Raw genomic sequence first — 288,358 nt, 5'->3', positions numbered from 1 at the left:
AACTTGGCCTGTGACCCACTGACCATCCTGTCCCTAAAGTCCTGAGTCTAAACTGGGCACCCTTGGTAGAGGCTTAGGTCTCAGCATCTTGTGTGATTGGGGCAGAGGCCGGGTGGCAGGGATGCAAACCAGGTCTTCACTTGTGCCATCCTAGTCCCCAGTCTCCAAGGCACCCAGCTTAATGTTCTAGGCCCAGCCACGCCCCACGTCCTGGTCGGACCCAGCCTTATGAACCCGTGATTATGAGGAGTCAGGTGACGGAGCCTGTGTGAGCCCTCAATCGGTGCTATTCATGAAGAAACAGCAACAGCATTGTTTTCGTCATCTTCATCATCACCTCTACCTTTCCAAATCTTTCCAGAAAATATAGTGCCTACTTCGTTGAACTCCCATCCACCTCTCTCCCCATGTGAACCCCGTCTCATCTGGACGATTTTTTGCCTCATCAGTTCTGTCTCATTCCCTCCCTGCCCTCACTACTGGGAACCAGTGAAGACAAGGGCTGGCATGGCCTGGGGGCTGACGTGACCTGGAGGCTGGTATGGCCTGGGGACTGGCATGGCCTGGGGGCTGGTATTACCTGGGAGAGGGGTGTGGGGCTGTCCTAGTGGGATCACAATCGTGGCCTGACCTGTGTTACCTTTGGGTTATTTTTGGCAAATGTCCAGAGCCTTCAGGGATGAGGACTGAGCTGTCTAAACCTTCAGAAAAGAGTTGAACCTCAGGAGGGCAAAGGCTAGAGTCTTGGAATGTTGGGAAACAGCAAGAAAATATGTTGCTTTCTCTAGTGTCTCTGCCCAGATGAGCTAGGTCAAGGGCTGTCTATAGTATGTGGGTGCCTGGTGACCAGAATTCCAAATTTGGTTGGGCTCTATTACTGAGGAAGTGAAGTCACATCCTGGGTCCCTTTAACTGGATCCCGTTTTTCGATAAGGCTCCCCTAAAGACTCCTGTGGGCTGCAGAATGCTCCTCTCTCCTATTCCATCTCCATAACAGTACACAGTTACACCTACATAGCCCTCCACACAGTCACCTGGGAAGTCCTGGATGTATCCAGGGCCCCAGGTTTGAGAAGAAAGAGCTGGGTTCACACCTGGATCATCCCTCCCAACCAGTTTGTGACCTTGGACAAGTTTTTATTCCACTCAGGGCCTCCCCAGTCTTCCTACCCACACAATGAGGATCATTCTAGCATCTACTTCTGGGGACTTCATTAGCAGTATGTGAGACAATACCTATAAAAGTTGTCAGATGTTGATATGTGTAGCTAATGTACAAACATAGAGGTGAAGAATTCCACGAGGGAGTGGAAAGCAGCATGTACTTCAACTCAGAACTGTGGCTAGGTTCTGGCAATATGATTTTGGGAAAGTCACGTTCCCTCTTGGATTGTTTTTTAGTATGCACCATGAAAGGGTTGCAATTAAATGAAGTTTAGATATCTTCATCCTCTGGCATAAAACTATTCAATAACTCCCCATTATATTTAGAATCTGACCCCATCTCAATTAAGTGATGGGCAGATTGCACAATGGCTTCCAACAATCCCGCCTCCTGGTCTACACAGCCTGTGCAATCCTCTCCCTGAATATAGACTGGATTTAGTGACTCGCTTCTATAGGATAAGATAGCGCAAAATCATTTAGACTCTCTCTTACATTCTCTCTCTCTCCCTCTGTGGAAACAGCTGTGGTGTATAATCTGTCCTGTGGAGAGGCCCACATGACAGAGAACCGAGGAGGACCCTGATCAGCAGTCAGAGGGGAACAGGGATCCTTAGTCCAACACATCACAAGAAACTGAATCTGGCCAATAACATGGAAGTGAGCTTGGAAATGGACCCTCTCCCAGTAGAGCCTCCGTAGAGCCCACAGTCAGTCTCCTGAGAAGATTTGAGGCATAGGCACCAGCTAAACCCTGCTCAGTATCCAGGTCCACAGAAACTGTCAGATAATCACTGCTTGTCGTGAGCCATTAAGTTTTGGGGTGATGTAGTCACAGAGCAGGACTTGGCCCTGCCCTCTCCGTCTCTTCTCCCAAGCTCACTCCAGCCATACTGACCACTATCTAAGCCCCTCTCTGGAAAAACTCACTTCTGCCTTCTCCCCGGCACACTGTTTCCAGGCTTGTGAAAGGCTGGCTCTCTCATTTCACCGGTCGCAGCATCAGTGTCACCTCAGTGAGGTATCTCAGACCCCCCCCCCCGCCCCCCGCTTAGTATTCCCCCAGCCCTTCTTCACAGCACCCGGCTTTATTTTTGCTACAGCACTTGTTTTGTTCTTTCACACATATTTGTTTTCATGCTTTTGTCCAACTCACCTCCAGACTGTGAGCTCCTGGGGACAGGGAATATGTGAGTTGTTTTCAGCACCCACCCAGGGTTAACACAACACCTGGCCCAGGGGAAGTGCTCAGGGCACAATTGCTGAAGGGAGGAAAAAGCGAATCTTGGATTCCCTTCCCACCTCTGATTAGCTCGGGTTTTGAAGATGTATCCTAATAACAGGAGGTGTAAGTCCGAGGCTGGGGGATGGCCAGAATGACCTCTGAGCAACTCTCTCCCAGCCCCAGTGGCTCCAGCAAAGCCCAGAGGGCACCACAGGCAGAAGAAGCTGCCTCCTTCTGATGGCCAGCACTAGCACTGGCAGGAAAATCTCAACAAAACCTATACCTTTGTTGAGGTGTCTTCAAGGTGGCAGTACTTCCAGCTCCTGTGGGGGAAAGAAGCGGGACCTTCAGGCTCTGTAAGTGGTGTGGGGTACCTCTGCATCCTCTCTTTCCCCATCTTTGTACCCACTGGCCCTGGGGTGTCCAGTCATTCACAAGGCATCCTTCCTACCGTCAGGACAAAGGCTTCAGCACCACTTCCACCAGAGGACCCTGAGGCTGCAAGAAGGACTGGTCTTGGCCCTGGAGCCCAGACTCTTAGTCTAGTTCTCTGGCCTTCTCTGTTCATTCTCAAGTCCCTAGTTCCCCAGATCCTCAGTTATCTTGTGGGTCTGAAGTTCCTCCAGGGAATAGAATGCATTTTCTAAGACTTCAGAGCACAGTGGGTCATCAACAGAAAACCAAGGCCTGCACACACATCTCTGAGTTTGTAGGGCCCTTGGGGTCACCCAATCCAAGCACCCTAATTTATAAAGAAGAAAATGAGGCCTTCTCTGTCATAGCCCGCCTCCACTCTGGGAGGCATTCCTCCAAGTTCCAGGGGTCCAGAATTGTGACTGCAGGCCCCAGGTCCTCTTATCTGTAGTGTTCCCTGAAGATGGCTGGGCCCAAGCAGACCTCTTTGTCTGTTCATGGGGCAGGTCCCAGGAGATCTCAGCCCATCATCCTGGCATGTCTCCCTCCCTTTGTATGCTATGGGCCTGAGGACATGTTGCTAGGAGACTGGATGCCGTTGCTAAAGCTGCCTCCAACCTTTTTTCCTCTTGTCATCTCCCCATGTCCTCTCCTCCTGTGACCTCACCCCCATTGTCTCCACTGCGGAGTCAGTGTGTGTGTGTGTGTGTGTGTGTCTGTGTGTGTGTGTGCATGTGCATGTGCAATGCGAGAGGCAAACGGCCCCACATGGGGATGGGGTGGGCATATGTTTTGTTGTGTGCCATTGAGTCTATTCTGACTTATAGTGAACCTATAGGACAGAGTGGAACTGCCCCATAGAGTTTCCTAGGTTGTAATTGTTACGGGAAGAGCCCTGGTGGCACAGTGGCTAAAGCACCTGGCTGCTAACTAAAAGGTTTGCAATTTGAACCCATCAGCAGCTCTGTAGGAGAAAGATGCGGCAATCTGCTTCTATAAAGATTATAGCCTTAGAAGCCCTTTGGGGCAGTTCTACTAGGTCCTACAGGGTGGTTGTGAGTTGGAATTGACTCACTGGCAACTGGTTTTGGTTAATCTTTAGTGGAACAGGTAGCCAGGTCTTTTCTCCTGGGGAGCCACTGGGTGGCTTCGAATGGCTGACCTTTCAGTTAGCAGTTGAGAGCTCAACCATTGTGTCACTAGGGCACCTTGTGCACGTCTTAGGAGCTCTCATTTCCCAAAGAAATCCCATGGGAGGGGAATTGGCCTGACCCAGGAGGCTGGAACCTTTCTTATCCTCTGGACTCTGCCCACCTTGTGTGTCCAGGAACAGTTCCTGCCGCTCCCCTGGCCAGTTTCCTATTTATGTAATGAGAGGTTGCCCGTTGAATGGCATAAAAGCACACTCAGAGAGAATGTGGAGCCAGGTTCCCCACACTGGATGGAGGTGGGCATGGGGCATGACTCAAGGGTATGGATGGGTACCTGGTTTCCCTGATGTGGAAGGAGACAGATCCTTTGCGGGGCAACCAGGCTTTGTACCCATAGCTGCGCATGTACTTGGGGCTGGTGTGTGCCTGAGTTCAGAGCCTGCCCCTTTGTGTGTGTGCAGGTCATACATCAACTAATCTGCTCATGGGGCAGGTCCCAGGAGATCTCAGCTCTATGTCCCCATGGCTCTTTGGGCCCTTGGGCCACCAACACCCCTAAGAGGGGCCCCAAGGTGCTGGAGTGGGTGGTCTTAGAGAGCCTAAAGACCAAGAAGACAGGGAATATTTCCCACTGCCACTACAGAGCACCAACCAGGGACAGCCTGCTCATGCTGTCCCCCACTTCCTGCCCTACTTTACCTCTCAATCTTACTGAGCAGCTCCATAGCCCAGAACCAGGCCCCAAAGTGTTCGTGGGGTGCAATGTTGTAATTGTCACAGGCCGACTGGAGCAGCTGGATGTCAGTGATCACTTCCAATTCCTGGGTCCAGAGGGAAGGGCAGGATGTTGAACGGGAGTGGGTGGGGAGACTGGCAGGACAGGGGCCAGGCTCTAGCTCCAGTGGTATCTCCTCCCCTTCAAGACCAACCAGACCCTGCCTGTTCTCAGAGCTGGGATCAAACAACCCCTCCTCCAGGAAGTTGTCCTTGATTCCAACCCCTATACCACCCACTAGTGGGATGGGTCTCCCCCTTCTCTGTGCATCAAACTCTCCTTTAAATCTCAAAGGAAGAAGGTGGAATTGGAGTGTTCTGCCTGGGGAGAGGGGGGAGGTAGGTGGGTGTCTTAGTCATTTAGTGCTGCTATAACAGAAATACCATAAATGGATGGTTTTAACAAAGAGAAATTTATTTTCTCACAGTCTAGTAGGTTACAAGTCCAAATTCAAGGTGTCAGCTCCAGGGGAAGGCTTTCTCTCTCTGTCAGCTCTGGAGGAAGGTCCTTGTCATCAGTCATCCCCTGGCTGAGGAGCTTCTCAGGCATAGGGACCCCAGGGCCAAAGGATGAGCTCTGCTCCCAGTGCTGCTTTCTTGGTGGTATGAGGTCCCCTGTCTCTCTGCTTGCTTTTTTTCTATCTAAAGAGATTGCCTCAAGACACAATCCAATCTTGTAGAGATTGAGTCCTGCCTCACTAACCCAACTGCTGCCCAGCCTCCCTCATTAACATTATACAGACAGGATTTACAACATACAGGAAAATCACACAATACCTGGAATCATGGCCCAGCCAAATTGATACACATGTTTTTGGGGGGACGTAATTCAATCCATGACAGGGGGTGTCTCTGATTCCACCCCTGCCCCCTCAGAGAGCACCAAAGTGCTCCCTTCTCTTCTGGAAGTTGATCATTCTTCCCTGATAGGCGGACCATCACTGTCCCTCAGGGAAGGTCCCTTTGGCCTTTACCAAGCACCTGCGCCCCTTTCATGCTGCACATCTGTGGGGGCATAAGAAAGGACAGCGCCCACGCACACACCAGAACTTGGACTTAGGCCAGGGTCTGGGCACCAGGGCATGAGGGCCTGGAGCAGAGGGTTGGGAATCTTCTAGCACACCTCTCCTTGATGACAGAGAGAGAGACGGAGGCCTGGGCAGGAAGGCACTGCTCAACCAATCACATGCTATATGTTCTTGGAGGGACTAACTTCACTCTCTCTTTCATGGCTCCTACATGAGGGAGATGCTATGTCCAGCTCAGCCAAGCCCTCCTGTAGCTTTGCAGTCAGGCCACTTTGCTGCTCCACTGCCCGGAGAACCAGGACTGGTGTCTTGGATGAGCCTTTGTTTACTGGCCAGTGGATACATGCCATGGATACAACAGGCAAGAAATCAAAAGACGATGCATTGCGTTGAGCAAATCTGCTGCAAAAGACCTCTTAAAGTTGTCATGGATTGAATTGTATCCCCCAGAAATATGTGTATCAGTTTAGCTGGGCCATGTTTCCCAGTATTGTGTGATTGTCCACCATTTTGTCACCTGATGTGCTCTTCCTATGTGTTGTAAATCCTGCCTCTATGAAGTCAATGAGGGGGATAGGTGGCAGTTATGTTAATGAGGCAGGACTCAATCTACAAGATTGGATTGTGCCTTGAGCCAACTTCTTTTGAGATATAAAAAAGAGACATGAGCAGAGAAACAGGGGGACCTCATACCACCAAGAGAAGAGCAGAAAGACAGGGAGACCTCGTACCACCAAGAAAGCAGCACTGGGAGCAGAGCACATCCTTTGGACTCGGGGTTCTTGCACAGAGAAGCTCCTAGTCCAGGAGAAGATTGATGAGAAGGAACTTCCTCCGGAGCCGACAGAGAGAGGAAGACTTTCCCTGGAACTGATGCCCTGAATTTGGACTTCTAGCCTATTTTACTGTGAGGGAATAAATTTCCCTTTGTTAAAGCCATCCACTTGTGGTATTCCTGTTATAGCAGCACTAGATAGCTAAGACAAAGTGTTAAAAAGCAAAGATGTCACTTTGAAGACTAAGGTATGCCTGACCCAAGCCATAGTATTTTCACTTGCCTCATATACATGCGAAAGCCGGACAATGAAAAAGGAAGATGAAGAAATTGATGCACTCGAATTGTGGTATTTGTAAAGAATACTGAATATACTGTAGACTTCCAGAAGAATGAACAAATCTGTCTTGGAGGATGTGCAGATACAATGCTCCTTAGCAGAGAGGATGGTAACTCTTTGTCTCATTTACTTTGGACTTATCATCAGGGGAGACCAATCACTGGAGAAATACATTGTGGTTGGTAAAGTAGAGGGTCAGTGAAAAAGACGGAGACCCTCGATGAGATGAATTGACGTAGTGGCTGCAACAATGGGCTCAAACATAGCAATGACTGTGAGGATGGTATGGTGTGGAACTGAGCAAAGTTTTGTTCTGTTATACATAAGGTTGCTATGTGTCAGAGCTGACTCAACAGCACCTAACAACAACAACAAGATGGGTGTGGTGCTCCCAGTTCATAGGGGTGGCTGTGCTAAGTGCTGAGAGCTCAGAGCTCATTAAGAGAGCACTCTTCTCTTAAACCTCAGGATCCCAGCTCCTGCCCTGCCCTGGCCCCCGGCTCACTCACATCCAGGTGATCCTTCATCACAGTGTCCAGCATCACCAGGTTAATAAGGAAACTGCTGAGGTTGGGAACAGTGCCCTGTATACACCTGTGACCCAGCTCCACCTCTCCCTTGGTGTGAACTTGGAGTTATATAACCGAGCCATTAATGGCATCTGTGTATTGGCCTCTAGGTTGCTTACATCTTCAAAGGTGGCTGGGACCGGTTAGCTCAAGAGCCTACCAGTGCTCAACTCAAAGTTTTACACATCCAGTTCTTGTTTGGTTTGGTTTTTTGTGAAGATATACACAGCAAAACAAATACCAGTCCCACAATTTCTACATGTACAATTCAGTTACTTTGGTTACACTCCTCAAGCTGCGTCGCCCTTCTTGATATCCTATCCCAAATTGTCTCACCTTCACCAATACAAACTCTCTGCCCCCTAAGCTTCCCATCCAACTTTTCATTGTTTTTAATTTGATCTCACATAGGGAATTCTTTAAAAGAACACTATGCTCAAGGCAGACATTCTTTTCTAATTAAGCTAAACTATTGTTTGGTTTAAAGATGACTTCAGGGTACAGTTTTGGTCCAAGGTTTAAGGGTTGTCTTAGTTATCTAGTGCTGCTATAACAGAAATACCACAAGTGGATACCTTTAACAAAGAGAAGTTCATTCTCTCACAGTACAGTAGGTTAGAAGTCCGAATTCAGGGCACCAGCTCCAGGAGAAGGCTTCCTCTCTCTGTCATCTCTGGAGGAAGGTCCTTGTCTTCAATCTTTCCTTGGTCTGGAAGCATCTCAGCACAGAACCCTCCAAGGGACATGCTCTGCTCCTGGTGCTGTTTTCCTGGTGGTATGAAGTCCCCAAGTCTCTCTGCTCACTTCTGTCTTTCATATCTCAAAAGAGATTGGCTTAAATTGTAGATTAACTTTGTAGATTGATCTATGTAACTGTCACCAACTCATTAACATCATAGAGATAGGATTTACAACACACGGGAAAATCACATCAGATGACAAAACGGTGGACAATCACACAATACTGGGAATCATGACCTAGCCAAGTTGACAGATATTTTTTGGGGACACAGTTCAATCCATAACAAGGGTTGAATATTTCACCAGGGCAACAGCCTGGGGACAGGGTCATCCAAATCTTGCATGAGCGGCAGCATTTCATTCCACTGTGCAGAGGGTCATCATGAGTCAGGAGCTTACTCTACAGCAGCTAACCGCTACAACCCAAGGAGAATTTTAGCCATTTAGAGCCTTCCTGCTTTATATACCCCAGAAACCTACACCCCAAATCTGCTGGCCTTAGATAAGATGAACTCCAGGAGTGTAAAAGGCCATAAGCTGCTGCTACCCTCCAGAATCCTTTCACCCAGAGACGTCTGTTGTGCTGTTGAGGGGTAGCACCGAGATACATAAGCTGTTTCTCTGATTCCCCTCTCCCTTGGGAGTTCCGGCTCCTTCCACCTCTTCTGAGCAACCCCAGTGCCTTTACCTCGGGAAGGTTTCATGACCTGAGGAATTTCTCCCACATGCAAACCTGTCAAAATGCGCATCCTCCATAAACAGCTTGGTTTACAACAGTGCTTGTCTGGTGGTCATGTCTATTTCCTTGATCAGCACTGATTTCCTCAAACTTATTACTCGTAGGCAAGCAGCCTGATCTCACTGAGGCTGTTTACTCATCTGAAAAGTGTAGAAGAGATCGACATCTGACTTATAGGGTTTCCTAAGGACTCGATGTTATAGTATGACTACTGTTGCTCGTCTCACATGACCCCATTGGTGGTGGAGGCATAAACCAAAAACCCGTTGCCGTCAAGTCAATTCTCACTCATAATGACCCTATAGGACAGAGTAAAACTCCCCCATAGAGTTTCCAAGGAAAGCCTGGGGGATTCAAACTATCAACCTTTTGGTTAGTAGCTGTAGCACTTAACCACTAGGCCACCAGAGTTTCCGGTGGAGGTGTGCACAGTCCTTTTCTTCCTTGAACCTCACTGCCTCCCCCATGAGATTGGCACCATAGGGTGTTCATTCCGTTTTTATGGGAACCAGGAAGGTGGGAGGGCCGTGAACAATATAAGACAAGTCCTGGAAGAGAACCAGAGTACCTTACCAGGCAGCAGTGACCTGGGCCAAGAAAAAACACACCCAACAGCTGAATTCACAGTAATGTCAATTGGAACCCATTCACTAGTACAAAACCAACCCTATCCATCATAGATATGTTCTTTCACTGGCTCCCCTGCACGTGTCCTTGCACATAGGCATGTCTTTCTCCCTACACATCAGCATTAGATGATACAGTATATAAACACACCCCATGTTAGTCCGTATGGGCCTCTACCCGGTGACTCTCGGTATGTAGCTGTTCATCGCAGAAATCTATAACGTCCCCGATAAAGCTATATCTGATAAATTGGGCCTTCTCTGCCTCTTTTTGGAATCTAGCCTGTGCTCCCAAGAGTCACGTCTGCTGCTGGCCCAATGGGGTGGGACAAATGGCGCTGTGAGCGGGATTCTGGAAAAATGGGCTGGGGAAAAGAGGATTCTAAGAGAGAAATCCCTGGTTGGCCCCAGACATCAATGTGGGGACTGGTGGTAAGTTGGCATGTTCCCTTGAATCACCAAAGGGGTTCAGAGAGAGCTCCAAAACTCTTGCAGGGCTGGCAGAAGTTACAGAAGAAGTAAAATTAACCAGCATGGTCAGAATAAGGATGGCCGCCACGCTGTAGTCAGTATGGGGTGGCAGTTACTAGAGGGTTCTCGGGGAGAAATTTCCAGTTGGGCCCAGACTTCAATGTGGGGACCAAGAGGCAAGCCTGCTTGATGCCTGTGGACCACCAAGATAGTACAGGGAGAGCCCCCAAAACCTTCACAGGGCTGGCAGAAGTAATACAAGGATTAAAGCTGACCAGCCTGAATAAGGATGGCTGCCACGCTGTAGCCAATGTGGGATAGCTGTTACTCTGGGCAGTGGACTTAATGATGGAGGCCCAGTTAGAAGCGGAAACAAAGACGAGAAAACTTGAAGAAGACATAAGGCTAGAAAGGGGTATGAGAACTGCTTCCAGGTTGTTTACTGCCTTAGCTGGAAAAATAGAGCTAAAGAAAGATTCCTGGGAACCAGAAAAGCCTTCAGCTCTTCCCCTAGAAGAGGAGAAGGAGGGGCTGCAGAAGCAGCCAGGATAGAAGCTCCCATGTCCTTTCCTGCGACAGCCTGGCTAAGGTTCCCCTCACTGTAGGGCCATTCAGGGGGACAAACAGCCAAACAAAAGATCCTGGCTTTGGTTTACACTGGAGCTAAATGTACTTTAATTTATGGTAATACACATGAATCTTCAGGTCTTATGTTCTGTATGGAGCCCTGGTGGTGCAGTGGTTAAGAGCTATGGCTGCTAACCAAAAGGTCAGCTGTTCGAATCCACCAGGCGCTCTTTGGAAACCCTGTGGGGCAGTTCTACTCTGTCCTATAGTTGCTGTAAGTTTCATCGATACTGGTAAACAGACAAAAATCATAATGCAAATTGGGAAGACTCCACCTTCCACCTTTTGGGTTAATAATTCTCCTGTCCCAGAAAATGTACTGGACGCTGACAACTTACTTGGAGTCTTCCTAGAAGCAACAGTGAGGAGTTTTGCTTGGTTTGTGGGCTAGGAGTGTAAAACTGGCTCTATACGGTTGCGCTTAATGGCAGCTGCTTTTGCTGTCTCAGCCCTGGAGAATAGTAAACATTAGGAAATCTCTCAAACTAGAATGGAACTGGAAAAGGTGTAAATTATTAGACAGGCCCAGTGGCCTTATAATAGCCCAGTGTGGCCTGTCCTAAAGCCTGATGGAACATGGAGAATGACAATGGGTTATCGAGAATTAAATAAGGTAACTCTTGCCATACTTGCAGCTGTACCAGACACAGCCGTCATTCTGGAACGGCTGACAACATGCTTGGGAGAATACCACAGTCTTTTTAGATTCGGTGAATGCTTTTTCAGTATTCCCCTCCGCTAGAGTTCTCAGAATACGTTTGTCTTCACGTGGAAAGGAAGGCAATGGACTTTCCAAGGGTTACTCCAAAGATGTTTGCGTAGCCCACAATTTGCCATGGGATGGTGGCCCAAGATCTAGCTGCCATCTGCCCACCAGAGGGGGTTCATATACAACATTATGCAGATAATATTGTGCTAACCTCTAATAATTTGAGTTTTTTTGCAGATGGCAAGCAGTCTGGTAGTAGAAGACCTTTAACAGTGAGGATGGACTGTAAACCCACAAAAAATACACAAACCAGGGCCCATGGTCAAATTTCTAGGAGTCATCTGGTAGGGTAAGATCCAAGTCCTGCCCACAGTAGTTGTAGATAAAATCATTGCCTTTTCTCATCTTCAGACTGTTAAGGAAGTACAAGATTTATGAGATTACTAGGATATTGGAAAGCCTTTACCCCATACTTGGTACAATGCCTTGAACCACTCTACAGACTGATAAAAAAGGGAAGTGGGGAACCTCATGGCAAAATACTTTTACTCAAACCAAGGCACCAAAGGCCACAGAAGAAGGGGTGCCTTTTGAATTAGACGTTCCAGCTATTCAAGATGGCATGAGTTGGGCCTTGTGCCAAAGGAAAAATAAACAGAGGTGGCTTATAGGATCCTGGTCACAGATATTCAAGGGTTTGGAGACATGTTACACCTTGATAGAAGAATAATTCTTGCACGTGTACAATGCATTGTTGCTTATGGAAGCCCTCACTAGAGAAGCACAAGTAGAAGAATAGCATACCATACCAAGGGCTGGGTAGGGGGCCTCTTTGCCAAGTTGTGTTTGGCTGTGGCACATAGTAGTACCTCGGTGAGGTGGCATGCCTCTCTGCAACAATGCGATAAATTGTCCCCTATCCTGCTCTCCAAGGAATTACAGGAATATTTGGGACCTACCAAGTTGAGTTACCAAGTTTATACAGGAAATGCCTGCTGGCCACCAAGAGATACCTCTGGAACGCCCTAGGCATGTCAAAGTGTGCAGGCACACCTCTGGAGGACACCTTGATAGTTCTGGTGTAGGCCAACCCCCTAACAGTCAGCTGTTGCTATCCAGCACATTACTGACACCATCTGGATAGAAAGGGTACTGTATGTAGTAGCCAATGGGCAGAACTAAGGGGCAGCTTGGCTAGTAATCACCCAGGAACCCTACCCACTGACAATTTGCACTGACTCCTGGGCAGTGATGAAACGCCTTACTTTATAGATACCTTAATGGGAAAAATATGGATGGGAAATTATGGGAGACCTTTGTGGGGGCAGGAATTATGGCAAGATGAAAAAATATTGCTACCTAGTCGATTTCACCTCAGAGTGGCCCTATAGGACAAAGTAGGACTGCCCCGTAGTGTTCCCAAGGAGCAGCTGGTGGATTTGAACTGCCGGTCTTTTGGTTAGCAGCCAAGATGTTAAACCACTGCGCCCCCAGGGTTCTTATGACAAGATAACTGGGATAAGTTGCAACCACCTGGGTACAAACTGACTGTGTACCAGGTCCCAGAGCACACAGTCAATTCCCCAACGGGCAATATGGAAGCAGGTGCTCTAGCCTCAGTGAGAGCTGTTGTCCCCAGTGATAATCTAGATACAGCTATGTGGATACTTGAGGAGAGGGGGCATCGAGGTGCTCAAACCACGTGGAAAGTAGCCTAAGGAGTGGGACTTGGCATTATCAGAAGGGAAGTCGAATGAGGAGTGTCCGATACACTGCCCCAAATGCTCTGCTGCACTCAAGGACAAGACAGGGCATATGAAAAGGGGTGAGGGTCGCTTCCAGATTTGGCAAATTGATTATATCTGAAAAACCGGAAACCAAACCCATTGCCACTGAGTCGATTCTGACTCATAGCAACTACAGAGGACAGAGCAGAACTGTCCCATAGTATATCCAGGGAGTGCCTGGTGGATTCGAACTGCTGACCTTTTGGTTAGCAGCTGTGGCTGGACCACCAGGACTCCTGATTATATCTACCCCCTCCCTAAAAGCAAGGGATATCAATTTGCTCTTACCTGTGTGGATACCTGCAGTGGATTACAGTAAGGCCTGGGTTACATCTGACTTATGTAGAGCTTGTACTTGCCCTTTAATGCTATGTAAATTTGCCCTCACTTTGAAAGGACTGAACCAACCCCTACTTGCAATAAAATTCTTCATCACAATTGCCTTCATTTGCTGAAAAGTGAAAAGGCCTCAAGCCTTTACCTGCTTGAACCAAACCAAACCTGTTGTAGTCAAGTTGATTCCAACTCATAGGGACCCCATAGGACAGGCTGAAACTGCCTCCATAGAGTTTCCAAGAAGTGGCTGGTGGATTTGAACTGTCTACCTTCTGGTTAGCAGCCCAGCTCTTAACCTCTCTGTCACCAGGTTTCCTCTTACACAAAAGTAAGGCTAAATAAGAACCGTATGCACTTGTTCTGACTTACCTACAAGTTTGACTTAAAAGCACACTTAGGAATAGATCTCGTTCATTACCCGGGGATTGTATGTACTCCAAGTTTTTCTGACTATGACAGCCATTTCGGGTTTAGAAAAGCTAATACCCATGTATGACACTTTTAAAGAAATTAAGTGATCAGGGGCCTCACTTTACAGGGGCCTTTGTGCAGCAATGGGCCAAGAAACAAGGGATACCTTGGGGCTTTCACCTATTTTTTAGCCCTCAGGGTTCAGGGAGTGGGGAAGGCAGGTGCACCCCCAACCCTCCCAGGCAGCCCTGGAGGCTGCATCTCCCCACCACCCATCAGCAGTTGCTGGACCACTTGGTGTGCGCCCTCCCTGGGCACGAGCCAGGCGGTGGGCAGCAGGTTCAGAGAACGTCATCAAGAGGTCAACATGGCAAGAGGGCCTGGGGCTCAGGCTCAGCTCTGGGGGCCCTCAGGACAAGATGGAAATGGTGTGTCTCTTTAAGACAGAGACCTTCGGGGCCGAGCCGTCACACACGTTCAGACCCATGTGTCCAGGATACAGAACCAGAACAACCTCTCTTAATTCTCATGGAGGCCCTGGGAGCCAACCCTGTATTCTGGAAACTGGGAAAGAGGACGACTCAAGGCCAAAAAGCGCAGACTTGCAGCCACATTCCTCAAAACCTCCTGGTCTGTTTTCTCACCACCACCACCACCCCCTCTACTTCAGGGGATAGAAAATATCAGTGGGTTAATACACACACATGCACACACACACACACACACGCAAACACTTGTAGGCATGCATGGTGTGTGTGTGCCATGAAGGTGAACTATAAAAATCATTGTCACCGTCATTTCTCTTTGGTGAGCGGACCGCCCTCTCCCAGCCACTATCCCAGACAATTAGGAATGAGCCCAGGTCCCTAGAAGTTATTCCTTAACCTTTTCCCATCTCCCTGCACCATTTGGTGAGTTGGGCAAGGCAGGAGGGACGCATCTTACAGAACAGGGGGACTGGGGCGAGGAGAGTTTCAGGAACTAGAAAGAGAACCACAGGATGAGGCAGGGGTAAGATTTACTTATAGCAGGCTGTAGCCCAGAGGGGGTGCGGGGAAATAGGAGCAAAGAGTGAGTACTGCTAGGTGCTGGGACCCAAAGGGTGTCAGGGCCTCCCAGACACAGTGCAGGGCCTGGAGCAAAGTGGCCCTTGGCTGGGCTTCCGGGTCCTTGTCCTGAGAGGTGCAGGACGGGTAGATGGTCTGGTTCCAGGCAGTCTTATGGCTCCACTATCTGCCCATTCAGGCAGGAAGCAGGGCGGGCAGATGGGGTGACCTTTTGACAGCTCAGCCTGAGATCAGGAGCCTTGGAGTCAGGGGCACTTTGTAAACAAGAGCTGTGAGTTTTAATCAGGGCCCCTGCAGAGTCATTCCTGAGAGCAGGTGTCATGTGGAGGGTCCTTGGTGGTTCTGGAGGTGGACTGGAGGTCTCAGGTCTGGCTCAGGCCCACCCTCATGGGGGCTCAAGTGTCCTGTGGTACCCCTGAGAGCACAGATGACCACCTCCTACCCCACCCTGCCCCCCACAATGCAGCCTGGAGAGGGCAAAGGCCCATCTCTCTTTCTTGTTCTTGGGGAATCCACAGGACACAGAAAACGGTATCAATAAGCACATGTTGAATGCAAGAATAGATTTTATTCAGAAACATATTTTACTTTTAGGGGTGTGTAAGTCTCAGGAAAATAATGAGTTTATACTGAGTTTTAGTATGCACACATTTGAATAATATAATAAGTTAAGCCTTTCATACCAAAACTTGCGCTTGAATGTACACAGTAGCATTCTTCATGAGAGCCAAACAGTGTAGACATTCCAAATGTTCATCAGCTGATGCATGGTGCAGTGCAATGAGTTTCTCTTACAAATGGCCTTTCTAGGCCTGGGTTTGTAATTCTGCTGAAAAATGATTGGCTGGGCTGCAACTAATCTGCCCTGTGATTGGTCTATTTAACTCACCTTGCAAGGATTGGTCAGTTTACTAGTCAGAAAGATGGAGTGTAAAACCACCCAATAAGACCAAAACCAAACCGACTGCAGTCGAGTTGACTCCACCTCACAGCAACTCTATAGGACACGCTTAGAACTGCCCTATAGGGTTTCCAAGGCTATAAATCTTTATGAAAGCAGATTGCCACATCTTTCTCCTGAAACCTCCCAGTAGGACTGAGCAACTTGAGTTCTACTGAAGAGATTGGTTGGGTTGTGGCCCTCCTGGCCCTCCTGGGAGGGCCACGCCTTAAAATTGACAAGGAGTTTTCTTCTGTAAGCAGCCAACCTCACAGAGGTTTAGAATGGGGGGGTGGGAACATCAAGACCAAGAAGAGCCTGGAGCAGAGTGGTTTGGACCTGGGGTTCCTGTGAGGGGAAACTCCTAAAAGAGCTGTAATACAGGTCAAGGACTGCAACACTGAAGATGGCAGGAGGCCCAGAAGGGGCCCAGTGGCAGAGCCAGCAGCTGAGAGAGCCTGTAGGGCCGAGAGAGGATCTTCATGGCTGAGAGAAGGTCACTACGCTGACTATGAGCTGGGCCAGTTAGCAGCAAAGAGGCCTGACAGCGGAGAGGGCTGACAGCAGAAAGCAGCTAAGGGATCTGAGTAGGCTGCTACGCTGGCCATGAGCTGGGTCAGTTAGCAGTGGAGGCCGATGGGAGGGAGGCCTGACAGCAGAGAGCAGCTGAGAGCTGTGCTGGTTGGAAGCTGTCACGCACTGAGGAAGGGAGGGAAATGTTCTCCACTACAGGAGAGCCTTCCAGGCCTTGCTTATGTGCTTCCTGACCCTGATCCCGAGTTGTTCCTGTTACTTCCAAGTTCATCCTGACCCCGAAATGTAGTCTGTTACCATATTTTTACACAAATAATGCACGTTATACATTTTTTTTTGCCAACGATGCTCTCCCCTCTGAGAGGTATTTTCATAAGCACACTATGCTATTTTTTTTTTTTTTTTACAGAAACATGTAAAAAAATTGGCATAGTGTGCTTACAAAAATGTCTCATACAGGGAGGGTGCAGCTGGCGAAAAAACTTAACGTGTGTGTTATTTGTATAAAATATGATACCTCCCTAATAAACCATATAGCTGCGAGTTTGGTCTGTGAGTTCTGTGTGGCCATTGCAATGAAGTGTCAGACCCTACAGAGAAGTAGAGAATGCCATTGGGAAGCAGCTGGTGTTAGAAATAATGGAGAAGTGGGAAGGTAAAGATATACCTTACCTCTGCCTCATAGGAACCTGCTTTGTGCTAATCCTGATTCTTATCTTCATGAAGTTAGACACTGCATTACAAATGGATAAACAAAATGGATATCCATACAACTTAAAATTATCAACCATAGAATGCAATGAAGTTCTAACAAATGCTACAGCATGTATAGACTTTGGAAACATTATTCTGAGTGAAAGAAGCTGGACACAAGTGACCACATACTGTATGATTCCATTTATATAAATGCCTAAACCAAAGAGCCAAACCCCTTGCTGTACAGTTGATTCTGACTCATAGTGACTCTACAGGACAGAGTAGAACTGCCCCCTAGGACTTCCTAGAAGTGACTGGTGGATTCGAACTGCCGACCTTTTGGTTAGCAACAAAGCTCTTAACCCCTGTGCCACCAGGCAGATCTATAGAGGCAGAAAGTAGATTTGGGACTGCTACGGGTTAGGGGCAAGACATCAAGGGAAAAAAGGGAGTGACTGCTAATGGGTACTGGGCTTTTTTTTTTTTTTTTTTAATAATTTTTATTGTGCTTTAAGTGAAAGTTTACAAATCAAGTCAGTCTCTCACACAAAAACCCATATATACCTTGCTACACACTCCCAATTACTCTTCCCCTAATGAGACAGTCCGCTCTCCCCCTCCACTCTCTCTTTTCATCAGCTTCTAACCCCCTCCACCTTCTCATCTCCCCTCCAGGTAGGAGATGCCAATATAGTCTCAAGTGTCTACCTGATCCAAGAAGCTCACTCCTCACCAGCATCCCTCTCCAACCCATTGTCCAGTCCAATCCATGTCTGAAGAGTTGGCTTTGGGAATGGTTCCTCTCCTGGGGCAGCAGAAGGTCTGGGGGCCATGACCACTGGGGTCCTTCCAGTCTCAGTCTGACCATTAAGTATGGTCTTATGAGAATTTGGGGTCTGCATCCCATTGCTCTCCTGCTCCCTCAGGATTTCTCTGTTGTGTTCCCTGTCAGCGCAGTCATGGGTTGTAGCCAGGCACCATCTAGTTCTTCTGGTCTCAGGATGATGTAGTCGCTGGTTCATGTGGACCTTTCTGTCTCTTGGGCTCGTAATCACCTTGTGCCCTTGGTGTTCTTCATTCTCCTCTGATCCAGGTGGGTTGAGACCCATTGATGCATCTTAGATGGCTGCTTGCTAGCGTTTAAGACCCCAGACGCCACTCTTCAAAGAGGAGTGCAGAATGTTTCCTTAATAGATTTTATTATGCCAATTGACTTAGATATCCCCTGAAATCATGGTCCCCAGACCCCTGCCTCTGCTATGCTGGCCTTCGAAGCATTCAGTTTATTCAGGAAACTTCTTTGCTTTTGGTTTAGTCCAGTTGTGCTGACCTCCCCTGTACTGTGTGCTGTCTTTCCCTTCACCTAAAGTAGTGCTTATCTACTAATTAGTGAATATCCCTCTCCCACTCTCCCTCCCTCCCTCCTCTCTTAACCACAAAAGAATGTTTTCTTCTCAGTTTAAACTATTTCTCCAGTTCTTATAATAGTGGTGTTATACAATATTTGTCCTTTTGCAACTGACTAATTTCACTCAGCATAATGCCTTCCAGGTTCCTCCATGTTATGAAATGTTTCACAGGTTCCTCACTGTTCTTTATTGATGCGTAGTATTCCATTGTATGAATGTACCATAATTTATTTAACCATTCATCTGTTGATGGGCACCTTGGTTGCTTCCATGTTTTTGCTGTTGTAAACAGTGCTGCAATAAACATGGAGGTGCATATATCTGTTTGTGTAAAGGCTCTTATTTCTCTAGGATATAGTCAAAGGAGTGGGATTGCTGGATCGTATGGTAGTTCTATTTTTAACTTTTTAAGGAAGCGCCAAATCGATTTCCAAAGTGGTTGTACCATTTTACATTCCCACCAGCAGTGCAGAAGTGTTCCAATCTCTCCACAGCCTCTCCAACATTTATTATTTTGTGTTTTTTGGATTAATGCCAGCCTTGTTGGAGTGAGCTGAAATCTCATTGTAGTTTTGATCTGCATTTCTCTAATGGCTGATGATTGTGAACATTTCCTCATGTATCTGTTAGCTACCCAAATGCCTTCTTTAGTGAAGTGTCTGTTCGTATCTTTTGCCCACTTTTTAATTGGGTTATTTGTCTTTTTGCAGTTGAGTTTTTGCAGTACTATGTAGATTTTAGAGATCAGGCGCTGATCAGAAATGTCATAGCTAAAAACTTTTTCCCAGTCTGTAGGTAGTCTTTTTACTCTTCTGGTGAAGTCTTTGGATGAGCATAGGTGATTGATTTTTAGGAGCTCCCAGTTATCTAGTTTTTCTTCACGTTCTTTATAATGTTTTCTGTACTGTTTGTGGCATATATTAGGGCTCCTAACATTGTCCCTATTTTTTCTTCCGTGATCTTTATCATTTTAGATTTTATATTTAGGTCTTTGATCCATTTTGAGCTCGTTTTTGTGCATGGAGTGAGGTATGGGTCTTGTTTCATTTTTTTGCAGATGGATATCCAATTATGTAGCACCATTTGTTAAATGGACTATCTTTTCCCCATTTAACTGTTTTGGGGCCTTTGTCAAAAATCAGCTGCTCATATGTGGAGGGATTTATGTCTGGATTCTCAGTTCTGTTCCATTGGTCCATGTATCTGTTGTTGTACCAGTACCAGGCTGTTTTGACTGCTGTGGCAGTATAACAGGTTCTAAAATCAGGTAAAGTAAGACCTCCTACTTTGTTCTTTTTTTCCGGTAATGCCTTATTTATCCGGGGCCTCTTTCCCTTCCATATGAAATTCGTGATTTGTTTCTCCATCTCATTAAAGAATGTCCTTGGGATTTGGATTGGAATTACATTAAATGTATGGATCGCTTTTGGTAGAATAGACATTTTTATAATGTTGTCTTCCTATCCATGAGTAAGCTATGTTCTTCCAGTTATGTAAGTTTCTTTTGGTTTCTTGCAGAAGCATAGTGTAGTTTTCTTTGTATAAGTCTTTTACATCTCTGGTAAGATTTATTCCTAAGTATTTTATCTTCTTGATGGCTACTGTAAATGACATTGATTTGGTGATTTCCTCTTCGATGTTCTTTTTGTTGGTGTAGAGGAATCCACCTGATTTTTGTATGTTTATCTTGTATCCCGATACTCTGCTGAACTCTTCTATTAGTTTCAGTAGTTTTCTGGGGGATTCCTTAGGGCTTTCTGTGTATAAGATCATGTCATCTGCAAATAGAGATACTTAGACTTCTTTCTTGCCAATCTGGATGCCCTTTATTTCTTTATCTAGCCTAATTGCTCTGGCTAGGACTTCCAGCACAATGTTGAATAAGGGTGGTGATAAAGGGCATCCTTGTCTGGTTCCCGATCTCAATGGGAATGTTTTCAGGCTCTCTCCATTTTTCTCCATTTAGGGTGATGTTGGCTGTTGGCTTTGTATAAATGCAGGGCTTCTTTTTAAGGTGACAAAAATGTTCTGGAATTTGATAGTTGTGATGGTAGAACAACCTTGTGAATATACTAGAAACAGTGGAGTTGTGGACTTTAAAAGGTTGAATATTCATGGTATATGAATTACATCTGGAGAAGAAAAATAAACCAGTCCTGGAAGTCCATAACAACAGTTTGCCTTTCAGTGGGGTCTGGGCAGCTTGTGGAGCCCTGGAGGCCCAGTGGTTAAGAGCTCAGCTGCTAACCAAAAGGTCGGCAGTTCGAATCCTCCAGCCGCTGCTTGGAAACCCTATGGGGCAGTTCTGCATATGCTCTAAACCAGGATCCAATATATGGTGCTCTTTCTCCCATAGCCAGGATTCAAGGATCCAGGAATCAAGGGGTAGAAATGGGAGAGTCACCACTCACTATTACCCCTAGTGACCCACTCACAAGATTTTTGCTTTCCATCCCCATGACCTAAGGTCTTAGTTCCAAAGGGAAGGATGCTCCCACCTGGGGAAACATCTCTTAGTCCATTGAACTGGAAGCTAAGAATGCCCCCTGGCCACTTTGGGCTCCTTCTCCCTCTGAATCAACAGGTGAAGAAGGGAGTTACCATACTGGCTGGTGTGATTGATCCTGATTACCAAAAGGATATCGGATTGATATTACATAATGGAGGTAAAGAAGGATATGTCTGGAATGCAGGAGATCCCTTAGGGTGTCTCTTAGTACTACCATGCTCTGTGATTAAAGTCAATTGAAGACTACAGCAACCCAATTCAGACATGACTACTAAAGGCCCAGACCCTTCAGAAATGCAGGTTTGTGTCACTTCGCCATACAAAGAACCACAACCAGCTGAGGTGCTTGCTGAAGGCAAAGGGGATAGGGAATGGGTGGTGGAAGAAGGTAGTTTAAATACCAGTAGTAGCCATGTGACCAGTTGCAGAAACAAGGACTGTAATTGTTATGAGTGTTCCTTCCTTGTATGTGTACATTGACTATTTTGGTTTTCTTATAAAATGTAAGATGTAAACAGGGCTATTGCATTTTCGGTTGTATGTGTGTTTGTTGTATCATATTAAGTGCAAGCATGTCTTTATAATTGTCTTTATTCAGAGATTATGTATGGTTTAAGGAGATGTGTACAGGTGCCAAGTTGACAAGGGGTGGACTGTGATGGTTAAGATTCTGCATCAACACCTTGTACAAGGCAAGGTCATGGAAGCTCCATAGACACATTCAAACCCTCTGAGGGACCAAATTGTTGGGCTGAGGGCTGTGGGGACCATGGTCTTGGGGGAACATCTGGCTCGATTGGCATAACATAGTTTATAAAGAAAATGTTCTGCTTTCTACTTTGGTGAGTAGTACTTGGGTTCTTAAAAGCCTGTGAGTGGCCATCTAAGATACTCCATTGCCCTCACCCCTTCGGGAGCAAGGGAGAATGAAGAAAACTAAAGATACAAGGGAAAAATTAGTCAAAAGGACTAATGGACCACAAGTACCACAGCCTCCACCAGACTGAGTCCAGCACAACTAGGTGGTGCCTGGTTACCATCACTGACTGCTCTGACAGGGATCACAATAGAGAGGCTCATTCAGAGCTGGAGAAAAATGTAGAACAAAATTCTAACTCAGAAAGAAAGACCAGACTTGCTGGCCTAAAAGAGACTGGAGAAACCCTGAGCTTATGTCCTCCAGACACATTTTTAGCTCAGTAATGAAATCACTCCCGAGGCTTGCCCTTCAGCCAAAGATTAGATAGGCCCATAAAAAACAAAACAAAATAAAAAAAACACTAGACTAAAGGGGCACAACAGCCTAGGGGCAAGGACTGGAAGGCAGGAGGGGACAGGAAAGCTGGAAATAGGGAATCCAAGGTCGAGAAGGGAGAGTGTTGACATGTAGTGGGAGTGTTAACCAATGTCACAGAATGATATATGTACTGTTTAATGAGAAACTAGTTTGTTCTGTAAACCTTCCTGTAAGTACAATAACAAAAGAAATAAACTTCTTGCATATTTGAAAGGAAAAAAAAAAAGGTTGTGCCTTAACTTGGCTGGGCCATGATTCAAGGTGTTTTGGCAGTCATATAATGAGTGTTGTGATCACTTCCTTGTTGAGATTTGATATGTGATCACCCCTATGATGGGATCTGCTGTGAGTAGCCAATCAGTTGAAAGGGAGTTTCCTTGGGAGTGTGGCTTGCATCTGCATATGAGATGTTCTGGCAAGGCTCCGGGGCTTTTGCTTATTCTGTTTCCTGCAGCTGACTCCTGTCCATCTGACTTCTGGCTTTTGGAGCTTGAGCTAGCAACTCACCTGCTGTCTTGCCGGCTGACCTTGGAATTCATCAGTCTTTACAGACTATAAGCAAGAGCCCTGCTCTCTGACCTGCTGATCTTGGGTTCGCCAGCCCCTGTGGCTATGTAATTAGGAGAAGCCTCTATCCTGATCCATGGACTTGGGAGGTTCCAGCCTCTGCCACTGGGTGAGCCATCTCCTTGACATAAATCTCCCTCTATATATGTATATTTATACACTTTACTTCTCTAGAGAACCCAGCCTAAGACAGCCTTCAAACTACCCCAGCTCCAGTGAACATGAAGAAAGTGGCAGGGCTGAGGCTGCTCCTGTTTTTTACATAAGTATTTGAAAGTAGAAAATCAGATCCTCTGAGAAGTCCTGGTGAAAATGGGCAAGAAGCCCACTAAACAGAAGAATTTCAAACTATGGATTTGTATCCATCAACCACCTTGTAGCAAAAATCTATTTTGCCTTGGGGTGTGAACTCAAGAGATGAAACCATCACCATTAGCATCCAGAACATGTTCACAAACCTCTTTTTAAAGGTATATTTAAAGTCATGCTCTTTTCAACAAGGATTTTAATAAATTTTCTAATTTTAAATATATTTTTAGCTGCCTTTTTTAAGGAGCCAAGGATTTTTTGCTTGTGTGTGCACAAGCCGTGTGCACACACATGGTTACAAGAAACTGTATCACCACCGATTGAGGGACTCCTTGGGCTAAAGTCAGAAAAAGAAAACAGATTCCAGGGTGAGGCTGCAGAGGGAACCCTGAATATGGAATATATTCACCGTGTTCTTCATTGGCAAGACACCACAACACAAGTCATGAAGTCTTGGATTGAGCTTCAAGGTACCTATCAGAAAAAAGCAAGTGAAATGAGTGAAAGGTCCTTGGCCCTCTCCATCACCATCCTCACACAATAGTTCCTGCAGCCCAGTTCATTTTACAGATCCTGAAAGAGACCCAGAAAAAGGAAAGGCTTTCCTCAGGAGTGTACTGGACACGAGTGGGAGCTTAGAGAAGAAGTCTCTCTCTGGTGATTATATTGAGTGTGCAATGGGAAGCTGCTGGAAAGTTTTAGGTGGGAGCGTAACTTGACCGGATTTTTGTTTTTAAAGGCTCGTTCCGGCTGCTGTGTAGAGAATAGATTACAGAGGGTTAAGGATGGGATAGCCTGGAGACCAGCAAGAGAGAGTCATTCATAGAGAACTGTTAAGAGAGAAAAGCCCAGAGACTGCTGTGCTCCATGGGACCCTGGCAAGAGATGGTTACCAGGATGAGACTGCAGAGTGGAGATGGAGAGAAGGGATGTATCTGGGATCCACTGTAGAGGCAAAGCCAAGAAGACCATTAGAGAACTAAGCGTTAGGGATGAAGGAAAAGGAGAAATTAAGGATGAAGCCAAGATTTGGGCCTGAACAGTGCATGATGGATGGAGAAGTATGTGTGTTTGTCAGAGGAATAGGGAGAGAGAGAACTAGGGATAGAAGGAGAGAGAGAGAAAAAGAAAAGAGGAAGAGAGACAGAAAGAGAACACCATGGGTCCTGGTTGGAAATATCCATCTACTAATGAGTAAACTAAGGCTCGGCATAAGACACCTGTTCTGGCGCTGGGGGTGAATCAGCAGAGGGTCTGACTGAAGAGTTGCCTGAGCTTCCTGCTGAAATGGACACAGTCCCGACCTTAGGTGGCAGGGCCATGGGGAGGACAGCGAAGTTAGCTCCTCCAAGGTCAGGCTCCACATGAGTGCCCTCAGTCTCTTCCTGCCTGAGGCTTCAGTCTATCCATCTGTCTTTGCAGAAGGTTGGGCTAGAAGGTTCCTGAGCCTTTGTCCTGAGTCTCCTCTACCCTGGTGCCCAGAATATGGCCTATGTCCAAGTCTCAATACTGTGTGTGTGCTGCCCTGGTGGACCCTGCAGTGGTGCAGCACGAGAGTGGTGGGTTGCTGGTTATGACCTATGGGATCTTCTCTGAAGAACAGTGGTGGTCTGCGTCCCAGGGAAGAATGATCAGCTTCCAGAAGAGAAGGACAATGTGTAGTTTGGTGTTCCCTAAGGGTAGGGTGGAATCAGGAGCCACCCCTGGGCAGGACATCCCTGACTCTACCTCCTTCCTCTTAGATTCACAGGGAGAGTTTGAGGAACAGAAATGAGGGAGACTTGTCCTATGGGGGGTAGGGATACTGACTCCAGGGCTGAACTGGCCTGCCAGGAGAATCTGCCTACTTTTGCTGGGTCACCCCAGGACCCTCCAGGCTGGTAGATGTGGGGATGAGTATGAGGATGCCCATGGGGACTCTGGTCCTGGGGGAGACCCCTTCTCTGTGGGGCTGTAACCTTGCTTGATGCACTTGGCTGTATCAGGGCCCCACAATCTGGGATCTACAATTTTTCAACAGTTACACAATCTTGGATGGACTTAGGTCTTTCAGCTTCCATGTACCTATCTGTAAAATAGCTGAATAACATTTTCACACACTAGGTCATGGCTGGCAGGGTAGGGAAGTAGGTACTAAGGGAGATGCCAGTCTGCTGCAAAATTAGTCTGCTGCCAGACAGTCTTTGCAGAGCTTAGTGCAGGAGATTGGCAAGGAGAAAGACAATGAGATCATCTTCTCCTTCTCCCCTGAGAAAGGGGCCAAAAAAGGCCAGTGCAGGCTCAGGGTGAGTACAGTATTGTGGAATCTCCATATCCAGGGTTCCAAGATGGCCAGAGAGGTCCCCAAGGCCCGGACACCAACCTGAACACTCCCAGAAGCTCCCTACCAGGGCTTTCCATCTTGAGTAACCCAAAGTTCTCTCCCCAAAGAAAAGGGCCACCACCCTTCCCTTCTCCCCACTCCCACAGTCCAGCCTCAGCTTTGGCCAAGTGCAAAGTCACTTTTTCCAGATTTCTAGGGATATCAGAAGCAAGTATTTTGCACTGTTTCCCATTCACATTAGGCTATGAATATTTCTGCTTTTTGCCTATGTGTTCATTAACTGCCTGGCCTCACATACGCCATGTTGTGTTCCCCTTGACTGCCCTTATACACCTTCTCCAAGACTTAGAAATCATCGTGGTTAGTAAGCTTCTTTATAAAAAATTGGCAGGAGAAAGGAGTGCTTGAAGATGCTGGTGTCAACAGACCACCGTTCTGACCCTCCACCACAAATACAACGAGGAAATGGCACTTGGCTTTTGAGGGACTCTGAATCTGAGATATTGTAACTGAAAGATATACAAACGCCTACAGAAGATTCCCTACAGTGGAGTCAGGAGGTGGGTTAGCTAAGTGGAGACACAGGACCACTGGGGCTCTGAAACCAGCAAGACAGATCTTTTGGAGGCCAGACCCTCCCCTTACTGAAATGGGGGAAAGTCTGCCTGTGCTTCCCCTGAATGCCCCGTTAGATACAAGCAGCCCCAGTAGAGCAGAGAGGGAAATCTCAGGCAAAACCAGGGAGCAAGAACCAGCCCCAAAGGAGGCTTGGTGGGAGTGGGTTTTTAGACTAAAAACATGATTGCATAAAAAGAGAGAGACGACTGTGCCCCCTGGTGGACGTACTGATTAGTACATGATACCTCTCCTGAGTGGTTGTACCCGCTGATGGACAGACTGACCACAGGTTGTTCTCTGGTGTGAACTTGAAAAATGAGATGTGGAACTTTCAAGTTCCAATTAAACCAGGGAGGGAAAAGGAGCTATCACAGAGAGGGAGAGGAAACAGTAAGCAAAGGCCAAAGGCTCTGCTCACCTAAGAGTTTCTTGGGGAAAACAGTGTGGGCAAAAACACCAAGTACTGGGGAAAACTGAGAAAGTTATCATCCTCAAGAATTCCAATGTCTCAACAAAAAAATCACAAGACATATGAAGAACAGAGAAACAATGGCCCATTCAAATGAACATGACAAAGGGAGTAAAAATGCCTCTGGGGATGACCAAATAAAGAGAAAAATGGAAGAATATAATACAGCAACATTAAACATAATTAAAGAACTAAGGGAAAGCACAAAGGTCTAAAAGAATTAAGGAAAATAACGCAAAAGCAAAATGAGGGTCTAAAAAAAGAGATATCGTAACTGAAAGTGAAAATAACTGAAGTGAGAAACACGACAGAAGGTCTTACAAACAGATTTAAGTTAGGCAGAAGAAAGAATCAGCGAATTAGAGGATAAGACAGTTAAAATTATATATGATGAAGAGTAACATGAACAGAGCCTCAAAAAGGCTGAGTGCAGTTTAATGGAATTATGGGAGAATAACAAGAGACCTAATATATACATCATGGGAATTCCAGAAGGAGATGAGAGAAAGAAAGGGACATAAAGAATATTTGGAGAAATAATGACAGAAAATTTTCCCAACCTAATGAAGGGTATGAATCTACAAATCCAAGAAGCTCAAAGAACTACGAGCAAGAATAACCCAAGGAGATATACACTAAGACACATTAAAGTTAGGCTCTCAAAAATTAAAGATGAAGAGAGAATCCTGAAAGCGGTGAGAGAGAAACCGTCACATAAAAACGATCCCCGATAAGCTTAAATACAGATTTTTTTCTCAGAATCATTGGAGGCTAGAAGGCAATGGAATAATATATTTAACGTGCTGAAAGAAAAAAAAAACTGTCAATCAAGAATACTATACCCAGTGAAACTATCCTTCACGAATGAGGGTGAAATTAAAACATTCCCAGATAAACAGAAGCTCAGGCAGTTCACATCCACCAAACCCAGCCCTGCAAAAAATACTAATGGGAGTTCTGTAGATGGAAGGGAATTACTACAAAGTAATTCAAAGCTATGCATAAAAAGAAAGGTCCCTAATAAAGGGAAATGCATGGGCAAATATAAGGACTAATAAAGTATTCATGCTTGATAATTCTAAATGTTTTGTCCTTCATGGTTTTTAATAACAAATGCATAAAAAGCAAGGATAAAATGTTGTTACAGGGCACATGAAATATAAAGATTAATTAGTGATAACAACAAAAGTGGTGAGAGGAATGGTAAAAAAATAAATAAATAAATAACAACAAAAGTGGCGAGAGGAGTGGTATAGATGTAGAATTTCTTGTATGTTACCAAAGTTAAGTTGGTACCAATTTACCCTAGAATGTTTTAAATACAAGCTCTTAAATGTAATATCCATGGTAACCACTAAGAAAATACAAAAAAGACATACACAAAAGGAAAGGAGAAGGGAACAGAAAAGGTTCACTACAATAAACCAACAAAACACAAAAGCAAACAGTACAGAAGGACAAGGACAAAGAAGGCTTAAGAAACAAAAAAACAAATAACAAAATGGCAGAAGTCAGCTCTTATTAGTGATTAGAGTGACTGTAAATAGACTAAATGCTCCAATGAAAAAGCAGAGAGTGGCAGAATAGATTTAGAAAAGTACGACTCAGCTATATGTCATTTATGAGAGACACAACTTAAACCCAAGGACACAAATAGCTTGAAAGTGAAAGGATGGGAAAAAAATATTCCATGCAAATAATAAAAAGAACTGAGGTGGAAATCTTAGTATTAGATGAAGTAGACTGTAAGACAAAATCTGTCAGAAGAGATAAAGGTGGACTTTTTTTTTTTTTTTTTGCTGTTGAATTTCATTTTTTTTATTAACTTTTATTGAGCTTCAAGTGAACGTTTACAAATCAAGTCAGTCTGTCACAGATAAGTTAATATACATCTTACTCCTTACTCCCACTTGCTCTCCCTCTAATGAGTCAGCCCTTCCAGTCTCTCCTTTCGTGACAATTTTGCCAGCTTCCCACTCTCTCTATCCTCCCATCCCCCCTCCAGACAGGAGATGCCAACACAGTCGCAAGTGTCCACCTGATATAATTAGCTCACTCTTCTTCAGCATCTGTCTCCCACCCACTGTCCAGTCCCTTTCATGTCTGATGAGTTGTCTTCGGGAATGGTTCCTGTCCTGGGCCAACAGAAGGTTTGGGGACCATGACCGCCGGGATTCCTCTAGTCACATCCAGACCATTAAGTATGGTCTTTTTATGAGAATTTGGGGTCTGCATCCCACTGATCTCCTGCTCCCTCAGGGGTTCTCTATTGTGCTCCCTGTCAGGGCAGTCATCGATTGTGGCCGGGCACCAACTAGTTCTTCTGGTCTCAGGATAATGTAGGTCTCTGGTTCATGTGGCCCTTTCTGTCTCTTGGGCTCTTAGTTGTCGTGTGACCTTGGTGTTCTTCATTCTGCTTTGATCCAGGTGGGTTGAGACCAATTGATGCATCTTAGACGGCCGCTTGTTAGCTTTTAAGACCCCAGACGCCACATTTCAAAGTGGGATGCAGAATGTTTTAGTAATAGAATTATTTTGACAATTAACTTAGAAGTCCCCTTAAACCATGGTTCCCAAACCCCCGCCCTTGCTCCGCTGACCTTTGAAGTATTCATTTTATCCCGGAAACTTCTTTGCTTTTGGTCCAGTCCAGTCCATTTGAGCTGACCTTCCATGTATTGAGTATTGTCCTTCCCTTCACCTAAAGCAGTTCTTATCAGCTCATTAATCAGTAAAAAACCCTCTCCCTCCCTCTCTCCCTCCCCGCCTCGTAACCACAAAAGTATGTGTTCTTCTCAGTTTGTACTATTTCTCAAGATCTTATAATAGTGGTCTTATACAATATTTGTCCTTTTGCCTCTGACTAATTTCGCTCAGCATAATGCCTTCCAGGTTCCTCCATGTTATGAAATGTTTCACAGATCCGTCACTGTTCTTTATCGATGCATAGTATTCCATTGTGTGAATATACCACAATTTATTTACCCATTCTTCCGTAGATGGACATCTTGGTTGCTTCCAGCTTTTTGCTATTGTAAACAGAGCTGCAATAAACATGGGTGTGCATATATCTGTTTGTGTGAAGGCTCTTGTTTCTCTAGGGTATATTCCGAGGAGTGGGATTTCTGGGTTGTATGGTAGTTCTATTTCTGTTTAAGATAACGCCAGATAGATTTCCAAAGTGGTTGTACCATTTTACATTCCCACCAGCAGTGTATAAGAGTGCCAATCTCTCTGCAGCCTCTCTAACATTTATTATTTTGTGTTTTTTGGATTAATGCCAGCCTTGTTGGAGTGAGATGGAATCTCATCGTAGTTTTAATCTGCATTTCTCTAGTGGCTAATGATCGAGAGCATTTTCTCATGTATCTGTTAGCTGCCTGAATATCTTCTTTAGTGAAGTGCGTGTTCATATCCTTTGCCCACTTCTTGATTGGGTTGTTTATCTTTTTGTGGTTGAGTTTTGACAGAATCATGTAGATTTTAGAGATCAGGCGCTGGTCGGAGATGTCATAGCTGAAAATTCTTTCCCAGTCTGTAGGTGGTCTTTTTACTCTTTTGGTGAAGTCTTTAGATGAGCATAGGTGTTTGATTTTTAGGAGCTCCCAGTTATCTGGTTTCTCTTCATCATTTTTGGTAATGTTTTGTATTCTGTTTATGCCTTGTATTAGGGCTCCTAGGGTTGTCCCAATTTTTTCTTCCATGATCTTTATCGTTTTAGTCTTTATGTTTAGGTCTTTGATCCACTTGGAGTTAGCTTTTGTGCATGGTGTGAGGTATGGGTCCTGTTTCATATTTTTGCAAATGGATATCCAGTTATGCCAGCACCATTTGTTAAAGACTATCTTTTCCCCAATTAACTGACACTGGTCCTTTGTCAAATATCAGCTGCTCAGACGTGGATGGATTTATATCTGGGTTCTCAATTCTGTTCCATTGGTCTATGTGCCTGTTGTTGTACCAATACCAGGCTGTTTTGACTACTGTGGCTGTATAATAGCTTCTGAAATCAGGTAGAGTGAGGCCTCCCACTTTCGTCTTCTTTGTCAGTAATGCTTTGCTTATCCGGGGGTTCTTTCCCTTACATATGAAATTAGTGATTTGTTTCTCTATCCCCTTAAAATATGACATTGGTATTTGGATTGGAAGTGCGTTATATGTATAGATGGCTTTTGGTAGAATAGACATTTTTACTATGTTAAGTCTTCCTATCCATGAGCAAGGTATGTTTTTCCACTTAAGTATGTCCTTTTTAATTTCCTGTAATAGAGCTTTGTAGTTTTCTTTGTATAGGTCTTTTACATCCTTGGTAAGATTTATTCCTAAGTATTTTATCTTCTTGGGGGCTACTGTGAATGGTATTGATTTGGTTATTTTCTCTTCGGTGTTCTTTTTGTTGATGTAGAGGAATCCAAGTGATTTTTGTGTGTTTATTTTATAACCTGAGACTCTGCCAAACTCTTCTATTAGTTTCAGTAGTTTTCTGGAGGATTCCTTAGGGTTTTCTGTGTATAAGATCATGTCATCTGCAAATGGAGATAATTTTACTTCCTCCTTGCCAATCCAGATACCTTTTATTTCTTTGTCTAGCCTAATTGCCCTGGTTAGGACTTCTAGCACGATGTTGAATAAGACCAGTGATAAAGGGCATCCTTGTCTGGTTCCCGTTCTCAAGGGAAATGCTTTCAGGCTCTCTCCATTTAGAGTGATGTTGGCTGTTGGCTTTGATGCCCTTTATTATGTTGAGGAATTTTCCTTCAATTCCTATTTTGGTGAGAGTTTTTATCATAAATGGGTGTTGGACTTTGTCAAATGCCTTTTCTGCATCAATTGATAAGATCATGTGGTTTTTGTCTTTTGTTTTATTTATGTGATGGATTACATTAATGGTTTTTCTGATATTAAACCAGCCTTGCATACCTGGTATAAATCCCACTTGATCGTGGTGAATTATTTTTTTGATATGTTGTTGAATTCTATTGGCTAGAATTTTGTTGAGGATTTTTGCATCTATGTTCATGAGGGATATAGGTCTCTAATTTTCTTTTTTTGTGATGTTTTTACCTGGTTTTGGTATCAGGGAGATGGTGGCTTCATAGAATGAGTTGGGTAGTATTCCGTCATTTTCTATGCTTTGAAATACCTTTAGTAGTAGTGGTGTTAACTCTCCTCTGAAAGTTTGGTAGAACTCTGCAGTGAAGCCGTCCGGGCCAGGGCTTTGTTTTGTTGGGAGTTTTTTGATTACTGTTTCAATCTCTTTTTTTGTTATGGGTCTATTTAGTTGTTCTACTTCTGAATGTGTTAGTTTAGGTAGGTAGTGTTTTTCTAGGAATTCATCCATTTCTTCTAGGTTTGCAAATTTGTTAGAGTACAATTTTTTGTAATAATCTGATATGATTCTTTTAATTTCATTTGGTTCTGTTGTGATGTGGTCCTTCTCGTTTCTTATTCGGGTTATTTGTTTCCTTTCCTTTATTTCTTTAGTCAGTCTAGCCAATGGTTTATCGATTTTGTTAATTTTTTCAAAGAACCAGCTTTTGGCTTTGTTAATTCTTTCAATTGTTTTTCTGTTCTCTAATTCATTTAGTTCAGCTCTAATCTTTATTCTTTGTTTTCTTCTGGTGCCTGATGGATTCTTTTGTTGCTCAGTTTCTATTTGTTCAAGTTGTAGGGACAGTTCTCTGATTTTGGCTCTTCCTTCTTTTTGTATGTGTGCATTTATCGATATAAATTGGCCTCTGACCACTGCTTTTGCTGTGTCCCAGAGGTTTGGATAGGAAGTATTTTCATTCTCGTTGCATTCTATGAATTTCCTTATTCCCTCCTTGATGTCTTCTATAACCCAGTTTTTTTCAGGAGGGTATTGTTCAGTTTCCAAGTATTTGATTTCTTTTCCCTAGTTTTTCTGTTATTGATTTCTAGTTTTATTGCCTTGTGGTCTGAGAAGATGCTTTGTAATATTTCGATGTTTTGGATTCTGCAAAGGTTTGTTTTATGACCTGATATGTGGTCTATTCTAGAGAATGTTCCATGTGCGCTAGAAAAAAAAGTATATTTTGCAGCAGTTGGGTGGAGAGTTCTGTATAAGTCAATGAGGTCAAGTTGGTTGATTGTTGTAATTAGGTCTTCCGTGTCTCTATCGAGCTTCTTACTGGATGTCCTGTCCTTCTCCGAAAGTGGTGTGTTGAAATCTCCTACTATAATTGTGGAGGTGTCTATCTCACTTTTCAATTCTGTTAAAATTTGATTTATGTATCTTGCAGCCCTGTCATTGGGTGCATAAATATTTAATATGGTTATGTCTTCCTGATCAATTGTCCCTTTTATCATTATGTAGTGTCCTTCTTTATCCTTTGTGGTAGATTTAAGTCTAGAGTCTATTTTGTCAGAAATTAATATTGCTACTCCTCTTCTTTTTTGCTTATTGTTTGCTTGATATATTTTTTTCCATCCTTTGAGTTTTAGTTTGTTTGCGTCTCTAAGTTTAAGGTGTGTCTCTTGTAGGCAGCATATAGACAGATCGTGTTTCTTTATCCAATCCGAGACTCTCTGTCTCTTTATTGGTGCATTTAGTCCATTTACATTCAGGGTAATTATAGATAAATAAGTGTTTAGTGTTGTCATTGTGATGCCTTTTTATGTGTGTTGTTGACAATTTCATTTTTCCACATACTTTTTTGTGCTGAGACGTTTTTCTTAGTAAATTGTGAGATCCTCATTTTCTTAGTGTTTGACTTTATGTTTGTTGAGTCGTTAGGTTTTTCTTGGCTTTTATCTTGAGTTATGGAGTTGTTATACCTCTTTGTGGTTACCTTAGTATTTACCCCTATTTTTCTAAGTAAAAGCCTAACTTGTATTGTTCTGTATTGCCTTGTATCACTCTCCATATGGCAGTTCTATGCCACCTGTATTTAGTCCCTCTTTTTGATTATTGTGATCTTTTACATATTGACTTCAGTGATTCCCTGTTATGAGCATTTTTTTTTAAATTAATCTTAGTTTGTTTTTGTGATTTCCCTATTTGAGTTGATATCAGGATGTTCTGTTCTGTGACCTTGTGCTGTGCTGGTATCTGATATTATTGGTTTTCTGACCAAACAATATCCTTTAGTATTTCTTGTAGCTTTGGTTTGGTTTTTGCAAATTCTCTAAGCTTGTGTTTGTCTGTAAATATCTTAATTTCGCCTTCATATTTCAGAGAGAGTTTTGCTGGATATATGATCCTTGGTTGGCAGTTTTTCTCCTTCAGTGCTCTGTATATGTCATCCCATTGCCTTCTTGCCTGCATGGTTTCTGCTGAGTAGTCTGAACTTATTCTTATTGAGTCTCCCTTGAAGGTGACCTTTCTTTTCTCCCTGGCTGCTTTAAAATTTTTCTCTTTATCTTTGGTTTTGGCAAGTTTGATGATAATAAGCCTTGGTGTTTTTCTTTTTGGATCAGTCTTAAATGGGGTTCGATGAGCATCTTGGATAGATATCCTTTCGTCTTTCATGATGTCAGGGAAGTTTTCTGTCAGGAGATCTTCAACTATTTTCTCTGTGTTTTCTGTCCTCCCTCCCTGTTCTGGGACTTCAATCACACGCAAGTTATCCTTCTTGATAGAGTCCCACATGATTCTTAGGGTTTCTTCATTTTTAAAAATTTTTTTTATCTGATTTTTTTCAGCTGTGTTGGTGTTAATTCCCTGGTCCTCCAGATGTCCCAGTCTGCATTCTAATTGCTCGAGTCTGCTCCTCTTACTTCCTCTTGTGTTGTCTAATTCTGTAATTTTATTGTTAATCTTTTGGATTTCTACATGCTGTCTCTCTATGGATTCTTGCAACTTATTAATTTTTCCACTATGTTCTTGAATAATCTTTTTGAGTTCTTCAACTGTTTTATCAGTGTGTTCCTTGGCTTTTTCTGCAGTTTGCCTTATTTCGTTTGTGATGTCTTGAAGCATTCTGTAAATTAGTTTTTTATATTCTGTATCTGATAATTCCAGGATTGTATCTTCATTTGGGAAAGATTTTGATTCTTTTGTTTGGGGGGTTGGAGAAGCTGTCATGGTCTGCGTCTTGATGTGGTTTGATATGGACTGCTGTCTTCGAGCCATCACTGGGAAACTAGTTTTTCCAGAAAATCCGCTAAAAAAAAAAATGCAGTCAGATCCCTATCAGAACTGCCTTTGGATTATAACCACCACCATGTTCACTGTAAGGATGAAAGTCTGAGATTTGGATCATATATGCTTGGCTGTAGCTGGTTCTGTGTTTTCAGTCCAATTAGGGGTGGATTTTTGGTCCCTGGGTTTTTTGTGGTTCCTTTTCTCAGGCCGGAAGAGTGGGTTAGGAAAAGACCAAAAGAAAAAAAATAAAAGGGGGGGGAAGCAAAGCCGCCGTGGAGCCGGAGCCGTTCTCCCTCTGGCTCAGGAAATTCCAATGTAAATGAAGCTGCCTGGGGAGGGTAGGGGAGGGATCAGAGAGATAGGAGAGTAGCACCTCAGAATATAGCCAGAGTTGCTTGTCTTGCTTGGAATGACTATTTTATCTGAGACTCCTGAGGGGCGTGTCGCCTATGTGCGCTGGCTGTGTGGAGCTTGCCCCCGGGGATCTGGCCCACTGAAGCCATGGTCAGATCCTCCGCTGCCAGTCCCACGCCCAGCGTCAAGGCTCCCCTGCTGAGGCGGTGCACTCCCGACTCCAAAATCAGTCGCTGCCTCCCGGGGACTTCTTGTCCCGCTAGCCACGGCGCCGCGCCGCCCTCGTGGACCAGCTGGGCCCCTCCCGGGGTTAGTTCAGGGGAGTGGAGCTGCTCCCCGTGCTTGTGCCATGACAGCACCCAGTCAAAAGCCCGGTGGCAAGATTACCTGGCTGGGATGCTGCACTCCCAGCTCCAAGACCAGTCACTGCCTCCCGGGGACTTCTCACACCGGCTGCGTCGCCACGCCGCCCGCGCAGACAGCTTGGCCCCCTCCCGGGGTGAGTTCAGGGGGGTAGGGCTGGGCCCCTTGTTTGCGCTGTCAGCTCCCCTGGGCCCTGCCCTAAATTGGGCGCCAAGGTTACCTGACTGGGACGCTGGCTCCAGGCTCTGAAAACAATTGCTGCTTCCCCGTATTTGTTCGTTTTCCGTCTCTAAATCTGTGTTTGTTGTTCAGGGTTCATAGATTCTTATGTATGTGATCGATTCACTTGTTTTTCCGAGTCCTTGTTGCAAGAGGGATCCGAGGTAGCATCTACCTAGTCCGCCATCTTGGCCCCGCCCCCAAAGGTGGACATTTTATAATGATAAAACATCAATTAATCAAGAAGATTTAACAATCATAAATATATACACTCCCAACATTGGGGCACCTAAATATACAAAGCAAACACTGGTAAAATTAAAGAGAGAAATAGATAGCACTACAATAATAATTGGAGACTTTGATACACTACTTTCAATATTGGAAAGAACATGTAGAAAAAAGATCAATGAGGAAACAGAGGACCCGAATGACACTATAAACCAACTAGACTTAACGGATATATAGAACATTCCACCCCAAAATAGCACAATATACATTCTATTCGAGTGCACATGGATCATTCTCCAGGATAGACCACATGTTAGGTCACAAAGCAAGTCCTGATAAATTTAAAAAGATTGAAATTGTACAAAATATTTTCTTTGACCACATCTGAGTGAAGCTAGAAATCAATAACAGAAAAAAAAATCTTGAAAATACACAAATATATGTAAATTACACAACACACTATTAAACTACCAATGGGTCAAGGAAGAAATCAAAAGAGAAATCACAAATTTCTTAGAGTCAAATGAAAATGAAAGCACAATATACCAAAACTAATAGGATGCAGCCAAAGCAGTATTCAGAGGGAAGCTTATAGCAATAAATGCCTATATGAAAAAGGAAGAAAGATCTCAAGTTGACAGCCTAACTCAACAACTCCAGAAACTACAAAGAGAAGAACAAACTAAGCCTACCAGAAGAAAGGAAATAACAAAGACCAGAACATAAATAAAATTGAAAACAGAATAACAACAGAGGGAATCAATACAACCAGAAGTTGGTTCTTTGAAAAGATGAATAAAAGTGACAAACCTTTAGCTAGGCTGACAAAGAAAAGGAGAGAAAAGATGCAAATAATCAAAGTAAACAACAGAAGAGAGGACATTACAACTGACTCAATAGAAATAAAGAGAACTACGACAGGCTATTATGAAGAACTGTATGGCAACAAACTGGATAATCTAGGTGAAATGGACAAATTCTTAGAAGCACACAACCTACCCAAACTGACTCAACAGGAAATAGGAAGTCTCAGCAGACCCATAACAACTGAAAAGATTGAAATCAGTGATCTCCCAACAAAAAAAAGTCCTGGACCAGATGGCTTCTGTGAGAAATTCTACCAAATACTAGGAGAAAAATTGACACCAATACTGTTAAAACTCTTCCAAAAGTTAGAGAAGGAAGGAATATTCCTTAATTCATTCTATGAAACAAACATAACCCTGATACCAAAACCAGACAAAGACACTAAGAGAAAAGAAAACTATAGGCCAATATCCCTTGTGAATATAGATGCAAAAATCTTCAACAAAATACTAGTGAACAGAATCCAACAGCATATTAAAAGAGTTATACACCATGACTGTCTTAGTTATCTAGTACAGAGAAGCCCAGGTGGTGCAGTGGTTAAGAGCTACGGCTGCTAACCAAAAGGTCGGCAGTTTGAACACACCAGCTGCTCATTGGAAACCCTGTGGGGCAGTTCTACTCTGTCCTATAGAGTTGCTATGAATTAGGATCGACTCAGTGGCAATGGCTTGGGTTTCTTTCTTTTTTTTTTTTGCTATAATAGAAATACCACACATGGTTGGCTTCAACAAACAAGTTCATTTTCTCACAGCCTAGTAGGTTTTTTTTTTCAGTAGGTTAGAAGTCTGAATTCAGGGCATCACCTCCAGGAGAAAGCTTTCTGTTTCTGTCAGCCCTGGGGGAAGGTTCCAGTCATCAATCTTTCCCTGGCCTAGGAGCTCTGAACAGGGACCGCCAGTCCAAAGGACATGCTACGCTCCCGGTGCTGCTTTCTTGGTGGTATGAGGTCCCTCTGTCTCTCTGCTGTCTTCTCTCTTTTATACCTCAGAAGAGATTGGCTTAAATTGTAGATTAATTTTGTAGATTGAGCCTATGTAACTGTCACTAATCCCATCTCATTAACATCATAGAGATAGGATTTACAACAGATAGGAAAATCACATCAGATGACAAAATGGTGGACAATCACGTAATACTGGGAATTATGACCTAGCCAAGTTGACAGATATTTTTGGGAGACACAATTCAACCCATGACAAATGACCAAATGGGATTTACTCCAGGAGTACAGAGATGGTTCAACCTTAGAAAATCAATCAACATAATACACCACATCAATAGAATAAAAGAAAAGAACCATATGATCATCTCTATGGATGCAGAAAAACCATTTGATAAAATCCAACACCCTTTTTTGATGAAAACCCTAAAGAAGATTAGAATAGAAGGGAAATTCCTCAGTATAATTCAGGGAATATATGAAGAGCCAACAGCCAACATTATACTTAACAGAGAAAGACTGAGAGCTTTCCCCTTGAAATTGAGAAGAAGACAAAGGTGCTTTCACTCACCACTTCTGTCCAATATAGTATTAGAAGTCCTAGCTACAGCACTAAGACAAAAACAAATATAAGGCATCCAGATTGCAAAATAAGAAGTAAAATTATTTCTATTTGTGGATGATATGATCCTATATATGGAAAATCCCAGAGTCTACAAGAAAACTTCTAGAGCTAATAGAGGAATTTAGCAAAGCTCTAGGGTACTTTTTTTTTTTTTTTGTAGGGTACTTTTAGTAGGGTACAAGGACAATAAACAAAAATCAGTTGGGTTTTTCTATACCGGCAATGAGAAATATGAAAGGGAAACAATTCCATTCAAAATAGCGTCTAAGAGAGTTAAATACCTAGGAATCAATCCAACCAGGGATGTGAAGGATTTATAAAATGAGAACCATAAAACACTGCTGAAAGAAATCTAAAACCAAAATCAAACAAAGCCCACTGCTGTCGAGTTGATTTTGACTTCATAGTGACCCTGTAGAGACTAAAGAAGACTTAAACAAATGGAAAGATGATCCCATGGATTGGAAGACTTAATATTGTTAAGATATCAATATTACCAAAGCGATCTACAGATTCATCACAATCCTGATCAAAACTCCAACAGCCTTCTTAATAGAAAAACAAATCCTCAACTTTATACAGAATGGCAAGTGGCCCCAAATAGTTAAAACAATGTTGAAAGAGAAGAACTAAGTAGGAAGACTCACGCTTAGTGATTCTAAAATATACTACACAGCTACAGTAATCAAAACAGCCTGGCACTGGTAAAATAACAGGCACGTACATCAAAGGAATAGAATTGAGTCCAGAAATGAACACACACATCTATGGTCAACTGATTTTTGACAAGGGTACTAAGTCCATTCGAGGGAAAAGAAGTGACTCTTTAATAAATAGTGCTGGGAAAACTGGATTTCCGCACACAGAAAAATGAAACAGGATCCAGGCCTCACACCATACACAAAAGCAAATTCAAAATGGATTAAGGACCTAAATGTGAAAACTAAAACCATACAATTCTTAGAAGAACAAGCAAGGGCAATACTGTCAGGCTTAGCTTTCAACGATGGATTATCTAATATAATAACAAAAGCACAAACAGCAAAAGACAAAATAAATGGAATCTCATAAAAATTAAAAACTTTTGTTCATCAAAAGACTTTGCCAAAAAAGTGAAAAGACAAGCTGCTGACTGGGAGAGTATCTTCAGAAACCACATATCCAACAAGAATCTAATAACCAATATGTACGTACAACTTTGACAACTTAACAGCAAAAAGACAAATAACCCGGTCATAAAATGGGCAAAGGACTTGAATAGACATTTCAACAGAAGGACGTTCAAATGACCACTGTCAAAGACATGAAAAGATGTTCTGTGTAATTAGCTGTCAGAGAGATGTGAACCAAAACCACAGTAAGATACCATTTCACTCCCATCGAGATGATTAAGATTGAAAAAAAAAAAAACAACAGAAAATAACAAATGTTGGCAACTATGTGGGGAAGCCGGAACTCTTATCCATTGCTGGTGGGAATGCAAAATGGTACAGCTGTTGTGGAAAACAGTGTGGCGATTCCGCCGAAAACTAAAAATAGACCCAGCAATGCTATCCCTAGGAATATACACAAAAGACTTGAAAGCGGAGTCTCAAAAAGAGACTTGCACACCAGTGTTCGTCGCAGCACTATTCACAATAGCCAAAAGGTGGAAAAAACCTAAATACCCATCAACAGATGAATGGATAAACAAACTGTGGTCCATACATACAATGGAATACTACTCATCCAGTAGGAGAAATGAAGTCTTGATACGTGCTACAGTATGGATGGAGCTTGAAGACATTATGCTGAACAAAATAAGCCAACAACAAAAGGACAAATATTGTATGTCCTCGCTTATATAAAGACAAGAAAAGGCAAATGTATGGAGACAAAAGATTATTAGTGGTTATCAGGGGCAGGAGGGAGGGGGAAAAGGGGAGTTAATGGTGATGGAAAAATCGTATTGATTAAGGGTAGGGTTGCACAGTCAATTATTGTAATTGCTGTCGATAAGCTGTACATCTGCAAAAAGTTGAATTGGCAAAAGTTGTGTGATAGGTACACTTACAGCTATGACAAAAAAAAGAGTTCCTGCTGAGGCTGATTATGTACAACCAAATACTTCATGAGATTTTGTTCTTTGGTTTAGAGGCTTAGGGTCATGATTTCATGGGACATCCCAGTTTAATTGGCCTAGTAACTTGTTTTGTGCCTCTCTTCTGCCTCCTACTCTGCTGCGTAGTGCCTGAGGTCTTAAAATCTTGCAAGTGGCCATCCAAGGACTCTATTCATCTGGAGCAACAGAGGAAGAAGGATTGTCAGGAATAGGAGGAGGATATGGAATGTGTGACTAATTGCCTCCATGAACAACTGCCTCCTTTGTCATGAGACCAAAACCGAGTGGTGCCCAGCTATCGTTACTGAGTATTTAGATCAAAGGTTCCATAGAAGAATCCTGGCCAAAAGGGAGAACATGCAGAGCAGAACTTCAATTCTCATGGATTCCAGACTTCCTGGAGCCATAGTGGGTGGATGAACCCCTAAAACTATTACCCTGAGATAATTTTTAAACCTTAAACCACAAATACCCTCTGAAGTCTTCTTAAAATCAAACATCTGAGTCTTCCTGATGTGGCATGACTCAAAATGAGAAGAAACAGCTGCAAACATCCATTAATAATAGGAAAGTGGAATTGTACAAAATATGAATCTAGGAAAATTGGAAGTCATCAAAAATGAAATGGAATGCCTAAATATCAATATCCTAGGCGTTAATGAGCTGAAATGAACCGGTATTGGCCATTTTGAACTGACCAACTATATGGCCTACTATATGGTCATACATAGCATGACGAATTGAAGAGAAATGACTTCCCATTCACTAGCAAAAAGAATATTTCAAGATTTATCTTGAAGTACAATGCTGTCAGTGATAGGATAATATCAATACACCTACAAGGAAGACCAGTTAATATGACTACAGTTCAAATTTAAGAGGAAATTGAAGATTTTTACCAACTCCTGCAGTCAGATATTGATGAACCATACAATCAAGATGCATTGATAATTATTGGTGATTGGAATGGGAAAGTTGGAAAGAAGAAGGACCGATAGTTGGAAAATATGGCCTTGGTAACAGAAACAACTCTGGTGATCACATGATAGATTTTTGCAAGACCAACGACCTATTCATTGCAAATATCTTTTTTCAAAAACATAAATGGTTACTATACACATGGACCTCACCGGATGGAATACACAGGCATCAAATCAACTACATCTGTGGAAAGAGGCGATGGAGAAGCTCAATATCATCAGTCAGAATAAGGCCTGGGGCCGACTATGGAACAGATCATCAACTGCTCAAATGCAAGTTCAAGTTGAAGCTGAAGAAAATTAAAACAAGTCCACGAGAGCCAAAGTATGACCTTGAGTATATCCCACCTGAATTTAGAGACCATCTCAAGAGTAGATCTGATGCATTGAACACTAATGACTGAAGACCAGACAAGTTATGTGATGACATCAAAGACATCATACATGAAGAAAACAAGAGGTCATTAAAGACAGGAAGGAAAGAAAAGACCAAAATGGATGTCAAAAGAGACTCTGAAATTTGCCCTTGAACATAGAGTAGCTAAAGCAAACAGAAGAAGTGATGACGTGAAGGAGCAGAACAGAAGATTTCAAAGGGCAGCTCGAGAAGACAAAGTAAAATATTATAATGAAATATGCCATCACTTGGAGTTTGAAAACTAAAAGGGAAGAAAACACTCGGCATTTCTCAAGCTGAAAGAACTGAAGAAAAATTTCAAGCCTCAAGTTGCAATTTTGAAGGATTCTATTTTTTTTTTATGGGCAAGATATTGAACGACATAGGACGCATCAAATGAAGATAGAAAGAATACACAGAGTCACTGTACCGAAAACAATTGGTCAATATTCAGCCATTTCAGGAGGTAGCATATGATCAAGGTGTTGAAGGAAGTCCGAGTTGCACTGACGGCTCTGGTGAAAAACAAGGCTCCAGGAATTGATGGAACACCAGCTGAGATGTTTCAACAGACAGATGCAATACTGGAAGCACTCACTGATCTATGCTAAGAAATTTGGAAGACAGCTACCTGGCCAGCCACTGGAAGAGATCTATATTTGTGCCCATTCCAAAGAAAGGTGATCCAACAGAATGCAGAAATTATCAAACAATATTAATATCATATGCAAGTAAAACATTGCTGAAAATAATTCAAAAACGGTTGCAGCAGTGCATTGACAGGGTACTGCCAGAAGTTCAAGCCGGAGAAGAATTGATGCCTTTGAATTACAGTGTTGGCAAAGAATATTGACTATACCATGGACAGCCAGAATACTTAACAAATCTGTCTTGGACGAAGTACACCAAGAATGCTCCTTAGAATCAAGGATGGTGAGACTTCATCTTACGTACTTTGGACATGTTATCAGGAGGGACCAGACCCTGGAGAAGGACATCATGTTTGAGAAAGTAGAAAGTCTGTGAAAAAGAGGAAGACCTTCAACGAGATGGATTGACACGGTTGCTGCACCAGTAAGCTCAAATATAGCAACGATTGTGAGGATGGCGTGGGGCTGGGTAGTGTCTTTTTCTGTTGTACATAGAGTCGCTATGAGTCAGAGCTGCCTTGATGGCACATAACAACAATTACAACAGTAAAAAAGGTCTGCCTTGAGCATTATGCTCTTTTAAGAAGTATCTTACCGGATCAAATTGACAATAGCAACTTGAAAGATTAGATAGGAACCTTAGGGGGCAGTGAATTTATCCTAACGGGGGAAAGACAACTCAGAAAAGGAGGGTGAGAATGGTTACACAACTTGAAGAATGTAATCAATATTACTGAATTGTATATGTAGAAACTGTTGAATTGGTGTGTGTTTTGCTGTGTATATTCTCAACAGCAACAACAAAATAAATTTAAAAAAAAGAAATAAACATTGAGTGCCTACAATATGTACGACTACACTGTTCTAGGTACTGGGATAGAGCAATGCACAAAACAGAAAAAAAAAGTATATATGCCTTATGGATAATACATTTGCTAAGAAGAGACAAACAACAACAACAACAAAAAATGTATAATAGCAAAATATAGAGTGTATCAAATGGTGATGTGGGCTATTGAGAATAATAAAGCAAGGAGATGCAGGGGTGGGAGTGAGGGTAACCAGGGAAAGCCCTTTTGTGAGGTGACATCTGAATAAAGGCCTGAAGGAAATAGGAACCCTGGTGGTGTAGTGGTTAAGTGCTACAGCTGCGAACCAAAGCGTTGGCAGTTCGAATCCGCCAGGCGCTTCTTGGAAACTCTACGGGGAGGTTCTACTCTGTCCTAGAGGGTCGACTATGTGTCAGAATCGACTTGACGGCACTGGATTTGGTTTTTTTGGTTTTGCCTTGAAGCTGTGAGGGAGAAAGGCATTCTAGGCTAAGAGAAGAGCAAGTCCAAGCCCTAAAGCGGGAACATACTCGCAGTGTTTGAGGAACAGCAAAGAAGCCAACATGCCTGGAGCTGCGAGGACACAGAGAAAAGGGAGTCCCACCCAGCTGATTCTGACCCGTGGCGACCCCACGTGTCGCAGAGCAGAATTGCTCCCTAAGGTTTTCTCGGCGGTAATGTTTGTGGAAGCAAACCACCAGGCCTTTCCACCGTGGCACCACTGGGTGGGTTTGGACTGCTGACTGTTAGGTTAATAAACCTCCACTCAGGGACACCTAAACGAATGGCAGATAAAGTCAAAAGGACTAGATTACACAAGGCCTTGGAGACTACCATAAAACCTTTAGATTTTACCCCAAGATGGCAAGCTGGAGCCCTGGTGGCACACTGGTCAGGACCTTGGTTTTTAACCAAAACATTGACAGTCTGAATCCACCAGCTGCCCCCTGGAAACTCTATGGGGCAGTTCTACTTTGACCTATAGGGTTCCTATGAGTCAGAATCAACTCAACGGCAATGGGTTTGATTTTTTGGGAGTTTTTTTTTTTTAATTGTTATTGTGCTTTAAGAGAAAGTTTACAAATCAAGTCAATCTCTCACATAAAAACTTATATACACCTTGATACCTACACCCAATTACTCTCCCCCTAATGAGACAGCCCACTCTTTCCCTGCAACCTCTCTTTTCATGTCCATTTCACCAGCTTCTAACCCTCTCTACCCTTTCATCTCCCCTCCAGGCAGGAGATGCCAACATAGTCTCAAGTGTCCACCTGATCCAAGAAGCTCACTCCTCACCAGCATCCCTCTCCAACCCATTGTCCAGTCCAATCCATGTTTGAAGAGTTGGCTTCGGGAATGGTTCTTGTCCTGGGCTAAAAGAAGGTCTGGGGGCCATGACCACCGGGGTCCTTCCAGTCTCAGTCAGACCATTGAGTCTGGTCTTTTTATGAGAATTTGGGGTCTGCATCCCACGGCTCTCCTGCTCCCTCAGGGGTTCTCTGTTGTGTTCCCTGTCAGGGCAGTCATTGGTTGTAGCCGGGCACCATCCAGTTCTTCTGGTCTCAGGATGATGTAGTCTCTGGTTTATGTGGCCCTGTCTCTTGGGCTCGTAATCACCTTGTGTCCTTGGTGTTCTTCATTCTCCTTTGATCCAGGTGGATTGAGACCCATTGATGCATCTTAGATGGCTGCTTGCTAGCGTTTAAGACCCCAGATGCCACTCTTCAAAGTGGGATGCAGAATGTTTTCTTAATAGATTTTATTATGCCAATTGACTTAGATGTCTCCTGAAATCATGGTCCCCAAACTCCTGCCCCTGCTACACTGGCCTTCGAAGCATTCAGTTTATTCAGGAAACTTCTTTGCTTTTGGTTTTGTCCAGTTGTACTGATCTTCCCTGTATTGTGTGTTACCTTTCCCTTCACCTAAAGTAGTTCTTATCTACTATCTAATTAGTGAATACCCCTCTCCCACTCTCCCTCCCTCCCTCCTCTCGTAACCACAAATGAATATTTTCTTCTCAGTTTAAACTATTTCTCAAGTTCTTATAATAGTGGTGTTATACAATATTTGTCCTTTTGCAACTGACTAATTTCACTCAGCATAATGCCTTCCACGTTCCTCCATGTTATGAAATGTTTCACAGATTCCTCACTGTTCTTTACTGATGCGTGGTATTCCATTGTGTGAACGTACCATAATTTATTCACCCATTCATCCGTTGATGGGCACATTGGTTGCTTCCATCTTTTTGCTATTGTAACAGTGCTGCAATAAACATGGGTGTGCATATATCTGTTTGTGTAAGAGCACTTATTTCTCTAGGATATATTCCAAGGATTGCAATTGCTGGATCATATGGTAGTTCTATTTCTAGCTTTTTAAGGAAGCGCCAAATTGATTTCCATAGTGGTTGTACCATTTGACATTCCCACCAGCAGTGCAGAAGTGTTCCAATCTCTCCACAGTCTCTCCAACATTTATTATTTTGTGTTTTTTGGATTAATGCCAGGTTTGTTGGAGTGAGACGAAATCTTGTTGTAGTTTTCATCTGTATTTCTCTAACGGCTGATGATCGTGAACATTTCCTCATGTATCTGTTCGCTACCTGAATGTCTTTTTTTAGTGAAGTGTCTATTCATATCTTTTGCCCATTTTTTAATAGGATTATTTGTCTTTTCATGGTTGAGTTTTTGTAGTATCATGTAGATTTTAGAGATCAGGCACTGATCGGAAATATCATAGCTAAAAACGTTTTCTCAGTCTATAGGTAGTCTTTTTACTCTTTCGGTGAAGTCTTTGGATGAGCATAGGTGTTTGGTTTTTAGGAGCTCCCAGTTATCTAGTTGTTCTTCTGCATTCTTAATGTTTTGTACACTGTTTATGCCATGTATTAGGGCTCCTAAAATTGTCCCTATTTTTTCTTCCATGATCTTTATCATTTTAGATTTTATATTTAGGTCTTTGATCCATTTTGAGCTCGTTTTTGTGCATGGAGTGAGGTATGGGTCTTGTTTCATTTTTTTGCAGATGGATATCCAGTTATGCCAGCACCATTTGTTAAAAAGACTGTCTTTTCCCCATTTAACTGTTTTGGGGCCTTTGTCAAATATCAACTGCTCGTATGTGCATGGGTTTATGCCTGGATTCTCAATGCTGTTCCATTGGTCCACGTACATGTTGTTGTACCAGTACCAGGCTGTTTTGACTACTGTGGCGGTATAATAGGTTCTAAAATCAGGTGAAGTAAGGCCTCCCACTTTGTTCTTCTTTTTCAGCAATCCCTTATTTATCTGGGACCTCTTTCCCTTCCATATGAAGTTGGTGATTTTTTTCTCCATCTCATCAAAGAATGTCCTTGGGATTTGGATTGGAATTGCATTAAATGTATAGATCGCTTGTGGTAGAATAGACACTTTCCCAATATTAGGTCTTCCTATCCATGAGCAAGGTATGTTTGGTTTCTTGCAGAAGTGTACTGTAGTTCTCTTTGTATAAGTCTTTTACATCTCTGGTAAGATTTATTCCTAAGTATTTTATCTTCCTGGGGGCTACTGTAAAGAGCATTGATTTGGTGATTTCTTCTTTGATGTTCTTTTTGTTGGTGTAGAGGAATCCACCTGATTTTTGTATGTTTATCTTGTATCCTGATACTCTGCTGAACTCTCCTATTAGTTTCGGTAGTTTTCTGGAGGATTCCTAAGGGTTTTCTGTGTATAAGATCATGTCATCTGCAAATAGAGATACTTTTACTTCTTCCTTGCCAATCTGGATGGGCTTTATTTCTTTATCTAGCATAATTGCTCTGGCTAGGACTTCTAGCACAACGTTGAATATGAGCGGTGATAAAGGGCATCCTTGTCTGGTTCCCGATCTCAATGGGAATGCTTTCAGGCTCTCTCCATTAGGGTGATGTTGGCTGTTGGCTTTGTATAAACGCCCTTTATTATGCTGAGGAATTTTCCTTCTCTTCCTATTTTGCTGAAAGGTTTTATCATGAATGAGTGTTGAACTTTGTCAAACGCCTTTTGTGCATCAATTAATAAAATCACGTGATTCTTGTCTTTTGTTTTATTTATGTAATGGATTACATTAATTGTTTTTCTAGTGTTGAACCATCCCTGCATACCTGGTATGAATCCCACTTGGTCATGGTGAATTATTTTTTTGTTATGTTGTTGAATTGTATTGGCTAGAATTTTGTTGAGGATTTTTGCATCTACGTTCATGAGGGATATAGGTCTGTAATTTTCTTTTCTCGTGATGTCTTTACCTGAGTGGAGCTACCAGTCCCTAGGTCCCTGATGTGCGTAGGAGAGAACCTTGTTTAACAGGCAAAGCAATGCCAAACATCACTCACCTCTCCACTGCACAGCTGAAACAGTTGGAGTTTGCCAACAAGGGCCTATTCTCCCGAAATAGTCCCACACAAGTCCATGCAGAAGGGAAAGGTGCTCAAAGTCCATGGATGGTTTATGCCTGGACAGGAGCTGCTTCTGTCCTGAGTTCCCCCAGTTAGTGGAGGTAGCAAATTATCTTTTCCCCCAGACGCAAATTTTTTTCTTCCCCAAGGCTGGGAGGATGGCTCTAGGTGCTCAACAGTGCCTATCTCATTCCCATGGAATTCAGCTGCTGAAGCCAGTTTGCGGGTGGGGGGGTGTGCGTTAAAATATACGCAAGTACTTAGCTTTTGCGGAGAGCACCGTTCTCCTCAGGTTCTGGAGACGTGAGTAGGCTGCGTGGCTGGCTGCTTCTCACTCAGGAAACTGCAGCCGAACGCTAGTACCAGCCCACGTCACTGCCACTCCGGGAATGGGACCTGAGGGCTCCCTGCGATTCAGGTCCAGTGACCCCTCTCCACTTCTGAACGGTCTCTTCCTCCCCTGCCCCTCAGTTCGTTTTCTAAGCTTGCCTTTGAAGCTCAGGGCTCCCAGCTTGTCACAAATATACTCCTTTCGCTTGCTTTTTCAGGTCTTTGTTGTAAAGAGGGCTCGCCGGAAGCGTCTGTCTAGTCCGCCGTCTTGGCTCCGCCTCCGGAGTTTTAGGATGGCAAGCTATTGCAGGGTTTCCTGTGGAGTGCTAAGAAAAAGAAAAAATGAGCGCGGGGGTAGGGGTTAAGCTCATACCTTTTCTGACAACTTGACATCTCATAGAACACATGGCCAACACCCCTCCAGGTCCTGAGCCGTGGCCTTACTGGACTGTAGAATATTTCAGAAAGGAAGCAAGTTGTTGCAGTGATTATCCTTTTACTGCAGCCGGACCCAAACATGATGTCTTGGTCCTGCCACGTTGGCGCTGCTGCAGTAAACCTCTGGTGTTACCTGCATTCAGGATAGATCCCCAGGAATGGGATTCATGGATCAAAGGATGTGCATATTCAAAGTTAAAATAGGGAAAACAAGACTACTTCCCAGGACAGCTGTAGCAGGTATGTTGCCACCAGCAGTCTAAGATGGTGGCTGCTTTCCTGCATCCTGCTTGGCCTGGGTGTTATGATTCTTCTCAGTGTTTTCCAATCCAGTGTCAGTGTGGCCAATGGAATCACAGTGTTGCTTTGACTTGCTATTGCCCCACTAAGTTGTGTCACCTTTCAGTTGTTAACTGGTATTTTGGACTTCTTCTTCCTAAGTAGTAAGTTCAGATCCTTAACCCTGCAAGGGAATTTCTCCCACCCTGCATTCTCCAGGCGTTTGATGTTCTCAAACCTCCTTTTATTTTCTTTTCAAAACTCCATTTATGTAAATAATAATAATAATAGTGTTTCGCTTTGCAGTTAGAAGAGATCTCAGAGGGTATGCCTGCTCTGTGCAGTGTCTCTAACTGAGGGAGGGAATGAAGGGGCACCAGACCTTTCTTCTCCGCAACAGGAGCAGACCATGCCTCACATAGCACAGAAGGAATATCACACAACCCAAGCCCTGGACAATTCTGGTCTTTGACCTCGTGACTTTGAGCAGCCACTTTGCATCAGTAAGCCACTGTTTTCTTATCTCTAGAATGGGGGTGTTTTCCGAGGCCTCACTAGGATAATCTTTTTTTTTTTTTTTTAAACATACTCTCAATGCAGGGAGGTACTATTATTTGTATGCTGGCAAAATAACTTGAAGGTACTAATATTATTCATCACTAAACCTCCTTCCTCCCCCAATTCCAATTTGAAAGCTAAGAGCTTTCTGCTGGAGGCACTCATATTCTATCTCTTACCAGAAGTCACTGATGGTCTGAGTGCTTCCAGTCTGAGCTCCAGCCCACAACGTTCCTGGTGGATCATGGTGCTGCCTCCAACTGTGTGTCCCTCCTTTGTCTCACCCACAGTGTGAAACCAGTCAGCTCAGGAGCTAGATGAGACTTGCCAGGTGCAAACTGTCAAGATAGGCACACTGGAGAGGCTGGTAGAGCATCTGTGCCTGCCCTCCTGAGTGGTGGCCTCTCCAATGTCACCACATTCCTGGGTACCTACAGAACCTTCAGGTCCTAGACCTGCTGTTCCTGATGTGAGTGCCCAGCCCCTCCATAGCACAGTGACTCCTTGGCCACCCACCGGCTATATTCCTTGGGAATGTCACCTTACCTTTCTGAGCCTCAGTTTGCACCTCTGAAAAGTGGGTTGGTAAGAGAACCAACTTGCTAGAGTTATTGTAAGGATTATATGGGATAAGCCACAGTAAGTGCTAACCCAGAGCCTGGCTCTGTGGAAAAGGCTGCTGGAGGGGCTGGGGTTGTTCATATGTATTATTTTCCTCTCCCCCATTAAGAAGTTGTCTTTCTCACTCACTGACCCTGTGGCCTGGAGTAGGCCTATTTTCTCATATGTAAGGGGAGTTCAAGATTCCATGTTGTGGGTCACATCCTGGTGTAGCTGGAACAGGGATCCATGGGCACCTGCAGAGGGACCCCAGGCCTACTCAGATATTGGTGAAGGGACTGACTGGGGTTCATTTATACACACACGCACACACACATGTGCACACACACACACAGACAGACACACACACATATCTACTCTGTGCAGACACTTTTCTAGGCATTTAGCATCATTCGGTGAATAAAATAGACAATAATCTCTGCCCTCCTGGGTTTCCAATCTAGTCAGGAGTCAAACAGTATCACCAAACATTACCGACAGGTAGTGTACGGAGCCCATCAGATGTGATGCCCTCATGACCTCCTCTACAATCAACTGAAAGAGTGAACTTTGGGTCAAGAAGGGGCTTTTGATCGCACATAAGAATGGGAGCTTGTGAGGAGGCTGTGGCTGGCGAGGGGCTGGGCAGAACCCAGAGTCCCATGCATCTTATGGTGTCCGCTAGAGGAAGGAGTTCTGGGAACCTCCCCTGCGGGAGGAAGGCAGTAAGAGAGCTGTGGACAGAGCCCTGGATGTTGTAGAGAGCAGAGGGGTGGCTGGGGGCTCGGTGGACTCTGAGAGAATCCATCCCCACCATAGTCCCCTTGCAGCTCTGCTGGTACCCTCCCCCAGTCTGGGATCCCAGGAGATGTAGGGAGAAACTTGCTCCCAAGTCTACTGAACCTCAGAGGTGTGTGCTCAGCTGCATGTAGGGCTGGGGTGGATGTGGCCCTGCCCTCTGGGATAATAGTGTCATGGGAAGACCCACACATGCATGTAGGAAATAAGGCAGTACACTGGTGCACAAGGTATAGGCTAGGGAGTCACAAAGGCCCTGGGAAGCCTGGGCCAGGACAGACTCTGTTTATATCCCCGTCCATCAGATATATATGCAGAACCAACTGCGTGCCAGCACCAGGCAGTGAACACACAGACACAATCCCTCCCTGCCCTTGTGGAGTTTAGTTTCCAGTGGGGCAGGAACAGAGGTGACAGATAGAGGAGTATGCCAGGATTCTCTGAGGAAGGGGAGTTGGTCAGACGATTGATCAAGAGCTTCTTGGGATCAAGGTTCTCTGCTAGCCCCCTGCTTGACCAGGACAGTCATTGCCAGGACAGACAGTGTGGGCTTGGGGAATGGTGTGGGGCTGGCTTCTGGAAGGGCACGGTCAGGTGCAGGGGCCTAGCCCCCTGCAGGAGTGCTGTGGGTCGGCAGTGTGGCAAAAAAAGGCAGGCTTCTGACTCTGCTGTTCACCCACCTACCCCCAGGGCCATCTCCTTCATCCTGGGCACCGCCTGGGTGGGTACCCACAGGATTTCTGTCAGCTTCTGAACTTTCTCTGCATCAAGGCGCTGGTGGCCTGTGCACATCTCAACATGCCTGACTTGGACTTGGAGTACTGTGTCCACCTTCTCTTTGCCCAGCTGGAGCACCCTGAGCCAACTGAAGCTGAGCTAGAGGGTGAGCAGGACTGGGCGTGGGAGCGTGCTTGCATGTGAGGAGGGGTCGGGGCTGGGTCACACAAGGAGGAGCTCCAGAGCCTGGTGTTGGTCCAGAACTCAGAGTAACCTCAGACTACCCACCTGGTGGGCTGCAACCTGGCAAAACTTTTAGTGTTCACACTCTTGAACTTTTTTTTTTACACTTTATTTTTTGTGGCAAAAATGTACACAGCAAAACACAAGATGCAATACTTTCTACATTTACAACTCAGCGATGCCGATTACATTCTTCGAGATATTCAACCATTCTTGCTATCTTTTTCCAAATTATTCCACCATAACATAAACTCACTGCCCACTACGCTTCTCATCTAACCATTCGAGTTGCTGCTATTTGATCACATACAGATAATTCTTTAAAAGAGTACAATGTTCGAGGCAAACATTCTTTACTAATTAAGCCAAATTATTGTTTGGCTCAAACATGACTTACAGGGATAGTTTTCGTTTAAGGTTTACAGATTACTTCAGGGCAATAGTTTCAGGGAGTTCACCCAGCCTCAATGGCTCCAAAACATCCGGATTCCCTGAGTTTGAAATTCTGTTCTACATTCTTCGCCCTCCCCCCCCCCGCCCCGCCTTTTTGATCAGGATTCTTCTACAGAATCTTTGATGACAATGTTCAGATATGGTAGCCGGGTACCATCCCACTCTGGTGTCATGGCAAAGGAAGTTGATCATGGAGGTAATCAGACATTCCTTTCACTTCTTCCTCCAATCCCTGACTCTCCTACTTCCTCTGCTGTTCCAGGAGAAGAGAGACCAATTGTTGTGCATTGGATGGCCTCTTGCAGGCTTTCAAGACCCCAGACACTACACGATGAACTAGCAGGTAGAAGAGAAACACTAAAAATATTAGGCCAATTGACTGGAATGTCCCATGAAACCATGACCCTAAACCTCAGAAAAGGCAGTCATGCTAGTGAACTTTTCTCCTCTTGAATGTCTAGCACCAGGGCCAAAGCCAGCTCTAAAGCTGGCTCAATAGCTAGCTAGTGACCAGTCTACTACCAGGAGTGGCACAAGCTCCAGAGCTAGAGCTTGAGCTAGCTCCAGAGATGAAGCCAACTCCAGCACTAGCTCTAGCAACCCATGTGGAGCTAGAGCTAGCTCCTGTACCAACATCAGTACTCATGATAATGCAAGCGAGAGAGAGAGCCAACTCCAGCAACAGACCTGTACTAGCTCCAGAGCTAGAGCGAGGACCGGCTACTGAGCTAGAGCTAGGGCCAGCTATTAAGCTAGTGCTAACTCGAACCCAAGTTCTTGCATCAGCTCCAGAACGAGAGTTTCAGCTCCAGTTTGTCAGTTCCATGACTACAGCTGGCATCAGCTACTGAATTAAAGCTAATCCCAGGGCCAAGCTTAGCACCAACTCTAGAGGTAGTCAAGTCTAGCACTGACTCTAGAGTTGGAGCCAGTCCTGGCACCAGCTCCAGAGCTAACGTTCATGTTATGCTCCAAGCAGGAGCCAGCTTCAGCCCCACCTTTAGCACAAGCTGTAAAGTTAGAACCATCTGGTCCAGCACAATTTTTCAGAGGTAGAGCCTGCTCTGGCACCATCTCCAGACTTGCAAGCCAGTTTCAGATTCAGCTCCAGAAGCAGCTCTCACGTCACTTCCAGAGTAAAAGCCAGCAACATTAGCCACTCTGGTATCGCCTCAAGTACTAGCACCTGAGTTAGAGCCAGCCAAAGAGCTAGAAACATCTCCAGAAATTGTTCCAACACCCCTCCTGAAACAGAGCCAGCTTCTTAAGGAACACCAGTGCTATATATAGCAACAGCTAGAGAGCTAGAGGTTAGCTACGGCTGCTAACCAAAAGGTCTGCAGTTCGAATCTACCAGGTGCTCCTTGGAAACTCTATGGGGCAGTTCTACAAGGTTGCTATGAGTCGGAATCAACTTGACAGCACTGGGTTTTTTTTTTTAATACAGAGCTAGAGCCAACTCCATCACCGGTTCCAGTACCAGTAGCAGAGGCAGAGCCACCTCCGCTGTCAGGTCTGGCACTGGGACCAGAGCCAGTACCAGCGCCACTGCCAGACCCAAACCTAGTGCCTCCTCTAGGACCAGATCCAGAGGCAGAGCCAGCTTCAGCATCTTCTCCAGTATCAGTTCCTAAGCACAGCCAGCATTAGCTCCAGCACCAGAGTTTTTCTGCCCCTCACCTGTCTCTTTGCTGTTTTCTTTTTGGTCGTATTTTCTTGTTTTTCATGTATTTATGTATTTTATGGTTTAAGCTTTACGACTCACATAAAATTCTCCAATTTTAAAGTGTGTAACTCAGTGGCTTTACCTGCTCTCACAACACTGTTCGACCATCACTATTGTCTCATTTCAGAATATTTTCTTCATCCTGAACAAGCGCTCCATAACCAGTAAGCAGTTACTCCCCATTACCCATTATGGACTGAACTGCATCCTCCCAAAACGTTGTCAACTTAGTTAGGCCACAATTCCCAGTATTGTGTGGTTGTCCTCCATTGTGTGATCTGACAGAATTGTCCTGTGTTATAAATCTTAACCTCTGATGTTAATGAGGCAAGACACAATCTACAAGATTAGATTTTATTTTGAGTCAATCTGTTTTAAGAGGGGTGAGCAGGGAGGAGAGAGACCTCATTACCATCAAAAGCCAGGAGCAGAACTAGTCCTTTGGACTCGGGGGTCCCTGTGCTGAGAAGCTCCCAGACTGGGGAAGACTGATGACAACAACCTTCCCCCAGAGCTGAGAGGGAGAAAGCCTGCCCCTGGAGCTGGTGCCCTGAATTTGGACTTCTAACCTTCTTGACTGCGACAGAATAAATTTGTTAAAGCCACCCATTTGTGGTATTTCTGTTATAGCAGCATTAGATGACTAAAACAACCCCCTACAAACTAGCGCCTGACAACCAATAGTGGGCTTTTTGTCTCTAGGGGTTTACCTACTCTGGATTTTTCATCTAAATGGGACTATATATTATGTGGCCCGTCGTAGTCATCTAGTGCTGCTGTAACAGAAATACCACAAGTGGATGGCTTTAACAAAGATAAATTTACTTCTTCACAATAGGCCACACATCCAAATTTAGGGCATCAGCTCCATGGGAGGGCCTTCTGTCTCTGTCAACTCTGGAGTAAGGTTCTTGTCATCAATCCTCCCTTGGTCTAGGAGCTTCTTCCTGCAGGAACCTTGAGTCCAAAGGATGCACTGTGCTCCCTGCGCTGCTTTCTTGGCAGTATGAGGTCCCCGTCTCTCTGCTTGCTTCTCTCTTTTATATCTCAAAAGAGATTGGTTTAAGGCATAATCTAATCTTGTAGATTTTATCAATGTAACTACCACTAACCCATCTCATTAACATCATAATGACAGGATTTACAACATGTAGGAGAAACAGTGGACAATCACACAATTCTGGGAATCATGGTCTGGCCACATTGATACACATATTTTTGGAGGCGCAATTCAATCCATGACATGGCCTTTGTGCCCAGTTTCTTTCACACAGCTTAACGTTTCTGAGGTAAAATCCAGTGTGTAGCCTATGCCAGCATTTAATTCCTTTTTTCACTGGCTGAATATCATCCTATTGTATCGATACACTACGTTTTGTTTACTCATTCACCTATCGATGGATGTTTGGGCTGTTTCGCACTGTCTCAGTCACCTAGTGCTGCTATAATGTAAATACCATAAGTGGACGGCTTTAACAAGGAGAAATTTATTTCTTCACAGTAAAATGGGCTAAAAGTCCAAATTCAGGGTGTCAGCTCCAGGGGAAGGCTTTCTCTCTCTGTTGGCTCTGGAGGAAGGTCCTTGTCCTCAATCTTCCCCTGGTTGAGGAGCTTCTCAGGTGCAGGGACCCCGGGTCCAAAGGACATGCTCTGCTCCTGGTGCTTTCTTGGTGGTATGAGGTCCCCAACTCTCTGCTTGCTTCCCTTTCCTTTTTATCTCTTGAGAGATAAAAGGTGGTACAGGCCACAACCCAGGGAAACTCCCTTTACATTGGATCAGGGATTTGACCTGGTAAGGATTTTACAATCCCACCCTAATCCTCTTTAACATGAAATTACGATCACAAAATGGAGGACAACCACACAATACTGGGAATCATGGCCTAAACAAGTTGATACACACATTTTTTGAGTAACATAATTCAATCCATGACACTCATCTTTTGGCTAATATTAAGTGTGGCATTGAGCCAAGACTGGTGGCTCACCGGGACTCTGCTGGTGAATCAGCCCTAATGCCCATATTAACCCTCTCTAGCTGTTATCAGCTAGTAGTTTTTCTTGGTAAGTGGGGACATGTGGGGTGGGGGCTGTATAGCTGGGAAAGAAATCCTCAGGCCTGTCCTCCTGTCCCACAGGCAGCCCTGAACATGTGCAATGCCATAGCCCCACTCCCAAGTTCCTGACCTACTATCTGGTCTCCTTCAAGAACCACGACCTCTCACTGCAGTCAGAGCTACCAATACCCTTCCTGCCCACCCTCTCAGTGTAGCAGGAGTTCTCAGTGCTGGCTGGGACTCACCCAAAAAGAACTCAGACAGGACCTCTGGGGCTGCCGTTCTTTGAAACAGCCCAGGGTGATGCCGATGGACAGCCAGGACAGTCTCAAACCCTTAAAGAGTAGGAGTTGCTCTGTTAGGCACTGAGGCAATCAAGGCTTGGGATGAGGGGGTGTGCCCCAGCTTACACAGTTGAAGGCAGTGCTTTATTTACAGAGGGGACACCTGGAACCAGGTGACCATCCTTCACGCCAGTGCCTTGAGGTGGACAGCGGAGCTGAGTCCCTACACATCAGCATGTGTCTGCATGGTGAGTGCTCCCTGATGAGTGTTACAGGGCTGCAGTGGCAGTGACGACCTCCTCCAGCTGCTGCAGGAGCTCCTCTGGCTGCAGCGAGAAGGTGCTGGTGTCCACTCTCTGGAAGTCTCGGTTGGCGACCAAGGATGCCAGCACCTCGGTGATCCGACTGACGTCAAAAGCAGCCTGCTGGGTGCCCAGCCTGCTGTCGCCGACGCTCCCCACTGTCCCAGCGCCCATCTCCTTTGCCAGGGTGAGGATCCTCCTTTCAGCGATGACCTTGAGGAAGTGGTAAAACTCTTTGTAATTGATTCCTGTACAGGACTTCATGATCACCTGGGTTGGAGAGGAGAGAGGCCGAATGAGGCACTGCTTGTTAACAGCTTGTTACAACTGACGACCATGGAAAAGAATCCCAAGTTGCAAGGGACCCCAAAACATGGGCCCGGCCCACAAGGACAAAGATTTGGGTACAAAAAAGAGAGACACCCAGGTGGCTCAGTGGCCTCACAGTCATCAGATGTGACTAACTCCTGTAGCCTGGAAACCACAAGGACAGAGTGGCCTTGGCCCTGGGACCTGCTGCACGCCTCCACCATCCCTCCCACATGTAGCCCTGGCCCTGACGAGCCCCTCCTTCATGCCTACAACCCCCGTCATGATTATCCCAGAGCCCACTGCCGGTCTGGTCTCACTGCCTTAGGCTGCACAAGTGCTTATACACAACAGGAGGGAGGCAAGGGCAGCGACACAAGTCGACAGAGAAAAGTCACACTGTGAAGCGCCCTGAATCCCAGGCTATAACTTCTGGAGGAGGGAAGAGAAGATGCCTGTCCCCCCACCTCTGGGCCTGGCCACACCTGGCAGTGGTGGTGCCAGTCAGGCATGGCATCCCTCCATTCACTGATCTCCCGCTGCACAGCGTGGAGCTCTTGCTGCAGGAAGTGCCACATGGGGGCCAGGTTACAGCCGTTGACCCAGTTGTGGTTGATGGAGATGGTGTCCTCCTAGAAGGGGCAGGGAACAGGTGGGGCCATGAGCCCACAGCAGGCACTGCCTTTACAAGCCCCCTTTCCCCACAGTCCATGAGCACCAACCAGGCCTCATGGGGCCAGGCCCTGTGGTTTAAGGTCTGGAACAGGACCACAGAGGCCCAGCCCTCTTCAGCCAGGTGGCTCCCTCTCCTACAAAGACACCAGCAGACTATCTGTGCTTGCTTAAGGAGAGCAGAGGGAGCTGGGACTGGGGTAATCTATCCACAGCTGATCCAGCACCGGCCCGGGGCAATGCTCACCACTGGCCTGTGGAAGGAATGTGGGAGGGGAACACGGAATGGCCAGGAGGCCCTCAGCAACGCTGTACGAAGGAAGCTAATGCCCCCACACGAGGGCCAGTCAGCTATGGGCTCTCTCAGGGAGATGGCCTGCGCACCGTGGGGCTGCAGGTTGGCACTGGCCTGCGCAGGTACCAGGAGTGCTTCCTGCAGGTGGGCATGCAGGACAGGTGCTGAGGGATGAGGTGGCCTGCAGGCAAGATATGGGGCAGAGGGAGACACGCATATGAGAGGTAGATGGAAAACTCCCAGGGCCCTGTGGGGAGAGGTAGGCGCCTGCATTCAGAGCCCAGCCCAGCCTAGCCTCTGTGGCTCGTTGGCCTCAGGTGTGTCTTCCAGATTTGTCTGGGCCACATCCCAGGGCGCATGGGCAGGGAGGGCCTGCCTTACCAGGTTGTGGACCTGGTGGTGCCAGCCGCTGGGCACAAACAACATCTCGCCTGCTTCCTGCGTGACCTCCAGAGGTGGGCTGCAGCGTGCACATGCTGGGTGCAGACGGACGTCAAGGAGTGTGGGCGAGGTCACATCGTAGGGCAGGCTACCGTGGCAATCCCGCAGGGCTTCTTCCTGCCCTGGCGGAAACAATAACCACTTTTTCCTGCCGCAGATGTTGACAGACCAGCTGAAGGAGCGGAAGATGTCAGCGTGGAACGGAGACCTGTGGCGAGAGCTCCTGGTTCATGCCTGTTGGCTTGGATCTGGTGTTTGTTTCTTCTGGACGAGACTGTCTCTGGTTTACTGAATGCACCATCCTAAAGGCCTCAGAGTAAAGTGGGGTGGCCCCCCTTATTCATGTCGGACAAGCCCCCCTCCCCCACCACCGCCAGCTCTCATATCTGTGCTAAGGAGCTCCTCTTCTCCTGAGAGCCCTGTCCTGCAAGCCAGGTGGGTGGCCTATACCTCCCACACTTGACCCCCAGAATGACTGTAGATGTGCTTGGGGTGGAAGCAGGGAAAACGGGCTGGGTCAGACAGGAAGGGCTTGGGATGCCACCCTCACAGCCCAACTTTATGCCCTAGCTAACCGAAATCTCCAAGAGGTTCTGAGCAAGGGCTGACACACTGGTGGGGAAGGTTCACGCAGAGGGACCTGAGGCAGTCAGTAGGGAAGGAGAAGGCAGACCCTGCAGCCCTGGGGCAGCTAGCGGGTGCTCAATATTACCAGGTGCCCGTGGGCCCCATGTAGATGAAGCGGTAGTCATCCACATTGATGGCGTCCCAGTATTCGTTCAGCCAGTCTGATGAGAAGTACACTGGCAGGGAGTACACATCCTCCACCGAGGTGTCCCTGTGGAGAGAACCACACATGGGCTGTGGCGGGAGAGAACCACGTGTGGGCTGTGGCAGGAACGGCCCCGAACCCCACCTCTCTCACCCATATCCCTGTGCAGGTCCCCACACAACAGCGGGCCTGGCCTCTGTCTGGTTTGGGTCCACGGGGCATTGGCAAATGAGATACAAACAGTGTTCTGAAAAGACACGCACACTGCCCGCTCCACTGACAGGTGAGTGACTCCGGGCTACCGGCTGGAGGCATGTGGCTGCCAACAGCTGGTGCCAACTGCCAGGTATGAGTGGGCCCATCTTAGACCATCCAGCCCTAGTCGGGCCACCAGCTGACTACAGCCCCCGAGACACCCAGAGGAGACCTGCGGAGGAATGGCTTAGCAGAGCCCTGTTCAAATTGCTGAGGCACAGCAATGTGAGCAAATCAAATGGTTTTGGGGTCGTTTGTTACACAGCAATGGATAACTGGTAGAGGCAAAGAAGCAGACATTTTAGACCCCTTCTTGCACCAGTTCTGGGATTTTAGCTTCCAGCTGACCTGGGGCTTCTTAACGCATCGTGTGCGTTATACTAGCTTTCTTGGCTCTGTGGGCCTCCTTTTCTTTTTCACTAACCCCAGAGAACTCCACTCTCCCTTACTGATGCGAGGCCACAGGGCCAGGTATGAGGACAACCCGTTACTCAGAAGCACTTTTTGCCCTAGCCCTTCCTCCTGGTCCATCCCAGAACTCAACAAATGGGCATCCAAACACAGTAACACGTAAACTAGCCTGAGGGAGTCTCTGGGGAATAACAGGACAACTCTACAAATGCCACACTGAAAAGTTTCTGGATTAGCTCACATGCAAATCTTGGCCAGACGCAACAATAAGGAAGAGCCCCAGTAGCACCAGACCGCTTGTAGTTCCCCAAAACACCATGCCAGTCCCTCTGCCTGGCACGCCTTTGTGCCCCTGGTGAGCTCCTATTTACCTTAAACCCCTTAAACCTTAAAAACCCAGCTCAGACATTACCTCCCTCGTGGCTTCTCCTGACTGCCTGACCCCAGGCCTTCTTCTACCCCTTTTATTTTTTTAGAGTTGCCAGATCAAATAGAGGACACCCTGTGTCATGGACTGAATTGTGTCCCCCTAAATTAAAATATGTCAACTTAGCTGAGCCATGAGTCCCAGTACTGTGTGACTGTCCACTATTTTATGTGATTTTCCTATATGTTGTAAATCCTATCGCTGTGATGTAATAAGACGAATTAGTGAAAATCACATTTATGACGTCTATAAGATTAGGTAGTGTCTTAAGTCAACCTCTTTTGAGATATAAAAGAGAGAAATGAGCAGAGAGACATGGGGACCTCATATCACCAAGAAAGCAACACCAGGAGCACAGCGCAACCTTTAGACCCAAGATTCCTGCGCTGAGATGCTCCCAGACCAAGGGAAGGCTGATGACAAGGACCTTCCTCCAGAGCTGACGGAGAGAGAGAGCCTTCCCCTGGAGCCTGTGCCCTGAATTCGGACCTCTGGCCTACTGGACTGTGAGAGAACAAACTTCTCTTTGATAAAGGCATCCACTTGTGATATTTCTGTCATAGCAGCACTAATGACCAAGACACCCACTCAAAACTGAATTTCAAATAAACAATGGACAATTCTCTAGTATAATTATGTCCCATGACATACCTAACCTAATGGAGTCCCCAGGTGGCACAAACGCTTAAGCGTTCGGCTGGTAACTGAAAGGTTGGCATTTCAAATCCACCCAGAGGTACCTTGGAAGAAAGGCCTGATGATCTACGTCCAAAAGGTCACAGCCATTATAAACCCTATGGAGCACAGTTCTACTCTAAAACCCATTAGTTTGCTATAAGTCAGAATCGACTCAACAGCAACTGTTTATTTTTTTTTTAATTAAAAAAAAAAAAATTTATCGTTCATCTAAAACCCAGACGCCCAGAGCCTGACGGTGTTTGGGTCCATGTGTCTGTCTGTTACTGGAGTATGAGCTCCCTGAGAGCTGGACCAGCGCCTGACTGTACCTTATCCACAGTCTACCTGGGCAAGCTCTTTGGCCACTGCCTGGTTTGGGTCAACGGGGCACTGGCAAATAAGATACAAACAGCATTCTGAAAAGACAAGTACACTGCTTTCTTCACTGCCAGGTGAGTGACCCCAAGCTACTGACTGGAGACACGTGGCTGCTGACAGCCGGTGCCAACTGCCAGGCGTGTGAGTGGGGGCACAGAATGCCACGGGGGATGCTCTGAGATAAGGGTGTTGGGAGATAGGTGATAGCTACTTTTCATGCACTACTGGGTTGGTCCTGGGAATCAATCACAGGGGCCTGGGTTCTATCCTCACTTCACTTTTTTGAGTCTTAGTTTCCACATCAGTAAAACAGGAATTCAATTGATCACTCATTCATTCAACATGACCTGAGTACCTACTATGTGCGAGGTGCTGTGCCAAGTGGTGGCAGTCTGACCACACTGGTCTCTGCTCATGAAAACAGTAACAGCTTTGGGTGGGGGGAAACAGACACAATGCCCAAGGACTAAATTGGAGAGTACAACGCTGGGTTGGTGTTGGGCTGTGCTGTGCGAGACCACCCTACCCATGAAAGTGAGACGGGTTTCTCAGAGTGGGCATCATTTGAGATGTGTCTTGAGGAGTAAGTGGGAGCTCCCTAGGGATAAGTATGTGGTAGGTGGGGACAGACTGTGAAAGGTTCTGAATGCTACATTAGAGTTTACAATGGCCTTGTCAGTGACTGGAATTTTAAACGTGGGATAGGACACAATCCTGCTAGGAAGATCATTCTGACAACCTTTCAAGGGCCTAACGTGGGAGGGGGCAAGATTTCTTGCAGCAAGCTCAGTCTGGACGCCCCTGCAGCAACCAAATCATCAAAGGACAGGGTCCGAACTGAAAGAGAAGGGGCGGAAAGGAGAGGAAGGCTCCAGGGCATCTGAAAAGAAGGTGGTTCAGGCTTCACGTTGCCAGTTAGACGGGGAGGGTGGAGAAGAGTCCTCAAACATGACTCTGGGCAATCATGGTACAGAAGAGCAGCGTGAGAGGGCAATGTTCTGAAAAATTACACCTCTAACCATGCTGAAGAGAGCAGGTTTCTTTCACACCAACTAAAACTTCTACGTGGAAAAAGAACAGTTCCTCTTAGGGGCAGCTGATGGCCCCTAAGGCGGAAAGCCCTCAGGGGTCATTAACTTCTAGGAAAAGCAAGCCGTGCCACAGTCCCTACTCGGGTCCTTTTACCTGCACAGGTGCCAATCTTTGAGGTAAAGGCAGCCCTTGGGAGAGGAATAGTTTCCCTGGATGTACTCTTTCCAGTAGCTGATGTACTCTCTGAGGGGCATGTGCTCCTTGGGGTTGGCGTTGTATTCCTGCACTCCGCAGTTGGCAACAGGTACAACCATGTCTCCTGAAACAAGAGGGACGTGCAAGGCTTGTGTTCTGCACGCTGAGCTGCCTTTCCTGAGAGTCATACACGCCGCCCAGCCTCACTGGCCCTGTTCCCACCTCTCCCCAGGCTACCTGTCTCCAGCCACCGGCCCTCCAATGCACTGCCAACACCGTCGCCAGGTGAACTCTCTAGAGGAACCACTGACGCCTCGCCGCCCCCAGACCCTCCAGGGCTCCCCTCATCTGCGGCCTCTAAGGGCACTGGGGCCAGGGCGAGGGTCAGGGTCAGAGCGCAGCAGCTCTAGGACGGGGCGCGCTCCGAGCTGGTAAGGGAACGCCCGCACCACGACCGAACCCTTCCCTTCGGTCCTCACCGTACTTCCGAAGCAGATAATCCAAATCGGGCTTCCCGTCGGGCGTCACCCAGTGCTTCCTGCTGCCCCAGCCCTCAGTGAAGGCGCTGGAGAAAACGCAGGGCACGTTGGGGAGCAGGTAGCCCTTGAAGAAGTCGGCGTAGGAAAAGGCATCCGGCTTCTCGATGAAGTCCACGCGCCCCGGGGGCCCGCAGACCCCGTCCGGGAGACGCGCCCCAAGGCCCCGGAAGTGCTTCTCCGCGAGTGCGCGCGTCTCCCTGTCCATCCCGGCGCCCCGGGTTCCGCGTCCGTAAACGGGGCGCAAGGCCGCTGGAGGACGTAGGGAGGTCCGCGGGCCCCGGCGGCGAAACCCAGCCCGGCAAGGGGCGGGGGCTCGGAATCCGGCTTCGGCCTCCCAATCTCTGACTCTTTATACAGGGAGGGCTCTTTCGGCGCAAAAGCCGTGGGCAAGGCCGCGGGGCCGGCAGGAACGGAGTCGGCGGGGCACAGACTCACGCAAAGTCGGGGCCGCCCGGGGCCGCCAAGCGGAACCAAGATGCCGAGGGCGCGGCGTTGCTGTCCAACCGCAAACCTCGCGCGCCGGCCCTGGGCACATGCGCACAGTGCGCAGCTGCCTCGCCGGCGCAGGCGCCCTAGTGGCTCGTAGCACCTCTGGCCCAGGTCGCGCTCGCAGCCGCCTGGGAACCGGCGCCTAGCTGCTGGGATTGTCAGACAGCGTCGGCCCGAGGTCTCGCCGTCTTCACGCTTCCCCCTGCGCCTCAGGTAAGCGGCGTCACTAGCCTGCGGTCATTCCTGTGCCCCAAGCCCTTCCGGCCCTCCCCCTGCGTAGTCCTGCCCACCCCTGCCGTTGCCACGGTGATGACTCACCTTCTCTTCCCAAAGCCCCAGGTCCTTGGGAAGGTGGTGCGATGTGGGCAGGGCTGAGAAACGGGCAGAAGGGCCGAAGGTGGGGTCCTGGGGAATGGTGGGGACCTGAAGGGGCTGCTGAGCGCCTAGGGGGATGTGGGGACCTCGGGGAGGGTGAGGACCTGGAGGAGGTGCTAGAGGGCTTAGGGAGAATGGGGGGGGGGACTGGACGGGGTGCTAGAGGGCCTAGGGGGTGGTGGGGACCTGGAGAGGCTTGTGGGCGCTTAGGGGGAGGTGGGGACCTGGAGGGTTGCTGGCGGGGGGGGGGGGCTAGGGAGGGTGAGGACCTAGAAGAGGTGCTAGAGAGTTTAGGGTGGGTTGGTGGGGACTGGACGAGGTGCTGGAGGGCCTAGGGGGGTGGTGGGGACCTGGACGGGCTGCCGGGTGTCTAGGGGGATGTGGGGACCTGGGGGGTTGCTGGGGGGGGGCCTAGGGAGGGTGAGGACCTGGAGGTGTTAGAGGGCCCAGGGGGATGGTGGGGACTTGGAGGAGGTGCTAGAGGGCCTGGTGGGACCTGGAGGAGGTGCTAGAGGGCCTGGTGGGACCTGGAGGAGGTGCTAGAGGGCCTGGTGGGACCTGGAGGAGGTGCTAGAGGGCCTGGTGGGGACCTGGAGGAAGTACTAGAGGGCCTGGGGGGGGGATGCTGGGGACTTGGTGGGGCTGCTAAGGAAAGGGGATGAAGAAGTGCCAGGATGGTGTGGAGGAGTGAGGGCAGGGTTTTCAGACAACCACATCAGCTGACCGAAGTGGGTGGGACATCTGAGTAGGGAGGAGGATCCTGTCAGGGTCTCAGCTTGTTGAAATAAAATCTTGTCAACACTGACATATCCACATCAGGATGCAAAAAAAGAAAACAGATTTCTTTTTGTGTAAGCTTGACAGGTCATATGTCTGTTGACAGTCCGAGATAGGGTACAGAGTCTGGGCAGGATTTCACACATTTTATACAGCAATGTAGAAGAAAGAACCATTAAAACTTTTCATCTCCTTGGGGAGAAGAAAACAAAACAAATAGACACACCTTGCGATAGTTTCGTGCACATCTCGTGAGAGAGCCTGAGTTAACCTTGGAGGTGTGTGTTTACAGTTCTGGGTCAGAGGCCTGTGGTCTTGCATTGTACAATCTGCAGACTAGGTTTTATCTCCTTCCTCGCCAGAAAGCCAGCCTGTCAGTGTTTCAGGGGACATCCTCATGGGAGAGGAGGAGCAACTGCCTCCTCTTTATTAAGCAAAGAGGACTTCATTTTACTTACCCTGAAAATCTAGGTAAGAAAGGTTCCTGGAGATGCTGGTTCTCTGATTCTTGGAGGGAGCTTTTGAGGGAGGGCCCTTTCCAAGGTGTGTGAAGTTAACCCAGATGGAGACGAGGGAGGATCAAAAGTGGAGAAAGGGAAGGACCAAGGTCTTTGGACCAAGGACCAAAGTGAGTGTTGGGAGTCTCTGAGACCCAGATAGAGGAGAGGTCTGAAGTGGGGCAGAGGAGCATTGTGGCTTGTGGTGGAGAGTCGTTTGTGGCAGGTGAGGCAGAGTGCAGGGATTGTGTTATTCTGTGTGTAGTAGCATCTGTTCCCAACCTGCTGTGGTGAGGATGGAATCACCCGTAGTCCCACCTAGAGATTACGATTTTTTAATTTTTTGCTGTAGAACCTATCCTTCCAGACTGACTTATTTATTTCCTCTCTCTCTACACAGACACAGATACACACACACACAATCTCTCTCTCTCACACATGTTCTGTAATGTATATGCTTAAATGTTTGCTGTTTTTAGCCTGTCTTTTTTTAGTTAACAGTATACTGTTGGTATCGTTATGCATATTGACCAGGTGTTCCTTTTTTATCTAATTCCAGTTGTGATGAGTGCAGATCATGGGAGGCAAATGGGAAAGGTGTGGGAAGCATGTTCCTAATTGCCTGAAGATTTGGGACGTATGGTTTAAAATTTGCCTCATAGGAAAGAATATGAAATTCCAATAGGCACTGCCTGGGAGGAATTCTAGGATTCCTGGAGCTCCCAAAGTTCTGTGGTTAAGACTAAGTTTCCTAAGAAAGGCAAAGTTTCGGACCAGGAGGTCCGTGTATGTGCTCCCCAGGATTGTTGGAGGGCATCTGAACTGGTAACTCAGAGTAGTGGATTGAGCTCTCATTTCTTGAGAGCTGACTCTGGGCCAGGTATTTTCTGCTTTACTTCCTCAAATTGCATGGTGGCCCTCTGGTGTTGGCGGCATTCTCACCATTGTACATGCGTTAAGCCTCTGATATAGCTAGTGAGAAGTTGGGCTGGGACTGGAGCTCAGACCTCTGTCACCCAAAAGCAGCGGTTCTCAGAGTGTGGCCCCCAGAGTAGCAGCGCCTGGGAACTGGTTATAAATGCATCTTCTTGGACCCCACCCAGACCTACTGAATCAGCAACTCTGGGGGCGGAGCCAGTTTGAGGCTCACTGCTCTAGAGCTTGTGACTTCCCAATGAAGGGGTGCCGCAAAAGAGCCAGAGAGAACAGCAACAAGGAGGAGTTGGAAGCCAGCACTCTGTAGGAAATGCAGCAGGAATGATGTAAAATCTTAGTTCCTCTCGCTGAAACCTTAGAACGGCGGTACTTCATGGTGCCTGCCCTGTGAATAGGCCGTGTTGTTGCAGTAAAATACCCCCAATCGTAACCCGGTTTCATCCTCCCAGGCTGAAAATGGGAGCCTCTGAGGGAGTGGAAACGGGTATGAGGGAGCAGAAGGGAAAAGTAATGGAAAAAACAAAGCACCTGCCAGTGGCTGCTGCAGAGACACTGTGGCTACTGTTCTGACTCTCAGCCTTCTTTTGGTCAGGAGTTACTGGAAGGTGTGTGAAATGTTGCTTGTTCTGTTAATTTGGAAACTAACTAAAAATAGGGTGTTTACTTGATAGTGAGTCTCACCAAAGGGGCACATGTGTGATGGAAACGCTGAAAGAGATCCATTATATAAGTTGCAGGGCATTGTAAGTGCAGTCCCCTGGGGTCACTGACTTCTCCGTGAGCTTCACTTCTGTTGATCAGCATCAGACGCCCTTGGGGTGCCAGGCCACAGTCTCCCCTCTCTAATTCAGCTCTTCATGTTTGCTGGATCAGTGGAGGTCTACAAGTGTTTTCCCTGGTCCCAGCCACAGCAGGCAATAACAGTTACGAACTCTAGGAATTTAGCGTGGATTGGAGAGATGGATTAGCATGGGAAGGCAAGAAGGCTGCCCACAGTGGACATGAGTTGCTGTTTCCACGTGATACCATCTGTGGTTCATTCAACACGTTTATTGTTCCTGCTGTGCTGGTGTTATACACAGGCCTCTCTTCTCGTGATGTTCACCTTCTAGTGTGCAGACGGGTTGATAGATGTGTAAGCAAGTAAGCAAACACACTGGAGTTGTAGGTGCTGGGAAGGGTGTGAGCAGTGCTGTGGTGGCAAGGAGGAGCTGGTGAGGGGTCCAAAGAGAGGAAGAGGGCCTCCGAGCAGAGACCTGAAAGAAGTCTGGGGGAGAATATTTCAGACGGGGCAGACAGTAAGGGGAAAGCCCTTGAGGGAGGAATAGAAAGGACGCTGGGGAATGGAGAGAAAGTGTTGGATGACGGGACTGGAGGTCACATAGACCCTGTTAGGCCACAGTGAGGAGTTTGGACTTCACTTGAAGTATGATGGGAAGGGTTTTTGGCAGAAGAGTGACATTTTCTAATTCTGTTTTTTGAGTATCATATTGGCTGATGGAAGGAGAATGAGTGGTGGGGGCAGAGTGAACCAAGGAGACCAGTTAGGGGTTGTCCAGGGGAGTAATGACTGCATCTTGGACAGTGCTGTGGCCAAGGGGATGGAGAGCAGTGGACTGATGCAAGGTCTGTTTGAGAGGTACAACTGCCAGGACTTGCTGATAAATTGTTTGGAAGGAATGAGGAAGAGAGAGATCTAGGATAAATCCTGGGCCTGGTGGCGCTGTTTTTTGAGATAGCATATTTTTAAACTGATGAAATGATCTAGGACAGGGATAGGCAAACTGTGGCACTTGGGCCAAGTCCAGTCCTGGAATACAGCCACATTCCTTTGTTTACCTATTGTTGATGGCTGCTTTCACCTTACAGAGGCAGAGCTGACTGGTAACAGCCTGTATAGTCCGCAAAGCTTAAAATATTTACTGTTCAGCTTTTCACAGAAAATGCTTGCCAACCCCTGGTCTGGGGGAGATGGAGAAGTTGTTGGTGCTGGGGAGAGAAGGGCTGGAATCCAGAGCAGGGACACGGCTTCCTGTGGACTGTTCATGGGCATGGAAGGAAAGGCAGGACACCTGGGGACAGGTGCAGGCAGGAGTGTTGATTTGGTGGTAGGGCCAGGAGGTCCTTAGCTGAGAGTGAGTAAGGGAGGAAGGGTGTGGGGTGGGTTCAGGCGCGGTCATGTACAAGTTTGGGCTACAAGTATGAGTTTCAGGCATTATGGAAATGTTTTTCTCACTTTTACCCTTCCATTTATTCTTTGTTGACTTTGGTTTGTTGGGAAAGATGCCATGGAAATCTGTGGTAGGAAACAGTTGTGGCCACATGTTTCTCCTTTTGCTCCTTCCTTGGCATTTGTGAAATTTGAATACGTTTTTCATATTGATTATTCTTTGTCCCAAAAGTAAGAAATGTTTTGGTTCTCTTAACTTTTTCTTTTCTTTCCTTTTTTTTTTTAATTTTAGAATATCGTAGAGCTGGTGGCTGGTGTTGTTCTTAGGTCTTTTAATCATTTTAAAGGTGGAGAAACAGAGTGCCAGAAGGTGAAGTAACTTTTCCAAAGTCATAAAGTTTGTGGCGGAGCGGGAATTGGAACTCCAGCATGCTTCCTCTGATGCTGCAATGCCAGACTCAGTAACTCTTTGGGAAATTTGTGCATAATTTCACTCAGTGTTCATGGAACAACTTCCCCTAGTTGCTATAGGGTCACTGTGAGTTGGAATCGACAGCAACGGATTTTTTTTTTTTTGGTACATACTCAAGAATGCTCAAAAACAAAAACCAAACCCAGTGCCATCGAGTTGATTCCGACTCATAGCGACCCTATAGGACAGAGTAGAACTGCCCCCATAGAGTTTCCAGGGAGCGCCTGGTGGATTTGAACTGCCAGCCTTTTGGTTAGCAGCTGTAGCACTTAACCACTACACCACCAGGGTAACCAAGAATGCTCAGGATCAGGTAATTGTTAATTTCAATTTCCACACTATATCAAGCCCTCAAAGTAATGGGGATACAGCCGTGAAAAAGATAGGGCCCCTCCTGCCAAGGAGCTGACACTCTGTCGGGGCGGGGGGCAGGGTGGAGGGTCACTACAGCTTAGTGTGGCTGAACGGTTGGGGCTCCTTACAGCCAGGAGGCCAAGAGGCAGAGCTGTTTTTAGGGGCTGACAGGTGCTGCAAGCACACCAAGTACGTTGTTGGAATAGAGGCCTGAGGCTCCTCGCCCCACTCCTGGGTTTGTCTTAGACTTTGAAAACACATTGGTATCACTATGTACTGTGAAAACCATGTTTAAAATGATGTGGTTCACCCCCCACCCCAATTCTGAGAAATAGATACCTTTTCTATTATTCGTAGTCCAGATGACTGTTGAGTGACCTCTGTGGTGGCAGGGACAGAAGAGCACTAGCAGACTAAGTGCATTGCTCACTGGTTATCTCACAAGTAGGCGATTTAGCAGTACACAACTCACTGTGAGTACTCGTTTGTCCGGGCGTGATATACCAAAGGTCTGTAAAGACCTGGTTTCCTCGTCTGATGGTCGGGAGAGCCTCAGGCTGGTAATGCTGCTGCTGCTGCTGCTGCTGCTTCGTTTTCTTTCCCTCAGTACAAAAGCCAAGCACTCAGGTGACTGTTTCTTTCATGAAAAAGGTCTAATAAAGACAAACTTTTAAAGTCCACTCTGGATTGTTCAAGATCAAGAGGCAGTTGTTCAGACAGAACAAGGGGATACTAAGTGCTTTGAAGTCAGGAAAGGTGTGCGTCAGGGTTGCATCCTTTCACCGCACCTATTTGATTTGTATGCTGAGCAAATAATCCAAGAATCTGGACTATATGAAGAACAAGGAATCAGGATTGGAGTAAGACTCATTAACAATCTGCATTATGCAGATGACACAACCTTGCTTACTGAAAGTGAAGAGGACTTGAAGCCCTTACTGATGAAGATCAAAGACCACAGCCTTACGTATGGATTTCATCTCAACATAAAGAAGACAAAAATCCTCACAACTAGACCAATAAGCAGCATCATGATAAATAGAGAAAAGATTGAAGTTGTCAAGGATTTCATTTTACTTGGATCCACAATCAACACCCATGGAAGCAGCAGTCAAGAAATCAAAAGATGCATTGTGTTGGGCAAATCTGCTCCAAAGGACCTCTTTAAAGTGTTGAAGAGCAAAGATGTCACCTTGAAGACTAAGGTGCCCCTGACCCAAGCCATGGTATTTTCAATCACATCATATGCGTGTGAAAGCTGGACAGTGAATAAGGAAGACCGAAGAAGAGTTGACACCTTTGAATTGTGTTGGCGAAGAATATTGAATGTACCATGGCCTGCCAAAAGAACGAACAAATCTGTCTTGGAAGAAGCACAACCAGAATGCTCCTTAGAAGCAAGGATGGCGAGACTGCATCTTTACATATTTTTTTTCGACATTGGTTAACAACCCTACAGTAGGTCAACACTCTCCCTTCTGGACCTTGGTTTCCCTATTACCAGCTTTCCTGTCCCCTTTTAACTTCTAGTCTTTGCCCCTGGGCTGGTGTGCCCCTTTAGTCTCATTTTGTTTTATGGGCCTGTCTAATCTTTGGATGAAGGGCGAACCTCAGGAGTGGCTTCCTTACTGAGATAAAACGGTGCCCAGGAGTCATTCTCTCAGGGTTTCTCCAGTCTCTGTCAGTCCAGTAAGTCTGATCTTTTTTTGTGAGTTAGAATTTTGTTCCAGCTCTGTCTGGGACCCTCTATTGTGATTCCTGTCAGAGCAGTCATTGGTGGTAACCGGGCACCATCTAGTTGTGCTGGACTCAGTCTGGTGAAGGCCATGGTAGTTGTGGCCCATTAGTTCTTTGGACTAATCTTTCCCTTGTGTCTTCAGTTTTCTTCATTCTTCCTTGCTCCTGAAGGGGTGAGACCAGTGGAGTATCTTAGATGGCTGCTCACAGGCTTTTAAGACCCCAGACCCTACTCACCAATATTATTTATCTTTAAATGTGTGTGTTCTGTCTCCTCACCAATGTACTCATTTGGACCTAAACTGTGTATTATACGTCCTTGAATGTCTATATTCCAAAACTATGACTTTCTCAAAATTGATGCTTATACAAAATACTGGATGATGCCTGTAGGATGCACTGCTGAGGTCTCAGTGGACTTCCAGGGAACCTTGACCAAGAATGCAGTCTGCTCCTTCCTCCATAAAATGGTCCTTCCAACCCGACCATTTTAATTTATATTAGTCCCGCTACTGATGCTTTCGCATACCTTACCTCGTTGTATTTTATGATGATGACGACGTTCTTGTACTTAAATTATGGCAGCTTTCTTTTAGGCTTGTCCTAATTTCAGGTACTAGTAGTTCGTAGTGCTGGTGATCTGGACAGAAGGGTAAATAAGAATAGCGGATTGGCATATATGCAGATCTGGGAAATTTGGGCATGCCATTTCTGTTGTGATCAAGACGTTCTAGAATGTATTTGTGAAATATTTGTACCTTTCATAAAATTTAAATTTATTATTTTGGTAATGGAGTTGTCAGTGTGCTCTTCTCTTCATCATGGTCATGTTTGTTTCTTTTTGTGATCAGGTGTTGTCTGTAGCCAACTCTGATCAAATGGTGAAAACTACTGATGCCAAATGGCAGATTTCAGGCGTGGTGATGCTCTAGCAGTCATAAAAGAAATGTATTCATGAAAGAACTGTAGACTCTTCTCATTCCTAATGCATGAGCTGATGGATACTTTACGTATAATAGTAATCACACACGTGTCATATGTTACGTATTATATGCCAGGTACACACAGCTTTCCTATATCAATTCAGTTAACCTTACAACTGCCATCTGGGATTGGTACAATTATTATCCCCATTTTACAGATGAGGAAGTAGAGGCAGAGAGGCTAAGTAACTTTCCTGGTATCACACAGCTAGCAAAAGGCAGAGCTGATTAACTGAACTCTAGTATGTGTATACCTTGAGTGGGAACACCTGCCAGCTGTCTGCATGACATACATGCATTGGTGGTAGTCTTCTAGCCATGCTTTTGCCTACGGCAGGAATTTCACATGTTTTTGAAATTATAGTGTCCAGCCAAAGTTTGGTTTTACTGCTTCTTTCATATGTGCATTCATTTTTTATTTTAATACAATTAAGTATTGTTAATAACCATTTACTAGATCTTTTATTAAAATATCACGTGTGGAAACATTGAGTAAATCTTAAGTACAGAAAACACACAAATGTTGAATTATAACAAAATGAATACAACGTTGTAATCACCACCCAGGGCAAGAAATGGAACATTACCGGCATCCCTTCAGCACCCTCCCTTCCTTTTTTCCCAAACGTAACCACCATTCTGATTTCCTATTTTTGAACTTGTCATATGCACATTTTTAAAATGAATTAAAATTTGGCTGAAAAATTTGAGGAAAATTTTGATATCCCCTTGAGTCAAATGGAAAAATTCTGTAGCATTCTAAGTTGATACAGTGGGTTTGTGGGGTTTGTGGCTTAAATAGTTTTTTTTTCTTTTAATCGTTGTGAAGATATAAAGAGCACAACATTTCCAAATTCAACATTTTCCACATGTACAATTCAATAAAACCAATTACATCAATCATGTTGGGTAATCATCACCAGTTTCTGTTGCCAAATTTTCCATCCCCATAAACAAAAACTGTGCTCCCTAACCCTGTCTCTCCTAACCCTGGTAATCACTATTAAACTCTGATTTCTGTACACTGGTTTATTCTAGGTAATTCGAATTAGTGTCATCCTACACTATTTGTCCTTTCGTGGTTGACGAATTTGACTTAGCATGATGTTTTCATGGTTCATCCATGTCAGAGCAAGTATTAGGACTTTATTTCTCTTTATGGCAGAGTAATATGCCATTGTATGTACGTACCTCATTTTGTTTGTCCATTCGTCTGCTGATGGACATTTGGGTTGTTTGCACCTTTTGGCTATTGTGAATAGTGCTGCAACGAACACTGGTACATGGTATCTGTTTGCATCACTGCTTTCAAACCTCCTGGGTATATACCAAATGGTGGAATTCCTGGATCATACGGTAGCTTTAGATTTACATTTTCTAGAGTGGCTGTAGCATTTTGCATTCCTTCCAGCAACAGACGAGAGTTCCAATTTCTTCGTAGCCTCACCAACATTTGTTATTTTCAGTTTTCGTAATCTTAGCCATCCTAGTGGGAGTGAAGTGGTATCTCATTGTGGCTTGGATTTGCATCTCTCTAATGGCGAATGACATTGAGCATCTTTTGATGTGTTTGTTGCCGTTTATATGTCTTCTTTGGTGAAATGTCTGTTCAGGTCCTTTGCCCATTTTTCAACTGAGTTTTTTTTAATCTTGTTAAGTTGTAGGAGTTCTTTATGTATGTTGGATATTAAACCCTGAGCTGACATATGGTTCCCAACAATCTTGCCCCATTCTAATAGGTTGTGTCTTCTCTTTGTTGGTCAAGTCCTTTGAGGTACGGAAGTTTTTCATTTTGATGCGATCCCGTTTGTCTATTTTATCTTTTGTTGCTTGTGCTTTTGGTGTCGTATGTAAGAATCCATTCTTAAAAACTAAGTCCTGAAGATTCACTCCTATGTTTTTTTTTCTCAGAATTTTATGGTTTTAGGCTGTATATTAGGTCTTTGCTACATGTCTTAGGCTGGATTCTCTAGCGAAACAAAACCAGTAAAGTATAAATACATGAAGAGGTTTATATCAAGGAAATGGCTCCTGCAGTTGTTCTGGCTGGAACCTCCCAAATCTGTAGGTCAGACTGGAGGCTTCTCCTGATTCACGTAGCCACAGGGGCTGGCGAACCCAAGATCGGCAGGTCAGACAGCAGGGCTCTTGATTATAGGCCGTGAAGACAGACGAATCCTAGATTGGCAGGCAAGAGCATAGGTAAGCTGCTAGCTCAAGTCCCAAGAACCGTAGGTCAGATGAACAGGAGCCAGCTGCAGGATCCTAAGTCACGATCATAAGTCTGCGAGCCTTGCCAGAGAGTCCAGTTATATTCGACACAGGCCACAGGCCCAAGGAAACTCCCTTTCAACTGATTGGCTACTCACAGCAGGTCCCATCATGGAGGTGATCACATTATATCAAACCTCATCGTGAAAGTGATCACATAATCATATGATTGCCAGGCTACACCATAACTGCCAAACCACTGAGAATCATGGCCCAGCCAAGTTGACAAGCAGTCTTTAACTATTGCAGTCCATCCCTGGTCGACTTGACATCTATACACATTTTTTTAAACTGTACATAATCCCTGAATAAAGACAACTATGAAGTCATACTTGCACCTAAAATGATACAACTAATATGCATACAACCGAAAATGTACTAGTCCTGTTTACATCTGTCTCAGTCATCTAGTGCTACTTTAACAGAAATACCACAAGTGGATGGCTTTAACAAGGAGAAGTTTATTTTCTCACAGTCTAGTAGGCTAGAAGTCTAAATTCAGGATGTCAGCTCCAGGGGAAGGCTTTCTGTCTCTGTCGGCTCTGGAGGAAGGTCCTTGTCATCAATCTTCCCCTGTGAGGAGCTCCTCAGGCACAGAGACCTGGGTCCAAAGGATGTGCTCTGCTCCGATGCTGCTTTCTTGGTGATGTGAGGTCCTCCTGTCTCTGCTCACTTCTCTGTGTTAATATCTCAAGAAATTGCCTCGAGACGCAATCCAATCTTGTAGATGAGTCCTGCCTCACTAACACAACTGCTGCCCATCTTCCCTCATTAACATCATAGAGGCAGGATTTACAACATAAATAGGAAAATCAGGTAATACAAGGATTCATGGCCCAGCCAAACTGATACACACATTTTTTGGGGGATAATTCAATCCATGACAACATCTTATATTATATAAGTGAAGAAAACAAAAGCATCTGATGTGCACGTACAAGGCAGAAATACTCGTAACAATTACAGTCCTTGTTTCTGCAACTGGTCATATGGTCGTAACTGGTATTTAGAACCACCAGCCTTTCTGTATTCCCTTTGTCCTCGGCAAGCATCTTAGCTAGGTCGTGGTTCTTCGTCTGGTGGGGTAACCCAGACCTTCATTCTGGAAGGGTCTGGGCCATTAATAATTACATCGGAATTGGGTTGCTGTAGTTTTCAATTTACGTAATCACAGGGCATGGTAGTAATACTCCGGACATACTCTTCTTTACCTCCATTATGTGATTTCAATTTGATTTCTTCTTGGTAATCTGAATCAGTCACACCAGCCAGTATGGTAACTCCCTTCTTTTCCTGTTGGTCCAGAGGCATAAGGAGCCCAAAGTCGCCACGTGGCATTTTTAACTTCCAGTTCAATGAAATTAGTGATGTGTCTCCAGATGGGACCATTCCTCCCTTGGAAACTAAGACCTCTAGACCCACAGAGCATAGGGTTGAGGGGACAGGAATCAAAAATTTTGTGAGTGCGTCACTAGGGGTAATAGTGAGTGGTGCTACTCCCATTTTTACCCCTTGATTCCCAGACCCGTGGATCTTGGCTATGGGAGAAATAGTACCATACATTGGATGCTGGTTTAGAGCATATACAACCTCCTGGAGAGCATTGCCCCAACCCTGCAAGGTATGGCCACCTAGCTGGTGCCATAATTACATCTTCAGAAGACCGTCCCATCGTTCTATCAAGCCAGCAGCTTCAGGATGATGGGGAACATAGTAAGACCAGTGAATCCCACGAGCATGGGCCTGTTGCTGTACTTCATTTACTGTGAAGGGGGTCCTTGATCCAAGGTGATGCTGTGTAGGATACCGTGATGGTGGACAAGGCAGTCTATAAATCCACGGATGGTAGTTTTGGCGGAAGCATCGTGTGCAGGGAAGGCAGATCCATATCCAAAGTAAGTGTCTGTTCCAGTAAGAACAAAATGCTGCCCTTTCCGTGATGGAAGTAGAACCTGCCATCAAGTTGCTGTCTGATCACCTCGAGGCATGACGCCATATCGGGGTCTCAGTGTTGGTCTTTGCTGCTGATAGATTGGGCACTCAGCAGTGGCTGTAGCCAAGTCAGCTTTGGTGAGTGGATGTCCATGTTCCTGAGCAAATGCATAATGTCCATGTTTGGCTCAACGGTGACGGGTTTTTTTTTTCTACTACCATGACCACTTTGCTTATGAGCTCATGAGGGAGCGATGGGAGTGACTGGGGAAAGAGGATGACTGGTTTCCACAGAGTGGTCATCCTATCTACTTGATTATTAAAATTCTCCTCTGCTGAGGTCACCCTTTGGTAAGCATTCACATGGGACACAAATATCTTCACTTCTTTGGCCCATTTAGAGAGGTCTGTCCAAATACCTCTTCCTCATACCTCCTTGTCTCCAATTTTCCAAACATGTTCCTTCCAAGTCTCTGATCATCCAGCCAAATCATTAGCGACAGCCCATGAGTCAGTATACAGTCACACATCTGGCCATTTCTCCTTCCAAGCAAAGTGAAAAGCCAGGTGCACTATCCAAAGTTCTGCCCATTGGGGGGATTTACCTTCACCACTGTCTTTCAAGGAGGTCCCAGCAAGGGGCTGTAGTGCTGGCGCTGTCCACTTTCGAGTAGTACCTGCATATCGTGTAGAACCATCTGTAGACCAGGCATGAGTTTTTTTCCTTAGTCATTTGATCATAAGGAAGTCCTCATGAGACCATAGGTACAGACTGGGAGATGGAAGGTAATGTGAAAGGAGTGAAGATCATGGGCATTTGGGCCACTTCCTCATGCAACTTACTTGTACCTTCAGACCCTGGTCAGACCTGATCTTGTGTATACCATTTCTGTTTAATGATGGGTTGCTGTTGTACATGTCTAACTTTATGACTCCTGGGTTAGACAACACCCAGTTCCAGATGGGCAGCTCCCTTAGCCTGCATGGTGACTTGATGACCCATGGTTAAGTGACCAGTCTCTACTGAGGTCCAGTAGTAACAAGCCAAAAGCTGTATCTCAAAAGAAGAGTAGTTATCTGCAGAGGATGTCGGGGCTTTGCTCCAAACTCCTAAGGGTCTGTGCTGTGATTCACCAATAGGGGCCTGCCCTACAGCTGCTAACCAAAAGGTCGGCAGTTTGAATCCACCAGGCACTCATTGGAAACTCTATGAGGCAGTTCTGCTTGGCCCTGTAGGGTCGCTATGAGCTGGAATTGACTCAACGGCATCTGGTTTGTTTGTTTTGGTATAGACTCCAAACAGCATCTCTATTTGTCGTTAACACTTCAAGCACCATTGGATCAGACAGATCATTTGGCCCAAGTGGTAGGACAGCTTGCACAGCAGCCTGAACCTGTTGCAGAGCCTTCTCTTGGGCCTCACTCAAAACCAGCAGCTTTTCAAGTCACTTGATAAATAGGCTGGAGTGGCACACCCAAATAAGGAATATATTGCCTCCAAAATCCGAAGAGACCCACTAGGTGTAATGTCTCGTTTATAGTTGTGGGAGGAGCCAGATGCAATAACTTGTCCTTCACCTTAGAAGGAATATCTCGACATGCCCCACACCACTTGACCCCTAGCAATTTCACTGAGGTGGAAGGCACCTAAATTTTTGTGGGATTAATTTCCCACCCTCTAGCACGTAAATATTTTACCAATAAGTCCAGAGTCATTGACACCTCTTCCTTACTAGGTCCAATCAGCATTATATCATCAATGTAATGGACCATGTGACGTCTTGTGGAAGGGAAAGGCGATTGAGGTTCTGGAGGACTAAATTATGACCCAGGGCTGGAGAGTTGAGGTGGCCCTGCGATAGGCAACCAAAGGTGTGTTGCTGGCCTTGCCAGTGGAAGGCAGACTGCTTGAGGTGGTCCTTCAAAACAAGTATGGAGAAAATGGCATTAGCCAGATCAACAGCTGTACACCAGGACCAGAAGATGGATTAATGTGCTCAAGCAATGCAGCCACATCTGGAACAGAAGCTGCAGCTGGAGTCACCACCTGGTTAAGTTTTTGATGATCCAGTGTCATTCTCCAAGATCCTTCTGTTTTTTTGCACAGTACAAATAGGAAGGTTGAATGGGGTTTTGGTGGAAATCACCACCCCTGCCTCCTTCAGGTCCTTGATGGTGGCAGTTATCTCTGCAATCCCTCCAGGAATGCGGTATTGCTTTTGGTTTCCTATTTTCCTAGGTAGGGGTAGTTTTTATGGCTTTCATTTGGCTTTTCCTACCGTAATAGCCCTTACTCCATTTGTCAGGCTTCCAGCATGGGGGTTCTGCCAGTTGCTGAGTGCGTGTATTCCAATTATGCATTCTAGAACTGGGGAAATCACTACAGGATGGGTTCAAGGACCCACTGGACCTACCGTGAGATGAACATGAGGTAAGACTCCATTAATAACCTGACCTCCATATGCCCCCACTCTGGCTGGTGGGCCATAGTGACATTTTGGGTCTCCTGGAATTAGTGTCAGTTCAGAGCCAGTGTCCAGTAATCCCAGGAAAGTCCGATTATTTCCTCTTCCCCAGCGAACAGTCACTCTCATAAAGACCGTAAATCCCTTTGGGGAAGGCTAGGAGAAAGTAACAGTATAAGTTTTTGGCAGTATATTGCAGTCCATCCTCTAGGTGACCCAGCCTCCCGTTCATTCAAGGAGTTGTAGGTCTTTAAACTCACTCAAGTCTGGAAATTGACTGAGGGGCCGTGACTGTCTATTCTGGCGAGTCAAGTTATTGAATGACTGCTGTTTACTTGACCTAGAATCCATCTGCTTGTACAGACCAAGTAAATATTTAGTAGATTTCTTCTCTGTTTCGCTCCTACAGACGCCCGACTAAGTAGCCAATGCCATAAGGCCATACAAGTCAGACTATTCTATTACTGCTTTGACTCCTCTGTCCCTTACAGTAACAATGCGCACCTTGTATTTGTCGATTGAATGCGGCCACTTGACCTCTACCACCACGTGTCCAGTCAACCCCATTGTAGTTAGGTGTCTTAATTCAGTTAGGGCAGTTCCCACTGTCAAATCTGATTTACATAAAATAGCAATCACACTAGTTTTCAAGGATGTTGGTGCTCCCTTCACAAATTCGTTCCCCACAGTTGTGGTAAAAGGTGTGTCCTCTGTGCACTCCATGTGTGGATCTGTGGGTCTAACCTGATAAATCCACTTTAGCATGCCAATTTCCCTCGGCCTTTGGATACCTTCTTTTACAGTATACCAAAGCAGGCCTGGTACTCAACTTGATTTAGTGTAGGCCCTCTTGTAATCCATGCTTCTACAACCCAACCAAATAAACTATTAGATCCTTTCCTAACCTCTCGAGCTGAAACATGGAATGAAGAATCTGTGCTTAATAGGGCCATATGAATAAACTCAGACCAATCCATCTGTATGTTCCTTGCACTGTTGTCCCACATCCATAGCAGCCATTCCCACCCATATTCCCAGGTTTCTGTTTGTACATATTAGAAAAGTCAACCAGTTCTTCTGGAGTGTACCATACCTCCTCCTGGGTCACGCTTTGTACTTCACCTTTTGAGGCTTGCTGGGATTTAAGTCTAGTTATAGGTCTAGAAGCCAAAATCGGTAGTGGGGAAGTGTTTTGAGAACATTCAGGATTGTCTTGTAAAGCATCAGCCTCAGACCGTGCCCCAGACAATGACTCAGACAAAGGCTGTTTAGATGCAGCTGGGTTAATCTCATTAGATGGGACTGGAGGGGCTAATGGTTTTACAGGGAAGGGTGGTTTAGCAGGCAAACATGGGGTAATCTCTTCAGATGGGTGTGAGAGGGCTTGGTCTGTCAGCAGGAGTGATTCAGTGCAACTTAGGGGCTCATATCCCCAGCTTCCTGATTATCTGCCCATATGTCACCTTCCCAAGTTTCAGGATCCCATTTCTTCCACCAGTGCCCTCGCTTTAACTTCAGAAACTTCTCGAGTTTGGCAGTTGAGTTGGTGTTATAATTCAGAAACTCTTACAATAAGACTTTGGGTTTGGTTTTGGCAATATCAGCTCTGTTGCTAAAGAAATAAGGCTTTCTTTCAAGGCACAAGTGGAAACTTTGTGGTCGCTTGTGTGGCTGAAGCCCTGAGCTCATCTCTTTCTTTCACCAGTTTGTCTTGCAAAAGTAGGACCAACCAACCAGCTTCCTTATACTTCTCATTTTGACAAAACCGTAGAAAGGTATCACACCTCTGATTACCCAGAGCCTTGCCTTTCACCAACACCTGTTCTATTGGTGGCGATGTTTTATGTATTTGAATTGCCACCTTACACCATGGATTAGCAGTGCCCTCTTTATTGCTGGTAGCAGAGTCATAAACATTTTTAAGACTAACCAGACTTGAGAACCAATTTAGAAAACTCGTCCTTTCAATTTTGTTTCTCCAGAAGCACTCTTAGTACCAAATGTCTTGGGCTGGGTTCTCCAGTGAAGCAAAACCAGTAGAGCCTAAAAATATATAAAGAGATTTATATCAAGGAAATGACTCACACAGTTGTAGAGGCTGGAACACTCCAAATCCATAGGTCAGTCTGGAGGCTTCTCCTGATTCATGTAGCCACAGGGAACGGCGAACCCACGATTGGCAGGTCAGATAGCAGGGCTCTTGCTCACAGGCTGTGAAGATCAACAAATCCCAGGATTGGCAGGCAAGACCACAGGTAAGCTGCTAGCTCAGATCCCAAGAACTGGAGGTCAGACAAACAGGAGCCAGCTATAGGATCCAGAGCAAGCAAAAGCCTGTGATCCTTGCCAGAGAGTTCGATTAAATTTGATGCAGGCCACATCCCCAAGGAAACTGTTTTTCAGCTGATTGGCTCCTCGCAGCAGATCTCATCACAGAAGTGATCATATTATCATATGACTGCCAAACTACATCATAACTGCCAAACCACTGAGAATCGTGGCTCAGCCAGGTTGACATACAACTTAATGATCACAGTCTGTTTTTAGTTAGTTTTTGTATTTGATGTGAGTATGAATGTAACAAAGAGCCCTAGTGGCGCGTTGGTAAAAGTGCTTAGCTCCTAACTGAAAATTCGGTGGTTTGAACCCACCAGCCACTTTGCAGGAGAAACATGTGGCAATCTCCTGTAAAGATTACAGCCTTGGAAGGCCTGTGGGTCAGTTCTACTTTGTTCTGTAGGGTCACTGTGAGTTTGATTCGACTGGATGGCAACGGATACGTATGTATGTACGTATGTGTTTAACTTCAGTCTTTTGCGTGTGGAAATCCTGTTTTCTTAGCGCCGTTTATTAAAGAGGCTGTTCTTTCCCTATTGGATGGATTTAGCACCCTTATTGAAGATTAACTGACCACAGGTACACGAACTTAGCTCTGGACTCTCAATGTTATTCACATTAGTCTATATGTCTGTCCTTAATGCCGGTACGAGATTGTTTTGATTACTGTAACTTTAGGCTTTGAGATCAGGAATTGAGAGTCCTCCTACTCTGTTCTTTTTCAAGATTGCTCTGGCAGGTCAGGGCCCTTTGCAGTTCCATGTAAATCTGAGGACTGAGTTTTCCAGTCCTGCAAAGAACGCTGTTGGAATCTTGATGGAGGCTGTGCTGAATTTATAGATTGCTTTCCCGTAGTATTGGCATCTTGACCCGATTAAGTCTTGCTGTCCCTGAGCATAGAGTGTCCTTCCACTTGTTTACGTCATCTTTAGTTTCTGTCGCTAATGTTTTATAGTTTTCTGAGTACAGGCCTTTTACCTCTCGGGTTAATTCTTTGGTATTTTGTTCTTTTAGATGTTATTGCAAATGGAATTGTCTCCTTAGTTTCCTTTCCAGATTGCTTGTTGCTGATATAAAGAAGTCCTACTAATTTTTGTGTGTTTACCTTGTATCCTGCCACTTGGCTGAATTCATGTATTAGTTCTGATAGCTTTCTTGTGGGTTCTTTGGGGTCTTCTATATGTAAGATCACGTCATCAGCAAAGAGGAATAGTTTCACTTCTTCCTTCCCGATACGGATGTCTTTTATTTCATTTTTCTGCCGAATTGCTCTGGCTAGAACTTCCAGTACAATATTGAATGGCAATGGAGAGAGTTGAGTACTCTTGTCTTATTCCTGATCTTAAGGCAAAAACTGTACCAGTCTTTCTCCATTATGATGTTAGCTGTAGATTTTTCATAAATGCCCTTTATTAAATTGAGGATTTTTTTTTTTCCCTATCTTCTTGAGTGCTTTTGTCATGAAAGGGTGTTGGATTTTTTTCAAAAACCTTCTCTGCATCAGTTGAGATGATCATGTGGTTCCTTTGTTCTTTTAATATGGCATATTTATTACATTGATTTTCTTATGTTGAGCTACCCTTGCACTCCTGGGATAAATCCTACTTTATCATGGTGTATAATGCTTTCAATATTCTTCTGTGTTTGGTTTGTTGAGGATTTTTACATTCATATTCACCAGGGATATTGGTCTGTAGCCTTCTTGTGGTGTCTTTGTCTGACTTTGGCTTCAGGGTAATGCTAGCCTCATAGAATGACTTAGGGAGAATTCCCTCCTCTTCTATTTTTTGGCAAAGTTTAAGAAGCATTGTCCTTACTTCTTCTGTAAATGTTTGGTAGAATTTCCCAGTGAAACTGCCCGGTCCTGGACTTCTTTTATTGGGAGTTTTTTGATTACTTCTTCCATCTCTTCCCTCGTTACAGGTGTTTTCAGGTCTTCTGTTTCTTCTTGAGTTAGTGTAGGAGGTTTGTGTGTCTCTAGGAATTTGTCTGTTTCAAACAAGTTATTAAAATTGTTGGCAAGCAGTTGTTCATAGTATTCTCTAAGCATTTTTATTTCATTAAGGTCTGCTATTATGGCTTCATTTTAGTTTCTGACTTTTGGTACCTGAGTATTCCTCTTTTTGTCAGTCTAGCTAAAGACTTGTTGATTTTGTCAGTCCTTGAAAAAACCCACTTTTGCTTTTATTGTTTTTCTATTCTCCGTTTCACTCATCTCTGGTCTTTGTTATAGCCTACCTTTTGGTTGGTTTGAGTTTAGTTTGTTCTTTTTCTAGCTCTTCAAGTTTTTTTGGTTAGATTTTTGATTAGTGACTTCTTTTTTTTAATACAGGTATTAAATTGCCCACTGTGCACTGCTTAATATGTTGTTCTTCCATTTTCATTTGTCTAAGTATTTTCTGATTTCCCTGTTGATTTCTTCCTTGACCCATTGGTTAGTTAATAGTGTGTTCTTTAATTTCCCTCTGTTTGTGTATTTTCCAGTTTTCTTTCTGTTTGTTAATTTCTAGTTTCATATCATTGTGATCAGAAAATCCTTTGTGTTATTTCAATGTTCTTAGATTTATTGAGGCTTATTTTGTGAAGTAACATGTCATATATTCTGGAGACTGACTGAACCATGTGTACTGGGGAAGAAAGTATATATAGTGCCTGAGATGATTAAGTTTGTGTGTCAACTTAGCTGGGCCATGGTTCTCAGCAGTTTGGCAGTTATGTAATGATGTAGTCATCCTCCATGATGTGGTCTGATGTGATCAGCCAATCAGTTGTAAGGGGAGTTTCCTCAAGGAGGTGGCTTGTAGTCAGTATTGATATGGATGCTCTAACAAAGCTTGCTTGCTCTGGATCCTGCATCTGACTCTTCATCATCTGACTTCCAGTTTTTGGGACTTGAGCCAGCAGCCTGTCGTATTGCCTGCCAATCTTGGGTTCGACAGCCCCCGTAGCTACGCAAATCAGGAGTAGCTTCCAGCCTGATGACTGACCCACAGACTTGAGATTTGCCACCCTCTACAACTGCATGAGCCATTTCCTTGTGTTAATTCTCTTATCTATTTATATATACACTTCACTGGTTTTACTTCTCTAGAGAACCCAGCCTAAGACGGCGCCCTTGTGTGGAGCTTTCTATATATATATGTCTGTTAGGTCTAGTTTCTTTGTTGTGTCATTCAGGTCTTCTGTTTCCTTACAGATCTTCTCCCTAGATATCCTGTCCGTTATTTAGAGTGGTGTATGGAAGTTTCTCACTATTACTGTAGAACCGACTACTTCTTTAGATTTTTTTCAGTGTTTTTCTTTTTATCTTTGGGTGTCATGGGCCCTGGTGGCACGTTGGGTAAAGTGATCAATTGCTAACTGAAAGGTCAGTGGTTTGAAACCACCAGCAGCTGCTCCAAGGGAGGAAGATGTGGCAGTCTGCTTCCGAAGAGATTTACAGCCTTGGAAACCCTGTGGGGTTGCTATGAGTTGGAATTGACTCGATGGCAGTGTTTTTTTTTTTTTTTTTTAAACTATATTAGCTGCATATATACTTGTAATCATTATATCTTGTTGATGGACTGATTCTTTTATCATTATACAATGTCCTTGTTTGCCTCATATAACTGATTTTGACTTAAAGTCTATTTTGTCTGATATTTAAGATCACAGCCCCCACTCCTTTGATTATTACTTGCATGGAGTATGTTTTTCCATCCTTTCACTTTCAGTCTGTTTCTGTCTTTGGGCCTCAGATGATGTGTCTTTTATAGGCGGCATATAGATGGATCATATTTTTTTATCTACTCTGCCATTTTCTGCCTTTTGATTGGAGCATTTAGTTCATTTACATTCACTTTAGTTTCCAACAAGGAAGGACTTACTTCTGGCATCTTGTTGTTTGTTTGATGTATGTCTTCTTTGTCCTTTTTTACCCATTGTCATGGATGGAATTATGTCCCCTCCCCCCCGCCCAAATGTGTGTATCAACTTGGTTAGGCCATGATTCCCAGTATTCTGTAGCTGTCCTCCATTTTGTGATTTTAATTTTATGTTAAGAGGATTAGGGTGGGATTGTGACACTACCCTTACTTAGGTCACCTCCCTGATCCAGCATAAAAGGAGTTTCCCTTGGGTGTGGCCTGTACCACCTTTTATCTCTGAAGAGATTAAAGGGAAGGGAAGCAAGCAGAGAGTTGGGGACCTCATACCACCAAGAAAGCAGCACCAGGAGCAGTGTATGTCCTTTGGACACGGGGTCCCTAAGCCTGAGAAGCTCCTCGACCACAGGAAGATTGAGGGCAAGGATCTTCCACCAGAACCCACAGAGAAAGCCTTCGCCTGAAGCCAACAGCCTGAATTTGGACTTGTAACCTACTAGACTGTGAGAATATAAACGTCTCTTTTTTAGAGCCATCCACTTGTGGTATTTCTGTTATGGCAGCACTAGATGACTAAGGCAACCATAATGCCTTGGGGCTTTTTTGATGTGAGCTGTTTTGATTCACTTCGTTTCATTTGTATGTGTGCGTTTTTAGATTTTCTCTCTGTGATTACCATGAGTATAGCATGGTAATCTTTTATAGCAACTTGGGTTAAATTGATACTAACTAATCTTCAGTAAGATACAAAAATTCTGTACCCCTTCAGTTCTTTTCCCCCTTATTGTGTTGTTGATATTTCAAGTACATCTTTATACATCTTGTGACCTGTAACACAAATTTATACTTATTTCTTTAAATGTGTTTGTCATTGTAAAGTAGAAAAGACATAACCATTATAGTTATCAAGTGAAAATACCTTCAGATTTGCCCTTCATTTTATGTATGCAGTTTCCTTTACTGAAGACTTTTGTATACATGGCTTCAAGTTTCTTTTTAGTGTTCTTTCTTTCCTGTCTGGAGGACTCCTTTAGTATTTCTTGTAGGGGTGGTCTTGTGGAAATGCATTCTTGCAGTGTTTTTGAATGTTTAAATTCAGCATCGTCCTTGAAGGACAGCTTTACTGGGTATATTATTTTTGGCTGACTGTCCTTTTCCTTCAGCACTTGAAGAATCTCACTCCATTACCTTCTGGCGTCCGAGGTTTCTGCGGAAAAATCAGCATTTAGTCTTATTGGGGCTCCTTCATATGTCACCTTTTGCTCATCTCTCAGCGCTTTCAAAATTTTCTCTTTGTCATTAATTTTCCGAGAGCCTAATTGTGGAATGTCTCAGTGTGTATTTGTTTGTATTTATCCTATGTGGAATTTGTTGAGCTTCTTGCATATCTAGTTGTATATCCTTTATCAGACTTGGAAAGTTGCCTGCCATTTTTTTTTTCAAAAAATTTTTCTGTCCCTTTCTCCCTCTTTCTGGTATCCCCATGATGTCTGTGTTGGTTCGTTTGATGTTGTCCCATAGTCTCATTAAACTGTGCTGTGTTGTTGATCCTTCTCCCTTTTTGTTCTTCAGCCTTTAATATGTTGATTGCTTTATCTCTTTTTCACTGATCTTTCTTCTGCCTGTTCAACTCTGTTATTCAAATCTTCCGTTGAGTTTCTCATTTCAGTTATTATCTCTTTCAGTCCAATATTTCTGATTGGTTTCTTTTTATGGTTTATCGTTTCCTAATTTGTCTCAGTTTGTGTTTTCCTTTAGTTCTATGAGCTTGTTTAATATTATTATATTATTCTACTCTGTCCATTAATCAGACTTCCAGAGATATGTCTCTTTCTTCATCTTGTTCATTTCAGTGAGCCATCATTTCTGTTTCTTAGTATTAAATATTAGTTTTACTGAAATGAAGCATTCTAGTATGAAGAATCTGTATCCTAAAGCAGAATGACCTTTGGGGTACAAATCACTGTCAGCAGCTGTGAAAGTTTGGAGAAGTTAGCCTGCCATAGTTTTGTAGATGCTGGCAAAAACATGAGATTCCCGGGTCAGAGACAAAGGACTTTGTTACTCATGGCACAGCTGACTTTGTGTTTCCTTCCGTTCCCCTTGGCTCTCAAGTCCCACAGAGGCGATGCGAATTATGGATGGACACTAACACACAACTGGTTTGTGTCACAGCCGAGGAACCCTGAGCTTAGAAAACTCCCAGTCTTTAAGGGGGCTGCTGGCAAACTTGTCTAACTTTTGCCCCCAAGAGAGACAATATCTTTATTATCCTGGTCAGAAGACAAATCTGCCGCTAACCAGGTGGGAGTTATCATGTCTAGCTCTGAGGAAGTTTGCTGTGCAAACATCCTTTAAAAGATGGGTTGAGACAAAAACTGTCACAAGACATGTAGAAACACCACTGCCTCCCAACAGTATTTACACTTAGTTTCTACACTGTCTTGGCTTCTAGTGAATTTTCCTTTAAGTATGCCACTCCATCATCCACTCTAATTAATTTGATTGGGGCCAAATCTTTCATTTTGTCTCATGTGGTATTTAATTAAGGCTACCATCAATAGGACTCCAAGCTGCAGGATGGGCTAACTGCATTACTGACCTCAGCCATGCCTCTCAGGGTCCCAGCCGAGCAAATACCATAAACCGTGAGTGTCTGTCCCATTCATTTAAAAAAAACCAAACCCAGTGCCGTCGAGCCGATTTCAACTCATAGCCACTGTATTGGACAGAGTAGAACTGCCCCATAGAGTTTCTAAGGAGCAGCTGGGGGATTTGAACTGCGGACTCTTTGGCTAGCAGCCGTAGCACTTAACCACTATGCCACCAGGGTTTCTGTCCCATTCATTTAGTCACAAAGTATTCACTGAGTTAGGATGATGAATAAGATATGGTCCTTGCCCCCTAAGGCTTCCAGTCAATTATACAAATTATTATCCTATGGTAAGTATACATAAGGCCTGTAATAGCCTCACGAGAAAGGGAGAGGGCTGAGTGGTGGATGGAGTCCTTCTCATTTTAGACAAAAAAATGTGGTAGCAGTGGGAGGATGCCTTGGAGTACCAAAGGCAGGTAGGGAGACCAGTTCAACCACTGCCATAGTCTAATTAGAGTTAAAAAGGAGGCCCTTCTTTATTCCCTTAGCATTTTTATGCCTCATAAGCTGTGGGGTTTAGTTTGCATCAGATCACTTTATATTTGATAATATGTACTTATTCTCAAATTACTTTGTTTTTGTGTAATTAGAAATTTTATTTTGATGCAGGCTCTTCAAGAAGTGTCTTGGGTGTGTCTTGTCTAGCCTTGTAGTGTTTGATTTGATGTCTAGTCCAGTGATCATATTGAAGAGTCTGGTTCTATATTGTAGAATCGGATGAGTAGATTGATAGAATTCCACTTGACACAGATCTTCATGAGCCAGTGCCTGTGTCTGTCTTGTTCCTTGAGTACTTGAAGCCCAACATGGTATCTGGCACACAATAGGGGCTTACCAGCTTGTTGACTGAATGAGTGAGGAGAATCTTTGTAGCCTCCAACCGTTCTGTGAAAAGCCCATACTTTTTAGTAGTTGAAGGGATGAAACTAGCTATTCTGTTTTTCTAAGTGAAGTCACATCATTATTAAGTTGTGTGTCACTGTGTATGTGCGTGTCAGTATGCGTGTGAGAGGAGCAGGAGAAATGCCATGTTGCAGTTGAACCACTCCTTGAAAGAACACTGGACTAGGTTTTACAGGCTTGGTGCTGGCCCTGGCGATGTCATAAACGTGTGGTTTGACTTTACACAAGGTCCTCATCCTTTCTGACCTTATGTTCTTTATCTGTGCAGTGGCGTGGTGGGACTAATGTTCTGTAAGGGTTATTTCATATCTCTCATCCATGGCTTTTCAGACTGTATTGACAAATGTAAATGTAGATATGAAAATATGAATAGGACACTTTTATTACTTAAAAATGTATAAAACTATATAACTGTACGTGTGTGTGTGTGTGTATATATGTATTTTTGTATATATATCTATATGACTATATAGTTACATAGAACAAAGAAAACCAATTGCTGTTGAGTTGATTCTGACTCACGGCGACCCATATGTTTCAGAGTAGAACTGTTCTTCATAGGATTTTCAGTGGCTGTGATCTTTCAGAAGTAGATTGCCAAGCCATTCTTCCAACATACCTCCAGAATTAGTTGAAATTAGAAGAAGAAAAAAAGAAAAGAAAAAACATGGTTTTATTCTATAGGATTGTTTTCTCCATGTAATTAAATAGATTTTAAAAAATTTTAAAAGGGGGTGTTAGTTTAAAAACTTGCAATCAATGTGTAATGATAGGGGAAATCATAGCCAAAATGTAGTGTTTGTGTGAAGGATCTGAGAATGACTTATCAGTCAAAACTGAGAAAAGAAGCACTGGGGCTTGGAGCAGTAGTTTCTAGGGATTTCTTTTAACTGCAGTACCCTTTCTTCAGCTTGTAGCTGTAGGCACCGGTCTGAGTGGGATTGCTTTGGTAGTCACAGGGGTGGAGAATCTCATGTAGAACATTCTGAGAGCCCTTGAGGTTTTAGGGACAATAGTTTGAAAACCCCTGCCAGAGGGGAAGAACAGAAGTCTGGGACTTAGGAAACTTGGTTCTGATCCAAGCCCTTTACCTTTCTGGCCTCACTTTCTTCATTTGCTAAGTACGTACAGATGATTTCTGACACTGACTACCCAGAGCTAGGCTGAACTTCACAGGTTAAGGGCTCAGACCTTCAGACTGCCAAGTCTGCCGAAGCCTTCGGACACCAGGCACAAGCCACGGTTCCTGGGGACACTCTCACTTGAGCAGCTGGCTCTGAATTCAGGGCTTCCCATTACTCACTCAAGTTCAGTAATTTGCTAGAATGACTCACCAAACTCATGAAAAGCGCCGAATTTATGATTACAATTTTATTACAACAAAAGGATACAAGTCAGAAGCAGCCAAAGCGAGGGAGGCGTAGGGCAAGGTCAGGGATCCAGCACATAGAGAGCACTCACTGTGTGCCAGGTTCTGCTTAAGTGTTTAGTAATGGCTACCTGACATAATTGCCAAATAAGCCAAGACTAATATGTTACTGTTAACTTCATTTTACATATGGGGAAACTGAGGCAGAGAGGGCAAGTAATTTGCTCAAGGCCACATGCACTAAGAAACAGCAGGTAGGTTTGAGCTGAAGCAGTTTGGATCTAGAACTTGCTTTCTTAACCCACTACACCGGTGGCTCCCAAACCTTTTGGTCCAGAACCTGCTTTCTCAACTACTACACCAGTGTCTCTCAAACCTTTTGGTCCCAGGACCTTTTCCCAAATATGAAGCTTTTGTGTCTCCAGGGGCACATCATCCTCCTGGCACATTGATGTATGTAGAATATTGTCAATCAGGGAAGCTCACCTGAACTTCAACGCCCAGAGTTTTAACAGGGGTTTCAGTGCATAGGCACAATTGATTGAATCATTGGTCATATGATTGAAGTCAATCTGCAGCTCTCTTTCCCCTCCCTGGAGGTTGGCTGATATCATGTGATGGACCTTTCTGGGCCTGATGGGTCTTTCCACCACTCTTGGCCAGCCCCCACCATGAGTTACCTTGTTAACATAAACTATGGGTTGTGGTCAGAGGGCCCCACCGTGAATAACAGCGACACTCCAATCACTGGAGAAGTTCCGAGGGCTTAGAGGTAACTTCTCAGGAACTGGGGATGAAAAAACCCCAAAGGAAACCTGTTGCCATCGAGTCGATTCCAACTCATAGCAACCGTATAGGACAGAGTAGGACTGCCCCATAGAGTTTCCGAGGAGCGCCTGGTGGATTCGAACTGCTGACCTTTTGGCTAGCAACCATAGCTCGTAACCACAGGACAGATAAATTCTTTGGGTAAAGTTAGATCTTCACTCCACAGTAGGGGTGATGACAATATCCTGCCTGTCACAGAGTTGGTGTGAGACCTGTTGATAGGTAGAGAACCCCTGTACAGAACAGTTTGAGAATGAGGCCAGGTTTTAGAGTCTTTGTCAGTCCAGAGCAGTGCTAGCAGGTATATCTAGCTTGTTAATTTCCTCGTGTCTCTAGTTCTAAGAGTTCTTGTTCCATCTCCAGCCTCTCCTACCCATTATTTTGTCTCCTCTCCTTTAGATGCAGAAGTTGTGACTTTGGTGGCAACCCGTTCTAGGAAACAGATGAGCAGAGACATCTGTATCCACACCTGGCCGTGCTCCTACTATTTAGAACCTGAGAAGCGATGGGTCCCTGGAAAACTTTCATTAACTTCTCTTTCACTAAAATTTATCACTGATAAAACTGGCAAAATTCTTGTCGACTTTCCCCTTTCTAGTATAATTGAGATCAAGAAAGAGGCATCCCATTTTATCTTCAGTTCTATCACCATTCTGGAAGAGGACCACGTTAAGCACTGGTTTAGTTCCTTACAGCCTAGTCGGAATGCCGTTTTCAACATCATCGAGCATTTCTGGAGAGAGCTGCTGTTGTCTCAGCCAGGAGCTGCTGCTCAGGTGTCGTCCTCCCCCATGACCAAGGGGAAGGAGCTGACTGGGTTGATGGCGTGTTCCCAGAAGCGTTTGGAAGATACAGCCAAAGTCCTCCACCATCAGGGTGAGCAGTTTGATAACATCATGAAAGGACTAGACAAGATTGAATCTGACCTGGACGTGGCTGACAGGTATAGTAAATCACTTTTATTGTTGGTGTATCTTGACCTTTGGATTACTAATGTTTTGTATCTTTTCCATTGTTCCTTATGTAATATGCATTTAGCAGCCTGAAAACATTGGTTATGGACCTGTTGTATACAGTTACTCTGTGGGGATCCAGCACTTATATGCCAGGTACTGTTTAAGTGTTTGGTGAGGATTATCTCCTTTAATCACCAACAAACCAAGAAGAATGTGTGGCTGTTCGTGTCATTTTACATGTGGGGAAACTGAGGCAGAGAGCCAAGTCACATGCACTAAGAAATGACAGGCAGGTTTTAGCTGATTTGGCTCATGAACCTATCTTTTTTCAAACCTTTTGGTCCCAGGCCCCTTTTACACTTAAAAATTGAGGACCCCAAATAACTTTTGTTGATGTGGGTTATATCAATATTTACTATATTAGAAGTAGAAACAGAAATTAAAAAAAAAAAATTCATTTAAAAACAACAGTAATAAACTCATGACAATATAAGTGACATTTTTATGAAAAATAACTTTTTTAAAGCCAAAAGTATTTAATCAGAAGAGTAGCACTGTTGAGATTTCTTCAGATCTCTTTAGTAGAAGATATCTGGAGTCTCGTATCTGATTCTGTGGTCTGTTGTGATAGCTCTAGATATCACAACTTACAATGTGTACTCTTGAGAGAATGAGAGTGAAAAAGGCAAATAATGTCTTGGTATTATTAGGAAATAATTTTGACCTCCCAGACTCCGTGAAAAGGTCTGAAAGACCCTCAAGGTCCCCAGATAACACTTTTTTTTTTTAATTAATTTTTGTTGTGCTTTAAGAGAAAGTTTGCAAATCAGGTCAGTCTCTCATACAAAAATTTACATACACCTTGCCATACACCCCTAATTGCTCTCCCTCCAATGAGTCAGCACAGTTCTTCCCTCCACTCTCTCTACTTGTGTCAATTCAGGTAGCTTCTGGTCCCCTCTGCCCTCTCATCCCCACTCCAGACAGGAGATGCCAATGTAGTCTCATGTGTCCACTTGATGCAAGAAGCTCTTTCTTCACCAGTATCATTTTCCATCCCCTATTCCAGTCCCATCCCTGTCCGAAGAGTTGGCTTTGGGAATAGTTCCTGTCCTGGGCTAACAGAAGGTCTGGGGACCATGGCCTCTGAGGTCCCTCCAGCCCCAGTCTGACCATTAAGCCTGGTCTTTTTATGAGAATTCGGGGTCTGCATCCCATTGCTCTCCTGCTCCCTCAGGGGTTCTCTGTTGAGTTCCCTGTCAGGGCAGTCATCGGCTGTGGCTGGGCACGATCTAGCTCTTCTAGTCTCAGGCTGATGTAGTCTGTGGTTTATGTGGTCTCTTAGGCTCATAATCACCTTGTGTCTTTGGTGTTCTTCATTCTTCCTTGCTTCAGGTGGGTTGAGACCAATTGATGCATCTTAGATGGCTGTTTGCTAGCATTTAAGACCCCAGACGCCACTCTCCAAAGTGGGATGCAGAATGTTTTCCTAAATAGATTTTATTATGCCAATTGACTTACATGTCCCCTGAAACCATGGTCCTCAAACCCCCGCCCCTGCTACGCTGGCCTTTGAAGTGTTCAGTTTATTCAGGAAACTTCTTCGATTTTGGTTTAGTCTAGTTATGTTGACCTCTCCTGTATTGTGTATCGTCTTTCCCTTCACCTAAAATAAAACTTAGCCAGATTACACTTTGAGAACCACTTCACTATGCTACATGTTGTATATCTAATAGAAATTCTTACCTAAGCTGGAAGAGTTATTTGGTAGGTCAGGAAGTGTGGTACTCTGTCTTTTTCAGCTCCTAGAGGGTTGTTTTTTTAGAGGGTTGTAGTGAGATCTCTGTATTAGCTGCTTGGTGATGAGCTGAAGCACTGAGGATTTGTCGGATCAATGTTGCATGGCCACTGTTTGCAAGAACATGCCTCTAAGTTATCCCCTGCTTTGCGGTTAACTCTTGTTGCTGTTTCTCGGATGCTCCTTTCTTAAGTACCTGCTGTGTCAAGGGTACATTTCTAGAGCTGCAAGTTCAAGGACACTAGTCTTAATGTTAGGAGGTTTATACTTGTGTCAGATAAGGTATAAGTTCATTAAACCCTGTGTGTTGCTTCCTGGGAGCACAGCTAGATGGTGTTCCCAGCCTGCCTTTCAGTAAGGTGGGATCATGTGACTGAGTTCTGGCCAGTGGAATGTCGGCAGACATGATGTAGCTCTCTTCCAGGCCTGTACCGTAAAAGTCCTCCAAGAGAATACTGAAGAGGACTAGGAGGCCCTAAGGAGAACAGAGACTAGAAGGAATTTGGGTCCCCAAATGACATCCAGGGCAAAGCCCAGGCCCCCAGCCCTCAACTGGACTGTGACTTGCACAAGAAATAAACCTTTATTTGGTTAAGCCGTGAAGATGTAGGTAGTTGTTTCTTACAGCAGTTAGCCTTTGCAGGCTTTCCTTCATGTTAACTGCTATGCATTTGATCTACATGTATCACCTTGGATAAATCCAAAAACTGTTTTTTTTTTTTTAAGTAGCAAATAGGTGCGTACAGCATGATACCATTTATAAAATTTAAAAAAGTATGCAAAACAGCACTGTAGGAAAAATATTTTTATAATTGAAATATAAAAACGTGAACAGGAAGGGTATAAACAGGGCCACCATAGTCGTGTTCTGATGTTTCATGTTGTTCCTTGGTATGGGTCCTTTTTAATTCATTGTGGTAGGCCCTCAATGAGCTCTCTTAATTTGTCCATCTGACCTGGGGAAATTTCTGGTACTATTTATTTGATAATTTCTTCACCTTGTTTTTTTTTAATTTGCTTCTTCCTGGAGCCCCCATTTTTTAGATAAATGACCTTCTGGACCTCTGTTCTAGTGTCTTTCCTCCTCTTTGTTTTTTTGTTCTACTTCATATTCCTCAGCTGTATCTTCCTGTCCTATTACTGCTATATTTTTCAATTCCCCCAATTTTTTTTTTGTTATCTAAATGTTCCTTTTGGAAGGCATCCTGTTCTCATTTCATTGATGTCATATCTCTTAGGATATTATTAGCAGTTTTGCTTTGGTTTTAAGATTTCTTATGCATGCATTGTCTGGTTCTTCCAAGGTGCTTTCTTCTGTCAGTTTATTTTGTTCTCTGTCTTTTTTGTTAGAAGCATTCCTCAAATGTCTAGTGATACCTGGCCTCCTGTGTTGGAGGGGTGTTGTGAATGGCTGGGGACCTTTGGCCAGAGAAGCATCTTCCACTCTCCTACTTGGAAGGTTTAAACTTGGCTACCAGTGTCCTGGGAGCCAAGTGTGGGAAGTGCCTTGGGTTTGTCTCCTTGTTCGGTATGGAGGGTTTTGCTTCATTGTCCTGCTTTTAGCACGCTACTCCCACCTTCAGCCAACCCTAAAGTCCTGTCATATCCCCTCCAGATGACTTCCTGTAGAGTGGATACACCCTGAGCTTCTGCATCTGGGAAAGGAAGTCTCTTTGGTGGCTCTTCTGATGCTTGTCCTCCCACTTCTTTGTGAGACCTGATACCCTGTGTCCCCATTGTTGCCTACTCTTTCTGCTGGAAAAGCCGTCACTACATCAATCCCACCGTCTCCCTGTGCTGTCCTCCCTTCAGCTCTCATTCTATTTTGGGGTAGATTGTCTCTTCAGGAACTCTCCATTGCCGAGTCTTGGCTGTTCTTCCCCCGGGGCTGCTGCATTCAGTTCTCATGATACCTCACCAGAATCAGCACCATTATACTTAGAATGAGAATAGACACCTATGTTAGTGCTTCCTGTATGCCTATTTGCATTTTTATCAGATATCTCTGAGAACTGTCTTCTGCAGAATGAAGAGTGTCTGGTGCCTCTTCCCATGATAGCCCTTTTAGATCTAAACAGTCAGTAGTCCTCATAGACTGTGGTTTCCAGCCCCCAGAACTTACCAGAAATTTACAATATATGTAAGAAAAAGAAAACCTGATTCAGGATTTTGAAAAGCAAGTCAGAAAACCTAAAATTGCTAAGGAAATAAACTACTATTATATAAAAACCCTAAATGTTGTATGAACAAACTTTATTGTGTGCTTGACAAAATAACCTTATGTGATCTGAGAGAGTTGGCTTCATCCTGCTCCCTTTTAGGTTGAACAGGACTATCACACTGGGAGTATTGTATCATGGAGAAACACGGAGAAAATGAAGAACTAATAGTAAATTGAAGAGACTTAAAACTGGGAGAGAGAATCAAAGGTGCTTAGCCTCGGGAGGAGCAGAACTAAGAGTTGGGCCTTAAAGTAACCAAAAAGCATTTGTATGGAATGATGAGACTAGTTCTCTGGAAAACACAAGATTCTTTGCTTGGAAGACATGGGGAAAGAAAATTTTGCTTAATAAAAGAAACTTTTTTGACTACATATAGTTGGTGGAAAGTCTCTCATCTCTGTTTTGGAATGTTGTAAGAGTGATTCATGTCAGTGTCATATAAACATAGGCCTTGTTGTTGTTAGTTGCCATCAAGTCAGCTGTGACTCATGGTGACCTTACGTAAAACGGAACAAAATGTTGCCCAGTCCTGTGCAGTCTTCACGATGCTTGGTATGTTTGACTCCATTTTTGTGGCCGTTGTGTCAATCCATTTCATTGAGAATTTCCCTTGTTTTGATGACTCTCTTCTTTACCAAGAAGCCCTGGTGGCGCAGTGGTTAAAGAGCTTGGCTGCAAACCAAAAGGTCAGCAGTTCAAATCCACCAGCTGCTCATTGAAAAACCACTGGGGCAGTTTCTACTCTGTCCTGTAGTGTCACTATGAGTCAGAATCAACTAGACGGCAGTGGGTTTTGTTTTGTTTTTTCTTTACCAAATGTGATGTCCTTATGTTGTGATTGGTCTTTCCTGATGTTGTGTCCAAAGTAAGTGAGCCTAAGCCTCGCCGTCCTTGCTTCTACAGAGGACCTGTAGTCTCCTTGCAGCTTTGAGATTCTCAGATATGAGTGTGTTCTTTTCCCTTTTTTTTCAATAGCAGCTTTCTGTAAGGTTGTAATTTGCAAAGATATGGTATTTTTATACAGACTAACGTCCATTCTAATTTGGACCCAAATGCCTGGCCAAGCGGCTGTGTCCACTTTGCCACATTCTGATAGCCTTTGGCAGCTCCGTGTAAATGGTGGTGACTCTGCCAGTGTTCCTGCCCCACACATCTTCAAACATTCATTATAGGGCCTGGAAGTCTTTACTATAAAAGAAAACCTTAAAATATTTGAACCCCTCTCATGAAAGTGAAAATAGTGTATATGTAGTCTCAGCTGATGTAGGTGGTGCTACTTTGGTGTTTCACATCTATTTAATACACCAGAAATCTTTCAGTCACTTAAAAAGTAAAATAAAGGTGGGCAAAGAAATCACAGAATACTCGTTTTCCTACATTAATCAGAATCACAAATTATCAGTCTACACTGACCATAGGATTTTTGTTTGATTTGGATAATTATGCACAATCTTGATCAAGAATGTTCTATAATAAAAGAGGAATGTGTGTTGCAGCCCTTTAATAACGTAACATAAGTGCTTCTTTATTAATATTGTTAGACAATACAAATGGCAGGCCCAATAACCACAGTAATTTCAGGGTCGTGATGAACATAAACAGGATTTTGGGATCTACAGCAACGCTCATGTAACATGAAGAAATGTGAGCGTTTTCTTGACGACTGTCACAGCTGCTGCTAATAATGCCGCGGTGGCCGACATTCAGAATTAGAGGAAATGCTGAGTTTCAGTTAGAAGTCAGTGAAAATAATTAGGCATTTTTTCCCCCATTCAGTTTCAAGGACCCATGGAATTCTGTTAATGGGATCCTAGAAGATTGGTGGGTCCAAAGTGAGACCCCTGGCTTAGGATCATGGGAGGTACCTTAGAGAGGATCTTAGTCAAGGCCTTGAATTTACAAATATCCGGGAAAGAGACTTGACCAAGCGGCTGGCCAAGGAAGCTGGTAGCATGTCGTCAGGGATGCCACCTGTAGATGACAATTCTGTTTGAGAGAACAGCACAAATCTATGGTGTGGTCAAAGCTTGAAGGACAGAGGGAAAATGTGGCTCTCTCTATTGATTGGGGAAAGCACAAGTTAAGATTTTCTCCCTAGAAGGCCATGGGGGCAGGGGCAGGGACATGGTCTAGTCTCTAGGAAAGATTAGAAGTTGTGAGTTGCAGAAATAGTTAAAAGGCAGTTGTTGCTCATGATATATCATTGATTAATTTCCTAGACATTATGAGTTCCCTGACACATGAAGGATAAAGTATAGTTTTTAACCTCCCAAAGTGGATAGCACACAGTAAGGGAAATAGGCAAGTCAGCAAACAAATGTACCTCAGTGTTTTCATAGCCAATCAAGGTGATCAGTAGAAGGGGAGAAGCAGGTCAGCCTTCTTGGGGTGTGGAGGAGGAGGGTAGGTGAGACTTCCCTGGTTGTGTGTCTGAGGCTGAGGAATCCTAGTTAAGGTTTTTAACTTCATGTATTGTAAAGTCAAACACAGATACAGAAGAAAACACAAAACAAATGCATAAAGAGTTATTTTAACTTGAACTCCCTCATAACCACCATTAAGGTCAAGAAATAGAAGTCCTCCATGTGCCCCATCCTCGTCACACCTGCCTCCTTTACCCTCAAAGTGACCCCTGTGCTACCATGCATAGTTCTTGCTTCCTTGTCTTTACTGATAGTTATATCACTGACAGGTGTGTCCTGCCACACTATAGTCTTATCCCCTTTTAAAAAATTTGATTTGTCTTCAAGTGTCTTTTTTTTTGTACTTTAGATGAAGGTTTGCAAAGCAAACTAGTTTCTCATTAAACAGTTAATATACATATTGCCTTGTAACACTGGTTGCCAACCACACAACATGTCATCACCCACCCTTTCTTAACCTTGGGTTCCCCATTATCATCTTTCCTGTCCCTTCCTGACTTCCTTGTCTTCGCCCCTGGTTGGCATGTCCATTTAGTCTTGTTTTGTTTTATGGGCCTGTCTAATCTTTGACTGAAGGGTGAACCTCAGGAGTGACTTCATTACTGAGCTATAAGGGTGTCTGGGGGTCATACTCTTCGGGTTTCTTCAGTCTCTGTCAGACCAGCAAGGGTGTGTTTTTTTGTGTGTGTGTGAGTTGGAATTTTGTTTTACATTTTTCTGCTGCTCTGTCCAGGACCTTCTATTGGGGTCCCTGTCAGAGCAGTTGGTGGTGGTAGCCAGGCACCATCTAGTTGTGCTGGACTCAGACTGGTGGAGGCTGTGGTAGTTGTGGTCTATTAGTCCTTTGGACTAATCTTTCTCTTGTGTCTTTGGTTTTCTTCATTATCCCTTGCTTCAGATGGGATGAGGCCAGTGGAGTATCTCAGATGGCCACTCACAAGCTTTTAAGACCACCAGACGCTTCTTACCAAAGTAGAAGGTAGAACATTTTCTTTATAAACTGTGTTATGCCGATTGAGCTAGGTGTTCCCTGAGACCATGGTCTCCACAGCCCTCAGCCCAATAATTTGGTATCTTAGGGAGTTTGGATGTGTCTGTGGAGCTTCCATGACCTTTTTCCTTGGACAAGTTGTCCTGGCTTCCCCAGTATTGTGTACTATCGTACCCTTCACCAAACATACCACTTATCTATTGGCTATTTACTGTTTTTTCTTCCCACCCCTCATTACCATAAAGATTGTTTCTTTTTGTGCATAAACCTTTTCATGAGTTTTTATATTAGTGCTCTCATACAATATTTGTCGTTTTGTGATTAACTTATTTAACTCAGCATAATGCCCTCCAGATTCATCCATGTTGTGACATGCTTTGCAGATTCATCGTTATTCTTTATCCTTGGGTAATACTCCATAGTGTGTATGTACCGTAGTTTGTTTACCCATTCTTCTGTTGACAGGCACATGGATTGTTTCCATCTTTTTGTTATTGGGAACAATGCTTCAGTGAACATGGGTGTGCATATGTCTGTTTGTATGGCTGCTCTTATTTCTCTAGGCTGTATTCCTGGGAGTGGGATTGCTAGATCATACAGTATTTCCATTTCTAGCTTTTTGAAGAATCGCCATTATAGTTTCCCAAAACTATTGTACCATTTTGCCTTTCCCACCAGAAGCGCCTAAGAGCTCCGGTCTCCCTGCAGCCTCTTCAACATTTGTTATTTTCTGTTTTATTGATAAGTGCCGGTAATGTTGGGATGAGATGGTATCTCATTGTGGTTTTGATTTGCATTTCTCTAATGGCTAATAATCTAGAGCATTTCCCCATGTACCTGTTAGCCACTTGAATGTCTTTTATTGGTGAGAATGTCTGTTCATATCCTTTGCCCATTTTTTAATTGGATTATTTGTCTTTTTGTTGTAGAGGTGTTGGATTTTCCTGTAGATTTTTGAGATTAGAATTTTGTTGATTTCATAATAGCCCCCAATTTTTTCCCAGTCTGTAGGTTCTCTTTTTACTCTTTTGGTCAAGTCTTTTGATGAGCATAAGTGTTTAATTTTTAGAAGATACTAGTTATCTAGCTTGTCTTCTGATATTTGTATATTGTTAGTTATGGTTTGTATCGTGTTAATGCCACGTATTAGGGCCTCAAGCATTGACTCTATTTTTTCTTCTGTGATCTTTATAGTTTTTGATGTTATATTTAGGTCTTTGATCCATTTTGAATTAGTTTTTGTGTATACTGTGACGTATGGGTCCTGTTTCGTTTTTCTGCAGATGGACACCCAGTTTTGCCAGCACTGTCTTTTCCCTATTCAGTGGACTTTGGGCCTTTCTTGAAGACCAGGGTGACCGTAGGTAGATGGGTTTACATCTAGGTTCTTAATTCTGTTCCATCGGTCAATGTGTCTGTTGTACCAGTACCAGGCTGTTTTGACTACCATAGCTGTATAGTAGCTTCTGAGGCCAGGTAGTGGGAGTCCACCTACGTTATTCTTCTTCGATAGTGCTTTACTTATGTGGGACCTCTTCCCTTTCCATATGAAGTTAATGATTAGTTTTTTCCATCTCTTTCAAGAATGCTGTTGGTATTTGGATCAGGATTGCATGGTAGATTGCTTTGAGTAGAGTTGACATTTTCACAATGTTAAGTCTTCCTATCCATGAGTGTGGTGTATTTTTCCATTTATGTAGGTCTCTTGGCTTCTTAGGAAACCCTGGTGGCTTAGTGGCTAAGAGCTACGGCTGCTAACCAAAAGGTCGGCAGTTCGAATCCACCAGGGACTCCTTGAAAACCCCATAGGGCAGCTCTACTCTGCCCTGTAGGGTTGCTAAGAGTCAGAATTGACTTGACGGCAATGGGTTTTGTTCTTGGCTTCTTGCGATAATGTTTTGGCATTTTCCTTGTATAGGTCTTTTACATCCCTGGTTAGATTTATTCTTAAGTATTTTATTTTTTTAGGGACTGTCTTAGGGTGGGTTCTCTAGAGAAGAAAACCAGTAAAGCATATAAATATATACAGAGAGAGATTTACGTCAAGGAAACGGCTCACACGATTGATTGTAGAGGCTGGAACATCCCAAGACTGTGGATCCAGATAGAGGCTTCTCCTGATTCACGTAGCTACAGGGGCGGGCAAACCCAAGATTAGCAGGTTGGAGAGGAGGGTTCTTGGTCAAATGCTGGAAAGATCGACAAATCCCAAGATCGGCAGGCAAGACCGCAAGGCTTCTCCTGATTCATGTAGCTGCAGGGGCTGGCAAACCCAAGATCGGCAGGTCAGAGAACAGGGCTCTTGCTCACAGGCTGGGAAGATTGACGAACCCCAAGATCAGCAGATAAGCTGCTAGTTCAAGTCCCAAGAACCAGAGGTCAGATGAACAGGAGGCAGCTGCAGGACCCAGAGCAGACAAAAGCCAGAACTGGGCGTATTTGGATGCGGGCCACATGCCCGAGGATACTCCCTTTCAACTGATTGGCTACTCACAGCAGATCCAATCACATATAAACACTGAGAATCATGGCCGAGCCAAGTTGACACACAATCTTAACCATCACAAGGGCTGTTATAAATGATATTGTTTTCCTGATTTCCTTTTCATAGTTCTCTTTACTGACGATTTTTGTATGTTTATCTTATATTTTGCAACACTGCTGAATCTTAATTAGTTCCAGTAGTTTTCTCGCGGAGTCTTTTGGGTTTTCTACGTATACTATCATATCATCTGCAAATAGGGACAGCTTTACTTTTTCCTTACCAATTTGGATGTCCCTTATTTATTTATTTTGCCTTATTGTTCTAGCTAGGACTTCCAGCACAATGTTAAATAGGAGTGGTGATAAGGGGCATCCATGTCTTGTTCCTGTTTTCAAGCGGAATGTTTACAGCCTCTCTCCATTAAGAATGATGTTGGCTGTTGGTTCTGTATAGATGCCCTTTATTATGTTGAGGAATTTCCCTTCTATACCTATTTTATTGAGAGTTTTTTTTTTTTTTTATAGGAATGGGTATTTAACTTTGTCAGATGCCTTTTCTGTGTCGATTGTGATGATCGTGTGATTTTTTAAATTTTATTTATGTGGTGAATTATGTTGATTGATTTTCTAATGTTGATCCGTCCTTCCATACCTGGTATGAATCCTACTTGGTCATGGAGTATTCTTTTTTTGATAAGATGCTGAATTCTGTTGGCTAGAATTTTGTTGAGAATTTTTGCATCTATATTCATGAGAGATATTGGCCTGTATTTTTCCTTTTTTGTGGTGTCTTTGCCTGGTTTTGGTATCAGGCTTATGCTGGCTTCATTGAATGAATTCAGAAGTGTCCCTTCCATTTCTGTGTTCTGAAATAGTTTGAGTAGTACTGGTGTAAGCTCTTCTCTGGATGTTTGGTAGAAATCTCTGGTGAAGCCATCTGGGTCAGGGTTTTTTTTTTTTTTTGGTTGAAAATTTATTACCTTTTCAGTCTCTTGTTACGGATCTGTTCATATTTTAAACTTCAGTTTGTGTTAGTTTGGGTAGGTATTGTGTTTCTAGAAATATGTCCATCTCCTATAGGTTTTCAAATTTGTTGGAGTATAGTTTTTCATAGTACTCTGTTATGATCCTTTTTTTATTTCAGTTGGGTCTGTTGCAGTGACCCCCATTTCATTTCTTGTTTGGGTTATTTGCGTCCTCTCCTGTTTTTCTTTGGTCAGTTTGGCCAGTGGTTTATCAATCCTTTCAAAGAACCAACTTTGGCTTTGTTGATTCTTTCTATTGTTTTTCTATTTCATTTATTTCTTCCCTGATCTTTACTGTTTTCTTTCATCTGGTGCTTGTGGGCTTCTTTTGCTGTTCTCTTTCTATTTGTTCGAGTTGTGTAGGTAATAATTTGATTTTGTCTCTTCTTTTTTGATGCGTGCATCTATTGCTATAAATTGACCTCTGAGGACTGCCTTTGCTGTGTCCCAAAGGTTTTGGTATGATGTGTTTTCATTCTCATTTGATTCTAGGTATTTTTTTATTCCATCTTTGATTTTTCCTGTTTTCCAGTGGCTTTTAAGCAGGGTGTTAAGTCAGTTTTTATGAATTTGATTTTTTTTTCCTTGCACTTCCACTTATTAGTGTCTATTTTGATGGTGTTGTGATCAGAGAAGATACTTCGTATTATCTCAGTGTTTTGGATATTGTTGAGGGTTGCTTTGTGGTCTAAGATGTGGCCTATTCTGGAGAACATTCTGTGTGCATTGGAAAAGAATGTGTGCTTTGCAGCTGCTGGGTGGAGTGTTCTCTATATGTCTGTGAGGTCAAGTCGATTGATTGTGGGCCTTTAGATCTTCTGTTGAGTTTCTTTCTAGAGGTTCTGTCCTTTAGTGAGAGTTGCATGTTGAAGTCTCCCACTGTTATTGTGGAGCTGTCAGTTTCTCTTTTCAGTGCTCTTGGGGTTTGTTTTATGTATTTTGGAGCCCTGTCATTGGGTGCGTAGATATTTATTACGGTTATGTCTTTGTGCTGGATTGTCTCTTTAATCATTATATAATGCCCTTCTTTGTCCTTTATGGTAAATTTTGTTTTAAAGTCTCTTTTATATGAGATTATTATTGCCACTTCTACTCTTTTTTGGTAGTCGTTTGCTTGATAAAATTTTTTCCATCCTTTGACTTTTAATGAATTTAAGTCTTTGTCTCAAAGGCATATCTCTTGTAGACAGCATACTGATGAGTCCTGGTTTGTTTTTTTTAATCCACTCTGTCACTCTCTCCTTATGGGTGCATTTAAGCCGTGTACATTCAGTGCGATCATTGATAGATGTGAGTTTATTGCTGTCATTTTGTAGTGCTTTTTTTGGTGGTACTGATGTTTTCTTTGTTCCTCTTTTTGTTCTGTGCAGAGTTCCTTTTGTTTGTGGATTTTTTTTTTTTTCATTTTTGTAGATTTTGTGTTTACTGACTTTGTTTTTCTTCTTTATTTTTATGAGTAGGTTTGCCAGCTTTCTGTGAAGTGCATGTCTCCCACAGTATACAACATCTGATTTCTCTGCTCAGCTTTTTATATATACATATATATACACACATTCATAAACACGTATACATAAATGCACATATATATATATATATATATTGTTTTTTTTCTTGTTTTAGTTTTTAAGCTTGTCTTGGTTCCTAAAGATTGTCCCCAGGTCAGCATAACTTTGTGGTCAACCATTGATTTCTCAGAGATTAGGTTATCCTTAAACACCTTGAGCTAATAAGACTTCTACCCCTTTGCTTTTGGGTCTGCGTGTGGCTTGGGGAATGACTTCAAAATTCAGGTAGTTTGGAAGTCCAGTTTTTACTTTGTTCCTAATCTTAGAGAGAAAAGACTGACTTTTTCACCATTAAGTATAAAGTTAGCTGTAAGGTTTTTTTATACCAAAACCCAAACCAAAACTGTGGCTGTTGAGTCAATTCTGACTCATAGCGACCCTATAGGATGGGGTGGAACTTGCCCCCTAGGTTTTCCAAGGAGCAGCTGGTGGATTCAAACTGCTAACCTTTTGGTTAGCTGCACATCTCTTAACCACCTCGCCACCAGAGCTCCGTTTTTTTAATAGATGCCCTTTATGAGATTGAGAAAATTTTCCTAACTCATCCTTCCTGGAAGTTTTAATTTGAATGACTGTTGAAATTCAAAAAGTTTTTTTTGTTGTTGTTGTTCCAGAATCTATTATGATAATCATATCATTTTTCTTCCTTTCTGTTAATGAAATGAACTACATTGACTAATTTTCAAGTGGAAAACCAACCTCATATTCTTGAAATAAATAGTACTTAATCATGATATGTTATTGTTTCTGTGTATTGTTAGATTTGCCAGTTTTTCATAAGGAATTTTATGTGTGTTAACGGGAGATTTTGTTATATACATTGTGTTTTGGTATTAGAGCTGTAGTGGTCTGGCAAAATTAATGGACAAAGTATTCCCTCTTTCTCTATCTGTTAAAGGGTTTTTGTACAGTTTGTATTATTTCTTCTTTATGTGTTTGGCAAAATTCATCAGTGAAGCCCCCTGAGCTATATTTTTTTCTGTGACAAGATTTTAAATCATAACTTTCATTTCTATATAGGGCTATTTCTGGTTTTTTTTTTTTCCTTCAGTTTCAGAAGTTTGGGTGCTTCGAGGGTTTTGTCCATTTTCATATAAGTTGTCAAAGTAATTGGTGTGAAGCTGATTATCATATTCCCTTATCTGCTTTTCTGAAGGGTCTGTGGTGATGTTCCGTTTTTCAGTCTCAGTATTGGTAATTTGTATTGTCTCTCTTTTTTTCTTGATCATTTCTTGCTAGTGATTTATTAATTTTTTAATTGGGTCAGAGAACCACCTTTTGCTTTGCTAATATTTTGTAGTTTTTTTCTGTTTCCGATTTCATTGATTTTTTTCCTTTCTTCTACTTACTTTGGGTTCATTTCGCTCTTCTTCTAACTTATTGAGATAGAAGCTTAGATCACTGATTTGAAAACTGTCAGGTTTTCAGATATATGCATTGAGAACTGTAAATTTCCCTTTAATGACTGCGTTATTTGTATTCCACATTTTTGACGTACTGTGTTTTCATTTTCATTCAATTCAGATGTCTTCTAATTTCCTTTATGCATTTTTGATCATTGTATTTTTAAAAGTGTGCTTAATTTCCAGATATTTAAGGATTTTCTAGGTATCTTTTTGTTGATTTCTAATTTTATTTCTTTGAGGACAGAGGACATACTCTGTATGATTTCAGTCCTTTGAAATTCGTTTAGACTTGTTATATTCTGTTTTCATAAATGTTCTGAATACACTTGAAACAGGTATGTATTCAACAGTTTTTGGGTGCTGTTTAAATAAATCTCAAGTGAGTTGGAAAAATTGAGTTCAAAATTTCTGTATTCTTACTATTTATTTATTTATTTTTTTGGTCTTTATCAGTCATTGAGAGGGGTGTGTTAAAGTCTACAACTATGGTTGTTTCTCTTCTTAGTTTGCCTATTTTTGCCTTATGAATTTTGAAGTTCTGTTGTTATGTGTGTACACATTTAGTTATATCTTTCTCTTCGACTGACCCTCGTATTACTGCATGATGTCTCTCTTTCTCTGGTCGTTCTGCTTGTCTTCAAGTTCACTTTTGGCATGATGAATCTTTTTTTTGTTCATTGCTTTCAGCCTATCTGTGTCGTCATGTTTACAGTTTGTCCCTTGTAAACAGGAGATAACTGAGTCTTTTTTTATATCCAGGCTTACAGTCTTCCTTTTAGTCAGAATATTTCATTCATGTACATTTAATATGATTCCTGATAATTGTTTACTGATGTGGTTGAGTTTTAATTCCACCATCTTGCTATTTGTTTTCTGTTTGGTCCATCTGACCATTGTTCCTTTTCTTTTCCTTTCCTACCTTCTCTTGGACAAATGAAGTGTTGTTTTATTATTCCATTTTATTTTTTCTGTTGACTTTTTAGCTATACCTCTTTGTTTTATTAGCGGTTACTCTAGAGTTTTGCTGGCCAGCACAGTAGCCACTAGCTACATTTAAATTAAATTAAAGTAGAAATTAGCTTCCTCAGTTGCATTAGCTACATTTCCAGTACTCGGTAGCCATGTGAGGCTGATATATTTCCATCACTTCCAAAGGTTCTTTTACATAGTTGTTCTAGGGATTAAAATCTGCATTTGTTTTAAATCAAAATTATATGGGTCAAGGCAGCATAGCGTAGAAAGAACAATATTTGAGTCAGAAGATAGGCATTTTTGTTGTGTCTTTACTACTGATGGAAACCCTGGTGGAATAGTGGTTAAGTGGTACGGCTGCTAGCCAAAGGGTCGGCAGTTCAAATCTGCCAGGCGCTCCTTGGAAACTGTATGGGGCAGTTCTACTCTGTCCTATAGTGTCGCTATGAGTCGGGATCGACTCGATGGCACTGGGTTTGGTTTTTTTTGGTTTTACTACTGATTAGCTGAGTATGCCTAGACAAATCTCCTTATTGTTCTGAGCCTCTGTTTTCTTCTAAAACATGAGAAGAATAATTCCTGCCCCTCCTGCTTCATGGAGTACTTGTGGAAAAGAAGTATTATAACATGGTATAGTGCTTTATAAAGGTTAAAGCAGTTTCCAAAAAAAGTACTACTATTTAAATGTATATTGACCCCTGTTTTCTGTGTTTTGTTTGCCCTTTTAGATTGCTGACAGAACTGGAGTCTCCTTCTTGGTGGCCTTTTAGTTCCAAGCTTCGGAAGACACCATCAGAAACAAAGCCCAAGGAAGGCGCTTCGATGTCTAGTTCTGAGGCTTTTGGAAAAGAAGGGATAGTCATCAAAATTCCTGCCATTATTTCCCAAAGAACAGAGTCTCATGTTAAACCAGGAAAGCTTATCGTCCTTGTCTCTGGCTTGGAAGTCCAGGACTCAGATTCTTTGCTCATGCACAGATTTGAAAGAGATGATGTAGACGACATTAAGGTTCACACTCCTTATGAAATTAGCATACGCCAGCGGTTTATTGGGAAGCCAGACATAGCTTATCGTTTGATATCTGCAAAAATGCCAGAGGTTATCCCAATTTTAGAAGTGCAGTTCAGCAAGAAGATTGAGTTTTTAGAAGATGCCTTGATGCTCAGGAGCACCGGAGCCTCTTCTCCAGCTGAGAAGGGCTGCTCAGCCTGGCATGCAGGTGAGTAGCCAACAAAACAGCCTATTCACTTCAAAAATTACAGTCAATTCGGTGCGCCGGTGACATTTAATATAACGTATCACCTAAAGCAACTGCCGGTTTGTAAATAAAAGTAATTTCAAACGATTTTCCTTAGTACTTGGCATCTGTGAATGTCAAATCACTGAGGTTTATCGTACACTTGATAGATACGTAGGTTTCAGAATAGGTCAGAAATGGCGTTGGCGAATCTTCCAGAGTGAAAGAAAGCTCCAAGATAAGCGTTTTCACCTCGTCTTGTTCTCTCATCTCTTTCATCGGTTTGATCTGACAGCCAGCATTTTAGGGTCTTGTCTTCCTCCTGGAGAGCCAGGTGGCGTTTTCTCTGTCTGCTCTGATGGGCCTCTCTTTCCCTTTCACCTTACTGAGCCTCTCTCCATTTCCCTGGATATTTAGTAGCCGTCTTTCCAGCCCACCTTCTAGGTTTGTATTCGGGCATCTGTATCTTTGAAAACGACAGCACCGGTTTTTGTGTGTTTCCTAATATCCTTAAGGTATCGTGCTGTGAAGCCAGCCCCTTGCTTTCTCCGGCAGAATGGAGTGGACATCCTCTCACGTCTCTGTGTGGAATATGTGGGAGTTCCGCGGGGTGTGATCCCAGGCCAGGGTTGTGGGTGGTGGGATATATGGATACTGTACGTGCCTGCCATACTCCAGAGGGTTTCAGGCCCCAGCTGCCTCTCTAGCATGCGATGAAAACCCGTTGCTGTTGAGTTGGTTCTGACTCATAGCAACCTTGTAGGACAGAGTGTAACTGTCCCTTCAGTTTTCATTTCTTTGCTTGCTTATGATGTTGAGCATCTGATGCTTCTTATTTACTTCTTGGCCCCACAGATTTTGTTCTGTGGACGCAGAGTCTGTTTTTTTTTTTTTAATTGGCTTCCCCTCCCCCCACCGACTGGCAAAGGTTTCTTATATGTTCTAGATAGTTATCCCCTGTTGCCTTTGTTGTTGGTGTGTGCTGCTAAGTCGATTCCAACTCTCAGTGATCCTATATGACGGAGTAGAACTGACTCATGGGGTTTCTAGGCTGTAATCTTTACGGAGCAGATTGCCAGGTCTTTTCTTCCACAGACCTGCTGGTGGGTTTGAACTGCCAGCCTTTCTTTCAGTTAGCAGCTGAGCACTTAACCGTTGTACCACAAGGGCTCCTTTGTTGACTTTAGAGGCTGCAACCACTTCTATACTCTCAGCTTCCATTGCATAAATGTTTAATTTTCCAGTGGTCAAATCCACTGTGTTTTCCCTTAAGTTTGTTTTTGAGCTCTGCTTAAGAAATCTTGAAGTCATAAAATACTCTTAACATTTTCTGTATCAGTATTACAGGTGATCGTACTTCTATATTGTCAGTGATTTTTTTCTAACTAGTAATATTCTTTCCTTATTAGCCATGATTACCAGATGTCTGTTATAGTAGAGATATGCTTGTTACTATCCTGCCTTCTTCTCTTCTTTTTTCCTTTAAGTGATTGATTTCAGTTTCAGTATGTAATGTATTTCCCTAATGCGTGAATATTTTGATTATTATTCTAGATGGCTTCAAGCTTCCAAAAGAAATATACTGGGTAATAGATCTGATCCCATTAGTATCAGAATGTTGGAAATATTTATTTAAAAACTTAATTTAAAAACATTTTTGGCATTTCCAGATTTGTCTTGGGTCCCTAACTCAAGGCAGCACTTAGAAGCTGGCACAGATAAAGGCTGAGCAGGGTGGGTTCTGCCAACCAACTTTAAATGGTATTAGCAGTGATACGAAGACCCTGATCCTTCAGGAAAGGACCATCTGCCAAGCACAGTCTGGGACAGCCGCTCTGATGTCCCAGATCACTGCCTGAATCTTCCCCACACTGCTTTTTTCCTCCTGCAAGGGGCCTCAGCAGCAAGAGGTGAGAACCCATACTTGTGGGCCAGGTGCAGTGTGCTGCCAGCTGTTTGCTCAGTTGAGACTTCCTGAGAACTCACCATGTGCCATCCTTGAAAAACCAAACAGAGACCACAACCTTGCTGTCATGGAGCTCACGGCTAATATTTACTGAGTAGCTACCGTGTTTGTGGTTCTTGTGTCATACTTGGTGGTTTCAGAGAGAGCACATGGACACAACAAGGAGATGGTAGGTGCCAAGCATGACTTGGTGGCATGGAACACCCATGCTTAGAGATGAGGAGAGGAAAAGGGCATTGTGCCTTCCTTATCCTCAGGGAGGGCCCGAGCCCAGGCTGGAGGGTGGGCTCCAGCCTGCAGTGTCTGTGCAGGAGACAAGGCTGTAGAGAAACACCACGTGTGAGCAACATCCCTGTATCCCACCCAATATTCTCTCAACTGGACTCTTCTTTGGTCTGCAGGGGCTTGTGGACATGGACTAAAGGAAGTGGCCTGGAGGCATGTGTGCCTTTTGAAGAGTATACACTTCCTTGGGAATTTGGTAATTGTCCTCCAAGTTTCAGCCAGAGCAACTGAACCAATAGGATGATATCTGTATAAAGAGATTTGTTGCAAGGAATTGGTTTACACGATTGTGGGGCTGGGTAGGCGAGTCTGACTTCTGTAAGAACACAGCAGGCAGGCTGGAAACTCTGAGACAGGGGCTGAAGCTGCAGTCCACAGTTGGAATTTCTTCTTTCTCAGGGCAACTTCAGTTCTGTTCTTAAAGCCTTTCGATTGATTGAATCAGGCCCGACCAGATTATCGAGGATAACCTCGCTTGCTTAAAGTCAACTGATGGTGGGCTGTCATCAAAGGTACAAAATGCCTTCACAGCAGCACCAGGATGGGTGCCCCATTGAATACCTGGGGATGGTAGTCTAGCCACGGTGACCCACGGACCTGACCACACGGTAATTAGCTGTCTGTCCGTGGAATGCGTTGAACTAAGCCCAGGATGACAGATGGGTTTTCCTGCCTTGGTGGGACTACCTGGTGTGGGTATGAATCTGGACTGAGCAGGAAGCCCACCACCAGCGATGCCTGCCATGCCTGTGGGAAAGGGGCACAGAGGCAGCTGCACATGTTCAGCAAAGTGATCATATATTTGGCAGAAGCCAACATGCTGGATTTTATGTAAGAAATGGCATTTAATTTGCTAGGCACCGAACACGTACAAGCTCGTCTCCCAGCAAGTATTTCTCAACATCGCCCTTGTTGTTGCTGTTGTGTTGGAGTTGGGAAGTACAGGACAATGGCTCTTTGCCAGCACCACCATTTCTTCTGGTCCAAGTTGGAAGTTCTACAGAAGCAGTGGAGGTGGAAACCATGGTTGGGTGGTTGTTTTTTTGACTCCTCAGAAATGTGTTAGGTTCGTTGTATAATGTATGGCCACAAGATGGCAGTCTAGTAACATTTGACCAGTGTTTGCCTCAGTCAGTTTCTAGTTACTATTAGTAACACACTTTAAAAGAGGAAGCTTTCCCGAGACCTATGAGGGCACTGGGTTACTGGGTACTGTAATTGAGTATAATATAGATGGATAAAATGCCAGAGGCTGCAGAAGTCTCTTGAATGCTTGGGGATGGTCCATTCTAGCTGGCACGGGGGCAGTGCTGCTCCTCGTGCTGGGAAAGAAGGCCTTGGAGCACAGCACATGAACCCCAGGCCCCTGGGACAGAGGAGCACCTGTGGACAGTGTGGACTCTTCCCTGTCCCCCGCAGCTCCCCAGTACCAGTGGACGGTGTAGACTCTTCCTGTCCCCCACAGGTCCCCATGACAGAAGCAGCACCAGCGGACGGTGTGGACTCTTCCCTGTCCCCTACAGGTCCCCATGACAGAAGGAGCACCAGTGGATAGTGTGGACTCTTCCTGTCCCCCACAGGTCCCCATGACAGAAGCAGCACCAGCGGACAGTGTGGACTCTTCCCTGTCCCCTACAGGTCCCCATGACAGAAGGAGCACCAGTGGATAGTGTGGACTCTTCCTGTCCCCCACAGGTCCCCATGACAGAAGCAGCACCAGCGGACAGTGTGGACTCTTCCCTGTCCCCTACAGGTCCCCATGACAGAAGGAGCACCAGTGGATAGTGTGGACTCTTCCTGTCCCCCACAGGTCCCCATGACAGAAGCAGCACCAGCGGACAGGGTGGACTCTTCCCTGTCTGCTACAGGTCCCCATGACAGAAGGAGCACCAGTGGATAGTGTGGACTCTTCCTGTTCCCCACAGGTCCCCATGACAGAAGCAGCACCAGCGGACAGTGTGGACTCTTCCCTGTCCCCCACAGCTCCCCATGACAGAAGCAGCACCAGCGGACAGTGTGGACTCTTCCCTGTCCCCCACAGCTCCCCATGACAGAAGCGGCACCAGCGGACAGTGTGGACTCTTCCCTGTCCCCCACAGCTCCCCATGACAGAAGCAGCACCAGCGAACAGTGTGGACTCTTCCCTGTCCCCCACAGGTCCCCATGACAGAAGCAGTACCAGCAGACAGTGTGGACTCATCCATGTCCCCCCTCCCCCGGGTCCCCATGACTGAGGAGCATCTGTGGACAGTGTGGTCACCTTCATGGCACACAGTAAATGCAGAGGGGGCATTATGGGATCTTGTGGGCAGGAGTGTTGGAAAGGACTTGGATCAAGTTCTGTTGCCAGCCTTGCCTTTGGGCCAGCTAGGTGAATTACCCAAGGCAGCCCTTCACCTTCAGTCTTGATTTTCTTTTCTGTAAAATAAGTGTTTGTGTCAAAGATTGCTGAGGCTTCCTTCCCATCTGTAAACCTCTGTGATTCCATGAAAAACCTAGCCCCCTTAACGTTGATATTCTCCCACACTGTTCCATCTCTGCATTTTGCCATATGACCAAAGATAGTTTGAAACCCCGTCTTCCCACTGCATTATTAAAAAGTTTTGCTTTGTACACAGTCCAACTTGTTGCTTGCTCTGTCCTCAGGTAGAGTAACAATAGCTGGTGTGACTATCTCCTGTAATAAATACTTCATGGTATTTATTATAAATATGTAGGTTTGTCATTAAAATAGTATGCTTTAATATTAAAACCAACAAGTCTGATTATTAAGGAGCAGGGATAGTGGAGCAAATTGGCACTGTACTTAAAGCTGTTTTATTTCAGATTTAAAGTTAGCCCTGTGCTGGACAACCCTTTCATAGTCTGTGGTGTACATGGTATGCCACCCACTTTTTCTGGCTCTCAGGTTCTTTGGTAGTGTAATTTTACCACTGCAAGTATTTGCTGCCATCCAGTGGGGACTTGTGTAACGATGAAAGGTGAAGGAAACGTTAGTTGAAGCAAAATAGGGTATGAGACTTGCAAGTAAAGTAGTGTAACCAAGAAGTGTATTGGGTAAAAATTTTGTCTCTTTTGGCTTTTGTACCCCTAGATAAGCCTTCTAAGCAGATTTATGGTTTCCTGTGTGATAGTTAGGGAGCCCTAGTGGGTTTGGTTTTGTTTTTTTGTGTCATATTTGGAAAACCAGAGGTTCCTCGTGTAACCTAATAGAAGGCACCATGAAAAACATCAGCAACCAAGGTCCAATGGTACAGATGGGTGGCACTAATTATAGGGTTTGAGAACTTAAAAGTTCTGTGGTAACTATGTACTACCAGATAATATTTCTCAAAATCCGTATTACCAACCAAAAATTTAAACACACTCCATGACTCAGCATGCTTCCATTAATAAAAACACATGCTATCCAAAAAAAAAAATTTTTTCAAGCAGAAAATAATTGCATCTTGAAAGGAGTCTTAAGAATATAATAGATATGTCAAAATATAAGCACCGTCATCCCTAAGAGTTTGAATAAATTCCTGGGACCTAAATAACCCAATTACTGCCCCCTTCTCCCCTCTCCCCAGTCCTGCTGACTGGCAGGAAAGGACCATGGGCTTTGAGTGTAAGTGGGGGATTGAAGGAAGGTGCCCAGCTTCTTCCTTAGGGAAGAACGAGTGCAAATTGCTGGTTCCCTGTGTAGCATTTTTAAAATAACTTTTTTTTTTAAAGAATATTTTCAGATTTACAGAAAATGTTGTGCAGATAGTACAGAGCTCCCGTGTCCTGCACATCCTGTTTCCCTCGTTGTTGACACCATACGTTAGTGTGGCACATTGTCAGAATTTATGAACCTGGATTGGTACGTTATTATTAACTGAAGTCTGTACTTCATTCATATTTCCTAAGGTTTTATTGGACATCCATTTTCTGATCCAGGATCCCACATTCCACTTGATTGTCCTGTCTCGTTAGGCTCCTCCAGGCTGTGACGGTTTCTCAGGCTTCCTTTGGTTTTGATGACCTTGAGAGTTTGTGGGAGTACTGGTGAGGTGCTTTGTAGACTGTCCGTTAGTTGAGGTTTGCCTGGTGTTTTTCATAATTACACTGGGGTTATGGATTTTGGGAGGAATACCACAAAGGTGAGGTACTGTACCTTAGATAGCATATTTAAAGGGTTTTGTTTATTGATTTTTATCTTCATTGTTTGTTGTCTGTCACCTTCTCAGAGAGAATCTTAAACAATTGCAATCATTTACTTTTAGAAGTAAATCACTCACTTTGGGAAATTTACAAAAATACATGGCACACAAGCTTGGGCCTCCTAGTCCCTGGGAACAGCCCTTGTGACTGAGGTTCCAGCAGCTTGGCTCCAGCAGGCTTGGGGCAGGCAGCCCGGCTCCGCAGCCTCCTGCTCCCTCCTGCCAGGCAAGCCGCAAGCCACTGAGACCACTGTCTCCTTCCATTTCAGTTTCCCTCTATCACATTTCCCCTTGTGTTGAGCAGTGTGGGCATTTTGTATTTGCAGTTGTGTTCTTAGGTTTGTGTTTTTTCTTAAAGCACTTCCCACCCTCAGTTGTATGAGCTTCAGGCCCCACAAAACCTGGGTCTGCCCTAGGGTAAAGTAGGTTATTCCCATGTTTGACAGGTGAGGGCTTTGAGGCCCAGGGCAAAGGACAGAGAGTTGCTCATGGCCTTGAGTCAGAAGCTGTGAGCCAGCTTTGGGCCAAGCCTTGTGCTTGCCGGGAGGGGGTGACGGTGTCTGGTGTCTTTCTTTTGCAACTTCAGTGAAGTGGGGAGGTCTGTTCTACACAAAGGTAAACCGTCACGCAGTGGTACTGTTCCTCGTCCTCGTCCTCATCCTCGGGAATTAAGCTCAGCAGCGCTCTGCAGGCCAGCACAGGGCGAAGACGGCAGCCTCTGCCTGGCCTGTGCCCTTGCTCGGGCCCTCCTCTCGGCTGCCCCAGGTTCCCAGAAAACGAGGTCATCCCTCTCTGCTTGAACAACGTATGCTTGTTTTGTTTAACCGAGATTATGGATGATTTAAGAGGAGAGAAAAAACCATCCTATACTGAACCAAATTCAAGTTTTCTTTTCAGAAGGTATTTTAAAATATTCAAATAACTGAGTCAGCCAACTCATCTATCAACACAGAGTACTAAAAATGGGGGAAATATTGTAGATTTAAATGGAATCCCAGTTGACCCTATGCTTGTTTTGAAAAAAAGAAAAAAAAAAAAACCAAACCTCTGACTTAATGTATTTGCTTTTTTTTTTTTTCAAAGAAAATCCAGGAAGAAAAAAATCCTCTATTTTGGCTTTCTGGTTGTTAAAGTAAAATCCCATTTATTAAAAATCCAAAAATAGTATGCCTCTGTCTGTATAATACAGCTTTAGGTGCTGAAATAAAAATCAAAATGACAGTTAAGAAAGCCCAGTGCTGGATGCAAATATGAATCAGATGTGGACCTTGCTCTTCATAAGCCTGTGTTCCAGGTGGGGAGAGCCCAGTCCAAGAAGATGCTGAAAAATAAATAATAGTAAGATACCAAGCAAGTTAATACGCAAAGGTGTGAAAATTGAAACACCAGCACAGTAGTTGAGGAGGTCTTGTAAGCCAGCACATAGTTAATTTCCAAACCAGACTTAGCGCTCCAGGCAGTCCTGCACAGAGAGCGCTTGCCCTAGGGAGGCCAGAGTGATGGAGCAGAGGTGGGAAGGGCCGGCGTGGCAGGCACAGGGGATACCCTGGTGGCAGAGCAGGGGTCCTGCTAGGACCAGGGCAGAAGGAAGAAGGGATGAGGGCTGGGTGTGGAGCCCTGGGTGCTGGCTGAGGGCAGGTACGGGAACCACTGTACTGGAGGAAGATGAGTGCAGTACTGCTATGGCATTAACATGGACAGTGTTTTCACTCCCCTCAGTTAGCCTTTTATTTCAGCTAATAACTTTCCTCTCGTTTTGCTGTAACATCTTCCAGCCTACCCTCTGAGAGTGTTCTGTTGCCGACAGTTTTAGAAAAGTGCTTTTTATTACCTAACATTTGAGGTCATGGCATTTTAGATCATTTAAGACCAAGCGGCACTGTGAGTTATAAGCTCAGAAGTAGTTCCTGTGCTGTTAATAAGCTCTTAGGCTGGTGGAGTAGAATGGGACTTTGGTGATTATCTAGAGGATGTTGGTATTTTGTAAACAGGGGCTGAAAAATCAGTTTGGTTAGTGGCAACCAGGTTGTTTTTTTTTTTTTTTAATAGAGTAGAAAAGACACCATCTGAGTGCGTGGTCTGTACTAAGGGTGTTTTCACACACCTAGGATGGACTGGTTCTGTGTAAAAATGTGTTTCTTACAGTGGGTCACAGTCTAAAGGCATAACGCCTTCTGTAATACAGAGCCCCCCTGCCCTGGGGAGACAGGGTCTGTGGGGGTAGCTCTCTCAGCCCAGGAGCCCCCTGGCAGAATCAGACGGATTGGAACCCTTGGGCCTCTCTTCCACCCAGTTCTTGCTCTGCTGACTTGGGCTCCAGAACTCTCTCCATGTCTTTTCCCTCTGGGATCCCCAAGCTACCTGCTTTCTTGTCTCCATTCTAGCCTGCGTTTATCCTGGACAAGGCCAGCCCTCCTTTTCTCAGTCACATGTCCTCAGGGAATGTTAATGTTTAAGAATGATTTTAAGAAGTCGTGGTGTTTGTATGCGTGTTTGGAGGTAGCTGGTCTCTTCCCTGGAGAAGGCAGGCCTGTACAGTCAGGTGCTTGGGAGGCCTGCCACTTTGGCTCCTGCCCTTCAGGCCCAGCGACAGCCTTTACCTCCAGATGCGTTTCCGTTTCCTTTTCCTTTTCTGTTTTTGATGTTTTGTTTAACAGCTGTTTGCGCGTTGCTGTATTTCATCCAGCTATGATGAAAGGCATTGGCAATTGGACCTTTTACGTCTGTCTACTCAGGACTTAAAGGACCCTGGGAAGGACATTTGAGGTCACTTGCCCCAATCCCCTCATCCTCCAGAGACCAGAGGAGGCTGCTTGGAGGAGCTGGTGCTGGAGCCCACACTGTTGACGCTCAGCCCAGTACTTTCTGCTTCTGTTTTCCAGTGTCCTAATAAATCAGTATGGCTACTGCTGAAAATCTGGAGTGCTCTTTATTATGGAGCAAAGCAAACGGTAGGCTTTAATTGATGCCCTTATCTGAGCCAGGAGGTGCCTAGTGTTGCTCTTTAAATAAACGACAGGTGGCACACCGTGGGAGGCAGGGGAGCCACACGTCATGAGCTCTGTGTGCACTGTTTATCACCAGGTGCCCTTCTGCTCTTTGGGGAGATTACCCACCTCACAGGTGTTCAGGGAGCCCCATGGTTAATGGGCAGTGCGGAAGTCCTGAGAACACCCTGTTCTCCCTCCCGGGAAAGGCCTGGCTACAGTGTGGCACTCTGACTCACCTCCCACCACAGCACCACTGCTCATCCCTGTGGCTTCACTTGGCTGTACGGGTGAGGCCACTTCCTGTAGCCTCAGGAACTCAGCGTTCTGTAGGATAGCGCAGATGTTGCTGCAGTTTCCTAGTGATGTATTTTATGTACATTTCATCAGGATTCAGGAAATAAACTCACCACTCTTTGAAAAATGGCCTTTCTTCTGAGAGCTGATTATAGAATTAGATCCTGAGTATTGACAGTATTGCACACTCTGAGAAATTCAGGGGCCAGTCAGTGTGGGGTGAGAAAAGAGCCCTGGTATCGGAGTCAGAGAGGCTCCTCCTCACTGACCTGGGGATAATAACCAGCCTCACTCCCGACTAGGCAAGTCGGCATGGCTGCAGACCAATGACGTGCACGTGAAAACACTTCACATGTACGTGAGAACACTTTGTTAGGCTAAGGCTCTTCAATGACAGTAGTACGCTGTCACTCCCTGTGAGGTTTGAACGTCCCTGGCTCTGTGCACTCTTTGCGTCTTCCAGAAGATGTCACTGTGTGACTGTGTGCCTCTCTGTTCCAGCATCTGGGCTGATGGACCGCCTGATGCACTGCGAGCCCTCGTCAGGAAGCCAGGAAGGAGGGCAGACCCAGCTACAGGAGAGCCAGCCGTTCGTTTCCGAGGAAGAAGCCGAGGAGCTGACACAGGTGACGTTCACTCACAGTGCCATGCCACTGCTGATGTGGCTTTCTGCCCTCCCCTGCAGCAACTCTTTTCTCTCTCCTGCCTGAAAACAAACCTTCCATCGATCTAGGCTTGCGTCTGCCCTAAAGGGACTGCTGGAATGCCTGCCCACGAGCTGTGCTGCCTATAGCGGGGAAAGGAGAGAGGCAGTGCCACATTCCGAGTGTGAGTTTCGGGGTAGACCTGGATGGTACATGTGTGTGCACGCGGAGCACACCAGCTGGCGGGCCGTACCTGCCCTTTTCGCGCAGGCTTGCAAGTCCTCAGCACAGGGTTCCTGTGGAGGCTTACTGCTTTTTGTCCAGAAAGTTGAAATTTAAACTATTTTATATAAATCATTTCAACTTGTCTTCCTGTATTGCTGTACAATCCAATGGCTTCATCTTTTTCCTTTTTAAATATTTTTTGAAGCAAGTAGGTAAGTATCATATCATTTTATTTGTAAATATTTCAGTATGTATCACTAAAAGATAAGAATTGTTGTCTTGGTCATCTAGTGCTGCTTTAACAGAAGTACCACAAGTGGAGGGCTTTAAGAAACAGAAGTTTATTTTCTCACAGTCTGGGAGGCTAGAAGTCCAAATTCAGGGCGTCAGCTCCAGGGGAAGGCCTTCTCTCTCTGTCGGCTCTGGAGGAAGGTCCTTGTCATCAATCATCCTCTGGACTAAGAGCTTCTCTGCTCAGGGACCCCAGGTCCAAAGGATGCGCTCTGCTCCCTGCACTGCCTTCTTGGTGGCATGAGGTCCCCAACTCTCTGCTTGCTTCCCTTTCCTTTTATCTCTTGTAAGATAAAATGTGGTGCAGGCCACATCCCAGGGAAACACCCTTTACATTGGATCAGGGATGTGACCTGAGCACGGGTGTTAACATCCCACCCTAATCCTCTTTAACATAATCTAATCTTGAGCAGTTCTGCTCTGTCCTGTAGGGTTGCTAGGAGTTGGAATCAATTTGATGGTGGTGGCTTTTTTTTTTTTTTTTTTTTAAATTAAATCTTACCTCATTAACCACAGATGGAGATTAGGATTTACAACATGTAGGAAAATTACATCAGTCACAAAATGGAAGACAACCACACACTACTGGGGATCATGGCCTAACCGAGTTGACACATATTTTGGGGGGACACAGTTCAATCCATGACAACTGTTAAAAGAAAAAAGCACAATATCACTCTCAACCTTAAAAAAAATAATAAAAAGTTCCTCGGTATCATGAAATATCAAGTTAGTGCTCAGATTTCCCCAGTCATCTCATTTAAAAAAAAAAAAAAAATGGCGTGTTCAAATATGAATTCTACTAAGGCTGCTACATTGCAGGATGGTTGAAGTGTCTTTTAATCTGCAAGTCCCCCTCCATCTCCTTCTCTTTTTTCCTTGCAGTGGATCTGTTGAAAGAAATGAAGCTGTGTGTTCTGTGAAGTTGCACGGTGTGGGCCTCCCTGCCTGTATCCCCATGGTACAGTCAGTGTGTGCTCTGCACCGTACCCCTGTCAGTGGGCAGGTGAATCTGGCGGCTCCGTGGGGCCCAGGGTCCAGAGAGATCGCTTCATAAGTCGCGCTGCACCTTTCATTAGGGGGAATGTAAAGTCTGTGTGTCTTTAAAACCTGTTTTTAAAAGATGATTCTTACTACATGTGTCTGCATAGGCAAAAATTCCTTTGAGCTCAAACATGTCTTTTTTGGGAAAAAAGTGTCATTGTGTTGAGGTTTTTAAACATACATCATTTGTCACTTTTTCTCTGGTCTTACCTAGTTGCTTTTAGTAATGACAACACACACAAAAAATGCTGCTTGCTAGCTGCAACTAGCAAGGCTTGCAGGCTACTAATCACTTCTTTTGTTGTGCTCATTGACTCCAAAACACTTGGTGCAGATCTTGTTGTTGTCTTTGGGTTTTTTTAAGGAGTCCCTGGGTGGTGCCAACAGTTAATGCACTCGGCTACTAACAGAATGGTTGATGGTTCAAGTCCACCCAGAGGTATCTCAGAATAAAGGCCTGGCCATCTACTTCCAAGAAGTCAGCCACTGAAAACCCTGTGGAGCACAGTCCTACTGTGACACCCATGGGGTCACCATGAGTTGGAGTCAACGCGACAGCCACTGGTAGTACTGTAAAGGCAAACGTACCCAGGATTTCACTGGACACTTCCCCTGAGAGCCTCTGGAAGCCCCTAGGCTTTAGGCTGGTGGGATCTCAGAACCTCCCACTCCCATCCTCTTATGAAGAGACTTGTTTTAATTCTCCACCCCACAGTTACATTTAGGGTGAAACTGGAACAAAGCTTTTTTGATAGAAAAAGTAGGAAATTTTACTTGTTAATTTTTTTTTATTATTTTATTTGGAGGGGGGTGTTTAAAACAACACCAATTTATGACCTCACAGTTCTGTAGGTCAGAATTTGAGGTGGGCTCAGCTGGGTTTTTTGCTTGGAGTCATACAAGGCTGAAATCAAGATGTCACCCAAGGTGCGTTCTTATCTGGAGGATTTAGAGAAGAATCCACTTCTGACATTCAGGGTTTGGGCTGAATCAGCTTTGTTGGGGTGTAGGACTGAGTTTCTTACTGGAGTTGGCAGGGGGTGGGTGGGTGGGAAGAGCCACTCTTAGTTCCTGGAGGCTGCCACCAGGCCCTTTCATATGGTCTCCTTCGTCTTCAGAGACACCAACGGCATGTTGAGTCCTTCTTACATTTTTAAAAAATATATTTTATTGTGTTTTAGGTGAAAGTTTACACAGCAAATTAGGTTCCTGTTCAAGGATTTTATACAGATTGTTCCATGACATTGCTTACATTTTTCACAACGTGTCAACATTCTCATTATTTCTGTTCTGTTTGTTCTGTTTCCATTGATCTAGCTTCCCTGCCCCTCCTTGCCTTCTCATCTTTGCCTTTGGGTAAATATTGATCATTTGGTTTACTTGTTAGTTCTGATCGAGGCCATATAGTTTGAGAGAGCCCTTTCAGTTTCCATACTTTCAGTTTCCACTACCATCTGTATGTCCTTCCTTCTCCTAAAATCCAGTGATGGGATGGGGATATGTTAGGATGAATACACACATAACTGCGAGTAGAGTCAGCCTCCTCAGGATCCACGTCGGCCACCGTCTTTCCCTGTGAGAGCATGACAACTGTCGTCATCAACAAGTACTTTGTGAGTCCTCTGGTGTTCTATGCTGAGATAGCAAGACCATGGTAGTCACAAGTGGGACTGCATCCTCCCTAGGAAGTGATATGGCTGCCTGCCCTGGGCCGAACTGTTTATCCCTGAAGAGTGGATCTGGGAACAGCTCCTAGGAGAAGGCCTACTGTGGAGAGGGCACAGGAGTTCTTGGTCCACTGTTTCCTCTTCCTTCCTGGGGGGATGTTGGGGTGGCACGGGAGTTCTTAGCTCTCTGTTTCCTCTTCCTTCCTGGGGGGTGTAGAGGCGGTGAGGGCGTTCTCAGTCTGCAGTTTCCTCTTCCTTCCTGGGGGGGGTGTGTGGGGGCTGAGAGCGTTTTTACTACGCAGTTTCCTCTTCCTGGGGGTGTGGAAGGGGGCGAGGGCGTTCTTAGTCCACAGTTTACTCTTCCTTCCTGGGGGTGTAGAGGGGGCGAGGGCGTTCTTAGTCCACAGTTTCCTCTTCCTTCCTGGGGGGTGTGGAAGGGGGCGAGGGCGTTCTTAGTCCGCAGTTTCCTCTTCCTTCCTGGGGGTGTGTGTGGGGCGAGGGCGTTCTTAGTCCGCTGTTTCCTCTTCCTGGGGGTGTAGAAGGGGGCGAGGCCATTCTTAGTCCGCTGTTTCCTCTTCCTTCCTGGGGGTGTGTGTGTGGGGCGAGGGCGTTCTTAATCTGTAGTTTCCTCTTCCTTCCTGGGGGGTGTGGAAGGGGGCGAGGGCGTTCTTAGTCTGCAGTTTCCTCTTCCTGGGGGGTGTGGAACGGGGCGAGGGCGTTCTTAGTCCGCAGTTTCCTCTTCCTTCCTGGGGGTGTGGAAGGGGGCAAGGGCGTTCTTAGTCTGCTGTTTCCTCTTCCTTCGTGGGGGTGTGGAACGGGGCGAGGGCGTTCTTAGTCTGCAGTTTCCTCTTCCTTCCTGGGGGGTGTGGAAGGGGGCGAGGGCGTTCTTAGTCCGCTGTTTCCCCTTTCTTCCTGGGGGGGGGGTGTAGAGGGGGCAAGGGCGTTCTTAGTCTGCTGTTTCCTCTTCCTTCCTGGGGGGTGTGGAACGGGGCGAGGGCGTTCTTAGTCCGCAGTTTCCTCTTCCTGGGGGGGGGTTGGAAGGGGGCCAGGGCGTTCTTAGTCCGCAGTTTCCTCTTCCTGGGAGTGTGGAAGGGGGCGAGGGCGTTCTTAGTCCGCAGTTTCCTCTTCCTTCCTGGGGGTGCGTGTGGGGCGAGGGCGTTCTTAGTCCGCAGTTTCCTCTTCCTTCCTGGGGGTGTGTGTGTGGGGCGAGGGCGTTCTTAGTCCGCAGTTTCCTCTTCCTTCCTGGGGGTGTGGAAGGGGGCAAGGGCGTTCTTAGTCTGCTGTTTCCTCTTCCTTCGTGGGGGTGTGGAACGGGGCGAGGGCGTTCTTAGTCTGCAGTTTCCTCTTCCTTCCTGGGGGGTGTGGAAGGGGGCGAGGGCGTTCTTAGTCCGCTGTTTCCCCTTTCTTCCTGGGGGGGGGGGTGTAGAGGGGGCAAGGGCGTTCTTAGTCTGCTGTTTCCTCTTCCTTCCTGGGGGGTGTGGAACGGGGCGAGGGCGTTCTTAGTCTGCAGTTTCCTCTTCCTTCCTGGGGGGTGTGGAAGGGGGCGAGGGCGTTCTTAGTCCGCTGTTTCCCCTTTCTTCCTGGGGGGGGGGTGTAGAGGGGGCAAGGGCGTTCTTAGTCTGCTGTTTCCTCTTCCTTCCTGGGGGGTGTGGAACGGGGCGAGGGCGTTCTTAGTCCGCAGTTTCCTCTTCCTGGGGGGGGGTTGGAAGGGGGCCAGGGCGTTCTTAGTCCGCAGTTTCCTCTTCCTGGGAGTGTGGAAGGGGGCGAGGGCGTTCTTAGTCCGCAGTTTCCTCTTCCTTCCTGGGGGTGCGTGTGGGGCGAGGGCGTTCTTAGTCCGCAGTTTCCTCTTCCTTCCTGGGGGTGCGTGTGGGGCGAGGGCGTTCTTAGTCTGCAGTTTCCTCTTCCTTCCTGGGGGTGTCCGGCGGCGAGGGCGTTCTTAGTCCGCTGTTTCCTCTTCCTTCCTGGGGGGTGTCGGGGCGGGGGGGGCGAGGGCGTTCTTAGTCCGCTGTTTCCTCTTCCTTCCTGGGGGGTGTCGGGGCGGAGGGGGCGAGGGCGTTCTTCTTCGGCAGTTTTCTCTTCCTTCCGGGGGTGTGGAAGGGGGCGAGGCCATTCTTAGTCTGCTGTTTTCCCTTCGTTCCTGGCGGTCTGGGGGGGCGAGGGCGTTCTTAGTTGGCTGTTTGGTCTTCCTTTTTTGTAGGAGGAACCTAGTGTCACTGGAGGTTGCCTTTTTGAGGTAAAAACACACGTCTCATAGTTAGAGAAGAATTCTTAGTGGGCAGTTGAAGCTCAAGCACAGATAGGAATGAGTTAAAATTCCGAGGAAAACAAAAATGCAAGAAAATCCTCCTCCATTCAGCTGTGGTTTTTGTGGCAAATGCTATTAAAGCCATTACGTTGAAACGCGATGTCTCCAGGATTTTAAATTGCAACTGGGAGAGTTAAGTGAGAAGCTTTGCCATGATTTCACCAGGGACACCCGTGTTCCATGCGGTGTGCTGCGGTCTCCTGGGGTGAGCCTCAGGAGTGGGCTCCGGTGCCCAGAGAGCGGGCGGGCGGGACGCCTGTGAGCGCGGTCAGGCCCTGTCTGCTGCGGCCACGGGCCGGCCACCGTCAGTGGATGTGGGAAGGCAGACGGGGAGGGAGGCTGGGAGAGGAATCGGAGTCGCTGGACTAGGTTTGGCAGAGTCGCCTGAATCATTTCTGCGTCTGATGTGTTCAACTTTTCCTGCCTTAGAACTTCTGCTCTTTTGTTTACTAAACCTGTGGATACCACAGATTTGATAGAGTTGGAAATGAAAAAAGAAAAGTGGCATTTGGCTTTTCCCTAAGGGAACTTCAGTTTTCTGTAAAGTTTTTACACAACTTCCTCATCTCCATTTGTCTTGTCCTGCATTTGGTGTTTCTTCATCCTGCCTCCTCCTTGAACTGAGAAAGCGCTAGATGGGAAAATAGCGTGGTCTGATCTAGTGGTTTATCAGATGTGGATGGGTGGGCTAGGAAAGCTAGCACTGTCTTTGACGTCAGTTGTGCAAAAACTCTTAAAGAATCTAGCAAAAATCTAGAAGTAGTGAGATGTTTCTGCTTTTCCCATAGACTTCTGCTGGATGGTTCTCATAATGTGCAATGGAAAAAGCACACAGTGGCTTGTTGCGGTAGGCGTGTGTGAATTCATAGGGAATTTTTAGGTCATCTGGATGGTTCTTTTTTCTTTGAATTTGATCATGTTAGGGCACTTGGTCTATCTACTATATGCGGTATCTTTATAAACAGTAAACACAAAAATTAAAAGAAAAATCGAATTGATTCAGTCAGTTCAGTCAAAGTCAAGCAGTTCACTGGAAAAATTAGAAAACTAGTTGATTGGTGTTGCGAAGAAAAAAATTTAATTGGCAAAGCTGCGCTTCATGGGACTTATACTGGAGGGGAGCGATATTTGTCTTCGTGTAACACGGGGGTGAGGGACCAGGGGGTTTCTGAGACCTGTGGAGTACTCGAGGTTTTTGCTTGTTGTTTGTTTTTTATTTTCTGTCTTTGTTTCTAAACCCTGTCTCCTGTCTCCTTGTCTAGCAGAGCCAAGTTCCACATGTGCTCACCCTGGCAGGTAACTGGAACTTTCTTGGAATGATTCGAGGGCAGAAAGGATGATGAGCTTGTCTATTTGCTGTGAAACTATCTTGAAAAATTAATGTCGCCTTTTTTTTTCTCCCTTTTCTTTGTCTTTGAGAAACTGTAGAACACATTTCATCTTCTTTAGTAACCCTACTTCCCTGGTCTGTTTTTCCCTATTCCTTATTCCCTGGGTCCCTGATTTAAGATTATCTTGATTCATTCGTCTTCTTTTTTCTCCTAGTAGGAAGAAAAAAGTCAATCATATCTGTCTTTTATCTTTTTTTCCCCAATTATTTCTTCCATATTCAATTTATGTAAGAGAGTTATACGTAACACATGTCCTTCAGCCTGAAATGTTGTAGGGGTTCAAAAAAATGTCTGAATCAATGAATTATTTATGCTTGGTTTCAACGAGTTAACTCTGCATTTAAAGAGACAAATCTGTATTTCTTTGGATAACTGTTGGTAGACAATCATACAAGTAACCAGCATGGAGCAGTATGATAGTGCTTCATTTATTTGACAGGTAGGTGTTACACACCAGCTGTGGCACTGGCAAGGTGCCGTGTATGTAAAGACAGCCTGACTGTGGTCCCCACGCTCAAGGACTGTACCTGCAAGAACTGACGCCTCACAAGTTAGAGACCACCATGTAGGAAGAGAGGATAACTAGAGAGTAGAAAGGTGGGGACAGAGCGCTCCTGTAGGCATGTCATGTTGGGAGGGGAGGCAGAGTGACACCCTTTGACTGGTGTGAAGCTTTGATGTGGGAAACAGTAAGAGGTACAGGTGTGACCCATGAGGAGGTGTGAAGAAATGCATGATATTTCTGATTTATACAGACAGAAATCCAAGGAATACGTATGGGAAAGGATAGTGAGGGGGTGGGATAATGTCAGCAGGAACATAAAGTTGGTTCAGGCTGAATTTATTGATATGGGCCCACTAAGCAGAGGTTCTGGATTCAGTGTTGTGGCTCGAGGTATTAGAAAGGGCTGAACAGATTTGTTTGAAATGTGAAAGAAAAGGTGGACTACACGTAAATGAAATTGAAATGTCAGAACTTGGTATACTGTAAAGGCTTAGGGAGACTGGAATGTTAGAATGGATTTATCATTAAGACCTACCCAACCACCTTGGGTGAAAAGGCATGCCTTTCACCATGACTGTGAGAAATAAATTTGAGGAGAGCCCCAGCATCCTCGGAGAGCTGTGTTTCTCTGTAGGTCAGGTATCATAGTGGCCACTGCTGCCACTGAGCAGAGATACTTAAATCAGTGGGACTGATTGGACCCCAGGGTGACAGAGGCCAAGTGGTGGCACTTAATCGCCAAAGACAAGGCGGGCATGGTTGCCGTAACGGACAGAGGAGTCAAAGCAGTAATGGGAGTAGTCTGACTTGCAGAGCTCTCTGGTGTTGGCTAGTCAGTTATGGTATTTCTAGAAGAGAAATAGATGGACAGTCAGTTACTAAGTTCTTATCTTTTATAAGCAGAATAATTCTTGGTCAGGTGGATAGAAGTCTAACTTGAATCACCAAAACAGAGAGTCAGCCCCCCAATCAATTCCCAGACTTGAGCCAGTTTAGAGACCCAGAACCCCTTGAATGAAGGCGAGGCTGGGTACCCTTGAGGAGGCACCCTGCTATACTTCCAAAAATGCATACTGTTAATCTTTCTCCCAGCCTTCCCCAAAAGGACCTACAGCGTTTTTACCAGGGTGGCTGTGCGTTGAGGAAAAGGTAATGATCAGACTTTTCGGGGATCACTGGACATTGACTTTGAACAGACTCTAATCCAGGATACCAAAAACATCACTGTGGTCCACCAATCAGAGTAGGGGCTGTGGAGGTTAGGTGTCAGTGGGGTTTTAGTTCAGGTCCATCTCACAGCGGTTACAGTGAGTCCCCAAAACCGTCCTGTAATTGATTTTCCCAGTTCAGAACACATGATTGGAATCGGCACGCTCAGACAAGTGCAGTGAGTTTCTGTTATGGTAGGAGAGACCAGATGAAAGCCACTGGGAGGAACTACCTGTACCTAGGAAAATAGTAAACCAAAAGCAATACCTGGAGGGATCACAAAGATCACAAAGATTAGTGCCACCATCAAGGACTTGAAGGATGCATTTGGCCATATGGTCTGGCATATCTGAAGGTGCTTGACGTGTCAGTGGCAGAAAGAGATGCTGTTTGGAGCCTATGACAGGCCTCTGTTGGTGAATCACAGCACAGACCCATAGGAGTTTAGAGCAAAACCCTGCCCTTCTCTGTGGATAACTACTCTCCTTTTGAGAAGCAGTTTTTGGCTTGTTACTGGGCCTTAGTAGAGACTGAACGCCTAATCATGGGCCACCAAGTCACCCTGCAGCCTGAGCTGCCCATCGTAACTGGGTGTTGTCAGACCCACAGAGCCATAATGTCAGACATGCACAGCAGCACTCCATCATTAAATGGAAGTGGTACATAGGAGGTCGGGCTGGAGCAGGACCTTAAGGCACAAGTAAGTTGTATGCGGAAGTGGCCCAGATGCGCATGGTCCCCACTCCTGTCCCATTACCTTCCATCTCCCAGTCTGCACCTATGGCCTCATAGGGAGTTCCTTATGACCAGTTGACCGAGGAAGAGAAAACTCGTGCCATATGCAGGCACCACTCGAAAGTCATCAGCTACAGCACTGCAGCCCCTTTGTGGAACTTCCCTGAAGGACAGTGGTGAAGGGGAGTGCTCCCCATGGGCAGAACTTCAAACAACGCACCTGGTTGTTCATTTTGCTTGGAAGGAGAAATGCCAGATGTGGGATTGTATACTGATCCCTGGGCTGTGGCCAGTGGTTCAGCTGAGCGGTCAGGGACCTGGAAGGAATGTGACTGGAAAATCGGTGACAAGGAGCTGTGGGGAAGAGGCATGTGGGTAGACTTCTCTGAACGGGCAAAAGATATGAAGATATTTGTGTCCCGTGTGAATGCTCACCAAAGGGTGACCTCAGCAGAGAAGGATTTTAATGCTCAAGTGGATAGGATGACGTGTTCTGTGAACACCAGTCAGCTTCTTTCTGCAGCCACTACCCAATGGGTTTGTGAACAAAGCGGCCACGGTGGCAGGGATGGAGGTTACACTTGGGCTCAGCAGTGTGGACCTCCACTCACCACCATCTAATGCATGTAGTGTCACAGTGAGATGAAGGTGAATTACAGAACGGTGCTCCACCTTCATTCATTCTGCTGCTCTGTAGGTTAACGTGAACACCCTCTGACAGACAGAACACATGCAGTGCCCCACCCCCAGCCCAGGCCTTGTGTCTGGACTCTGCAGGGGCCCTTCACACATGAGGGGGCTTTGGTAGAGACAGCTCCTTTTACCATTCTTTAGACCTGACTTCTCCCTTACTTTTAGTGACTCCGGGATTTGGAGAGTCTAAAGAAGTTACAGAAGGTCATCTTTTAACCACTTTGCTTTTCCATGTATTTTTCCTTTGTTGATGAACAGCTTGCTTTTGTAACTTGCTGATCAGGCAAAAGATACAGAAAACCAGGAGCCTTGTCTCTTAGGAGCATACAGTTTATGCATATTTGTTGGGGAAAAGGGTGTGGTAAAATAAGCATTTATGGAAGAACAGCCACCCTCGGCTGCCCTGTGGCTTCTCAGAGCTGAAAGGGACCTGTGCCCTGTCTGGCCCCCTGGGGCTCCCTGTATACAAAGGGCCTGCACCTGAAACAGTGGGTCCTCTGAGCTCTCTTGTAGTTCTGGCCCAATCTGTCCTTGTGGGGGTGGGGGCCAGACACGGTCCCATGGCTCGTCAGTGCAGAGGGAGGCCTAGAAACCATGCTGTTGACTCCCCACCCAGGTCAGTCCGCCTTGTTTGGGGAAGATTTGCATTTGTGCTCAGCTTAGTAAAGAAGGGGGGAGGGGCATAAGGAGGAGGGCCGGGGTGGAAACTGCCCTGTGGGGTGGGGTGACAGGCCTACATGGGAGGACACAGACTACCATGAGTTTGGAATCCCTAGGGTAGCTGTAGGTGTTAGGGGAATTTGTGATTTATTCCCAATGGTTGAAAAAGTATTTTTTTTTTTTGCTTATGAATATGCATTCCCACTGTAGGGGAATGTTAGAAAAATACAGAAAAGTATAAAGAAGAAAATTGCGCTGTGGCTTCAGTCCACCAAGGTCCTAGCTTCTCTTTCAGACAAGGTGCGCCATCTCCCCGACCCACCGTGCAGCGCTGACAGGGACCCCAGACTCCTTGTCAGTGCAGCCCCAGATGTTCCATGTGGCGGCAGCTTTTACTTGTGGTAATTTTTTAACACCCTGGGTGTGATGATTGATTTGTTTTTAAATATCAAACATGTGTATTAAAATTCTTGTCAGCCCACAGAATGCTTTCACTTCTGTTGCTGATGGTATGGAAGTGGCGCTGGTTGGCCTAGCTCTGGGCATTGGTGCAGGAGAGGGGAGGGACTGGGCTGGCCGTGCAGCTTCTCTCTGTAACAGGGTCATCAGCGACCCCTACCATGTGCACTTGTAGTTGGCAGTAAAGGAAACAAGGCGGGAAAGAACCTTCTCATCTAGCAGGACTGTACACGTGTGAAAGGCTGGTTACAAGGACGTGTGGGGCCACTGGCGCCTCCAGGTGGTGTGGCAGGCCCTTCTGAACGCTTGTGGTGTGTGTGGAAGGCCTCCTGACCTGAAGAGCATGCACTCCTCACTGTGAGCACAGGTAGTGTTCTGTGGAGCCGGTGTCCTCAGGTGTCACTGGACACAAAAATAATGCTGAATCCAACTTCTGGATCATGAGGGTCATTTCTGGAAATACATTTTTAATGTAAAAACTTTTGCTTTTAATTAGTATGTTCGTCAGGGCCTTGAAAAACGATTCTCTGAATTCAGAGTTCTGTAGAACTAAGTTCAACAGGCACAATATTTAGAATTTAGAGGTGCTAACTCTGAGTTGCAGTTAACCTCTTAAGGCCTTTTGACAAGTAAAAGGGCCACTTGCAAAATAGGTGATGTTCTGGAGGGTACCAAGTGGTGTTTCTTCGTAGTTCTGGCTCAGGCTAATGCCCTTAGCGGTGATGGCTGCAGCTGCGCAGTCCACGTGCTCGTGGACCTGTCATATTTTAGAAAAGTTGTCTAGAGTTTCAGCACGTCAGTTGGGAGCAGTGGCTCAGTGGGTCATGCAGAAGGGAGGGGCTTTAGCGGGGCCAGAGCCGAACACAGTTCTTGCTGGCTAAATGAGGCTGCGGAGAAGGACGGCACCAGGTGCCTGGAAGTAGTTCTGTCTTCCTTTCTCTGCGCACAGTCTGTGATACAGTCTCTCCTCACCAGTCCTGGCCTCTGTGGGGTAGATGGCAGGAAACATATGGTAGAGAGGGCTGGTGTGTGGCTATGCAGGTATGACCGCACGTCAGCCGAGGTGGCTTGTTGCAGCCTTGTACGCAGGTTGGCAGCCTGGTGGGCAGCCTGCACGGGGAGGGGGATTGTAGGGAATGGCTGCTGGGCCTTTTGTTCTGTTCTGAGTCACTAGTGAGAGCTCAAACAGTGTCCCCTGGCCAGTCTGCCCGACCTGGGAGCCTCCTGAGGTAGCGGCCACCTGATGGTCTGCCCAGCTCTCCAGATGCCTGTTACAGCATTGTGCACACTTCAGTGTTGTCTGGGCTCTGTAGCTGAATCTCTTACCTCAGCAATGATTTGTTGCTTTCTGGGGTGGCCGCCCCTCCCCTCCTCTGTTATCTGCTCCTTCTTGCCCAGAATGAGGGCTGACCAGGTCTGGCTGCTCTTGAGGGCCCTCTCCGATTGGTGGGGTGGCCTTGTGAAAGCAGAGAGTAGGGCCCGGGCTCATCTCCAGAGCCGCTGAAAGCATGCTTCTGACAAATGACACATACCAGTTCCAAGGCAGCTCAGACCCACCAGCACACCTGCGTTGAACCCCTTGACCTCTCTGTGGTTTCTCTGCTGTCCCACTCTGCCCTCTGAAATCACCCAGGACAAGTCAGTGCCTCTCCGTGACAGCCCTCCAGAGCTTTGACTGTACTGGATGGATCGTCAGTGTGCTCAGGCCCCGGCATGGTCCTTCAGTGGTGGCGTCCTGAAGTGGCAGGATGTCAATTCATCAGGCTCTGCACTCGCTGCAGGAGGCGCCTACCGGTGTCCAGAATGGCAGAGAAGACTGTGCTGGGTGCTCAGGACCTCCCCCGGGGCTGCTTGGAGAGAGACGTCCGCCCTTCTGGACTCCAGATGCCCATGCAGACCAGCCGAGACGTGTTTCATTCCTTCAGCTGGTGCTTAGAGAACACTCTCAGGAAGTGGTATGGGGGGCGGCGGGGTGCTGTCAGATAAAGAATTCCAGTGTCTTATGCTGAGGACAGGATTCCAGAATGTGCACCATCATCTCAGTGAGGCTCTTTCATAGGGCAGCGGCTGGGCTCTGCAGGAGGTGGGAACGTAAGTGGGAAGAGAACAGATGCTCATGTGGAACTCTCTGGATTTAGCAGAGGGTTAGTTTCCTTCCTCTGAATATTGCTCTGTCTCCTTAGTCATCATTTTAATGAAGTTCAGGTCTTAGACAGAAGGTAATTCATAGCACAGCAGCGTGAGATCTTCCTGTAGTAACTTGGTTATTGTGGTGAAAATACATGCACCGAAATATTGGCCAATTGAACAATTTCTAAATGTCTATTTCAGTGAGATTGATCACATTCTCCATGTCGTGGAACCATTACCTCTGTCCTTTCCTAAATTATTCCACCACCATCAACACAAACCCACTGGCCCTAAGCAGAAACTTCCACTTTCCGCCTTGCTCCTGCCCCTGGTAACCACAAATCTTTGGTTTGTACGTATTTGCCTTTTTCATGTAAGTGAGATCATACAGTCTTTGCCCTTTTTCTGCTGGCTTCACTCAGCCTCGTGTTCTCAGGGTTCATGCGTGCTGTGGCCTCTGTCAGGCCTTCCTTCCTGTTTTTGGCTGAGCAGTGTTCCATGGTGTGTATGTGCCACACTTTATCCATTTGTCTGTGGCTGGACATTTTGGTTCTTTCCAGGTTTTTGGTTAATGTTGCAGTGAACATATAGGCTTAGGATTGCTGGGTCATATAGTAGTAGTTCTATGTCCAAATTTTTTTTTTTTTTTTAATGTTCAACTTTTTTAGGAACCACCAGGCTGTTTTCCACAGGGGCTGTACCATTCTACACTTCCTCCAGCAATAGAAGAAGGTTCCACTCTCTCCACAACCTCACCAGCACCAGTTGTTTTCTGTTTTTGTGTTTTTGTCTTTGATCATTGCCATTCTAATAAGGGTGAGGTGGTATCTCACGTGGTTTTGATTTGCATCTCTTTTTTTTTAATGGCTAGTGAAGGAGCCCTGGAGAGGGACTTCCATCTGCATAGTGGCTAAGCACTTGGCTGCTAACTGAAAGGTCGGCAGTTTGAACCCACCAGTTGCTTTGAAGGAGGAAAAATCTGGTGGTCTGCTTCTGTAAAGATTTATGGCCTAGGAACCCCCGTAGGGCAGTTCTGCTGTGTCCTGTAGAGTTGTTACGAGTCGGCATCGAGTCAACAGCACATGACAACAATAGTAATGGCTGATGAGGAGTCCCTGGGTGGTGCAGACAGTTAAGCGCTGGAGTACTCGCCAGAAGGCTGGCAATTCTAGCCCACCTACAGACGCCTCAGAAGACAGGCCTGTCAGTCTGCTTCTGAATGGTCACAGCCTTGAAAACCCTGTGGAGCAGTTTACTCTGCACACATGGGATCGCCATGAGTCGGAATCAATTCAGTGGCAACTGACAACAGTGGCTAATGACATTGAGCATCTTTTCATGTGCTTATTAGCCATTGAATATCCTCTTTGGTGAAATGTCTGTTCATGTCCTTTGCCCATTTTTTGATTGGGTTGTCTTTTTGTTAAATCGTAGAAGTTTTTTGAATATGTATATTTTGGGGAGTAGAACACTATCAGATATATGGTTCTTGATCTTTATCAACTTTTAAAAATACTTAATTAGCAAGTATTGTGTGGTTTTTGGTTCAGGTTGGAGAGTAGGTTTTGTGCAGTTTCTGAAACTGTTGAATTCTACCAGAGGAATGAAAGAGTAATGGTGGGGAGGCTGGTTAGCCGAAGGGCCTTGGACAGCTGACTTGTGTCTGTCTTGTCTGTAGTATGAGGGGTGGAGAACAATTGCTCTGGAGAACACAGGCTTTAGATGGTAGGTGAGGGCCTTTGCCACTTCTTGGTTGGGCGACTTTCCAGCAAGTTGCTTATTTTCCCTAAGGGTTAGGCTCTGTTATGATATCCATTAAATAGAGCTGGAAGTTACCTTGGGCTTTGTGTGAGAATGAAGTGAAAATCGCCTCAGGGGGATTGTGCGAGAATGAAGTGAGGATGAGCCTATGCCAAGTGAAGCAAACTTCTGACACAAAAAACAGGAAAAAAAAAGCCTGTTGCTGTTGAGTTGTTTCCGACTCATAGCAGCCCTATGGGACAGAGTAGAACTGCCCCACAGGGTTTCCAAGGAGTGGCTGGTAGATTCGAACTGCCAATCTTTTGGTTACCAGCCAAGCTCTTAACCACTGCGCCACCACAAGCTCTAAATAAATGTTGACTAGGGCGATTTCTGTGACCCTGTCAACTTTGAAGACCCTCAAATTTAATGCATTTTCAGTTGGTTCAGTATTTTGAGGATATCCCAAGATGAACCTTTACTTACTGAGTTTAAATCAATTGAATATTTCTTTCAGTAGGAATGCTGTCTTAAAAACTTGGTTCTCTTCATGAGAAACTCTGTTTATGATCCAGTAACAGGGAGCTACATGTCCTTCGTCTAGTGGAACCAGGCCACTCTCAGGATCCAGGCTCTGTAGTCACAGGAGATGTTCCTCTGGTTTGTGTCCTGGCCTTTGAGTTAGGCTGACCATGCTCATGCCATGGGCCACTCAGGGCCACTGGTCACTGGTCAGCACACTCAGAGTGAGGGCTAACAGATTCTTGAAAATTTAAGCTCAACCAGCTCTGCTATCTTTAAAGTCCCCTCAGAAACAGCTCCCGGGGTCTTACTGTACGGACGAGGCCCTAGTGTACTATGAGGAGGGTTCTGCCCAACTCCTCGTCAGCGAGCCATCTCTGACTCTGTGAGGCGGGGATGATGAAGTGGAGTGCCCTGGATAGATGCCCTTCCTTCAGAAGAGAGCCCTGTGCCTGCCCCTGCACGTCAGGTCATTCAGCCACAAATCACTGTTGGGGGCTTCAAGGAATGCTGCAACCTAGGGGGCCCGGGGGGGACTTTGGGGGTGGTCTGTGAGTGCTGAATGTGACAGATTGCAGCGTAGAATGTTCTTTACAGTCCCCAGAGCTTTGGCTGTGGTGAACGCCAATTTTTTCCCCCCTTTTCCCTTCTCTATAGCATATTAATGACCCCAACTGGTAGAACTATTTTTGAGTTGCAGACAGCTTGATTTATCCAAGCTCTGTTCTTAAATGGTTGCTAATTTCTCACTGCACGAAAATTCACAGTTTTTCATTGAGTCAGCTTAATAACAAGATCCAGGCAGACAGTCTAGCTAATTCTAAACACACTTTAGAGGCTTAATATCAATGTAGTGATGTTCTAAATCCTAGAGCTTTATCAGGAGGGAGAGCGAGACATTTTCTTTTTTTCAGAATGTGTTGAGACAGCAGCTAGCTTTTACAGACCATTTTGGAAGCATTGAAGACCCCATTTCTTCTGCACAGCTTGCTCTTTCTGTCCCGTGCTGACGCCATTTTTTCAGGGTTGTATGTGGTGGTATGGCTTACAACAGAGATTTGTGTCTCGAGTGCCTAGTCTTCCACCTTGATGATGTGTGTAATGTCACATGGCAGGCACAAGACACACATTTATACACGTCTTTGGTGAGGTGACCTGCTCTATTTTATTAAGCTGTTTTTCTTTAATTTATTTTTTGTTTTTATAAACAAAATGGAAATGGTTAGAAGGCAAAGGAGTCTCCATATTTGCTTTTCTGGTGCACCTGATTCAGCGTTGCCGTTGACCCAGACTGTGTGTGTGGCCCTTGTTCCGAGCTTTGGGGTGTTCTGTGGAGGTGGAAGGCAGCCACAGCACTGGAATGAAGCCGAGGCTCCCCCACTTCCAAGGCAGCTGGACTGAGGCCATAAAGCGGTGGCTGGCACAGTCCGCAGGGCCCAGAGCATCTTCCTCATGCATTGCTGTTTGAGGAAAATAACTTCCACTTTGTCCGATGGGCCCACAGATATTTGTTCCCTTTTGTTTTTGCCTCATTCGCTCAGTTTATTTGCTCAAGTTGGGCCTCCCCACTTCCTGTCTGAAGCGCCCAGGACTCTTCCCCTCCCCGGCTTTGACGTGGGTGAGAGGGGTTCAGATGTCCTGCTGGAGAGCTAAACGTGTTGCTCTGGCTTTGGCTGAGCGTCTGTGACTGCTCCAAGCTGAAGAGCTTTTAATGTTTCTGTGGTTTCTCTCAAGATGCTGCTTTTGCCGGACCTGCATGCGCACTTTTCTGCTTTGCCTGCGTTCACATGGAGTGTGTATTTCTTTGGCGTTTATGGAAGTTCATTTCTCTAAAAACACTTCTAAGCAGATGATTTCATATATAGGTAAAAGCATGGCCAAGAAGATGGCTTGTTTGGTGGTGTAACAGGGACGTGGGGAGCGTTCATTTTGCGCCTGGCCTTTGGTTCAGAGCCCAGCGAGGACTCATCCGAGAGGCCACTTGATATTTCAGAGGTTGGCAGCATGACACATTGGTGACTAGACAGCTTGTCATCCTAGGCCACAAAAGTAACAACTGTTTTTAAGGTTTGGCCAGACGTCGTGTTCTCCATTCTTTCCACCCCATGTTGTATGGAATTCACACGATGCTGTTGAATTGCTTCAATCCCCTTCTTAAAGGAAGAGGAATCTGGACCAAGGCTCCAGGAGGACTGGTAGTTTGAAGGTTCATTCAGTAATTTTCTTTGTCTGCAGACCTAGTAGCTGTGAAGATCTCTCTTGTAATTTTTGCCAGATTACTTAATTTCAAGTGTCATTTTTGCAGACAGACCAAGGATCACTACAGATGATGTGGAATGAGTGCTATTTTTAAAGCCTTCTTTTTTGTGAGACTTTTTCCAAATCGGAAGTCCTGCGGGAACCAGTCTTTATTTGGACTGAGTGTACAGTAAAATGTCAGCTGTTTCTTGGGCATAAAATGAGTTGTATATGCAGTGTTTATTATTATTGTCCTTGTTAAGCAAATACCCAGAGATACAGGTTTCATGCTTTTGCCACTGTTTAATTGTGGACTGGAAAAGAGTCGGTTAACACATCTTCTTGACGAAGATGGTTGATTAAGGCCTAGAAGCACGTAGGATTTGTCACTGAAATGGCTGTTGGTGGAGAGGGTTGTCCTGTGCCCATGGCCCCCTGCTGTCAAGGTCACCATCCCTGGTCACACATGGCTCCTGAGCACTTGGACAGTGTCCAGTCCAAGTTGAAACCCTAAGTGTAGCTTACATACCAGATTGCCGAGACTTAGTATAAACAAATGATATAAAATATTTCATTAATAATTGTTTATATTAGTTACATGTTGAAATGAAAATCTTTCAGATATATTGGGTTAAATAAAATATATTATTAAAATTAATTTTACCTCTCACTTTTTACTTTTTAGAATGTGGACATTAGAGAATTTAAAATGACACATATGGCTTGTATTATATTGAACTTCTTGCCATAGACACTCAGGACTGTAAGGGATGACACAGGTCCTGGGCCCAGCCTGCCTCGGATGAGTGAATTCTTTTCTGCCAGTCCCTGGTGAGGGTCTTCATGCCATGTTCTTGGAGGAAGTATGTACTTCCTCTGCGTGTCCCACTAGCATGGCCTCTATTGGTCACAATAGTAGTTAGGGTAGAACAGCACCCATGGGCCCTGTCTCTGCTATCAGCCCACTTGGTCAGCGTTGAGCTTGACCCCCAGGAGCTTGGGGACTTTGGGCAAGTTTCCCGACCTGTCTTGGCCTCATCTGAAAAACGGAGTTAGTTTGAGGATTAACTGAGCTAAAATGTATAAAGTTCCTAGAACAGTGTTACGGCACATTATGTGGGTCGCGTAACTCTTAACTTTTACTTAGGCTAGCTAAGCCAAAACAACCAAACCTGTTGCTGTCAAGTCAGTTCTGGCTCATAGCAACCCTATAGGACAGAGTAGAACTGCCCCATGGAGTTTCCAAGAAGTGGCTGGTGGATTCAAACTTCTGACCTTTTGGTTAGCAGCTGTAGCTCTTAACCAGTACACCACCAGGATTTCTTAGGTTAGCTAGGGGGTGAAAAAAGCAGAAAATAAAGCTATGTATGCTTTAATCCCGAACTCTACTTTTTTGCGAAAGCATATGGATATGGGAATGGGGGAAAAAATAGCTAGGTGTGAATATACCACGGTATTACCAGTAGTGCTTATCTGATAAGTATGGATTTGGATTTGGGTTATGGATGACTTTTGTTTTATTGTTTCCTAATTTACTACATGCACTTTTATCAGAACAAAACCCAAGGAATGTCCTCTACTGAAGGAAACAAATGGTTTTGGAGATAGCACAACTGTGTCTGAGCTGGTTTTGAGTGCCATTGTGCTGAGAGTTCTCACATTCACAGCCTGACCCAAGGCTGTGGAGCTCCAGTGGTGGGTGTCCTTCCTAAAAGCCCTGCCTCCCCAGTTGTGAGCTCAGGCACAAAGAGGTCATTGTTTACAGCTAGGAGCCTTGGGGTCCTCAAAGACATTTCCATTTAAAATAAACCTGTACTGCTTTTTAAAGTGATTTGAAGAAGAAATACGGACTCCAGAGAAGGCTGTCCTGGGGTCTCTGTGACGTGCTTGATTAGCACAGATGCAGCTGCCTCATTGGACATCAGGTAAAGTGGCACATGTACATGAGGGCAGCTCTTCTGGGAGATACTCTGTGCATATTCTGGGTGGGGCAGAGGTACACGAGAAAGGACCACTTACCAGAGAAGGCACACTGTAGGTGGGTTGGAGGTAAACGAGAAAGAACACTTAACCAGAAAAGGCATACTCTAGGTGGGATGGAGGTAAGTGAGGAAGGAACGCTTGCCAGAGAAGGCACACTGCAGGTGGGATGGAGGTAAGTGAGGGAGGAACACTTACTAGAGAAGGCACACTCCAGGTGGGATGGAGGTAAGTGAGGGAGGAACACTTACTAGAGAAGGCACACTCCAGGTGGGATGGAGGTAAGTGAGGGAGGAACACTTAGCAGAGAAGGCACACTCCAGGTGGGATGGAGGTAAGTGAGGGAGGAACACTTACTAGAGAAGGCACACTCCAGGTGGGGTGGAGGTAAGTGAGGGAGGAACACTTAGCAGAGAAGGCACACTCCAGGTGGGATGGAGGTAAGTGAGGGAGGAACACTTACTAGAGAAGGCATACTCCAGGTGGGATGGAGGTAAGTGAAGGAGGAACACTTACTAGAGAAGGCATACTCCAGGTGGGATGGAGGTAAGTGAAGGAGGAACACTTAGCAGAGAAGGTACACTGCAGGTGGGATGGAGGTAAGTGAGGAAGGAACGCTTGCCAGAGAAGGCATACTCCAGGTGGGATGGAGGTAAGTGAGGGAGGAACACTTAGCAGAGAAGGTACACTCCAGGTGGGATGGAGGTAAACGAGAAAGAACACTTAGCAGAGAAGGTACACTCCAGGTGGGATGGAGGTAAGTGAGGGAGGAACACTTAGCAGAGAAGGCACACCCCAGGTGGGATGGAGGTAAACGAGAAAGAACACTTAGCAGAGAAGGTACACTGCAGGTGGGATGGAGGTAAGTGAGGGAGGAACACTTACTAGAGAAGGTACGCAGGTGGGATGGAGGTAAGTGAGGGAGGAACACTTAGCAGAGAAGGCACACTGCAGGTGGGTTGGAGGTAAGTGAGGGAGGAACACTTAGCAGAGAAGGCACACTGCAGGTGGGTTGGAGGTAAGTGAGGGAGGAACACTTACTAGAGAAGGTACACTCCAGGTGGGATGGAGGTAAACAAGAAAGGACACTTACCAGAGAAGGCACACCCCAGGTGGGATGGAGGTAAGTGAGGGAGGAACACTTAGCAGAGAAGGCACACTCCAGGTGGTTTGGAGATAAATGAGAAAGAACACTTACCGGAGAAGGCATACTGTAGGTGGGATGGAGGTAAACAAGAAAGAACACTTACCAGAGAAGGCACACCCCAGGTGGGATGGAGGTGAGACAGGAACACTTACCAGAGAAGGCAGGCGCCAGGTGGAATGGAGGTAAGTGAAACAGGAACACTTAGCAGAGAAAGTGCATGGGAGACCCTGCTTCACATGGTGGTGAATGATGGTTTTTTTTTTTTTTTATTTTTTTTTATTATGCTGTTTGGGCATCAGCCATATGAGATCATAGAAATGAGAGATGGAAAAGACCTACTGTATTAGGTCATCCAGTCCGTCCCCCTCTTCCAGAGCCAGATTGATCCCCACAGTATATTTTCCAGGGCTCTATCCAATTTTTTAAGTGACTCAACTGATGGAGTTTCCACCAGTTCCCAGAGGGTGCGAAAAGGTTGTTGTCTGAGTCTGCTAACTTGAACCAAGAACTTACTCTTGAGCCTAATGGCAGAGATAATAGTAATAAAGCCGTATTTGGGGTTAGGTCCTGCCTCTGTCACCAGCTTGCTGTATGACCTTAAATGGCTTCAGATCTCAGTGCCCTTGTCTCCTGCTACAAAGTGAGGGTGGGGAGCTGGGCCCGGTGGCCCGAGGCTCCTTTAGTTTAAACATTCTGAGACTTGGCTGCTAGGACCCTTACATAGTGCTTTATAGTTTTCACAGCTTGTTCACATTTGTGATCTCATTTGAGCCTCACCAGTCCTCTGGAACAAGGAGGATCTTCTTGTCCTCCTAGCATTCTGACCATCTCGCCGCCTTGATTTGGTTTCTCATCAACCGGACGAAGTGCAGGTGTAAAGAGCGCACTGCCCAAGCCCTCCTGGTCAGACTGGAAGTGAGGCGTGCCTCCCGATGTCAGGCTCAGGTGCCTTTGGCTTAGCGCGTGGCTACCGCAGGTGGGACCCAGCTTGCTCTTGGGTGGGGTGGGGCTGCTACCTTTTCTGGCAGTGGCACTGCGCAGGATTGTTGTAGGACACTGAGTCAGTCACACCTCACCTGTGAAGCACAGAGCTTCCTGACATGGCTTCCCTTCCCATCACCTGGGAGAGCCTGGGTGGGGCCTGCTTTTCAGGATGGATATGATACATGATCAGTGGGTCAGAGCTAGGGTTGCGCTGAAATCGTCGGCACAGCTGTTCGCCGCTGGTATTCCTTACCTTTGTGCTAAGGTGCGCTGAATGTATCTTCAGACGCGTTGACGCCCTGGGAGTTAGTAAACATGGTATTGAGGGTTCCTCCGTATTGATTCAAATTCTGCAATTCCTTTTTCTTGACCTAAGCAGTGATCTGTGACTTTCCCTAAAGAGAGCGCGTTAACATTTATTGCAAATGGTTGGTCATGAAGATTTCTTTTTAAACGTACCTTTTTTGTTGTCAGCTTGAGCATATTAAATTTTAAAACCCAGGCTCAGCAAGTGCGTAGTTTAAGTAACATTTAACAATGTGATTAATCTCAATAGAATTGTAATAAAATGGTTACTCTTGTTTATAAAAATACATGAAGTATGACGTGAGTCATAGAAATGGGGGGGCCTGGAGAACTGCAGATGAGACTGATGGGTCTCCCTAGTCCACCACACTTGAGTGGCCCTCCTGCCCCTGTGAGGTGCTGCTGTCTCTCCAGGAGTCCCCGTGTGAGATCCGTGTGTAATGCCACCGCAGGGCTCAGTGGTCTCCACGCTCAGCCAGCATCTCTCTAGTCCCTTGACGTGTCCTCAGCCCCACCAGTCCTTGGACGCCTCTTTGGTGCTTTCTCCACTCCCACCCACTCTGTCGGAGCAGATCCTGGGTGTGGTGTGGCCTGGAACCCCCGAGTCACCTTTTCCAGGCATGAGCTCCAGCGTGTCTCAGAAAGCTGTGTGATCTTGCAACCCTGTGATGGGTGTGTGTGATGTGAACTCCTCCACCACTTTGGGTTGTGTTTTGTCTTTTTGTATTTGTTTGTAAAATATTACAAACATATAGACAGGAAAAGGGCTTTGCCTTTCTTTGTAAATCTTGTTTTTCCAGCTTCAGTATGCAGTTAGGTACCTGGGCACAGACAGGTGATGAAAAGAAGAGTGGGTGAGAACAGGAACTGAAACATAAGTTTCGAAGCTGTGATCCTGCATGCTGCCTTCTGTGCCCAGCTGCCACGCTGAGCGTGTGCAGGGACCCACTGTGATCAGAAGTAGTGGTGCCCACCAGGGGTGCCATTGGCCAGCATGTTGGTCGCGGGTGGATGGTGCACCCAGGACTGCACAGCCACCTCCCTGCTCCGATGGCCTCCTCTGAGTGCAGGCAGGAGCAGGGCAGAGGGCAAGTGCGTCCTCCCGAGACAGCCTCCACAGCAAGCAGCCTGCTCCACAGGTAAGGAGGCTGACACTGAGCACCTTGCTCAAGGCCAGAGAGCCGAGACCCTGACCCTCTGACCCTCTGACCTCCAGACCCAGACATGTGACCTCTAGGACCCTTTGCACACTGTCATAAGGACTCTGTCTCCTGATAGAGGTGCTCATTGTCCTCATTGACACACTGCCCCCCTCAGGTCACAAGCACAAGAACACTTCATTTAAATCACTAAATAACGTTTCTTAAATATTGTAAAACTGATGGAAGAAAAAGTCATTACGCATTATCTAGAGTGTTAAGCACCATCTACTGTCATTTTGTGCTCCTCTCCCAGATCCTGAGGAAGCTGAAGAGTCTCGCCTTGGACACGGAGGTAGAGCTGGAGAGACAGGATGAGGCTTTGGATGGCATCAGCTCATCTGTGGACAGGGCGACCCTCATCATCGACAAGCACAACCGACGGATGAAAAGACTGACGTAGCGGGAGAAGGAAGTGCAGGTGGGGCTGCTCGTGAAGACAGTCTCTTCTTGACCCCTGCATGTTTCCCTTGAGACGGAGGCCCTGGGAAGTAATTCCAAAGACGGGAAGTGTTTACAAGCTCTGCCCAAGAAGGTGCCCTTTCCTTGGGATGAAGGGATTGCTCATCTGACCTCTGCTATGAAGAATTGTGGGGGAAGGGGAGCTGGGGGTGATAGTGACTTCCACTTAAGGGGTTTCTGAGCAGTGAAGCCGCAGCGCAGCCCAGAAGGAAGGGGTTTCTGCCTTCACACAGAGAAGATGGGGCAGTGCCGTCCTTGCTCGCGCACCATCCCCACTCAGCTGGCACTGCCACCTTCTAGAGTCAGGCTCAATCACCACACGCTATTCACAGTGGTGCTGAGCCAGCACTGTCCTGGAATCAGGAGCTCTTCCTCTCCATGTCGGTGGGCCAGGCGGCCACCTGCCTGCTACAGCTGCTGCTGCGTGCTGCCCCACGTTACCAGCTCGAGTGTAGGCTGTGTCTTCATCTTTCATCCCCCGAGCTGAGCGTGAAAGGAAGGGCTGAGTCTTTCTGGAAGAAATTGGCTGCTCACTTCTAACTCTGCCTGTCTTGACACTGCAGGCTGCTTCTGCGTCAGTGAGTCTCTTCTTCAGGGCCCCCTGCTTTCTGCTGTGAGCTTCCCGAGCCCATGCGCCCTCCCGGCTCCGCTTGGGGCGGGGAAGACAAACCCTTCACCGAAGCTTTTGCTTTCTCCTCTTTGGTGTACAGGCCAGTTTCCGTTTTAGGAAGATTGAAATTCTGTAGTTGAAGTTCAGAGTCTAGTACATCTCTAGGTTGTCCTCTAAACACCTGAAATACCCTTTCACTGGCCAGTTTTAGCCAAAAGTGAAAATAGTAGCTATACCATTCTTTTAAAAAATGTCGATTTTAGCTTTTACTGCCCTGTTTCTATCCAGAAACAAGAAAGAAATGCCAGCTTTAGAAGAGTGTTTAAAACTACTTAATGATTCTCCTCTTTGCTTGGTTTATGTATTTTATTTTAGTTAGGGGGCAAAACATGGCAGGTGCTCCCCTCACCTTGGGGGGGGGCATCTCAAAATAAGGCGGGCTCTGCGTGGTGTGTGATGAGACGTGGAAGGGGTGTGGAGGCATTCTCGGGCCTTTACAAACAGCCCCTCCCTTATCACAGCATGCCACTTCATCAACTTTTAAAGCTTTTCACTTCCAGACTGCTTTGAAACAGCTGCGGGAGGAATTGTCCCCAGGAAGGCACAGCGAGACCATGTAGGAGATGTTCCGTGAAGCTCCTTTTCTCTGGTCCACGCGTCTGGTGGGTTAGACTGCAGCCTGGTCAGGGCACCTTGTCTCGTAGGCACTGCTCACATTTGGGGAGAAAGCCAGGAGGTGGCTGTGGGAGAGGGAAGGTAGGAGGGCCACAGACATGACTGAGACGCAGAGTGTGTGGCGATGTGCCCGGGGAGGGCTGGCAGCCCTTGATAGAGGGGTGAAGTGTCGGAGGAGGCAGACGAGTCCCAGCGGCAGGCCAGGTGGGAAGGACTGTCCAGCAGCGGCCTGTACTCTGTTGGGGAAGGAATGAGAGAGCAGGTCTTCTAGGGAAGGGGACTTCGAACTGGCCTCAAGGGCAGGCAGAACGGGGCGAGGAGTACGCGGCGTGGTCTGTGTCCCAGGGCCCTGGCAGTCCCTATCTCCTGCAGCATAGGTGTAGGCAGGGGACCCCAGGCACAGGAGACGAGCAGGAAGGGGGAAGCTGTGTGTGCTGGCAACGGAACCGGTGCCTGTGTCTGTGGCAGGGATGCTGCCACGGGGCCTGGAGATTTGGGGAGAGCTGCAGCGGCCTGCTGTCCTGCGGTGTGGCAGGGGTGGCCAAGGGAGCACAATCAGAGCCTGCAGGTGGGCCTGGGTGAAAGGACCAAGGGACCAGGGAGGGCTGCTCACTTGGGTGGCAATGGGCTCGGCAGTGGGGGAATCAGCCCAGAGAGCAGACCAGGTAGATGGAACCCTCAGGCGGCTACAGTGAAGCAAGGCAAGGCTGTGTACGCCACTTGTCATCAGTTCTGCTCTACGCATCGGGGTCAGGCATCCCCTTTGTTTTGCTCTCAGATGTGAACCCTGGGCCCTGCCATTCACTCACGACCCCTGCCTATGGATCGACCACATCGTATGTGCTTTATTCCCGCACCAAACAGCACCGGCCCTTTCACCTAGTGTGCATGGAATGAATGCCCTTAGTTTTGGTGTCACCCCTCAGGTATCTGCACTTTATAAATGTGTTTCCACATAAAGCTTGCTTTGAGCTCCGTGTTACAGAGTATATAAAGAAAGCAAAATGCAAAACCCATGTTTAGTGCACCTGTAATACCAACAATGAACCGAAATAAAACTGCTTTGACATTTCATCAAAAACTGCAGGTTCTTTTGTTTGTTTAGGGCAGGGGTCAGCGTGCTTTCTGTAAAGGGCCAGATAGTAAATGCTTTAGTTTTCGAGTCACCCCTGCTGATGGTAGCATAAAAGTAGCCACACACGTGTCAATATGTGAGCGTGGCCGTGGGACAGTAGCACTTAAAAATTAGAATTTCAAGTAATCTCACATGTCATGGAATATTCTTCTTCTTTTGATTTTCGTTTAAAAGTGTGAAAACCATATTTAGTATGCAGGCGCTACAGAGACAGGCAGTGGGCTGGGCCTGGCTGCAGCTTCTGAGCCTAGGTGGGGTGTGCATGAATGCAATTAGATGCTAGTAGTGGTCCAGCACTGTGCTTGGGCCTGTAGCCTGTGGCTGACACTCGTCTCCCAGCTCGCAGAGCCCTTGTGTACCTGTCCCCTCACCACTCTAGCCCCCCAGACTCGACCATGGCCCACAGCTCACAGTGCTCTTACGTACACATTGCCCCCTTCACCACTCCAGCCCCCTAGACTCGACCATGGCTCCCAGCTCACAGTGCTCTTGTGTATACATTGCCCCCTTCACCAATCCCGCCCCCCAGACTCGACCATGGCCCCTAGCTCACAGTGCTCTTATGTACACGTTGCCCCCTTCACCACTCCAGCCCCCTAGACTCGACCATGGCCCCCAGCTCACAGTGCTCTTGTGTACACATTGTCCCCTTCACCAGTCCAGCCCCCCAGACTCGACCATGGCCCTTAGCTCACAAAGCCCTTGTGTACACGTTGTCTCCTCACCACTCTGGGCCCCCAGACTCGAACATGGCCCTCAGCTCACAAAGCCCTTCTGTACACGTTGTCCCCTCACCATTCCAGCCCCCCAGACTCAACCATAGCCCTCAGCTCACAAAGCCCTGTGTATACGTTGTCCCCTCACCACTCCAGCCCCCCAGACTCGACTGTGGCCTGAGGCACCTCCAGAACCATCCTTGTCACCTCTGTGGTTGCTGTAGCTTATTGAATCCAGGATCCCAGCCATGGGACACGTGGCCAGGGAAAACACACATCTCATTTCTTAGCAAATGCTCTTGCTGTCTGGTGCTTTGACCCTGCTGTGTTTGCCAACACTCAGTCCTGTTCCTTTTAAAAGACAGAACTCCAGAAAGGGGACGGGCCAGGAAAGGAAGAGTGAAGGAAGGGAGTTTCCATCCAAGATTTTATCTTGCGTCCCAAAATCAACAAAAAACTTTTTTTTTTTTTTTGCCAATTCAACTTTTTACAGGTGTACAACTTATTGACAGCAATTACAATACTGCAACCTATTGTAATTGCTGTGCAGCCCTGCTCTTAACCGATGCAATATTTCCATTACCGTTAACTCCCTTTTTCCCGCTCCTTCCCACCCCTGGTAACAACTAATAAACTTTGGTCTCTATGCATTTATCTTTTCTTGTCTTTTTATATAAGTGAGATCATACAATATTTGTCCCTTTGTGACTGGCTTATTCCGCTCAGCATAATGTCTTCAGGCTCCGTCCATACCATAGCATGTATCAAGACTTCATTTCTCCTACTAGCTGAGTAGTATTCCATTATATGTATGTACCACAGTTTGTTTATCCATTCATCTGTTGATGGGCATTTAGGTTATTTCCACCTTTTGGCTATTGTGAATAGTGCTGCAGTGAACATTGGTGTACAAGTCTCTGTTTGAGTCTCTGACTTCAGGTCTTTTGGGTATATACCTAGGAGCGGAATTGCTAGGTCATGGGATAATTCTATTTTTAGTTCTTTGAGGAAATTCCACACAGTTTTCCACAATGGCTGTACCATTTTTCATTCCCACCAGCAGTGGATAAGGTTTTCAGTTTCCCTGCATCCTCACCAACATTTGTTATTTTTTTATTTTTATTTTTTACCTTAGCCATCGTAGCAGGAATGAAATGATATCTCGTGGTGGTTTTGATTCACATCTCCCTGATGGCTAATGATGGCTGAGCATCTTTTCACGTGTTTGGTGCCCATTTGAGTGTCCTCTTTGGTGAAATGTCTATTCAAGTCCTTTGTCCATTTTATGATTTTTTTTTTGTCTTTCGTCAAAATTTTATATGTATTTTGGTTATTAGATTCTTGTTGGATACATGGTTTCTGAAGATATTCTCACAGTCAGTAGCTTGTCTTTTCACTTTTTTTGTGAAGTCTTTTGATGAACGAAAGTTTTTAATTTTCAAGGTCCTATTTATTTATTTGGAGCCCTGGTGGTGAACTGGTTAAGAGCTTGGCTGCTAATCGAAAGGTTCACAGTTCAAATCCACCAGCCGTTCCTTGGAAACCCTATGAGGCAGTTCTGCTCTCTCCTATAGGGTCACTATGAGTCATAGTTAACTGGACAGCAATGGGTTTGGTTTGGTTTTTTTAATTTATTGATTTAGTCTTTTGCTGTTTGTGCTTTTGTTATTATATTAGGTATCCAGGCCTGACATCATTGCCCCTGCTTGTTCTTCTTAGAATTGTATGGCTTTAATTGGCACATTTAGGTCCTTAATCCATTTTGAATTTGTTTTTGTGTATGGTGTGAGGCCTGGATCCTGTTTCATTTTTCCACACGTGGAAATACAATTTTCCTGGCACCATTTATTGAAGAGACTCTTCTTCCCCCATTGAATGGACTTAGTATCCTTACCAAAAATCAGTTGACCATAGATGTGTGGCTTTATTTCTGGACTCTCAATTCTGTTCCATTGGCCTCTGTGTCTATCATTATACCAGCGCCTGGCTGTTTTGATTACTGTAGCTATCAGTTCCTTGAGGCATTTGCAGACTGTGAAACACTCACCTATATGTGTTTAGTAAAGGTGGGAGTTTAATCAAATGCCCTCTGTCAAAAGCAGCTGCATCTTAGTTGAGGCATCAGACACTCAGTTTGGAGTATGCCACAGGAAGCCTCTTCCTTTAGGACGTTGTCTGAGGCCTGACCCCCAGCCTTGTCCTCTCGCTTCTGCCGTTTCAGTTATTAGTTTGGAACTTGAGAAAACTTAAAAGAAACTCAAATTATAGTCGGTTTTAACATTTGCAACTGATTTTCAAATTCACGTATTTCAAGCTTTTGGCATCCATTTGGAAACTTGGATTAGCAGTGATTTGTTGAAGAGCTAATTTTTCTTGATTCATTTTGAAAGCACAGGGTTAGTCCTCTGGCTCATCTGAAGGCAAGGGTGGTCCTTTGTGATGCTCTTGTGGTCCTGGATTCCCAAAAGGGTGTCTCTGACTCACCCACCAGCTTCTTTAGGGAAAAGGACGGTGGTATGGGGGTAAGTGGAGAAATGCATGCGCTTACAGACCCTAGAGGGCTCTTGACCATCCTGGAAGACCCACGTCAGAGGAACCTGTAGAGTGACGGAGCATGGGGGCCATGTGGTTAGTCCCTCAGCTCTGGCGCTCAGGGGACCCAGGCCAGGTGTGTGGCTCGCCCCAGCCATACCGCCAGCAAGTCCCAGAGCTGGCCCAGCAGGTCAGGGCGCTCCTGGGGCTCCCTCATGTGGGGCATGCCCTTTGGAAAGCTGTGACAGGTCGTCCCCATTGTGCGTGGCTGCAGGCGCCGATCCTGCGCTGTGTCCCTGGAGTCCATGGGGGCCCTCTGTGCAGAACAGGTGGCCTGTCCTGACCCTTCAGCACATCCTTCCACAAGATCTGACCAGCACCCTGTTCCTCAGGCTGCCACAAGTGTTGCTGTTGAGTCTGTTCTTTGGGATTTTATTCACCATCTCCTGTCCCCAGCTCTGCCCCTTTCTCTCGCCCCATGGAGGGAGGCAAGCTGAGGGCAGGCACCTCACTTCACCCGAACTGCTCCACACTGCCCTGCCCTGGGAGGGGATTTCTCTGTGAACCCCTCAGCCTTCTTGCAGACAAGAGCCCTCCTGTGTGTGTGACAGATGAGCCTCCGGCTCAGGGCTCCAGGACCACTGTGTTGCCCTGGTAGATGGCAAGCCCCTCAAGGGTGGAGGGTGTGTGTCCTGGTAGAAAGGAGCACGCCCTCGTGGGCGGTGCTCAGAGCCACCAAGGGAGTCAGCAGGCAGACCTGGGCAGGAGGCAGGTCTACAATCCCCCATGGCTCTTTGGCAGGGCCACTCTTCTGGAAGAAGTGGCCAAGGTGCTTGGGACCAGTCATTGAGCTCTCGGCATGTCTGCAGACAGGCAGCATGCCCAGCGGTGGCCGTGGCAGCATGCATGGAGAGCCACGTGGACAGCAGAAAGGAGACTGGGACTGTGAGTCCCCACCGGAGCATCTGGGGGGCCGGCTTTGCTTGGTTCCAGTTTTGAGGAGGTAAGAGTGTGGACTGGGTATATTTCGTAGAATGTATAAAGTGCATAGGAAAGGGGAGTGGGTATGCAGAGTATGTGTCTCCATCTGTCATGCTGAAGCAGGACACAGAAACTCGCTGGGTGGTCGAGGGGGCTTTGGGGCCCTCAGATATCCCAGGACCCTAGACCACAGACAGCCGAGGCACTGCTGCCGCCAGGACCCCCCTATATGTATCCTGAACTTAGCCCGCTGGTGGCCTCATGTAGTGGCCAGCAGTGGATGCTCTGTGACATGCACACCAGCACTGAGCCACCAGCCCCTTTATCCCTGGTCCCCATGACCAGGAGGAGCCACCTAGCCATGGAGTCGGTGTCCAGGAGGGAGAATGTCACCTTCAATAGGGCTGGGCCTTGATCAGAGGCACAGAGGGAGGTCCTCTGAAAAAAGGAGTGCAGGGAAGGCAGCAGTCTGCATGTCCAGTACCCTGGGGACCTTACTACAACTCAGAAGGTAAGGACAAACTATTACACAATCTGCCTCACTGAGGCCATCCACACTCTTAATGATCCTCAGTTTATGAGAGAGCAGAGATGATAAAGTCTCCTGAACGTAGTTGTTTGGACTTTGGGATGCGTTTTCCAGTAGAAGATGTTCTGGGGGTGGCTTGGCTACTCGTGTAGCCTTAAGTGCTATTTAACAGCTACTGAGCAGTTCCCACAGTGGGGCCTTTGCGAACTGCAGAGCTGAGATGCAAGAATAAGGTTTGAGATGACAGTGGCAGGTCAGAGGGTGTTGTAGGTTGAATTGTGTCACCCAAGAATGTGTCAACTTGGCTAGGCTGTGATTCCAGTATTGTGTGATTGCCCGCAATTTGGCATCTCGTGATTTTCCTGTGGGTTGTAAATCCTACCTCTATGATGTTAATGTGGCAGGATTAGCGGAAGTTATGTTAATGAGGCAGGACTCTTATCTACAAGATTAGGTTGTGTCTCGAGTCACTCTCTTTTGAGATATAAAAGAAGTGAGCAAAGAGACGGGACCTCATACCACCAAGAAAGCAGCGCTGGGAGCAGAGCACCCAGAGTCCCTGTGCTGAGAAGCTCCTAGACCAGGGGAAGATTGATGACAAGGATTCCCCCAGAACTGACACAGAGAGAAAGCCTTCCCCTGGAGTTGGTGCCCTGAGTTCGAACTTCTAGCCTACTGGACTGTGAGAGAATAAATTTCCTTTTGTTAAAGGCATTCACTTGTATTTCTGTTAAAGCAGCACTAGGTAACTAAGACAGAGGGCAAGCAAGCCCACAGCCTGGGGGAGGCTTCCTGTAGGAGGCAGTGCTGTAGCTGGGCCATGGAGCGGGGAAGGTCAGATGTACAGTGGTCTCAGGCAGGAAACTCTGGGCCAGGATATGGGCCACATGGGCAGAGTCGGTGGGACCAAGGAAGTCTGGCCTAGCTGGTGAGAGGGGTGTCCTGAGAGGGAGGGCGGCACGCCTGAGTGAGAGCATTGGGCCCTCTTCCCAGCTGCACTCTGCTCATTCCATGACTGATGAACTGCTTCATCTTTTTATTAATGGGATGCTTGTGTTGTGCTCCTGTGTGCCTGCGCTGCCCTGTGTACTTACAGAGAGTGACTCAAAACAGTCCCAGGGGAATCTGCTGTGCAGGAGCCCGGGTGCGGCCTGCCCAAGGAGGAGTGTGCTCCATAGGAGAGGAGACAGGCACAGTGGGGAAAATGGCTGTCTTGGGTCATGGAGCAAGTTCGTGGCAGGGCCCAGATAAGAGCCAGGGCTGCTGAGTGAGGGTCAAGGTTAGCATCCATTGTAAAATCCAGGTGTTCTGAGATGTCAACTACAAATCCCAAACCCACCCATCTATGTCCCCTTCTAACCTTAGCAAAAATTAGTTTCCTTTTTGAGGCATTAGCTACCTGCCAAACCCAAAGACCACTCTTCTCCCTAATAACTCATCTTTGACAGAATATCTCTCTAGCACAGAGCTTGCTGTAGTTGTGGGTGGATCAGGAAGTCGTAGGAGACAGTGGTGGATGCCTTAGGGACAAGCTGGGTTATAACAACTTAGCAGCTACCCAGAACTGGCAAGGTCTGAGTGCCCCTACACGGAGAGGGTTTAGAAACAGGACCGCCACTAGGCAGGGAGGTTGCAAAGGGGCTTCAAGCAAAAGCTGGGCTGGGAGAGAAGCGAGACAGCAGCTCAGGACTGGCCATCTGTCTGTGGTTCTGTGGCCCACAGCACTTCTAGGCATACAAGCCCAAGCCTGGCGGAGCTAAAGAAAAAAACAACAAAACCAAGGAGCTCCACCGTGGAATAAGCTGCAGCCTTACTTGGCTTTGTGTGCTTGTTGGAGTTACATGGACACCTCGTGGATTGAGAAAAACATGTTTGTACCTTGTCTGAGCCCTAATCTGATAACCTGGGTCATGGCATGGCACTAGCCTGTGACATGCACACCCAGCCTCCACGCCCTCATGCCTATGATGACTGAAAAAGACACACAGCTATAAAGTGGACCCTGTCCATCAGCATGCTTTCTCTGGATCACAGCCCCCCTCCCAAGAAGAGCCACAGAACAGGTGTAGGGATAGGTCTCCTGTGTCACCTGGCCCAGCCCCTCAACTATATAGAAGAGGAACACAGGTGAGGGGCTTTCTCAGGTCCACAGAACCTCAGCATGGAATGGGCTCTCCCATATCTACTGGCCCAGCCACAAACAGTATAGAAGACGAAACAGGTGTATCAGTTTCCTGGGGCCACCGTAACAAGTTACCATAAACTGGATGGGAAACAACAGAAATTTATTTTCTCAAAATTCTGGAGGTCAGAATTCCAAAATCAAGGTGTTGACAGGCCCGTGCTGCCTCCAGAGGCTCAAGAAGAGAATGCTTCCTTGTTTCTTCCAGCTTCCAGTGGTTCCAGGCACTCCTTGGCTTCAGGTTGCATCACTCCGGTCTCTGCCTCCATCTTTCCCTCACCATCTCCTCTTCTCTGTGTATCTGCCTTCAAACTCCCTCTGCCTCTCGTATAAGGACTTGTTGGATTTAGGGCCACTGGATAATAATCTAGGATGATCTCAAGATACTTAATTACATCTGCAAAGACCATTTTTCCTAATAAGGTCACATTTACAGGTTCCTGGAATTAGGACCTGGACGTATCTTTTGGAAGACCACAATTCAGCCACTGTAGTCTGTCCTCTGTTCTGGAAAAATTCACATCCATCCCAAGTGCAAAATATATTCACCCCATCTCAATATCCCCCCAAATCCCATCCCCATTACAGCATCAGCTCTAAATCCAAAATATTATCTAAGCATCAGCTCAAAAGCCCCAAATCTATTCATCTAAATCATTGAAATCATGTATGAGATTCTGGGTGTGATCCATCCTGGGGCAAAATTCCTCTCCGTCTTAACCTGTGAAACAAAAGATCAAGTTACCTGTTTGCAAAATACAATGGTGGGATAGGCATAGGGTAACAATTTAGACATTCATATTCCAAAAGAGAAAAAACGGAAGTTAGACTCTTCAGACATGGATTGGACTGGACAATGGGTTGGAGAGAGATGCTGGTGACGAGTGAGCTTCTTGGATCAGGTGGACCCTTGAGACTATGTTGGCATCAGCTGCCTGGAGGGGAGATGAGAGGGTAGAGGGGGTTAGAAGCTGGCGAAATGGACACAAAAAGAGAGAGTGGAGGGAGAGAGCGGGCTGTCTCATTAGGGAGAGAGTAATTGGGAGTATGTAGCAAGGTGTATATAAGGTTTTGTGTGAGAGACTGACTTGATTTGTAAACTTCCACGTAAAGCACAATAAAAATTAAAAAGAAAGGAAGTTACAAAGGAGTTACCAGTCCCAAGCAATATTGAAATCCAGCAGGGTAAATTCCATTAGGCTTTTTTTTTTTTTTTCAAGGCCTGGAAATAATCCTCTGTTACTTGAAGCTTTGCCCTCTGGGCCCAGCGTTCCCTCCTCTGGGCCTGGAGCTTGCTGCTCTCGGACCATGAATTACACCTCTGCCTCTACACTGGTGGATACCCTTAGAATCAGCCTTTCTTTTTCTTGAAGGGCAGTAAGTGTTTGCAGCTGATTATCAGCCCCTTTCTTATCTACAGAATATTGGAAGTTCAACGGTCCTTTTTCACTTTGTCCTTCTCTGTTTCTTTCATTCAAAGATGGCAATGTTTCTGCTGATACAAGATTCTCAAAAAACCTCCCAGGTCCTGTGTATGCCATGGGAATACACACCATTAGACAAGAGGTTTCTCCACAGATCTTTTCTGAATAATTCCATCTCTATTCCTGGCTTCTGCTGAAATGGTTGCTTGGATCCGTGAGTCACACACCTAATCTCATATGCAAAACGTTGGCCTTCTCTCTTGAGCCTACTTTCCCTACAGTGAGTCTTCTAATTTTATCATTTTTTGCAATCTGGATAGGCTGAAAATTTCCCAAATCACCAAGTGCTGGTTCCTTTTTCCTTAACAGTTTCTTTCCTCAATTTATCTTTCCTCCTACATTTTACTATAAACAGCACGGAGAAACCCTACTGCTTCTTGAAGATTTTGCTTAGAAATCTCACTAAATATCGAAGTTCATCCTTTACAAGTTCTGCTTTCACACAACTGTGAGGACACAATTCAGCCAGTTCACTTTGCCTCTAGTTTCCAATAACATGTTCCTCGCTTCTCTTGAGTCCTCACTGGCCAAGTCTTTAACATCCATATTTCTACTGTCTGCTTCAAGCAATCTAGGCCTTTTCTATCATGCATCTCAGAACTCTTCCAGCCTGTACCCATTACCCAATTACAAAGCCACTTTGACATTTTTAGGTGTTTGTTACAGCAGCACCCCACTTCCTGGCACCAAAATTTGTATTTGTTTCCCGTGACTGCTGTAACAAATCTCCACAAATTTAGTGTCTTAAAACAACAGAAACGTACTCTTTCACAGTTCTGGAGGCTAGAAGTCCTGAGTTGGCAGGGCCACACTCCTTCCGTAGACTATAGGGGAGAATCTGTCCTTTGCCTCTTCCAGCTTCTGGTGGGTGCTGGCACTCCTTGGCTTGAGGCCACATCTCTCTGTTCCATCTTCACATCACTTTCTACTCTTTGGTGTGTCTCTCTCCTCTGTGTGTCTGTCTCAAAACGTCCTCTTCTGCCTCTCTCTTACAGGGATACTTGTCATTGGGTTTAGGGCCCACCAGATAATCCAGGACGATCTCCCAATCTCATGATATTTAACTTAATTGCATCTGCAAAGACCTTTATTTTTCCAAATAAGATCATATGCAGAGCTTCCAGGTATTAGGAGGTGGGCATATCTTTTTAGGGGCCACCGTTGAGCCCACTGTAGGAGGTGAGGGGACTTCTCAGGTCCACAGAACATCAGCATGGCTGGGGTCTCCCATGACACCTGGCCTGGTGCTTCACCATTCAAAAGTGGAAGTGGAGGTGGTGGACTTCTCAGGCCCATTACACCTGGTTGGTCCCTGGCACTTCTCATGTATTTTTCCTTCCAGGAAAAAATTTTCTCCAGGGAAGCGTGTGCCTGTGATGATTTCCTCTCTTCTCTTCACTCTGAGGTTACCTCTCTGTTTAAGGAGCAAGGGGATATTGTAGGTGTGTGGTTCCTGAGAACTAGACTCAGTTCGTCTCCATTTTTCCTCCAAGATGCTCCCTTAGCTCTGCCCATCTAAGGGCATGTAAGGTATCCCTGGCCTCTCCACACAGCTTGCTGGTCTGCACTCGCCAAGTACCTATGGCCTCACACCTGCCTTCCTCCACCAGCCAACTCAGCAACAATGCAAGGCTCTCAGTTCATTGGTAATACTGGTGCTAGGTAGGAGACTATCCCTTTGATATTTCCACTAACTGCAGCATTCACACTGACGTGTGAGGTTCCAGATGGTTTGCATCTTAAACCTGCCGAATGACTCTGAATAATGTATATTTAGTCATTAGGTATATTTGCTGGATAATAATTCGTGTATGTTCCCAGGCATCTCCTGGGTGGGTTTAGAACCACCAACCTTTGGTTTAGTTGCCAAGTGCTTAACTGATCGTGCCATTCAGGGACTTAGATGGTTCTACTCTGGAGGAGACCCAGCCTTTCCTCAAAGGATTCCATGTGTAGAACCTTCACCATGTGCTGACCTGCCAGCAGAGCAGTGGACAGGAGTGAATGTGGGTGTTGCTGGGCCTTCAGTATGCGCCCCTGTTATATGTAGAGAAAGGTACTGTCATGGCCAGAGCTTGGGAACCAAGGGCCCTGCTCTTCAGCCTAGGTTTCCTCACCCAGAGAGGGGTGGATCGTAAAGAAGTGGCTGAAAGGACGCACACCAGGCACAGAGGACAGAGCTCCCATCGGCTCCTGTTCATCTATGTCTGTAGTTATTCTTAGGGCTAACGACCAGTGTTGGCTTTGGTCCATGAGAGCTTATATTCATTTCCTGTTTTGTTACATGACAAATCACCACAAATTTAGCAGCTTAAAATTACATGAATTTATTATCTCACTTTCTGTGAGCCAAGTGTCCAGATGGCTTAGTTGGGTCCAGGGCCAAAATGAAGGTGTCATTTGGGCTGAGCTCTCATCTGGTGCTCACCTGGGGCTCTTCCAGGCTCATTCCTGTGGTCAGCAGGATTCAGCTTTTTGCAGGTGTAGGGCTGAGGTCCTTGCTTCCTGCTAGCTGTCAGCCAGGAACTACTTTCAGCTCCAGAGATCACCCGCATTCCTTGCCATGTGGCCACCTCAATCTCCGAGCCGGCAGTGGCAGGCCATATCCTTCTCATGCCTCAAATGTCTGACTTTCTCTTCCAGCCAGAGAAAACTCTGCATTTAAAGGGCTATTGTGATTAGGTCAGGCCCACCCAGATTATCCCTGATCTGGATTTTTTATTACGTCTGCAAAGACCCTTTAAAGCAGCACCTAGATGAGTATTAGAATCACTGGGAGAAGGTGTGTGTACACCAAGGGCAGGAATCTGGAACATCGTAGAATCTGCTCCTCTGCATTCCCACCATCCAGGAAAGTCCTCACCCCTCATCCAACCATGGGGAGTGGGCCCACCATTGCTGGGTTCTGGCTCTACTGCTCTGCTTGGGGGCCTTGGGAAAGTTACTGCATCTACAATGTGGGGTATCGATGCTGCCCACATGCAGTTCTGATAGCTCAACGGCACGAGGAGGCAAAACTCCCGGCCTGGGGCCTGGCATACGTTGCCTGACGGGTAGGCTTACCAGCTCTCTCTGCCCCCTTCTTCTGCCTTTAGTGTCCTTATGTGTTCTAGGAGGTCAGGCAGACAATCCAGGAAGGTGCCTTGTAAACCGCTGTGCTTGTTCCAGGAGCCCAGTTGCGCTGCGGGAATGAGTGAGGGATATGGGTGGAACCCCCCTTCTCTACCTCATTGTATTGAAGGGAGGAGAGACTGGCTAGGATGAAGGGAACAAATCAAGCCCATTTGTGCAAGGGATGCAGTAGAGGAGATGAAGCCACCCCTCTGCTCTCTTTAGCCCTGGCTGCTTCACTGCCATCTAACCAGAACTAGTGCCTGCGTTCCTAGCCGACCAGCTTCAGGTGACACGGACCAGGACCTGCTGGGCCAGGGCAGCTCCGAGGAGAGTGGGAGGGCGCCCGGACACATGGCCATAGCAACTGCGAGGAGTGCAGGGTGGGGCTGCTCTGCTCCATTGACTACAGTTAGGAAGCCTGGGGTGAATAAACAGCCCCACCCACGGAAACGCTGTGATCTGTTCCACATGTTCGGTGTGGTTTTAATTTGATGGTTGTATGGCAGTGAGTGGTGTTTACAGCAGCAGAGTCGCAGGCGGAGGTGGAGGAGGTCACTGTGGGCAGACTCCGTGGCAGACACCCGGGTGCACCCTCTCGTTCAGCACTCGGAGCCCTGCCAGCTTGCTAGTGGCCAGGGCAGAGCCCAGTGTCTGCAGGAAAGACCCTGACCCCCACCCCGCCCCTTTCACGTGTATCTCCTTGGATCAGCCCAGTGACAGCCAGGCTGAGGAGTGGGTGAGACTGAGACCCCAAGGGTGGGGTCCATTCTGGAGAGTCCAGGCCAGGCCTTCCTGTACCCTGCTGCCTCAGACAGTACCTTAATCAGATCCCAGGCGCCCCAACCTGTTCCTCTTGGAGGGGGTGGGTGGCCACCTGCCCCCAAGCCCCTGCACACCGCCTGGTGTCAGCTCTGGTGGCTTGCCTGGGCTTCTGTGAAAGAACCAACCACCCACCCTCTAGATGACGCAGGCCAGCTACTCGCACAACCCAGGCACCTCATTGTCATTGAGAGAGGCAGGCAGGTGGCCCAGTGTAGGCAGTTTCCCAGGAGAGAGCTGAGCTCAGCCCAGCTCCCCGGGGCAGCAGGACTCTCCCCCATCTTTTTTTCATTTCTGGGAGTATCTTAGCCACACAGAGCACTGATTCTTCGTCCAGCACAAGTGGTGAGCTTCCCCATCACCAGAGGCATTTCAGGGCGGTCCCCAAGCAGAGCTGGCAGTAGAGACATGGGTGACTTCTTGGGTCAAAAGTTTGCCTTCCTAATCATTTGTTAGGAACATAAAGTAAGAAGTTCCCTGCTCCAAAGCACTCCTGTTTGGGCTGGGGGACAAGCCTCATACCATGGAACTGCAGGCACCCTCTTGTTTAGGGAACACCTCTGAGCCCAGAAGACCCCGGAGCCCATGTGGCCCCACTGTGGGAGAATCACAGGCAGGCAAGGGGTGCGAGGCAGAGGGGCCTCAGAAAGGGCAGTCAGTGTGCTCCCTACTGCAGCTCTGAAGGGAAGATGGCCAAAGGGGGTCAAGGCCAAGGCCCCTAGCTGGGAGGCAAGGACTCAGAAGTGGTCTGTCTGCTGGCGGCACAGCCAGGACAGCACCTGCAGGTGGGGCTGTCTTCTAACAAACAAAAGACAAAAAGCAAGCCTGGTGGGCCTTAATTTATGCAATTGGTCAAGGATCTGGCCTCTCTGGCCAGCCCGGCCATGGCACTCGGCTCCACATGGTATCTGGACTGGAGAGCATGGGTACCTGAAGTGGCTGACTGAGGTAGCTTTTGTTGCTGTGCCCCAGGCTCTGATCTTTCTTTTCCTCTGCACCACGTGAGGTGGCTCTTGGGGAGGGAGCCTGAGGGCATCCTGGTGGAGGTGAGCCGGGCCACCCAGTGGGTCTTTAGGGCACAGGCCCCAGGTCTGTGCTGTTTGGCTCAGGCCAGGCACTCGGCTCTCCCCTGTCCTCTGTGGGAAATGGCGCAAACCAGGCAACAGGGAGCGAGAAGGGAAAGGAGCAGCAAGGCCCCTGCAGGCGGTGAGTTCCCAGCAGGTGCCAAGGGGAGCACCTGCATTGCCAGGGTTTGGAGGCCCAGAGGTGATGAGGCCCCGGGAGCCTAAGGCGGGGGAGGCTGGCTGTGGGACAGGCCTAGCCAGCCTTTAGCAGCCTCAGCCTCTCCTCCTTGCCAGGGGCCACGTCTGCTAGCCTCGGGCTGCTGGAGGATTGCTGAGGGAGGATGATGTTTACCAGTGCTGGGGAAGGCATGTCTGGCACACGGTCTCCACTCCACGTGGTAGAACCATGGCCGTGTGCGCATGAGCAGCCTCTCCAGCCCAGTTGGAGCCTGTGGGGCTGGAATCAGGCCCTGCCTCCTCACCTCCCCGCCCAGTCCCATGTCTCTGACATTAGCAGTCTGTTGAGCTGGAAAGCAAAGATAAAGGGTCCTAAAAGTGTTGCTGCTGGAAATTACTTTTTATTGCCCTTAAAGCTTGAAGCCCCTAACTTGTGTGCATCTTTGAGCAGAAGTGTGTTGGCATGAGGTGGGAAAGGTGGAGAAGGCCCTGAAAGCAGCCAACTGAGGAAGGTCCTGGGGAAGGAGCAGGAGTGGCAAGGCTGCCTTTCTGCTAAAGAAGAGGCTGGATGGCCGGCCCAACTCCTGGGACAAGCACAGGGCCTAGCCCAGCAGACAGGCAGTGTAGCCCACCTCAGTCCTGAGGACACAAGGGGTGTGAGAACGCACCCACGTGTGCCAGTCAGGGCCGACCAGGGCAGGGAAGGGCAGCAAGCTCAGCCCTGGCCTGGTGCTCGTCCCCAGGGGGAAGGAAGGACTGCTTGCCAAGCTTGGGCCGACCAGGCCCTGGTGTCAGGCAGAGAGCTGGCACAGCTGCGTTTGTATGACTGCAGGGACCGTGTGTCGGGCGTGAAGAAATCACAGACTCACGAAAAGCGGATGTTTATCTCAGATGCCATCCCAGCGGGTGCACGGCCTGGATAAATAAATAAATCGCAGTGCAATTTTAGAAGAAAGCAGGCCTGTCAGTATCGACTTGCCATGATTTTCAAAGGAGAAGGTTCCAAAACAAAAATCGTTGCTTAGATTTGGAAATGATATCTCTTAAAAGCTTAATTCTTTCCTTATGTTCAGAGTCTGATAAAAATGAGGTACAGATTGAAACCTATTTTCACACAGCCCCACTATCTGTATGGTGCCGAAAAGGATCCAGGTAAGTTCTTTGTTGCGTGCACGTTTTGGCCGCTCTTTGTTGAGTGTGCCCTGTGTGCCAGTGTGCATGGGCCCTGCGGGGTGTGGGCTGCCCTCCAGGAGCTCACAGCCTGTGCTGGAGACTTGGACGGAGGTGAGGACAGGCTGCTGAAAGGCAGAGGGCCTGACCGGTGTGGGCCGGGGTGACGGGCAGGAGGCATGAACAGGACAAGAGACACTGAGAATGTGGACCTGGGTGGAGGGGTCAGAGGTGGGGCTGGGGTCCTGTCCGGGGGGGAATCCTGTGTGCGTGTAAGGGCAGGCGCTGGGGCAGAGAAAGGAACAGGATGCTGAGGTGTTATCTTTATGAGGGAAGTCTGTAGTAAGTGTCAGGGTGGGGGAAGGAGAAGACCCACACCCTCCAGGAAGCCCAGCCTAGGGAGGGGAGACAGGGTGGAGCCCGACAGAATGAGCTGGGAACAGCAGCTGAGGTGACACATGAGACCCTGCTCACACTGTGTGGAGCCCCCAGATAAGCATGTCTGGAAGCAGACAGCCCTCACAGCCCAGGCTGACATCAACAGGGCCGCGGGAAGCTCCCCTTGGCCCTGCTGCTGAGTCCACTAGCTGAGCCCACCTTCAGACCAGACCCATCTGTCTCCTCAGGTCCTAAATGCCAGGGCTTGTCAGGAGACTGATGGGGCCCTCCCCACAGTTAGCCTTGTTCCCATCCCGTGCCAGAGGTGGGATTTGGTCCAGGAGAACATCCTTGCACTGGGCGAGCTGGCTCAGCAGGGACTTGGGGGAAGGAAGCCAACCTGGTGCCAGGCAGAGGGGGCGATGAGGAGGTTGTGCCATGTAGCTCCATTGCATTGGCTGATATCAGTGTTCCAGGTCCTGGAGAGACATGCCACAGGTTGACTGGTGTGTGTGTGTGCCTGCTGTGTGTGTATACATGGCATGTGTTTGTGTACACGCAGTGTGTATGTACATGCATACACAGGTGTGTGTGTATGGGTAAGGTATATGTGACAAAGCATGTGTGTGTGAGGCTCTGGGTGTAGAAATATATGGGGGACTGGGTCTGTGTGTGGTGTGTGTGTGAGGGTCTGACTGGGTGTAGACATATTGGGGGGCTGGGTGTGTGCGTGGCGTGTGGGTGTGAGGGTCTGATTGGGTGTAGACCTGTGGGGTCTGGGGGTATGTGTGGTGTGTGTGAGGGTCTGATTGGGTGTAGACATATGAGGGACTGGGGGTATGTGTGTGGTGTGTGTGTGAGGGTCTGATTGGGTTTAGACGTGGGGGGCTGGGGGGTATGTGTGTGCTGTATGTGTGTGAGGGTCTGGGTTTAGACATATGTGGGGGGCTGGGTGTGTGGTATGTGGGTGTGAGGGTCTGACTGGGTGTGGACATATGTGGGGAGCTGGGTGTGTGTGGTATGTGGGTATGAGGCTCTAGGTGTAGAAATGTGTGGGGGCTGGGTGTCTGGTGTGTGGGTGTGAGGGTCTGATTTGGTGTAGACATGTGGGGGCTGGGTGTGTATGGTATGTGGGTGTGAGGCTGTGGGTGTAGATGTGGGGGGCTGGGTGTATGTGGTGTGTGGGTGTGAGGCTCTGGGTGTAGAAGTATGTGGGGGCTGGGTGTCTGGTGTGTGGGTGTGAGGGTCTGATTTGGTGTAGATATGCGGGGGCTGGGTGTGTGTGGTGTGTGGGTGTGAGGGTCTGATTGGGAGTAGAAATATGTGTGGGGCTGGATGTGTGGTGTGTGGGTGTGAGGCTATGGGTGTGGAAATATGTGGGGGGCTCAGTGGGTGTGGGTGTGATGGTGTGACTGGGCACAGAAGTATGTGAGGGTTAGACTGTGGAGGGGGGATGGTGATGTGGGTGCGTGAGTGTGGGTGTACGTGTGTGTGCATGGATGTGGGGGGGTGTGCATGGGTAAGTGGGTTTGTCAGTGAGTTTGTGGGGGACCTGATTGGGTATAGAAGTGTGTGGTGTTAGGTGTGTTTGTGGGGAGGTACTTGGATATCCGCGGGTGTGGGGGGGCTGTGAGTATGAGTGAACGTGGGTGTGCATGTGTGTGCATGGGTGTGTGGGTGTGTGTAGGGGGCCTGAACGGACATAGAAGGCTGTGGGGGTTGTGTGTGTGTGCTATATGTGTGTGAATGTGTGAATTGGGGGTGTGTGGGCGCATGGGGTGGAAACCCTGGTGGAGTAGTGGTTAAGTGCTATGGCTGCCTACCAAAGGGTCAGCAGTTCGAATCCACCAGGTGCTCCTTGGAAACTCTATGGGGCAGTTCTACTCTGTCCTATAGGGTCGCTATGAGTCGGAGTTGACTCGACGGCACTGGGTGTGTATTTTTTTGGTTTGGTGTACATGGGTGTGGGTACATGGATATGGGTGTGCATGTGTGGAGGTATGGGTAGGGGGTGGTGTGGTGAAGGGTTGGGTGGGGCACTTGGCAAAAGGTAGAGGACTCATCCTTCCCAGGGACCGCAGCTGGACAGTCTGCTCTGTCATCGGGGGTGGTGCCCTCCCCCACCAGCTCTCACCACCCCAGGCCTGGATTTGGCGCCTACCTCCTGTGTCATGGTCCTGCACCAGGCAGATGACTATTCCTTGAAACGTCCTTTCCCATGCGGTGGCACCAATCAGTGATAACGGTGTGATCTCGTCTGTCTTTCTTGCTTTGATGCTCAAATAGGATGACTGATTTTGTAGAAAACCACTAGTAGTGACACAGTCACACCAGACAAAAAATAATAATATATAATTACTAATTATGCACATGTGTTTGAGTTTGGCATAAAAATATTAAGGAAATGTTTTTATTGAAATTATGTATTATTCTATGTTATATATTCTACAAGCCTCTGGCACTGGCATAGATATTATTTATATCTATTATTCAGTGTTTCATAATGTTCTATATTCTATATTGTAATCTATATTCTATATTATTCTAATCTGTTCTAATTATGGAGCCCTCGTGGCACAGTGGTTAAAAGCTTGGCTGCTAACCAAAAGAACAGCAGTTCAAATCCACCAGCCACTCCTTGGACACCCTATGGGACAGTTCTACTCTGTCCTATAGGGTCACTGTTTTACACTGGATTCTCTAGAGGAGCAAAACCGTAAAGTGTATAAATATATTTAGAGAGAGAGATTTATATCAAGGAAATGGCTCACACAGTTTGTAGAGGCTGGAACGTCCCAAGTCCGTGGGCCAGGATAGACGCTTCTTCTGATTCATGTGGCCCATAGGGTCTGGGAAACCCAAAATCGGCAGGTCGGAGAGCAGGGCTCTTGCTCACAGGCTGTGAAGCTCGACAAATCCCAAAGATCAGCAGGCAAGACTGTAGGTAAGCTACTAGCTCAAGTCCGAAGAACCAGAGATGAGATGAACAGGAGCCAGCTGCAGGATCCAGAATGAGCAAAAGCCCACAAGACTTGCCAGAATATCCACTGACATTGGATGCAGGCCACATGCCCGAGGAAACTCCCTTCCAACTGACTGGCCACTCACAGCAGATCCCAACATGGAGGTGATCACATTATATCAAATCTCATCATGGAAGTGATCACACCGTCATCCAACTATCAAATCACCGAAAATCATGGCCCAGCAAAGATGGCACACAACTTAAACCATTACAGTTGCTTTAAGACAGAATCGCCTCGACAGGTTTTTTTTTTAATTGTTATTGTATAATATATAGAATATCTATTGTTCCATATATTATTATTATATATAATTCTCTATTATTTTCTTTTACATAAATGCTATTATTTAAAACAATGATAGGATTAACAAACAGTGGCAGTTAGTAGTAGGACCATTTAATAGTAATTAATAAAAGTAGGACTATTTTGCTAGCAAAGGACATCGTTGGTAAAATAGAGGTCAGTGAAAACAAGGAAACTCAATGAAATTAAGTGACGTGATAGCCACAACTCTGGCCTGAAACATATCAACGATCATGAAGATAGTGCAGGACTGTTCTGTCACAAGTAAGGTCACTTTGAGTTGGAGCAACTAATGTATGCAAATAAAAGTGTAACAATATTTTTGTAATGTTTCCTTCAGTCTTTGGATATAGAAATTTAATTTAACTCTTCTAACACTTAATTACATATTTCCAATTTTGTAGCATATTGTATATGTTAAGATATATAAGATTTTCTAAAAGGAAAACATAAATATAATAGGACTAATTAAATAGATAGAAGATCTGGTGGTGCAGTGGTTAAAGTGCTTGGATGCCAAACAAAACGTCAGTGGTTTGAACCCACCAGCTGCCCCGCAGGAGAAGCACGTGACAGTCTGCTTCTGAAAAGATTTATAGCCTTCGACACCCTGCGGAGCAGTTCTACTCTGTCCTATAGGGTCAATATGAGTCCAAATCAACTCGACAGCAGTAGGTTTGATTTCGGGGTTTAATGAAATAAATATCTATACTTGTTGTTGGGTACCGTTGAGTCAGTTCCGACTCATAGCGACCCTGTGTGCAACAGAATGAAGCACTGTCTGGTCCTACCCCATCCTCACAATCGTTGTTATGCTTGAGCCCATTGTTGAAGCCACTGTGTCAGTTCATCTCATTGAGGGTCTCCCGCTCCTTCTCTGACCCTCTGCTTTACCAAACATGATGTCGTCCAGGTACTGATCCCTCCTGACAACATGTCCAAGGTGTGTGAGACGTAATTTCGCCATCCTTGCTTCTAAGGAGCATCCTGGTTGTACTTACTCCAAGACAGATTTGTTTGTTCTTTTGGCAGTTCGTGGTATATTGAATATTCTTCTCCAATGCCACAATTCAAAAGCATCAATTCTTCTTCTTTTTTCCTTATTCATTGTCCAGCTTTCTTATGCATATGAGGTGACTGAAAATGCCATGGTTTGGGTCAAGCACACCTTAGTCTTCAAAGTGACATATTTGCTTTTTAACACTTTAAAGAGGTCTTTTGCAGCAGATTTGCCCAATGCAATGCGTCTTACATGGGTGTTGATCGTGGATCCAAGTAAAATGAAATCCTTGACAACTTCAGTCTTTTCTCTGCTTATCATGATGTTGCTCATTGGTCCAGTTGTGAGAATTTTTGTTCTCTTCATGTTGAAGTGTTATCCATACTGAAGGCTGTGGTCTTTGATTTTCATCAGTAAGTTCTTCAAGTCCTCTTCACTTTCAGCAAGCCAGGTTGTGTCATTGGCATAACACAGGTTGTTACTGAGTCTTCCTCCAATCCTGATGCCCCATTCTTCATAAGTGTCTCAGATTATGTGCTCAGCATAAAGATTGAATAAGTATGGTGATGAATAAGTATGGTGAAAGGATGCAACGCTGATGAACACCTTTCCTGACTTTAAACCATGCAGTATCCCCTTGTTCTATTCTAGCAACTGCCTCTTGATCCATGTACAGGTTCCTCCTGACCACAATTAAGTGTTCTGGAATTCCCATTCTTCACGATGTTATTCATAATTTGTTATGATTCACACAGTCAAATGCCTTTGCATGGTTAATAAAACACAGGTAAACATCCTTCTGGTATTCTGTGCTTTCAGCCAGGACCCATCAGACATCAGGATTGATATCCCTGGTTCCACGTCCTCTTCCGAATCTGGCTTGAATTTCTGGCAGTTCCCTGTTGATATACTGCTGCAGCCACTTTTGAATGATATCCAGGAAAATTTTACTTGCATGCTATATTAATGATATTGTTCGATAATTCCCACATTGAGTTGAATCACCTTTCTTTGGAATAGGCATAAATATGAATCTCTTCCAGTTGGTTGGCCAGGCAGCTGTCTTCCAAATTTCTTGGCATAGGCGAGTGAGCACCTCCAGTGCTGCATACCTTTGTTGAAGCATCTCAGTTGGTATTCCGTCAATTCCCAGAGCCTTGTTTCTCGCCAGTGTCTTCAGTGCAGCTTGCACTTCTTCCTTCAGGACCACTGATTCCTGATCATATGCTGCCTCCTGAAATGTTCGAACGTCGACCAATTCTTTTTGGTACAGTGGCTTTGTGTGTTCCTTCCATCTTCTTATGATGCTCCCTGCGTCGTTTAATGTTTTCCCTGTAGCATCCTTCACTATTACAACTTGAGGCTTGAATTTTTTCTTCAGTTCTTTAAGCTTGAGAATGCTGCGCGTGTTCTTCCCTTTTGGTTTCCTATCTCCAGGTCTTTGCACGTCATTATAATTTTTTTTTTATTGTGCTTTAAGTGGAAGTTGACAAATCAAGTCAGTCTCTCACACAAAAACCCATAGACACCTTGCTACGTATGGAATTGCTCTACACCTAATGAGACAGCCTGCTCCCTACCTCCACTCTCTCTTTTCATGTCCATTTCGCCAGCTTCTAACCCCCTCCACCCTCTCATCTCTCCTCCAGGCAGGAGATGCCAACATAGTCTCAGGTGTCCAGCTGATCCAAGAAGCTCACTCGTCACCAGCATCCCTCTCCATCCCACTGTCCAGTCCAATCCCTGCCTGAAGAGTTGGCTTTGGGAATGGTTCCTGTTCTGGGCCAACAGAAAGTCTAGGGGCCATGACACTGGGGTCCTTCTAGTCTCAGTCAGACCATTAAGTCTGGTCTTTTTATGAGAATTTGGGGTCTGCATCCCACTGCTCTCCTGCTCCCTCAGCGGTCCTCTGTTGTATTCCCTGTCAGGGCAGTCATCGGTTGTAGCCGGGCACCATCTAGTTCTTCTGGTCTCAGGCTGATGTAGTCTCTGGTTTATGTGACCCTTTTCGTCTCTTGGGCTCGTAATTACCCTGTGTCCTTGGTGTTCTTCATTCTCCCTTGTTCCATGTAGGTTGAGACCAATTGATGGCCACTTGCTAGCGTTTAAGACTCCAGACACCACTCTCCAAAGTGGGATGCAGAATGTTTCCTTAATAAATTTTATTGTGCCAATTGACTTAGATGTCCCCATAAACCATGGTCCCCAAACCCTTGCCCCTGCTATGCTGGCCTTCAAAGCATTCAGTTTTTTCAGGAAATTTCTTTGCTTTTGGTTTACTCCAGTTGTTCTGACCTCGCCTGTATTGTGTGTTGTCTTTCCTGTCACCTAAAGTAGTTCTTACCTACTAATTAGTGAATACTCCTCTCCCACCCACCCTCCCTCCCCCTCTCATAACTATTGAAGAATTTTTTTTTATAATTTTTATTGTGCTTTAAGTGAAAGTTTACAAACCAAGTCAGTCTCTCACACAAAAACCGATATACACCTTGCTACACACTCCCAATTACTCTCCCCCTAATGAGACAGTCTGCTCTCTCCCTCCACTCTCTCTTTTTGTGTCCATTTCGCCAGCTTCTAACCCCCTCCACCTTCTCATCGAAGAATATTTTCTTCTCTGTTTAAACTATTTCTCGAGTTCTTGTAATAGCGGTCTTATACAATATTTGTCCTTTTGCAACTGACTAATTTCACTCAGCATAATGCCTTCCAGATTCCTCCGTGTTATGAAATGTTTCACAGATTCCTCACTGTTCTTTACTGATGCATAGTATTCCATTGTGTGAATATACCATAATTTATTTATCCATTCATCTGTTGATGGGCACCTTGGTTGCTTCCATCTTTTTGCTGTTGTAAACAGTGCTGCAGTGAACATGGGTGTGGATATATTCGTTTGTGTAAAGGCTGTTATTTCTCTAGGATATATTCCAAGGAGTGGGATTGCTGGATTGTATGGTTGTTCTATTTCTAGCTTTTTAAGGAAGCGCCAAATCGATTTCCAAAGTGGTTGTACCATTTGACATTCCCACCAGCAGTGTAAAAGTGTTCCAATCTCTCCACAGCCTCTCCAACATTTATTACTTTGTGTTTTTTGGATTAATGCCAGCCTTGTTGAAGTGAGATGGAATCTCACTTTAGTTTTGATTTGAATTTCTCTAATGGCTAATGATCGTGAGCATTTCCTCATGTATCTGTTAGCTACCTGAATGTCTTCTTTAGTGAAGTGTCTGTTCATATCCTTTGCCCATTTTTTAATTGGGCTACTTGTCTTTTCGGAGTTGAGTTTTTGCAGTATGACATAGATTTTAGAGATCAGGCGCTGATCAGAAATGTCATAGCTAAAAACTTTTTCCCAGTCTGTAGGTAATCTTTTTACTCTTTTGGTGAAGTCTTTGGATGAGCATAGGTGTTTGATTTTTAGGAGCTCCCAGTTATCTAGTTTTTCTTCTGAATTGTTAGTAATGTTTTGTATACTGTTTATGCCATGTATTAGGGCTCCTAAAGTTGTCCCTATTTTTTCTTCCATGATCTTTATTGTTTTAGATTTTATATTTAGGTCTTTGATCCTTTTTGAGCTCATTTTTGTGCATAGAGTGAGGTATGGGCCTTGTTTCATTTTTTTGCAGATGGCTATCCAGTTATTTTTTTTATCCAGTTATGCCAGCACCATTTGTTAAAAAGACTGTCTTTTCCCCATTTAACTCTTTTGGGGCCTTTGTCAAATATCAGCTGCTCACAGGTGGATGGACCTATGTCTGGATTCTCAATTCTGTTCCATTAGTCTATGTGTCTGTTGTTGTACCAGTACCAGGCTGTTTTGACTACTGTGGTGGTATAATAGGTTCTAAAATCAGGTAGAGTAAGGCCTCCCACTTTGTTCTTTTTCAGTAGTGCTTTACTTATCTGGGGCCTCTTTCCCTTCCATATGAAGTTGGTGATTTTCTTCTCCATGTCATTGAAAAATGTCGTTGGAATTTGGATTGGAATTGCATTAAATCTATAGATCGTTTTTGGTTATTGTTCTTGTTAGGTGCCATCGAGTCGGTTCTGACTCATAGCAACCCCATGCACAACAGAATGAAACACTGCCTGGTCCTGAGCCATCCTCACAATTGTTGTTATGCTTGAGCTCATTGTTGCAGCTCGCTTTTGGTAAAATAGACATTTTTATAATGTTAAGTCTTCCTATCCATGAGCAAGGTACGTTTTTCCACTTGTGTAGGTCTCTTTTGGTTTCTTGCAGAAGTGTTTTGTAGTTTTCTTTGTATAAATCTTTTACATCTCTGGTAAGATAATTCCTAAGTATTTTATCTTCTTGGCTACTGTAAATGGTATTGATTTGGTGATTTCCTCTTCGATGTTCTTTTTGTTGGTGTAGAGGAATCCACCAGATTTTTGTATGTTTATTTTGTATCCCAATGCTCTGCTGAACTCTTCTATTAGTTTCAGTAGTTTTCTTGAGGATTCCTTAGGGTTTTCTGGGTATAAGATCATGTCATCTGCAAATAGAGATACTTAGACTTCTTCCTTGCCAATCTGGATGCCTTTTATTTCTTTATCTAGCCTAATTTGCTTTGGCTAGGACCTCCAACACAATGTTGAACAAGAGCGGTGCTAAAAGGCATCCTTGTCTGGTTCCTGATCTCAAGGGGAATGGTTTCAGGCTCTCTCCATTTAGGATGATGTTGGTTATTGGCTTTGTATAAATGCCCTTTATTATGTTGAGGAATTTTCCTTCTATTCCCATTTTATCATGAATGTGTGTTGAACTTTGTCAAATGCCTTTTCTGCATCAATTGATAAAATCATGTGATTCTTGTCTTTTGTTTTACTTATGTGATGGATTACATTGTTTTTCTAATGTTGAACCATCCTTGCATATGAATCCCACTTGGTCATGGCGAATTATTTTTTTGATATGTTGTTGAATTCTGTTGGCTAGAATTTTGTTGAGGATTTTTGCATCTACTTTCATGAGGGACATAGGTCTATAATTTTCTTGTGGTGTCTTTACCTGGTTTTGGTATCAGGGATATGGTGGCTTCATAGAATGAGTTTGGTAGTATTCCATCCGTTTCTATGCTCTGAAATACCTTTAGTAGTAGTGGTGTTAACCCTTCTCTGAAAGTTTGGTAGAACTCTGCAGTGAAGCCGTCAGGACCAGGGCTTTTTTTTGTTGGGAGTTTTTTGATTATCTTTTCAATCTCTTCTTTTGTTATGGGTCTATTTAAGTTGTTCTACCTCTGTTTGTGTTAGTTTAGGTACGTAGTGTGGTCTAGGGATTCATCAATTTCTTCTAGGTTTTAAAATTTGTTAGAGTACAGTTTTTCATAGAAATCTGATATGATTCTTTTAATTTCAGTTGGGTCTGTTGTAATATCACCCATCTCATTTCTTGGGTTATTTGCTTCCTCTCCTGTTTTTCTTTTGTCAGTTTGGCCAGTGGTTTATCAATTTTGTTGATTTTTTCAGAGAACCAGCTTTTGGTCTTGTTAATTCTTTCAATTGTTTTCTGTTTCATTTAGCTCTGCTCTAATTTTTATTATTTGTTTTGTTCTGGTGCCTGAGGGTTTCTTTTGTTGCTCTCTTTCTATTTATTCAAGTTATAGGGATAATTCTTTGATTTTGGCCCTTTCTTCTTTTTGGATGTGTGTGTTTATTAATATAAATTGGCCTCTGAGCACTGCTTTCGCTGTGTCCCAAAGGTTCTCATAGGAAGTGTTTTCATTCTCATTGGATTCTGTGAATTTCTTTATTCCACCCTTAATGTCTTCTATAATCCAGTTTTTTTTTGAGCAGGGTATTCTTCAATTTCCAAGTGTTTGTTTTCTTTTCCCTACTTTTTCTGTTATTGATTTCCACCTTTATGGCCTTATGGTCAGAGAAGATACTTTGTAATATTTCAATGTTTTGGATTCTGCTAAGGCTTGCTTTATGACCTAATATGTGGTCTGTTCTAGACAATGTTCCATGTGCACTAGAAAAGAAAGTATACTTGGTTGCTGTTGGGCGGAGTGCTCTGTATATGTCTATTAGGTCAAGTGGGTTTATTGTGGCATTTAGATCTTCCGTGTCTTTATTGAGCTTCTTTCTGGATGTCCTGTCCTTCACCAAAAGTGGTATGTTGAAGTCGTCTATTATTAATGTGGAGCTGTCTATCTCACTTTTCAATGCTGATAGTTTGTTTTATGTATCTTGCAGCCCTGTCATTGGTGTGTATTTAGTATAGTTATATCTTCTTGGTATATTGTCCCTTTAATCATTATATAGTGTCCTTCCTTATCCTTTATGATGGATTTAACTTTAAAGTCTGTTTTGTCAGAAATTAATATTGCTACTCCTGCTTTTTTTTTGATTGTTGTTTGATTGATATAGTTTTTTCCGTCCTTTGAGTTTTAGTTTGTTTGTGCCTCTAAGTCTAAGGCGTATCTCTTGTATGTAGCATATAGACGGATCATGTTTTTTAATCCATTCTGCCACTCTCTGTCTTTATTGTTTTCATGTTGTCTTTTACATAATAACATCGCCGTTTCCCTGTTTTGACCATTTTTTTAAATCTTGATTTATTTATTTATTTTTATTTCCCTATCTGGGTTAACTTCTGGTTGCTCTGCCCAGTGTTCTAGTCTTTGGTTGATACCGGATATGATTGATTTTCTAACCAAAGAAGTCCGTTTAGTATTTCTTGTAGTTTTGGTTTAGTTTTTACGAATTTCCTAAACTTCTGTTTATCTGGAAATGTCCTAATTTTACCTTCATATTTGAGAGACAGTTTTGCTGGATATATGATTCTTTGCAGGCAACTGTTTTCCTTCATTTCTTTATATAAGTCATCCCATTCCCTTCTTGCCCGCACGGTTTCTGCTGAGTAGTCCGAGCTTATTCTTATTGGCTCTCCTTTTTAGGTGACTTTTCGTTTATCCCTAGCTGCTCTTAAAATTCTCTCCTTATCTTTGGTTTTGGCAAGTTTGATTATAATATGTCTTGGTGACTTTCTTTTAACATCTACCTCATGTGGAGTTCAATGAGTATCTTGGATAGATATCTTCTCATCTTTCACAATATCAGGGAAGTTTTCTGCCAACAAATCTTCAACAATTCTCTCTGTATTTTCTGTTATCCCTCCCTGTTCTGATACTCTAATCACTTGTAGGTTATTTCTCTTGATAGAGTCCCACATGATTCTTAAGGTTTCTTCATTTTTTTTTTTAATTATTTTATCTGATTTTTCTTCAAATGTATTGGTGCCAAGTGCTTTATCTTCAAGTTCAGAAATTCTGCCTTCCACTTACTCAAATCTGCTCTTCTTACTTTCTGTTGAGTTGTCTACTTCTGTAATTTTACTGTTAATCTTCTGAATTTCTGATTGCTGTCTGTGGATTTTTCCAGCTTATTAAATTTTTCATTCTGTTCCTGAATAACCTTTTTAATTTCTTCAACAGCTATATCTGTGTGTTCCTTGGCTTATTCTACGTATTGCCTCATTTCCTTCCTGATGTCTTGAAGGGTTCTGTATATTAATCTTTTGTATTCTGCTTCTGGTGATTCCAGGAAACCACTTTCATCTAGAAGATCCCTGGATTCTTTGCTTTGAGAGCTTGTTGAAGCAATCACAGTCTGTTTCTTTATGTGACTTGACATCGACTGTTATCTCCGAGCCATCTATAAGTTATTCTATTAGTTTATTTTATGTTTGCTTACTGTGGCATAGCTTCTTGCTTTGTTTTGTTTTGATATGCCCAAATGGGTTGCTTCAGTGAGCTAGCTTGATTTTTTTCACCTTTCGAGTTCTGACGTCCTGTCCCCAGATGGCTAGAGCTGTTATCAGGTATATCAGTCTAGGAGTCCATTCAGTTTTGTTGTCTGAATTTAACTCGGGTGTCCCAGTAGCTGATCATCAAGTGTGTGGTACATGCTCTGTCCTACAGTCTTAGAGGGGCAGAGGTGATTGGTGTAGGTACAAGTATTTGCTTGCAGCAGGGGGTCACGCTCTGAAGAAGGCAGGGGGCTGAGAATTGTTCCCTGAGTATCTCTGAGGAAAGCGTGTCCCTATTCCCTAGAGCGTATAGGTGGGTCGGTTCTGCAGACAGACCATGGGCACCCAGTGCTTTTGGCTGTAAGGACTGGGAGGTACCAGTTATCCTTGGACCCATGTCACGGGTGGCTGGGTGACCTGAGTGGAGCCACCGGTCCTTAGGCCCCTGATGTGGGTAGGTGAGGACCCTGTTTTATAGACAAAGCGATGTCAAACATCAAATACCCACCTCTCCACCGCACAGCTGAAACAGTTGCAGCCTGCCAACAAGGACCTGTTTTCCTGAAATAGGTCCACACAGGTCCATGTAGGGGGAGAGGTGTTCAAAGTCCATGGACCATTTATGCCTGGACAGGAGCCGCTTCTGTCCTGAGCTCCCCAGGCTAGCGGAGCTGGCAAATTATCTTTTCCCCCAGTTGTGTATTTATTCCTTCTCCAAGGTCAGGAGAATAGCTCTGGATGCTTAACAGGACCTTTCTCAGGCCCAGGGAAATCAACAGCTTCTGAAGCCGGCTTGGAGGTGGGGAACACCATAAAATATAGGCAAGTACTTAGCTTTTGCCGAGAGCGCCATTCTTCTCTTGTTCCGGAGGTGAGTAGCCTGTGTGGCTGGCTGCTTCTCCCTGAGGAAACTGCGGCTGAATGCTAGTACCAGCCCGCTGCCACCACTCCCCGGAATGGTGCCTGAGGGCTCCCCGTGACACAGGTCCAGTAACTCCTCTGTGCTTCTGAACCATCTCTTCTTCCCCCTGCCCCTCAGTTCATTTTGTAAGCTTGCCTTTGATGTTTAGGGCTCCTAACCCAGTGCTGTTGAGTTGATTCCGACTCATAGCGACCCTATAGGACAGAGTAGAGCTTGTCATAAATATACTCGTTTCACTTGTTTTTTTGTGTCTTTGTTGTAAGAGGGCTCTCCAGAAGCATCTGTCTATTTTGCCATCTTGGCTCTGCCTCCTCATTATAATATTTTACTTTGTCTTCTCGAGCCACCCTTTGAAATCTTCTGTTTAGCTCTTTTAGTTCATCATTTCTTCCTTTCATTTTAGCTACTCGGTGTTCAAGAGCAAGTTTCAGAGTCTCTTTTGACATGCATTTTGGTCTTTTCTTTTTTTCCTGCCTTTTTAATGAGCTCTTGCTTTCTTCATGTATGATGTCCTTGATGGCATTCCACAACTCGTCTTGTCTTCAATCATTAGTGTTCAGTGTGTCAAATCTGTTCTTGAGATGGTCTATAAATTCAGCTTGGATATACTAACAGTCATATTTTGACTGTTATGGACCTGTTTTAATTTTCTTCAGTTTCAGCTTGGATTTGCATATGAGCAATTGATCTGCTCGGCAGTTGGCTCCTGGCCTTTTTCTTTTTTCTTTTAATTTTTATTGCACTTTAAGTGAAAGTTTACAAATCAAGTCAGTCTCATACAAACATTTGTATACATCTTGCTATGTACTCCTATTTGCTCTCCCCCTAATGAGACAGCACACTCTTTCTGTCCACCCAGTATTCCCCGTGTCCATTCAGCCAGCTTCTGTCCCCCTTCTGCCTTCTCACCTCCCCTCCAGACAGGAGCTGCCCACATAGTCTCATGTGTCTACTTGAGCCAAGAAGCTCACTCCTCACCAGTATCATTTTCTATCTTATAGTCCAGTCCAATCCCTGTCTGAAGAGTTGGCTTTGGGAATGATTCCAGTCTTGGGCTAACAGTAGGTCTGGGGTCCATGACCTCTGGGGTCCTTCTAGTCTCAGTCAGACCATTAAGTCTGGTCTTTTTATGAGAATTTGAAGTCTGCATCCCACTGCTCTCCTGCTACTTCAGGGGTTCTCTGTTGTGTTCCCTGTCAGGGCAGTCATCGGTTGTAGCCAGGCACCATCTAGTTCTTCTGGTCTCAGGCTGATATAGTCTCTGTTTTATTGGCCCTTTCTGTCTCTTGGATTCATAATTACTTCGTGTCTTTGGTGTTCTTCATTCTCCTTTGATCCAGGTGGGTTGAGACCAATCGATGCATCTTAGATGGCCCCTTGCTAGCATTTAAGACCCCAGACGCCACTCACCAAAGTAAGATGCAGAATGTTTTCCTGGCCTTGTTCTGACTGATGATATTCAGCTTCTTCATCATTTCTTTCCATAGATATAGTCAATTTGATTCCTGTGTACTCCATCCGATGAGGTCCACGTGTATAGTTGCCATTTAGGTAGATGAAAAAAGGTATTTGCAGTGAAGTCGTTGATCTTGCAAAACTCAATCATGCAATCCCCTGCATTGTTCCTATCACCAAGGCCATATTTTCCAACTACCAAGCCTTCTTTGTTTCCAACTTTCACATTCCAATCACCAGTAATTATCAATGCACCCTGATTGCATGTTTGATCAATTTCAGACTGTGGAAGTTGGTAAAAATCTTCAATTTCTTCATATTTGGCCTTAGTGGTTGGTGTGTAAATATGAATAATAGTTGTTTTAACTAGTCTTCCTTGTAGGCCCATGGATATTACCCTATCGCTGACAGCATTGTACTTCATGATAGATCTTGAAAGGCTGTTCTTTTTGATGATGAATGCAATGCCATTTCTCTTCAAGTTGTCATTCCCAGCATAGTAGGCCATATGATTGTCTAATTAAAAATGGCCAATACCAGTCCATTTCAGCTCACTAATACCTAGGATATTGATGTTTATGTGTTCCATTTCATCTTTGACAATTTCCAATTTTCCTAGATTCATACTTTGTATGTTCCATGTTCAGAATATTAACGGATGTTTGAAGCTGTTTCTTCTCATTTTGAGTTGTGCCACATCAGCAAATGAAGTTCCCGAAAGCTTGAGTCCATCCACGTCATTAAGGTCGACTCTACTTTGAGGAGGCAGCTCTTCCTCAGTCATCTTTTGAGTGCCTTCCAACGGGGGAGGTTCATCTTCCAGCACTATATCAGACAATGTTCCACTACTATTCATAAGGTTTTCACTGGCTAATGCTTTGCAGAAGTAGACCGCCAGGTGCCTTCTTTCTAATCTGTCTTAGTCTGGAAGCTCAGCTGAAACTTGTCTGCTGTGGGTGTCCTTGCTGGTGTTTGAATACCGGTGGCATAGCTTCCAGCATCACGGCAACACACAAGTCCCCACAGTATGACAAACTGACAGACACAGGATTTGTGTGGTATACACAAGTGAATTTAGCAACCATTATTTTCAACTGAACATTGGCATCTTTGGGGAAGATGGAAAAAAGCTTTTGATTGGTTTGGAAATACTGCCTCTTTCACCTTCGATTTGAGGTTTAGTGTCTCTATTTGCTTCCACATCCCCTTCTCCTCTGTGTACAACCCCAAATTCATTTATGCGTATGGTTCAGGATGCTTGGCTTTATCCATAATCACTTATATGTGTCTTTCCATCAGTCATTAAAGTAACAGTTGCTTAGCCTTCTTTTTTGGTGATGTTTGGGTCACACTGACATTGGTATTACAATCATTCTCATTTTCATTATATGGACTCTTAAAATACATGGTCACAACATTCACAGTGTTAAAACAAAGCACAACAGTTAATTCAAAGGCAGACCGTTAACAGTCACAAGGCTCTTAGACTGAGCGCTTAAGTTGCACCACTTAGATTGATACAACAGTGGACGATCTCTCCATCATTTGAGCTGCAAATCAAGGTTGCCAACAGCAGCAGTCAAGGGAAAAAGCAGTGGCAGTGACTGCAGAAGGCTGATAACCTATATTATATCCCTTTGACAGTAAAAACAGTGTTATTTCCAACCCCTAGTTTGGGGATCAGGATCACCATACAGTTTTTTTACTTTTCTTCCAACTTCCACATCCATTGAAAACATGAACTTTTCACATTCTGGGGACAGTGTTAAAAGTAGGACCAAAAAACCAAAACCAAACCCAGTGCCGTCAAGTCGATTCCGAGTCATAGCGACCCTATAGGACAGAGTAGAGCTTACCCCATAGAGTTTCCAAAGAGCACCTGGTGGATTTGAACTGCTGACCCTTTGGTTAGTAGCCGTAGTAGTTAACCACTATACCGCCAGGGTTTCCGAAAACTAGGACAGTTGTGGACAAATCAGGACCATGCTTCTCCATACCTTATATGTGAGGAACCCTGGTAAATTCAAGATCCACATGGTCCAGCCTGAGTGCAGTGGCCAAAGAAACAGTCCGTCAACCAAAAGTGCCTTCAGACTAGCTCATACCTTTCACTTGTGTTTCTCAAATAAATGAGCATGCTTAGAAGCAGCATCCGTTGTTGGAATTTCCTTTGCTCTCCTGCTGATGTACTGCCTCTCTCCACAGCGCCCCTGCAGCACAAGCTGCTCCCTCTCCAGTGTTTGTTGCAAGAGTGACTTCACCTCTCAGTTCAAGTCCTCTGTTTCCTCCTGCTTCTCCCTCTATCCTGGAGATTAGAGGAGCTGGCGAAGGCCCTGTCTTCTGTGGCAGGAGGGGCCAGGAGCTCCACTCCAACTATCACTTTTCTCCTGTCTCAAAGACTCCGATGACACCCAGTCTCCTTTACTCCTCCCATTGCCCCGAGGACCGACAGCAGGGTCGTTCTCCATAGTTAGTACATGAGCAGAGCAGTGGCTCGTGGCAGGTCCAGAAAGCAGCAGCATAGGCCTGGCATCTGCCACCTCCAATCCAGGTTCTCTGTGATCCCACGCTGGCCACCTGAGCCCTGACCGATGGGATTGCTGTGTCTGTGACTTTCCCCTTCTGTTTGCTGTGTACAGCCCTCACCCAGGAGCCCATGCCTGTAACCCCACGGTGGGTTACAGCTCTCTGAGGCCAGTCTGCATCTGTGCGTAACCCGCTGCAACCTCTGCAGCCCTGTGTTTCCCTGCCAGGCCTACCTGGCCCCCTCTGGCCCTCTGTCCACACCCTGCACTAGCCCTCCTTCAGCTTCAGCCCCCACCTGCATCCTGCTCAGGAGCCTTTGGGCTTTCCTGCCACTCAGAGCTACCCTTCTTAGGCACTTAACTTAGTGTAAGCATTGCCAACCTGTGTGTGCTGTCTATTGCCAGGGCACCTGCAGAGGAACAGGAGAGTGACCAGTCAGTCCTTCAAAGCCTTGTCAGTGTGGCCTCCACCCACTCAGTGCCCATGAGGCGAGTGTCTCAACTCCTCCAGATAGAGAAGAATGAAGCCCTGGGCCTCGGCCCTCCCCGCCCACCCGCTGTCTTCTGCATGGCTGTCCACTCATCTGCCTCATTGGCATAAGTGGTTCGGGAGTGGGGCCCTGTGGGGAGCCTAGTTGTGGTGTCTGTGTCCGACCTGAGGCCAGGGGTCATGCCACTTAGGAGGGAATGATTGACTTAGCCAGGGAGGTCCTACAAGATCAGTGGGATTGGGGTGTCTGGGGTAGGCTCAAAGTAGAATTATTGGAAGATTAATGTCTCAGAAGTAAAAGATAGCTCTAGGGGTTGTTCATCTGTGGCCCGTACATGCTTCCTAAGACCTTATTTCCCTTCTCTTGTGGCTTTCTTAAACCTTTCAAATCCTTTCTGGCCTCTTCAGTGAAGACAGGGAAAAACTGGAATATGGCTAGGACAGAGGCCTGCCCCTACTTGGGCACAGAGGGCCCTATCCAGCAGTGCCAGCGCCCAGGTTGCCTGTAGTGTCCCTGTGGGAGTCGGGCTGTATTTTTGTGGCCTCTAAGACAAGCATCTGGCTGCAGCTCTGGTAAGCAGTAACTGTAGGGTTGCTGCAGCTGATGGTGTCTTGGGCAGGCCACTCTCCCTCTCTGGGCCTCAGTTTCCTGTCTGTGTTGGGCGGAGGTTAAGCAAGAGGCCTCCAAGGGCCCCTCTGACTTCTCCTCTCCCTCTGTGCTCCATGGGATGACAGGGCTTGACTGCCCACCCCACTTCTGGGCCCCGGTTACTCGGGGACAAGCAAGAGCTGGATTCTGGAAGGGTCAGGACAGCGCCACCCTTCCTCGGAGCCACCTGCACGGAGTAAAGCCTCCCAGGCAGTGGCAGAGAGCTGGGTGTCTCATGGAGACTGCCTGCCCACGATGGCCGTGGCGTAGTGGAACCGGACGGGTCTCCCCCACAGAGGGCCATGGGCGGGGGCTCCCGGCAGGAGGCTTCCTGCAAGGGAAGCCTGGAGACCATCCTCTCCCTTCCCGTCCTCTGCACCCTCCATGCTCCCCGAGGGAGAGGGGAGCACCTGGTGGAGACAGCAAAGCCATCAGGGCACAGCGAGGCCTGGGCAGAGCTGAGACTGCGGCCAGGTGGCCCACCCCTCCTGATACCGGGAGACCGTCCTAACGAGTCAGCCGATGGTGTTCTGTGTCTGACCTGCATCCCCAGCTGCCCCACCCTGTCCAGAGCTCCCCTCCTGGTTTCCCTGGGTGGCCCATTTAGAACAGGGCCCCATTCATGAGGGATGTTGTTGTCAACAGCACCGACGCCCAGTCTCCAGTGGGAGGTGGGGCCTCCAGGCGTGGGTGCCAGACAACCGCTGTCCATCAAGGTCAGTGCAGCCCCTGCGGAGCTCCCGTGACTGTAGCCCCTGTGTCGGCATCCTGCCCATGTCCACCCCCTGCGCACGCCCACCCCTGTGCAGCCCTCTCCCAGCCACATGCACAGGGCCCCCGAGTTTTGTCAAGCGCAGGACCCAGCCTCCCCCTCCCAAGGTCCTGGTGTGGACAGGTCTGAAGGACCCTGGGGCTGCTGGCCACACAGCTGCCTCCCTAGAGGTGGGCAGCACACACTGCCTTCCACCAGTTTGGGTGTCACCTAGTGCTTTGGGTGAACCAGGAGCAGGGGTGCCTCCTGGGGAGCTTCTTAACAATCAGTAATCAAGTGTCATTAATTACTGCATCCATCAACTCGTTCACAGTTTATGCTCACTTTCTCTCAAAAAGGATTATGCTGGAATGGTCGAAATTGAAAAAAAAATAAAATTAGAGGGCTGTAACCATTTCATGGAAGCGGAGACAGATTGTGAAACTGGATAGAAATTTGAAGGCTTTGCCTGGGTTTCCTGGAGCCCAAGCCAAAGAGGCCTGTAAATAGATATTCAGGCCACACAGCTCTCACTTGGTGAATGTGGACTAGCTCAGAGTTGAAGGGAGAAGCGGGCTGTTTCTGTCACTGTGGTCTGAAGAGGCCGTGTGGAGGCCCTTTCTGAGGTAGGGCAGTGAGCTCTGTGGTGGCACTCTGCAGGCCTGGAGAGTCCTGCTTACAGATGTCTTAGAGCTCAGTTGCTCCAGGTGTCCTTGGAACTGGGTCTCTGGGGTTCTTAAGTGGCCCAGACATATTGAAATTCAATGTCTTTATTCATTCACATGGTCTGAATGCTGCTTGTAAGGTTTGGATATGTCTTGCTGACTTCCATTATTTATAATTAAAAATGCAAGCAGTCGTGATTGACCTTTGCAAAAAAAAAAAAAAAGTTTTCCTTCTTGCCAGTTTCTGGATCACTTTAATTAAAATCTGTTTTGATATTGCAAGATAAGCTTAAAAACCAAACATTGAATTTACTCTACAACCAACCAGATAAGTTGTAGCTGGGGTAGATGGTTATTTTATATTCTCAGCTTTCACATGTTTGTGTCTATGAAGCAGTGTCGTTGCTGTCCTTTGGTTGTCTTTTTAAATGTTATAAATTTAAACAGTCATAAATGTATAATTAAAAATGCTAATTTCATTTGCTCCATTGCTAAAAGAAAGTTTGAAATCCAACATCTCTTCTTTGGGATTTTTCTTCAATTGCTACCTGTATCTTATTGATGGGGTTGAAAAATTAAACCCTGATTTCTGTAAGCAATACTTGGCCCTGAAGAATCATTTCTGGTAATAACTATGCAGAAAGCATTCTCACTCTTTGACCCCAGATGGTGAAAACCTCTTTGCTTTCTCCCCAGAGCTGGTATCTGTGTCTTTTTTTTCTTTTTTTACACGTTGGATGACATTTCCAAAGCTGTATCAGTGGATTTGTTGTTGTTGTTGTTGTTAAGAGGAAGAGGGGGGGAAATTAATGCTAGAAAGTTTTTCTCTTCTCTAATTTATTTTAAAAATCGACATAAGGAAATTGAGGTTATTTTCAGACAAGAATCTGCTTTGCAGACGTGGAGCGTGTGTTAGAGTGAGAAGCTGCCGGTGAGGTCCGATACTGTGTCCTGAGAGGGTCTGTAGGTGCGCTGCTGGTCTGTTCCAGGTCTCCATCTAATGTCAGCATGTATTTAATATACTGTATAGAGTTCATTGTCTATTCAAGATCTCTGCCCTATAAACTCATTTCCCACGCAGCTGGGCTGGAGGGGAGGAAATTGTTGGCAGGGACCTCTTGTGCGGCCACTCTGTGGAAGCTTGCCTTCCATCGCAGGGCTCCTGGGGGCACACCAACTCAAGTGTAATTATAATCTCACCTCACTACCATGTGAGGTGTGTGTGTGTGTTTGTGCACAGAAACACAGACACACACAGACTCAGACGCATGCAACACACCTGGACACATGCAGACTAGAGGAGACTTGGCAGACCCCCACAGAGACACACAGACCCACACAGAGACATGTGGATACACACAGAGACATGCAGAGGTAACATACCATGCAGAGACACAATATAGGCACACAGAGAAACATACAGACTCACACAGACCCACAAGAATATACAGAGACCTACAGACCACATAGAGACATGTAGATCCATGTAGAGACACACAGAGACATGCAGATAACATACAGGTACAGAGACCCACACAGAGACATGGAGAGCAACACAGAGATATGGGGACCTACGCAGAGACACAGAGACACACAGACCCACTCAGAGGCATGGAGGCTCATGGAGAGACACCCAGTACAGACACACTAGTTGCCAACGCCCTCAGACCTACAGAAGGCACGTACAGCAGACACAGAGACACACAGAAGCACACACAGCACACACCCAACACACTGCGTTCTGAACATTTTTAGAACAGCCTCTAAAGAATGCGTAAAATACCTCAGACAATAAATTTGGAATTAGACGATCAATTTCGAGAAGGAAAATTGAGGAGAGTGGCATTAGAAGGAGATAGGGACAGCTGTGGAAACCCTGGTGGCGTAGTGGTTAAGTGCTACGGCTACTAACCAAAGAGTCAGCAGTTCGAATCTGCCAGGCGCTCCTTGGAAACTCTATGGGAGCAGCTCTACTCTGTCCTATAGGGCCGTATGAGTCGGAATCGACTCGACGGCACTGGGGTTGGTTTGTTTTGGGTTTAGGGACAGCTGACAGAAAGCCTGTGCTCACAGGGAACTGAAGCAAGCACTCAGGTGGCACCTACTGCATGCTGGGCGCACTGGGTCCAACTCAGCCACTCGTGGGGGACGGGAGGGTGCAGGGGGAGGCAGACATTACCCCCTCCCACCTACCTTACAAAGCTGCTCGGAGTCATGTTGTTGACTGGTGCTGGCACAGAGCTTGGTGTACAGTGGATGATTCTGGCTGAAGGAGATTGCTTTCTCTCCTGGGTGTGTGTGGCTGCCACAGCAGTGTGGTCCTGTCCTGCACTTGCCACCGCAGGGCTGCTGGAGGTTGTCCTCTCAGGGCCAAATGCAGTGTGGGCTTTAAGAGCGTGTGTGAGGAGGAGCAGGGGATTGTGTTGGACACCCCCGGTGACACCATTTCTGTCCCGTGGTGGAAACCAACAGACCCATCGCAGCTGTGTGGCCATGTGATCCTAGACATTTCTTTCCCTTGTTAGGCCACAGTTTTCCTGTCTGTAAAATGGGGTCTTAGACTTAACTTGCCGGTTCCTTTCCAACTTGGACATCCGGTTGGCGAAGGGGAAGCTTACTGCTGCTTGGGGATTTCGTCAGTGAGCATGTTGTGAAGGTCAGACCAGCCTTCTGCCTACACTTGGCTAGTGGGGACCATGGCTGATATGTCAAACCACAACTGGTGCAGAATGTGCCGCCAACAACTGCCTAGGGTCAGAGGGAAAACCCCACACACGGAGGGATCAGCCCGGAGCAATTACAGAGCATCGATGGTCTTCCTGCCTGAGAGCCTTTGGAAGACTCACCACCCTCTGAGGGTCTGTTATTTATTTAAGTCCTCATCTGCCCCAACCCCACACATGGATTGGATTGGAGTGCCCAGGACTATATCCAAAAGTATTTGATGAATGAGCTGGAGACCCTGTCCCTGTGCACTCTGGGGCGGCTGAGGGCTGACACTCTCCCAGACACCCTGAGCGCATCTCCTCAAGTCTGCCCTACTGGTCCTCAAGCCCATCCTCACCTGCCCTGGCAGCAGCACCGTCTCTCCCAAACTCTGGAGCTTCGAGGGAGGTTGGCAGGAAGTCGGCTGCCAAGCCCCACCCTGCTCTCTTTCCAAGGCACCGTTTCCTCCATGCTCACCTGTGCCCCAGGGCTGTGAATGATCCCAACGGGGAATGAAGATGTTGCTATGGTGCCTACACTGTGCTTGGCTGGGCAAACCCCAGACTGAATCAGTGCCCCGAAGTTGAAGCATTGTTTTCAAGTTCTTTACATGAAGGAGCATGGCAGGGGATATGTGTTCAGGAAAAGGTTTGGTGCCGTTGGTCTACTGTGTCTTCTAGCACATGTGGTGAGCACACCTCCCTCCCTTCTCCCAGAGTGCTCGAGACATGCTTGGCTTGTAAGCCATCCATGGGGCCCACCCATGATTTGAGCAATGTGCCACAGACGCCCCCTCCTTCCTACACATTCTCCCTCCTGGGATCAGAGGGTCAGGGCAAAGCAGCGGCGCTAGTCCTCTTCCTGGAGGTCCCTCCCCTGCCACACCCAGAGACACCCACATCTGTGCCATCAGCCTGGGCAGAGTCTAGAGGGCACTCTGAATGCCAGGCCAGCATCTGGTGCCTGCTAAAGGACACAGTAGGTGCACATGTTGAAATGCGTTTTCATTCTCCTCAAGGGAATAAAATCCTCAACACTTAGAGGTGAATTTCAGTTGTTGAAAGAGCTGAATGTTGCTGGCTGCTGAGTTTGGTGACTCTTTCTCTGTCTGCCCTCAGTGGCTCCCAGGTACTCCTGGTCTGCATAGTGAGATGTGTGTGAAGTCCTGGCATGATGATGACACGTAGCAACCACAGGAGAAGTGGGCTGTGTTGTCTGCAGTGAAGAACCTCCTTACTTTACAGGGGAGGGATATGAGGTCTAGAGAAGCCAAGCCATTTATTCAAAGGCACTAGTCAGTTATGCGACAAGTCCTAGTGTCCAGGCATCCTGATTCCTATGTGGCTCTTCTTTCCATCGAACGCATACTCTTAGAGGTTGAATTCTGCCCCACCTTCAAAAAAAAGATATGTTGAAGTCCTATCCCAGGTACCTGCGAACATGACTTTAATTGCAAATAGGATCTTAAAAGACCATTATCAGTTAACATGAGGTTATACTGGAGCCAAACCAAACCAAACCCATTGCCATTGAGTTGATTCTGGCCCATAGCGACCCTAGAGAAGAGAGTAGAAGTGCCCCACAGGATTTCCAAAGAGTGGGTGATGAATTTGAACTGCTGACCTTTTGGTTAGTAGCCTTATCACTTACTGATCCCATCTGAGTGTCTTTACAGAAATGGAGAGGAGACACAGAAAGACACAGAGGGAAGACAGCCAAGTGAGGATGAAGGCAGAGATTGAGGCAACTTTTGCCTGGGGCTACCAGAAGAAAGGATCTTCCCCTAGAGGCTGCAGAGAGGGAAGAGCCCTGCTAGCATCCTGATTTCAGACTTCCGGCTTCCAGAACTGTGAAACAATAAACAATAAACTTCCATTCTTAAAAGCCACCGATTTGTGGTGCTTTGTTACAGCAGCTCTAGGAAATGAACACACACGTTGATTCATCTTCCTTTATGTAGGCATGATCTCCAGATGGATGAGGAATATTAGGGCCAGAAATAAGCCAGTAAATTGCCACTCAAGCTGTGTGAGCATGAGCAAAGTTTATTTTTGTTCCTTGATTTTTAGCATTCTCCTCTGTAAAATGCAGGTGTTCTTATCCTCTCTGCCCCTTTCACTACTTAACAGTGGGTTTCAAATTAGAATGAAGATGGCATAGGTTTGCAAACTGCATGTCGCTGAACAGAGAATTACCACCACTCACAGACTTTCCAGCTGCCTTTAGGCATCACGTGGGTGTCTGGGCTGCCATTCCATAGCGGGAAGCCTCCACTGATCTGGACATGCCTTGGTTCATCTTTGCTGGGCTCATTCCTGTGACTGCCACTAGCTGATGGGTCAGCTGGGGGCTGGCAGAGATTGGCTGTGCTCACATGGCCATCCCCTGGCAGAGTAGCCTGGACAAATTTCACGGAAGTGGTAGGGGATCAAGAGAGGAGGTGTAAACATGGAAGTGCTTTTCTAAGCTTCTGCTTTTGTCAAGTTTCCTCCTGTTCTCATTGGTCAAAGCAAGTCACATGTCAATGTGGGAGGACACCAACCAAGAGTGTGGATACAGAGAAGACGTGAAGAATTAAATCCATCTGCCACATTCTCATTTCCATCACTGGGGAGTCTTGAATCATCTTGTTGTTGTTGGGTGCCGTCAAGTCGGCTTCGACCCATAGCGACCCTGCAAACTACAGAACAAAACACTGCCCTGTCCTGCGCCATCCTCACAATTGTTGCGCCCATTATTGCAGCCACTGTGTCAATCCATCTCTTTCAAAGTTCTTTCCCTTTTTCATTGACCCTCTCCTTTACCAAGCATGATGTGCTTCTCCAGGGACTGTTCCTTCCTGACAGCATGTCCAAAGTATGTGAGAGGTAGTCTTGCCATCCTTGCTTCCTGGTTATACTTCTTCCAAGACAGATTTGTTTGTTCTTTTGGCAGTCCATGGTATATTCAATATTCTTTGCCAGCACCTCAATCCAAAGGCATCAATTCTTCTTTGGTCTTCCTTATTCATTGTCCAATTTTTACATGCATATGAGGTGATTGAAAACACCATGGCTTGGGTGCACCTTAATCCTCAAGGTAACATCTTTGCTTTTCAACACTTAAAGAGGTCTTTTGCAGGAGGTTTTCCCAGTGGAAAATTTCTTGGCTGTTACTTCCATGGGTATTGATTGTGGATCCAAGTAAAATGAAATCCTTGACAACTTCAATCTTTTCTCTGTTTATCACAATGTTGTTTATTGGTCCAGTTATGAGGATTTTTGTTTTCTTTATGTTGAGATGTAAACCATACTAAAGGCTGTGGTCTTTGATCTTCATTAGTAAGTGCTTCAAGTCCTCTTCACTTTCAGCAAGGAAGGTTGTGTCATCTGCATAACACAAGTTGTTAATGAGTCTTCCTCCAATCCTGATGCCCCATTCTTCTTCATATAGTCCAGCTTCTCATATTATTTGCTCAGCATACAGATTGAATAGGTATGGTGAAAAGATACAACCCTGACACACACCTTTCCTGACTTTAAACCATGCAGTATCCCCTTGTTCTGTTCTAACAACTGCCTCTTGATCTATGTACAGATTTCTCATGCACACAATTAAGTGTCCTGGAATTCCCATTCTCCGCAATTTCATCCGTAATTTGTTATGATCCACACAGTTGAATGCCTTAGCATAGTCAATAAAACACAGGTAAACATCTTTCTGGTATTCTCTGCTTTCAGCCATGATCCATCCATCTGACATAAATGATGATATCCCTGGTTCCAAGTCCGGCCTGAGTTTCTGGCAGTTACCTGTCGATATACTGCTGTAGCTGCTTTTGAATGATCTTCAACAAAATTTTGCTTGCATGTGATACTAATGATATTATTCAATAATTTCTGCATTGGGTTAAATTACTTTTCCTGGGAATAGGCATAAATATGGACCTTTTCCAGTCAGTTGGCCAGGTAGCTGTCTTCCAAATTTCTTGGCATAGACGAGTGAGTGCTTCCAGCGCTGCATCCATTTGTTGAAACATCTCAATTGGTATTCCATCAATTCTTGGCACCTTGCTTTTTGCCAGTGCCTCCAGTGCAGCTTGGACTTCTTCCTTCAGTTCCATCGGTTCCTGATCATATGTTACCTCCTGAAATGGATGAACGTTGACCAATTCTTTTTGGCATAGTGACTCTGTGTATTCCTTCCATCTTCTTTTGATGCTTCCTGCATTGTTTAACATTTTCCGCATAGAATCCTTCAGTATTGCAACTTGAGGCTTGAATTTTTCTTCAGTTCTTTCAGTTTGAGAAATGCGGAGCGTGTTGTTTTGGTTTTCTATCTTCATCTCTTCGTACATGTCATCATAATACTTTACTTTGTCTTCTCGAACCACCCCTTGAAATCTCTTCAGTTCTTTTACTTCATCATTTTTTCCTTTTGCCTTAGCTACTCGATGTTCAAGAGCAAGTTTTAGAGTCTCTTCTGACATCCATTTTGGCCTTTTCTTTCTCTTCTGTCTTTTTAATGACTTCTTTCTTTCTTCATGTATGATGTCCTTGATGTCATTTCATAACTCGTCTGGTTGTCAGTCATTAGTGTTCAACGTATCAAATCCGTTCTTGAGATGGTCTCTAAATTCAGGTGAGATATACTTAAGGTCATACTTTGGCTCTTGTGGACTTGTTTTAATTTTCTTCAGTTTCAATGAATCACCTTGGGTAGATGGCAATTTCTCCTCTACGATTGATGAGCAAGGAAACTCCTCTCTTACCAGGTAGTGTAATTCTAAAATTTGTAATGTTACGAAGTCAACAACATTTGGCCAGCCTATTCTTGGCAAGGTACAGCAAGGACCACAGAGAGATGAGATGTGGTCCCTGTTCTCCAGGAGCTCAGGAGGCTTACAGTGGGTTGGTGCAAGGCAGAGCAAAGATAACGGCACTCAAGAGGCACCAACCTTATGCTGCTTGGCTCAAGGAGCTCAACCTGACAGGAGAAGCGGAGGGATGATGACAAGCTTCAAAAGACGGGTGAACTCACCAAGTAGGTGGGATGAGGCAGTAGAGTTCCAGGTCTAGGGAACAGTATCCCCAAAGGTACAGAGGTAGGAAAGTATGTAGTGTGTTTGAGAATAGTGGGGAGGGGATGCTGTAACATAGGGTGGGTTTCAGAGCACCAGAGGAATAGAGAAAGAAGGGATTTCTGCAAAACTTCCCTGGCCTTTCCCTAGGTATTCAGAGATAACCGTGCTTTCGTTGTGCACTTTGCTATTTCACAGCTTGTGGAATAGGAATTGCAATGAATTTTTTGCGTGATTGTTGCAAGGCATTGCTTCGTCCATTCTGGTCTGGGTTGCACTGGGCATGTTGGCTAGAGGGGGTGGGGTAAAACCCATAAGGTCATCTGGCTGAGTTGTGCCTCCACTTACCTGGACAGCAAGAAGAGGAATGACAGAATTGGAGCTGCACAATGGGAGAAGGCACTAGGGGACATGCTACCTTGGGTTTCATGGCTGAGAATTGAGACTATGAGGAGTGTACATTCAAGCAAGCAGTAATTCCTCTTAAGAAATGGCAGTGCTGCAGTCCAGTTTGAATCATGTGCCATGGAGCCTGGACAGCCTCTATAACAAAAATCTAAGTGTTGTTAAATGGCTAAACAATTTGGGGACTATCTGAGGTCCCACTGCAAGAAAACTTCTGGAGGAGCATGAGGCCAGAGACTGTGTGGGAGACCAGGGGATGCCACATGCTTTCTGGGGAGAAGAAGAAACCAGAAGAAACCACCCTGAAGGGCATACAGTACCCCAGGTCTGGGGTTTGTGTCTCCTACTCTTCCCGTGACAACCCCTGTTATGCATTGAATTGTATCCTTCCAAAATATGTATTTGAATCCTAATACCTAATACCTATACCATTTTTATGTGGATGAACACAGAGAGAAGCAAGCAAAAAAGGGGGAAAGATAGGTACCCTGTAGAGATCTCCAAGGAATGCTGAGAACGCTGGAGAAACTGAGGCGAAGATCTTTCCGCAGAGCGAGAAGACAGTGCCGTCCTTCCCGCACAGCGAGTACAGAGTGCCGTCCTTACCGCAGAGCAGAGCGAGCAGAGAGTGCCGTCCTTCCCGCAGAGCGAGCAGAGAGTTGCCGTCCTTCCCGCAGAGCGAGTAGAGAGTGCCGTCCTTCCCGCAGAGCGAGCAGAGAGTTGCCGTCCTTCCCGCAGAGCAAGCAGAGAGTTGCCGTCCTTCCCGCAGAGCGAGCAGAGAGTTGCCGTCCTTCCCGCAGAGCGAGTAGAGAGTTGCCGTCCTTCCCGCAGAGCGAGCAGATTGTGCCGTCCTTCCCGCAGAGCGAGCGGAGAGTGCCGTCCTTCCCGCAGAGCGAGCAGATTGTGCCGTCCTTCCCGCAGAGCGAGCGGAGAGTGCCGTCCTTCCCGCAGAGCGAGCAGATTGTGCCGTCCTTCCCGCAGAGCGAGCGGAGAGTGCCGTCCTTCCCGCAGAGCGAGCAGATTGTGCCGTCCTTCCCGCAGAGCGAGCAGAGAGTGCCGTCCTTCCCGCAGAGCAAGTAGAGAGTGCCGTCCTTCCCGCAGAGCGAGCAGATTGTGCCGTCCTTCCCGCAGAGCGAGCAGAGAGTGCCGTCCTTCCCGCAGAGCGAGCAGATTGTGCCGTCCTTCCCGCAGAGTGAGCAGAGAGTTGCCGTCCTTCCCGCAGAGCGAGCAGAGAGTGCCTTCCTTCCCGCAGAGCGAGCAGAGAGTTGCCGTCCTTCCCGCAGAGCGAGCAGAGAGTGCCGTCCTTCCCGCAGAGCGAGCAGGGAGTGCCGTCCTTCCCGCAGAGCGAGCAGGGAGTGCCGTCCTTCCCGCAGAGCGAGCAGGGAGTGCCGTCCTTCCCGCAGAGCGAGCAGGGAGTGCCGTCCTTCCCGCAGAGCGAGCAGGGAGTGCCGTCCTTCCCGCAGAGCGAGCAGGGAGTGCCGTCCTTCCCGCAGAGCGAGCAGGGAGTGCCGTCCTTCCCGCAGAGCGAGCAGGGAGTGCCGTCCTTCCCGCAGAGCGAGCAGGGAGTGCCGTCCTTCCCGCAGAGCGAGCAGGGAGTGCCGTCCTTCCCGCAGAGCGAGCAGGGAGTGCAGGGAGTGCCGTCCTTCCCGCAGAGCGAGTAGAGTGCCTTCCTTCCCGCAGAGCGAGCAGAGAGTGCCGTCCTTCCCGCAGAGCGAGCGGAGAGTGCCGTCCTTCCCGCAGAGCGAGCGGAGAGTGCCGTCCTTCCCGCAGATCGAGCGGAGAGTGCCGTCCTTCCCGCAGAGCGAGCAGGGAGTGCCGTCCCCACAGCCGTTCAATGTGCTTCTGGTGAAGCTTTAAAAGGAAATGATGAGCATGTAATTGGATATTAGAGGCTGATGCTTTTTATGCGTTTGCAAAGAACTCGTTAGGTGATGAACTTGGATATTTGGCTGAGGAGATTTCTAAACCTTGCTGCTTATAGTAAAATGTGAGAGGATAGAGATAGAATTAAAAATGAACTTTGCAAAAAGAAACCAAAACTTAAAGATTTGGAAAAATCTGTTGTACAAACTAGGGAAATATGTTCTAGAAAAACTCACCAACGGTGTGGCTGCTCAATCTTTTGTTAAAGAGATTAAGCCTGTGACTGATGGATCTGTTCAACCACTTAAGCAGAAATACCTTCCGCTTAGGCTGAAAGGGGCAGAGACAGTACAAAACGAAGGAAAGGTATCTACCTCCTTGAATTCTGTAGATGGGAAACGGGCCAGTGGAGCTACTTGGTTGCAAACATCTGTTGTTCTCCAAGAAAAGGAAGGCAACGTCCTGGGAACAACAATCTGTAGATCAGCCCAACTGTCGGAGGAGGGACCGTGGCAGGCAGGGATGCCTCTGTTGCAAAGGGTAGAACCCCCACCTCCATTTCAAAGGGTAGAAGAACCACCTCCTGATTTCAAAGGGTCAGATCTCCAACATCTTGGCTCCAGAGTGTAGGGCTGCAATTCATGTGGGCCAAAAGGACGGGGTCCCCACCCAAAGCTGCGGGGGCAAGGCTGTTGTGCTCTAGGCTCAGGAGAATGGAACTGCCCAGGGCCAAGAGGCTGGGTCACCAGTCAGGTTGACTAGGAGAATAGGGCTGTGCAAAGCCGAGGAGGTGAGGTTACTGTCCTTGTCTGCCTGGACGGTGGAGCTGACATCCAGGGTTGAGGGGCCTTCACCCAGAACCCAGAGTCTGGAAAGTGGGGGCCATTGTCTAGATGGGCCTGGAGAACAGAGGATTATTTTCAAACCTTGAGAACTAATGTAATTTGTTCTGATGGATTTTAGACTTGCTTGGTGCCCATGAACCCTTCTTTCCCTCCAGTTTCTCCCATTTGTAATGGCAATGTCTACCCTATGTTTGTTACACCGTTGTACTTTGGAAGCAGATAACTTGTACTTACAGGTTTCACAGGTCTACTGATGGAGAGGAATTTTGCCCCAGGATGGAATACACCCAGAGTCTCACTCATACTTTATTCAGATGATTAAGAAGGTGAGATTTTAGATTTAGAGTTGATGCTCGATAAGGCTTTTTGGGGTATGATGTAATAGGGTGAATGTGTTTTGTATGTAGTAAGGACATAAGTCTGAGGAGGGGCAGAGTGGAATGTTACAGATTGAATTTTGTCTCCCCATAATATGCATTGGAATCCTAACCCCTTTACTTGTGGACATACTCTCATTTGGGAATAATGTAACATTACGTTAATGAGGACATATCAGTGTAAGGTGTGTCTTAAACCTACTTGCTTTTGAGATATAAAAAGAGCAGCTTAGACACAGAAAGAAGCAAGCAAAAATGGGAGAAAGATAGATGCCACATGGAGATCTCCAAGGGAAGTAAGAAGAATGCTAGAGAAGCTGAGAAAAGGATTTTCCCCTGGAATGAAAAAAGAGAGCCTTCCTCTAGAGCCAGCACCCTGAATTTGAATTTCTAGCCTGCTAAAGTGTGAGAAAAATTAATTTCTGTTCTTTAAAACCACGTAACCCAAACAAATAAACAACAACAACAACAAAAACCCAATCCATTGCCATTGAGCCCATTCTGACTTAAAAGCACCCCTTGTGGTGTTTCTGTCTCAGCAGTACTAAGAAACTAAGACAGCCTCCAAGGCTGAAACCTAGGTGAGCCCTTGTTCACATGCAGGCAGATCTGCCTCAGTTCCTGAACAGATCTTGGGAGAATTGGTAGGTAGAAGGAGCCCCATTGGCATCCAGACAGTTGAATGCAGAATGAAAGTGTGCATATTTGGGAGCAGGGAAGAGAGAGGGATAAAAAGAGATAGGGGAAGGGAAAAGGAGAGTTGGGTGCCAGGAGGGAGTTAGGGAAGGACACAATAAAGGAAAGAGAAAGAGAGAAACAGAAAGAAGGAGGCATGGAGGGAGAGAGGGAATTGAAAGTGTACCTCTTGAAGACAATATGTAGTTGGATCTTACTTTTTTTATCCAGTCTTATAATCTTTGCCTCTTTTTTGTAGGGTTTAATCCATTGGGTAGATTTTCTTGAAAAATAAAAAATGCTTCTCAATTTGTTGTATGCCCCTCAGACAATCTTTAGAGTCTTTAAATGGTTGTTTCGACAACTTTGTCATTTTATTGTTGCTTTTTAGCGGAGATTATTTGCCTTGGTCCTCACTCAGTCATTCTGGAAGTCTGGCCTGTTTCTCACCTGTCTTTGCGTAAGACATGACGTGAGGGAAATACATCCATTGCTGGTGGGAATGTAAAATGGCCCAGCCACTTTGGGAAACAGTTTGTCCATTCCTCAAAAGTGTAAACACAGAATTACATGTGACCCAGAAATTCCACTGTAGATGCATACACAAGGGAGATGAAAACATATCTCCACACAGTTTTACACAACTCTTCATAAGAGCTTTATTCATAGTAGCCAAAAAGTGGTAACAATTCAAATGTCCATCAACAGATGAATATATAAACAAATCATGGTATATACTTACAATGGAATATTACTCAGCCATAAAATGGAAAAAAACATGACATGGATGAGCCTTGAAAGATCATGCTAAATGAAAGAAGCCAGATAAAAAAGGTCACATATTGTATTATTCAACTTATATGAAGTATTCAGAATAGGCAAATTCATAGAGACAGAAAGCAAATTAGTGGTTACCAGGTATGATTGTTAAGGTTGTGTGTCAACTTGACTGGGCCATGATTCTCAGTGGCTTGGCAGTCATGATGTAGTTTAGCAGTTGTATGATGTTGTGATCACTTCCATGATGAGACTTGATATAGTGTGATCACCTTCATAATGGGATCTGCTGTGAGTAGCCAATCAGTTGAAAAGGAATTTCCATGGGGAGGCGTAGGCTGCATCAAATATAAGTGGACTTTCTGGCAAGGCTTGAGGGCTTTTTCTCACACCAGATTCTGCAGCTGACTCTTGTTCATCTCACATCTGGTTCTTGGGACTTAAGCTAGCAGCTTACCTGAGGTCTTGCCTGCCGATCTTGGGATTCATGGATCCTCGAAACCTGTGAGCAAGAGCCCTGCTGTCTGACCTGCTGCTCTTGGGTTCGCCAGCCCCTACGGCTATGTGAATCAGGAGAAGCCTCTATCCTGACCCACAGACTTGGGAAGTTCTAGCCTCTATAGTTGTGTGAGGCATTTCCTTTATATAAACCTCTCTATACAGGTATTTATACACTTTACTGGTTTTGCTTCTCTGGAGAACCCAGCCTAAGACACCAGGTGATGGGGAGGGGAGTTGGGAGTGATTACTTAATGGGCATGGGGGGTTTTTCTGGAATGATGAAAAAAAATTGCAACTAGAAAGAGGTGATGGTTTCACAAAATGGTGAATATCCAAAATGCCACTGAAGTGTACGTTTTAAAATGGTTCATTGTATGTTACGTAAATTTCACCTAAAAAAAAAAAAATTACATCTGCTGCTTGCCTTGTATTTCTATTGGGCAGTGCTGTTATACTGAATTAAAAATATATTTTAATTAAAATATAAAAATAAAAGAGAATGAGAGATTCCAACAAGATTAAAGGAGATAGCAAATTAATAATTAAGATTGTACACAGAGGGTGATGAGTGACAGCATGACCTTGATGGTTAGATAAGGTCCAAGGTCCTTGGAACAAAGTCACCGTCTCTTCAGCTGGCTCTAGTGCAGCTCTGGCTTTCTCGTTCACCAGGTGCCCCTTTCCCCTTTGCCTTAGCCCTGCCATGGACTCCAGTCCCCGAAAGTGCGTTGCTGTGCCTGCTCCTCTGTTCTTGCTGATACTGCCGTTGCCTGGAATGGCATTGTACCCAAGCCACCACCATCCCTCCTCCACACATCCCAGTTTCCCCCTCCTCCCACCTGCCACATGCCTGGAAGACACCTGCCTGCCCCTCAAGAGTCAGCTTTAGCATCACCAGGCCATTTCTGCCAGGGACACTGGCAGCACAGCTCTGGTCTTGGGAGGGCCTGGGCCGTGGGGATGTGGAGCCATACACACTCAGTCAGACACACACACAAACACCCTTATTCATTCACAGTCTCACAAAGACACATGGTCACATCCATGTTCACTCAAACACTCCCACACCCATGCACCGTCATTCACTCACACACTCACACTCACACGCGCAATCACATCCGCGTTCACTCCCACACCCTCAGATGCACACTCACAGATATACACACACACCCTCACTCATAGGCACACAGTCAGATTCATGTTCACTCACATTTATACACACTCACAAATGCACACCCATACACACACAAACACTCCCATCTATGTTCACTCACAGACATTTGCACACAGTCACAGATACACACTCATACACACACCCTCACTAACCCCTACACTCACAGACACACAGTCACATCCATGTTCACTCACTCCCTCAGGCACACACTCACGCTCACACACGGTCACGTGTGTGTGCACACACTCACTCATGCCTGCTCTCTTGTGTTTAATAGAGGTTTCTTTTCAGCACACATGGTGCAATGAGTTCCTTTATGTGACCTTTTGCCTTCGTCTTTGGAAAAACAGCTTGGGAGATTTTTCCCCTAACCCCCAAGGAATTGTTATCTTTGCCCCCAGTTCTTTGGAGAAGAAACTTGAAGGACCTCCGAGGATGCTTTCTACCCTAGAGGATTTTTACTTTTGCCCAGGGAAGAAGCTGGTCTCTGTAGGTAGAAAATGTTACTTTTGTACAAGATCTGAGTTGACTGATATCTCATGGGTAATTGAGGATTGGTTGAACTCTGATCTGGTGAGGGAGTCTCCGCCTTGTAACTGATGAGGACTGGGATATATAAACCGCTGAAACGACACAGTTTTAACAGGTCTCCTGGTTGACAGGAACTGGGAGAGAGGCATGTCCTTTGGGACATAAAAGCCCCTACCCGGCCTGGCAAAAAAAAAAAAAAAAGGCTGCAGCTGAGAAAGCTGCTGCCTAAGAGCTGGGCTGGTTAGCTGAAAAAGCTGCAGCTGAGAGAGATGCTGGCTGAAAGCTGGGCTGGCAGGGAAGCAGAGCCATGTGGGAACTGAGCAGTCCTGAAGCTGCTACCCTGGCTGTGAGCTGGGCTAGTTAGTAGCCAAGAGGCCCGATGGCCTCAGCAGACAGCATCTGAGAGAGCTGAGAGGGCTGCTCCACTGGCTACGACCTGGGCCAGTTATAAGTAGAGAGGCTGGTGGCAGAGACATTTGACGGCAGAGAGGCCTGATGGCAGAGAGGAGACAAGGGAACTGAGCAGACTGCTAACACGGGCCATTACCTGGGCCAGCTAGCAGCAAAGAGGCCTGATGGCAGAGAAACCTAAAGGCAGAGAGCAGCCGAGAAAGCTGTCCTGGTTGGAATCTGTCCGGCACTGAAGAAAGGAGGATGTGGACTCCACCTTGGGGGAGCCTTCCAGACCTCGTCTGTGTGCTTCCTGCTCCTGCTCCTGGTCCCAAGTCGTAGCTTCCCTAATAAACCACATAACTGTGAGTATGATCTGTGAGTTCCGTGTGGCCATTGCAATAAATTATAGAACCCAGCAGAGAAGAAAGGAGTGCCATGGGAGGATGACTGGTGTCAGAAATGGTGAAGAAATTGGAAAGCAGAGGCCTCTGACTTCTACCTCATAGGAACCAGCTTTGTGCTGACCCTGATTCTTATTCCTCGTGAATTTAGACAACTCACTTCACTGCATTATAGCATGTCATCCTCAGCTGGAAAGAGCTCCATGTGCCCCCTCAGCTCTCACATGCACTGGACCTTGGCTCCACAGCCACTTTCCTGTAAAAATGATGCTCGAAGAAACCAGGCATAGACCCAAGGACTGAAACACAGATTTTGAACTCTGGCCTTGTGTTCTGTCTTCTCAAGCACCCTTAGATACGTTAAGAGGTTCTTCACTGAGGGAAATTATACACAGTTGTGGCCTTCAAGGGGATTCATACACACACACACACATTCTTGCTCTGACACACACATATTCTCACAATTCACACACATACATGCTCACACACATCCACACACGCTAATATACGCACATTCTCACACTCATATGTACACATTCACACTCATACATGAATACACATTTTCATACGCACACACACATTCTCTCACACGTATACACATTCACACCATTATCACGCTCACACATTCACACCCTGACATTCTCACACATTCACACTCTCACCCACACATATACACATTCTCACAGTCACACACATCCTCACACATTCACATACTCATATACACACATTCTCAGGCACTCACAAACACACATACACACATCCTCACACTCACACATACACATATTCTTACATGTTCACACACTCACCCCCCTCCCTGACACACACACACATACCCACCAGGCCACATGGTGAGGTCCGCAGCCTAAAAGATGGCACGGAGTGATGACAGTCCCTTTCAGAGGCCCACAGTGACTGGGTGCACTGCACACACTCACATCCAGGTTCTTTCGGGTGAGGGTGGTCTTATTTGGCATGAGGGGAGGCCATGGGTCTCCTAGCCAAGCCTTTGGGGTGCAGGCAATGGAATGGGGGTTGGGGACGCATCACAGGAAGCTGGCATAAGAACAATTCTGTGTCCTGATGAGCGAGACACAAACTGCCCACAGGAAGCGACCTGGCCAAAGGATGCTTCCCTAAATTCCCGGGGACCCTTGGGTTGCCTCTTCCTGTTGGTGGCTATTTGGGGTAGACATTGTTCTGAGGACCTTCTAAAGCTCTGGGTGGCCCGTGGCTAAGGATGACAGGGAGGGGCCAGGGGGTCAGACTGGATTCACAGGCTCCAGAAAGTGAGCATATCTTTGGGGCTCTCGAAGCAGGAACTGGGACCTGGGCTTCAGGGAAGAAGGAGGCCAGGAAGGGCAAGGGGTCTCCAGATGCAGGTTCCAGCCAGCGAGGGGGTCTTCCCCAAGTCCATCTGGGGCCTGGCCCTGCACTGTGCTCAGTGAGGCCAAGGTTCTGGGCCTGAGAGGCAGGTTGCTGAGGCTTTGGAACTCCATCAGGAGAGAGAGAACCTCTCATCAACTAGGGACGGGTACCAGTCAGGGAGAGCTGGCATGGCCTCAGGGATCAGGGAGGCCAATGATGAGACAAGAAGACAGCTGAACTTCCAGAGTTGCACGTCAGTATCAGCAGGTGGAAGTCCTTGGGCTATTGGCAGAGAAGACCTGGCCACAGCTCTGGACCCGCAGTCCCGTCCAGCCTCACTACTCTGTGACTGCAGCATTGGAACAGCACAGGATCACACCTCAAAGGGTGGCTGGAAACTGCCTGGAAACCTGTCTGAGCCTGGTGGCCTCTGGGGGAGCATCTTCAGTCATTATCACCCAGATGTGAGCATCGACTTTGTCCCAGTAATTTCCCAAGTTTCCCATCTTTTGTGTCTGTGTGTTTGAATTATTTGTTGCCCAAATAATATAATTCTAATAATGAAAAATTTAAGCCACTTAGATACCAGCACCCTTACAGATTCGGTCTTTATACTTTTCCACAGTCCCTCCTGGGCTCGAGCTCTGGAGGTGTGTGACAGGGTCCCGGGGGGACGCAGCACCCTTCCCACGTGGCGTCAGTAACCTCTCCCGCTGTGGCTGCCACCCTCGTGTAGTTACACCTTAACAGGTGTGGAGGTGTGTGACAGTGTCCCGGGGGGACGCAGCACCCTTTCCCACGTGGCGTCAGTAACCTCTCCCGCTGTGGCTGCCACCCTCGTGCAGTTATACCTTAACAGGCGTGGAGGTGTGTGACAGGGTCCCGGGGGACGCAGCACCCTTTCCCACGTGGCGTCAGTAACCTCTCCCGCTGTGGCTGCCACCCTCGTGTAGTTATACCTTAACAGGCGTGGAGGTGTGTGACAGTGTCCCGGGGGACGCAGCACCCTTCCCACGTGGCGTCAGTAACCTCTCCCGCTGTGGCTGCCACCCTCGTGTAGTTATACCTTAACAGGCGTGGAGGTGTGTGACAGTGTCCCGGGGGACGCAGCACCCTTCCCACGTGGCGTCAGTAACCTCTCCCGCTGTGGCCGCCACCCTTGTGCAGTTACACCTTAACAGGCGTGCGCTGTTGCACTGAGCGAATGCATCACGTTTGCTGAACCGAGTCACCACTATCGGGCATCTAAGTCACGACCAGTTTTCAGGCTTGTGATTGAAAACACGGTCCTTAGCTTACGTGTGTGTAAGACTTTGTGTCCTTTTGGGTCCTTTCCTTAACATGGCCTAAGGGAAAGGATCAGATCACATTATGGCCCTTTAATCACTAAATTAATTAATGTTTTCTGGAAGCGCTGCACCCTTTGCACCGCCGGCAGGGGTGGGTGGAAGGTGCCCAGTTTCACCACAGCCTCACAAGGTCTGGATGAGCCCTTTTGAAAATGCTCGCTAACGAGGCATGTGTGCTGCTGTCTGAGGTTGGAGCCTCCAGCTCACCTGGGCCTCTCTTATCGTGCCACCTACGTCCATATTGTTGGAAGTGGATTTTCTGGATCCTCTCGTTCCTCAGGCATCATTCCTCCAGGTGTGGCGTGGAAGGGGCTGTGGGACCTGGTCACCATGCAGAGTCCAGAGTAAAGGTCTGGGTTGGCTGAGTCTGCACTTGGAAGTGTCCCGGAGAGCAGCGGTGCTGTCTGCCTGGGAGTCGTGGCCACCCTCACGTGCTAGTTGGAGTGGGGCAGTCATTCCCCCTGTTGTGTCCCTGCGCTCCTGAGAGGAGTGTGTCCACAAAATAAGTGAAGAATGACCTGACTTTAGCCAAACGACACATGGCCACAGCCTCTGAGTTTGAAAGGGGCTAAGAGGTGGGTTGCTTTGCAGGCTCAAGACCAGATGGTCCACATCTACCAGGGGCCTCCAGGGCCAGTGCCCACCTCCTGCAGGTCTTGTCCACTCTGGAGCAGCCGCTCATTTCTGGGTGCTGGGGCTAATGGCCATAGTCCTCTTCCTGCTTTTCCTGACTCTTCACTTGAGAAGGTAACGTGGGCTTCAGGGCGGGGGCACTACCCCTCTCCCAATGCTGCTCTGGGTGCTCCCAGAGCTCGCACGAAGAGGGGGACGGGGGCTGTGCAGTGAGGCTTTGGGTCAGCCCCTTAGCCTTTCTGTTCCTCAGAGTCTTCATTTGGGGCTGCGTTATCTGTGGTGGTGTTTCAGTGAACGAATGTGTGCTCTCAGGATGGCCACTGCGACCTGGGTGTCTCCAGGACCAGCCATGAACGAATGTGCGCTCTCAGGATGGCCACCGCAGCCTGGGTGTCTCCAGGACCAGCTGTAGAACTGCCAGGCTGCTGCCTTGGGGGGGGTTCAGCTGTCCCCCAAGTTCCAACGACCTCTGCTCTTCACTCCTGGCAGAGATGGTGCCATCCCCTCCTAGTGGAGGCTGTAAGCCACCCATCGAGGCACTGTGAGCATAGGGACCCGCACCTGACCAGCCTTCTCTGGGGCTCTAGCACTGGATGGTGGCCGTGCAGGGAGGGGCTGGCCTCCCCCACCACGGAGCCCTCATAAGGCTCCCTATTCCCATTCAGGGCTCCAGGTGGGGAGGACACTGTGGGGCCAGGTGGTTGCACTGTGAAGCCTGCTGAGCGGTGCAGGAGGGTCATTCTGTGCGGTGAGAGAGAGGCCAGCCCTGGTCCACCCCGTCCAGCCGTGGGCCTGAGACTCATGTCTAAACTCCATCCTCAGATTCTCGCGTGCAAATGGGGCTCTTCTGGGGCTGGTGCGAGAAAGACATGGTTTTAATTAGCGCAAAGTGCTTAAAACGACTTCATCCTTAAAATGAAGAGATAAGCATGCTCACACCCCCTTCTGGGCTTGCTTTTATGGCACTGGCACCACATACAAAAAGAACAGGCTTCAGGGAGCGACATCCTCATGCTGCGGGCTTCAGGGCTGTGCTCAGAGCCCACAGCTCTGAGGGCTCCCCCAGCTGCCTCCTTCGTAGGAGAGGAGTGTGACCCCCAGACTTCCCCAGGCAGAGGCCGGACTCAGTGTGGGCTGGGGTTTCCTCAGCCTTGCCTATGCTGTCTTTGCCAAGAGCAAGGCTCACAGGGGAGGTGTCGGGTACAGGAGTGGTGGCTGGAAGAGCAAAACTGGGAAGACAGAAACATAGGTCAAGGTGTCACCAAGCTGGTCTCTGCCAGCCTCTGAGGGCCTTCGTGTGTCCTCAGATGTGCCCAGAGCCCCAGGGCCATACTGCAACAGGTGTGAGTTGTTATTGTTCGTTGCCATCGAGTCAGTTTTCACTCACAGCACCCAGTATGTGCAGAGTAGAACTACTCCGTACGGTTTTCAAGGATGAGACATCTGGAACCAGATCGGCAGGCCTGTCTCCCAAGGGGCCTCTGGGTGGGTTTGAACCAACAACCTTTCGTCTAGTAGTGGGGTGCTTAACTGCACCCTCTGTGCAAAGCCGATGGCACAGGGATGTTAGGAGGGTTAGTGCCAGGTGGGCTGTGATGTGGGAGGGCACAGTGGGCCCCAGTGGGTGTGGGAAGGACAGACAGAGACAGGCTGAGGGACCTGAGAGAGCCCGAGTGACAGACCCTGAAACATGATTCGTAAAATGGCATAACTGCAGCCAGGCTCGGCTTGTAAGGAACAGGGAAGGGGCACAGCCTTCCCATCCTCTCTGAGGAGCAGGGCTGGTATCACTGAGGTCATCAGGGCAGACCATGAGTGGGAGCGAGAGACTGACATAGCACAAAGAGTGCTCCCCACACCCCCACACACATAGGCTGACCCGGTGGTCCCAGCATGTCCTGCAGCCTGGCCCTGCATCCCCCATGAGGGCCTCCAAGGTGACTGAGCACTTGTTGTTCCATCTGGGGCAGGGGTCCCTTGGAGTTTATTTTGTGCTTAGATAACAGCCATGGCTAGAATTCCTGGAGCCCCCTGGGCACTTGGCACACCCCAACCCATGTCATCCCCTTTAACCTTCCACCCTCCTCAGGCTAAGCTCTGGTACCACAAAGCTGATGTCATTTGCAGAGGCCCATGCTGGGGTCCTCAGGCTCCTTCCTGGCACACACTGTCCCTGCAGGGGTGCCTGACCCCCGCCCCCGTTTGGACTCTGTTCTCTCTGGGCAGAGGTCGGTTTTCTGTATTGAATGAGCGAATGAATAAGTGAATGAGAGGCTGGCTTGATATGCAGGCAGGTTCCTGAGGCTCACTGAGGTAACAACTCACTTGGAGTTGGGAGGGGCTCCCAGAGCACTCCCCAGTGACTTGCTTCTCTGCCCAGGGGGCTCTTGTAGCCCCAGCTTGGCCACCCAGTCCCCACCCGGTTCTCCTCCACCCTTGCCTGAACTCCCACCCCAACGTCCCTAAACCCATCAGGGCCCTGCCTCCCTCTACCGGCTGCTTCTGGCCCCTTGCCCCTGCCCCCTGCCCTCTCCTGCCATCCACGCTTGGCCCGGACCTTGCTCAGTGCAGTGGTTCCTTCTCAAAGCTCAGCCCCAGGACTATTTCTCCAGGAAGCCTTCCTGCATCTCTCTTGAGGGCCTCCAGTCCTGATGCCTCTGACTCTATATTGCCCCTTGAACATTTCTAAAAGTCTCTGAATGGCAAGTTCTCAAAGTAGGAAACTGAAACAGAAATGGCAGGAGGGGCCGTGGTCTCCACGTCCTGCCTTTTCTGGGTGAGCTTGTCTATGTCCAGAGGGTGAGTCTCCTGAGGGCAGGGCCTTGTGCTTTTCGCCTACCTGACACCAGCTCAGCACGGAGGAGGTGACCTCTGGGAATCTGTGTGAGTCTGTGTGTGCATGCATCTGTGTGTATACATGGGTGTGTCCCTGTGTGTGTTAAGTGTGTGATTGGGTATGTCCCAGTGTGCACATGTGTGCATGTGCACACATGGATGTGTATGGGTGTGTCCCATGTGCACATATGTCCCTGTATGTCTGCATGTGTGCATGTGTGTTGGTGTGTGCTTAAGTGTGTGCATGAGTATGTCCATGTGTGCATATGTATTGGTGTGTGTCTGTACATATGGGTGTGTCCCTGTATGCACAGGTATCCATGTGTCTGTGTGCACATGTACATGTGTGTTTGTGCGCATCTATGTGTGTGCATGGCAGTGTCCCTGTGTGTGTCCCTGTGTGTCTGTGTGCACGCTTGTGTAGTGGTGTGTCCCTATGTGCGCATGTGCTTCCCAGCATGTGCAAAGCTCTGGGAGGTCAGGGACACATCTGCCCCACGGCTGTACTTCCCAGGCCCAGCCCCCAGTACTGGGCCTTCCAGCCTTTTTGAGGACCTGCCAGGATGCCTGGGAGCCCCCAGATGCATGTGTGGGTCTGTGAATACAAAAAAGAACGTTGGTGAATTTAAATTACTTATTTCAAAAGCAAATTTATACGACTCCTTTCAAAAATATTTTCATAGCAAAAAAAAGTGCATTAAAAGTGCGGTGTTAAAAAAAAATTAAATTAAAAAAAAAGGGCAATGTGGGTGCCTTGTCATGTATGTCATTTCATGCAACGGTCTCCCAGCAGAGATCTGCCCTGCCTAGGATCCAGATGTTCCTGATCTGGCCTCCAGCCTGGGTTTCAACAGCAGGTCCCTGACCCTATACCTCCAGGCCAGTGACTATGTCTTTATTGTCCCGACCCCCTCCCTACACTCATCCCCTTCACTAAAAGTCCATCGGAGGCAGGTGCCTCAGCGGCAGTATCCACACTTAGAGCAGTGGTTGCCAGCTCACAGAGTGAGGGGGCTTCGGGAGGTGGAGTTGTAGCAGGGTCAAGGTGGGGGTGGTCCTCCCTAGGCCAGAGTGACACCCTCCAGCCCCTGGGGCCGCACGTTGCCTTGTGGCACTCTTGCAGAATCTGTGGAGCTCTGACCCATCCTTGCTTCATTAGACTGCAAGTTACAAATACAAATTTCTGGGCTCCACAGCAGACTGGAGCCATAACCCTGGGAGCCCAGGAATCTGTATTTGCAGTCTGATGACCCTGATGCCAGTGAACATGTGAACCCCTCTCTTTAGAAAAGACCATTGTTGTTGGTTGGCACCAAGTTGGCTCCAACTCAGCAACCTCGAGTATAACAGAACGAAACGTTGCCCAGTCCTGTGCCATCTTCACAATCGTTGGTATGTTTGAGGCCATTTTTGCAGCCACAGTGTCAATCCATCTCTTCTCTCACCCCAGAAAAGGAAGGACGTGGCTATCTCGGCCCCTCTTGTTCTCTCTTCTTTTTTTATGTTTATTTATTTATTGTACTTTAGATGAAGGTTTACAGAACAAACTAGTTTCTCATTAAAAGGTATACATACTGTATTAAGACGTTGGTTAACCACCCCACGACAGGTCAACCCTTTCCCTTCTCGACCTTGGGTTCCCTATTACCAGCATTCTGTTCCCTCCTGCCTTCCAGTCCTTACCCCAGGGCTGGTGTGCCCCTTTAATCTCGTTTTGTTTTACGGACCTGTCTACTCTTTGGCTGAAAGGTAAACCTTAGGAGTGACTGCATTACTGAGCTGAAGGTGTTGTCCTGGGGCTATACTCTCAGTGTTTCTCCAGTCTCTGTCAGGCCAGCAAGTGTGGTCTTTCTTTTTGAATTAGAATTTTGTTCTACATTTTTCTTCAGCTGTGTCCGGGATCCCTCAGAGAGCAGCCAACGGTGGTAGCTGGGCACCATCTAGTTCTACTGGACTCAGCCTGGTGGAGGCCATGGTAGATGTGGTCCATTTGTCCTTTGGACTAATCTCGTACCTTTAGTTTTCTTCATTCTTCCTTGCTCCCAAAGGGATGAGACCAGTGGAGCATCCTAAATGGCTGCTCACAGGCTTTTAAGACCCCAGATGCTACTCACCAAAGTAGAATATAGAACATTTTCTTGATAAACTATGTTATGCTAATTGAGCTAGGTGTTCCCCAAGAACATGGTCCCCACAGCCCTCAGCCCAGCAATTTAGTCCCTCAGGGAGTTTGGATGTGTCTATAGAGGTTCCATGACCTTGCCTTGTACAAGTTGTGCTGGCTTCCCCACCCTATTGTTCTCTCTTTTGCTGACCTTTTACTTTACCAACCATGATGTTCTTCTCCAGGGATTGGTCCCTCCTGATAACATGTCCAAAGTAAGTGAGACAAAGTCTCACATCCTTGCTTCTACAGCATTCTGGCTGTACTTCCTCCAAGACAGATTTGTTCATTTCTCTGGCAGTTCATGGTAGATTCAGTATTCTTCACCAATACTGCAATTCAAATGTGTCAATTCTTCAGTCTTCCTTTTTTGACTTGGCTCCTAAGAACTTGTCCCAAAAGAAGAGGTGCTCCTTGCTCCACACACCCAGCACACATGGTCAGTCTGGCCCAGGGAGTGGCCACCAGTTAGGGCAGCACCCCCCAGCCTAGGGCTCTGTGGTTGGGGTCAGAACACAGAGAGGCTGGAGAATGCAGGAGGATCTGGAGGGTGTGGCCCAGGGCCTGGGTGACATGAAGGGGCCAAAGAGTGTGGAGTCAGCCTTCTGCTGGATGGCCCAATGAAGGCCACAGGATACTGCCTGCATGGACAGCTCTCGGGAAGGACACTCAATGCCACAGTCCTCTGCTTGGTGGCCAGCAGGGGCTGAGGGAGGACTGCCACTGAGTTTATGTGGGCAGGTGGTGGTACCAGCTCCTGGGGCCCAGGGCAGGGAGGAGACCCCTCCAGGGCCTTAGCTAGACACAAAGCAGCAGCCTGGCATTTGTCTGGAAACCCATGTAGATGTTCTCCATGCCCCCGGCCCCATGACTGAGGCCTCAGGGTCTCCCCAGGTCCACGTCTGTGTGCTGTTGGTACAGATGGGCCCTCCCACAGAAACCCATGTTCACTGAGGAATCTAGGCCTACAGGCAGGGTGCTCTCACTCCCAGGAGGTTCCACTGGGCAGGACTCCCTGATAAGTGGTGGAGGGGCCCCTGGAGAGGTTGGGTGGCATCTGGGTCTGGGGAACTCCTCCTGCTTCCTCAGGCCCCACTGGCCTCCCTGAGGGCTCACACTCCAGGGTTGTGCTCTCCCATCCCTTGAGTGGTCTTGCAAGAGCATAGGATTTGGAGCTGGGGAGAGCCAGGCCCAGCACCGTGCTTTGCACATAGAAGGCATGCCTCCAGGTCGCTGTCTCTAGATGTGATATGCCCCAGCTCTGTGGCTTCAGCCAGGGCACTGGGCTTCAAAGAGTCTGGCTCCCACAAAACTAGGGCTGCAGAGAACAGAAGGCTGAGGGCCATCGAATCCTGGCTCTACCTCACAAAGCTCCAAGACTGCTTTCTCATCTTAGCAACTGGGCTAACACCCACCTGCCAGGGTTGTTGTAAACATTAAATAAAATCATGGGGAGAAATCTCCAGCTGTGGGAGTTGGGGACCCAGTGTGTGGACGTGGCCCCCATTGCCCTCTCTCCACACATTCCTGAGCCCCTTTCAAGGCTCCAAGTCCTGGGAGGCAGGAGGCTGTGCACAGAAGGAGCGCTCCTGGCCCACCCCCAGCCCTACACTGTGCACCGGCCCACAGGGCTTCAAGCCCACAGGCAGCTAGACCTCATAGATGACCTGGTCCCAGAAGCCCAATAACACGGCCCCTGGCTTATGTGACGTGTGACCGCTTAAAAAGGATTTCCCATGTGGTGTATGCCATGGGAGTGTCTGCTGGAGGGCAGAATGGGGAAACTGAGCAGACACCTGACAAAAGCATGACTTGCTTGGGCCCAACAGCAACTCAGGGGCTGTTTCAGCCAGGGCCCTAAACTGCTCCTGCCTCAAAGGAGGCTCTGTGGCTCCTGTAACGGTAGGGCCCCCACTGCTGCTCTCCCTGTGGTCTTCACTCTCTCCCACTACAGGCAGAGCCTCCACATGATCAGGGCAGCTGCAGGAGTGGCATGGCCTCAGGCCCACTAGGCCCACCTCACCCTCGGCCAGGGCCCATCTGACCCCCAGGGAGAGCCCTAAAACGTGCATCTTAAGCAAGAGCAATTAATCATCTCTCACATTTTCTGTGTGTCAGGGGTCCGGGTGTGGCTTGTCAGGGTGTTCTGGCTGTGGTCTCTCCTGAGACTTCACATGCTGTCTGGGGCTGCTCTCATCTGAAGGCACGCAACAGATTCCAAGACAGCACATCACACAGCCAGCCAGTGGTGCTGGCCAGGCAGAAGGCTCCACAGGGCTGCTTGAGTGCCCTCCCAACATGGCACCTGCCTTCCCCGGGAGCCAGTGATCCAGGAGACAGCGGAAGCTGCAGTGCCTTCTAGGACTGTCCTGGAAGCTGCACACAGCCCCTTCTGCTACGAGTGCCAGGAGGCGAAACCACCAGGCCTTCATGAAGCTGACTACTACAGCTGGCTCGGAGCACACTCCCACCACTGTGGCCAGAGGAGGACTGACCAGCAGCCCAACCAGAAGAACCAGAGCTGAAGGAAAGGGCAGATTAAGGGAACTGCCACAGGGACATATCTGCCCAACACCCTCAGCCCAGACTGGCCTGGATTCCTCACATTTTCAGACCTGTGGCTTCACGCTGGCCTTCCAGCCTTGCTCACCTTCGCTGCAAACAGCTATGCAGTGTTGGCCTGGGGCTGTGGGTCCTGCACATCACCCTGCAGGTGCTACAACACAGAGAAGGAGACGGTCTGAGCCTGGTTCACCTCCTCAGACACTAGCCAGGCCCAGAGCCAGCCCCTCTGCTCCCGGCTCATCCTTAGCCCAGGGCCTGTGCCCAGGAGATGCCCCATGAGCAGGTGATGGAGCAGGAAGGGGACACCACAAGGCCAGGCAGGGACAGTGAGTGTGCAGGGGGGCTTGGTGTCTCCAGACCGCAGGGGCCTGGGCAGAGGCAGCAGGCCGGGCAGGAGGAAGTTTGGGGCCCAAGCGGTGGAGGGGTGGTCAAGAACAGCTTACTGCTGTGTGCAGAGGGGGAGCCATGGGGAGCAACTCAAGCAGGCATGGGGAGGAGGGTTGGGAGCCCATAATGCACCCAGCATTGCACCCAGTGGGTCTGGACCCCATACTGTGCCCCCCCACAACCTGGCAGTTTCTCCTTTCTCCCTCTCTTGACCATTTCAGGGGACCCTGGCATTGTCCCCACGTCTATCCTCTGCCCTGCCCCATTCCTCCCCACCCCCCAGCCCCAAGACCATGCCAACCACATGCTCCTGGCACTGTTGACTGGGGACTGAGGAGGCACCGTAAGTGGGATTCCAGATGCTGAGATGCTGTTTCCTCTTGTAAAAACTGCAAGGCCCACGCAGACCTCCATGGCTAGGGTATGTGCTCATTCACTGCAGAGGAGGAGGGCTGCAGGGCCCAAGCGGCCCAAAACCTTCCAGGTCCCTGCAATGGGATGGGGCAAAGAGACCTGGTATGACTCAAAGGGGCAGCCCAGGGACACCCAGACCCAGCCGTCCACCACCCACGGGGTTGCATGGGGCCCTCACCCCCAACATGGGGCTAGACGAGCAGCCATCTACCTGGAGGGCCTCGGGGGGCATCTGGGTAGGTGGTGGCCCTGAGTGGGTGTTGCAGGGGATCAGTGAGGACAATGTGTATGGTTTGACATCTGTGCCTGCCTCCCCCAAGCACTGGCCCTCCACCAGGGCCTGTGGTACCCTGAGCTCTGGAGGGTGTGCCCAAGTCCCTCGGAGAGGCACTGGCTGGACACTCCTGATGGGCAGGTCCTACAGGAATTGGGGGCCCTGGAGACCTAGGGTAAAGGGGCCCTAGGAAAGTGGACCCCCAGTGTGGGGCTACACCTGCTCTTCAGGAGCTGTCATGGATTGAATTATGTCCCCCCAGAAATGTGTTTGTCAATTTGGCTGAGCCATGATTCCCAGTATTGTGTGGTTGTCCTCCATTTTGTGGTTATAATTTTATGTTAAAGGGGATTAGGATGGGATGTAGCACCCTTACTAAGGTCTCGTCCCTGATCAAATGTAAAGGGAGTTTCCCTGTGTTGTGGCCTGCACCACCTCTTATCTTATCTTACAAGAGATAAAAGGCTGACAGAGAGAAAGCCTTCTCCTGGAGCTGGCACCCTGAATTTGGACTTCTAGCCTACTAAACTGTGAGAGAATAAACTTTTCTTTGTTAAAACCACCCACTTGTAGTATTTCTGTTACAGCAGCACTAGATGACTAAGACTAGAGCTCAGCACCCCTGTCCCCTGTTCACCTACCCCAGGCCCTTTTCCCTATGGGGCCCCTCAGAGAGGCCAGCAGTGCCAGGAGCAACCTCCAGGAGCAAGACCCTAGAGTTGTGGCTTCATGGCAGCTGGTCTCCACAGTCTGGGGCAGAAGTGGGCAGTGGCCTCCTTCCTCCAGATGGTACTGGTGGTGCCTGGGCCAGCAAGGGCCTCAAGGATCCCACACAAACACTGTGGTTAGGGCGGCCTGGGGACCAGCCTGCCCTGGGGCCAGGCTTTCCCTGCTGAGCCTGCCCTGGGCTCCCTGAGTTTCCAGGGAACAGGCGTCTGATCTTCACCCATACAATGCCTAGGAGCACCCCTCCCATGGCTCCTGTGGAGGGGTTCCCTCACAGCGAGCTGGGGAGGGGAACCTGGGGAGCAGGCACTCAGGAGCCCCAGAAGAAGAAGCAGCACAGGCATGAGTTGAATGTTCCAGCTCCGGCCTGAGGGCTCTGCCTGCGCAGGGTGTGTGTGTGTCGGGGGACGTGGCACCCAGGCTGTGTGGGGAGGTGTGCAGGGAGGGGACGTCGTGGTGCACTCAGATTCTGGGCCAGCAGTAGGACGGGGATTATGGCCCTACAGCACCGAGCTGACCCATAGGAGTTAGCCCAGAGCTGGACTGCTGGTGGGGACATGGGAGGCTCAGTCCTCATAGGGTGAGGGGATGGGTGATGTGTCTTCTCCACCCCTTGGAGGCTGAGGTTCCAGGAGCCCCACTCCCCATGAGGTGGGATCAGCAGGGTATGCTGGTGTTTGGAGGAGGCTGCAAGCAACCCCGACCCCCTCCCAGGGCTCTAGCCAAAAACCCCTGCCTGAGCCCTCCGTGGACTTGGCGGGAAGCCACGTTCCAGCCCCGCTTCCCCTGGAGCCAGAGGGACCTTGTCAAGTCCTGAGCCAGGGTGAGCAGGGGCAGAGGGTCCTGGGGCCCTGGCTGCAGGGCAGGAGCCAGTGTTTGCTTGCAGAGTTCCTTTGGGGCAGGAATGTGGGATGAGAGGTATCAGCTCAGGTTTCCTCATTTGCCTGACAAGTTCACTTAATTCTCTGCCTCCTGGGTGCGGGGAGCTGAGCTGGCTAATCCAAGACAGCTGTGCTTGTGCTGGGTGGGGGTGGGGAACAAAAATGTGCCTGGAAGGAGGACTGGCCCTCACATGATCTCCCCAGTGACGACCTCCTGCTGCCCCTCATTTTACAGTTGTGGAAACTGAGGCCCAGGGATGCGGAGGCTGTGCCAGATCCCGTGTTCAGACCCCTTGGGGTCCTCTGACTGGCTGCCCAGTGCCTGCCCTTGGGCCCAGATGGAGGGAGGTGGACTCAGCCTGCTGGGTCTATTGCCCTCACCCACTCAGCCTTCCTTTCCAGAGGAACAGCCCCACACCCTTCTTTCACCTGGTGCCTTGAGGTCGGGAGCAAGCCTGTGGGGCTGGCACTTTTCTGTTTGCGTCCATTCTCTTTGTCATAGCCACATCTTTCTCCTGACCAGGACTCTCCAGAGCGAGGAATGTTTCTCCCTACAACCAGGGGACTCACTGGGGGACACAGAGGCTTTGCCAGAGGTAAACTGAGTCAGGCCTGGCCCTGCTCCAGTCAGAACCATCTCTTAGAAAGGGTCTTTGCGTGTTGGAAATAATTCTTAGGCCTGTCAATTTAGGGTTGTTTCTGGGAAGTATAATACTTGAGGTATGGGAAGCTTAACCCCAGCAGTCAGTGCGGGCACCTCACCCAAAGCAATGGGGAAAATAGCTCAGAAAAATCCCACATATGTCCAGGACACCCGATCTAACCCCGTCATGAACTTTGGCATTAGAGGCCTTGAATCCAGTTCTGCCTTTTCTTATGTATCAGTTAGCTTTTGCTGTGTGACAACCCATCCCAAAACATGGTGGCTTGGAATAACAAACGTGTCTCCTCTCACCATTCTGTAGGCCAGCTCGGAACCCTTCTGGGCTGGGCCGCCTGGAGCTGAACGTCTAGGATAGTCTCACGTACCTGTCTGGGGGTCCGTGAGAGGGTGGGGGGTCAGTTCAGTGGGTATTGGGGGGAGGGCTGAGCAAGAATACAGTTAAAGAGCAGCTGCACTTCAAGTTTGCCTAAGACCTGAGCCTTAATTTCCTTATCTGTAAAACAGAAGTCATGGTGGTAGCTACCTCGGGGGCTGCGCGTTCACTTATGCGGTACGCTCACTGGGTTCTGGGCTGAGGTTATGCGGTACGCTCACTGGGTTCTGGGCTGAGGAAGACGGACGGACGGGGCCCTGCCCTCACCGAGCCTACAGTCCCCTCACTGGGTTCTGGGCCGAGGCAGACGGACGGACGGGGCCCAGCCCTCATCGAGCCTACAGTCCAGTCACTGGGTTCTGGGCCGAGGAAGACGGACGGACGGGGCCCTGCCCTCACCGAGCCTACAGTCCCCTCACTGGGTTCTGGGCCGAGGAAGACGGACGGACGGGGCCCTGCCCTCACCGAGCCTACAGTCCAGTCACTGGGTTCTGGGCCGAGGAAGACGGACGGACGGGGCCCTGCCCTCACCGAGCCTACAGTCCCCTCACTGGGTTCTGGGCCGAGGCAGACGGACGGACGGGGCCCAGCCCTCATCGAGCCTACAGTCCAGTCACTGGGTTCTGGGCCGAGGCAGACGGACGGACGGGGCCCTGCCCTCACCGAGCCTACAGTCCCCTCACTGGGTTCTGGGCCGAGGAAGACGGACGGACGGGGCCCTGCCCTCACCGAGCCTACAGTCCCCTCACTGGGTTCTGGGCCGAGGCAGACGGACGGACGGGGCCCAGCCCTCATCGAGCCTACAGTCCAGTCACTGGGTTCTGGGCCGAGGCAGACGGACGGACGGGGCCCTGCCCTCACCGAGCCTACAGTCCCCTCACTGGGTTCTGGGCCGAGGAAGACGGACGGACGGGGCCCTGCCCTCACCGAGCCTACAGTCCAGTCACTGGGTTCTGGGCCGAGGCAGACGGACGGACGGGGCCCTGCCCTCACCGAGCCTACAGTCCCCTCACTGGGTTCTGGGCCGAGGAAGACGGACGGACGGGGCCCTGCCCTCACCGAGCCTACAGTCGAGTCCAATGAGGGAGGCGCTTATTTTTTTTTACTACCCCCAGCAAGTACATAGTTCTAAACCGGTGAGTTCTAAGATGGAAACGCAATGCTATGAGTGAGAGGGAGATTTAGGTGGGGGCAGACATTTAAGCTGAGACCCGAAGGGTGATGAGGAGGTGACCAGGAGAAGCATGAGGAGGAAGGGTTTGGGCAGTTAAGCAGCGCCAGGCATGTTGGGGGCCCAGCAGGACACCCCGAGGGGTCCTCCGGCTCCCGCGGCCTGAATACATTGGGCGCAGGCGTGGAGGCCCCACAGCTCCAGCTGCTCCTGGCCGCCGCCTCCATTTCTGAGGACCCTGTGGTTGCTGTTGTTGGTAGTTGCTGTCCAGTCATCTCAGACTCATGGTGACCCCACGTGTGTAGAGTAGAACTGCTTCATAGGGTTTTCAAGCCTGTGACCTTTCCGAGCCATGGAGACACAGGAGTTGAAGTGCTCAGCTGGTAACCTAAAGGCTGGCGGTCTGAATTTCCCAGCCACCCTGCAGGAGGTGTGGCAGTCCGCCCTGCAGGAGGTGTGGCAGTCCGCCCTGCAGGAGGTGTGGCAGTCCGCCCTGCAGGAGGTGTGGCAGTCCGCCCTGCAGGAGGTGTGGCAGTCCGCCCTGCAGGAGGTGTGGCAGTCTGCTTCCATAAACATTTACAGCCTTGGACCCTGTGGTCCAATTCCACTCTGTCCTGTACGGTTACTATGAGTTCGAGTCTATTTGACGGTAGTGGGGTTTTTTTGTTTGTTTTTTTGGACCTTTTGGAAGCAGACTGCCAGCCCTTACTTCTGAGGCACCTGTGTGTGCGTTCAAACCAACAACCTTTGGGCTAGTAGTTAATGCTTAGCTGCTTGCACCACTCTAAAGAGTCTGCCGTCACATAATAATACAGAATAAGCATATATAGCACCTTTTCTTTATTTACATCATTAAATTAAATTCAGACAAAATCCATTATTTAACTGCACACACAGTAGGCTCGCAGCTCAGCCTGAGCTTGGTTTGGGAGCTGCCGGGTCGGGTATTCCCGAGAATGGTTCTCCCTCTCTGTGCTGAGACCCTCCTCTAGTTCTCAGTGACAAGTTCCCCAGTGCCCAGGGCCACCAACAGGCCAGAAGAACCACAAGAGGACTTAGGGTACACCAAACAGGCTTCATCCAACCAAAGCCACCAGGGCTGCTGGGGAGGGAGGATGCTTTGGAGAGAAATGGAGGTAACCCCGTTATTTAAGATTTGGCTGTAGGGGAGAGAATATGAGAGACAGAGAGAGAGAGACACAGGACAGAGAAACACAAAGAAACACGGAGAGAGGAGGTCTCAGGTACTGCCAGCCCAGTAGGAGTTAGGGAGGACCTCCTGAGGGAAGGGAGGGTTAGGGAGGATCTCCTGAGGGAAGGAAGGGTTAGGGAGGATCTCCTGAGGGAAGGGAGGGCTAGGGAGGATCTCCTGAGGGGAAGGGAGGGTTAGGGAGGGTTAGGGAGGATCTCCTGAGGGAAAGGAGGGTTAGGGAGGATCTCCTGAGGGAAGGGAGGGCTAGGGAGGATCTCCTGAGGGAAGGGAGGGTTAGGGAGGATCTCCTGAGGGAAGGGAGGGTTAGGGAGGATCTCCTGAGGGAAGGGAGGGTTAGGGAGGATCTCCTGAGGGAAGGGAGGGTTAGGGAGGATCTCCTGAGGGAAGGGAGGGCTAGGGAGGACCTCCTGAGGGAAGGAAGGGTTAGGGAGGGTCTCCTGAGGGTAGGGAGGGATTAAGTGAGATCTTCTGAGGGAAGGGGGGATTAGAGAGGACCTACTGAGGGAAGGGAGGGTTTGGGAGTAAGGGATGCTTGAACCATCCCTAGAGGCTGGAGGGAAGCACACAGTTTTACAGGTAGAGCCAAGAGGATCCGTGATTATATCTAATTAGATCCCCCCTTTTCTTTCCACCCCTTTTTTAAACACCTGAAAAAATTGCAACTCATATACATCTGTCCATATTCAGGGTGATCAGCTGAACCTGGTTTGCTAGGGGCTTTCCCAGCTTTAGCACTGAAAGTCCTACATCCTAGGATCCCCTTTGGTCCAACTCTCAGGAGAGTTAGTCACCCTTCCTATTCTAGCAAGAGGCATGGAACAGTATAAAAAAAGGCTCAGAGGCAGAAGGACAAGACCAGCTGAAAAAGTAGAAACTTGTCCAGCGTTGAAAGAATGGGAATTGCCAAAGTGATCACCCAGGAATGGAAGAAGAGGCAGAGAAGGCAGGTCAGGGCCAGGTCTTGGTGGGTTCTTTATACCGAGCTTTTCCAGAAGGCCCTGGGGAGATGGTGAGGGTATTGGAGCAACAGTATAACATGGGTCATGGTGGTGTCAGCCTGACACTGGTGTCTACCACCTGCACAAACAGCAATGAGTTACCATTATTTCCACCAGCTTTGCGGGCCTTACAGTCTCTGTCGAAACCACTCACTGCTACTGCTGCGCTGTGAAAGCAGCTGTAGGTGATACGAAAATGAATGAGCATAACTGTGTTCTAATAAATCTTTATTTACAGACACTGAAGTTTTCATTTTGTTATGTCACCAAATAGTATTCCTCTTTTGATTGTTTGTCAATCATTTAAACACATAAAAACCTTTCTTAGCTTGCAGGCCCTACAAAAACATGGAGCAAGTCAGATTTGACTTGCAAGCCACAGTTTGCTGACCCTTGAGCTAGAATGGTAAAGCATTTAAAAAATAATAATATGCGATACTACCCAACCTGTTGTGAGATGGGCACCTTTGGACAATGCTTGTAAGTACGTAAAACCAAACCCCAACCAAACCTGTTACCGTGCAGTCAGTTCTGACTCATGGCAGCCCCGTGCGCTCCACAGGGTTTTCTTGGCTGTAATCTTTATGGAAGCAGATCACCAGGCCTCTCTCCCACAGAGCCACCACTGGGTGGGTTTGAACCGCCAAACTCTAGATTAGTAGTTAAGTGCTAACTGTTTGTACCACCCAGGGACTTGTAAGTGTGTAAAGTAGCTTGTCTTAGTTATCTAGTGCTGCTATAACAGAAATACCACAAGTGGGTGACTTTGATGAACAGAACTTTATTTTCTCACTGTTTAGGAGGCTAGATGTGAATTCAGGGTGCCGGCTCTAGGGGAAGCCTTTCTGTCTCCCCACTCTGGAGGAAGGTTCTTGTCTCTTTGAGCTTCTGCTCCTGGGTGATCTTCATGTGGCTTGGCATCTCTCTTCCCCCATCTCTGCACTGCTTGCTTGCTTCATCTCTTTTATATCTCAAAAGAGACTGACTCAAGACACACCCTACACTAATCCTGCCTCATTAACATAACAAAGACAACCTGTTCCCAAATGGGATTATAACCACAGGCATGAGGTTAGGATTTACAACACATTTTTTGGGGGGGACACAATTCAATCCACAACACAGCTCAAATTCTTTTAGAAAACACTTTGGCAGTCTATTGGTGGAACTTTAAAGGAGTACAACCTTATGTGAGGGCAATTGGACAGTGTCCACAACTTTATAACTATGCTGACCCTTCCACCCAGCAATTCCCTTCTAAAACATCCACCCTACAGAAATACACCTCGGGTGTGCAAGACTACACCATTGCCACATAATTTGTAATGCTGGAAGGTTGTTGATGAGCTAAATGACCATCGTTAGTGGAGTCAGTTAAAGTACTTAATGTCTCTTAAAAGGACGTATTAGTTACATAGGCGCTGACCCATTGCTGCGTCTACACGTAAAACACTGCGTCAGGATAAGGGTGTTAGGACATTTCCCTATTTACATCATTCGCCTGATCCAGGAGCTGGCCTGTCCCAGAGGAGCCCCAAGAACTGCCTTAGCTGGAAGGGCAGGATGCTGGAGCCCAGCAGGGGTGGGGATGGGCCTCGGAACCCTGGCCAACCTCAGCCTAGCCCACCTGGGAGCGAGGGTGTGGCTTAAGGGCTCCCCCCTACCACCTGCAACCTAACCTGGGGGCCAGTGCATGCCCGCAGCTGTCCTTGACTCAGGCGAGCACTGGATGCTGAGAACATTCCATGGATGCTGGGCGGCCCAGGCTTCCCTAACGAGGAGGCTTGGAACTGGCCCGGTGTGCAGGCGGGGCAGCCTCCTGAGGCCTCTGGCTGACCCAGCCTTGCAGAGTCTTCGTTAAATACCTGGAGCAGACACAATGGCTGGGCGTTCCTCTGCCCCAGGAGCTAGGGTCAACACACCACTGGGGCCAAGGCCAGCCCCTCCTCACAAAGTTCACCAGGTGAGCCTACGGCTGGGGTGGGGGCAGTGAAGGGGGGCCTCATGGTGGATCAGAGCTTTGGGGTGACAGTGTGCTGGGTAAGGCCTATGTCACAGTGTGGCCTGAGCCCATTTCACCTGGTGGGTGCTGTGACTACCAGGGGATACACTGGTTGCCCCCTAACCAGGCCACCACACTGCCACATGAGTCCAGCCCTGCACCTCCAGGAGTGCACTGCTGCTCTGAGCCTGGCCTCCCTGCCCACTGAGGCCTGCAGGCCCAGAGCCTTCAGCCTGCCCTGGCCATGACACTGAGGCTCTGATCTTGTATCCCTCCCTGCAGACCTCCTAGGGGTCATCATGGCCAGCAAGGGGTCATCGTGACCAGCTTCCTGCCTCCTTTAACACTCCAGGACCCTCTGCAAGGACCGGCTTCCACCAGCAGACACTTCTTCGGCCACAGGCATCTGCCTTCCATTTCCCCAAGTTCAAAGGCAGACGGAGCTAGCAGGAGAAAGACATTGGGGTGGTCCAGGTCTGGTGTTTGGCATTTTTCCTTTGAACGCTGTTCCTGCTACTCTGGGGTTACCAGGCTTAGAGCTGCCCTCCATGCGCCCAGTTGTGATGGGAGCCGCACTGACAGAGGAGGCCGTTTCTGCCCCGGGAAAAGCTGGGCGGACATGGGCCCTCAGGGTGCCAGGAGGCCCTGCCAGCTCCTTGCATGGGCTGGGTCCTTTCCATGGGGCTGGTCAGAGCAGCACCGCAACAGTATCAGAACTGGAGGCTTTGTACAGCCTGAGACACCCAGCTGGCCCCAGTGGTCTGAGCCTGGGACTCAGAACGGGGCACTCGGAGCGTTCAGCTGGTGCCGAGGGACACCAAGGACCTCTGAAAGTTTGTATTCCCATGTACTTCTGTTTTGGCCCCGAGTTCAGAGTTCAAGGTCTCCGCAGTCCCATCCTCTGGCCTCTCCATGCAACACAGCCTGAGGTTTGGTGTCAATGCTGTGTGGGTAGGTTAAGCAGCCTTCCCAGCTAGGATTTCTTGCCCCCACACTCTGCTTTTGCTGTAACCTCCCCTTGGAACAAGTTGCCATTGAGTTGATTTCAACTCCTCACCTCTGAGTGGTACAATGGATAAGCGTTCAATTAGTAGCTAAAAGGTTGGTGGTTTGAACCAACCCAGAGGTGCCTCAGAAGATAGGCCTGGTGGTCTTCTTTCAAAAGGCCCCAGCCTTGAAAACCCTATGGAGCACTTCTAGTCTACATGCAGGGGTTCACCATGAGTTGGAATTTACTCACAGGAACTGACAGCGACAACCACCTGAAACTCTCCTCCTGCCAGGTCCACAGGGACAAAACTCTGTCCACTGCCTTTGACAAGCCTTCCCAGCCTAGCTGGGCACAGCCTCTCCACACATTCCTGGGTAGGTGAAATCCCACTCCAGAAAGAAACTTGGGCTGCAGTCCAGCCCCAGCCCTTTTGGCAGGATCCCTCATGCAGGGAACAACCTGAGCAGTGCCCGCAGCAACACCACCTGGACAGAGCCACTCCAGGCCGCAGCTCTTCCCCCCATCTTCACATGCCACCCTCAAAGCCAGGGGCGGTGGGGGACCTGGGTGTGGGGAGAGGGCGCAGAGCAGAGGGCCTCAGGGCTTGTCCAGCTCTGCCCTGCCAATCGGCGACCCCTCACCGGGTAGACATGTGGCCTTTTCTGTGGCCCCCCCACCCACCCACCCACAGCTGCCCCTGGAGCGTGGCTGGATGCAGGCAGTGTGAAGAAAGAATGGACAAGGACGCCAGTCTAAGTCTAAGGCGGCAGGGTTATGGGCTGGGCTGAGGCGGCTCCTTGGAGGTGATTCATTTCATCTCTCCTGAGTGGAAGGTGATGGGAGATGACAGGAGGTGACTGGGGTGAGGGGGGAGGTGGGAATTCTCCAGGGCGGGTGTGAGTAGGGACATTTTTAAAGAGCCCTCAGCACTGTGTCCCCTCCCCTTCCAGCCAGGCCCCCTGCCCCCACATCCTTATCTCCTATACCCTCACCCTTCTAGCCCTCTGAGCTCTTTTTTGTCTTGTCAGCCTGGAAACTGGTGGGGGCGAGGCGGGGGGCATGTCTGGCATCCCAGGGTGGGAGTAGGGGAGGGTGGTGGCTAGACTGCTGAGCTCACTGGGCTTTATCTGTGAAAAGACCAGCGCTGGAAGGCAGCTATGAGCTCAGGCCATCCATCCAGCCCCTCGATTTACAGGTGGGGAAACTGAGGCCTGAGAGGAGGCCCAACCTTCCAAACCCTCACAGCTGGGAAGGAGAGGCTCGGGTTGCTCTGGATTCCACACGGGCTCTGAGCTCTGGGCAGGAGGAGCATTAGGCCACACTAGCTGTGGAGGCCATCCTCCTGCCTGTGAAGGGGACTGGGGGGCTTTAAGGAAACAGGGCCCCCACCGAAGCGGAGGCCGGCTGCTGACCTGCAGAAAGGTATTGAAGAGATGCATTTCCGCCAAGGGCTGGGCTACCAGTTTGCATCTTGTGATGGTGTCTTAGCAATTTATACCCCTATCTTCCAGCCCTGGCACTCAGCCTCCAGCTTCCCTCCTCTCAGCCTGCCTCCCACCACCAGCTAGAGAACAGAACTTGCAGGGAACCTCCAGTCTACTCTGTGAACTAGGGTGGGAAGGGCATTGGCTCTGTGCAGCCAATACTTCCTGAGGCCTGAGCATTTCCTCTTGGAGAAAGGGTCCTCAAGACCCCTACTGGTCAATCTCCCAGACAAGCCCACACCATGCTAGGCTGCTGGGCACTATGGTCATGTGTGGAAGTGCATGAGAGGTGGTGGGGTCCCTGCCTCTCCCATCTCTTGACCTGAGTGCTCTGGAGCTCCCCTGGGAGAAGACCTATATAGGTCAGTGTGAGGTCAGGGGACCCATGGGTTCTGCCTCAGGTCTGCCCTCAGGGCTCTCCCACTCTGCCTCCTACTCCTCCAGACGTCCTCCTTCAGGAAGCCTTTCTGGCCCTCACGAGACCAAAGCACCCTTCCCCTCCCCTGAATGTGGTTCTCCCCAGCCTCATCCTGTCTCCTACCTCTTCTGTCCCAAAGGGTGGGCTGTGATGGTTAAGACTGAGTGTCAGTTTGGCTGGGCCATGATTCTCAGTGGTTTGGCAGTTATGTAATGATGTAATTTGGCAGTTATGTATTGATATAGTCATCTCCATGATGTGATCTGCCAATCAGTTGTTAAAGGAGCTTCCTCAGTGGTATGGCTTGTATCCTGTATATATAAATGTATATATATATAAATATGTATATATATATGGATGTTCTGGCAAATCTTGATTGCTTGTGCTAGATCCTGCATCCAACTCATCACTGTCTGACCCTGGTTCTTGGGACTTGAGCCAGCAGCCTGCCATATTAACTGCCGATCTTGGGATTTGTCAGCCTCCACGCCCACAAACAAGTGGCCTACCATCTGACCTGCTGATCTTGGGTTCACCAGCCCTTGAAGCTACATGAGTCAGGAGAACCCTCCAGCATGTTGCCTGACTCACGGACTTGGGACTAGCCAGCCTCCACAACCACATGAGTCTTTCCCTTGAGATAAATCTTTCTCTGTGTATATTTACACATACACATGTGATGGTTAAGGTTTGTGTCAACTTGGATGGGCCATGATTCTCAGTGGTTTGGTGGTATGATCTAATTTGGCAGCTATGTAATGATGTAATCACCCCCATAATGTGATCTGATATAATGTCATCACCTCCATAATGAGACCTATTATGACCAGCCAATCAGTTGAAAGGGAGTTTCCTTGTTGGTGTAGTCTGCATCCAATATAGGTGGACTTTCTGGCAAAGCTCGTGGGCTTTTACTTGCTCTGGATCCTGCAGCTGGCTCCTCTTCATCTGACCTCTGAATCTTGGGACTTGAGCTAGGAGCTTATCCACTGTTCTTGGGATTCATCAGCCTCTGCAGTCTGTGAGCCAGAGGCCTGCTGTCTGACATGCCGATCTTCTTCAGCCCCCGAAGGTACATGATTCAGGAGGAGCCTCTAGCCTGACCCACAGAGCTGGGACTTTCCAGCTTCTACAACTGCATGGGCCATTTCCTTGATATCAATCTCTCTCTCTCTCTCTCTAAATATATATATATATGCTTCACTGGTTTTGCTTCTCTAGAGAGAACCAAGAGTGGTTCTAGAAAAACTAAATGTTAAGGATGAGTTTTCTAAATTGGTTCTCAAGTCTGGTTAGTTTTAAAGATGTTGATGACTCTGCTTCCAGTAGTGAAGAGGGCAATGCTAATCCATGGTGTGAGGTGGCAAAAGAAATATGCAAAATATCACCACCAATAGATCAGGTATTGATGAAGGGCAAGGCACTGGGTGATAACATGTTTGATACCTTTGTACAGTTCTGTCAGAATGAGAAGTGTAAGGAAGCTGATAGGTTGGTCTTACTTTCGCTAGACAAAGTGGTGAAAGAAAGAGATGAGCTCAGGGCTTCAGGGTCACAGCTCGGGGACTGCATAAATGATCTCAAAGTTTCTGCTTGTGCCTTGGAAGAAAGCCTTATTTCTTGTAGCAACAGAGCTGATATTGTCACAAATCAATCCCAGAGTCTTATCATAAGATGACTGAGTTCCAACGCCAACTGAATTCCCAATCTCAAGAGGTGTCTGAAGTTAAAGTGAGGGCATTGATTGGGAAGAAATGGGATCCTGAAACTTGAAATGGGGTCATATGGGCAGATAATCAGGAAGCTGAGGACCCTGATCTGCTAAATTCCACTCAATCACTCCTGCCAACAGAACCAGCCCTCTCACTCCCATCTGAAGAGATTACTCCATCTTTCTCTGCTAAGCCACCCTCCCCAGTAAAACCATTAGCTCCTGCACCCTCATCTGATGAAATTAACCCAGCTGTGTCTGAAGGGCCTTTGCCTGGGGCATTCCTAAACGTTCTCAAAACACATCCCCACCGCCCATTTTGCTTCTAGACCTGTAACTAGACGTAAGTCCCAGCAAACCCCAAAAGGTAAAGTACCAACCGTGACCCAGAAGGTGTTACACTACATTCCAGAAGAGCTACGTGACTTTTCTAATATGTACAAACAGAAACCTGGGGAATGTGTGGGAATGGCTATATGTGAGATAATGGTGCAAGGGGGAATATAAAGCTGGTTCAGTCTGGGTTTATTAATATGGGCCAACTAAACACAAGTCCTTCATTCAACGTTTCAATTTGAGAGGTTAGGACAGGATCTAATAGTTTGTTTGGTTCACTGAAGCATGGATAATGCGGTGACCCACACTAAATCAAGTTGAAGTGCCAGACTTGCCTTGGTATACTGTGTTGTGTTGTTGTTAGGTGCCGTCAAGTCAGTTCCAACTCATAGTGACCCTATGCACAACAGAACAAAACACTGCCCGGTCCTGCGCCATCCTTACAATCGTTGTTATGCTTGAGCTCATTGTTCCAGCCACTGTGTCAATCCACCTCGTTGAGGGTCTTCCTCTTTTCCGCTGAACCTGTAGTCTGCCAAGCATGACGTCCTTCTCCAGGGACTGATCCCTCCTGACAACATGTCCAAAGTATGTAAGATGCAGCCACGCCATCCTTGCCTCTAAGGAGCATTCTGACCGCACTTCTTCCAAGACAGATTTGTTGTTCTTTTGGCAGTCCGTGGTATATTCAATATTCTTCGCCAACACAATTCAAAGGTGTCAACTCTTCTTTGGTCTTCCTTATTCATTGTCCAGCTTTCACATGCATATGATGTGATTGAAACTACCATGGATTGGGTCAGGTGCACCTTAGTCTTCAGGGTGACATCTTTGCTCTTCAACACTTTAAAGAGGTCCTTTGCAGCAGATTTACCCTGTGCAATGCGTCTTTTGGTTTCTTGACTGCTGCTTCCATGGCTGTTGATTGTGGATCCAAGTAAAATGAAATCCTTGACAACTTCAATCTTTTCTCTGTTTATCATGATGTTGCTCACTGGTCCAGTTGTGAGGATTTTAATAATTATTTATTTATTTTTTTTATGTTGAGGTGTAATCCATACTGAAGACTGTGGTCTTTGATCTTCATTAGTAAGTGCTTCAAGTCCTCTTCACTTTCAGCAAGCAAGGTTGTGTCATCTGCATAACGCAGGTTGTCGATGAGTCTTCCTCCAATCCTGATGTCCCATTCTTCTTCATATAGTCCAGCTTCTCGTATTATTTGTTCAGCATACAGATTAAATAGGTATAGTGAAAGAATACAACCCTGACGCACACCTTTCCTGACTTTAAACCAATCAGTATCCCCTTGTTCTGTCCGAACAACTGCCTCTTGATTTATGTAAAGGTTCCTCATGAGCACAACTATGTGTTCCGGAATTCCCATTGTCGCAGTGTTATCCATAGTTTGTTATGATCCACACAGTCAAATGCCTTTGCATAGTCAATAAAACACAGGTAAACATCCTTCTGGTATTCTCTGCTTTCAGCCATGATCCATCCATCTGACATCAGCAAAGATATCCCTGGTTCCACATCCTCTTCTGAAACTGGCCTGAATTTCTAGCAGTTCCCTGTCGATATACTGCTGCAGCCAGTTTTGAATGATCTTCAGCAAAATTCTGCTTGCCTATGATATTAATGATATTGTTCTATAATTTCCACATTCAGTTGGATCACCTTTCTTGGGAATAGGCATAAGTATGGAACTCTTCCAGTCAGCTGGCCAGGAAGCTTTCTTCCATATTTCTTGGCATAGACGAGTGAGCACCTCCAGTGCTGCATCTGTATGTTGAAACATCTCAACTGATATTCCATCAATTCCTGGAGCCTTGTTTTTCGCCAATGCCTTCAGAGCACCTTGTACTTCTTCCTTCAGTACCATCGGTTCCTGATCATATGCCACCTCTTGAAATGGTTGAATATCGACTAATTCTTTTTGGTATAATGACTCTGTGTATTCCTTCCATCTTCTTTTGATGCTTTCTGCGTCATTTAATATTTTCCACATGGAATCCTTCACTATTGCAACTCGAGGCTTGAACTTTTTCTTCAGTTCTTTCAGCTTGAGAAACGCCGAGCATGTTCTTCTCTTTTGGTTTTCCATCTCCAGCTCTTTGCACATGTCATTATAATACTTTACTTGTCTTCTTGAGAGGCCCTTTGAAATCTTCTGTTGAGTTCTTTTTCTTCATCAATTCTTCCTTTTGCTTTAGCTGCTCGACGCTCAAGAGCAAGTTTCAGAGTCCCTCTGACATCCGTCTTGGTCTTTTCTTTCTTTCCTGTCTCTTCAGTGACCTCTTGCTTTCTTCATGGATGATGTCGTTGATGTCATTCCACAACTCGTCTGGTCTTCGGTCACTAACGTTCGATGTGTCAAATCTATTCTTGAGGTGGTCTCTAAATTCAGGTGGGATATGCTCAAGGTCATATTTTGGCTGTCATGGACTTTCTCTGATTTTCTTCAGTTTCAGCTTGAACTTGCATATGAGCAATTGATGGTCTGTTCTACAGTCGGCCCCTGGCCTTGTTCTGACTGATGATATTGAGCTTTTCCATCGTCTCTTTCCACAGATGTAGCCAGTTTGATTTCTGTGTGTTCCATCTGGCGAGGTCCGTGTGTATAGTCGCCATTTATGTTGGTGAAAGAAGGTATTTGCAATGAAGAAGTCTTTGGTCTTGCAAAATTCTATCATTTGATCTCTGGCATTGTTTCTATCACCAAGGCCATATTTTCCAACTACTGATCCTTCTTCTTTGTTTCCAACTTTCACATTCCAATCACCAGTAATTATCAATGCATCTTGATTGCATGTTTGATCAATTTCAGACTGAAGCAGCTGATAAAAATCTTCTATTTCTTCATCTTTGGCCCTAGTGGTTGGTGTGTAAATTTGAATCATAGTCGTATTAACTGGCCTTCCTTGTAAGCATATGGATATTATCTTATCACTGACAGCGTTGTACTTCAGGATAGATCTTGAAATGTTCTTCTTGACAATGAATGCAACACCATTCCTCTTCAAGTTGTCATTCCCAGCATAGTAGACTATATGATTGTTCAATTCAAAATGGCCAATACCGGTCCATTTCAGCTCACTAATGCCTGGGATATCGATGTTTATGTGTTCCATTTCATTTTTGACAATTTCCAATTTTCCTAGATTCATACTTTGTACATTCCAGGTTCCGATTATTAATGGATATTTGCAGCTGTTTCTTCTCATTTTGAGTCATGCCACATCAGCAAATGAAGGTCCTGAAAGCTTTACTCCATCCACGTCATTAAGGTCAACTCTACTTTGAGGAGGCAGCTCTTCTCCAATCATCTTTTGAGTGCCTTCCAACCTGGGGGGCTCATCTTCCAGCACTATATTGGACAGTGTTCCGCTGTTATTCATAAGGCTTTCACTGGCTAATGCTTTTCAGAAGTAGACTACCGGGTCCTTCTTCCTAGTCTGTCTTAGTATGGAAGCTCAGCTGAAACCTGTCCTCCATGGGTGACCCTGCTGGTTTCTGAATACCAGTGGCATAGCTTCCAGCATCACAGAAACACACAAGCCCCCACAGTATGACAAACTGACAGACACGTGGGGGTGGTATACTGTAGAAGAAGGAATTCAAAGGCTTAGGGAAATTGGCATGGTAGAGTGCATTTATCAGATTAGACCCACAGACTCATACATAGAGTGCCCATCAGACACACCTTTCACAACAATGGTAAGGAAAAATTTTGTGAGGGGAGTTGCAGCATCTTGGAAAACTGCTGTAATTGCCATAGTATGTAAGTCGGATTTGACAGTGGAAATTGCCCTAACTGAATTAAGAGCCCTGGTGGTCCAGTGGTTAAGCATTTACCTGTTAACCAAAAGGTCAGCAGTTTGAATCCATGAGTGGCTCCTTAGAAACCCTATGGGGCAATTCTACCCTGCCCTATATGGTCTATTAATCAAAACTGACTAGACGGTGTCCTGGATTGAATTGTTTTCCCCCTAAAAAATGTGTCAACTTTGTTAGGCCATATTTCCCAGTATTGTGTGGTTGTCCTCCATTTTGTGATTGTAATTTTATGCTAAAGAGGATTAGGGTGGGATTGTAACACCTTACTCAGGTCACCTCCCTGATCCAATGTAAAGGGAGTTTCCCTGGGATGTGGCCTGCACCACCTTTTATCTCTCAAGAAATAAAAGGAAAAGGAAGTAAGCAGAGAGTTGGGGACCTCGTACCACCAAGAATGCAGCACCAGGAGAAGAGCGTGTCCTTTGGAACCAGGGTCCCTGTGCCGGAGAAACTCCTCAACTGGGGGAGGATTGAGGACAAGGACCTTTCTCCAGAGCCGACAGAGAGAGAAAGGCTTCCCCTGGAGGTGATGGCCTGAATTTGGACTTTTAGCCTACTTTACTGTGAGAAAATAAACTTCACTTTGTTAAAGCCATTCACTTGTGGTATTTCTGTTATGGCAGCACTAGATGACTAACACAGATGGCAATGTTTTTGTTTTTGTAAGTATAATGGGACTGATCGGACCCCATGGTGTTAGGGGCCAAGTAGTGCCACTCGACTGACAAAGACAAGGTGAATGTGGTTACTGTAATGGACAGCAAAGTCAAAGCAGTAATGAGAATATTCTGACTGGTATGGAATTATGGCATAGGCTACTGAGTCATGGTGTCCCTAAGAGTGAGACAGATTGGAAATCTACTAAATATTTACTTGATCTGTACAAGCAGAAGAATTCTAGGTCAAGTGCATGGCAGTCTAACTCAAATCACCAGAATAGAGAGTCATGGCCCCTCTATCGAATCCCAGCCTTGAGACAGTTTACAGAACCACAATACCTTGAATGAAGGGGAGGCCAGATCCCCTTGAGGAAGGACCCCACTACACTGCCAAAAATTTATACTGTTAATTTTTCTCCCAGCCTCCCCCAAAGGGATCTATGGCATTTTACAAGATTGACTGTTCATTGGGGAAAAGGAAATAATCAGACTTTTCATGGTTTACTAGGTGTTGGCTCTGAACTGACACTAATTCCAGGAGACCCAAAACATCACTGTGGCCCACCAGTCAGAGTGGGAGCCTATGGAGGTCAGGTTATTAATGGAGTCTCTGCTCAGGTTTGCCTCACAGTGGATCCAGTGTGTCCAGCCACCCCATCCTGTAGTGTTTTTCCCAGTTCCAGGAGGCATAATTGAAATAGATATGCTCAGCAACATGGATTTCCAGTCACCAAGGCTGGCTTGGCTCTAGCCACCGTGCTTGCACAATCTGCCAGCAACAGAGACCAACACTGAGTCCCTGATATGGCACCATTCCTCAGGGTGATCAGTCAGCAACCTGTGGCAGGTTGATTACATTGGGCCACTTCCATCATGGAGAGGGCAGGTTTTTTTTTTTTTTCTTCCTGGAATAGGCACTTATTCTGGTTATGGATTTGCCTTCCCTGAATGCAATGCTTCTGCTAAAACTACCATTCATGGACTTACGGAATGCCTTATCCACTGTCTCAGTATCCCACATAGCATCGCCTCAGATCAAGGGACTCACTTCACAGCAAATGAAGTAAGGCAGTGGGCCCATGATCATGGAATTCACTGGTTTTACCATGTTTTCCATCATCCTGAAGCAGCTGGCTTGGTAGAATGATGGAATGGCCTTTTAAAGACACAATTACAGTGCCAGCTAGGTGGCAATGCCTTGCAGAGTTGGGAGAATGTTCTCCAGGAGGCTGTGTATGCTCTAAACCAGCACCCAATATGTGGCACTGTTTCTCCCATAGCCAGGATTCATGGATCCATGAATCAAGGGGTAGAAACGGGCATGGCACCACCCACCATTACCACTAGTTACCCACTGGCAAAATTTTTGCTTCCTGTCCCTGTGACCCTATGCCCTGTGGGTCTAGATGTCTTAGTTCCAGTGGGAGGAATGCTCCCACCAGAAGAAACAACACTGATTTTATTGAGCTGGAAATTAGCAATGTCACCTGGCCACTTTGGGCTCCTTATGCCTCTGGAACAACAGGCAAAGAAGGGAGTTACTTTGTTGTCTGGTGTGATTGATCCTGATTACCAAAGGGAAATTGAACTGATATTACACAGTCGGGGAAAGAAGAGTAGGTCTGGAATACAGGAGATTCCTTAGGATGTCTCTTAGTACTACGACGCCCTGTGATCAATGTCAATGGAAAACTACAACAACCCAATTCAGACATGACTACTAATGTCCCAGAGACTTCGGAAATGAAGTTTTGGGTTACCCCACCAGGCAAAGAACCACCACCAGCTGAGGTGCTTGCTGAGGGTAAAGGGAATACAAAACGGGTGGTGAAAGGAGTTAGTTCTAAACATCAGTTACAACCACATGACCAGCTGCAGAAACGATGACTATAATTGTTATGAGTATTTCTTTCTTGTATGTGTGCATCAAATATTCTTGTTTTCTTCACTTACAAAATATAAGAAGTAAACAGGGCTAGTGCATTTTAGGTTGTATGTGTGTTAGTTGTATCATGTTAGGTGCAAGTATGACTTTATAGTTGTCTTTATTTAGAGATTGTGTATGGTTTAGGGAGATGTGTACTGGTGCCAAGTTGACAAGGTGTGAACTGTGATAGTTAAGGTTGTGTGTCAACTTGTATGGGCCACGATTCTCAGTGGTTTAGCGGTATGATCTATTCTGGCAGCTATGTAATGATGTGGTCACCTCCATGATGAGATCTGTTATGAGCAGTGAATCAGCTGAAAGGGAGTTTCCTTATTGGTGTGGCCTGCGTCCAGTAGAGGTGGGCCTTCTGGCAAAACTCGTGGGCTTTTGCTCACTCTGGATCCTGCAGCTGGCTTCTGTTCATCTGACCTCTGGTTCTGGGGACTTGAGGTAGCAGCTTACCCACTGTTTTGGGGATTCAGCCTCCGTAGTCTATGAGCTGGCAGCCTGCCAGCTTACCTGCTATCTTGGGATTCATCAGCTCCAGCAGTCTGTGAGCCAGCGGCCTGCCATCTTAACTGCAGATCTTGGGATTTGTCATCCTCCATAATCTGTGAGCCAGAGGCCTGCTGTCTGACACGTCAATCTTGTTTGCCAGCCCCTGCAGCTACGTGAGCCATTTCCTTCACATAAACTTCTTTCTCTCTTTCTCTCTCTACATACACACCCACCCACCCACCCACCCCCCCCCACACACACACACACACACACACATCCACTTCACTGATTTTGCTTGTCTAAAGAACTCAACCTAAGACAGTGGGGACCCTGGCTTGTGTTTATGGGTTTGAAAGGAGACCCTGCAGGATAGTGATGATGGCTCCAGAGGTGGTGGGAAGGGAAATGAGAAGCCCACATGTTGAGACAGAAGGAAGTTGTACTCTTGTGAGAAGGTTGGGGTGAAAAGACCTGAATTAAACCAAGCTGACCACCCTAAACTGAAATGTCTGAAATGTGCTAAACTGACTGAAGAGGCTACCTGGTTTTCTGTTTCTGTGCACGTGTGTCCATGTGTGCCTACTGTTACAGAAAATCCAGGAGTCCCAAAGGCAGATAGCCCCTGCATCCCTGCCCTACGTCCTGGGGAGAGCAGACAGAGAGAGAGCATGGCCCTGCTGACACCCTGAATTTGGGCTTCTGGCCTTCAAAATTGTAAGACAATAAATTTATTTTGCTTGAAGCTACCCACTGTGGTATTTTGTTAGCCCTAGGAGACTAAGACACCAGGGATTTTAGATTTTAATGGGGGTAGGACTAACAGGCAACAGTGGGTACACCTGTTGTGATGGTGGCAAGGGTGTAGAGGAGGACCTAAGTGGACAGTCTGTGGGCCTCAGCAGCTAAGTGGCTCCCCTGCCTGGTGGTAGAGACTCAGGGTCCCCTTAAGTCCAATTCCAAGGCTCTGTGATTCTCCCCAAACCCCTGATGCTGAGATTCTAATCCAGGTTGCCATCTCTACTTTTGTGGCGTCGGGTTTGGCTGCCCTCTGAGCTGTCCCGGGCTCCTGTTCTAAAGCTGTGCAGGGTCTGCTGGGGGAGGTCCTGGGGCTGGGGCTGGTCGTGTGGATGACACCTACCATCTCATCTGCCCGAAGATCAAGCTGGAGGAATTTGACCCAATCCAGGTAGACACCAAGGAGTCCCTGGATGGTGCAAATGCTTAAGCACTTGACTTCTAACTGAAAGGTTGGCAGTGTGAATCCACCCGAAGCACCTCAGGAGACAAGCTTGGTGATCTGCTTCTGAAGGTCACACCCTTGAAAACCCCATGGAGCACAGTTCTACTCTGACACACATGGGGTTGCCATGAGTCAGAATCAACTCAGTGGCAAACAACTACAACAATAACAGGTAGACACCACATAGTTGGAAGATTATTACACCAGGTCCTCCAGAGATGACAGACTAAAGGAGGCTGCATGCATCAAAGTTTCTGGAAGACTTTGGGGGTTATGTTGTCACCGTTAAGTTGAGGACATGCTGGATGAGCTCTCCTCTCCCAGTGCCTGGCTGCCGGCCACCTTCCCACATCTGTCTGGAGTGAGGCTGGCGGTGCTGGGGGCCAGGCAAGGGAAACTTGGATCATGCCATGGGTCTCATAGAGGGTTTGGAACTCTGACACCAGGGTCCATATCCTCTGAGAGCTTGGGACTGGGTCATAAAGACGAGACACCCCACCCTGACTGATAAGGGCCACGAAAGTGTCAGCCCAGGACATGAGGAAAGGGCTGATGGGGGAGGGGCACCAGATCTGGGGCGGGGGACTCAGGGACTGGGGCTAGAAACAGGCTGCTAAGGAGACACCAGAATGGATAGCAGTTGTGGGTTTGGAAGTCTGTGGGGAGTCTCTGCTGAGAGTGAACAGGAATGATGAGAGGACAGACCAAGGAGAACATGAGCTAGGCCCAGAAGGGAGCCAGAGAGCTGGGAGGCAGGACTGGAGGGAGAAGGGGAGGGTCAGTCTGGGTGTAGAATGAAGAGGTGGGAGGCAGAACTGGGGGGAGGGATATGAGTCAGGCTGGGACTCAATGGACTGAAGAGGTAGGAGCTAATGCTGGGGGGTGGGCGCCTGAGTCAGGCCCAGGTGTGGAAGGAGAGACGGGAGGCCAGGCTAAGCAGGGTGTGAGTCAGGCTGAGGAGTAGACTTGAGGTGGGAAGCAGGACAACTTCCAGAAGATTTCAAAACATTGTTGGCTGTCTCTGAGGGCATTTATGGCTCAACGTTCTCCTTAGCCACAGGATTTCATGATTTCCATGTTATTATTGGCACCTCCTTCCTAATCATAGGGTTTTTCCCCCTAATTTTGTACGATTAATATTTTAATACTAATATTAAATTGTATAACACAAGTTTTTACATAGTCAGTTTAATTTTTATTCCTCGTAATTATTAGCCTACATTTTTATGACCCATAGTAAAGAAGCAAAAACTACTCTTTTTTTGTTTCTTTTTTTAATTTTACACTTACACACATAGATAACATTTAGTTCTGAATAATACTGGAATGGCAGATCACTTTTTACTCTGGATGGCCACCCAAATCCCATCAATAGTGTGAGCTTTAATTGGTGTTATTTTATGAACTTCAAATACCTTGGAGTTTTTTAATGTTATTTTTGTTTTTTACTTTTTTGTTTTCTTGACAACAGATTTTTTTTTTTTTAATATCTTTTTTGGAAGACATTTGTTTCATTTATTAATTTTTATCTTGAAATGATTACAGACTTTCAGTGAGTTACAGCAATAGTACAAAGAGTACTAGATACCCTTGCCTCGGCTTCTGCCAGTGGTGACAGCTGTATTAAAACCAGAAAACTGACGTTGGTGCGGTACAGATAACTACAGAAGAGAAATGTGAGAGCCGACATCTGTGTCTTGTTCCTGATCTGGGGGGAGAAAGTGTTCAGTCTTTCACCAGTAAGTATGATGTTATCCATGGGTTTTTCATCGATGCCCTTTATCAGGCTCAGGACGTTCCCTTCTATGCCTAGTTTGTTGAATGTTTTATTATGAAAAGGTGTTAGATTTTTCCAAATACATTTTCTGCACCTATTAAGATGGTCATGTGGATTTTGTCCTTAATCTATTAATACGGTTTACTTTGCTAATCAGTTTTTAGATGTTTACCCAATCTTGTATTCCTGAGATAAATTTCACTTGGTCCTGGCGTAAAATCCTGTAAATATGTTGCTGGATTCAGTTTGATGATACGTTGTTGAGAATTTTCATACTGGTCTATAGTTTTCTTGTGATGTTTTTCTCTGGTTTGGTATCAGGGTAATACTGGCCTCATAGAATGACCTTAGAAGTGCTCCCTTCTCTTTTTGGAAGAGCTTGTGAAGGACTGGTATTAACTATTACTTAAATGTTTGGTGGAATTCACCAGTGAAGCCATCTGGGCCTGTGCTTTTCTTTGTGGTAAGTTTTAAAATTATTAACTCAATCACTTTATTTGTTATAGGCCCATTTAGATTTTCTATTTCTATTTTAGTCAGTTTAGTAAGTTTGTGTCTTTCTAGAAACTTCTTCCTTTCATCTAAGTCATCTCATTTGTTGGCATACGGTTATACATAGTATTACCTTAAACAAACAAACAAAAAACCATTGCCATCCAGCTGATTCTGACTCATAGTGACCCTATAAGACAGAGTAGAACTGCCCTATAGGGCTTCCAAGGACTGGCTGGTGGATTCAAACTGCCAACCTTTTGGTTAACAGCCACGCTCTTAACCATTGCACCACCAGGGCTCCTGGTATTACCTTAAAATCCTTTTTTTTTTCTGTAAGATCCATAATAATTTCCCTCTTTTAATACCGATTTTAACAACTTAAGTCTTCTCTCTTTATTCTGTTGTCAGTCTTGCTAAAGGTTTGTCAATTATGCTGAACTTTTCAAAGAACGAACTTTTAGTTTTATTGATTTTCTCTATTGTTTTTCTCTTCTCCACTTCATTGAGTTCCACTCTAATGTTTATTATTTTTACTCTTTCTGTTTGGTTGTGTTTAGTTTGTTCTTGTTCTAGCTACTTAAAGCGGAAGATTAGATTATTTATTTGAAAGCTTTTTTTTTTTTTTTCATGTAGGCTTTTAAAGCTGACACTTTACTTCCAAGACCTGTTTTAGCTGCATCCCCTGTGTTTTGGCATGATGGGTTTCCATTTGCATTCATCTCACAGTGTTCTATAACTTCTTATTGTTGTTGTTAGGTGCCATCAAGTCGGTTCCAACTCATAGCAACCCTACGTACACTACCAAGCATGATATCCTTCTGCAGGGACAGGTCCCTCCTGATAACATGTCCAAAGTATGTGAGACGGAGTGTCCCTATTCTCGCTTCTAAGGAGCATTCTGGCTGTACTTCTTCAAAGAAGTTCGTCTGGCAGTCCATGGTATATTCAATATTCTTCACCAATACCACTATTCAAAGGTGTCAATTCTTTGGTCTTCCTCATTCATCATTCAGCTTTAGCATGCATGTGAGGTGATTGAAAATACCATGGGTTGGGTCAGGTGAACCTTAGTCCTCAAAGTGACGTCCTTGCTTTTTAACACTTTGAAAAAGTATTTTGCAGCAGATTTGCCCAATGCAATGCATTGTTTGATTTCTTGACTACTGCTTCCGTGGGAATTGATTGTGGATCCAAGTAAAATTAAATCCTTGACAACTTCAATCTTTTCTCTGTTTATCATGATATTTCTTGTTGGTCCAGTTGTGAGGATTTTAGTTTTCTTTATGTTGAGGTGTAATCCATACTGAAGGCTGTAGTCTTTGACCTTCATCAGTAAGTGCTTCATGTTCTCTTCGCTTTCAGCAAGCAAAGTTGTGTCATCTACATATCACAGGTTGTTGATACATCTTCCTCCAATCCTGATGCCACATTCTTCTTCGTATAGTCCAGCTTCTCGGGTTATTTGCTCAGCATACAGATTGCATAAGTATAGTGAAAGGATACAACCCTGAGCACAGCTTTCCTGATCTTAAACCATGTAGTATCCCCTTGTTATGTTTGAAAGACTGCCTCTTGGTCTATATACAGGTTCCTCATAAGCACAGTTAAGTCTTCTGGAATTCCCATCCCCATTCAGCAACACACATGCCACCACGGTATGACAAACTGGCAGATGAGTGGTGGATTCTGTAATTTACCTTTTTGATATCTTCTTTGATCCATTAGTTATTTGGGAGTTTATTGTTTAATTTCCACACATTCATAAATTTTCTAGTTGACTTTCTTTTATTAATTTCAAATTTAATTATATTTTTATTAGAAAACCCACTTTTACGATTTTAATTCTTTTTAATTAATTGAGACTTGTTTTCTGACCTAGAATGCAATATATTCTGGAGAACGTTCCCAGTACTCTGGAGAATGCGTATTCTGCTGTTGTTGGATGGATACAGCACTGTTAGGTCTAACTGATTTATAGTGTTGTTGACAATCTTATAAATCCTCGTTGATTGTTGTATGGTGCAGTGAATTGCTTAATATGGCCCTCCTTTTTTTTTTTTATACCCATAGTTTTTGCAACTCCCACAGAAGGACTGCATGGGACCATGTAAATAAGCTGTATGGAACCTTAACGAGGTGCGGTGGCTGGTGCTGTGTGCTGGCTTAGCTAGGCCATGATACCCAGTATTGTGTGGTTGCCCTCCATTTTTGTGATCTGATGTAATTATCCTCCATTTTATGTGTTGCAAACCCTAACCTCTACATGTTAACAAGGCAGGATTAGTGTGAGGTGTATCCTGAGTCACACTCAAGTCCCACCCTTATTCAAGCCATACCCTTCCCTAGAGAATGGCCTATACCCTGCTCTGGCAGGGTTCTTTCTTTTTGTGTCTGGATCCTGCATCCAGCTTGTCATTTCTGACCTCCTGATCTTGGGTCTTGAGCCAGCAGCCTGCCATCTGACCTGCAAATTCTAGGATTTGCCAGCTTATGCAGTCCTGTGGGCCAGCAGCTTATCATTTGGCCTAATTTGTTAGCTTCCTCAGCCTTGTGAGCCAGCAGCCTGTCACCTGGACTGCAAATTTTGGTTCATCAGCCCCCATGGCCACATGAGTGAGGAGAAGCCTACGCCTGACCTACGGATTTGGGACTTGGCAGCCTCCACAACAACATGAGCCATTCCCCTGATACAGTGTATAAGTTCTTTGAGACATTTCAGCAAATTACGAAACCGAAAGATGGGAGGGAGAATACTGAGGGAAGGGGTAGTTGATGTTAAAGATAAAGGAGTGGTACAGCAATTTGGAAGAGTTGGACATTTGGGACATCATTAACCTCTACCTTATAGGAATCAGCTTTGTACTGATCCTTATAAATTATTCATTTAGTTGGACTACTTGTTTTATCCATTATTCCAAGTGGGTTATTAAAGTATCCAGCTATTATTATTCAATTGTCTACTTCTCCCTTCAATTCTAATGATTTTTGCTGCATGGATTTTGGAGCTCTGTTATTGGAGGCATGTATGTTTATAATTGTTGTATCTGCATGGTGAATTGGCCGTCTTATAACTTTTTAATGTCCCTTTTTATCTCTAGTAATAGTTTTTATTTTCAAGTATATTTTATCTGACATTATTATAGTCACTTCAGCTCTTTTATGGCTGCTGTTTGCATGGTATGTCTTTTTCCATTCTTTTCTTTTATCCTGTTTGCATTTTTTAATCTAAAATATGTCATTTGTGAACAACATGCAGTTTAATCTTGGGATTTTTGTTTCTGTTTAATCCAGTCTGACACTGTGCCATTTGATTGGACTAACTCATTCATATTTAATATTATTGTTAATATGGTTGAAATATTTCTGATATTTTGCTTTTAGTTTTCCATGTCTCAAACTTAGTTCCTTCTTCTGTTTCTCCTTATTATCTTCCATTGCATTAATTAAATGTTTACTAGTGTAACATTTTAATTCATTTAATAATATTTTAACTATATATTTTGATTTTCTTAGTGGTTGCTTGGGCTTACCGGAATCAACCTCAGGTTTATATTAACTTAAATCCGATCATATGTAGAAAACTTACTTCTAGTTCTGTCTCCTTCCTGCTTGTGATGCTATTATTCCTCTACATGTTAGAAATCCAACAATACATTGCTTTAATTATAAATTTATGTAATTTCACGTGTTTTAAAACAATCAAAAGATGAAAGGAGGGCAAGCATATAGTTATAAAGTTTTATATTAACTTTCTTATTTGCCTTCTGTCTTAATTTTCTTGGAAACCCTGGTGGTGTAGTGGTGAGGTGCTATGGCTGCCAACCAAAAGGTCAGCAGTTTGAATCCACCAGACGCTCCTTAGAAACTCTATGGGGGCAATTCTATTCTGTCCTGTAGGGTTGCTATGAGTTGAAATTGACTCAACAGCAACGTGTTTTGTTTTTTGTTTTTTAGTTTCCTAGTTCTGCTGTCACACAAATATCACAAGTGGGTGGTTTTAAAGAACAAAAATTTATTTTCTCACAGTTCTGAAAGCTACAAGTCCAAGTCAAGGTCTTGGCCATTTTGATTCCTTCTTTGTCAGTAGCCCCAGATGTTCCTTGGCTTCAAACTACACAAATTTATTCTTTTACAGTTCTGGAGGTCAGAAGTCTGAAACAAATCTTATGCAACTAAAATCAAGATATAGTCAGGGCTGGTTCCTTATGGAGACTCGAGGGGAGAATCAATTCTTTGTCTTCCATTGTCTATAGGATGCTGGCGCTCTTTGGCCTGTGGTCACATTACTCCCATCTCTTGTTTCTGTCATCACATATTCTTCAACTTACTCTCATCTCCTGCCTCCCTCTTTTAAGGGCCCTAGGATTACGTAGGGCCCACCCAAATAACCCAGAGTAATTTTCCCATTTCAAGATCCTTAACTTAATCACATCTGAAGAATCCCTTTTGTCACATAAAGTTACATTCACAGTTTCTGGGTTTATGATGAGGGCATCTCTGCGGGGGGCATTCTTCAGCCTAGCACAGGTTTGTAGATTACTATTTTTCATCAAATGTGGAAGTTTTCAACCAATATTTCTTTGAATATTTTCTCTGATCCTTTCTCTTTTCTCCTAATATTTCTGTTATGCATATTTGTTGCACATTTCTCTGAGGCTGTTTATTTTTCTTCATTTTTTTTCTATCTTCCTTCAGATTGCAGGAAAATTTTCTACTCTGCCGGCTCCGAGCTACTGTTGGGCTTCCCTAGTAGACTGTTATTTTTATCTCCAGGATTTAAATTTGGCTGCTTTTCATCATTTCCATGTATTCACAGCCTATGTTTGGGCAGACATTGTCATCTTACCTTCTTTTAATTCTTCCTACATGATTTTCTTTATTTTTTTGAATGTATTTATAATAGTTATTTTGATGTCTCTGTCTGCTGAGTGTGACATATGGGGCTTATTACCGAGTGATTTGTGTCCCCAACAATATGTGTTGTAAATCTTAACCCTTGTACCTGTGGTTATAATCCCATTTGGGGAAGGGTTTTATTTTCTGTGTTCACAAGGTAGTGTTAGTGCAGAATGTGTCTTGAGTCAGTCTCTTTGGAGATATAAAAAGAGCAGATTAAGCAATGACAGATGGGGGAAGATAGATACCATGCCACATGAAGATCACCAAGGAGCCAAGGAGCAAGGACCTCCCCCTAGAGCCAAAAGTGAGAGAAAGCCTCCCCCTAGAGCTGACACCCTAATTTTGGACTTCTCCTAAACTGTGAGAAAACAAACTTAGGTTTATTAAAGGCACTCACTTGTGGTATGTCTGTTATAGCAGCACTAAGAAACTAAGACAGGTCTCTTTTTTGTTTTTTTCTTGTGTATTGATCACATTTTCATGTTCCTTTATATATGTCATTTTTTTTGTTGTTCAAAGTTAGACATTTTAGGTAACATATTGTAGCAACTTTGGATACTGAATTTTTACACAGTAACACACATGTTGTATTTTTTTGCCAACTTTGCCCTCCCTCCTGTGAGGTATTTTCTTAAGCGTGCTATGCTAATATTTCACATGTTGCTGTAAAACATTAGTATAGCATACTTACAAAAATACCTCAGGGAGAGGGCACAGTTGGCAAAAAGTGTATAAAATGCGTGTTATTTGTGTAAAAATGCAATAGTCCCCTCACCCCCGGAATTGTTCCTGTTGTCGTTTGCAATGATGTCACTAGTGGAGTGCAGGGAGTATGGACCACACCTGATGACACTATCCGAGAGGGTGACACCAAAATGACTGTCTATAAAGTTTCTGTGTAGTGTTTCAGCAGAAATTTATTATTTTTTGTAAAAAATACCTCTGTACCCTAAATTCTCATAAAAAGACCAGACTTAATGGTCTGACTGAGACTAGAGGAATCCCGGTGGTCATGGTCCCCAAACCTTCTGTTGGCCCAGGACAGGAACCATTCCCGAAGAGAACTCATCAGACATGGAAGGGACTGGACAGTGGGCTGGAGAGAGATGCTGATGAAGAGTGAGCTACTTGTACCAGGTGGACACTTGAGACTGTGTTGGCATCTCCTGTCTGGAGGGGGGATGGGAGGGTAGAGAGGGTTAAAAACTGGTAAAATCGTCACGAAAGGAGAGACTGGAAGGAGGCAGCGGGCTGACTCATTAGGGGGAGAGTAAATGGGAGTATGGAGTAAGGGGTATATAGGCTTATGTGTGACAGACTGACTTGATTTGTAAACTTTCACTTAAAACACAATAAAAATTATTAAAAAAAATACCTCTGTAGTTAGTTATAATAACAAAAACATTTTTGTAAGCCTAGATTACATATGTCAATATACCTACAAGGCTAAAACTCTACGCCAATTTACTTTTCTAACCTTCTAATGTGGTCCGGTCAGAGCTGTCATTATTACCCAATCTCAATGTTGCTTTGAATCACGTGGTTTCGTCTGCACCTGTTACAAGCACGTACTGTTGCTTTCGGTGTTTTTATACTCATTGATTTTGTCAAATTTTCTGATGTTTTAGCTGCGATATTGTGGTAATTAGTATTTGCAAACGTGTATCAGTAACTTTTTTGTGAATGAAGTAGTAATTAATTAAAGGAACAGAAGGACTGACATACGAGACTTACCCTTTATGAGTAACATTAGTACAAAAAACATGGCTAGAGATTCTGTATGGTCTGGTACAGGGGGAGATCCATGGGGCGTCGGGGGATGACACCATGAGCTACCACACTGAGTAACACCGACCCTAGTGGCAACACTGTTTATCTGTTTAGGGACTTGTCTGGGCTAGTTCAGGGAAGTCTCTTTACCCTTCAGTGTTCTCCTCAGAGGACGCAGCCTTAGGCATGTGCAGTCTTCTTGACCAGCAGGGATGATTGGTTTTAGCAGGCTCTCTTTGACTATCTCTTTCTCTGATCATCCAATTAAGCTTCTGGCTGGTTGGCCTCTATTGGTATCACACCCAGCTGTTATCCTCTTCTAACTGCTACCTGGTCACTGTATTGTTTTTAACAACACCCTGGGGCATAAATCCACAGTCTGATCCAATTGAAGCCAGGGCCCTTGGCAGGAGCAGGATATTTACAGTCTTTGAGACTTGTTTCCAACCTCTCCCAGGCAGAATCTCTATGCTATGGAGCAGAAGCTGTGTGTAGGGAGAGTGTTGCTGCCCGGTTGCTGACACCACCCACTGTGGATCTCCCACAACCCAGAGACAAGAAGAATGGGATCTCCTGATCATTTACCGGCTGCTGGATCTACCCAGAATAGTTCTGCCCCAAGAAGCTGTTGATGGGAGCTGCTACTAGGCTGCTGCGACCACTCAGGTAGCTCTGCTGCAGTGCAGAAATGTACGGAGGAAGAACTGCACTCTTCACTGGTTGTCTGCTTACATCCTCCCTACATAGTGAAAAATGGGGATGGGTAATGGGCACTGCCTGGCTGCCGTGTTCAACATAGGCCTTTTGCAGCACAAAACTGTGGAAAAATGAGATATGCTATGGTTCACCAGTTATCAGATCCATCCTGACTGGCTCTGCCACCCCAGGAAACTGGGGAAGATGAGAACAGCAACTTGGTTGCCTACTCCCCTCAAACAGCAAGATAGAGCTGTGTGGGGATGGAAGTATGAACATAAATTTTCATTTCTCTGGAACATATGTGGAAACCCTGGTGGCGTAGCGGTTAAGAGCTATGGCTGCTAACCAAAGGATTGGCAGTTTGAATCCACCAGGCTCTCTTTTTTTGGAAAGTATGTCCAAAGGTGAAATTGCTGTGTGTTGTATAAATGAATCTAAAATGATCTCTGTGTATTGGCTCCAGGTGGTTTACCTCATAGCAAGCTGAGACCCTTAGCCAAAACAAGCCCATTGACATTAAACTCAAATTTGTATACATTCGATTGTTTTAATCAAAATAGCCCCAATAAGCAGATTTCTTAGGCTCTTAGACTTGTCTGATTTATATACCCCACAAAACTGCATCCAACAGTTTTGCCAGCCATAGATAAGATGAAACTCTGATAATAAGGACTCCCAGAGTCTTTCAGAGCCCTCTGACCCAGAGAATCCCCACCTTGCTGGAGAAGCACTCTGCTTAAGCACACCTAAGCTTTAACACCCCTCTCCTCCTTCTCAGGGTGCTCATGCCCTCTTCCTCTTCTCATGGCTCCGGGCACCACTTGCCTCTGGAAGGCCTCCTGCCATGGGGGACCAGCCCTAGCTTATGTTTGTCAGTTCATTGACCCTATAAAAATAGCTTGTTGTGCAATGTTTCTCTCAGGGTCATATGTTTCACTTCATCAGCCCTGAGCTCCCTCAAACCCACTACACTGGGTTGTAAGGTAAGGGCATGTTTCCTTTTATAAGAAACTGCCAACCTATTTGCCAGAGAGGCTGTACCATTTTATTTTCTCACTGGCAATCTGTGAAATACGCGAATTCTGCACATCCTCACCAACACTTGGTATTGTCACTATTTTTATATTAAACCAAAAACCAAACCCATGGCTTCGAGCCGTTGCTGACTCACAGCGGCCCTACAAGACAGAATAGAACTGCCCCATAAAGTTTCCAAGGAGTGGCTGGTAGATTTGAACTGCCGACCTTTTGGTTAGCAGCCGGCCTCTTAACCACTGCACCACCAAAACCAAAAACCAAACTCGTCGCTGTCGAGTCACCTCTGACTCATAGCAACCCTATATGACAGGATAGAACTGCCCCCCAGGGTTTCTGGGGTGCGGCTGGTGGATCCCAACTGCCAACCTTGTAGTCAGCAGCCAAGCTCTCAACCACGGCGTCACCAGGGCTCCATTTTTTATATTAGAAGTTCTAATAAGTGTGCAGTGATAGCTCATTGACTTAATGGCTAACAATAGTGAACATTTTATGTGATTATTTACCATCCGTATCTCCCCTTTGGTGAAAAGTCTGTTCATGTCTTTTGCAAATTACAATCGGGTTTTTTAATGTTGAGTTTTGAGAGTTCTTTATGTATTTAAGGTATGAGTCTTGCATCAGATATGTGGTTTGAAAATATTCTCTCCAGTCCGTACTTTCTTTTTTATCCTCTTGACAGAGTCTGCCACAGAGCAAACGTTTTTTAATTTTGGTGAAGTCCAATTTGTCAATATTTCCTTTAAGAGATCATGCTCTTGGCGCCATATCTAAGAACTCTTCATGTAGCCCTAGGTCCTAAAGATTTTTTTCCTATGTTTTCTTCGAAAGAATTATATAGATTTTTAACTTAAATTCATGGTCAATTTTTAAATAATTTGTATAAAGTGTGACTTTCCAGTCAACCTTTTTTTTTTTTTTTGCCTTTTGATTTCCAATTGCTGTAGCACACCATTTGTTGAAAAGGCTATAATTCTTCGACTTAAATGCTTTTATGCCTTTGTTAAAAATTATTTGGGTTTATATCGCGTGTATATTTCTGTTTTTCTGTTTTGTTCTATTAATCTATAAGTCTTTGCCCGCACCAATACCACACCATTTCGGTTATTTTAGCTATATGGTAAGCCCTAGCATTGCATAGAGTGATGCCTCTCACTTTTCTTTTTTTTCCAAAATTGTTTTAGGTATGCTAAGTCCATTGTTTTTATACATAAATTTTAGAAGAAGCTTGTCTATGTCTGTAAAAAATATTCCAAGATTTTTAAAAGAATTGTGTTAAATCTATAGATCATGCCTTGCATAATCCCTGGGACTGTGGGTATGCTGGATTTTACTCTATGTTATGTTATGTTATATGGCACAGTTGACCTTAAGATAGGGAGATTATCCTGGTGGGTCTGATCTAATCACACAAGCAGAGAGCTTTTTCCCAGCTGGTAGTAGAAGGGAAGGTTAGAGAGATTCAAACCACAAGAAAGATTCCATGCTCTGTTGCTGACTTGAACATAGCAAGGGCCATGTGAGGAATAACATGGGCAATCCTGAGGAGGTGAAAGTGGCCCCTGGCTGGCAGCCAGCAGGGAAACAGTCCTACAGCTTCAAGAATTTTAATCCTACCAACAACAAGAATGAGCTTGGAAGTGAATTTTCCCCAAAGCCTCCAGCGAGAACTCAGTCTGGCCAATACTTTGATGCTGGTCCTGTGATACCCTGAGCAGAAAACTCAATCACACCATTCTGGACTTCTGACCTATAGAATTGTGAGATAATAAATATTTTTCTAAGCCGCTAGTTTCGTGGTAATTTGCTATGCACCAATAGAAAACTAACACAGATTTCAGTACTAAGATTGGGCTACTTACTTAATAAATACCTAAAACGTGTGAGTGGGTTTGGAATCAGGCGGTGGGCAGAGACTGGGAAAATTTTGAGGAACATGATAAAAAATGCCTAGATTTCGCTGAAGAGAATGATAGTAGAAATATGGATGTTGAGAACGTTGCTGGTGGAGACATTATTGGAAACTGGAAGAAGGAGGATCCTTACAATGTAGTGGCAGACGTGTAGCAAAATTGCACCCTTCAGTGATGTGGAAAGCATAACTTACAAGCAAGGAACTTGAGGAGACTTCCAAACAAAGTATCCCAGTCCTGGCTCCTTGCTGCTAACAGGAAAATGCAAGAGGAGAGATAAATTGAGAAAAGATCTGTTAAACAAAAAGAAACAGAGTTTATTGATTTTGTAAATTCTCATCCACAGTCTTGCTTGTATCAGTAGTTTGTTTCCTTTATATTACTAAATGGTATTCCATACTGTCCTAGTCATCTATTGCTGCTATAACAGAAACACCACAAGCGAATGACTTTAACAAAGAAAAATTTATTTCCTCACTCTAATGTAGGCTAAAAGTCTACATTCAGGGTACTGGCTCCAGGGGAAGGCTTTCTCTTTCTGACGACTCTGGTGGAAGGTCCTTGTCCTCAATCTTTCCCTGGTTGAGGAGCTTCTCAGGTGCAGGGACCTCGGCCCCGAAGGACACACTCTGCTTGTGGTGCTGCTTTCTTGATGGTATGAGGTCCCCTGTCTCTCTGTTTGTTTTGCTCTTTTAAGTCTCAAGAGATTGCCTCAAGTCGCAATCCAGTCTTGCAGACTGGGTCCTGCCTCACTAACACAACTGTTAATGAGAGAGGCCTCATTAACACCATACAGCAGGGTTTACAGCAAATAGGAAAATCACACAATACCAAGAATCATGGCCCAACCCAATTGACACACACATTTTTTGGGGGAGATAATTCAATCCATGACACATACCATAATTTTTTCTGCATTCAGCAGTTGAAGGACATTTGGATTGTTTACTTTTTTGGCAATTATGAATAAAGCTGCTATAAACATTTGTGTAAGGTGTTTGTACAAACACAAATTTCCATTTCCTTTTTGTATCTAAGTGTGGAATCGCTGGGTCGTATGGTAAGTATATACCTTAAAAATAGACAGCAAACTACCAAATTAATTCCAAAGTGGTGATACCATTTTGCATTCCCACCAAAAAAAAAAAAAGGTTAAGAGTTCCAGTTGCTCTGCATCTTTACCAACACTTAGTGATATCAGTAGCGTAGCATGTAGTATGTGTAATATGGTGGTATCATATTGTGGTTTTAATATGCGTTTTCCTAACAATTAGTGATGTTGAGCAGCTTTTCTTTGCTTAATGGTCATCTGTATGTGTTCTTTGGTGAAGTGTCTTGAAATCTTTTGGCAATTTTCTTTTCTTTTTTGTTGTTGTTGGATACAAGTCCTCTATCAGACATGTGTTTCAAAATTATTTTCCTGCAGGTTATCTTTTCATTTTTTTGCAGTGTCTTTCTAAAAGCACACATTTTTAATGAAGTCCAGTTTATCAATTTAAAATGTTTATTGGCTGTGCTTCTGGCAGTGTGAGTTCTTTACCTAAGACATGGACACAACAACTTTCTGCTATTTTTTTGTAGAAGTTTTATAATTTTAGGTATTACATTTTGGTCTATGATCCATTTTGTGTTCATTTTAGTACATGGTATGAAGTAGCATAACAATGATTGTAAGGATGGCTCAGGACCAGGCAGTGTTTCTGTTGTGCATAGGATTGCTGTGAGTCAGAACCGACTCAACAGCACCTAACAATAACAACAACAACATGAAGTAGGGGTAGATGTTCTTTTAATTTTTTTTAATACAGATGTCCAGTTGTTTCAACAGCATTTGATGAGAAGGCTACCCTTTCTCCATTGAATTGACTTTTCATCTTTGTCAAAAATCAATTCATTTACTGACCATACATACTTTAGGACTCTATTCTGTGTTGCTTATCTAGGTGTCTGTCCTTTCACCAGTCCTACACGGCCTTGATTACTGTTTTTGATACTGTCAAGTCAGCTCCCTTACTCAAGCCAACACCATGTACAACAGAACAAAATGTTGCTTGGTCCTGCACCACCTTCACAATCATTGGTATGCTTCAGATCACTGTGTAGTGTCTTCCAATCTAGGGAGCTCATCTTCCAGCACTGTATTAGACGATAGTCTGTTGTTATCTATCGGGTTTTCACTGGCTAATTTTTGGAAGTAGATCACCAGGCCTTTCTTCCTAGTCTGTCTTAGTCTGGAAGCTCCACTGAAACCTTCCCACCATGGGCGGCCCTGCTGGTATTTGAAATACCAGTGCCGTAGCATCCAGCATCACAGCAACACAAAAGTCACCACAGTACAACAAACAAATAGAGGGTGGTGATTGATTACTGTAACTTTATAGTAAGTCCTGAAAATAGTGTTGGCCTTCCATCTATATTCTTCTTTTTCAAAAGTGTTTTGGTTATTCTAGTTCCTTTTTTGACTTTCAATACAAATTTTAGAATCACCTTGCCAATTTCTACAAGAAAAAAAAAGTTTGCTGGGATTTTCATTAGGATTGTGTTGAATCTATAGATCAATCTAGACAAAAATTGCCATCTTAAGCTATAGTAAGAGTTTTGATTCATGAACAAGGTATATTTATTTAAGTTTCCTTTGTTTTATTTTATCATAAACATCAGTCAATATTCAGATATTGCATTTTTTAAATATTCATACCTAAGTTTTTTTTGCTATTATAGTTTTGTTTTGCTTTCTCTTTACTTTCAATTTCCAATTGTTCATTGCTAGTACATTTTTTTTTTTTTTTAGTACATGGAAATACAATTGATATTTGTATACTGCAATCTTGTGAAGCTCACTTATTTTTTTCTGATGGGTTTTTAATAAATTCTTTGAGATTTTCTGTGTGAAAAAATCATCAGAATAGAGATTCATTTCTTCCTTTCTAACCTGTATGCATTTTATTTCCTTTATCTTTCTTTGTTGCACTGACTAGAAACTCCAAGACAATGCTGAATAGGACTGGTGAGAGTGGACAGCTCTGTCTTATTTCTGACCTTAGGGGGGAAAGCACTAAGACGGATATGAGCTACAAATATAGATGTTTTGGAGAACCCCACTTTTTATACTGATTTCCAACTTTAAGCTATTGTAGTCAGTGCACAAGACCTGTCTTACATAAAAATTTATAACTTGTTGAGCTATCCCTTGTGGCTTGGTTAACAAGTTACTGTCCATTCAATTCTCATTCACGACAACCCCATGTGTCAGAGAACTGTGTTCCATAGGGTTGCCAGTGGCTAATTTTTTGGAAGTAGGTCTTCAGGCCTTTCTTCCAAGGATCAAAACACCCCCATGTTGATGTCTTGACACAACCAAAGTCACCCCCTTTCTTGGGATGGGAGCAATTCCTGAATTGAGTGATACCTAGTCTTAGGCTTCATGCAATTTGGAGTTGCAAATTGGAAATGAAGTACATTTATAGATATATAAATAAGAATACTATTTTCGCTGTACATGTTGGACTGAGATTTGTAACTATTAACATTGGGGAAAATATACACATTTTTTTCAAACACGGTTAGAATATTTTCAAAGTAAGTGTCTATAACCAAGCAACAGGAGTCCCTGGGTGGTGCAAATGGGCAGTGCACCCAGCTGCTAACCAAAAGTTTGGGAGTTCAAGTCCACCCAGAATTGGTGTACAGATACTAACTGCTTTGTGTGTAATCTAGGCTGGGTTCTCTAGAGAAGCAAAACCGGTAAAGTGTGTGTGTATATGTATATGCTACAGCTGCTAACCAAGCGGTTGGCAGTTCAGATCTGCCAGGCGCTCCTTGGAAACTCTATGGGGCAGCTCTACTCTGTCCTATAGGTTCGCTTTGAGTCAGAACCGACTCGATGGCAGTGGGTTTTTTTTTTTTGAAATATATATTTACATCAAGGAAATGTCTCATGTGGTTGTAGGGAATGGAAGGTCCCAAGTCCATGGGTCAGACAGGAGACTTCTCCTGCCTCATAGACTGCAGAGACTGATGAATCCCAAGATCGGCTAGGCAAGACAACAGGTAAGCTGCCAGCTCAAGTCCGAAGAACCAGAGGTCAGGCAAAAAGCTGCAGGATCCCAAGTGAGCAAAAGTCCACAAGCCTTGCCAGAAAATCCACATATATTGGATGCAGGCCACACCCCCAAGGAAACTCGCTTTCAACTGATTGACTACTCACAGCAGATCCCATAATGGAGGTGATCACATTACATCAAATCTCATCATGGAGATTATTACATCATTATAAGACTGCCAAACTACATCATAACTGCCAAACCACTGAGAATCATGGCCCAGCCAAGTTGACACACAACCTTAACGATCACAGTCCACCCCTTGTCTACTTGGCACCTGTACACATCTCCATAAACCGTACATATTCTGTGAATGAAGACAATTATAAAGTCATATTTGCACCTAACATGATACAACTAACATGCATACAAATGAAAACACACTAGCCCTGTTTACATCTTGTATTTTATAGGTGAAGAAAAGAAAAATATTTGGTGCATACATGCAAGGAAGAAATACTCATAACAACTACAGTCTTCATTTCTGCAACTGGTCACGTGGTTGTAACTGGTACTCAGAAGTACTTTCTATCACCACCCATTCCACATTTCCTTTGCCCTCAACAAGCACCTAAGTTGGTCGTGGTTCTTTGCCTGGGGGGATGACCCAAACCTTCATTTCTGAAGGGTCTGGGCCGTTAGTAGTCATGTCAGAATTGAGTTGCTGTAGTTTTCTATTGATTTTAACCACAAAGCATGGTAGTAGTAAGAGATACCCTAAGGGATCTCCTGCATTCCAGACATACTCTTCTTTGCCTACATTATGTAATATCAATCCGATTTCCTCTTGGTAATCAGGATCAATCACACCAGCCAGTATGGTAACTCCCTTCTTTGCCTGTTGATCCAGAGGCATAAGAAGCCAAAAGTGGCCAGGTGGCATTTTTAGCCTACAATTCAATGGAATAGGTGAAGTTTTTCCAGGTGAGAGCATTCCTTACTTTGGAAGTAAGAACTCTAGACTTTCAGAGTATAGGGTTGTGCGGAAAGAAAGCAAAAATTTTGCCAAAGGGTCACTAGGGATAATAGTGACTGGTGCCATTCACATTTTCACCCCTTGATTCCAGGGCCCATGAATCCCGGGTATTGGAGAAACACCATCATATATTGGTTGCTGGTTTAGAGTGTGTACAGCCTCCTGGAAAACATTGCTCCAATGCTGCAAGGTATTACTGCCTAGCTGGCATTGTAATTGTGTCCTTAGAAGGCCATTGCATTATTCTGCCAAGCCAGGCCAGCTCCTCTGGGATGATGGAGAACATGGTAAGACCAGTGAATTCCATGATTGTAGGCCCACTGCCACACTTCATGTGCTGTGAAGTGAGTTCCTTGATCTGAGGTGATGCTGTGCGGGACACCACGACGGTGGATAAGGCAGTCTGCAAGTCCATGGATGGTAGTTTTGGCAGAAACATTGTGGGTACGGAAGGTAAATCCATAACCAGAGTTAAGTGTCTATTCCAGTAATAACAAAACACTGCCCTTTCTATGATGGAAGTGGTCCAATGCAATCAACCTGCCACCAGGTTCCTGGCTAACACCTCAAGGAATGGTGCCATATTGGGACTTAATGTTGGTCTTTGCTGCTGGCAGGTTGGATACTCAGCAGTGGCTGTAGCCAAGTCAGCCTTGGTGAGTGGAAGTCCATGTTGCTGAGCTCATGCATGACCTCCATCCCTGCCACCATGACCACTTTGTTCACAAGCCAACTGGGCAATGATGGTGTGCCTAGGGAAAGAGGATGACTGGTTTTCATAGAATGTATCATCCTATCCACTTGATTGTTAAAATCCTCCTCTGCTGAGGTCATCCTTGGGTGAAGATTCACATGAGACACAAATATCTTCATTTCCTTGGCCCATTCGGAGAGATCTGTCTACATACTAGTTCCCCATACCTTCTCATCTCCGATTTTCCAATCATGTTCCTTCCAAGTCCCTGACCATCTAGCCAAACCATTGGCCACAGCCCATGAATCAGTATACAATTGCAAATCTGGCCATTTCTCCTCCCAAGCAAAATGAACAACCAGGTGCACTGCTCAAAGTTCTGCCCATTGGGAGAATTTTCTGTCACCACTGTCCTTCAGGGAGGTCCCGGAAAGGGGCTGTAGGGCTGCCACTGTCCACTTTCGAGTGATGCCTCTATATCGCGCAGAACCATCTGTAAACCAGGCATGAGTTTTCTCTTCCTCAGTCAGCTGATCACAAGGAACTCCCCATGAGACCATAAATGCAGACTGGGAGATGGAAGGCAACGTGACAGGAGTGGAAATCATGGTCATTTGGGCCACTTTCTCATGCAACTTACTTGTGCCTTCAGGTCTTGCTCAGATGTGGTCTCATATAAACCACTTCCATTTAATGATAGAGTACCTCTGTGCAGGTACAACTTTATGGCTCTGTGGGTCAGAAAACACCCTGCTCATGATGGGAGGCTCAGATTGCATGATGACTTGGTGGCCCATGGTTAAGTGTTCAGTCACTACTAAGGGCCAGTAGCAAGCCAAAAGCTGTTTCTTAAAGAGAGAGTAGTTATCTGCAGAGGATGGCAGCACTTTGCTCCAAAATTCTAAGGGTCTGCGCTGTAATTCACCAGTAGGGGCCTGCCAAAGACCCCAAACAGCATCTCTATCTGCCACTGACACTTCAAGATCAGCTGCATCATGTGGCCCAAATGGCAAGGCTGCTTGCACAGCAGACTGAACCTGTTGCAGAGCCTTCTCTTGTTCTGTGCCCCACTCAGAACTAGCAGCTTTTTGAGTCCCTCGATAAATAGACCAGATAGCAAAGAGGCCCACTAGGCTTTGTGTCTCTTTTTGGTTGTGGGAGGAGCTAGATGCAATAACTTATCCTTCACTTTCAAAGGAATGTTACAACATGCCCCACACCACTGGACCCCTAGAAATTTCACCAAGGTGGAAGGTGCCTGAATTTTTGTTGGATTAATTTCCCACCCCCTACAATGTTTCACCAGTAAGTCCAGAATCATTGACACTTCTTCCTTACGAGGTCCAATCAGCATAATGTCATCAATGTAATGGACCAGTGTATTGTCTTGTGGAAGGGAAAGGCCATCAAGTTCCCTGTGGACTTAATTATGACACAGGGGTAGAGCGTTGATATACTATTGAGGTAGGACACTGCATGTGTATTGTTGGCCTTGCTAGCTGAAAGCAAACTGCTTCTGGTGGTCCTTTGAAACAGGTATGGAGAAAAAGGCATTAGCCAGATCAATAGTTGCATACAAGGTACGAGGCGATGTATTAATTTGCTCAAGCAATGAAACCACATCTGGAACAGCAGCTGCAATTTGAGTCACCACCTGGTTAAGTTTACAAAAATCCAATGTCGTTCTCCAAGATCCATCTGTGTTTTACACAGGCCAAATAGGTAAGTTGAATGGGGATGTTGTGGGTATCACCACCTCTGCATCCTTCAAGTTCTTAATGGTGACAGTAGGAACCTCTGCAATCCCTCCAGGAATGTGGTATTGATTTTGGTTTACTATTTTCCTAGGTAGAGGCAGTTCTAATGGCTTCCACTTGGATTTTCCTACCCTAATAGCCTTTACTCCACTTGTCAAGGATCGAATATGGGTGTTCCACTAGTTGCTGAGTGTATCTATTCCAATTATGTATTCTGGAAATGGGGAAATCACTACAGGATGGTTTTGGGGACCCAATGGACCTATTGTGAGACAGACATGAGCTAAGACTCCATTAATAACTTGACCTGCATATGTCCCCACTCTGACTGGTAGGCCACAGTGATGTTTTGTGTCTTCTGGAGTTAGTGTCAGTTCACAGGCTGTATCCAGCAATCCCTGAAAAGTCTGATTATTTCCTCTTCCCCAATGAACAGTTACTCTTGTAAAAGTCGTAGATTCCTTTGGGGAAGGCTGAGGGAAAGATTAACAGTATCAGTTTTTGGCAGTGTAGCGAAGTCTTTCCTCAAAGGGACCTGGCACCCCCTTCATTCGAGGGTTGTAGGTCTGTAAACATGTTCATGTCTGGGAATTGACTGAGAGGGTGTGTGACTCTCTATTCTTTCATATCGAATTAGACTTCCATTAACTTGACCTAGAATTTTTCCATTTGTACAAGTCAAATATTTAGTAGGTTTCCCATCTATTTCACTCCTAGGGACACCACGACTCAGTAGCCAAAGCCACAAGTCCATGTGAGTCAGACTATTCTGATTACTGCTTTGACTCCTTTGTCCATTATGGTAGCTTGCCCACTTTGTTGATTGAGTGCCGCCATTCGGCTTCTACCATCACAGAGTCCCATTGTAGTTAGGTGTCTTAAGTCAGTTAGGGTAGTTTCCACTGTCAAGCCTGACTTATATAAAATAGCGATCACGACAGTCTTTACGAATTTGTTCCTTATCATTGTGGTTAAATGTGTGTCCTCTGGGCACTCCACCACTCCATGTGTGGGTCTAACCTGATAAACCCACTTTAACATGTCAATTCCCCTAAGCCTTTGGCTACCTTCTTCTACAGTATACCAAGGCAGGTTTGATGTTTCAACTTGATTTAGTGTAGGACACAGTGTGATGTATGTTTCAGTGACCCAACCGAATGGACATGCCCTATTTTATTTGTGAATTTATCAGTTGGTGAGTATCTGAGTTGTGTACACTTTGACACTATTATGAATAATGTTCTTATGAAAATATTTCCCATTCTATAATTATTTTTTCACATTTTTATGGTATTCTCTGAAGCACAAAATTTTCATTTTGATGGAGTCCAATTTATTACCATGTGCATAGTAGTGCATCATAAAGTCCTGGTGCATGAATACAGAAAGACACAATGTCACCTCTATGTACCACCATGTGCATAATAGGTGCACAACTAAAGTCCTGGCGCATGAACGCTGGATGACAGTTGTGTCACCCTGAAGTATCATTATGTGCATAGTATGTGCGCAGTAAAGCCTGGTCCATGAATGCAGGAAGACTGGAATTTCACTCTAATAATATTTCTAGCACCTGCATTTTCAAAGCAGTGGCTTTCTTAGGTTGTAGCTCTCATCTCATGGTTTTCCTCAGAGAAAGAAGAAAGAGGAGAATGCTTTCCTGTAATTCACTGTTCCTGAACTGTTCTACCGGAGAACATTTCACCGTTGTTCCATGAAGCTAAGCTTCCTTAAAAAAAAAAAAAAAAAAAAAAAGCTTCCTTAGATCCCAATAAACGTAGGTGAACTTCTCTGAGGAAATCCCTCACACATCCAGAAGGACATGCTCTGCACAGATGAGCTTTCTAATATGAAGAGTACTTCTGAAGTAAGTGGCACTAGGTTTGGGAGATGGTGAAATTGTTGTTGTTGTTAGGTGACGTCACATCGGTTCTGACTCATACCGACCCTGCACACCACAGAACGAAACACTGCCTGTCCTGTGCCATGCTCACAATCATTATGTTTGAGCCCATTGTTGCAGCCACTGTATGAATCCATCTTATTGAGGGTCTTTCTTTTTTCTGCTGGCCCTGTAAGTGGTGAAATTGGCTATAGCAAAAACGGCAAGTTGAATCTAGTGTTTTTCAAGCATTTTATTTATTTTGAGTCTAGTTGGGTGGCACAGATCAGAAGCTCTGGCCCACAGGTCCTTCAGGAGTACATGCAAAGATGCAGGTAGACAAGGACAAGCGGGAAGAAATGGCAGAAGCCCCATCGGGCTGCACCGCATCCTGTGCACTCCAGCGTTGCCTAGAGCAGCATAGGACTCTCCTCAGGCCTGTTTACTGGGGACTTCAGGGAGAGCTGCACCTTTGGGGACAGCCAGGTGCACACACTTTTGCTCCAAAGGCTCTCTGCTCTCAGTGGTTTCTGCTTTGCAGGACAGAGTTGGAGATGCTACCTGCCTGCAAGCACAGAGACCTAACTCCTGGACTTCCAGAATCTTTATCTATTAACAAATGAGGTGAGCCAGCAATGTAAAGGCAAACGCTTCTGGGCCAGAAGTATCTGGAAAGTGGCAAATGGAGCTGCTTCCCACATCAACATGGTCTGTCCGGGTACAGTCCTTAATTGGCTACCAGTGGAGTGACCAACGGACATTTGGATTTTTTGGTCAGTAGGTTTCTTGTGATGTCTTTGCCGGGCTTTGTTATCAGGGTAATGCTGGCCTCATAGAGTGAGTTAGAAAGTGTTCCCTCTTCTACATTTTTGGAAGAGTTTCAGAAGGCTTGGTGTTAATTCTTCTTAAATTTTTGGTAGGAATCACTAATGAAGCCATCTCGTCCTAGACTTTTCTTTGTTGGGAGGTTTTTTAAATTGTAGATTCAATCTCTTTACATGTTATAGGTCTGTTCAGATTATCTATTTCTTTTTGAGTCAGTTTCGGTAGTATGTGTGTGTGTAGGAGTTTGCCCATTTCATCTAGGTTATCTCATTTGTTGGCATAAAATTGTTCATGGAGTTCTCTTATAATCCCTTTTATTACTATACAGTGTGTAGTCATGTCCTCACTTCCATATCTGATTTTAGAAATTTGAGTCTTTTCCTTAGTCAGTTTAGCTAAAGCTTTGTTAGTTTTATTGAGCTCTTCTAAGAGCCAGCTTTTAGTTTTGTTGATCCTATTGTTTTTCTATTCTGTATTTTGTTTATCTCCTCTCTAATCATTATTGTCTTCTTCCCTCTGTTAACTTCGATTTAGTTTGGTCTTTTTTTTTATTCCCCCTAGTTCTTTAAGGTGTAAAGTTAGCTTACTGATTTAAGATCTTCTTTCCTGGTGGAGGTGTTCACAGCTGTACGTTTCCTGCTGGGCACTGGTTTTCTTGCATTGCATAAGTTCGGATCTGTTGAATTTTAGTATTTATTTCTCTTTAAGAATTTTCTACTTTATCTTATGATTTCTTCTTTGACCCATTGGTTGCTTAAGAGTGTGTTATTTAATTTCCACATGTTTGTGAATTTTCCAGTTATCCTATTATTGATTTTCAGCTTCATTTCATTGTGGTTGAAGAAAATATTTTAGATTATTTCTGTCTTTTAAAATGTATTAAGACTTGGTTGTGGCCTAGTTTGTGGTCTATCCTGTAGAGTGTTTCTTGTGAATTTGAGGATGTGTATTCTGCTGTTTTTTGTTGGCGTGTTCTATATATGTCTGTTAGGTCTAGTTGATTTACACTGTGGTTCAAGCTCCCTATATCCTTATTGATCTTCTGTCTAGTTGTTCTATCCACTATTGAAAGTGGTGTACTGAAGTCTCTATTGTTGTAGAACGGTCTAGTTCTTCCCTCAGTTTTGTCAATGTGTGCTTCATTTATTTTGGGGCTCTACTGTTAGGTGTATATATGTTTATAATAGTTACATCTTCTTGATGAATTGAGCTTTTTATCAACATATAATGTCCTTATCTGTGTCTTATAACAGTTTTTCATTTAAAATCTATTTTGTCTGATATTAATGTAGCCATACCAGGTCTCTTTTGGTAACTATTTGACTGAAGTGTCTTTTTTCCATCCTTTCACTTTCAACCTATTTGTGTCTTTGAATCTAAAGAGAGTCTTTTCTTAACAACATGTAGTTGGATCATGTTTTTTATTCACCTTGCCAATCTTTAACTTTTAACTGAAAAATTTAATCCATTTGCATTTGAACTAATTAATGATAAGGAAGGACTTATTTTTGCCATTTTCTATCAGTTTTCTACATGTCATATCTTTTTTGTTCCTAAGCTCTTCCATTATTGCCTTCTTTTGTGTTTAATTGATTTTCTTGTAGTGTTCCATTTTGATTCCCTTCTGATTTTTTTTTTTTTTGTTGTTGCCTGTTTTTGAGTTGTTTTCTTAGTGGTTATCCTAGGGATTAGAATACACCTCTTAAACTTGTAACAATACAGTGTGAATTAATACAAACTTAACCTCATTAGTATACAAAAACTTTGCTCCTATGCAACTCCACCCCTCCCCCTTATGCCATTATTGTCACAAATTACATCTTTAATATATTGTTTGTCCATTAATATATGCTTATAATTTTTGTTTTATACATTTGTATTTTAAATCTTGCTTGATAAAGTAGAAGGTCAGTGAAAAAGAGGAAGACCCTCAACAAGATGTATTGATGCAGTGGCTGCAAAAATGGGCTCAAACGCAGCAACAATTGTGAGGATGGTGCAGGCCTGGCACTGTTTCATTTAGTTGTTCAGAGGGTCATTATGACTCAGACCCAACTTGATGGCACCTAACAACAGGAAAAAAAGGAGGAGTTACACACAAAAAAATACAATAATACTGGCTTTATTTATACAGTCACCTTTACCAGTGCTCTTTATTTCTTCATATGGCTTTGAGATTCTGCCTAGTTTCCTTTCATTTCTGCCTAGAGAACTCCCTTTGGCGTTTCTTGTAAAGACAGTCTACTAGTGAAAAGCGCACCCAGGTTTTTTTGTTTCTTTTTTGATTAGATATGTCTTAATTTCTTCTTCATTTTGGAAGGATATTTTTGCGGATACAGAATTCTTGGTTGACAAGTATTTTTCTTGCAGCATTTGGCCTCCATGATTTCTGGGGAGAAATAGATGCTTAATCTTATTGAGGATCCTTTGAGCATGAAGAATCACTTTTCTCTTGCTGCTTTAAGGATTACTTTTTGTCCTTCACTTTCAACAGTTTGACTATAAAGTGTCTTGGTGAATCTCTTTGTCTCTGTCTTAATTGGGGCTTGTGGAACTTCTTGGATGTGTAGATGTATGCCTTTTATCACATTTGGGAAGATTTTGCCCATTATTTCTTCAAGTATTCTTTCTTCCTGTTCATATTTTTCCTCTAGTTCTGGAAATTCTATTAGGCTTATTTGGTACACTCAATGGTGTCCTACAGGCCTTTTAGGTTCCCTTCATTTTACTTCATTCTTTTTTCTTTCTGTACTTCAGACTGAGTCATCTCAGTTGACCTATCTTCAAGCTCACTGATTCTTTCTTCTGTTTGCTCAAGGCTATTATTGAGGCCATCTAGTAAATTTTTCATTTGAGTTACTGGACTTCTCAACTCAAATTTCCACTTGATTCCTTTTTATAATTTAACTTTATTAATATTCTTTTAGTTAAGACATCAATCATGCTCGTGATTTCCTTTAGTTCTTTCTACATGGTTTCTGTTAGCTGCTTTCTTGGTGGTATGAGGTTCCCATGTCTCTCTACTCACTTCTCTCTTTCGTGTCTCAAAGGAGATTTTGGCGTAAGACACTATCTAATCTTGTAGATCTCATCAGTATAAGTGCTGCTAATCCACCTTATTACATCATATTGATAGAATTTACAACACATAGGGAAATCACATCAGATGATAAAATGGCAGACAATTATACAATGATACAAGGGAATCATGACCTAGCCAAGTTGACAGATATTTTGGGGGGACACAATTCAATCCATGACACTATGTTTGAGCCCATTGTGTCAATCCATCTTGTCGAGGGTTATCCTCTTTTGTGCTGACCCTCTACCCTACCAAACATGATGCCCTTCCCCAGGGACTGGTCCCTCCTGATAACATGTCCAAAGTACTTGAGATGAAATCTCACCATCCTCACTTTCCAAGGAGCACTCTGGCTGGACTTCTTCCGAGAAAGACTTGTTCGTTCCTCAGGCAGCCCGTGGTATATTCAATATTCTTTACCAACACCGTAATTCGAAGGCACCAGTTATTATTCGGTCTTCTTTATTCATTGTGCAGCTTTGGGATGCACGTGAGGTGATCGAAAATATCAGGGCTTGGCTCAGGCCCACCTGAGTCAGCAAAGTGACATCTTTGCTTTTCAACACTTTAAAGAGGTCTTTGCAGCAGATTTGCTCTATGCAGTCTGTCTTTTGATTTCTTGATTGCTGCTTCCATGGGTGTCGATTGTGGATCTAAGTAAAATGAAATCCTTGACAACCTTAAACTTCTCTCCGTTTATCATGGTGTTGCTTATTGCTCCCGTTGTGAGGATTTTTGTTTTCTTTATGTTGAGGTGTAATCCATACTGAGGGCTGGGGTCTGATCTTCATCAGGAGGTGCTTGTTTATTTGCCTTTCATTGTTTTTGCAGGACATCTTCCATATAGCCACTTCTCCACTCTGATAGAGTTCTAAGTTAGGTGAAACAAAGGCAAGCACTTACCTCAGTCCATCAGAAAAAAACGCAGACAGGCCAAATTATGCAAACACAATTCTTTGAGAACAAGGTCTGCTCTGCTCCCTCATGAACCTAGTACTCACATTGGAAACACAGCCTGCTGCTGCCACACGGGACAGGAAGGTAGGGTAAGACTGATTTTAAACACCACTAAGCTCATCCACCATGTTTAAGTCTCCTTTTTATGAATTCAGTGTTCATTTGTTTGCTGTAAACCTTTGACTGTTTTCCAGAGTTTTGAAAAAAAACTGATTCTAATGGATTTTTTGTACTTTTGTGGAGGGATAGACTCTTTGAGTTCCCTATTTTACCATTTGGACTGATGTCACTCCCCGCCCCGCCCCACCTTTTTTTTATATGTGGGTATCCAACTGTTTCAGCAACATTTGTTGAAGAGACTATGCTTTCTTCACTGAATTGCTTTTCCACATTTGTAGAAAATAAACTGATAAACTGGCCATATATATATATGGATCTATTTCTGGACTCTCCACACTCTTTTATTGATATATTTGTCTATTTTGATGCTAATAACACACTATATTAAATAATGTAGCTTTAAAATTAGTCTTGGAGTTAGGTAGCAAAGACACCTAACTTTAATCTTTATTTTCTCAAAGTTGTATTTACTCTTCTAGGTCCTTGAATTTTCATATAAATTTTAGAAGTATCCTGTAAATTCCTATCAAAAAAAGTCTGCTGGTATTTGAATATGGGATCATGTTGAAAGTACAGATCAATTTGAGGAGACCTGACTTCTTAACAATGTTGAATCTTCAGAATATGAATATTATTTATTTCTCCATTTATTTGTTTGCCATTGTTTTGTTAGGTGCTGTCGAGTCGGTTCCTACTCATAGCAACCCCATGCACAACAGAATGAAACTGCCTGGTCCTGAGCCATCCTTACAATCATTGTTATGATTGACCTCACTGTTGCAGCCACTGTGTCAATCCACCTCGTTGAGGGTCTTCCTCTTTTCCGCTGACCCTGTATTCTGCCGAGCATGATGTCCTTCTCCAGGGACTGATCCCTCCTGACAACATGTCCAAAGTATGTATGTAAGACGTAGTCTTGACATTTATTTAGGTGTGTTTAAATTTCCCTCTGCAATGTTTTTAGTTTTCAGTGTACATGTCTTGCACATCTTTTGCCAAATGTATTCCTAAGAATATTAAGTGTTTCATATATATTGATATCATTGTACATGGTATTTGTTCCATTTCAAGTTCTGGTTATTATACAGACATATTATATATGTATAGTCATATAGTTAACTTTTGTATTTTGACCTTGCATCCTGCAATCTTGCTAAACTCACTTATTGGTTCTAGTGGGGTTTAGTTACATTCAGTAAAATTTTCTACATATTGGATCATATTGTCTATGTGTTAAGACAGTTTTAATTCTTCCTTTTCAATCAATATGCCTTTTATTGTTTTGTCTTGTCTTAATTGCAAGACAATGTACCTCTCTGGTACAATGGTTAATAGAATTTTGAGAGCGTGTACTCTTATGTTATTTTTCTGGTCTTAAGGAGAAAGCATTCAGTCTTTCATCATGAAGTAGTATGTTAGCTTTACATTTTTAATAGATGCCTTTTATCAAGTTGAGGAATTTCTCTTCTATTCCTTGTTTTCTGAGAGTCTTTAATCAGAATCAGATGTTGAATTTTTTCAAATCCTTTTTCAGCAACTATTGAGTTATCAATAGTTTCTAGTTTGTTAATACAGTGAATTACATATATTGATTTTAAAAAATTGGTAAACTGGCCTTACAATCCTGGGATAAATCACAATTGGGCATGATACCTTATCCTCTTTATATACTGTTAGATTTTATTTGTTAACATTTTGTTCAGAACTTTTGCATCTGTTTTCATCCAATAATCATATTTTTTAAAATGTCTGTTTTGTTTTGTTTTGTTAGTCTCATAGGATAAGTTGGGCAACGTTCCCTCCACTTCAGTTTTCTGGATTATTTTGTGAGGAATTGGTATAATTTGTCCTCTAAGCGTTTGGTAGAATTCACCACTAAAGACTTCTGTGCCTGAAATATTAGTTCTGGAAAGTTTTTTTTTTTTTTTTTTTAATAATAATTCAAAACTTTTTCATTGATATATAGACTATTCAAGGTATTTATAAGGTTTTCACTGCCCAATTTTTTTGAGAAGTAGATCACCAGGTGCTTTTCCTAGTCTGTCTTAGTCTGGAAGGTCTGCTGAAACCTGTTCACCATGGGCGACCCTGCTGGTGTTGGAAATGCCCTTGGCATAGCTTCCAGCATCACAGCAACACTCCAAGAGACCGTAGTACAACAAACTGACAGATGAGTGCTGGAAGATGAGCCACTCAGGTTGGAAGGCACTCCAGATACGACTGGGGAAGAGCTGCCTCTTCAGAGTAGAGTTGATCTTAATGACATGGATGGAGTCAAGCTTGCAGAACCTTCATTTGCTGATGTGGCACAACTCAAAATAAGAAGAAACAGCTGCAAACATCCACTAATAATTGGAGTGTTGAATGTACAAATATGAATTTAGGAAAATTGGAAGTTGTCAAAAATGAAATGGAACTCATAAAGAATGATATTCTAGGGATTGTTGTTGTTGTCAGGTGTCATTGAGTCAATTCCGACCCATAGCGACCCTATGCACAACAGAAAGAAACACTGACCAGTCCCGTGCCATCCTCACGATAGTTGCTATGCCTAAGCCCGTTGTTGCAGGCATTGTCAATCCATCTCATTGAGGGTCTTCCTCTTTATCACTGACCCTTTACTTTACCAAGCATGATGTCTTTCTCCAGGAACTGATTCCTTCTGATAACATGTTCAAACTATGTGAGACATAGTCTTTGCATCCTTGCCTCTAAGGAGCATTCTGGTTGTACTTCTCCCAAGACAGATTTGTTCGTTCTTTTGGCAGTCCATGGTATATTCAGTATTCTTCACCAACACCATAATTTAAAGGCATTAATTCTTCTTTGGTCTTCCTTATTCATTGTCCAATTTTTACATGCATATGAGGCAATTGAAAACACCATGGCTTGGCTCAGACACACCTTAGTCTTCAAGGTGACTTCTTCGCTTTTCAATACTTTAAAGAGGTCCTTTGCAGCAGATTTGCCCAATGCAATGCGTCTTTTGATTTCTTGACTGCTGTTTCCATGGGTATTGATTGTGGATCTAAGTAAAATGAAATCTTTGACAACCTCTATCTTTTCTCTGCTTGTCATGATGTTGCTTATGGGTCCAGTTATGAGGATTTTTGTTTTCTTTATGTTGAGGTGTAATCCACACTGAAGGCCGTGGTCTTTGATCTTCATCAGCAAGAGCTTCAAGTCCTTTTCACTTGCAGCAAGCAAGGTTGTATCATCTGCATAACGCAGGTTGTTAATGAATCTTGCTCCAATCCTGATGCCCCATTCTTCTTCATATAGTCCAACTTCTCTGATTATTTGCTCAGCATACATATTGAATAGGTACGGTAAAGGATACAACCCTGACGCACACTTTTCCTGGCTTTAAACCACTCAGTATCCCCTTGTTCTATGTACAGGTTCCTCGAGAGCACAACTAAGTGTTCTGGAATTCCCATTCTTCCTAATGTTATCCCATAATTTTTTATGATCCACACAGTCGAATGCCTTTGCCTAGTCAATAAAACACAGGCAAACATCTTTCTGGTAGTCTCAGCCTTCAGCAAGGATTCATCTGTCTTCAGCAGTGATATCCTTGGTTCCATGTCCTCTCCTGAATCCAGCTTGAATTTCTTGTGGTTCTGTGTCGATGTACTGCTGCAGCCGCTTTTGAATGATCTTCAGCACAATTTTACTTACATATGTGATGTTAATGATATTGTTCCATAATTTCTGTATTCAGTTGGATCACCTTTCTTGGGAATAGGCATAAATATGGAGCTCTGCCAGTTGGTGGGCCAGGTAGCTGTCTTCCAAATTTCTTGGCGTAGTTGAGTGAGCACTTCCAGAGCTGCATCCATTTGTTGAAACATCTCAGGTGGTATTCCATCAATTCCTGGAAACTTGTTTTTTGCCAATGCCTTCAGTGCAGCTTGGACTTCTTCCTTCATTACCATTGATTCCTGATCATATGCTACCTGCTGAAATGATTACACATTGACCAATTCTTTTTGGTATAGTGATTTTGTATATTCCTTCCATCTTCTTTTGACGCTTCCTTCGTTGTTTAACATTTTCCCCGTAGAATAGTTCAGCTATGCAACTCGATGCTTGAATTTTTTCTTCGGTTCTTTCAGCTTGAGAAATGCCGAGCGTGTTCTTCCCTTTTGGTTTTCTAACTCCAGATCTTTGCCCATGTCATTAAAACACTTTACTTTGTTTTCTTGAGCCACCCTTTGAAATCTTCTGTTCAGCTCTTTTACATCATTTCTTCCCTTTGCTTTAGTTACTCAATGTTCAAGAGCAAGTTTCAGAGTCTCTTCTGACATCCATTTTGGTCTTTTCTTTCTTTCCTGTCATTTTAATGATCTCTTACTTTCTTCATGTATGATGTCCTTGATGTCACTCCACAACCCCTCTGGTCTTCCGTCATTAGTGTTCAACGTGTCGAATCTATTCTTGAGATGTGGGATATACTCAAGGTTGTACTTTGGCTTTTGTGGACTTGCTCTAATTTTCTTCAGTTTCAACTTGAACTTGCATATGAGCAGTTGATGGTCTGTTCCACTGATGGCCTTGTTCTGACTGATGATTTTGAGCTTTTGCATTGTCTCTTTCCACAGACATAGTCAATTTGATTCCTGTGTATTCCGTCTGGCTAGGTCCATGTGTTTTGTCGCTGCTTACGTTGGTGAAAAAAAGGTATTTGCAATGAAGAACTCATTGGTCTTACAAAATTCAATCATGTCATCTCTGGCATCATTTCTGTCACCAAGGCCATATTTCCAACTACTCATCCTTCTTCTTTATTTCCAACTTTTGCATTCCAATCAGCAGCAATTATCAAAGCATACTGATTGCATGGTCGATCAATTTCAGACTGCAAAAGTTGGTAAAAATCTTCAATTTCTTCATCTTTGGCCTTGGTGGTTGGTGCATAAATTTGAATAATAGCAGTATTAACAGGTGGTCCTTGTAGGCATATGGATATTATCCTATCACTGACAGCATGGGACTTCAGGATAGATCTTGAAATGTTCTTTTTGACAATTAATGCAATGCCATTCCTCTTCAAGTTGTCATTTTGAATCGAATAATCGTATGGCCTATTATGTCAGGAATGACAATCACAGCCCTCAGCCCAGTAATTTGGTCCCTCGGGGAATTTGCATGAATTTACTGAGTTTCCATGACCTTGCCTTGGACAGGTTGTGCTGGCTTCCCCAGTGTTGTATACTGTCTTACCCTTCATCAAAGTTACCCCTTATCTATTGTCTATTTAGTGTTTTTCCCTCCCCACCCCTCCCCTCCCTTGATTGTTTCTTCTTGCCTGTAATTCTTTTCATGAGTTTTTATAGTAGTGGCCTCATACAATATTTGTCCTTTTGTAATTGACTTATTTCACTCAGCATAATGCCCTCCAGATTCATCCATGTTGTGAGATGTTTCACAGATTCATCATTGTTCTTTATTGTTGAGTATTATTCCATTATGCATATATACCATAGTTTGTTTACCCATTCATCTGTTGATGGGCACCTAGGTTGTTTCCATCTTTTTGCCATTGTGACCAATGCTGCAGTGAACATGGGTGTGCAAGTGTCTATTCATGTGACGGCTTATATTTCTCTAGGATATATTCCTAGGCTTGAGATTGCTGGATCTTATGGGATTTCTACTTCTAGCTTTTTGAAGAAGCACCATATCATTTTCCAAATTGCAATCCCACCAGCAATGCATGAGAGTTCCAATCTCCTCGTGGCCTCTCCAACTTTTCTTATTTCCTATTTTTTTTTTTTTTTGTCTGTGCCAGTAATGTCGGGGTGAGATGGTACCTCCTTGTGGCTTTGATTTGCAATTCTCTAACGGCTAGTGATTGTGAGCATTTTCTCATGTATCTGTTAATTGCTAGATGTTGTCTTTGGTGAAGTGTCTGTTCATATCCTTTGCCCATTTTTTAATTGGATTATTTGTCTTTTTGTTGTAAAGGTGTTGGATTTTCCTGTAGATTTTAGAGATTAGACCTTTATCAGATTTGTCATAGCCACATTTTTTTTCCCAGTCTGTTTTTACTCTTTTGGTGAAGTCTTTTGATGAGCATAAGTGTTTAATTTTTAGAAGATCCCAGTTATCTAGCTTATCCTCTGGAGTTTGTGTGTTGTTAGTTATGGTGTGTATCCTGTTAATGCCATGTATTAGGGTCTCTAGTGTTGACCTTATTTTTACTTCTATGATCTTTATAGTTGTTGGTTTTATATTTAGGTCTTTGATCCATTTTGAATTAGTTTTTGTGTATGGTGTGAGGTACGGGTACTGTTCCTTTTTTTTTTTTTGCTGATGGACATCCAGTTTTGCCAGCACCATTTGTTAAAAAGACTGTCCTTTCCCCATTTGATGGACTTTGGGCCCTAGTCAAAGATCAGGTGACCACAGGTGGGTGGATTTACATCTGGGTTCTTAACCTGTATCTGTCATTGTACCGGTACCAGGATGTTTTGACTACCGTAGCTATATAGTAGGCTCTGAGGTCAGGTAGTGCCAGTCCTCCTACTTTATTATTCTTCAGCGGTGTTTACTTGTCCAGGACCTCTTACCTTTCCATATAAAAGTTAATGATTAGCTTTTTCATTTCTTTAAAGAATGCTGTTTGAATTTGGATAGGGATTGCATTGTATTTGTAGATTGCTTTGAGTAGGATTGTCATTTTCACAATGTTTAGTCTACCTATCCATGAGCACGGTATGTTTTTCCATTTATGTAGATCTCTTTTGGTTTCTTGTGGTAGCAATTTGTTGTTTTCTTTGTATAGGTGTTTTATGTCCCCTGTTAAATTTACTCATAAGTATTTTATTTTTTCAGGATCTATTAAAAATGGTATTGTTTTCCTGATTTCCTTTTCTTGTTTCTCTATTGATGTCTAGGAATCCAACTGATTTTTGTATGTTGATCTTTTATTCTGCTGAATCTTTCTATTAGTTCCAGTAGTTTTCTTGTGAAGTCTTTTGGGTTTTCTATGTGTAGTATCATATCATCCGTGAACAGGGACAGTTTTACTTTTTCCTTATCAGTTTGGATGCCCTTCATTTTTTTTTTCTTGCCTTATTGCTTTAGCTAGGACTTCCAGCATGATGTTGCATAAGAGTGGTGATAAAGGGCATCCTTGTCTTGTTTTTGATCTCAAGGGGAATGTCTTCAACCTCTCTCCATTAAGAATGATGTTGGCTATTTGTTTTGTATAAAATCCAAAACCAAACCCATTGCCATGGAATAGATTCTGATTCATAGTGACCCTATAGGACAGAGCAGAAGTGCCCCCATAGAGTTTTCGGAGAGTGCCTGGTGGATTCTATCTGCCAACCTTTTGGTTATCAGGCATAGCTCTTAACCACTATGCAACCAGGGCCTTCTGGTTTTGTATAGATGCCCTTTATTATGTTGAGGAATTTCTCTTCTATACCTATTTTACTGACAGTTTTTTTTTTTTTTTTAATCAGGAATAGGTGTGGGACTTTGTCAAATGCCTTTTCTGAGTCAATTGAGGTGATTATGTGATTCTTTCATTTTATTTATGTGGTGGATTACATTGATTGATTTTCCAATGTTGAACCATCCTTGTATAATACCTGGTATGAATTCCACTTGGTCTTGGCATATTTTTTTTTGGTATGATGCTGATTTCTGTCTGCCAGAATTTTGTTGAACACTTTTGTATCTATATTCATGAGAGATATTGGTCCGTAATTTTCTTTTTTGTGGTGTCTTTGCCTCGTTTTGGTATCAGGGTTATTCTGGCTTTATAGAATGAATTTGGAAGTATCTCTTCCTTTTCTATGTCCTGAAATAATTTGAGTAGTGCTGGTGTAAGCTGTTCTCTGAGTGTTTGGTAGAATTCTCCAGTGAAGCCATCTGGGCCAGGGTTTTTGTTGTTGTTGTTGTTGGGAGTTTTAAAAATTATCTTTTCAATCTCTTGTTATGGATCTGTTCAGATTTTCAACCTCAATTTATGTTAGTTTGGGTAGGTAGTATTTTTCTAGAAATTTGTCCATTTCCTCTAGGTTTTCAAATTTGTTGGAGTATAGTTTTTCATGGTACTCTGTTATGACCTCTCTTTTTTTTTTTTCAGTTGAGTGTGTTGTAATGTCCCCCATTTCATTTCATATTTGGGTGATTTGCATCCTCTCCTGTTTTTTTCTTTTGTCTCTTTGGCAAGTGGTTTGTTGACTTTGTTGATCCTTTCAAAGAACCAACTTTTGGTTTTGTTGATTCTTTCTATTTTTTTCCATTCTCTATTTCATTTATTTCTGCTCTAGTCTTTATTGTTTTCTGTCTTCCGATGGCCGTGGTTTTTTTTTTTTTTTCTGTTTCTCTTTCTATTTGTTCAAGTTGTGTAGCTAATATTTTGATTTTGTCCCTTTCTTCTTTTTTGATGTGTGCATCTATTCGTATCAATTGACCTCTGAGGACTGCCTTTGCTGTGTCCCAAAGGTTCCAGTATGACGTGTGTCATGGATTGAATTGTGTCCCCAAAAAACTATATGTCAACTTGGTTAGGCCGTGATTCCCAATATTGTGTTGTTGTCCTCCGTTTTGTGGTTGTAATTTTATGTTGAGAGGATTAGGGTGGGATTGTAACACCACCCTTACTCAGGTCACCTCCCTGACCCAAGGTAAAGGGAGTTCCCCTGGGGTGTGGCCTGCACCATGTTTTATCTCTCAAGAGATAAAAGGAAAGGGAAGGGAAGCAGCAGAGAGTTGGGGACCTCATACTACCAAGAAAGCAGCACCAGGAGCAGAGTGCATCCTTTGGACCTGGGGTCCCTGCACCTAAGAAGCTCCCTGACCACGGGAAGATTGAGGACAAGGACCGTCTTCCAGAGCCGACAGAGAGAGAAAGCCTTCCCCTGGAGCTGACACCTTGAATTTGGACCTTTAGCTTAGTTTACCATGAGGAAATAATTTTCTCTTTGTTAAAGCCACCCACTTGTGGTATTTTTATTATGGCAGCACTAGATGACTAAGACAAAGTGTTTTCATTCTCATCTGATTCTATGAATTTTTCATTCCATCTTTGGTTTCTACTATTTTCCAGTGGTTTTTAAGCAGGGTGTTATTCAGTTTCCATGAATTTGATTTTTTTTCCTGTTCTTCCTGTTATTAATTTCTACTTTTATGGCATTGTGATTGGAGAAGATACTTTGCGTTATCTCAATGTTTTGGACTTTTTTGACGGTTGCTTTGTGGCCTAAGATATAGTCTACTCTGGGCAATGTTCCATGTGTGTTGGAAAAGAATGTGTATTTTGCTGCTGTTGGGTGGAAGTTCTGTATATGTCTATGAGTTCAGGTAGGTTGATTGTGGTCTTTAGATCTTCTGTATCTTTGTTGAGTTTCTTTCTAGATGTTCTGTCATTTACTGAGAGTTGTGTGTTGAAGTCTCCTACTATTATTGTGGAACTGTCAATTTCTCTTTTCAGTGCTGTTAGAGTTTGTTTTATGTATTTTGGAGCCCTGTTATTGGGTGTATAGGTATTTATTATGGTCATGTCTTCATGGTGGATTGTCCCTTTAATCATTACATAATGCCCTTCTTTGTCCTTATGGTAGATATTGTTTTGAAGTCTGTTTTATCTGAGATGAGTATTGTCACTCCAGCTCTTTTGTGGTAGCTGTTTGCTTGATATATTTGTTTCCATCCTTTGATTTTTAATAAATTTATGTCTTTGTTTCTAACGTATGTCTCTTATAAACAGCATATTGATGAGTCCTGTTTTTTTAATCCATTCTGTCACTCTGTCTCTTTATGGGTGCATTTAGGCCATTTAAGTTCAGTGCGATTATTGATAGCTGTGAGTTTATTGCTGTCATTTTGTAGTGCTTTTTTTTTTTTTTTGTAATGCTGACTTTTTTTTGTTCCTCTTACTCTCCTGTGGCAAATTTCTTTTGTTTGTGGATTTTTTTTCCATTTCTTTCATTTTTGTAGATTTTGTGTTAACTGAGACTGCCATGGATTGACTCATGTCCCCCACAAATATGTGCCGACTTGATGAGGCCATGATTCCCAGTATTGTGTGGTAGTCCTCCATTTTGTGATTATTTTACTTCCCAGTCTTGGAATTTATCAGCTTTTGAAGCCATTGAGCCAGGGGCCTGCTGTCTTACCAGCTGATCTTGGGATTCATTGACCTACCCAGCATATGAGCCAGAGGTCTGCCATCTGACATGCCAAACTTGAGTTTGTCAACCCCTGCAGCTACATGAGTTTGAAGAAGCCACCAGCCTGACCGAAGGACTTGGGACTTTCCAGCCTCTACAACCGTGTGAGCCATTTGCTTGCTCTGTATCTCTCTCTCTCTCTCTCTATAAAACCCAAACCAAACCCACTGTCATTGAGTCAATTCTCTAGAGAACCCAGTCTAAGATATTTGGTACCAAGACTGGTTCTAGATTTAAAAAAAAAAAAACAATAAGGATGAGTTTTCTAAATTGGTTCTCAAGTTTTCTTAAAGACGTTTATGACTCTGCTTCCAGTGGTAAAGAGGTCACTGCTAATCCATGGCATGAGGTGGCAATAGAAATAAGCTAAATATCACCACCAATATATCAAGTATAGGGTCCCTATGAGTTGGAATTGACTCAGTGACAACAAGTTTGTTTTGTTTTTGTTTTTGTTTTTTTGGTATATCAAGTATTAGCAAGAGGCAAGGCTCTGTGTGATAGTATGTTTGACATCTTTACATAATTTTGTCAAAATGAGAAGTATAAGGAAGCTGGTTGGTTGGCCGTACTTTTACTAGAAAAAGTGGTGAAAGAAAGAGATAAGTTCAGGGCTTCAGAGTCATAGTTCAAGGACCACATAACTGGCTTCCAAGTTGCCACGTGTGCCTTAAAAGAAGGTCTTATTTCTTGAAGTAACAGAGCTGATATTGCAGAAAATAAAACCTAGAGCTTTACTGTAAGAGTAGCTGAATTATAATGCCAACTGAATTTTCAGCCTTGATTGGTGCCTGAGGTGAAAGTGAGGGCATTGATTGGGATCCTGAAATTTGGAATGGGGACATATGGGCAGATAATCAGGAAGCTGGGGACAATGAGCCCTTAAATTCTATTCAGTCACTTCTGGCAACAGAACCAGCAATCTCACTCCCATCTGAAGATATTACTTTATCTTTGCCTGCTAAGTCACCCTCTGCAGGAAAAAACGTTAGCTCCTCTACCCCCATCTGATGAGATCAACCCCGCTGTGTCTGAAGAGCCTTTGTATGAGTCATCCCCTGGGAAGGTGTCTGAGACATTGCCTGGAGCATCACCTGAGGCAGTTGCCTTACAAGATACTGCCTAATGTTCTCAGAACACATCTCCGTCACCCATTTTTGCTTCTAGACCTATAACTAGACTTAAATCCCAGCAAGCCCCAAAAAGTGAAGCACAAGGTGTGACCCAGGAAGAGATACACTACACTTCAAAAGAACTGCTTGATTTTTCTACTATGTAGAAACAGAAACCTGGGGAATATGTGTGGGAATGGCTTTTAAGGTGTGGAATAATGGTGCAAGGAACATAAAGTAGGATCATTCAGAGTTTATTGATATGGGCCTACTAAGCACCAATTCTTCATTCAATATTTAATTTGAGAGGTTAGGAAAGGATCTAACAGTTTATTTGGTTGGTTCACTGAAGCATGGATTATGCAGTGGTCTACACCACATCAAGTTGAAGTTCCAGACCCACTTTGGTGTACTGTAGAAGAAGGTATCCAAAGGCTTAGGGAAAGTTAGAACGTGTTAGAACAGATTTATCAGGTTATACCAACAGATCCACACAAAGAGTGCACATAGTTCTCACCTTTTACCATAATGGTGAGGAAAAAAATTGTGGAGGGAGTCCAGCATCCTTGAAGGCTGCTGTGATTGCTATTTTATGTAAGTTAGATTTGACAGTGGGAGCTGCCTTCACTGAATTATGAGACCTAACTGCTATGAGGCTGATTGGAACTGTGGTCGTAGGGGCCAAAGGGTGGCACTCAATAGACAAAGACAAGGTGGGAGTGGTTAATGTAATGGACAGCAGAGTTAAAGCAGATATCAGAATAATCTCACTCATATGGACTTATGGCGTTGGCTACTTAGTCCTGGTGTCCCTAGGAGTGAAATAGATGGGAAATCTACTAAATATTTACTTGATCTGTGCAAGTGGAAGAATTCTAGGTCAAATGAATGGCAGTTAAACTCAAGTAGTCAGAATAGAGAGTCGCAGCACCTCAATTGGTTCCCAGACAAGAGCAAGTTGACATACCCACAACCCCTTGAATGAAGGGGGTCAGGTCTCCTTGAGGAAGGACTCCACTAAACTACCATCAGTTTATGCTGTTAATCTTTCTCCCAGCCTTCCTCAAAAGAATCTGTGGCCTTTTACAAGAGTGGCTGTTCATTGGGGGAAAAGAAATGATCAGTTTGGGAAGATTACTGAATAATGGCTCTGAACTGGTACTAACTCCAGGAGATCCAAAACAGCACTGTGGGCCACCAGTCAGAGTGAGTCGTATGATGTCAGGTTATTAATGGAATCTTAGCTCAGGTTCAGCTTGCAGTGGGGCCAGTGGGTTCCAGAACCCATCTTGTAGTTATTTCCCCAGTTCCAGAATGCATAATTGGAATAGATATATTCAGCAACTGGCAGAAAACCATCACATGATCCCTGACAAGAGTAAGGGCTACTACGGCAGGAAAATCCAAGTGGAAGCTGTTAGAACTGCTCCTACCTAGGAAAATAGTAAAATAAAAGCAATAGTGCATTCCTGAAGGGATTGTAGAGATTACTGCCACCATCAAGGACTTGTGGATGCAAAGGTGGTGATTTTCACCACATCCTAATTCAACTCACCTATTTGGCCTGAGCAAAAAAACAGATGGATCTTGGAGAATGACAGCAGATTATTGAAAACAACCAGGTGGTGACTTCAATTGCAACTGCTGTTCCAGATGTGGTTTCATTGCTTGAGCAAATTAATACACCTCCTGGTACCTGGTATGCAGCTTTTGATCTGGCTAATGTCTTTTTCTCCATACCTGTTTCAAAGGACCACCAGAAGCAGTTTGCCTTCAGCTGGCAAGGCCAATACACCTTCAGTGTCCTACCTCAGAAGTATATCTGCTCTCCAGCTCTATGTCATTATTTAGTCCACAATGACCTTGACCACCTTTCCCTTCCACAAGACATCACACTGGTTCATTATATTGATGGCATGCTAATTGGACCTAGTAAGGAAGAAGTGTCAATGACTATGGATTTACTGGTAAAACATTTGTGTGCTAGAGGCTGGGAAATTAATTGAACAAAGATTTAGGTGCCTTCCACCTCAGTGAAATTTCTAGGGGTCCAGTGGTGTGGGACATGTCTTGAAGTTCCTTCTAAAGTGAAGGGTAACTTATTGCATTTGGTCCCAGCCACAACGAAAAAGAAGGCCCAATTCCTGGTGAACTTCTTTGGATTTTGGAGGCAACATATCCCTCATTTGGGTGTGCTACTGTGGTCTAAGTGCTTCAAGAGGACTTGAAACACTTACTGATGAAGATCAAAGGCCACAGCCTCCAGAATGGATTACACCTCCTCATAAGGAAAACAAATGTCCTCACAAGTGGACCAATAAACAACATCACGATAAACGAAGAAAAGATTGAAGTTGGCAAGGATTTAATTTTACTTGGATCCACAATCAACACCCATGGAAGCAGCAGTCAAGAAATCAAGAGACACATTGCACTGGGCAAATCTGCTGCAAAAGACCTCTTTAAAGTGTTGAAAAGCAAAGATGTCACCTTGAAGACTAAGGTGCACCTGACCCAAGCCATGGTAGTTTCAATTGCCTTCTATGCATGTGAAAGCTGGATGATAAATAAGGAAAACTGAAGAATTGACACATTTGAATTGTGGTGTTGGAGAAGAATATTGAATATACCATGGACTGCCAAAAGAACAAACAAATCTGTCTTGGAAGAAGTATAGCCAGGTGCTCCTTAGAAGCAAGGATGGTGAGACTGTGTCTCACATACTTTGGACATGTTGTCAGGCGGGATCAGTCCCTGGAGAAGGACATCATGCTTGGTAAAGCAGAGGGTCAGCAAAGAAGAGGAAGACTTTCAATGAGGTGGATTGACACAGTGGCTGCAACAATGGGTTTAGGCATAACAACAACTGTGAGGATGGCGCAGGATGGGGCCATGTTTCATTCTGTTGTACACAGGGTCTCTATGAGTCAGGACCAACTCGATGGCACCTAACAACAACTGTGGTCTATTTATCAAGTGACTCAAAAGCTGCTAGTTTTGAGTTGCCCCAGAGCAAGAGAAGGCTCTGCATCGGGATCAAGCTGCTGTGGAAGCCCCTCTGTCACTTGGGCCGTATGATCCAGCTGATTCAGTGGTGCTTTAAGTGTCAGTGGCAGATAGAGATGCTGCTTGGAGTCTTTGGAAGGCCCCTACTGGTGAATCACAGCACAGACCCTTAGAGTTTTGGAGCAAAGCCCTGTCATCCTCTGCAGATACCTACTCTCCTTTTGAGAAACAGCTTTTGGCTTGATTGTTACTGGGCCTTAGTAGAGACTGAATGCTTAACCCTGGGTCACCAAGTCACCCTGTGGCCTGAGCTGTCAATCATGTATTGGATGTTGCATGACCTACCAAGCCATAAAGTTGAATGTGCACAGCAGCCTTGTTCTTTCTGGAATAGGCACTTACTCTGGATATGGATTTGCCCTCTCTGCATGCAATGTTTCTTCCAAACTACCATCCGTGGACTTACAGAGTGCCTTATCCACCATCATGTTATCCCACAGAACATTGCCTCAAGATCGTAGAACTGACTCCACAGCAAATGAAATGTAGCAACGGGCCCATGATCGTGGAATTCACTGTTCTTACCATGTTACGAATCATCCTGAAGCAGCTAGCTTGACAGAATGATGGACTGGCCTTCAAAAGACACAATTATGGCACCACCTAGGTGGCAATACCTTGCAGGGTTGAGGCAGTGTTCTCAAGGAGGCTGCATATGCTTTAAAACAGCGTCCAGTATATGGTGCTGTTTTTTCCGTAGCCAAGATTCCTGTCAATCCAGGAATCAAGGAGTGGAAATGGGAGTGGCACCAGTTGCTAATACCCCTAATGATTCATTCACAAAATTTTTGCTTCCTGTGTCTGTGACCTGTACTCCGCGGGTCTGGAAGTCTTAGTTCTAAAAGGATGAATGCTCCCACCAGGAGATACAACACAGATTCCACTGAACTGGAAGTTAACAATTCCACCTGGCCACTTTGGGCTCCTCATGCTTCTGGATCAACAAGCAAAGAATGGAGTTACTGTATTGGTTTGTTGGATTGATCTTGATTATCAGGGGAAATTGGACTGATATTATGTAATGGAGCTAAAGAAGAGTATGTCTGGAATACAGGAGTTCCCTTAGAGGGTCCCTGTGATTAAAGTCAATGGAAACCTACAGCCACCCAGTTCCAACGTGACTATTGATGACCCAGACCCTTTAAGAATGAAGGTTTGGGTCACCCCATCAGGCAAAGAACCACAACTAACTGGGGTGCTTGATGAGTGTAAAGGGAATATGGATTGAGTGGTGGAAGGAGGTAGGTCTAAATACCAGTTACAGCCACATGACCAGTTGAAGAAACAAGGAGTGTAAATGTTATGAGCATTTCTTCCTTGTATGTGTGCATCAAATATTTTTGTTTTTCTTCACTCATGAAATATAAAATGTAAACAGGCCTAGTGCATTTTCGGCTGTACATGTTAGTTGTATCATGTTAGGTGCAAGTATGACTTTATAATTGTCTTTACTTAGATTTATGTATGGGTGCAGTTCTACTCTGTCCTATAGTGTCTCTATGAGTCGGAATTGACTCAAGAGCAATCAATTTGGCTTGGTTTTTTTCTTTGGATGCTAAGTTGCCAAGGGGTGGACTGTGATGGTTAAGGTTGTGTGTCATCTTGACTTGGCCATAATTCTCAGTGGTTTGGGCAGTTATGATGTAGTTTGGCAGTCATATAATAATGTGATCATCTCCGTGATGAGATCAGATATAATGTGATCACCTCTATGATGAGATCTTCTGTGAGTAGCTGTGATTGTGTCAACTTGGCTGGGTCATGATTCTCAGTGATTTGGCAGTTATGATGTAGTTTGGCAGTCATATGATAGTGTGATCACTTCCATGATGAGATTTGATATAATGTGATCACCTCCATGATGGGATCTGCTGTGAGTCGCCAGTGAGTTGAAAGGAGTTTCTTTGGGGATGTAGCCTTCATCCAGTGTAGGTGGATTCTCTGGCAAGGCTTGTGACCTTTTTCTCAATCTGGATCTTGCAGCTGGCTTCTCTTTGTCTGACTCCTGGTTCTTGGGACTTGAGCTAGCAGCTTACCTGTTGTCTTGCCCACCAATCTTGGGATTTGTTGTTCTTCACAGCCTGTGAGCAAGAACCCTGCTGACTGACCTGCTTATCTTGTGTTTGCCAGCCCCTGTGGTTATGTGAACCAGGAGAAACCTCCGGCCTGACCCACAGACTTAGAACATGCAAGCCTGTACAATAGTGTGAGTCATTTCCTTGATATAAACCTCTCTCTCTATATATATTTGAAGCCCTGGTGGCCCACTGGTTAAGAGTTTAGCTGCTAACCAAAAGGTCAGCAGTTCAAATCCACCAGCCACTCCTTGGAAACCCTGTGGGGCAGTTCTACTCTGTCCTATAGGGTTGGTATGAATCAGAATCAACTCAACAGCAATGGGTTTGGGTTTTTTTCATATAAATATTTATATGCTTTATTTGTTCTGCTTCTCTAGAGAACCCAGCCTAAGACAGCAGCCAATTCGTTGAAAGGGAATTTCCATGTTGGTGTGACTTGAATCCAATATAGGTAGACTTTCTGGCAAAACCCTCTGGCTTTTGTTCACTCTGGATCCTGCATCTGATCTCTGATACTTGAGACTTCAGCTAGTAGCTTACCTGCAGATCTTGGGATCTGTCAGCCTCTGCAGCCTGTGAGCCAGAGGCCTGCCATCTGACCTGCTGATCTGTGGTTCATTAGCCCTTGCAGCTACTTGAGTTAGAAGAAACCTGAAGCCTGACCCAGGACTTAGGACTTTCCAACTCTACAACCACATGAGCCATTTCCTTGATATAAATCTCTCTCTTCCTCCTCTCTCTCTCTCTCTCTCTATATATATACGCTGGTTTTGCTTCCCTACAGAACCCAGACTAAGACAGGCTACTATACCAGGAATGACAAATTGAAGTGGAATGGCATCACCCCCTACCACATTCATTGTTAAAAAGAACATTTCAAGATCTATCTTGAAGTACAATGCCATCAATAATAGGACAATATCCATACGCCTACAAGGAAGAAGAGTTAATGTAACTATCATTAAAATTTGTGTACCAACACTAATGCCAAAGATGAAGAAATTGAAGATTTTTAACAACTTCTGCAGTCTGAAATTGACCAAACATGCAATCAGGATGCATTGATAATTACTGGCAATCGGAATGCAAAAGTTGGAAATGAAGAAGGCTCAGTAGTTGGAAAATATGGCCTTAGTGACAGAAATGATGTACAGATTGAATGATAGAATTTTACAAGACCAACCATTTATTCACTGAAAATATCCCTTTTCAACAACATAAATGGTGACTATACACATGTATCTCATCAGATGGAATACACAGGAATCAAATAAACTACATAGGAGGAAAGAGATGATGGAAAAGCTCAATATCATCAGACAGAACAAGGCCAGGGGCCCAGCGTAGAACAGACAGTTAATTGGTCATATGCAAGTTCAAGTTAAAGCTAAAGAAAATTAAAACAAGTCTACCAGAGCCGAAGTACGACCTTGAGTATGTCCCACCTGAATTTAGAGACCATTTCAGGAATAGATTTGATGCATTGAACACTCATGACCAGAGGCTAGAAGAGTTGTGGGATGCCATCAAGGACATCATACATGAATAAAGCAAAAGGTCATTAAAAAGACGAGAAAGAAGGAAAATTCCAAAATGGTTGTTAAAAAGACTCTGAAACTTGCTCTTGAACATAGAGTAGCTAAAGTGACTAGAGAAAATGATGAAGTAAAAAAGCTGAATGGAAGATTTCAAAGGGCAGCTCAAGAAGACAAAGTATTATAATGAACTGTGTAAAGACCTGGAGTTAGAAAACCTAAAGGAAGAACACACTCTGCATTTCTCAAGCTGAAAGAACTGAAGAAAAAAATCAGGCCTTGAGTTGCAATATTGAAGGATTCTATGGGCAAAATATGCAGGAATCTTCAAAAGAAGATGGAAGGAATATACAGAGTCACTGTACCAAAAAGATTTGGTTGACATTCAACCATTTCAGGAGGTAGCATATAATAATCAAGAATCAATAGTGTTGAAGGAAGAAGTCCAAGCTACACTGAAGGCATTATCAAAAAACAAGGTTCCAGGAATTTAAATATTTCAACAAATGGCTGCAGCACTGGAGGTGCTCACTGGTCTATATCCAGAAATTGGGAATACAGCTCCCTGGCTAACAAACTTGAAGAGATCCATGTCTGTGCCCATTCCAAAGAAGGTGATTCAACTGAATCTGGAAATTATTGAACAATATCATTAATATCACATGCAAGTTAAAATTTTCCTGGATATCATTTAAAAGTGGCTACAACAGTATATTGACAGGGAACTGCCAGAAATTTAAGCCAGATTCAGAAGAGGACGTGGAACCAGAGATATCACTGCTGATGTAAGATGGATCATGGCTGAAAGCAGAGACTATCAGAAAGATGTTTACCTGTGTTTTATTGCTTATGCAAAGGCATTGGACTGTGTCGATCATAACAAATTATGGATAACACTATGAAGAACAGTAATTCCAGAACACTTAATTGCCCTCATGAGGAGCCTTGTACATAGACCAAGAGGCAGTTGTTCCAACAGAACAAGGGAACACTGCGTAGTTGAAAGTCAAGAAAAAAGTGTGCAGCAGGGTCATATCCTTTCACCATGCTTATTCATTCTGTCTGCTGAGCAAATAATCCAAGAAACTGGACTATATGAAGAACAGGGCATCAGAATTGGAGGAAGAGTCATTAACAACCTGAGATATGCATTTGACACTACCTTGCTTGCTGAAAGTGAAGACTTGAAGTACCTACTGATGAAGATCAAAGACCACAGCTTTCAGTACAGATTACACCTCAGCATAAAGAAAACAAAAATCCACACTTAAGCAACATTATGACAAGTAGCGAAAATATTGGAGTTGTCAAGGATTTCATTTCACTTGGATCCACAGTCAATACCCATGGAAGCCGCAGTCTGGAAATCAAGGAATGTATTGCATTTTGCAAATCTGCTCTAAAAGACCTCTTTAAAGTGTTAAAAAACAAAGATGTCACCTTGAAGAGTAAGGTGAGCCTGACCTAAGCCATGGTATTTTCAATCGTTTCACATGCGTGTGAAAGCTGGACGATGAATAAGGAAGACTGAAGAAGAACTGATGCCTTTGAATTGTGGTGTTGGCTAAGAAGATTGATTATACCGTGAACTGCCAGAAGAACAAATCTGTCTTGGAAGAAGTACAGCCAGAATGCTCCTTAGAAGCAAGGATGGCAGGGCTTTGTCTCATGTACTTTGGACATGTTATCAGGAGGGACCAGACCCTGGAACAGGACGTCATGTTTGGTAGAGGGTCAGGAAAAAGAGGAAGACCCTCAATGAGATGGGTTGACACAATGACTGCAACAACGGGCTCAAAGATAGCAATGATTGTGAGAATGGCAGAGGACTGGGCAGTGTTTAGTTCTGCTGTACATAGGGTCGCTATGAGTCAGAAGCGACTGGATGTCACCTAACAACATTCAAGTGATCTATTTTTTTCTTGAGTGTGCTTTGGATGTTTCTATCCGTGAAGGCACTTGTTCATTATATCTAAATTGTCAAATTTATTGTTAAACAGTTGTTCACAATATCCACCGATTATTCTTTTATTATCTGTAAGATCCATATTTATGTCAGTTTTCTTATTCTTGATATTGGTATTTTATGTCTTCTTTCTGTTTTTCCTTATCAGTCTGGCTGAATGTATAACAATTTTATTGATTTTCTCACAAAGCTTTTAGTTTCATTGATTATATATTTCTATTTTTCCACTTTACTCATTTCTGCTCTGATCTTTATTATTTTTTCTGCCTTTTAGTCTCATTTATTTTCATTTTGTTTTTTCCCTTTTTTAGTATATTCTTACTGATTGCTGTCTGCTTATTCTACAATGACATTTTGAATTCTTTTTTTCTCTTTGTGTTTCATTTTAGATAGTTTCTATTGCTATATCTTTAAGTTCACTAATATTTTTATCTGCAATGTCTAATCTACCAATAATCTTATCCAAAGTCTTTTTTTTTCCATCTATGACATTCTAATTTCATTTCTATAAATTCAATTTATGTCATTTGCATATTTTCCATGTTTCTGAGGTAACTTTTTAAATGCACGAAGTGCAGTTATGATATATCTGTTTTAATGTCCTTGTCTCTCATTCTGACCTCAGAGTCAGTCACTGGTCAGTTTTAGTTGACTTATTATTCTCCTCTTATGTGTTGTGTTTTCTTGCTTCTTTGCTTGTCTACTGTTCTTAACTGGATGCCAGATGTTGTACATTTTACCTTGTTGGGTGTTGTATATTTTCGTATTCCTACAAATCTTCTTAAGCTTTGATAAAATTTTCCTTTGGGAGGTCTTGCTTTACGATTTTTCAGGTGGTTTTGGAACAGTGCTTAGTCTAGTGTTAATTTTTCCTCATTACTGAGGCAAGAGCATCATGAACACTCTACCCAATAACAGGTGAATTATGAGCTTTTCCTGTCTGGCTAGCTGGAATAGGTGTTATTCCAGGCCCTGTAGAAGCACTAGGTGCTGTTGCCTCTAATCCTTTTGGAAGATTCATTACCCAGCCTTGGATAACTTTCTCACATGCTTGTACTGATTGGCACTCAGCTGAGTATCCAGAGGGGACACTCTTCAGTTCTTCAGCGTTCTTCTCTCTCTTTGTGGCTCTCTCCTTTCTCATACGCTGTCCTGAAAAGTTTAGCCACCTTGGTTTCCCTGGACTCTCATCCCTGTGTCCTCAACTCAGAGAGTCCTCTGGGCGCCATCTGTGTTTCTTCTTCCTGTGCTGTTGCCTGGAAACTCTTGTTAGGGAGTAAATAGAGGCAATTGTAGAGCTAACTCCATTTATTTCTTGTCTCTCAGGGATCACTCAATCATTCATTCCTTGATGTTCAGGTCTTAAAAACCATCATTTCCAATATTTTATTGTTTATTGTTTCAGATGGGAGATAAATCTGGCCCTTGTTACTCCATATTGGCCTGAAGTAGAATTTGTTTTTTTAAATTGTTTTACTCAAAACAAAACCAAAACAAAAATAACACTTTTAAAAAAATGCACACATACACGGAGCACTAAAATATATCCATATTGTTGTATATTGCTCTGGTTCATTTATTTTTGTTATTGTATAAGTTTTTTTTTTTTTTAATTCTACCATTATTTCTTTTATTCTACAACTTATCCATTCTTCTGTTTATGGACATTCAATGTTTTCCTCTTAAAATTTATGGTAGTATTAATAGAGCCTGTCAGTAATGTGTCCTGATGTCAGGCTTGACTATGCCTTTTCTTTGCCACTGGAATGTGAATGATAATGGAGTTTGTCATTTCTGGGCAGAAACTTTAAAAGTCATCAAGTTATCTGCCACTGTGTTCCCATGAGATCTGAATTGTCCCAGATAGGGGCTACTTCTCAGTTTCATTCCCAGATCCATGCTGGACAGGTAGCCTGAAAGAGAAATAAACCTTTGTTATTGCGATATACTGAGATTGGGGGTAGTTTAAAACCGCAGCAGGGTCTAGCCCATTTTGGTTAACATACTTCTTGATTGATATACTCTCACCAGCAATGCAAAGGAGATTCTTCATCCACATCTCCTATACTTAGTTTTTGTCATTCCGATAGTTGCAAAGTGGTATTAAATGACAGATTCTGGAGTTGAGTTATAAAGAATTTTAGCAAAGATTTTATTTGAAACTACACCAAATTGCTGCAGCAAGGAAGCCTGGCACTCGAGAGGACGTACCAAAGACTTCAATTTGAGGAAGACAGCTATCTCTTTTTATAGAATCTTTAAGGACGTTAGTCGAAAAAAAAGGAATAGTTTCAGAAAGCAGTCATTTAAGCAAAGGCAGGTCTTTTTGAAGTGGGAGCAAGTTTGTGAAGTTTTATTTGTAATACGTGCAAGGGTTTTTGGCTTTACTAAGAAGAAGGCTCAAGAGAATGTGGGTTTGAAAAATACCGGTTAAGTAAGGTTTACAGGTAGAAGCACCCAGGGCTGATCTAAACAGGTTATGGTCATTTCTGGTTGATGGTGGTTTAAGGTTATTTTCTTGGTTTGCATTTCCATAATTACTAATGAGATTGAACATCTCTTTTTATGTTTAGTGGGAAAATTTGTTTAATTTTTAATAAAATGTCTATTTATATCTTTGCCCATTTTTCTATTTGATAAATAAGCCGTGTTCTTATTGATCTCATCCTTTATATATTTTAAAACAAATTATAAATTTTGTAGGTGGCAAACATCTTTTCCCATTTGTACTTTGTATTTATATTTTTAATATATCTTTTGATGAAGTTTTTTTCAGCTTTTTTTCTTTTCTTTTTCTTTAATTTTTTATTGTGCTTTAAGTGAAAGTTTACAAATCAAGTCAGACTCTCATACAAAAATTTATAAACACCTTGCTATATACTCCTAATTGCTCTCCCCCCTAATAAGACAGCACACTCCTTCCCACCTCTATTTTTGTGTCCATTCGTCCAGCTTCTGGCCCTCTCTACCCTCTCATCTCCCCTTCAGACAGGAGATGCCAACATAGTCTTATGTGTCTACTTGATCCAAGAAGCTCATTCTTCACCAGTATCATTGTCTATCCCATAGTCTAGTCCAATCCCTGTCTGAAGAGTTAGCTTTAGGAATGGTTTCTGTCTTGGGCTAACAGAAGGCCTGGGGACAATGACCTCCGGAATCATTCTAGTCTCAGTCAGACGATTATGTCTGACCTTTTTACGAGAATTTGGGGTCTGCATCCCACTGCTTTTCTGCTTCCTCAGGAGTTCTTTGTTGTGTTCCCTGTCAGGGCAGTCATCGGTTGTAGCTGGGCACCATCTAGTTCTTCTGGACTCAAGCTGATGTAGTCTCTGGTTTATGTGGCCCTTTCTGTCTCTTGGGCTCATAATTACCCTGTATCTTTGGTGTTCTTCATTCTCCGTTGATCCAGGTGGATTGAGACCAATTGATGCCTCTTAGATGGCCGCTTGCTAGCGTTTAAGACCCCAGATGCCACTCTCCAAAGTGGGTTGCAGAATGTTTTCTTAATAGATTTTGTTATGCCAATTGACTTAGATGTCCCCTGAAACCATGGTCCCCAAACCCCTGCCCCTGCTTTGCTGGCCTTCAAAGTGTTCAGTTTATTCAGGAAACTTCTTTGCTTTTGGTTGAGTCCAGTTGTGCTGACCTCTCCTGTGTTGTGTGTTGTCATTTGCTTTACCTAAAATAGTTTTTATCTACTATCTAATTAGTGAAAAACTCTCTCCCTCCCTTTCTCCCTCCCCACTCTCATAGCCATCAAAGAATGTCTTCTTCTGTGTTTAAACCTTCTCTTGAGTTCTTATAATGGTGGTCTCATACAATATTTGTCCTTATGCAGCTGACTAATTTCACTCAGCATAATGCCTTCCAGACTCCTCCATGTTATGAAATGTTTCACGGATTCATCATTGTTCTTTATTGATGCGTATTTTTTTTTTAATATTCCTTGTGTGAATATACTATAATTTATCCATTCATCTGTTGATGGGCACCTTGGTTGCTTCCAACTTTTTGCTATTGTAAACAGTGCTGCAATGAACATAGATGCGCATGTATCTGTTCATGTAAAGGGTCTTATTTCTCTAGAATATATTCCAAGGAGTGGGATTTCTGGATGGTATGGTAGTTCTATTTCTAGTTTTTAAGGAAGCGCCAAATCCATTTCCAAAGTGGTTGTACCATTTGACATTCCTACCAGCAGTGTATAAGTATTCCAGTATGTTCACAACCTCTCCAACATTTATTATTTTGGTTTTTTTGGATTAATGCCAGCCTTGCTGGAGTGAGATGGAATCTCGTTGTAGTTTTGATCTACATTTCTCTAATGGCTAATGATTGTGAGCATTTTCTCATATATCTGTTAGCCACTCAAATGTCTTCTTTAGTGAAGTGTCTGTTCATTTCCTTTACCCATTTTTTAATTGGGTTATTTGTCTTTTTGTAGTTGAGCTTTGCAGTATCATGTAGATTTTAGAGATCAGACACTGATTAGCAATGTCATAGCTGAAAACGTTTTCCCAGTCTGTAGGTAATCTTTTTACCCTTTTGGTGAAGTCTTTGGATGAGCATAGATGTTTGATTTTTAGGAGCTCCCAGTTATCTAGTTTCTAATGAAGAGTTTTTAATATTAAAAAGTTAAAGTTTTTTCTCTATAGATACAATTGCTGTGTTATTTAAGAAATTTTTACCTAACTCAAAACAGAAAACACATTCAACATTTACCATATTTTATCAAAATATATTAATCTGTATAAATAATTTTAAATTGGTGATTATTTCCTTATGGCCTATTGAATATATCACAGTGTCTCAGGCTGGGTTCTCTAGGGAAGCAAAATCAGTGAAGTCTAGATATACCTCTGTGTGTGTGTGTGTGTGTGTGTGTGTGTGTGTGTGTAGAGAGATTTATCTCAAGGAAATGGCTCATGTGGTTGTAGAGGCTGGCAAGTCTCAAGTCCACAGGCCAGGCATTAGGCTAAAGGTTTCTCGTGACTCACAGAGCTGCAGGAGCTGACGAACCCAAGATTTGACAGGTCAGATGGCAGGCTGCTGGCTCACAGGGTTCAGAGACCAACAAAATTCTCTAGCTTCTGCTTGTTCTGGATCCGGCAATATGGCAGGCCACTGGTTCAAATCCCAAGAGCCAGATGCTGGATCCAGAATGAGCAGAAGCCAGCAAGTTTTGCCAGAATGTCCATATATGTTGGATGCAGGCCACACCCCTGAGGAAACTTCTCTTACAACTGATTGACTGATCACATCAGATCACACAATTATATTATGTCTCTGTTATCTAGTGTGGCTATAACAGAAATACCACAAGTAAATGGCTTCAACAAACTGAAGTTTATTCTCTCACAGTCTAGTAGGCTAGAAGTCCAATTTCTGGGCATAATCTCCCAGCAAAGACTTTCTCTCTCCGTCAGCTTTGGAGGAAGGTCCTTGTCATCAATCTTCCCCTATACTAGAAGCTTCTCAGTGCACGGACTCCAGGTCCAAAGGCTATGCTTTTCTCCTGACACTATTTTCTTAGAGGTTTGAGGTCCCCAGGTCTCTCTGCTCACTTCTCTCTTTTATATCTCAAAAGAGATTGGCTTAAGAGACACAATCTAATCTTGTAGATTGGGTCCTGCCTCATCAACATAACAGCCACTAATCCCATCTCATTAATATCATAGTGATAGGATTTACAACACAGGAAAATCACATCAGATGACAAAATGGTGGACCATCACACAATACTGGAAATCATTGCCTAGGCAAGTTGACAGATATTTTGGGGAGACACAATTCAATTCATGACACATTATATCACAAAATTGAGAGGATAACTACACCATTACATAACTGCCAAATTACATTATTTCATAACTACCAGACTATGTCATTAAAAAAAAAACGTAACTGCAAAATCACTAAGAATAATAGCCCAGCAAAGTTGACATGCAACTTCAACCATCACAGTCCACCCCTTGTCAACTTGGCACCTGTAGACACCTCCTTAAACCATATACAATCTCTAAATAAGACAATTACAAAGTCATACTTATGACTAACATAATACACCTAACACACATAAAACCAAAAATGCACTAGCACTGTTTACATCTTATATTTTATAAATGAAGAAAATAAAAATATTTGTTGCACACATACAAGGAAGAAATACTCATAACAATTACATTCTCTGTTGTTGGTATTTAGAACTACCTACTTCCATCACCCATTCTGTATTCACTTTGCCCACAGCAAGCACCTTAACTGGTCGTGGTTCTTTGCCTGATGGGTGACCCGAATCTTCATTCCTGAAGGATCTGGGCCATTAGTAGTCATGTTGGAATTGGGTGGCTGTAGTTTTCCACTGACTTTAATCACAGGGCATGATAGTCCTAAGAGACCCTCTAAGGGAACTCCTGTATTCCAAGCATACTCTTCTTTATCTCCATTATGTAATATAAATTGAATTTCCTCTTGGTGATCAGGATGAGTCTCACTAGCCAATACAGTAAGTACTTTCTTTGCTTGTTGATCCAGAGGCATGAGGAGCCCAAAGTGGCCACGTGGCAATGTTAACTTCTAGTTCAGTGGAAGCATTGTTGTGTCTCCTGGTGGGACTATACCTCCTTTTGGAACTAAGACCTCTAGATTCACAGGGCATAGGGTTGCGGTGACAAGAAGCAAAAATTTTTGAATGGGTCGCTAGGGGTAATAATGACTGGTGCCACTCCCATTTCTACCCCTTGATGCCTGGACGCGTGACTCCTGGCTATGGGAGAAACAGAAACATATATTGGATGCTGATTTAGAGCATATACAAATTCCTGGAGAACATTACTACAAACCTGCAAGGTATTGCCATCTAGATAGCACTGTAATTTCATCTTCAGAAGGCCATTCCACCATTCTATCAAGCCAGCTGCTTCAGGATCATGGGGAACATGGTAAGATCAGTGAATTCCATTATCCTGGGCCCATTGCCATACTTCGTTCACTGTGAAGTGAGTCCCTTGATACGAGGCAATGCTGTGTGAGCTCCAATAACAGTATATAAGGCATTCTGTAAGTCCACTGATGGTAGTTTTGACAAAAGCATTGTGTACAGAAAAGGCAAATCCATATCCAGAGTAAGTGCCTATTCCAGTAAGAAACAAAACACTGCCCTTTCCATGATGGAAGTTGTCCAATGTAGTCAACCTGCCACCAGGTTGCTGGCTGATCACCTCAAGGAATGGTGCCACATCAGGGACTCAGTGTTGTCTCTGCTGCTGGCATATAGTGAACTCAGCTGTGGCTGTAGTCAAGTTGACTTTGGGTAGTGGATGTTCAGGTTTCTGAGCCCAGGCATAACGTCCATCTCTACTACCATGGCCATTTTGTTTATGAGCCCATTAGGCAATGACAGGAGTAGCTGGGGAAAGAGGATGACTGGTTTCCACACAACGGTCATTCTATCCACTTGACTATTAAAATCCTCCTCTGCTGAGGTCACCCTTTGGTGAGCATTCAAATGAAACACAAATATCTTTGCTTCTTTGGACCACTAAGAGAGGTCTATCCATATATGTCTTCCCTATACCTCCTGTTTCCAATTTTCAAATCATGTTCCTTCCAAGTTCCTGACTATCTAGCCAAACCATTGCCCACAGCCCATGAATCAGTATACAATCACACATCTGGCCATTTCTCCTTCCAATCAAATGAACAATGAGGAGCACTGCTCAGAGTTTTTCCCATTGGGAGGATTTCCCTTAACCACCGTCCTTCAGGGAGGTCCCAGAAAGTGGCTGCAGTGCTGCAGTTCTCCACTTTTGAGTGGTGCCTACATATCACACGGGAATATCTGCAAACCAGGCAAGGGTTTTCTCTTCCACAGTCAACTGGTAATAAGGAACACATGGGGAGTGAGGTCATAGGTGCAGAGTGGGAGAGGGCAAGTAATATAACAGGAGTGGAGACCATGGGCATTTGGGCTACTTCCTCATGCAACTACTTGTGCCTTCAGGTCCTTCTTGGGCCCAGTCTCGTATATACCACTTTCATTTAATGAGGGAGTGCTGCTGTGCGCACCTGACTTTATGGCTCTGTGGGTCAGGTAATACCCAGTTCATGATGGGCAACTCAGGCAGCGTGGTTACTTGGTGGCCCATGATTAAGCATTCAGTCACTACTAAGACCCAGTAACAAGCAAAAACTGTTTCTGAAAAGGAGAGTAGTTATCTGCAGAGAATAGCAAGGCTTTAATACAAAATCCTAAGGGTCTGCACTGTGATACACCAGTAGGGGCCTGCCTCTATCTGCCACTGACACCTGAAGCACCATTGGATCAGCGAGCTCATATGGCTCAATGGCAGACTGACTTGCACGGCAGCCCGAACGTGTTGCAGAGCCTTCTCTTGTTCTGGGCCCCATTCAAACTAGCAGCTTTTCAAGTCACTTGATAAATAGGCTCGAGTAGCACACCCAAATGAGGGTTATGTTGCCTTCAAAATACAAAGAGGCCCACCAGGCATTAGGCCTCCTTTTTAGTTATGGCAGCGGCCAGATACTATAAGTTATCCTTCACTTTCAAGGGAGTATCACAACATGTCTCACACCACTGGAACCCCAGCAATTTCACTGAGGTGGAAGGCATCTGAATTTTTGTCAGATTAATTTCCACACTATTTTACCAATAAGTCCAGAGTCCTTGACACTTCTTTACAAGGTCCCATCAGCAAAATGTCATCAATTTAATGAACCAGTGTGATTTCTTGTGGAAAAGAAAAGTGGTCAAGGTCCCTGTGGACTAAATTATGACATAGGGGTGCAGAGTTGATATACCTATGCTGTAGGACAGTGAAGTTGTATTGCTGACCATGCGAGCTGAAGGCAGACTGCTTCTGGTGTTCCTTTGACACCAGAATTTAGAAAAAGGCATTGGCCAGATCAATAGCTGCACACCACGTACCAGGAGATGTATTAATTGGCTTAAGCAATGAAACTACAGCTGGAACAGCAGCTGCAATTGGAGTCACCACCTGGTTAAGTTTAAGATGAAACACACCATCATTCTCCAGGATCCATCTGTTTTCTGCACAGGCCAAATAGGTGAGCTGAATGGGAATGTGGTGGGAATCATCAGCCCTGCATCCTTCTAACCTTTTTATCTTGAAAATAATCTCTGCAATCCCTCCAAGTATGAGGTATTTCTTTTGGTTTACAGTTGTCCTAGGTAGGGACAGGTCTAATGGCTTCCACTTGGCTTTTTCTACCATAATAGCCCTTACTCCATTTGTCAGGGATCCAGTGTGGGGGTTACACCAATTGCTGAGTATATCTATTCCAATTTTACACTCTGGAAGTGGAGAAAACATTACAGGATGGGTTTTGGGACCCAACGGACCCACTGTGAGCAGATCCTGAGCTAAGACTCCATTAATAACCTGACCTTCATCTGCCCCTACTCTGACTGGTGAGCCACAGTGATGTTTTGGGTCTCCTGTAATTAGTGTGATTTCATATCCAGTATCCAGTAATCCCCAAAATGTCTGATTATTTCCTTTTCCCCAGTAAACAGTCGGTCTCATTAAACACCGTAGATCCCTTAGGGGACAGCTGGCAGAATGATTGGTAGCATAAATCTGTGTCAGTGTAGTGCTCTCCTCCCTCAAAGTGACCCAGCTTCCCCTTCACTTAGGGGTTGTGCATCTGTAAACTGGCTCATGTCTGGGAATTGACTGACGGGCCATGACTCGCAATTTGAGTTAGACTGCCGTTCACTTGACCTAGAATTCTTCTGCTTGTACAGATCAAGTACATATTTAGTAGATTTTCTGTCTATTTCACTCCTAGGGCTTCCCTGACTAAGTAACCAATGCCGTAAATCCATGAGTCAGATTATTCTGATTACTGCTTTACCCTGCTGTCCATTACAGTAAGCATGCCCACCCTGTCTTTGTCAGTTGAGTGAGGTCACTTGGCCCCTACCATCATGGGGTCCAATCAACCCTACTATATTTAGGTATCTTAATTCAGTTAGGGCAATTCCCACTGTCACATCTGTCTCATATAAAATAGCAATCATGGCAGTCTTCAAGGTTGCTGGGGCTCCCTTCAGAAATTTGTTCCTCACCATTGTAGTAAAGGCGTGTCCTCTGGAGCACTCCCTACATGGGTTTGTTTGTCTAACCTGATAAATCCATTTTAACATACCAATTTCCCTAAGCCTTTGGATTCCTTCTTATACAGTATACTAAGACAGATCTGGCATTTCAACTTGATTTAGTGTGGGCCACTGCATAATCTATGCTTCAGTGAGCCAATCAAATGAACTATTAGATCCTTCCTAACCTTTCAAACTGAAACTTTGAATGAAGAATCTGTGCTTAGTGGGCCCATATCAATAAACTCAGACTGATCCAACTTTATGTTCCTTGCACCATTATCCCACACCTTTAATAGCCATTTCCGCACATATTCCCCAGGTTTCTGTTTCTTCATAGTAGAAAAATCAAGCAGTTCTTTTGGAATGTAGCGTACCGCCTCCTTTGTACCTCATGTTTTGGGAAACACTCGTACTTAAATCTAGTTATAGGTCTAGAAGCAAAAATGGGTGATGGAGATGTGTTCTGAGAGCCTTCAGTAATCATGTAAGGGATTTGCCTGAGGTGATGCCCCAGGCAATGGTTCAGACAAACGCCCTTCAGACACAGCTGAGCTAATCTCATCAGATGAGGGTCGAGGGGCTAATGTTTTTGTTGGCAGCAGTGATTCAGCAGAATTTAGGGGCTCAGTGTCTCCAGCTTCCTGATTATCTGTCCATATGTCCCCACCCCAAGTTTCAGGATCCCCTTTCTTCCCAATCAATGTCCTCACTTTAGCTTCAGACACCATTTGAGTTGGGAATCCAATTGGCATTATAATTTATCCACTCTTATAATAAGTTTCTGGTTTTGGTTTTTGGCAATATTAGCTCTATTAATACAAGAAATAAGGCTTTCTTGCTCGACTTCCAGCCAACGTGGTACCATAGACAGAAGCACCATGCTGTTCCTCCACAGCAAAGACCTGAAGAACTAAGTAAAACAGAGTCAAACATCATGCCTAGAACCTGAAGCGTCAAATGAAGAGATAAAGAACCCAGCCAAACACCAAATGGAATAAGAAACTGACAGAGGGCTGAGAGTGAGAAGAGATAGGTGCCAAGGTCCCTTATCAGCTAATGCAGAATGGATTCGCCATCTTGGACTCCTTTTGGAGACTGGCTGACAGGGAGCACAGGAAAACAGCTTCACAGAGCTCCCAGCAGGAGACAGAGCACTCAATAACCAGAGATACATGCTTTCCCACCCCCCATTCTCTCTCTACTTCCCTACCTCCAACCTTCCTGGCTGGCCGTGGTGTCTTGGCCAGCCAGAAGTGCAGTGTCCATGCTGTTTCAATTTGCCTCACCCGCATCATAGATCAGCAGACAGGGAGTACAGGAAAGCAGCTTCGCAAAGTTCCCAGTAGGAGAAAGAGCACCTGGTAATGAGCAATATACGCTTTCCTAACCCTCACTCTTCTTCTCCTCCCCTTCGGCCTCCTCTGCTCCCTGCCAGCTGCAGTCTCTTGGCCAGGAGGCAACTGCTTCTGCCCCAGGCTGCTTGGATTCGCCCCGTCCACACTGGCCAGGTCCTTGAGCTGGTGTTGCTTCTTTCCGTCTCTTTTGGTTTCTTTCATGCCTCCCACCACCTCCCCCTCCTTTCTATTGAATACCTGGCTCCATGTGCCATCTTTGCTTCTTCTTGAAAGGCTGTGAAACCCCGCTCGACTGGGGATTCGCTTGCTTGGCCCGTGACACCACACTGGTGGGATCCCTGGGTTTTTTGTTTGTTTGTTTGTTTTGCTTTGTTCTGTTTCATTTTGTTTGTTTGCTTTCTTTCTCTTTTCAAACTTGAAAGCCCCTTCTAGCCAGGCTGCACTGCATGGCCTAGGAGCACTCCCCCAATCTGCACAGTCACGTAGGCAGGATCCCTGGGGGCATTTCTTTTTTTTTTTTTTCTTTCTTCCTTCTCTCTTTTTCCCTTTCTGTATTTCTTCGTTTCTCAGTTCTAATCTGTCTATACTTACCTTCTTTTCCTGTCTCCTGAATACCTGGTGCTGTGTGACATCTATACCCCTCTAGCCAGGCTATACTATGCAACCTAGGAGACTTCTCCAGTCTTCATGGCCACACTGGTGGGACCCCTGGGGGCTTTTCTTTTCTTCTTTTTTTCCAAAGTTTTATCTAGTTATTTTTTTCCCCAATTTTCTTTTTTTCCTCTTTTTGCTCTCCATTTCTCAGGTTCTCTTCTCTACACTCCAATGGCAAGCTCCACTTGCACCCTTTTGTTTTGTTTTCCTTTGTTTGTTTGTTTTTGGCTTCTGTTTCTCTCTCCTTTTTCCCCCATACCCATACTAGTTCCATACATCACAACCTCCCCCCTGTTTCCTGCCTATGTGCACTGTGCGCTGAACATTACACCTCTGAGCAGCACAGGCACAGCCTACTGAAACCTGTCCGGCACTGATTCCTGGCCTGCCCTGTTGGCCCTAGTATGTGTCACAAACAACCCATTCCAACCCCTCCCCTTCAGCTGGACCTGCCCTGCTGCACCATAGCTGAGTGGTTGGCCCCACCCATTGGACAAAGAGGTGAAAAGAATTGCTACTACAGATGAGCAAACAACAAATAACACACAGCCTGGCTGCTCAGACATAGCCAAATAAAACAAAAAAACAGGATCAAACAAACAAATCTACAACCAACAAATGAAGAAAATAACTACTGAATGCCCTGAAGACAGCAGATAATATCAAAACATATTAAAAAAAAAAAAAACAGGACAGGGTTATTCCAGTAGGCATCCAAAATAAAACACCAGATGACTTTCCAGTAGAAGAAAAAGCACTAGAACTACCTGACAGAGAATTCAAATCTCTAATATGCAAAACTATCCAAGATTTGAAGTAAAAAGCAGACAAAAATGAGGAAAAAATAGACAAATTTATGGGAAAGGCAGAAGAATTCATGGCAAATACAAACAAAAAAAAGGAAGAATTCAGGAAAATAATACAGGAACAAAATGTGAAAATAAATTCACAACTAGAGATCATACAAAAACAAAAATTAGAAATCCAAAAGAGAAACAAGGTTTCAGAAATGGACAGTGTCATAGAAGGGCTGAGGAGCAGGTTTGAAATGATGGAAGACAGAATCAGTGAAACTGAAGACAAACAGTTGGAAGCAACTCTGAGGAAAAAAAAATCAGAAAAATAGAATGAATAAAAATGAGGAAACCCTGAGAATTATGTGGGATACAAAAAAAAGGAAGCATTTGCGAGTGATTGAAGTTCTAGAACAGGGAGAGAAAATGGAAAACACAGAAAGGATCATTGAAGAATTGCTGACAGAAATCTTTCCTAATATCCGGAATGACGAAAAGCTGACCATCCAAGTTGCTCAACAAATCCCATATACTATAGACCCCAAAAGAAAAACATCAACACATATCATAATTGCACCCACTAAAACCAAGACAAAGGAAAAATCCTGACAGCAGCTTGAGAAAAACAAAAAGTCACACAGGGGGAGAAACAATAAGACTAAGCTCTGATTGTTTGGCAGAAATCATGCAGGCAAGAAGGTAACGGGATGATATATATAAAACCTTGAAAGAAAAACATTGCCAACCACAAATAATATATCCAGCAAAACTTTCGTTCAAATATGATGGTGAAATTAAAACATTTCCAGATAAGCAGAAATTAAGGGAATATGTAAAAACCAAACCAAACCTACAAGAATTATTAAAGGAAGTTCTTTGGTCTGAG

General features: G+C 45.3%; 2 protein-coding genes across 12 annotated transcripts; one reads left to right on the top strand and one right to left on the bottom strand.

Moving 5' to 3' along the window:
* Nucleotides 1-56,323: 56,323 nt before the first annotated feature.
* On the bottom strand, nt 56,324-63,386 carry JMJD4 (jumonji domain containing 4). 6 transcript variants are annotated; one of them, XM_064279646.1, is made up of 6 exons: nt 62,853-63,386; nt 62,327-62,492; nt 58,933-59,081; nt 58,161-58,428; nt 57,280-57,444; nt 56,324-56,773 (listed from the first exon to the last, which is right to left on the bottom strand). In XM_064279646.1, the coding sequence occupies exons 1-6, from the start codon at nt 63,110-63,112 to the stop codon at nt 56,471-56,473; spliced, it is 1,311 nt and encodes a 436-aa protein (XP_064135716.1). In that variant the 5' UTR covers nt 63,113-63,386; the 3' UTR covers nt 56,324-56,470. The 6 variants fall into 6 exon arrangements, with proteins under 6 accessions (XP_064135716.1, XP_064135718.1, XP_064135717.1 ...); XM_064279648.1 differs by having other exon boundaries at nt 57,298-57,444; nt 62,853-63,384; XM_064279647.1 differs by having other exon boundaries at nt 58,933-59,058; nt 62,848-63,381.
* Nucleotides 63,387-63,448: 62 nt separating this feature from the next.
* Nucleotides 63,449-183,401, top strand: SNAP47 (synaptosome associated protein 47). Of its 6 annotated transcripts, none has more exons than XM_023540348.2 (6): nt 63,451-63,609; nt 90,721-91,264; nt 106,892-107,382; nt 117,624-117,748; nt 117,856-117,950; nt 141,453-141,566. In XM_023540348.2, exons 2-5 carry the CDS (start codon nt 90,765-90,767, stop codon nt 117,913-117,915), a joined length of 1,176 nt encoding a protein of 391 aa, XP_023396116.1. In that variant the 5' UTR covers nt 63,451-63,609; nt 90,721-90,764; the 3' UTR covers nt 117,916-117,950; nt 141,453-141,566. The 6 variants fall into 6 exon arrangements, with proteins under 6 accessions (XP_064135723.1, XP_064135724.1, XP_023396116.1 ...); XM_064279651.1 differs by lacking the exon at nt 117,856-117,950 and adding an exon at nt 78,267-78,331 and having other exon boundaries at nt 63,453-63,609; nt 141,453-144,024; XM_064279652.1 differs by lacking the exons at nt 117,856-117,950; nt 141,453-141,566 and adding an exon at nt 183,151-183,401.
* The last annotated feature ends 104,957 nt before the right edge of the window (nt 183,402-288,358 follow it).

This window comes from Loxodonta africana, chromosome 2 (assembly GCF_030014295.1).
Source record: "Loxodonta africana isolate mLoxAfr1 chromosome 2, mLoxAfr1.hap2, whole genome shotgun sequence".
NCBI lineage: Eukaryota > Metazoa > Chordata > Mammalia > Proboscidea > Elephantidae > Loxodonta > Loxodonta africana.
Note: the sequence above shows the minus strand (reverse complement) of the source record. Positions and strands in the feature narration are given on the sequence as shown.

Coding starts and splice junctions, on each gene's coding strand:
- JMJD4 (XM_064279646.1), bottom strand. CDS start 63,112: ATGGACAGGGAGACGCGCGCACTCGCGGAGAAGCACTTCCGGGGCCTT. Junction 62,493..62,852: donor TTGGATTATCTGCTTCGGAA/GTACGGTGAGGA, acceptor CTCTTGTTTCAG/GAGACATGGTTGTACCTGTT. Junction 56,774..57,279: donor AGGTGTGGCCAGGCCCAGAG/GTGGGGGGACAG, acceptor TCTCCAACCCAG/GTGATCATGAAGTCCTGTAC.
- SNAP47 (XM_064279651.1), top strand. CDS start 90,765: ATGAGCAGAGACATCTGTATCCACACCTGGCCGTGCTCCTACTATTTA. Junction 91,265..106,891: donor GACCTGGACGTGGCTGACAG/GTATAGTAAATC, acceptor TTGCCCTTTTAG/ATTGCTGACAGAACTGGAGT. Junction 107,383..117,623: donor CTGCTCAGCCTGGCATGCAG/GTGAGTAGCCAA, acceptor TCTCTGTTCCAG/CATCTGGGCTGATGGACCGC.